The sequence below is a fragment of the Tachypleus tridentatus genome, chromosome 6 (assembly GCF_004210375.1).
Source record: "Tachypleus tridentatus isolate NWPU-2018 chromosome 6, ASM421037v1, whole genome shotgun sequence".
In the NCBI taxonomy this organism is placed as follows: Eukaryota; Metazoa; Arthropoda; class Merostomata; order Xiphosura; family Limulidae; genus Tachypleus; species Tachypleus tridentatus.
Genome location: NC_134830.1, coordinates 53,298,573 through 53,586,930, shown reverse-complemented (window position 1 = coordinate 53,586,930; position 288,358 = coordinate 53,298,573). Strand labels below are relative to the sequence as shown.

The 288,358-nt window shown below is 34.7% G+C and overlaps 4 protein-coding genes across 7 annotated transcripts; 3 read left to right on the top strand and 1 right to left on the bottom strand.

Moving 5' to 3' along the window:
• The first annotated feature begins 2,180 nt into the window (after nt 1-2,180).
• On the top strand, nt 2,181-14,669 carry LOC143252529 (uncharacterized). Its single transcript, XM_076504811.1, has 3 exons — nt 2,181-2,338; nt 10,114-10,241; nt 13,938-14,669. The coding sequence occupies exons 1-3, from the start codon at nt 2,335-2,337 to the stop codon at nt 14,055-14,057; spliced, it is 252 nt and encodes an 83-aa protein (XP_076360926.1). The 5' UTR covers nt 2,181-2,334; the 3' UTR covers nt 14,058-14,669.
• Nucleotides 14,670-18,239: 3,570 nt separating this feature from the next.
• LOC143251613 (reversion-inducing cysteine-rich protein with Kazal motifs-like) lies at nt 18,240-111,831 on the bottom strand. The gene is made up of 22 exons (XM_076502882.1): nt 111,682-111,831; nt 108,235-108,287; nt 88,334-88,417; nt 70,894-70,930; nt 64,570-64,652; nt 64,086-64,167; nt 58,927-59,121; nt 54,265-54,377; nt 52,037-52,189; nt 48,278-48,374; nt 46,257-46,530; nt 41,856-41,992; nt 35,302-35,439; nt 34,507-34,701; nt 33,564-33,680; nt 31,566-31,647; nt 30,665-30,754; nt 29,615-29,679; nt 29,089-29,216; nt 23,213-23,380; nt 19,849-20,143; nt 18,240-18,860 (listed from the first exon to the last, which is right to left on the bottom strand). The coding sequence occupies exons 1-22, from the start codon at nt 111,761-111,763 to the stop codon at nt 18,415-18,417; spliced, it is 3,114 nt and encodes a 1,037-aa protein (XP_076358997.1). The 5' UTR covers nt 111,764-111,831; the 3' UTR covers nt 18,240-18,414.
• Nucleotides 111,832-146,691: 34,860 nt separating this feature from the next.
• Nucleotides 146,692-175,936, top strand: LOC143252527 (uncharacterized). 2 transcript variants are annotated; one of them, XM_076504809.1, is made up of 11 exons: nt 146,692-146,761; nt 148,175-148,302; nt 148,804-148,940; nt 156,960-157,035; nt 159,108-159,149; nt 161,352-161,480; nt 162,649-162,734; nt 168,195-168,356; nt 170,631-170,727; nt 172,289-172,452; nt 173,057-175,936. In XM_076504809.1, exons 1-11 carry the CDS (start codon nt 146,707-146,709, stop codon nt 173,865-173,867), a joined length of 1,887 nt encoding a protein of 628 aa, XP_076360924.1. In that variant the 5' UTR covers nt 146,692-146,706; the 3' UTR covers nt 173,868-175,936. The 2 variants fall into 2 exon arrangements, with proteins under 2 accessions (XP_076360924.1, XP_076360925.1); XM_076504810.1 differs by having other exon boundaries at nt 146,718-147,449.
• A 12,085-nt stretch (nt 175,937-188,021) lies between these two features.
• LOC143252526 (formin-like protein) lies at nt 188,022-287,180 on the top strand. 3 transcript variants are annotated; one of them, XM_076504808.1, is made up of 27 exons: nt 188,022-188,419; nt 234,771-234,854; nt 235,788-235,874; nt 247,861-247,940; nt 252,058-252,141; nt 253,469-253,685; nt 255,005-255,081; nt 256,177-256,348; nt 257,309-257,569; nt 257,979-258,027; nt 259,947-259,999; nt 262,146-262,287; nt 262,520-262,681; nt 263,698-263,822; nt 264,097-264,195; nt 266,294-266,470; nt 267,242-267,319; nt 267,866-267,952; nt 269,211-269,279; nt 269,441-269,521; nt 269,983-270,112; nt 271,299-271,471; nt 276,031-276,132; nt 278,103-278,222; nt 278,874-278,979; nt 279,499-279,566; nt 287,133-287,180. In XM_076504808.1, exons 1-27 carry the CDS (start codon nt 188,285-188,287, stop codon nt 287,163-287,165), a joined length of 3,051 nt encoding a protein of 1,016 aa, XP_076360923.1. In that variant the 5' UTR covers nt 188,022-188,284; the 3' UTR covers nt 287,166-287,180. The 3 variants fall into 3 exon arrangements, with proteins under 3 accessions (XP_076360923.1, XP_076360921.1, XP_076360922.1); XM_076504806.1 differs by lacking the exon at nt 287,133-287,180 and adding an exon at nt 286,960-287,058; XM_076504807.1 differs by lacking the exon at nt 287,133-287,180 and adding an exon at nt 284,071-285,113.
• The last annotated feature ends 1,178 nt before the right edge of the window (nt 287,181-288,358 follow it).

Sequence of the window (288,358 nt, the reverse complement as noted above, 5' to 3'; positions counted from 1 at the left end):
AAAGGTGGCTGACCACAATAGCTACTTTATTGTCTAATTACCTTACAAAAGATAAGCTGTTACAAAAGGTGGCTGACCACAATAGCTACTTTGTTGTCTAATTATCTTACAAAGATAAGCTGTTACAAAGGGTGGCACCACAATAGCTACTTTATTGTCTAATTACCTTACAAAAGATAAGCTGTTACAAAGGTGGCTGACCACAATAGCTACTTTATTGTCTAATTACCTTACAAAGATAAGCTGTTACAAAGGTGGGCTGACCACAATAGCTACTTTGTTGTCTAATTATCTTACAAAAGATAAGCTGTTACAAAAGGTGGCTTGACCACAATAGCTACTTTATTGTCTAATTACCTTACAAAAGATAAGCTGTTACAAAAGGTGGCTGACCACAATAGCTACTTTATTGTCTAATTACCTTACAAAAGATAAGCTGTTACAAAAGGTGGCTGACCACAATAGCTACTTTATTGTCTAATTACCTTACAAAAGATAAGCTGTTACAAAAGGTGGCTGACCACAATAGCTACTTTGTTGTCTAATTATCTTACAAAAGATAAGCTGTTACAAAGATTGGCTGACCACAATAGCTACTTTATTGTCTAATTACCTTACAAAAGATAAGCTGTTACAAAGGTTGGCTGACCACAATAGCTACTTTATTGTCTAATTACCTTACAAAAGATAAGCTGTTACAAAAGGTGGCTGACCACAATAGCTACTTTGTTGTCTAATTATCTTACAAAGATAAGCTGTTACAAAGGTTGGCTGACCACAATAGCTACTTTATTGTCTAATTACCTTACAAAAGATAAGCTGTTACAAAAGGTGGCTGACCACAATAGCTACTTTGTTGTCTAATTATCTTACAAAAGATAAGCTGTTACAAAAGGTGGCTGACCACAATAACTACTTTATTGTCTAATTACCTTACAAAAGATAAGCTGTTACAAAAGGTGGCTGACCACAATAGCTACTTTGTTGTCTAATTATCTTACAAAAGACAAACCGTTACAATAGCTGTCTAAACACAACAGCTACTTTATTGTCTAATTACCTTACAAACGATAAGCTGTTACAAAAGTTGGTTAACCACTACAACTACTTTATTGTCTAATTACCTTTCGAACGATGAGCTGTTATAAAAATTACCTTAGAAAATGTTTCAAAAGAATTTTAACAAATCAGGAAATTTTGCATGGTATAAAAATCTATTTTTATTATTATTAGCATCTTAAGTATTCGAGAAATTACAAGTTTCTAAAATATCTTTATTTAAGGTATATATCAAAGACATAAATCATGATACATGTTCAAATACGAAATTTCTGAACACTTGAGAAACAGAGTTGACAATGTGTAACCCCTTCCTACTCTCGATAAATCAATACTATCTCATTGCAGTAACTCTAATATAAAACATTTTCGACTTCTGACGGGATGACAGATCTCTTAGTTATAAGCTTGAGCCACAACTTTCTCTATTGAAGAGAGACCCCCGTTTATGAAGCTACTTTTCCCGAATAGCGGGATTAACTGTAGTCTTTTAACTCCTCGATGTCGATCGTGGTCGAACTTTGGACCTTTAAATACACGTTTCAGCACTCTAAGCACTAAAGATGGAATTATGAATTGTAAGCCTACTGTAGCTCATTGTAATGCAATATAACTTCATCTACATCCATGTAGTCTTTTCGATCTGTTACGGTCTTTCAAAACGGTCTTAGAACAGCAGTCGCACAGCGTTGTTAGAATGTACAAAATCAACAACAATGAAGGCGTTAAAGATTGGAGCTGATGCTAGTTGGTAATTTAAGATTTAAAATTTTCTCAATCTGCAAAATGGTCTCAGTACTTTATTCGTGTATATATATATGTGTGTGTGTGTGTTGTATGTAAGAGAAATCCGAAATCTTGTGTTACCTGTATTCACTGCATTTGGAAGTGTTCTTGCGAAAATAAGTTGCAGTCTTTTCATTCTGTTTTCAACTAAAGTCTTTGCTAAGACTAAAATCAGTGCCCATATTTCACGCCCACGATCTGTCTATTCTGCTTGTGTTTTGTTCGTTTGTTTGTTGTCGTTTTTTTTTTTTTATAGATCAGTCCCGCTACCAACCGACCTCCTATAGTTGCAGTAAGAAACTGGCCTGTCAAAATTTGGGACCATATTGTGGAGGCGAGAATGGAGATGTTGCACGACGCGGATTGGATATCTTTTGAGTGACGTCATTACTGAAGATTCGTTTTAAGAAAGTATAAAAAAGATGGAGTGACTACAGTTTTATCTACTGGACAAAGTTTAGCATCGCTGGTAGCATCTACCGAGGCAAGATGGGTAAGTTCAACTTTTATATTACTATTGATACTAGCAAGAGTGGAATAACAGTAAAAACATCTTTGAAACATATGTATTTTTCTTCTGGTACAACTTCTATGAAGTATTTAAAGAATAAATACATTTGAAATGCATGATAATACAGAAATTTCTTTCTTCAATTATTAGATTTCATTAAAAAAGTGCCGTTGTTGCAATTAATTCAGTATAACGTTTTCAGTATCAACTGATTGTTTAGGAAACTCCTTTACTTATCAGTGTAGCCTTTCCACTGTTAACTGGTTGTTTAGAAAACTCCTTAAATTTTCAGTATAACTTTTACACTACCAATTTATGTTCTAAGGAACTCCTTTAGTTTTCAGTATAATGTTTCCACAATGAACTGATTGTTTAGGAAAACTCGTGTAATTAATAATAACCTGACGGTTTTGCTCACTAGAGGAAACTTAACTTCTAGATGTTCATTTTTTTTTGTACTCTGTCATTTTAATTCTTAAAACGTGTCCTTTTTTTAAATATATCGCTTTACGTGAAAGTATAACATTAATACCAACAAACAGCATAACTTTTTAAAGTACCAAAACATTATCTTTCCAATAAACTTTAAACTAGATGTTCCGGGCTACATCCCTGAAGAACCAAAGTAGAATCACGATATGATGCAAAATACACTTCACACTTACAGACTAAGGATGTTAAAGCATCAGTCAATCTCGTTAATCGGTTAATAGCGATCAGTTTTAAGTTATGGCTCAGCCTTAGAGGTCTGTAGTTTAGATTAAGATGTGGTTCGGGTTAAAACTACTAAAGTAAATCTAATGGCACTATTTGGTTTTGCTGTTTTTCGGAATTAGATCTTAGAAAACTAAAAGTAAAATTCTTAATTATCTACAAAGGTTTCGACACAAAAGGTCTGGTGTTTCATTGTAAAGTTAAAGTTTCTCTAATGCAGATTATTGAATATTAAAGAGCAACATTTGATTATAAGCTTGAAAGTTTTTTTTCTTTGAAGTTAAACACAAAGCTACACAATGAGCTAACTGTGCTCTATCCACCACTAGCGTTGTAAGTCCGAAGACATTCCGCTGTGCCACTTGGAGGCAATACTTTAAGACGCTTTAAACTGAGAGAAAGTATAAGAAAATGCTATTCAGACCAAAGGTTTGAGGTGAAATGGAAGCAGTTGACGACATCTCAAAATAGATTTTATGTGAACGTTATTTTCTGTTTTCACATATTGTATTCTATTTTTTGGGTAGACAATTTTGTTTCGGTTTATTAGTCCATTTTCAGTAAGGTATCTGTAGCTCTATTTTTGTAAGAGAGAACTATAAGAATTCATAAAGATCAAGTTCTACCATAAGTTTCTTGTTATTTGTATGTATGTTTTACTCCCTTATGTTTTTAGATTTGAGAGATATTTGAGCTAGGCGTGGCTCAGTGATTAGCGTGACGGGTGGTGAATTCTAGGGCAGACGTTTCGTGATCTGTTACCACAACATAGTTCTATTTTCCTTAGAGTCATGAACACGTTATGTGTAACTGTGTTAATTCCGTATGCTTGTCTCTAAATAAACACCACCACTGACCCAAACACTAAAATGAAGTGGCCAAACATGGTCTGGTGGTTAGTTCGCTAGACTCGTAACTTGTAGGAGTCTGCGGTTTCAAGTTCCTCCACTGAATAAGCTTGTCCTTCCAACAGTAGGGGGGTTATATCGTTTCGGACAAATCCAACTATTCGAATAGAGTGGTTCATGACCGGTGCTGTTGAACAGCTGTCTTCTCTGTTGCTTATCAGTTCAAAATTAGGAATGGCTAGCGCAGATAACTTTCATGTATGTTCACGTGAATATCCATAACGAACAAACAAATAAACAAATACAAAAAATGACTACAGTTTGCACGGGCGTTTTGTGAAAACTGGAGCACCAACAGAGGACACTTTTGAACTTATAACTTTTCTCAAAAATATAAAATAGTTTCTATAGTTCTCTAGATAAATTTGGTTTTGAAAAAATAGTGATATGGCTCCTTTTGTAAAAATAAAAATTAAATATAAATTGTCATTTTCAACTTTAACGGCAGCTTACGCACACATTGGATGAGGATTCAGAAGTGAGAGCAAAATTTTTAATGCACAAAATTAGTTGCCTTGAGCTGCTGACCATCAAGGAGGTAGCCAGCGGTACTCGGCACTAGAAGAGCTTGGTTTGTTTCGAAATTCGCGCAAAGTTACACGAGAGCTACCTCCCTAGCCGTCTCTAATTTAGCAGTGTAAGACTAGAGGGAAGGCAGCTAGTCATCACCACCCACCACTTACTCTTAGGCTACTCTTTTACCAACAAATAGTAGGATTGACCGTCACATTATAACACCCCCACGACTGAAAGGACAAGCATGTTTGGTGTGACGATGATTCGAACTCGCGACCTTCGGATTACGAGTCGAGTGCTTTAACCACTTGGTCCTGCCGCGCCAGTTAGAAGGGCTTTGTGTGACTCTTTGAACCTTATAGCCAAAAATTACTGTCACTTTTATAATGGCCTCACACCTGAAAGTATGTTGCTGAGTGGCATGATGTCTCGAACTCTGTACCTTAACACGTGAAGTCTAATACGTCACTATGCTCATTATTTTCGGCTTTTCTAAATATGGTGTATTCTTTTAGAAATTAAAAATTACGTAAAGTTTCTCAGGCACGAAAGTTTTATGAGTTGGATATTTTATAACACCCTTTAGTTACTAGCATTCTGACATAAACTATTAAAACTTTCTTATACTTAGTTTTGTATAATTAAAATAAAAATGAACATTAGCCGTTTTAATTTCATTTAACATAGGCAATAATATTTGTAAACGTTATTAAAGTTTATTCTTTGAGATTGTTACTGGTATCTTTTTTTTTTTTTTTGTTTTAGTGGGCTGAACATGGCCTAGAAATTAGTGTGCCCGAATTATGATTTTGAAAATTTAAGGTTCGCGACCCGCTGCCTCAAGTATCTCAAGAATTGCGCCAAAAGTTCACTATAAGAGTGACATTTAAATTCTAATATTTTATTAGACGAGAGTTTTCTAAACTTGAAGGAGGCCGCTATTGGCTATAATTAGGGACGTATATGATCATATAGTCTTTGTGCCACTTCACGTAAAGAAAATCGGTCATTGTCGAAACCCATGTATGTGAACCAGCTACTAAACTGGTGGAAGTGTAAACTTTGAGTTCCTATTGTTAAACACATTTCAGATTGTTACGTACATAAAGTAATTCAGGGCCTACATTCTTATAAAATGGACGATTTTCCGAACTAGACCGAAGTTTTACTGCTCATAGAATTTTGACATTTATTAAAAAAAACAACAAACAAACACAAGGTATATATCATGTATAGAAATGTTTCAGGAGCTTTGCCCAATCTGATAAGTGATCATTAGCGGACTCAATCAAAGAAACGACTACTTAGCGGACCCAATGGAAGATTTGTTTGTTTGTTTTTGAATTTCGCACAAAGCTACTCGAGGGCTATCTGTGCTAGCCGTCCCTAATTTTGCAGTGTAAGACTAGAGGGAAGGCAGCTAGTCATCACTACCCACCGCGAACTCTTGGGCTACTCTTTTACCAACGAATAGTGGGATTGACCGTCACATTATAACGCCTCCACGGCTGAAAGGGCGAGCATGTTTGGCGCGACGGGGATGCGAACCCGCGACCCTCGGATTACGAGTCGCTCGCCTTAACGCGCTTGGCCATGCCCGTCCCCCAATGGAAGGAGCAATCATCAGCGGACTCTGAGTAATCTATCCTCAGTGGACTTCACTTAGGGAACTTTCATAATAGGATTATGATATTATTATTTACTTTCATAACCTAGTTGTAAAAACTCTGCTTCAGAACATAATAACGTTTATTACGATATTTAGATCATAAAACGTACCACAATATATAAATGAAATCTACATCCCTCGGCTGTATAATTATTCGAACTAATCGTTTATTACTCCAGTTTCATTTACAGCAGTTAACTTCCTATTACGAGTTCTGAACAATAAAAGACACTTTAGGCTTAAATGTATGAAGTTGAAGCACCACTATTTAATTACACCTTAAAGTTTTTCCCAAGATGAGAGACACTTTGCTGTATTAACTGAAAAATACCCACCGTTATCTGGTTTTCTATTCGTAGATAAATGTCCTATCACGATAAACTTTACTGTCCTCCATTGTTCTATGGTTTATTATTATTATTAGCGTTTCTTATGTGTATGGGAGCGGCATGGCCAGGTGGTTAAGACACTCGACTCATAATCCGAGGGTTGCGGGTTCGAATCCTTCTCACACCAAACATGCTCGCCCTTTTAGCCGTGGGAATGTTAAAATGTGACGGTAACTTCCACTATTCGTTGTTAAAAGAGTAGTTCAAGAGATGGCGATGGACGGTGACGACTAGGTGCCTTCTCTCTAGTCTTACACTGCACAATTAGGGAAGGCTAGCGTATATAGCCCTCGTGTAGCTTTGTGCGAAATTCAAGAACAAACAAACCAATAAAAATTACTCTGGGCCGGCATGGCCAAGTGTTTAAGACATTCGACTCGTAATGTAAGGTCGCGGGTTTGAAGCCCCGTCACCCCAAACATGTTCGCCCTTTCAGTCGTGACAGCGTTATAATGTGACGGTCAATCCCACTATTCGTTGATAAAAGAGTAGCCCAAGAGTTGGCGGTGGGTAGTGATGACTAATTGCCTTCCCTTTAGTACTGCACTGCTAAATTATGGACGGGTAGCGCAGATAGTCCTCGAGTAGCTTTGTGCGAAATTCAAAAATAAACAAACAAAAAATCCTACGTATGCGGAACTCTCTCTTCTGACGTCATTACTGAACGGTCACTTTCAACCCCAGGCGAGCGGTTACCAAGAGTTTGTGTTTAATTAAGCACAAAGTTACACAATGGGTATCGAAACCCGTTTTTTAGCGTTGTAAGTCCACAGACATACCACTGTACCATTGGGGGAAGTGGAGGGTCGGTTACCGAGTGATAACTAATTATGAAATACTAGAAAAGTCCTGCTGCTGAAAAGACCCGGATATCTTTTAATCCGTTAATAAGTATATCAGTCGCTGCCGTTAGGTCTTTAGTATCACTGCGCACATTTTCGTAACTTGTTTTCACGAACAGTTAACACGATATTTACAAGTACTTTAAAATAAACTGGGAACAGAAGAGGGAATCACTCTCTCCTGCTGTGAGTCACGGCTCGTGATAGAGAGACTGAGACACGTGGCGCCAACGTCTGGGGCAAGAGACGCAGCTCTCTCTATGAGAATAAAAAACCGGAAGATGAGAACTCGTTGAATCAAAGTAAGATTTCACTAAAGACATGGTTTAGAATGCGAAACGCACAACGTTATATTAACAATTTAGCTCCGATTGGACACAGACATGTTGAGACACACTGGTGTCGGATCTGCGTCAGGAATGGAAATCTCTCTCATACATACATACATACATACATATATACGAAGTTTAATACTCATTCACTGAACTTTTTTTTGGTTAGCACGTGATATCAGCACACTGTCTATCATTCACGAAATAACTATATAACTTTAGAGGTTTATTCCTGGGTTCTGGCTTATGATACCTAAAACGGAGATTTAATTATCAACAGTCCGTCTTTCAAATTCTGTTTATTCTTTCTACTAGTTATTTAGTTTCGTGTGTTTTCTACGTTTAGTTTACTTGTTGACAGTCTATCCGACTATCTGTTGACGTTCTTTTTATGTGCTAGCCTGACAACGGTGATTTTACTTTATCTGTTTTTCTGACTATTTGTCTGTCTGTTAACTTCCTGCCTGTTTATCTGTCTATGTGCGTCTTTTTGTTTCTTGGACTTACAATCGTTAGATGTAATTTTTTCATCTCCCTTCTTTTGCTGGTCTGTCAATATGAATATTTTTCTGTTTATCTATCTATATCATTATATTTATCTATTTATACTTTTATAGCAGGTGGAACAGCTGGGTTATGCTTTCATAGTACGTGTAACAGCCGGGTTATAGTTTCATAGTACGTGTAACAGCTGGGTTATACTTTTATAGTACGTGTAACAATTGCATTATACTTTCATAGTACGCGACCTTTGATTGTTCTGATTGAGACATAGCTATTTTGTCCAATTTGAAAATCTGAGAGAAAACTAGTTCACCCGTCGATCAATCTACTTCTCCCCCTCCCCAGTTCCTTCAGCACCAAGTTATTATAGCTTTACCATTTCTTTGTAGTCTCGTCGTTACAACATGCTTATCTGCAAATACAAATCGAATTACTCTGACGCCAAGTTGGCGACAGGCGGTTGAAATTATTTTATACTCTCGTACACACACTCGTGTTCTTTGGACTGCGATGAATCTCCTAGTTGATCGATGATTCTTGAGAGATAAGTTCGCTAAAATTAAAATATAACACTTTGAAATTTAAACAGCAGAGGCTAAATTTTCTGTAAATAACTTTTACTTCATTAGGAGTGAGTAACTTCAAATTTATATGTATGTACATTATCTTTATTTTTTGTTTGTTATTTTAAAGTTAAGCACAAAGCAACACAATGGGCTATCTGTGCTTTGCTTACTACGGGTATCGAAACCTAGTTTCTGGTAGTATAAGTCCGCAGACATGCCGGTGTGCCACTGGGGACTATTGTTTTTATATCCGTTTAGTCACACTTAATAAAAATTAGAGTTCCTAATTAAGTGGATTAAAAAAATAAACAGTTGTTTTCCAGTTATCTCCCATGACGTATTCTGGAGTAATCCATATTTTTACTCGGAATATTTTGACGACAATAACTACTTCTTTATTCGATTTCTGAAAAGCATTTTGATGTATTTTAGAGTTGCAAACTTTCTTTTGTTAACCTTAAGGTGACCTAAGAAGGTCGAAACGTTTTTCTCTACTTTATTTTAATAAATGTTTTAATACACATACCAGCCGTTTTGAGATACATTTATAGCGTTGACCAGCTTTCTTCTCTCTGGTCTTACACTGTTAAATCAGGAACGGCTAGCGCAGGTAGCTCTCTTGTAGCTTTGCGCGAAGTTCAAAATACAAAAACAGTTTAGCTCTCTCTAAACAATTGGTTTTAGTATCTTCAAACTGAGCATGCGAAATGTGAACTAAGGTGCCAAGTCTGAGGTACTTACAGCTCAGTTCCAGCCAATCAGTACCAGGTACCGCTACAAGGACTTTCCTTGGTAGTCCTGAAACCGAATAATATTATCAACTTTCACTTTTATAAAGCGTCAGCCAACAACTACAAATGGAGAGCATGTCCGCCGGTTCAGTTACAAAGCGGCTCGAACCCTGGATTTTGGTCTATAATACAGAACATTAGCCTGATCCCTCTCCCTAACCTTATGAAACTTCGAGTTCAGGCTACTTATTCTGTGTGTGATACCTTCATTTCAAACTAATAAAAACTGTGATGTAATAATAAGAGAGGCAGCACGTGTAAAAGGCTTAGGGAAGCTTAACCTCACTAGATAAATCGTTTCTCACGAGACATTATTCACACCAACTCAAAAATATTGTACAGTACTTGTCTAGAGAGAGCCAGAGAAGATGTGTATTAATAACTAAGGAGATCGTATTTATTTGGGTGAACGAACTGATTCTCCCCAATTCTACAACCCCTACGCGTGACAGAATAACGCACCAAAACAAAAGATTCCCAAGCCACCAATTACAATTTTTATTCTAATAAAATATCATTTTTCCAGTTTCTCGTGGCTTTATACTGATGGCCTTTGTCATGACCTCAGCATGTTGTTGGTTGGTACAAGGACGTTACCTGCCAACGAGATCTGACGAAACACGAAAAGAACAAATTAAGGAGATTCTCCGAGCGGTGAGTTTTAATATGACCTATATTTTCTTTTCCGACCATTAAGAAAATTATGATACTTGTGTATATATAAAATTAAAACCTGTTTAATTTGTATTTCCCTTTTAGTAATATGAAAATGGTATGTGTATGTGTGTCTACAGATATATTATCTATTTTTCTCCCTGTCTATCTGTCATTTACAGGCTTACCTTTAGGTGCAAAGAGGTGAGTTTGAAAGTCATATATATGTTTTATCTCAGGTGCAACTTTTCGTTCAGAAAAACGAATTAGAAATAAAATATATAAAAAGTATAGATTTAATTTACCTTCAGCTGAAACGCCACTCAAAATATATTATAGCTGTGGTTTTACATGGCTTTTGATAAACATACTTAGCATGAGACAAAGAGACACACATTAATTAATTTTTAGTTGTTTTATGTACATTAAGCTATCTTCAACATATACGAATTACAATATATTTCAACAGCTGGTCGTGAAAGATTTCCACAAACTCTCATTAATTAATATATTTTGGCATTACAATTTTACCCACCAGAACAAACTTTTCTTAAATATATTTTAAAATCTCTAATTTCCAACTTAAAGATTATTTTAAGATCATATACAATGCAAGCTCCTTTGATACCATTGGCTCATAGGATTATTTATTTGTTTTTAAATTTCACGCACAGATTACGAGTCGCACGCCTTAACCACCTGGCCATGCCGGGCCCCACTAACTTAAATACAAGCAATAGTAATGACAGGTTCTTAACCTAGTTACAGTAAGATATTTCATTAACTTAAATACAACCAATAGTAGTGTCAGATCCCTTACATTATTAACCCAGTTACATCAAGATATTTTACTAACTGTTTGTTTTGTTTTTGAATTTCGCACAAAGTAACACGAGGACTATTTGCGCTAGCCATCTCTAATTTAGCAGTGTAAGACTAGAGGTAAGCTGGTTATCACCACCCACCGCCTACCTTTGGGCTACTCTTTTATCAGCGAATAGTGGGTTGACCGTCACATAAATGTCCCCACGGCTGAAAGGACGAGAATGTTTGGTGCGATGGGGATTCAAATTTACTAACTTAAATATAACCAATACTAGTGACAGGTTCCTCACGCCATTAACCTAATTATAACATTGTATGGAGCAGATTATAATATATTTCACCCAAAGTAGAATTTCGCACAAAGCTACACGAGGGCTATCTACACTAGCCGTCCTTAATTTAGCACTGTAGGACTAGAGGGAAAACAGCTAGTCATCACCACCACCACCAACTCTTGGGCTAATCTTTTACTAACACATAGTGGAATTGGCGTCACATTATAATGTCCTCACGGCTGAAAGGGCGAGCATGTTTGGTTTGACGGGGATTCGAACCCACGACCTTCAGCTTACGAGTCGAGCGCCTTAAGCATCTGGCTATGTCAGGCCTAGGGCTTATAGGAAACTAACCATTCTGACCTCCTTCGGTTAATCCAATCTAGGTTATTATGCGGGTGAAAGAAAGGTTAATTAAATACATGGATTTCAATAACTTGAACACAAACATATTTTTCTGTTTACTTTTATTAGTTTGTTTGTATATTTGTTTGTTTATTTTTGAATTTTGCACAAAGCTACTCGAGGGCTATCTGTGCTAGCCGTCCCTAATTTAGCATTGTAAGACTAGAGGGAAGGCAGCTAGTCATCACCACCTACCGCCAACTCTTGGGTTATTCTTTTACCAACGAATAGTGGGATTGACCGTCACATTATAACGCCCCCACGGCTGAAAGAGCAAGCATGTTTGGCGCGATGGGGATGCGAACCCGCGACTCTCAGAATACGAGTCGCACGCCTTAACACGCTTGGCCATTCCAGGCCACTTTTATTAGTAATAAGAGAATGACGAAATATAGTAGACAATAGTTAATGAAATATAAATATCCCTCTTTTTAACCCTAGCCTGGTGGTTAAAGCACTCGACTCGTTCGCCGAGGGTCGCAGGTTCGAATCCCGTCACCCCAAACATGCTCTCCCTTTCAGCCGTGGGGGCGTTATAATATGACGGTCAATCTCATTATTCGTTACTAAAATAAGTAGCCCAAGAGTTGGCGGTGGGTGGTGGTGATTAGCTGGTTTCTGTGTATTCTTACACTGCTAAATTCAGAAACAAACAAACAATTTTAACTCTAAGAGCTTTCTTCAACTTACTTTTTTTAACTTGTCTTCGTTTTGCCTACTTTAAATACTGTAGCAATTATAGCAAATGTTTATGAAAATATTATTCGGTAAGATTAAGGAGGGTGGGGTTAAGCAATGTTGATTCAAGGCGTTTTGGAAATGAGTGAATTATTTTTAGTGTGAGATAATTAACCCTTAAAGGGAGGCCATCATCAATTCATACTGCTACTTACAACATTCCCGCTGTTTAAGGGTTAATAACCCGTTTGTTCACTTGTTAAAGACATATACAATCGATTTTAATTTTCCCTCTTTCTCGTAGAAGAAGAAACATTTCTGGACTATGAGATGTTTACGTCCTTCATCTCTTTTATTTTTGTCTTATCGATCTTAGCAAGAAATATAGTTTGAAATACATATGTGTAATGGAAATTATCTCAGTAAAAGTTACAACTTAACTTACAGCCTTGTGATTTGGACGCTCGACTTACAAACTACACGGTCAAAACTCGTTGCCCAGCCATGGAGTTGTAAAAATGTGACAGTCTGTCACACTATTCGTTGTTAAAGAGTAGCTCAAGATTTGGCGGTGGATAGTCTGTCATTTCAGAACTAATAAAGGCTAGCGCAGGTCGCTTAAAGAGAAAATTCCACAAAACTATTACAATGTGTGTGAACCGTATTCAGAAATATACGTTTCGCCACTGTAATTAAAACACGAAACAAAGTCTCTAGTTTTAACATCCGCTATGATTGTTACAAACTGATATTCCGAAGATTGGCGCGGTCTATTAGCATTATGAACGACGACCTAATCCTAGAGATATCCTTAAGATATTTAGTAAGAATTATCACAATGTGAATGATACATTGATGTCGTGAATGTCACGTTATCATAGTAATCGAGAACATCTTTCGAAATAATCTGATTTTTTCCTGTCAGTTTGCTCCAAATGAAAAATCACCTTCGATTCTCACCAAGTTTGCTACACAAATGTGTCTCATGCTGTATAACCACTATAAAAAATAAAAAAAGATATAAGAAATAATAGCCAGTTATTTCTGGTTTTCTATAAATTCAATAACAGTTAGTAATAAACACTAGGTGGCGATACGATGCTCACTGTGTGACGAGAAGTTTCAAAAGAAATTGTTATTGTGATTTTTTATCGTATTTTAAATATCTGGTTAGTAGTGAACACTAGATGGTGTCACAATATATATTGTGTAGCGAAAAGTTTTGAAAAGACATGATTATTGTGGATTCTCATATCATTTTATTTTTTAATATGTGGCTACTTTGAGGTGATTGTTCTTCTCATATGGTTATAAACTGCAAATTTTCGATATTTTATAATAATAAAATACCAAATAAGTTTTACTTTATATATAAGGCACCACAATAAAGTAGCAATAAATAAAATATATACCTTTTCGTTATTTCCCTTGAGTTATACCTAACAACAGTTTAATTATTCTTTGAAAATGTTGTTAGAAAGAAGTGAACTGAGGAAAGTTTTTGGTCTTTCAGCTGTTAGAACTTAATCACGATGATGGACAGGAACCTGACTGGCAACAGTCCTGGTATAACTACAGGCTCCCTCTATTGACCTTAAAGCGTTCTATATCTGACAACTTCAGCCGGAAGTGATGTCGACACCTGTCAACGTCAGAAATTAAAATAAGAATGTATGCATCTTTATGATTATCTTCCATTTGCTCTTTCGTAGCTGTAGTTGACAACGTCGATCCAGTCTGTTATACTTGTATTATGGGCTAAAGAACTATAAGTTGCATAGTGATAGTTAAAAATTAAAGTAAATGATAAATACGGATCCAGGAAACCCAATTAATTTGTAACACAAAAAAACATTTTATTGACCGAAAAATTGGTGACTATAACCTTTAAAAGTGGATAACCATGAACTTTAATCACCCGTATAATACGTACAATTCCACATTTAAAACACTTTGATCATAATATCAGTGGCACTTTGGTCCTTTTTATAAATTTGGGCAGCAACGTTTAGGTTGTTGTTTTCTTTAAAACAGTAACAACGATGATCAAATTCATATTAAAAAATTATAACCAGTGAAAGAGAAATATACATAAAACCTAGTAAACCTTTAATCTCTATTATGTACTTGTGTAATAGATCCATAAACTCATGTAATTATTACTTGTAAAAAGACATAAAAAAGCCTGAAACGTTTTCGTGAATGTATATTCAGTTTTTGTGCGAATAAAGAATGTTTATGTGAACACTGACTGAGTAAGATGGCAAAACCAAAAAAAAAACTTTAAACGCCAGACATTACAGAAACGTGAATTATACCGTTTACTTGTATGGCTATTCCTATTTTAAAGGGACAGAACTTAATATCTTTCTTTTTTTTATTCCAACGAATTAGTTAACTTAAACCTTAAAAAAAAACTATCTTTGGTTTTAGATATATAAAAATACAGTTTTGCGGCTAAGCTCACAAGGCTAAATTAAAACCTTTCTATAATAAGTTTATATACAATTTCATAAAACTTTTCATTATAAAAACATTTTATAAAGTTCTAACATTCACGAATTTTTATTAATATTTAAAAACTACATCAAATTACGCTTTCAGGGATATGATAACCTTCTCACTGTCTTGGGCATACGTATATCCCCTATGTGACATTGATATAGTATCCTGGGCAATATGCTCGTATACAAGGCAGTTGTTATCCCCACCCTCCTGTACGGATCAGAAACAAGGGTCACACTATCGTCATCATCTGAACCAGTTGGAACGCTTCCACTCAAGGTGCCTGTGGAGTATCTTAAAGATCAAATGGGAGGAATACAGAACTAGTCCCAGCGTCCTCGAAGAAGTCAAAATCAGCAGCATTGAAGTCACCATCATCAAGAGCCGCCTTCAATGGACAGGCCACATGCTCCAAATGGATGATAGCCAACTCTCGAAGCAACTCCTGTACAGTCAACCGAAAATGGGAAACGAATGAGAGGAGGACAGAAGAAGCGGTTCAAGGATGGCCTGAAGACAACACTCAAAAGCTGTAACATTGATGTTAACAACTGATAAACTCTCGCTCACGACCAAACCACCTGGAGATCCCTTATCCATCAGGGAGCAGAATTATTTGAGTCATCAAGAAGACAATATTTTGAAGAAAAGCGAGAGAAGATAAAACAACGCCAGCTACTGCTCAAACCTCTCCTTCTCTCTGAACAGACCTGCCCAGCAAGGATTCGTTTCATTAGCCATCTCCGGACTCATGTATGAACTTGAAGAGCCATCATCCTCGACCTCGAGAGATCGTCACGACGACGATAGTATCCTGGGAGCAAATAGGTTCCCCTCTATGATACTTCTTCTCTGTCTTGGGCACATGTATACCTCCTATGTGACACTGATACAGTATCCTGGGCACATACATGCCCCCCCCCCTCTATGATACTGCTTCTCTCTCACGGACACATAATAATTCATTATCAGGGACACACATATCTTCAATGATATTGGCCTCTCTATGACAATGTTTCACTTTCATGGGCACTGCCACTACAGTTTGAAACTTTGTAGAATAAATTATGTTATTTTTCAATTTCCAAACGTATACCAGTTTCAGGTATAGGTAATGAAATACTAAAATATACTTCTCTTTCTACAATTTATCTAACATTAAACCAATCACTGGGAGAGTTGTTTACCTACAAGCGTAAAAATGAAACAGTTAAAGATACATTTACAACAGTTCTGATTTTCCATGAGATTTCGTCTTGACTACATGGCTACATGTTTCACTTTTGTTAAATATTTTCATTAATTAGTTTAAGCTTCATGAAGTTAAAAAAAAAGTACATTTTACAAAAGTCTAATCGTTTCTATAACCCAATTCCTGTAACATGTACTGTGAAAGTTTCGTACAATTATAAAATACACGTATTTCAATAAATGCGCTCTGCATAGCCAGGTGGGTTAAGGCGTTCGACTCGTAATCTGAGGGTCGTGGGTTCAAATCCCAGTCGCACCAAACATGCTCGCCCTTTCAGTCGTGGGGGCGTTATAATGTGACGCTCAATCCCACTATTCGTTGGTAAAATAGTAGCCCAAAAATTGGCGGTGGGTAGTGATGACTAGCTGCTTTCCCTCTAGTCTTACACTGCTAAATTAGGGACGGCTAGCACAGATAGCCCTCGTGTAGCTTTGCGCGAAATTCAAAACAAACAATCCGGGTTTTTTTAATCTTTTCTGTTCAAAAGTTTTTTGAGTCTTCAAATTCTAACACTAAAAATATAAGTTGGCCAACTGTTTGAATTTGTTTGTTGTGAAAACACGAAATTGTACAATAAACCACCTTTCCGGAGGTCGAACCCTGATTGTTTAGTGTTATAAGCCCTCTACCGCAGAATTATCGGATGGCACACATGAAATAAGTATTTTAAAATGTTCTCGGTGTCGCCCTTCAAAAAGCAGTTATAAGAGCAGGAAACAATATAGCTTTTATTTCTTTGTTTGTCGTTAAGCGCAAAGATATACAATGGATTATCTGTGCGGCAAACACAGTAAGTATCGAAACCCAGTTTTAAACGGTATGAGCTACTGGAGAAATAACTTTGTTGCTGTTTTTAAGTTAAACACAAAGTTAAACAATGAGCTATGCCTATCAGGAATATCGAAACCCAGATTCTAACATTATAAGTCCGCAGACATACCACTGTGCCACTAGGCGGAGTTGCAGATTAGTAACTGCTCTAGGGACTTGTCGTGAATAATTTGTTTGTAGTTAAGCACAAAGATACACAATGAGCTATCTGTGTACTGCATACCACAGCTATTGAAACCCGGATTGTAACGTTACAAGTCCGTAAACATAACGCTGTGCAATTAGGGGGCAGGCAACGTTTTTATTACTTCTGTCTTACGAATGTTTAAAAAGATAGTTCTTTCCATAATTATTGCTATGTCAAGCAATATGGTGATAACATGGTATTTAAAATCGATGAGCTATAAGCAAATTGAAAACTTTTACATACAAAAATCCCCACCAGATTCTCTAACCGATAACCGTAACATTACAAGATGTTTTGTTCATAGATTTGAAACAGAACATTTGAAAAGCGAGAACACTGAAGTTTGGTTTTGAATTTCGCGCGGAGCTTCACGAGGGCTATCTGTGCTAGCTTTTTGTTTGGAAATTTCGCACAAAGCTACTCGAGGGCTATCTGTGCTAGCCGTCTCTAATTTAGCAGTGTAAGACTAGAGGGAAGGCAACTAGTCATCACTACCTACCGCCAACTCTGGGGCTACTCTTTACCAACGAATAGTGGGATTGACCGTCACATTATACACCCCCACGGCTGGGAGGGCGAGCATGTTTAGCGCGACGGGGGCGCGAACCCGCGACCCTCGGATTACGAGTCGCACGCCTTACGCGCTAGGCCATGCCGGGCCGTCTGTGCTAGCCGTTCCTAATTTAGCAGTGTAAGACTAAGCGAGAAGGCAGCCAGTCATCACCATCCACCGCCAACTCCTGGGCTGTTCTTTTACCAACGAATAGTGGAATGTATCGGGACATTATAAAGCCCCCAAGATTAAAAAGACGAGAATATTTGGTGCGACGGGGATTCGAACCAGCGACCTTTAGATTACAAGTCTAGCGCCCTAACCACCTGGAAAATGTATGGATAGGAAAAGAAACACGAAACTATCTGTTTCTAGTGCAATCAGAGATAGGAAATCAATACACGAACGTTCACATCACATTTCATACAGTAAAAGTAATTGTAACACGACTAAAATCAATATCGTTCACATATTCCAACACATAACTGGTTATCTCACCACCTTTACATATAAATTATATATTATATATACAGATAGGTGTATAAAGGAAGGAAATAGTTTTCTTTTTTTTTCAAAGTTTTATTCTATACAAATGTTAACTGTTAGAGTTTTTTTTGGTTTTTTTCCGGGGTCAGAAAGTCACTCTTATCTCTGTCAGGTCACTATACACAAAGTAATAAATGTTGTAAAATTAGCCCACAGAAGAGAGTGGCTGCTGTAAGCTCAGGAACTTGAACGTGGCTGGATGTTAGAGAGCCGACTGTAGCTTCCTCTGGTAGAGGGCCCTCGAGAGAAGCAGCGAGAAACAGAGACAAAGATAAGTCCGTTAAAACAGCAGGGCTGCCCATTTCAACCAATGTCTTTACTTTTTCAGTTTCTTTTACGCAAGCTTCAACTTGTAAAGAAGTGGGAAACGTGGTGACGGGGGTTACTATGACAACCACTTCAGATTCTAAACTAAGAAAGGCAAAGAGGTCGCATTCAGTAACTTTCACGTAACTGCGCAGTCTCTCAGCAATAGCTTGGACAACAACTGGAGTAATTTCTTGCACCGCGCTTAAGATTGTGTCTGCTTGAGATCCGCTGAAAAGGAGAGTGATAACGCCACCTGAAGAAGAAATAATAAAATATTAGACATTGGACTACTATCACTAATCTGTTATTCACTTATTTATTTTTATCTGACAGCGCCAAAACAGAAACTTTATTTTTAAAATGTAGATCTATCGTTACACCATAGTCTCACAAAATTTAACACTTTAATGACGCTTAACGCAGTTACATTTTGTCAGATTTAACTGCCTTTGCCCTGCATTTTTAGCTCAAACAAAAATAATCGTTTTTACGTAACAGCAAAGACGCCGAATCTTTAAATTTCCGTGATATCAACCATGTTTTTTATCACAAGTGTAAAGCTTAAAGATCTCTAATGATACGCCTGCTGTCGGCTTTTATCAGCTGTATCTTTAAAAGGTTTATGTTAACAATGATGATGTAAAACTAATGTAATGAGATATTCCGAAATACAGCAATCAACACTCGCACGTTCCATTTCTATTGTAACCGGATCATTATCTTCAAACAATACATATTATGAAATATTTAATCTGATCACTTTGAGACTGGTTGTTTATTTAAGTTAAGCACAAAGCTACACAATAGGCTATCTGTGCTCTGCCCACTACGATTATCGAAACTCAGTTTCTAGCGGTCTAAGTCTGTATACATACAGCTGTGCCACTGGTAGGCTTAAAGACTGAGATGACAGAAACGTAATTCATGATACTCTTTGCCAATCTCTGTATGCTGGTTGTTAGGACACTTGACTCGCAATTTACGGGTCTCAATTTCGAATGCTGTCACTGAACATGCACACCCTTTCAGCCATATGGACACTATAATGTTACGGTCAGTCCCACTTTTTATTGGAAAAAGAGTAGCCAAAGAGATGGCGTGGGGTGGTGTTAATTAGGTCCCCTCCCTCTACTCTATCGCTTTTAGATTAAGGACGGCTAGTGCAGATAGCCCTCGAGTAGCCTAGCGCATTTTGCAACGACTATCCTGATAAAAACATTATGCATTAGACTAACTCTCACCACAGACAGGACAGCAGCCACCTGGCGGAACAACACCTGTGCAATGAGGTGATAATTTTGGACAATGAACACCACTACAACCAAAGTCTCTAATTTTGTTTCCTGCAACACAAAAAAAAAAATAATAGACGTAACTTATAGGATAAACTCTGAAAATTGTGTGATTACAAAAAGTTAATTTAGTCTTCAAAAATGTCTCTGTTTCTACTTTACTTCCAAAGCTCCTTATCAATTCTACGCCTGTTACTATGGTATGTACATTTCTGATCCTTACTATTCTACAATTACTGTAACACTAACAGAGACCAGAAAAACATTTGCGATCAAATTAATATCTTTATTACTTACACCACTTCTTTAAATGCAAGTTTTCTAGAATAATATGACAGAATTCTAACCACAGGGACCGAAATCTATTGGGTTCGCTTGTTTTAGGCCTAACGTTAGTTAAGCCTTTATGAAGTACAGCTCACATTAAATAAAGGGGAAACGCTGCAACTCAGTGATGTCGAGAAATCCACTTGTTGAGAAATTTATATGCAAAAAACGGCTCGTTTGGGTTGAGAAAATATTTTACCTAGAAGAGCGAACAACGTTTCGACCTTCTTCGGTCATCGTCAGGTTCACAAAGAAAGAGGTAACTGACCGGAAGCTGACCACATGTTTGAAAGGGGTTGTGTAACTGAGTGTCGGAATGTAGAGGGCGGTATTAGATATTTGAATATTATAATTTTATTTATTTTATTATATTAATATAGGTATAAAGGCGTTCCTTTATATTGGTTTATTTTGGGTTTAAGTTGTTGTATAAGTAAGGCTTCTTTAATTTTGCGTTTGTTTATGTTTGTTTCTTTATTTAGAATTTGAGTGTTTTCTATGGTTATGTTGTGTTTATTTGACTTGCAGTGTTCGAAAACGTGTGAAGGTGACTTTTTATGTTCTTTGAATCTGGTTTCCATTTTTCTACTTGTTTCTCCAATATAGAAGTCGTGGCAGTTATCACATTGTATTTTATAAATAATGTTGGTGTGGTGTTTGTCAGTGTAGTTTTCACATTGTATAGACCTCAGTTTTGTGCCTGGTTTTTGAATAAATTTGGTATTAACTGGAATGTCATATTTTGTTACTAGTTTTAGCCAAATGTTGGTTATTTGTTTGCTGATGTCAGGAATATATGGTATACAGCTGTATATGGTTTCGTGATTTTTTGATTCGTGAGATATATTAGTAAATATAATAACATAAATAAAATTATATATTCAAATATCTAATACCGCCCTCTACATTCCGACACTCAGTTACACAACCCCTTTCAAACATGTGGTCAGCTTCCGGTCAGTTACCTCTTTCTTTGTGAACCTGACGATGACCGAAGAAGGTCGAAACGTTGTTCGCTCTTCTATGTAAAATATTTTCTCAACCCAAACGAGCCGTTTTTGCATATAAACGCTGCAACTGTTAGAAGTTAACAATAAATCTAAAATAAAATTATTTCTAGTTGGTTCCTTAACCAATTGGTGAAGAAGTCCATTTTGAAAAGTTTCCAGAAACCTTTCCCTCTCATGGTTTGACTCTAGCATTCCCTACTCAATGTCTGAAATTAAAATCACCTATAATTATGGCTATAATAACAATTGAAATTATCTCACCATACAGTTTCTCACAAATTTAATCAGTTTCATCTGGTGGTCTGTAACAAATTTCTGCTAAGAGTTTTTCCCTTGTTATCCACTAAGAAAAACGGAAGTTGATTAAATCTCCTTGCTATTATCCTTAATGTAATATTCCCAACTTCAACAGGATATAACTCTCATTTTGCGTATAAAATAACTCCAGCCTCTTTCTTTACTACTTTGTCACTATTAAATAACCTATAACCATTTATTTAAAAGAAATATGTCATCAAAATCATCCACATTTAACCTTGTTTCAGCTATTTCCATTATATCAAAATTTTCTATTTCTACCAGTGCCCTAAACTCATCTATTTTATTCCTTATACTTCTAACATTACAACAGTAACAATTAAGCCTATTATTATTACTAATTTTACATTGATTTCCAATGCTAAACTCTCCTATACATCTCAAAAATAGTTTCATTTAGCTTATCTTTGTCCCCATCACTGTCTGGTCCTAGTTTAAAATTTCCCTTACAACTGAGTTAATAGCCCTGACAAACATCCAGACCTTTTTCTACTTAAATGTAAACTATCCATTCCAAAAAAAAAAACCCTCCTCCCACTGAACTGATCCTACAAATCCAACCAGCTAACCTGCTCTGCTGTTCCTTACATATTAATTTCAGCCTAACAGTTAACCCTAATGACCTACTCAAACTTTCATCTCTACAATTAATTCTTGGCATTGTTCCTGACACAATTAATTTATAGCCTTTGGCTTTAAATGCTTTAATCGATCCCTTGTAACTAATTAATTATCTCCTGTGACTTGCTCTTCCCTATAACTTTAGCTCCTACGTTTACAACGAAAACTACATTGTTGCTAGTTCTCTTCATTATACGTTTCTCTGTCAGTTATGTTTTCCGTGTCCCAGCGTAGCATAATCTAACTCTTTTTTTTCCTTATTTACCCCACAGTATCCCGTGTCAAGGAGTCACCTATAACTATAAACTTTTTAAATTTATAATCAATATTCTCTCTTCCTTTTGCTTTACCTCTTCCCCAAAGTTCCTCATCTACATAAGCCTGTGGCTGAAATCTGTTGATCAATACATTAAGGTCTTCACAATTAAGTTCACTACTGTTAACCCTAATACTGCCCTTTCTAACAATATTTAATACACTACTTTTTAGAAGTCTTTTTACCAGGTACACATGGATCATGCAATTATTTTGTAGTTTCAGTCACAATATAGTGACTCTGGCCATAAATTACACTGTTTATATGTAGTTTTATTGCACGTATTTAAACAAAAATTATATACACGAGGAAAGGATGAATTGAAACAAAGTTTCTTTTCTAAAAACGAAACACAGATTCTTAGGGGTTTAAGAATTTGTATGGCGTAGCCTAATAATTAGCATGCCCCGGCTGTTAATCTGAAGATTCATGGTTCCCATCCTAATGCCACAGAAACTCACTCCGCACTTTAGGATCGTGTTTGCAGTATACAAGTGACGGTGAAATCTCACATATTTGGTTTTAATAAAATCAGCCCAAGAGTTGGCAGAGGGTGTTCCTTACTAGCTGTCTAGTCTATCAATTCAAAAGTAGGGTGGCTGTGTGCAAATGCTTCTTACGTAGCTTGTGCAAAAATCTGGTACAAATGAATAATTAGGGTTAGCACACCATAGCTTTCCAGCAGGGCCAAATTTCGAACAAATAAATCAACCCGTGCCTACGAAATATAAAAACAACCAATGAATAGCAATAACTGACGCCTAAAAGTGCCCACAGTTACACAAGGTCCAGTGTAGTCCACCGTAGAGTGGTCAGCCCATGCTGCACATTCGCTTTGGTATGTTTCTCCACTGTGTCCACATACTAAACCCAGAAGAGTGCAACGTTCCTGTAAAGGAAACAAATATTCTTCCTAAGTATAACACATTGTATTCTGACAATTGGGGTAACTTATAATTTCTGTCAACATTTCTGTTGTATTTCTTTAACATTAATTAACTTTATAAATTTTGCAACAATAATATGGTTTCATTATTAAACAGTAAACAGCATGGAAGAATTTAAATCAGTTTTGATATAATATCTTAACTTCCCAAATAATAATAGTAACGTTTTTATTGTTTCCCGAACAATAAGGGTTCTTTTTAAAACATTTTCTGACTTCATTGCCAAGATGTCCCTTCAGCATGTACTACAAATTTTGAAAAAAATAACAAAACATCCCCAAAAACCTAATTTTACTGTTATTACAAGTCTTTTTGTCCTATTTATTAAAAAGTATTGTTTTATCTCTTCAATATTCTGTGTAAAGGATTGTGGTAATAATAAACAAAGACTGGTAGGTTTGGACTACAAAGCAACTATGCTATTGGACGAATGATAAGAATGTGTAAAGAAATTCAGTACGTTTGAATCACTTCACAATAACTTCATGCGTTTCTTTAAGTGATAACATAACAGACTGCCCAATGAAGGTTGTTTGGCTAAAACACGAACCACCCAAATATTTCTCTTTCACGGCGAAAATAACCGTTCCTTTGATTTTGTTTGTTGCATTTGTCACCAATCAAAAAAGGAAGAGAACATAGAATCAGCCTTGTATGGTCTGATTGATGGTTAAGGCACTGGACTCGTAATCTAAGGGTCGCGGGTTCGAATCCCCGTCACGCCAAACATGTTCGCCCTTTCAGCCGTGGGGGCGTTGTAATGTGACGGTCAATTCCACTATTCGTTGGTAAAGGAGTAGCCCAAGAGTTGGCGGTGGATGGTGATGACTAGCTGCCTTCCCACTAGTCTTATACTGCTAAATTAGGGACGGCTAGCGCAGATAGCCCTCGTGTAGCTTTGCGCGAAATTCAAAACAACCAAACAAACAAAACCATAAAATCCACACTTTAGTCAGAGTGAGATACAAGACAGGCGTGTTTTTCGTGATTTCTAAAACAAAAGACTGATAGTAGGCTCCCTCGACCATAAAGGAATAAAAGCTAAATTTTTCTAGCTGGGCGAACGACAAAACTTACAATAGTTACATCCAAAAGGAGGAAAAAAATCAAAATTCACCACAAAAAGAAAAAAACACTAAGTAGTAACATATTGCAAAAAACAAAGACTGTATAATACTCGGTGATAGCTGAAGGTATACCAGATCAGTACAATCAACCTCTACTTGGGATAGGTCAAACGCTGCAAACCGCAAGCTTCTATTGTTAGTATCAAGCGTTGGCCCAGAGGCGGTGTCCTTTTTCGAGAACAGCCCCCAGTAGCACAGTGGTATATCTGCGGACTTATACACTACAAACCGGGTTTCGATACCCGTGGTGGGCAGAGCACAGATAGGCCATTGTGTAGCTTTGTGCTTAATTCAAAAACAAACAAAAACAAAACAAACTTTTCGAGGACAAGAGGCTGCTGACCTAAATAGACTATTGAGGGAATAACCGGCAGACGCTTTTAAACCTGGTAAAATCAAAATTCACCTACCAGGCAGTAAGCTGCAGCCTAAATCCACAGTCGTAAGAGGGGTTCACCAAACTATAAGTCCTTGCACCATTACACAAGCACTGGACGAACAAAATATACCACACACAAATATACAACGAATAATTTCCCAAAAAACACAAGCACCTACAAATTTAATACGAATTGACATGAATAACAACTACAACACACAAAACCTCATAAATAATGGAATAATGCTTTGGTATCAAAGCTACCAAGTTAAACAATTAAAAACTCCGGTAATTGTAACCCAGTGCTACAATTATCTAAGATATGGGCACGTTTCTGCGCATGTCTAGCAACACCGAGGTGCTGCGGCTATGGCAGGGAACACCATATCTCTCAATGCAAAAAGGAACAAGAAACACCTAAATGCTGTAACTGTGGACAAACCCACAAAACAAATTACAAAGGATGTGACAAATACAAACAAATAAAACAACGTATATATCACATAAGAACAACAATGACAGAACAGGAACAACCTAACACAAGTACGCAACAGACACAACAACAGAAGTTAGCAAAACATCTAAAACAACGTATGCACAAATATTAAAAAGAAACAAAACAGCAAGAACAAAGTAATATTACACAAGAAAATAACATTTCAATACAAACACAAAAATTACAAGAAAACAATACTTCGCTCCAAGAAACAAACGCTAACACACCTGTCAAAACAAGCCTATTGACTACCATATTCAAAGATATAATCACAGAATTTATAACATAATACACAAAACCAAATAAAACAACCAACTATATTGATACGATAATCAACATCCTGAGAAAACACGTAATAACAACACTTACAGGACACCTACTGACAACACAAAGTTCACAGTGTGTATAACAACATCCAAGGTGCGATAGCTTCCAATGAAAATAAGATCGAAGACCTTAAACAAGAAACTAAACCCCACATTATAACAGTAAGCGAAGCTTCAATTTACAACAGCAATAGATTTAAGATATCAAATTACATAACAATAAGGAAAGACAGAATAAACAAAAACGATGAAAATAGAGGCGTAATGATGCTATATAAAATAGATATATCAGTCACAGAAATCAGTATGAGCAGTAATAACGAACATGTTACTGTGGATATTCTGTTAGTAAATACAACAAACGTGACAATAGCAGGAATATACTGTTCACCACATAAGTAACTAGACATAGCATCACTCAACAACATCTTTTCCCACAACCATAACCCTATAGTCATTGGAGATCTTAACAGTAAAGATGTTAACTTTGGATGCAACTACACAAACAATAACACTATGTAACACAAATTTTGCTCCTAACACCAGTGACATACTAGATTTGTGTCTTAGCACACACAATATGAGCTAGAAGCTAATAAAATTTCAGGTAGGAAATGATGTTGATAGCGACCATTTACTAATATATTGCGTCTTCGATCTCACCCCCCATAAAAATACAACCTACAGAAATGATAAACTCGATTAGAATAAAACAAATTTGCAACACTATAAAAAAGAATTAGACAATCAGTCACCTAATGACGTTATAGAAAAAGTAAAAAATCATACTGAACTGGACAACTACTGTCAAACAATAACGGAGTGCCTTCAAAAAGCAGCCAATAAAACAACACCATAAAACAACAAATAACACATGGAAACCCAATACCCAAATAATTACCCTAATCAAAAAACGAAGACAATTAAGAAGACAATTCATAATAACAAGAGACAGAAAAACAAAAACACAAATAAACAATATAAGAAATCACATCAGAGAACAAATAAAACTACAAAAACAAGATAAATGGGGCAATTTCTGCTCAACATTAAACGATAAAACGACGATTCAGCTGTAAAGAAATATCCTGCACTTGAACACAAATAAATACAAAGCCGAAACTTTCAAAGACCAACTACAGAATACATTTAAAACATACTGATTCAGATATGAATACTTATTTTTACAACAAAGTCACAAATTATATACTAAACAATAAAGAACAATTTGAACCAATTTTCCAACAAGTATATCTGAAACAAACACAAGACACATAACAAACTATGAAGACACGATCCTGACGTAAGAAATATTCATACATGAACTTCTTGAACCAATAAAAAACAAAACAACTCTCCGGATGAAGATGAGATACAAGTCATCCTCCTAAAATAAAAGGGCACTCTGAAATTGTTTGACCATCTAAAAGCACTTTTTAACTTATCACTATCCTCAGGATACATACCAGTTTTTTTGGAAGCTTGCTAATATATTAATGTTCCATAAGGAAGAAAAGCCAGCAGATAAACCTAATAGCTACTGACCAATCAGCCTGACCAGCTGTATAGGAAAAATTCTTGAAAGAATAATCAGTAACAGACTCTACACATTCTTGGAGATAAGATCAAAATCATCAGAAGAACAAAATGGATTCAGAAAATTTAGACAAACAACCGACCACTTAGTCGGACTAACTGAAGAGATAATAGTTTTAACAAAAAACAATGCACTGTCGCCTGCTTTCTTGACGTTGAGAAAGCATTTGATACTGTATGGCACGATAATCTAAGGTTCCGTATGAATGAAATGGAACTACCGCGTGGAATTATTCGCTGGTTATCTAACTTTTTTAGAAAACAGAAAAATGTAATCTCAGTATTTTACTCCAGAAGCTGGTGTCTCTCAGGGAGGGGTTGTTAGTCCTATACCCTTCATCATGTATGTAAACAATATGCCATTGAAGGATCCTAATCATGGAATCTCTTCACAGTTCGCTGATGATGTGGCAGTCTGAAAAAGTGCTGCAAAACCAACAATAGCAGCCACTAACATACAACCGCAACTAAACAGAACGAGTGAATACTGTCAAAAATACAGAACAAAAATAAGCACAGTAAAAACACAACTTGTCGTCTTTACAAAGCTGACAAAATACAAAAACTACATCCTGAAATATACATGAATGGAACACTACTTCAGACTGCCACATCGGCAAAATTTCCAGGTCTAACCTATGACTCAAAATTAACATCGATAAACCATGTAAACGAAATCAAAAGTCTGGCGAAGAACCAACTATGCTAAGAGTCTGGTAAGAACAGTAGAGCATCAATAGACAACATACTAAAAATTTACAAAACATATATTAGACCAGTAATTAACTATGCAGCTCCAGCTTGGATTACTGTAAGTGACAAAACAATTAAAACCAAACTACAAGCAATACAAAACACACTCCTCACAACATCATATAGAGTTCCCAGAGAAACATCATCTAAATTCATACACAAACATACCAACCATACCAGATGGGCTCCTACATAGTACAATAACGTATATTGATAAAAAATGGATGAAAAATGAATTATTATGCAAACTAGATATGTGCCTCATACATGATGAAGTTAGTCCTAAACACCTCTCCACGGTCAATATATATTTTAAACATAAAAATAAATAAATAAATTAATAACATATAAGGGAGGGGAAAAAAGGCCACCATCAGACTAGACTTCCTACTTATAGGGCAAAATAATATCTGTAAATGTATACCAGTACATGGACATTGCCCTGAAAAGGGTCGGAGAAACTCAGCTCACTCTGATTCTAAAGCAGTACTAACACCGACCAACACTGCATGACCATATAAGTAAAGGAAGGAGGAAGAGGTCAAAGAGCACTTGACCCTCCAAGGTACATATGATACCCAAATCTCCAGAGAAAGAGATAGAATCTAGTTGGCTCAAACAAGGTGAGGCCCGGCATGGCGAGGTGGTTAAGGCACTCGATTCGTAATTTAACATGTTCGCCTTTTCAGCCGTGGGGGCGTTGTAATGTTACGGTCAGTCCCACCATTCGTTGGTAAAAGAGTAGCCCAAGAGTTGGCGGTGGGAGATGACGACTAGCTGTCTTCCCTCTAGTCTCACGCTGCTAAATTAGGAACGGCTAGCGCAGATTGACCTCGTGTAGCTTTGCGCGAAATTCAAAATAAACAAACAAACAAACAAACAAAACCATAGAATCAAGTTGACTCCAAAAATGTGACATAAGCAACAGAACCGTTCACTTGAAAACAAGTAAAGCGAGTAAGAAAAAACTTACCAAGCACTTCCCGTGATAAGCTAGAATTTTCTTCTTTTTTAACAACCAACACAGGTTTAAATGTTCATTATTCTCACTATCACACACTGGAGAGATAGACAACCCACTGCAATCTGTACGAGATGAAACTGGGGAAAGAATACGTAAAAAACATGTTCAATTTGTTTTGTTTATTACGTACTTAGGAAATAAAAGTTGTATTTCTTATTTCAATAATTTTATCACTCCATTCATTATGTATTTCACTATCTCGAATAGCCTCGCAAAAGTTCGAACAGCTTTAACATGTAAGTTGAAATTTTTACGAAACTGATGAACGTGAAATAATTACTTTCACGATTGAAACTTTATTCTCGTGAACATTTTAATGTATGCGTAAATAATTCACTGGTCTTAATAATGGAATGTTTTGTTCTCTAAAATATCACTTATAAATTTTTCAGTGCATGAGAGAACTAACTACACGTTATAAAATTAATAGCCTACTAGACGTGAAGTCCATATATATTTAAACAGCATAGCTTACCACATTCGTACTGGCTACATTTCTGATGTCTGTAATTTAGACATACTCTTGGTTTACGAACACACCTGTTATAAAAACGTGTACATGAAATTCAAGATTAATTTTATATAAATAAAAATTACAAGAACGAAGAGGTAAAATATTTACAACTGTGGGTAAGATAACTATATACAAGTTCATGCTAGAACAAAACCACACTGGACTATCTGCTGTGTCCACTGTGGGGGGAATAGAGTCCCAAATTTTAGCATTGCAAGTTCGTAAACTGTATGTGAGTCTCCAAAGCAGAGAAAAGAATGATAAACGTAAGATTTAATGAACCCAAGATCCTTTCGAGGTGTTCATAAAAACACACCTGTGTTTGTATCCCTTTTTCCAAATTATTTATACACCAACTGTTTTGTTGTTGTTTTTTGGAGGGGAGGATCCATAAATTCGTTAGTTGTACGATCCTCAATAACATGCCAGGGACCGGCATGGCCAGGTGGTTAAAGCATTCGACTCGTAATCTGACGGTCGCGGGTTCGAATTTCCGTCACACCAAACATGCTCGCCCTTTCAGCCGAAGGGGTATTATAATGTCACGGTCAATCCCACTAGTCTTACACTGCTAAATTTGGGACGGCTAGCATAGATAGTCCTCGTGTAGCTTTGCGCGAAATTCAAAAACAAACGATAATAACATACCACTAATGTTGCAGTTAGTTCTACCAGTTATAGCCTCCCAGTGGCACAGCGGTATGTCTGAGCACTTACAATACAGGGTTTCGAAACTCGTGGTAGGCAGAGCACAGATATCTCTTTCTGTAGCTTTGTGCTTAACTACAAACAATCAAACAAACCCACCAATGTTACTTTAATTTTTGGGAGGGATCTACTGGCACGTAATATACGAGGATCATCTACTGTATGCCTCCAGAGGGCGTACTTATTATGTTTTAATAAATGTTGGAAATAAATATATAATTCCATAGACTTTTTCACGCACATTGCGACGTATTTACGCTAGATGAAAAACGAACTTGGTTGATTCGTAAAAATATATCCTACTTCTGATACTGAGGACAAGGATCAGGTTCACAAGGGTCAACGGAGGAGCAGGCCCCGAAATGAAACTGGTTATCTTGAAGACCACCGCATCTGTAACAGAAAAACATACAAAACTATCAAAGGCTCGCAAACCGTAAGCTGATATTAATATTCTAAGGACGTTATCAAAATAATAAACACTTCGATCTAAATTATGGCTATTAATATCTAGTGTGTCTGTTGTTCAGCTTTAAGCCACACAATGATTTGTTTGTATTATGCCCACCACAAGTATCGAAAGTATCGAAATCCTGTTTCTAGCATTATAAACCTTCAGACTTACCATTAAGCCACAGAACTACTCGAGTTGTTTTGCAAACTGTTAGATTAAAAACGTGGTTAGACCAAAAACTTGGTCAGCGGTAAATTTAGGAACTAAATTCAAAATAAATAAATAAGAACAATACTTATTCAAAAATTATCACAAAACATTCTGAAGGTCTCGAAATAAAGAATGGCAAAGATGTTCTGATACCAGTTTCAGAGGGAAAAATATTTCTATTGTGAGTGTTGGAAACAAAAACAAGTACCAGAATAAACAAATATAACTTTATTTATTGAGTGGATTATTTTTAAGGAGTAATACGGGTGTTTAGAAGAAATAACACTTCATTATAACAGTTCTACTGCACAGTCGCGACATAAATGTTTAGCACTAAAAGTATGTTTACAGCATTCGTATTTTAGTTCACACATTTTCACAGCCACAACAAAATACACTTCTACTAAATCATGTCGGAGGAGAAAATATTCATAAGTTTAAAGTGATAAATATAATAACGATTTTATTTATTGAATGTATTATCATAAATAAACATAATTACGTGTTACTATTTTACAGCGATACCTATAAAATAAATACCTGGCTGAGCATGCGCTAGGATACGTCTTGCCATTAATTCCACACACGGGGACGTAATGCCTAGGGCAGTTACAAGGTAGGCCTGAAAAACGTGTTTATATTCTAAACAATGAGCTAGAAATACGGTTACATTTGGAAATTAAATTAAAAATAATTATGAAACTTTCACTGTTTTGACAAGTATGATTATTGATATTTAAACTTTTCAATGCCCATTTAATAAACATTTTGTTTATTTGCTGTATCTATTATAAATATATTGGTACTTATCCGATGTTATAATGTAAAGGCTCCTATATTTGATCATGAAACTTATAATTAACATTGAACATAAGATACACTTGTACTCTGATAACAACCTCGATTAATGTTTTTTTTTTTAAGTTAAATTACGATATAAATGATAAGAAGAGAAACAAATAACAACATAATAATAAGTTATAAACAAGAAAACAGTTTAGAGGGTGAAGGTAAGCCTTGCACAAGTTAAATTCCTTTGGTGGGTCAGTGGTAAGTTAAGGTAATTACAATGATAAAATCCGGGATTTTATTTCTCGCGGTGGACAGGAAACACCTAGCCCCATTGTCTAGCTTTGCGTTCAAGCGACGAGAACAACCAAAAATGTTTCAAAAAACAGCACCAGCTTTGGAACGGGATATCTTGTCATTTGACATTACCTTCAACTTGTATTGTTGTTACATTGTTTGTTTTTTGTTAACGGGTTCTTTCAAATTATCTGGTGAAAATAATTCAGAATATAGTCAAAATAAATAATAACAAATTGGCTTATTTTTCCTTTCCAGTTTGTACACTCTTGAATACTGTGTTAATTTTAGGCCACATTTACAAATGATGCAAACTGCACTACATTAACTTAAAAACTCGACTTATTTGTATAATGTAACTCATTATGCGTTTTAGTTAACACAAATCCAAAAACCTAAACACACTGACTGATTTACTCTACCACCTAAAACCGAAATTTATATTATTCAAATTATACTGTCTAATATACTAAACATTTTGATGTCATATCCCATAGAACATCCTGATACATCATAAATATCATCATTTCGACCCGCAATCTTTTCTACCTACAAAGAAATTACTACAGTTGATAACAATGAGACAGGCCTAATTCCTCTAAAGTAGTCCTGGTGGTATATAACTCTTATCTCACAGTCGAGGAACCCACTTGAGTAAATATACAGCTGAAACGACAGATACAAATAATAAAAAAACTTTAATTTGAATCACGAAACAAGTAGTAAAGTTTCGATCTGCTAAGGTTATCATCAGGTTATTCTTATCCTTGACAATATAACGGTTATTGATAACGTGTCGTAGGTATAAAATTGTAGGGTGTGTTCCACATATTTATTTGTATTACTATTGTTGTTGTTTTGAAGTTAAGCACAAAGCTACACAGTGTGCAATCTGTGTACTGCCCACCATAGCTATCGAAACCCGGATTCTAGCGTTATAATTCCGCACACACGTCGCTGACTAAAAGAATTGTCTGTTTGATGGGTTTTTTCGAGCAAAGCTACACGTGATTATCAGCACAAGCCGTCCCTAACTTTGATGTGATTGATAAAATAAAAGGCAACAAGTCAACACCATGCCAACCCTTAGACTACCCTTGTAAGATCAAACAGTGGGATTTAACTGTTATTGTTAATAAGCCTCTGGGTTAATAATGGGATCTGAACCACTGAATCTCAGACCGACAGTTCAACACATTAACTACAGGGCCGCGTTCGGTTCCGTTATGGAAGCAATATGTTATCTGTTTTGGGTCTTTGAAGTATATCCTGAATATATTCAGTTTATTTTTCCCTTATGATGTAACTGAATTTTGTGAAGTTATACACTATTCCGGACAGTCCAACAGCACTTGTCATCTTGTACGTTATGTTCCAAGGGCAAGATTAAAATCATTTACGTAAAATAACAGAATTGTTTTAAAGGAAGGAAACATATTTTACTGAGCTTACCAGTAACAGAGGATTGTTCCAGCTGTGTATTATCAGGACAAGATCGCTGAGAACACACGGTCTCGCCAGAGAAACATATACACTTATTACAGCTGATGTAGAAGCGAGAACTGTGAGCTAGGATATGCACATAAAAAGTTTCAGATATAGTGAATAATTAACCGCATCACATAAATACATCATGTGACTATCAATTTCGCTATTGAAAGAAACATTTGTTGTTGTTTTTAACTCTTGAATCCTTGATATTTTATACCCCAAGTAGATTGTTTGTTTGTTTGTTTGTTTGTTTGTTTGTTTGGGAATTTCGCTACTCGAGGGCTATCTGTGCTAGCCGTCCCTAATTTAGCAGTGTAAGACTAGAGGGAAGGCTCATCACCACCCACCGCCAACTCTTGGGCTACTCTTTTACCAACGAATAGTGGGATTGACCGTCACATTATACACCCCCACGGTTGGGAGGGCGAGCATGTTTAGCGCGACGCGGGCGCGAACCCGCGACCCTCGGATTTCGAGTCGCACGCCTTACGCGCTAGGCCATGCCGGGCCACCCCAAGTAGAAACTCGTTTTCTTCACAGTCATTCCTTCAGTCGCCATCTAGTGATATATATTTTCCCTACTTTTACGAAGCAAAGGTTTTAAGCTACCAAAACCACTGTATCTCAAAACGGTTGGTATGGGTATTAAAACCTTTGAAACGTTGTTCTCTACTTTATTTTAATAAAAGTTTTAATACATATACCAATCGTTTTGAGATATATTTTTACTTCAATTGGATTTCTTGCCATCACGTATCAAAACCTCTTCCACACTGTTTCATATATTCTCGAGATAACCATTTATCGTATCTGTTCTAACAATATACGTTATATACATGCTGAAAGTCACATGTCAGCAGAAAACATATGATACTATATTTATGCACTGAGGGCAAAAACTTACGTATCTTCTTTTCTCTCAACCAGCAGTTTCTCTGAGTTACACATGGCAGACTGACGCATTCTTCTAGTTCGCCCGAGGATGAACATTTACAGATCTGTTGCTCTTTCAGGCAGTGATATTCATGTGACACTTCCGGAACTCGAACGTACGATCCTAAGGGAACGACGAGATGAGATATTTCTCCTAACTTGCATCCTAAAAACACAAAGTACGTGATCCATGAAGAAAAAAGGCTTGATTTCGTGCAGTGGACACATCAGATAGCTTATTGTGGCTTTACTTTCAACTAAACACGTATAAAAACGTTACTAACCTGTAAAGTTCCCACCACATCTTTATCCGTTGTAAATGGTCTATAAGAAGGTAACTTTTAGGTGTTCTCTGTGCTGAACCATACCCGAATGATACAAATCTACCGGTGGGACACGGGTAGTTTAACGTGTCCGTATTAGATCTGCTTTTATTTCTTATCAACCAACATACTGTGGTTGAAATATCTACATGTTTAGCCCTCTAGTGGCTCATCGATGAGTCTCAAGACTCACAACAGGTTTCGATACCCTTGCTTGACACAGCACAGATAGCCAACTGTGTAGCTTTGTGCTTATTAACAGCAAACTAAACTATGATTAGCTCGTTGTGTTACCTGAAGTAGTCAAGAAGTCTCATATTTGAAAGGAATTTATTTTGTATAAGAAATTAAAGATTATAACTGAAATTATCAAAAATATCAATTTGTTACTAATATTTTATAAAAAACAACATTACTAGTTTTAATTCAGTTGCGACACCTACCTGGCAGGCATTTGTAAGGAAAACATGGCCGACCGTGAGAACAGTCTCTGTTCACTACGCATACTTCATCGCTATTGCAAACTCCCGGTATACACGGATGTGTCACTTCTGCTGCTGCTCTGATATGGCCGCTTTCTTCTATAATGTTGAAAAGTTAGTGATTTTAGACAAATAACATTATACCACACAAAAGCCACTACATTTCTTTATTCTCGGAAAAAATAATCACATGTCCTGTCTAAGTTTCAAATTAAAGATTGTACTAAATTGCAGTAGATACAACCACCAAGATATCAAGATGCGACCAAAACAGGATCACCTTCTATAATATAATCGTTATTCAAAGCGTATTTCTCATGAATGTGCTTCAGTTTACCTATCATATAGTATATTATAAGCAACTTGCTGTGGACATGAAAATCAACAACACAAGCTAATGTGTCAAGACATCCAACACAAATCATTCCTCGGTTCAGATGAACTTTTAAACACGTGCAGCGAATTTTTACTATTAAAGATTTTGCTTAAGGCTGCAGGTCAATACAGCCAATGTTTGAGGAAACTCAATACTTCTGGACTCCAAACTCAGGTTGCAGCCCCAAAGTCACTCCTGTCAGCTGTCAACATAAGTCGTTGTACCTTGTAGATCGAATTTGGGGTGAAAATCAAAATCACATAGAGCAATAAATTTTATTTATAGTTCTTTCCTTCTGACAGACGTGTGTCAGTTTTACAAGATGAAGAATGTTGTGGTTTTCTTTTAGACAGACGTGTGTGGGTTTGTAAAGGTGTAGAAGGTTGTGATATTGTTTCAAACAGACGTGTCTGGGTTTGTCAGGGTGAAGAATGTTGTGATGTTGTTTCAAATAGACATATTGGGTTTCTAAGGGTGAAGAATGTTGTGATGTTGTTTCAGATAGACATGCTGGTTTCTAAGGGTGAAGAACGTTGTGATGCTGTTTTATACAGACGTGTGTTGGTTTGTCAAGGTGAAGAATGTTGTGATGTTGTTTCATACAGACGTGTGCTGGTTTGTCAAAGTGAATAATGCTGTGATGTTGTTTTAGACAGACGTGTGTTGGTTTGTCAAGGTGAAGAACGTTGTGATGTTGTTTCAAACAGACGTGTGTTGGTTTGTAAAGGTGAAGAATGTTGTGATGTTGTGTCAGATAGACATGTTGGGTTTCTAAGGGTGAAGAATGTTGTGATGTTGATTTAGACAGACGTGTGTTGGTTTGTAAAGGTGTAGAATGTTGTGATGTTGTTTCAAACAGACGTGTGTGGGTTTGTCAAGGTGAAGAATGTTGTTTCAGATAGACATGTTGGTGAAGAAGAATGTTGTGATGTTGTTTTAAACATACGTGTGTTGGTTTGTAAAGGTGTAGAATGTTGTGATGTTGTTTCAAACAGACGTGTGTGGGTCTGTCAAGGTGAAGAATGTTGTGATGTTGTTTCAGATAGACAAGTTGGTTTCTAAGGGTGAAGAACGTTGTGATGCTGTTTTATACAGACGTGTGTTGGTTTGTCAAGGTGAAGAACGTTGTGATGTTGTTTTAGACAGACGTGTGTTGGTTTGTAAAGGTGTAGAATGTTGTGATGTTGTTTCAAACAGACGTGTGTGGGTTTGTCAAGGTGAAGAATGTTGTGATGTTGTTTCAAACAGACGTGTGTTGGTTTGTCAAGGTGAAGAATGTTGTTTCAGATAGACATGTTGGGTTTCTGAGGGTGAAGAATGTTGTGATGTTGTTTTAAACATACGTGTGTTGGTTTGTAAAGGTGTAGAATGTTGTGATGTTGTTTCAAACAGACGTGTGTGGGTTTGTCAAGGTGAAGAATGTTGTGATGTTGTTTCAGATACACATGTTGGTTTTCTAAAGGTGAAGAACGTTGTGATGTTGTTTCAGATAGACATGTTGGATTTCTAAGGGTGAAGAACGTTGTGATGTTGTTTTAGACAGACGTGTGTTGGTTTGTCAAGGTGAAGAATGTTGTGATGTTGTTTCAGATAGACATGTTGGTTTCTAAGGGTGAAGAACGTTGTGATGCTGTTTTATACAGACGTGTGTTGGATTGTCAAGGTGAAGAATGTTGTGATGTTGTTTCAAACAGACGTGTGTTGGTTTGTCAAGGTGAAGAATGTTGTGATGTTGTTTCAGATAGACATGTTGGGTTTCTGAGGGTGAAGAATGTTGTGATGTTGTTTTAGAGAGACGTGTGTTGGTTTGCCAAGGTGAAGAATGTTGTGATGTTGTTTCAAACAGACGTGTCTGGGTTTGTCAAGGTGAAGAATGTTGTGATGTTGTTTCAAATAGACATGTTGGGTTTCTAAGGGTGAAGAACGTTGTGATGTTGATTTAGACAGACGTGTGTTGGTTTGTAAAGGTGTAGAATGTTGTGATGTTGTTTCAAACAGACGTGTGTGGGTTTGTCAAGGTGAAGAATGTTGTTTCAGATAGACATGTTGGGTTTCTGAGGGTGAAGAATGTTGTGATGTTGTTTTAAACATACGTGTGTTGGTTTGTAAAGGTGTAGAATGTTGTGATGTTGTTTCAAACAGACGTGTGTGGGTTTGTCAAGGTGAAGAATGTTGTGATGTTGTTTCAGATAGACATGTTGGGTTTCTAAGGGTGAAGAACGTTGTGATGTTGTTTTAAACAGACGTGTGTTGGTTTGTAAAGGTGTAGAATGTTGTGATGTTGTTTCAAACAGACGTGTGTGGGTTTGTCAAGGTGAAGAATGTTGTTTGTTTCATAGACATGTTGGGTTTCTGAGGGTGAAGAATGTTGTGATGTTGTTTTAAACATACGTGTGTGGGTTTGTCAAGGTGAAGAATGTTGTGATGTTGTTTCAGATAGACATGTTGGATTTCTAAGGGTGAAGAACGTTGTGATGTTGTTTTAGACAGACGTGTGTTGGTTTGTCAAGGTGAAGAATGTTGTGATGTTGTTTCAGATAGACATGTTGGTTTCTAAGGGTGAAGAACGTTGTGATGCTGTTTTATACAGACGTGTGATGGATTGTCAAGGTGAAGAATGTTGTGATGTTGCTTCAAACAGACGTGTGTTGGTTTGTCAAGGTGAAGAATGTTGTGATGTTGTTTCAGATAGACATGTTGGGTTTCTGAGGGTGAAGAATGTTGTGATGTTGTTTTAGACAGACGTGTGTTGGTTTGCCAAGGTGAAGAATGTTGTGATGTTGTTTCAAACAGACATGTGTGGGTTTGTCAAGGTGAAGAATGTTGTGATGTTGTTTCAAATAGACATGTTGGGTTTCTAAGGGTGAAGAACGTTGTGATGTTGATTTAGACAGACGTGTGTTGGTTTGTAAAGGTGTAGAATGTTGTGATGTTGTTTCAAACAGACGTGTGTGGGTTTGTCAAGGTGAAGAATGTTGTGATGTTGTTTCAGATAGACATGTTGGGTTTCTGAGGGTGAAGAATGTTGTGATGTTGTTTTAAACATACGTGTGTTGGTTTGTAAAGGTGTAGAATGTTGTGATGTTGTTTCAAACAGACGTGTGTGGGTTTGTCAAGGTGAAGAATGTTGTGATGTTGTTTCAGATAGACATGTTGGGTTTCTAAGGGTGAAGAACGTTGTGATGTTGTTTTAAACATACGTGTGTTGGTTTGTAAAGGTGTAGAATGTTGTGATGTTGTTTCAAACAGACGTGTGGGTTTGTCAAGGTGAAGAATTGTTTGTTTCAGATAGACATGTTGGGTTTCTGAGGGTGAAGAATGTTGTGATGTTGTTTTAAACATACGTGTGTTGGTTTGTAAAGGTGTAGAATGTTGTGATTTTGTTTCAAACAGACGTGTGTGGGTTTGTCAAGGTGAAGAATGTTGTGATGTTGTTTCAGATAGACATGTTGGGTTTCTAAGGGTGAAGAACGTTGTGATGTTGTTTTATACAGACATGTGTTTGTTTGTCAAGGTGAAGAATGTTGTGATGTTGTTTCAAACAGACGTGTGTTGGTTTGTCAAGGTGAAGAATGCTGTGATGTTCTTTCAGATAGACATGTTGGGTTTCTAAGGGTGAAGAACGTTGTGATGTTGTTTTAGACAGACGTGTGTTGGTTTGTCAAGGCGAAGAATGTTGTGATGTTGTTTCAAACAGACGTGTGTGGTTTGTCAAGGTGAAGAATGTTGTGATGTTGTTTCAGATAGACATGTTGGGTTTCTAAGGGTGAAGAACGTTGTGATGTTGTTTTAAACATACGTGTGTTGGTTTGTAAAGGTGTAGAATGTTGTGATGTTGTTTCAAACAGACGTGTGTGGGTTTGTCAAGGTGAAGAATGTTGTGATGTTGTTTCAGATAGACATGTTGGGTTTCTAAGGGTGAAGAACGTTGTGATGTTGTTTTAAACATACGTGTGTTGGTTTGTAAAGGTGTAGAATGTTGTGATGTTGTTTCAAACAGACGTGTGTGGGTTTGTCAAGGTGAAGAATGTTGTTTCAGATAGACATGTTGGGTTTCTGAGGGTGAAGAATGTTGTGATGTTGTTTTAAACATACGTGTGTTGGTTTGTAAAGGTGTAGAATGTTGTGATTTTGTTTCAAACAGACGTGTGTGGGTTTGTCAAGGTGAAGAATGTTGTGATGTTGTTTCAGATAGACATGTTGGGTTTCTAAGGGTGAAGAACGTTGTGATGTTGTTTTATACAGACATGTGTTTGTTTGTCAAGGTGAAGAATGTTGTGATGTTGTTTCATACAGACGTGTGTTGGTTTGTCAAGGTGAAGAATGCTGTGATGTTCTTTCAGATAGACATGTTGGGTTTCTAAGGGTGAAGAACGTTGTGATGTTGTTTTAGACAGACGTGTGTTGGTTTGTCAAGGCGAAGAATGTTGTGATGTTGTTTCACACAGACGTGTGTTGGTTTGTCAAGGTGAAGAATGTTGTGATGTTGTTTCAGATAGACATGTTGGGTTTCTAAGGGTGAAGAATGTTGTGATGTTGTTTTAAACATACGTGTGTTGGTTTGTAAAGGTGTAGAATGTTGTGATGTTGTTTCAAACAGACGTGTGTGGGTTTGTCAAGGTGAAGAATGTTGTGATGTTGTTTCAGATAGACATGTTGGGTTTCTAAGGGTGAAGAACGTTGTGATGTTGTTTTAAACATACGTGTGTTGGTTTGTAAAGGTGTAGAATGTTGTGATGTTGTTTCAAACAGACGTGTGTGGGTTTGTCAAGGTGAAGAATGTTGTTTGAGATAGACATGTTGGGTTTCTGAGGGTGAAGAATGTTGTGATGTTGTTTTAAACATACGTGTGTTGGTTTGTAAAGGTGTAGAATGTTGTGATTTTGTTTCAAACAGACGTGTGTGGGTTTGTCAAGGTGAAGAATGTTGTGATGTTGTTTCAGATAGACATGTTAGGTTTCTAAGGGTGAAGAACGTTGTGATGTTGTTTTATACAGACATGTGTTTGTTTGTCAAGGTGAAAAATGTTGTGATGTTGTTTCATACAGACGTGTGTTGGTTTGTCAAGGTGAAGAATGTTGTGATGTTGTTTCAGATAGACATGTTGGTTTCTAAGGGTGAAGAACGTTGTGATGCTGTTTTATACAGACGTGTGTTGGTTTGTCAAGGTGAACAATGTTGTGATGTTGTTTCAAACAGACGTGTGTTGGTTTGTCAAGGTGAAGAATGTTGTGATGTTGTGTCAGATTGACATGTTGGGTTTCTAAGGGTGTAGAATGTTGTGATGTTGTTTTAGACAGACGTGTGTTGGTTTGTAAAGGTGTAGAATGTTGTGATGTTGTTTCAGATAGACATGTTGGGTTTCTAAGGGTGAAGAACGTTGTGATGTTGTTTTAGACAGACGTGTGTTGGTTTGTAAAGGTGTAGAATGTTGTGATGTTGTTTCAAACAGACGTGTGTTGGTTTGTCAAGGTGAAGAATGTTGTGATGTTGTTTCAGATAGACATGTTGGGTTTCTAAAGGTGAAGAACGTTGTGATGTTGTTTCAGATAGACATGTTGGGTTTCTAAAGGTGAAGAACGTTGTGATGTTGTTTTAGACAGACGTGTGTTGGTTGATAAGAATGGTTGATACAGATAGCATCTATCCTATCTTAGACAGTTACACAAGCGAATATTTAATCTCTCTGAGACGTTTCGAAATGTTGAATGACAAACAGGAACGACAGACGCGGATATTTCATCACGTACGTACAGTGGCTTTATAGTATAATCAGAGCCAAGGCTGTGGTTAATATGAAAAGTGCACCCACTCACTACCTACTGGAATGAGGTCCTAACAAGAAAACACAACGCCCCCTATACAAGGTGTCTGTGTCGATACTTTGAGCCATAAAGTCTAAAAAAAATGCAGATGTAAGGCCTCGGAAGTAATAAAGATAAATATTTCACTGGTTTTAATTCGAACTTTTCCTCAAGGTTGACTAAATTATAAATGGTAGAAAATTAAGACAAATAATCCATTTTTATCTCTTTCAAAATAAACTATTAACGACACATAATATGATTATTCATGCTTCAAATATAACTATATTTATGACAAGGTAATAGAATGAAAATGTCAGATTTTCAAAACCTACCCAAATATGGTTTTAAGGATATACAAGGAGGCTCATCCCCTGGTGGCGAAAGAAGTTCACAGAGTGTTGTTGAGGTCTGGCCTGCTGGCACTCGACTGTAATCTACGCACTTATTCAATATATCAATACAGTCTCTTCTGAAAAATATATTATTTACTTTGTTCAGTATTAGAAGATTTTATGTGTCGCGACTGTATAAAACCAAAAATTTGCTGTTTTTATTTGTTTTGTGTTTTGAATTTTGCGCAAAGCTACACGAGGGCTACCAGCGCTAGCCGTCTCTAATTTTGCAATGTAAGGCTAGAGGGAAGGCAGCTAGTTATCACCACCCACCGCAAACTCTTGGGCTACTCTTTTTTACCAACGAATAGTGGGATGATTGATTGTTACATTATAACGCTCCCACGGCTGAAAGGGCGAGCATATTTGGTGCGACGTGGATTCGAACCCGCGACCCTTGGATTACGAGTCGAACGCCTCAACCTACCTGGCCATGCCGGGCCAGTTGTTGTGACCTAAGAATTACCAAAGGAGTCAAAATTGACCTTCACTGGATTTTCAAGACTTTTTTTAAAAAAATATTTATACAGCAATTTGTTTATGGATCTACGTCTTTAATGGTTACATTTTTTATAATAGCACAAAAATATCACAGAAGTGTGGCGATCTCTGGTAGGATATTGACGCAACGTTCATTTAGAAGGCTAAAGTGTTCAGCTTAGCTTAGTAGAGTCTTTCATTAAGTGTAGAGTTGGATCTCACACAGTTAATTAGGTAACATATTTGTTCAGAATTTCGCGCACAAGGGCTGTCTGCACTAAATTAGAATATCACTGCAAAATTATGAAATTAGACACTGGTAACCCTACACAACAGCGCTTCTCAACTGAGTGAATGGTTCACCCAAGGGTTAATTAATGAGATTAGTATCACGATGAATGAGTTGTAGTTTAACGTATGTTCAAGTGTTAATAAAGAATTATGCATCAGTTTTTTTTTCGAACTGGGGTGAGTGTAGTGAAAAGTTATCAAAGTAAATGATATTAGAAATGGTTGAGAAGCACTGATCTATACTATTAACTATAATAACGACAGATGTCTGATTTTCAAAACTTAACAGAAGGTACCAATATTAGTTATTTTAGCGCAGAGCTACAAAGTTGCTTATCTGTGCGCCATCTATGTTGTAACTTTATAAAGTTGTTACTGACTCATCGCTGGGAGGTGAAGCGCTAGAAACTGTGCTTCGATAGCCGTGGTGGGCAGAGCATAGATAGCCCATTACATAGCTCTGTGCTTAACTACAAAGAAACAAGCGCAGGGATGTAACTATTAATAAATAGTGCTCATTTTTAAGTTTTAATTGTTAAAATTAAGGAACTGAAAATAAAGAAAAGAATTGTTTATTTTACTATCAAAAATATCCACGATGGCGAAATGCAGTATTGACCAAAAAGCTTCACCGATACGAGCCATGAAGGTCTATATATTTTATATTACTTGTTTCCCTTTAGACGACAGCAAGAGGAAGAATACAGTGCCCTCTAGTAGTTACACTGCTAAATTAGGGGCGGCTAGCGCAGATAGCCCTCGTGCAGCTTTGCGTGAAATTGAAATTCAAAACAAACCAAACCTATACGACAGCAAAGCAAAGGAGGAAGAGGTCAAGTGCACCTGACCCTCCTGGGTATAACATATATACCCTAACAACGAGAGAGAAAGAGCAAAGTTGGTTTAGCTGACTACAATGTTAAAGTTGGATAGAAATATTTAATTACGGAACTAGAGTAAAAAAAATGTTTGCAGTAAAGTTTTGACAAAAGGGAAGTTAATTTTGAAGATGTATATGAACAAAATGTGCGACAAAATAAAGGTTACACAAACAGTATGTTACACAAACAGTATCAACTGTAACTAGTAAATAACGAGAAACAAACATTTTTTTTTTATGTTTAAGATATCAAAGAAGGAAGCACGAGCAAGTCCTACCTTGTATATATGACAAACATAAATTAGCGACCAACAAATTATTAATACAAATTTTTATCAGAAGTTTAAATTATAGCTCAGAAACTACTACTGAGCACCTAGACAATGTTCCACGTGAAATGAGTGTCTCGAGCTCGCTGCAAATGCGTTCTGTAGTTATGTAATGAAATAATGGTGAAAAAAAATGTCATAAAAACAAGAGTCCACTTTCACAATATTTTTATTTGTTCAAGGTATAGAGGGACTATGCACGATTTAATTTTTTTTTTTTTTCGTTTTCATCAGAATCAAATCGGGTTCAATACATTGTTTGAATTTCGCGTAAAACTACACGAGGGCTATCTGCGCTAGCCGTCCCTAATTTAGCAGTGTAAGACTAGAAGAAAGCAGCTACTCATCACCACCCACCGCCAACTCTTGGGCTACTCTTTTGCCAACGAATAGTGGGATTGATCGTAACATTATAACGCCTCCACGACTGAAAGGGCGAACATGTTTGATGCGACGGGGATTCGAACCCGCAATCTTCAGATTACGAGTCAAGCGCCCTAACCACCCGATCACGCCGTTCTCAGTTCAATACATTACAGAAGGACTTGGCAATACTTACTATAATTATAATGCACTGTGCATACAATCCATTCCTAATAATGTACACACCAGTGCATCTACTGTATAACTGCCCTAAGGGAACGTTCCCTTTCCCCGCGATTCGATCATTTGTCAGTTGTTGCTAAAACCACTGGGCTCTATTTAATATAAAGATTGCTCTAACATCATTGCGTACGTTAGCGGTTAAACCTTAAGGTCTTGTAGAATGCGTGATAGTCTCACAGGTGGATAAGATGTCTTATTAATCATTGGAATGTGTTGACCTCAGTAGTATATCTCACGCTATCATGACACCTGCAATGCTTCGAGCGTTGAGTACGGTTGCTTGCGCGGCATGGCCAAGCGTGTTAAGGCGTGCGACTCGTAATCTGAGGATCGTGGGTTCGCATCCCCGTCGCGCCAAACATGCCCTTTACGCCGTGGGGGCGTTATAATATGTCGGTCAATCCCACTATTCGTTGGTAAAAGAGTAGCCCAAAAGTTGGCGGTGGGTGGTGATGACTAGCTGCCTTCCCTCTAGTCTTAGACTGCTAAATTAGGGACGGCTAGCACAGATAGCCCTCGAGTAGCTTTGTGCGAAATTCAAAAACAAACAAAACAAGACTACGGTTGCCATACCCCAGTGTTTCTCAAACGCTCCCTAGTGTGTCGTGTATTGGTGGCTTGGGAGGAGGTCATTTGGCGGGAGAGTCTCAAAAATATGAGTTGCAGACGACAATAACTGAACAAGACTATCACTTTGCCCTCAAAGTTTTTGTGTTTTTTTTGCTCGCATTTATCATTCTTAACGTGAAGTTTCTCTTTTTTTTTGAATTATTAAAAACAGATAAAGAAAATATTGATTTTGCTGTTATCACTTGCGAAAATCATTTTAATGTGAAGGGGGAGGGCGCAAAGGAAATTTGCTGAGTTAGAGGGCCTCGCTATTTAAAGTTTGGAAAATACTGTGGTACATAACTTGAAAATTACTCCTGGTTACACTCCAGAGTCAGACGTAATTTATCTTTGAGAATCCAACTGCTTTACCAGCCTCGTATGTAACGACACCATTTTATTTCTTATTCAAGAACTCAGAAGAATATTTTCTGGATATTGTGAGCATGCGCATTTTCACAATTCATTTCGACGGATGTCAGAAAGAGGCAGAGATAAACATACTCAGTAAACATTTTGTGCAATACTACAGTTAAAACTTATGAACGTTTTCATAAAGGTCTAACGTTAGGTCTTGGAATAGCATTAGTTTATTTACTGATAGTATGAAGCACGGTAAAGTTTGGCCACAACTAAACTAAAGCGGAAAATGGACACAAATTGCATCGTTGATTTATTCTTTCATCGAATATAGGCTATACTTAAACATAGGCTTAACAAATGTTAGGCCTAAGGTTCGAACTTAAAGACTTGGGCTTCTGCGACTACAATTATTTTGTATTATTCTCAAAATAAGGTACTTACAGAACTGTTGCAATAAAAATGCTAATTTCACTGCAAATATTTTGCGGGTCTCTGTTAGTACCAGCTATATCAGAATTGTCTATTGTTAGAAGACACTTCCTTACTTATCCGGCACAAATGGTAATAGTAGTTTAAAATGTGGATTTATTCACAAAATCAAACAACGTATTTATTCGTGTTAACAACATTTGAAAATTCTTCTGATTGGATAGTTTACAATTTATCAATATAAACTAAGAATTTATTACTATTTTTTAATTAAAATGCAAAACTATAAATAATGTACGAATGAATTAACGTAGAAAATCTTTGAAAAACCTTCAAACAAAGAGAACAACCTACTTGCAAATCGTGTTAACGTGCGACCTCTGGTGACAAGGTTTAATTTGCAAAACACAAGCAATGGCTTTCCAAGTCTCAGGGTAGCAGGTCTTAATATCTAATATTGGTATATCCATTAAAGGTAAACGGATTACACCTTCACGCCACAATCCCACGTCACTGCGTGCGGCATGATCTGCTCCAATGGCGCAATTCCGAAACAGCTGCGTAGGCCGATAATTGAAGTTTGTGCAGTAATCAAGCCCTTCACATCCCAGCTCACACGGTTCTTCCGCTGTTCGAAAAAAATAGTCCTAAATCAAATCTTGTGTTTTAGGCTAAAACTAAACTATCTATACACTTACTTATCTATATCAGTCGGGAATTTAAATACGAACTTATCAGAAATGTTTATTTTTTCTGTTTTATTATACCAATACTGTCAAAACTTCGTTAAATTCCAAAGAATTAGGGTTCATTACCACAGCTTACTAATCTTACACTAAGTATATTTCTGTTAATAAATCTACAAACACACAACGCGAAAAATAAAAGTCTTCCTTTCCAGTGTGGCTTAATGGTCGTATTGTGCATTTAAACGTCCATGATTCACGTTCTGTGTCCCAGAAAAGTAGACAACACTTTGAGGTCGAGGATGTGTTATGAAAATTGTCGGTCGAATCCCACAACTCGATTAGTATAACCCAAAAGTTGGCGGTGGGTGCTATCTTTACTGTATTTTATCAGTTGGAGATCAGCAATAGCTAGATTACCTTTCAAAACAAATAAACAATTAGCAATAAGCCTTATTAAAAATAAGTTATATTCACATTACCATAATTCTACGTAATTATATAATATAGGCTTCATTCCGTTATATTCATCGTTACACATGTAATACTCACTAGTCATTACTGATGTAATAGTCAGTGGTCGTTACTGACGTAACAGTCAACACGACTGTGTGGTACCTCAGTATGAAGGATCTATGTCACAGCTGTTTATCGTGAATATAATATCTGAAGTAACGACTTGTCGTGATTTGTTTTGTTATAGAGTCAGTTCTATCAGAAGCAGGGTTTTCACCTTTACATGTTAAGGTCAACAACAGTAGTTATCTTTAAAAAACCTTAGGAAGTCAAGTGGTTAGTAAAAGATGCATATTGATTTTTCCACAAAACTACCCTAAGACTATGTGCACTAACCCTAAAGTTGAAGTGATAAATTAGAGGAAAGTCAGCTAGTCGTCAGCACCAAATCCTGGGCTACTCTAACCGAATATTCAGATTTGACCTTAACTCTTATACTACAGCCACTGCTTCTCTTATGGAACCATTTATTCACGGTCGTAAATAAAAATCCAATGTTTCTTTGATATATAAACTCATCTCAGATGATTTAGTTAATTAAATAAACAATGAATCAGTAACATTTGTAGGATCTTAGAACATTTGCACAAATAATTCATTAGGTGTTAACTATGCAGTAACAAAGGAAAATGAGTTTAATATCAGGGTCGTCTAATCATTTCTGACAATAACTCCATACAATAATTAAAATTTACTGTAATTATTGAACGTTCTTAGAAACCATAATGTAACATATATGCAATTTAACTTATATTTATATATTGTACTTATCAACAACAAAGCTATTTGTTACCGTCATAAATTTTCAACTATTGACTAGAGTGACGTCAGCAGGACCTTACTGACCACATTAAGGGATTGACTTTCTCTCTTATAATTCGCTTGTTTAAATTTAAGCAAAAGACTGCTCAATGGGATTCCTGGGTTTTGCCAACAACAGATATCGAAACCCGGTTTTTAGAGGTATAAATCCGCTGTGCCACAATGGGAGGGCACACTTATAACACATCCAGCTGCTTAAAGTGCACGGAGGAGATATTTTATGGTCAAAGAAATTTGAACCAGGATCGTCAGCTCCGAAATCCAGAGAAAGAGAGAGAAAAAATTGAGTAAAGATCAAACAATCTGTGTGAGTTTCATACATAAAACAATAAATTCAGTTTCAAGCTGTACCGTCAGCCAGACAATGCAGCAAGGTTGCCTCAGCTGGCTTATACTGGCATTGCTTGTGGAATTCTCTCCAAGTTGTCGTCCATTCGTTGGAAAATGTCTAAGGAAGAGAAAACAGTTTAAAATATTCTAGGTTAATATCGCAGTATTCCAAAGAATCTTAGTAAACATTGTAGGGTTAGAAATAAGCGCTGGGGAAGGGAGAGGTTGTAATTTCCCTATTGTAGTTTAGACAATTATTTGTATTATTGGCATGCTTACCTTTATTTTTATCGATTATTAAAACAGCTGTTGTAATTTGTTTATTTATTTGGTTTTATTTCAGGTGTGAAGCTGAATAATGCACTATTTACGTAGGTATTAAACCCCAAAGTTTAGCGTTACAAACCCTCCAGCCTACTACTATATTTTTGTAAAAAGAAAAACAGAGGTGCATAACACTTACTTTTACTGCTACACGTATTAACCTGTTACCTCATCTTTAGCTTTGTTTTAAGATCTCTAGAATAATTACTTTCCATGGAAAAACTAACCAATACTGCAGGGGAAGATAGGGTCAGACGCCCATCTTAACTTTGAATTCGGTTTTCACCAATCGAGATGAATGTCATGAAAAAATAAACTAAGGTTTTAAGGTAAATGTTTTTATAACTGACATTTCTAATTAAAACAAATACTGAGCACAGACTTTTTTGGATGGTGAAAAAATGCACTTGTCGCGATTAGGACCCGTTTTATCTACAAGGTAAGATAAAACGAATGTTTAATATTTGGTAAAATGATTCCATGTAACGTATAATAACTGTAATTTAAAATAAATTCAGCATTTAGAAAGTGGAATTTAGTTACTTATGATTTAAGTCCTTCCGTAGCCAAGTTGAGCATTAAACAAGACAATTCCGGAAAAGAAAGTGGGTACCAGTGTGGTGTACCAGTGTCTTACCCTAAACCTCTCATAAAAAAACTATTACATGTAAAACAAAAATAGTGAACTTGAATTACGTTACTGTTAGAGCTAGTTATAATTCGTCACAATTATTTGAAACCAACAAAGTGAGATTCCCTGAAATATGTAATTTATAACAAAAAATTAATATTGTTTACTCATCCAAAATCAACGTTGTCCAAAAACAAAATACTGATCTCAAGCTTTGACATGTATGCTAATGTGTTATGTACAACGTTACATGGACAATAGTTAACGTAAATAATTTTAGATGGCAGCACGTTAGAGCCATGCTAAATCAGGTCATTCCATAAGTAATGCCCGAAAATGTAATACAGAACGTGCATCATAATTTCTGCCTTTGTAGAAGGCTTTAATGACTAAAATATGTATTAGGACGTGTATAAAACGTTCAGAAAAATTAAAGAAACTAACCCAACTCCACTTTTTCAGATCATTAATCAAATAAACCCTTATGTAGATGGATGTGTCTGAGGAGCACATTAGGTATATAATGTTTTATGAGTTTAAAAAAGGCAATAGTGCAGCAGAAACTACATGAAACATTCAAGGTGTTTATAGCGCGGAGTATTTCAGTGAAAGAAAATGTCGTAGGTGGTTTCAGAAGTTTATATCAGCTGACTACATCTTAAGTGATGCGCCACGTTCAGGTCGTCCTGTAGAGTTTAATGATGACTTGATGCTGCCTGCACTTCATGAAGATTGTGCTGCAACAGTTGAAGAACTAGCATAGAAGCTTTATTCAACCCTTTCAACAGTTCACCGTTATCTGCAACAGCTTGGAAAGGTGTCAAAACTTAGAAAATGGGTCCCCCGTGATTTGACAGAAGCTAACCTTAGAGTAAAAGTGGACATTTGCACTTCTCTGCACTCTCGTGAACGTAACTCACCTTTTCTGGATAGGTGTGTGACTGGAGATCAAAAATGGATATTTTATACAAATGTTAAGCACCGCAGGCAATGACTTAGTGCAGGTAAACTGGCTAAAGCACAGCCCAAAATGAACCTCCACCCTAGGAAAGTCTTGTTAAGCGTTTGGTGTGATATTGTTGGTGTGATCCACTTTGAGTTGCTGCCATTCAATGTAATGATTACATCAGACTTCTATTGTCAACAGTTAGAACGCTTGAATGTTGCACTGAAAGAAAAGAGACCTACTTTGATCAATCGTAAAGGTGTTGTGTTACACCAGGATAATGCACGGTCCCATACAGCAAGAATCACATCTGCAAAGGTTGAAGAGCTAGTCTGTGAAAACTTTCCACATCCTCCTTATTCTCCAGACCTTGTCCCATCTGATTATCATCTATTCCGAAGTTTGCAGAACTATTTTAATGGAAAAGAGCTTGGAACACATGAAGATGTCAAAACTACCCTCTCTATGTTCTTTTCTTCCAAACCCGAATAATTTTATAGAAGTGGTATTCAAAAGCTTGTGAATCGTTGGCAGGAGGTAATTAATAATAATGAAATGTACATTATTGATTAAATAACATTAAAAGCGTCTGAAATCCTTTCTCCTTTTCTGAACCTAAAATCGAATATTACTTAAGGGATGACCTGATACAAAGGTGGCCGTTGTACCGAAGGGGACTGTCTTAACTTACTTTTACTGTAATATATTCAAAAGTGCTAAAATGGTGGACTATTTCTTCTGTTGCTGTTGTCAGTGAATTGCATAAATCAGCGAAAGTTAAAAAAGGCTACAAGTTAGTAATATTTTGATATATAAGTTTTGTCTTCATGGCCTTAAATAGCAAAGAATGGTATTGAATGAAGTAAAGCTAAACATAGAAATTGACTGTGTAACAGAAAAACACGTTTAATTTATTTTGTTTTGTTTTGGGGTGTATTTTTGGGGATTTCAAGTGCTGTATTTTGAAAATAAATTTACGATCTTTTATTTTAGTTCACGTGAAATAATAAAAAGACTACTAAAGTAATTCGAAAATATTGTATAAGAAACACGTCAAAGTTTCCTTTCTCAATATAATGAAATAAATCGGACAAAAATAAAATAACAGATTACACTATGTAATACAAAGTTTGTTCCTGGATAGTATGTGTTATTTCTTATTGCTTATATTGTAAAAGTACAGAAAATGGCCATTATTCCCTTTAAACTTTGCTTTTGTGACCTGGATAATTAAATTTAGAAATTAACTTATTTTCTATGTAAAAACGGGCAAATTTGTACATTTTTATTTGCATAAGGTCTGAATAAAACAGCATACGAATCAAGATTTATATGTATTTACACTAAAGTTATACAAAAATGTTTAGAAGTGAGTAGTTTTTCGAGATTTGCGACTGTAATGTAAGTCACTTTCATGTATCAGCCCCCAAATATAGTCTCCCACCGTGTTTTCGTTGTACGCTCCCAGGTCACAAAAGCAAAGTTTGAAGAGAAAAAATAGGCCTTTTCCATTTACTTTAGGCATAAGCAATTGGGAAATAACACTTTCTGTCAGGAACAAGAAAAAGTAAAAATTTTGTTATATAGTGTTACTGAAAGAATCATAAATAGTGTTAAATAATTCTACCGTATAAGTTGCACATCGTTTTACTGAAGTGATCTTCACAGTTTTGATTGTATCTCTTGTTTATTTTAATAGAGAAAACTTTAATAAATAACTACTTAATCTTGAAATAATTTGTTTTATTTTTGTCTGTTTAAACCCCATGACGACGCACACAGACGAAACTTCAGAGCCAAGTGTTAAATTCCAAACAAAACTATGAATATTCAGGTGCAATTCTGACGCTATCGGATGAGGTAAAACATAAATTCTTACCTTCAAACATAATCTTTGGCATACCAGAGTCACTGCACGATAACAGCAGAGTAGCTTGGCACTGTCCAGTCCATTGTGGTCCATTCTAGCGACAGTCCTTAGAGCAGGATTGGAAGAGTCTGCGTTTGCCAGAAAACATTGCCATAATACATCCTGGTATAGAGAATATACATATACAATAAATTAAATGTATCTGAATATAAGGTTTCTCAAAGCTTTTCTAGAATAAGCCCTGTTTATATTCTGTTACTCAGTACTTGTTTGTTTTTATCTAAACCACTTTGCCTTTAAGTAATTCTTCTCTCCACCTTAATTACATTTGTGAATTAATGTAGAGAACCACACTTATCAGAGATTCAAGTTACCATAACACAGGTTTCTATACTTTCTCCACCAAGTTTTGTATGAAATATTATATGAACACAGTATCAATCAATTACAGCTTGTTTGTGTGAAAAATATTCAGTGAATATTGACCCAGCTAACAAAATAAATAAAGAGACGTTCATGAATGACGTCCTAATAATTTAAATTTAAAAAACGAACATAGTAAGCTGTCATTCTTCAAGTCAAAGAATTGTCTTAACATTTTCTATCAGTAATAATATAAAAAGCAAACTTTTTTAACAGGGACTGTCTGCAGGTTTAGACGCTGTAACAGAAGAGAAACAAATATGATAGTGGAAGTCTAGGATATTGTAAGACAAAGGAACATGTACAAAATATGGCAGCTGGGAAAGTGTAGCAGTAGAAAAAACATATAATACAATGTTGCAACAGAAAAAATACCTAACAGTTGGAAAAGTGTAGCAGTAGAAAAAACACATAATAGCTAGAACAATCTAGTAACAGAAAAATACTTAACAGCTGGGAAAGTATAGTATAAAAAACACATAATAATGCAACAGAAAAAAATATCTAACAGCTGGGAAAGTGTAGCAGTAGAAAAAACACATAATAGCTGGGACAATGTTGCAACAGAAACAAATACCTAACAGCAGGAAAAGTGTAGCAGCAGAAAAAACACATAATAGCTGGGACAATGTTGCAACAGAAACAAATACCTAACAGCAGGAAAAGTGTAGCAGTAGAAAAAACACATAATAGCTGGGACAATGTTGCAACAGAAACAAATACCTAACAGCAGGGAAAGTGTAGCAGTAGAAAAAACACATAATAGCTGGGACAATGTTGCAACAGAAACAAATACCTAACAGCAGGGAAAGTGTAGCAGTAGAAAAACACATAATAGCTAGAACAATGTTGCAACAGAAAAAGTACATAATAGCTCTAATAGTGCATCAGTAAAAACATAGATAATAGCTAGGACAATGTAGCAACAGAAAAATATACATAACAGCAGGAAAAGTGTAACAATACAAAAAATACATATTAGCTAGGATAATGTAGCAAGAAAAAAATATATAACAACTGGGATAGTGTAGCAATAGAAAACATACATAATAGCTAGAACAGTGTAGTAACAGCTGGGAACAGTGTAGCAGTAGAAAAACATATAATAGTGAGGATAATGTAGCAACAGAAAAATATACATAAAAGATGGGACAGTGTGGCAGTAGAAACCATACATAATAGTTAGGACTGTATAGCAGTTGCAAAAAGCATGACAGGTAGGACAATGTAGTAACATAAAAACACATAACAGCTGTAATAGTGTAGCAGTATAAAAAACCATAATAGCTGGGACAATATAGCAACAGAAAAAAATACATAACAGTTAGGGTAGTGTAACAACAGAAAAATACATAACAGCTGTTATAGTGTAGCAGTAGAAAAAACACAACAGTTGGGACAATGTACCAACAGAAATTTTTTCTACATTTTCCTAACTGTTATGTGTTTTTCAATTGCTACAAATAAACATATGTTACAGTTGGAATAGTGTAGCATAACAAGAAAACTCCATTACAGGTTTATTTGGTTTCTGAATAGTAATTTAAAAAGGACTAAAAATTCCTTTGAAGGTTGAAATATTGTAACAACAGAGATGAATGTAGTATATGGAGGTTGAAATATTGTAACAACAGAAATATGGTTACCCAAATTGTAACTGTTTGTAAACAGCAGCATTTATCACATTATATGCATTTTTATGTTACAGGTATTTGCACCATATATTTTTTGTTAAATATAGTTTTCTTAAAGTCCTCTATACATTCAAATCACCAGATGTATTAAACTATGAATTCAAAGTGTAGGAGAATTACCTGAGGAAGAGGAGGACCACACCCCCCTTGTGTTAAACCATCGATTATCTCCTGGTCAGTGGTGTGGGTACGTAGTATGTGATGGCATACTGAACGACACTGCTGCTTGGGGACTTATCACAACACTGAAGATCTGCAGAAAACAAAAGTCCAAATTTGGTCTCTTTATGAACAAGATTAAAACATAATGTAACAGAAAATTACTGAAATACTTTTGTCATGAAAACAAGTTATTTTTACATCTTAGTTCTTTCTATCATTTTATTTGTGTATATATTTGTATTTCATAGAATATTATGTTACAATGTCATATAGTAAAATGTTATTTAACACAGTGTTGTACAGTAAAATGTTATGTTACACAGTGTTGTACAGTAAAATATTATGTTATACAGTGTTGTTCAGTAGACTATTATGTTACACAGTGTTGTACATTAAAATGCTATGTAACACAGTGTTGTTCAGTAGACTATTACACTACACAGAGTTGTTCTGTAAAATAGTGTTACACAGTGTTTTACAGTAAAATGCTATGTTATACAGTGCTGTAAATTAAAATGTTATGTTACAATGAGTCGTTCAGTAAAATGTTATGTTATGCAGTGCTGTTCAGTAAAATGTTATGTCACACAGTGTGGTACAGTAGAATATTATGTTACAGTGTTGTTCAGTAAAATGTTGTGTTACACAATGCTGTATGGTAGAATATTATGTTACATGGTGTTGTTCAGTAGAATATTGTGTTACACAATGTTGTATGGTAGAATATTATGTTACATGGTGTTGTTCAGTAGAATATTGTGTTACACAGTTTTGTTCAGCAAAATATTGTGTTACACTGTGTTCACTTTAACACTTTAACTTGGGTTTCAATATCCATGATGAACACAGCATAGATAATGAATTGTGTAGTTTTGTGTTTAATGTGATGCACACAAATAATACAATTGGTACCTTTGTAATGACTTGTTTCATGCTGGTATAGTAATATAAAGTCACCAGTAAACAGCAGCTCACTGGTTTACATGAACTCTTTTAATCTTTTAATATGTAGGGACTGGAATCATGGAAGATAATTGTAAAACAAAACCATATCAGGTTATCTTCTGTGTCCACTGCAGGAAATCGAATGCTGGGTTACAGTGTTGTTTGCCCATGAACTTACCACTGCCCCATTAACAGATAACTCAGGTAAGACATTCTTCACGTGGGCTGAGGGGACAAATTCTGTTCTGTCTGCAACAAGATTAAAAGACTGCATCAGTTGGTAGTGGCAGAAGACTGGAACTGGAAGGTAGAAGAGAGAGTGGACAGACGACCCCAGAATTACATATATAAGTGAAAGACTGGAACCAGAGAGTAGAAGAGAGAGTGACAAGATGATACCAGAATTACATATAAAAATGCCTAGTGTAACCACATAGCAAAATAGAAGATATTAAAGTGCATTGTTTTTTTCTATTACGTGTTAAGTGTAAGCATGGGCTTACTAATATCACTGCATTATACCAAACTAACCATTTAATACACAGATCAGAACTATAGGAAGCAAATTGAGGATAAAGATAGGTAGGAAAGGTTCACTTGAACGAGGGAACGTGTGCCACAGGAGCACCCATTATAACACAGATCCAAGACTCACTTTTAGGATTTTGAAACCTCTTGGGTTCTGAATATAAAATCTTTGCGTTCTTCTACTTTTTTGGGTAGAAGAGTAATATTCCTGATCTTGAAGCATTTTTAGTATTGAAACCCTTATTTCCTGTAGATAATACGTTTCACTATGTGAGTAGTTGAATTGTGCATGTTTCTTATAAGAAAGCCACACCGGGCTGCCTGCTGTGTCCACCAAAGGGAATCGAAGCTTTGACATTAGTGTTGTAAATCCATAGACTTACCGCCATCCCAACGGGCGACAGTATTGAACTAGAGTAGTAAAATAAATTCTAGCTAATCACGTATGATTTTTTAAATTCCTGTTTTAAGAGTGCCTCAAGACACCTATATTATATCTTATCGTTTATAGTAATATCCTAATTAAAAATGTTATTGTTATTAAATTAAAAGTACCTGTGTAGTGCTGGTACAATCACCTAGCACTTGTAACCAAGTTGAATATGTGGTTATAAATATTAAGTGTGATCACCTTACGGTCAAATGTAAATAATTTTACCCACAAGTATAAGTTCATAAATTCCTAGTAACTGTATCTAGTTTCAACCAAGTACCGCGTTCTACTGCAATAGACGCGTTTATTCATATTCAAAGAGAGCGCGAACGCGTCTATATACGTTAGGCGAACTAGCGGAGTGTTGTACAGTTAAGATCAACAGCTGTTGTTTTTAATTAAGCACAAAGCTACACAATGGGCTATCTGTGCTCTGCCCACCACGGGTATCGAAACCCGGATTTTCGCGTGTAAGTCCGCAGACATATCGCTGAGCCACTGGTGGGCAGATCAATAGCAGTACCAAAACACATAACAACTGTCCAGGCTTTTTTATTAGAAAAATATCTTTTAGTACACAAACAAGATTAATTAATTTGAATAATTCGGCGTCGTGCTTAATAATTCTTGTACACATATCACGAAACGTTCAGTGCTTGAAAGACATTTCTCTTATATTTAGATTTTTCAATTTCCTGCAAATTTTTAGTCACATACCACATGTTTGTACGTTATACGTGTGATTCCAGGCTCGTTTTGATTGTGAGGAAATGTAAGACACGTCATCCATTAGAAACAAACACCAGTGTTAGCTGCCGAAAGGTTATCAATTATTTACAGAATAGTTGCATTCGGGCTCAATTTATTACTGGTTTCATTATTGTGTTTACAATTAGACAGCGAAATAATTATATAAATTCTATGTGTTATTAATTTCATGAATATTTCTGCAGTTATCACACGAAAACTCTCTATTCATTTACTGATAAAATTATTTTTTTTACAGGTTTCATGTACCCCCCCCCCCTCAGTGGCTCAGCTCTGTGTCTAACAGGATACCAACAAACAATGTACAAAGTGTATTTATTACTACTGGGTTACCGGTTCTGAAACCTCTTCTTTATTGTATTCACTTTTATTCTTTTTTTTTTAATTAAAGGATGAAAGTTTGTGTTTGTTGCAGACAAACAAACAGGTTTACAGATTTATTTTGATAAAGATGATTCAGGAGTCTGCATTTGCTTGCTGGCAGAGGGAAAAAACAAATAAGTAAGGAAAACAAGTCCAGGTTTGAAACAATGCTATATTATGAATTTATAAATAATCGCCGAGTACCAAAATCCCTCCAAACAAGCATATACGTAGGTAGTTATGTCGTGTCGATGACATTTTAATAGTGTTTTGACGTATGTCACAATAAATATCTAGAAACGCTCGAAATGAATGTTGCTGTACATCTAATTTCAAGTTTAAACCATATCAGTCTCCTAGAAATAATTATAGTTCAAAATAATAAAATACATATATATCGAACACTGAAAACGATTGTTGTCATTGGAGTTTTGGTACCTATGTTATTTAAATTGTACCCTAGCTTACTTTGATGATAATCAAGGTTCGATAAGCGCGATGAGCAGGGCAGAGATAGCCCATTGTGTAACTTTGTGCTTAACTAGAACTAACTTTGCAAACCTGAAGGGCTGATATGTCCCTTCGGTTCTGGACTTCACATAAAGGCACTAACAAACAGTAGAGCGCAAATAGACCAGGCTCTTCATTCCAACCTTGCCCATACCTCTTCCTTCCCTTGTTTCACCAATTAGTCATAAACAAAAAGATCTAGCCGTTGTGTACCACCTCACGTCTCTCCTCCAAAAACAACAAAACAAAATCACCTGTCTCGTAGCAACTACAAAATTATATATGTCATTATCACACTAACAGTCACTTTAATTGCATTATTATTACAAAACAGCAAAATTTATATTAGCTCCACGGATAAACAGAAAATTAAATAAAGGATATTAAAAACGGATAACTTAAAATAAAACACGTGTTTGGAGCCCTACGGCTCAGCATGGGCAGATGACCAGGGTAGTCTCTGAGGGTCGCGGGTTCGAATCCCCGTATCGCCAAACATGATTGCTCTTTCAGCCGTGGAGATGTTATAATATAACGGCCAATCCCACTATTTGTTGGTGAAACAGTAATCCAAGAGTTGGCGGTGGAGGTGATGACTAGCTGTCTTTCTTTTAGTCTTGTACTGCTAAATTAGGGATGGCTAGTGCAGAGAGTCCTCGTGTATCTTTAAGCAAAATTTAAAACCATACAGAGCCCTGAATACCACAGGAAAATAGTTAAATAAACTGAAGGTTTTGTTATTGATTTCATGTGGGGCTGGGTGTAGCCCAGTAGTTAGTGTGTTGAGCTTCTGATTAGAGGCCCCAGAGGTACAATCGCGATATGCCGTTGAAAACGCACAGTAGTTTCAACTGTGGACACGTCATATAAGCGACAGTCAATACCTTTATTTGCTGTATACTTTTCGTTGTTTTTTCTCCGTCTAGTCAGTCTGAACCTCAGAGATCTTTGGTCTGGCCGTTTGTTTGGTCCACGTATTGCATAAAATGTTATTCAGATACAAACTGTTAAATATCGTTTTATGTGCATGTGTAATATTCAATGTCATAACACGAAGCAAATCTTATACTTACTACGAGTTGGGTTATTAGCAGGCGTGGTGTAAGTGTAATTACTAACACAATTTAACACTCGTGGGCTGTGGTGTGCACATCGGCGAAACACAGATTCTCTTACTTCCCTGCTAGGTGTCATGGTAGAGCGAAACACTTCCCAGCAGGCTTTGCGACATTCAGAGCTTCTCGACTGCTGGCAGCAAAATTCTCCAACTGAAAAATACAATACGACCTTTGTTAACTGATCATTTGGTAGAGATGTAGGAATTTTAGTAACAGTGAGAAATATTCGAGACGTTGATTCCTATGATGATTTATACTTTGCAGACAATAAAGCGTGACCAATGTGAAAAGGTAAGTTGTTCGTTTTCTTTCTTTCTTTTTTTAAGTCCCGAACCAACTAAATACCATTGGTAATTACCATAATGATTTTACTTGGTGGCATCCATCTTCTCTCCAAGCAACTATCCCTAATTTAGAAGTGAAACCCTAGGGTGGGAGCAGCGAGTTAAAACAATACACCACAACTCTTGGGCTACTTATAATATCGGTTCCATAATTGAAAGGGAAAAGAAATTCGGACATGCCACCCACAGATTACGAGTCAAATACCCTAATCTCCAGATCATTTTTACCTTTTAGAATGATTTAGAAATATATAGAATCTATTATGTTTTAACTGCAGTTAAAACAAACTAGAAATCAACAATCAACACACTTTTCCAGTTAATTTAGCTGCACTATACAACGGTTATGAAAACATTCAAATAAACTTAATATATAAACTAAATAGTACGATTCATGATTATTTAATCCAACTGCTAGTGATTCACATTATCACAAATCTTAACTTTTTCATTGAAATTAAAAGGGCTTCAATTTATATGCATACTAACCCTTATGAGTAAACATCGAACTAACTAGCACACTTTTAAATTCTTGTATCAACTGAAAACTTCTTAGATTGTTTGTTTGTTTACACTAGCTACACAAAGCTGTCCATAATGTTGAAGTGATAAACAGACAAGTCAGCAGTATCCAACATTAACTCTTGGTTAACCTTTATTTGATCGAATAGCGAGAGTTGACAATCACTCTTACAATACAACCAAAGAGTGGAAAGAGTTTTTTATTGGTTTTTTTTTACAACAGGATTCAAATCACGAACCCTCGGATTCACAATTCTTACATGTTAAACCTACTTCACCTTATGTAAGATAAACACTATAGAAATACAGTCTTATACTGTAGCTTCGACTAGCAACTTTCCCCAAGGGGCACAGCAAAAAATATGCGGACTTGTAACAATAAAAAAAAAAAAAAGAGTTCCAAAACACGCGGTGGACATAGAACAGATAGCCCATTGTGTAGTTTTTGTTCTTACAAGAGACAGACAAAACAATAATTAATCATCCTACTACAGAGATTCCACAATTTAATAACAAAGGTTTTACGAGTAATACTCGGTTATACGTTGTTCGAGAGCTTCCTGAATGTGGGGGCCCGTCAGGGACAGGCGATTAGGGCATTCAACTCACAATCTGAGGGTCGCGATTCGAATCCTCGTCTTGCCAAATATGCTTGTCGTCTTAGCCATGGAGGCGTTACATGTGACGATCAATCGTACTATTCGTTGATAAAACAGTAGTCCATAAGTTGGCAGTGGGTGATGATGACGAGCTGCCTTCCCTATAGTCTACACTACTAAATTAGAGACGGCTAGTGCAGATAGCCCTCGTGTAGCTTTGCGCGAAATTCAAAACAAACCAGACCAATAAGTTTGATGAGAAAATTGTTAACTCCAGTTTAGATTTAGACCGCGGCATTTTTTGACAGGTTTGGGCGTGATAACAAATAATTGGATCAAAACGAAGACCTAACATGAAACAAATTCAACTTTGTTAACCATTGGAAAAATCACTAAGACAGTGGTTCCCAAATTGTGTGCTGCGACACCACAGGGTGTTGTGGGATATTTCGAATTTTCGAGTGAAACACAGCGATGTCGACGTCAGTCGGACACCACGCGAAATATTAGCTCGAGATAGTTCACAGTTTTAACATTAGATTGCGCTACATTCCTTTCGATGACGTTCTCGAATGTTTGAGATATGTTTTTGTTTACTTGTACTTTCTCGAACTTTTTCGTTTCTTAAATTTTGTATACAAATACCTGTCGACTCTCCAGGTCCGTCAGTAATAGAAATAACTGTAATCAAGTGTCTGCGAGGTCTAACGAAGTTCAGTGAATTTTGTTGATTTTAGTTCTTGTGCATAAAAATGGAAAGATTTTTGAACATTAATAAAAAATGTGAGAGTAAAGAAAAGAATGGCAAACCACAGACCTGGCAAAGTTGTGAAGAAACGGAAATATGATGATAGTTATCCAGATTTTGGTTTTACTTCGGTAGATGTCAATCATGAAGAGTGTCCGCAGTGTATTATGTATAAAAGTTTTGGCTCCAGAGTACATGCTTCCAAATAAACTAAAATGCTACTTAGAGACCAATCATCCCAACATGACTAGTAAATCCCATGATTATTTTACCAAAAAGTTAAAAGAATTGAAAGAACAAAAAGGTACAGTTTTGGAACAAGCATCAATACCAAACAATGCTTTGCTAGCATCCTATAAGGTGACATATAGAGTCGCGAAATGTAAAAAGCCCCACACCATCACAGAAGAACTGATTTTATCGGCTGCAGTGGATATGGTGAACATTATGGTTGGTGAATCTGCAGGAAGACTCCTTTCAAAGGTGTCTTTATACAACAATACTATCATTCGTACAATCCAACATATGGCTGAAGATCTCAACTATCAGCTAAGTGAAAAAATGAAAGGGAATGAATTCAGGTTACAGCTAAATGAGGCGACGGATAGTAACAAGGATGCTCGGTTCGTGGATGCTAAAACCATTGCAGAAGACCCTCTCTTTTGTAAAAGTATCACTGCAGATAAAAAGTCTTAAAACTTGTTTGAGATCCTTGACACTTTTATGTGTGAAAACAACTTAGACTGGACTAAGTACGTTGGCATCTGTACCGATGGTAGTCGCTCTATGTCCGGCTGTTATGGAGGATTGCAGGCACTCATACGAAACAAAGCTATTGATACATTGTGTACCCACTGCATAATCCACAGGGAAGCTCTTGCGTCAAAGTACCTGAGTCCTCCACTGAACCTAGTCCTGGAAAGTGTGTTGAAAGTGGTGAACTTTATAAAAACTCAGCCACAGAAGGCGAGTTTTTTTTTAATACTGTGTGAGGATATGGGATATTGGTTTTGAGTACACATCTTTCCAGTGGGAACGTATTGTCCAGTGTGTTCGAATTACGACAGGAACTCTACTCTTATTTGGAAGAAGAAGAACACGAACGTGCTAAAAACTTCTTGGATTCTGATTTTTTGTCAAAATTAGCATACATGTGCGATCTCTTTAAAAAACTGAATGCGTTGAATCTCTCTCTGCAGGAAAGCAACACCCACATTCTGAAACTCGCAGAAAAGGTTTCATCCTTCAGAAAAAAGTTACTACTTGGAGAAGAAAAGTGAATGAAGATGGTGGCAAAGGCTGTTTCCTCCTGTTGCAGAAGTTTGTTACATTCAGTGAAACTGGTGTGACTCACGAACTAAAACTTGTTTTTGAGGAGCACCTAACACAGATCAGTAACTGGTTTGAAAATTACTTTCCAGAAGATATGCAGAAGATTGCATGGATCCAAGACCCATTCAAGGCTAAGGCACCATCTGAATTTACCTCTGCAGAAGAAGAAAATAAAAGATGAATATCCGCTGCTAAGTGCTAAAGCTCAGCGAATCATAATTCCATTTGTGACATCATATTTCTGGGAAGTTGGGTTTTCGGCGGTTGCTGTGATAAAAAATGAGTACAGGAATTGTGGTTATTTAAAAATGAAATAAAAATATTGTTTTTACTTTCAATTTACGTATATTATTATTTTTTCAGGCGGCTACTAAGTTGTTAAGACATAAATACTTATTAAGTATTAAGTTGTTTGGACCTAACTTCTTAATAAAACGAACTGTTAAGTTTTACTTTTTGTCTAGGGGCGCCGTGAAAAAACTGCTAAGACACTAAGGCACCGTGAACCGAGAAAGTTTGGGATACACTGCACTAAGGCCTCAGTCATGAACGTGTGTCTCTACTGAGGCAACACCAATCAGTGAAATCACGCTCTCGAAACGTTTCCTCGCGTGCTTTTAAACTTTCAAGAATTTATTTACGAGTTTCGCGCAAAGCTACTTGAACGGTATTTGCGCCCTTCATCCCTAACGTTGAAGTGATAGACTAGGGGAATACAACTAAGTTAGTCAACACCACCAACTTTCAACTCTTGGGCTATTCTTTATTAACTAATAGTGGGATTAACCCTCACGATATAACGTCACCACGGCTGAAAAGATAAGCATTTCGATAATGGGATTCTAACTTACAACCAACAGATTGTGAGTCTAGTGCCCTAACCACCAGCCCATGCCTAACTTTAATAAAGTCATTGACATGACTTAGGGTATATTGTCTTCCTAGTTTTTAAGACGATTTCTCAGGCCTAAGTTAATCTCGAAATGTTGAAAAATCGGTAACTTGTTTAATATAGCTGTTCTGCATCATTTCAAAATAACAGGTATAGGTAATTTGGCGGGAACCAATCAGAATCCATCATAGATTTTTTTTATTAGTCTCAGTATTTTATATATTTATACTTTAAAAGTTTGGTTATCATTAAGGGTATTTTTTTAAAACCCTTTCGTTTGGCCATGAAGTAAGTCGATATATCGAACTTTCAAAAACATTTGCGCTTTCAGCTGACATTTCATTTGTTCCATTTTAAAAACTGGTTTTGGGCACATTTCCTAAAGAACTGATAAAAATATGATTTACCAGTCACTACGTTATTACTGCTATACGATTCTTAGTTTTGAAACTAATAAAACTTTTCTTATAGTGGACCCTGAATATCGCCAAACTACCTCTACCTTGCTAATAATTTTGAGGCCGATTTTGTTAGGCCTAAGTTGGCCTGTTAATGTAGTGTTTAGTATTCTCGAGAAACAATATATATGAAAAACACTAATAATCTCAACTTACAGAAAGTCATAGTTCGATATAAAGGTTCCTGTGTTTAAAAATATTGGGAAGACTTGAACTTACTTTCTTGTCGCTCAACACAAAAATAAAACGAAATCTCGTCACTACGACGACACGTAAGAAACAACTCCGAAGTGGACTGCGCCTAGACAACACAAACAATTTTTTTAAAGTACATAGTAAATAGTTTTCTGTTTCACTCTATATTACTAAATCTATGTTTCTTAACATATTGCTTATCTCAGTCTTAAAATATTTCACCAATAAACTTCAAGTTGTCTATTCTAGTCTTAAAAAAATTATTAACATGTTTGTTTGTTTTTACTTCAATTAGAATAAATTTAATGGCTTTTGGAGTTAATTAAATATATTTCTTAAAAAAAAGACTTGCTGTGTTGATTCTACTTATAGTTACGTTTTTACAGATATAAGATTATATTACATTAGCAGACTTTTTTTTCAAACAGCAAATTTTCAATATAACGTAGCACTAATCCCTGGAAGCAACAACAACCCCTCAATGGCCACAAAAATTTGTTCGACGTACCTTCAGACAGGCTAACTGACAGCTCGCCGTTTGGGGGACACTGCAACAGGGACGACCAATCCAATCTGAACCACGATTTACTTCTACGATGAAAATCATAAGATTTAATATTTATCTGACAAAATTAATAAAATGATTGTTTGTTATCATTTTGCGAATGTCTTTGAATATTAACAATCAGTTGTGATTTTTAGCGTTTTTCTTTGATGAGCAAAAGTAAAAAGGAATAAGGACAGATTTGGTCGTTTGTAGTTAAGTGCAAGGTAACACAATGGGCTATCTGTGCTCTGCCCACCACGGGTATCGAAACTCGGTTTCTAGCGTTGTAAGTCCGCATACATACCACTGTTCCACTGGGAGACATTAATTAAACTACTGATAATAACTCCCGATCCTCGATATTTATCCAAAATATTCTTAATAGGCCCGGCACCAAACATGCTCGCCATGTGGGGGTGTTATAATGTTTCGGTCATTCCCACTATAAGTTAGAAAAGGAGTAGTTATGATGATGACTAGTTTTACACTGCTAAATTAGATTGTCCTCGTGTAGCATTGCACGAACTTCAAAACAACAATTCTTTTCAGTATAGTATTGATTTGGTTTGTTTGGAATTTCGCGCAAAGCTACATGAGGGCTGTCTGCGCTAGCTGTCCATAATTTAGCAATGTAAGACTAGTGGGAAGGGAGCTAGTCATCACCACCCACCGCCAACTCTTCGGCTACTCGTAATCTCAGGATTGCGGGGTTGAGCGCCAAAACCACATGGCCTCCTGTCCTCCTGTTTCATTGTGTCAAGTTGTGCTAATTTGATCATTTTTCGAAATTAGATGAGACCCCTCCCCTCCATAACCTTTCTCATGTTCTCTTATATCATTGTCACATTGTGTCTAATTCGGTGCTGTTTGTTTAGGAAAAGTGGAAACATATAAGGAACAGATACATACTATATTGACATATATTTATATAGATTATGCAATTTAACTGCAAAGTTTTATTACATGGCGTTTTCCAGCGTACAGTTATAATATATTTTGCTTTTATAACTAAAGCTTTACCCTACTAATTAAGAAATACTTTATAAAGAACTTAAGGCTTACCGAGCTATTACGTGAAATAAACTCCCTTTAGATCTAGTATATAGTAGTAAAGTTACGTCATTTGTACTAGCATTAAGCCTAAGCTTATGTTATTATTATTTCGTATTAGCATTTAGTAGCAGCAGTTTGTTCATTTTTTCAATTTTGCACAACGCTACTCATGAGTTATCTGCACCAGTTGTCCATAGTTTTTAAATTATAGACTAGGGAAGGAAGTTATTCAATATCATCCACCTCGAACACTTATGCTTTTCTTTATCAATAAATATTGGCATCGATTATCTTATATATATTGTGAAACTATGGTATCTCTCTGAGCGTTCGTCTGTCTCACGTTTACGGCAGCCGCTTTTTGCTCATTTGAAAAGCTGCGCACGTAGGCAAAGGTTGAAATTCATTTTTGAAACGACTTCAGAACAAACATGAATAATTCTGACGATAACTTTTATTTCGCAAGGAAAGTAAAGCCTGCACTAAATTATTAGGAATTAATTACACTATTACTAACATTTCAAAATTTGACGTAATTTAGAAAATGAAAATGTAGATTTACTGTATGACATTGTCGAGCGACTCTTAACATGACTGAATTCAACGATTACTTTTCACGGTAGGTGGTATAAAAGTTCAGAGTTTTGGCTCTGAATGAAACACAATTAACCATTTTGAAATCCATAATATATTTTAAATTCATAGGTTAACTTAAACTTTTTCCGTCACTGAAGACAGATACTTTTGCTTCTTATATCATAACGCCTCCACGGTTTAAAAAACGAGGATTCGAACCAACGATCCTAAGACTGAGACTATAGTGTTCTAACTACCAGGTCATGCCCCGTAACAGTAGTTTGGATATGTAGGTCACACAGCATTCCCACCAGTTCTCTTCTTCCATCTATATCTAGCTATAGATTCATGTTTAGATGTTAATATTTTATTATAACTGTTTTATGTTAGAAGTTATTAATAACGTTACGTTAACAATATCATATATTTAGGAATAACAATTTGCAATTTCTAACAATTTCTAAAAACACGTAGGTCCAAGAAGTATTGATAAAAATTAAATAGAAACCTTATAACCCGAGCGCTTTCGAAAGGTGGACCTTCCTTCTTCATGGGCAAACTGGGAGTCACAAGGGTTTACTGACGTAGGAAACTATTTACCTTTATATATGCATGCACTGAATTGCTTGTTTTTTGTTTTTGAATTTCGCACAAAGCTACTCGCGGACTATCTATGCTAGCCGTCCCTAATTTAGCAGTCTAAGACTAGAGGGAAGGCAGCTAGTCATCACCACCCACCGCCAACTCTTGGGCTACTCTTTTACCAATGAATAGTGGGATTGACCGTCACATTATAACGCCACCATGGCTGAAAGGGAGAGCATGTTTGGTGGGACGGGGATTCGAACCCGCGACCTTCAGATAACGAGTCGAACGCCTTAACCCACCTGGCCATGCCGGGCCATATCTGGATTGCACACATATCCGGTATGTACGCGTACGTACGTGACTTAAGAATGACTGTATAGTCTTGACAAATTACCACATGATCGTTCTATACTGTCATTATAGCAACTGGTTTTTGATAGTGCTGATTATGTTCAATCAACGTGACAAAGAGACTTATTTTGTAACTGAGACTTTAGAGCTTATTACAGAAATTAGTTTATAAAACACGTCACCAGCTAGAATATTACTCGTAACTTTTGATCAACTGGTCTATTTAGATATTCATTCAACCGTTACGCCTACAATATATTAACTTGATTAATTCAGCGCTCCTATCTTAGCGGTCGGAGATATGCAGGCATATAACGACTGAATTATTAGGGTTCCATCGTTTGCACAAAGTTTATACGAAACAAGACTAAACTTAGCATATTAAGGATATCAGGACTGTTTATAATAAATCTGAGGGTACAAACATAGTAAGATAGTTTTCCTTGCAGTAAACTAACTAGCCATAACAGTTTTAATAATACAATGATAATCGCGTAGTTAAATATCATAATAATAATGTTACATTTTGTTTGATACATATTAAGTATTTCACCAAAAACATAAACTGCAACTTATGTTTCATATGACCACAAACTCAACACACAGCAAGCGTTAAAAGCCTTAGAACGAAAATCACGACCAAAGCAAGCGATAATAATGTCATTGTGCATCACGTTTAGATACACGTAACACAAAAGAGTTAACTTTAAAAGCCTTAGAACGAAAATCACGGCCAAAGCAAGCGATATTAATGCCATCTGCACATTGACAGTATTATCGCTTGGTTTGGCCGTGAGTGTCGTTCTAAGGCTTTTTAACGATTTTGTGGTATAGCAGAAAAATCAAAACTTTTTATTGTTACATATGTTTTCAATGTGACGCTTGTGCCTGCTTCCGAGAGCAAATCAAATTGAGGCGAGGCTCTAACGTAGACAAACAAGCTCGCATTTCATCATCAACTGTAAGAAGCCCCTCTCTCTTTCTGGCTTTAATTTCAGTCAATGCTGAAAATCCAATTTCGCAAAACCACGAAGACGTAAATGAAAACAGAACTTCAACTGCTTTGGAACTGATTGCAGTATATGAATTTTTAATGAAGATCCAAAACTCGTTCAAGCTCTTTTCGGGAAACAATGACTGATAAAATTTGTCGTTTCGTAAATCAATGAGCTGTTCTTCCTCCTCAGTTGTAAGATTTGTTGTCTCGTTGATTACGAATGGATAGGTCACCCAGTTATATTCGTCGACAGCAAGTGACGGGAAGTAATGTTTTAGTGCGGACTGAAGGTCGCTTAATGTGTTCAAAATTTGAGGGACAATTTTCTTCTTTGACGGACATTCGTTAACAGAAGGAAAACAATCAAGGACTCCTTTCGAGATCTTATTCTTCTAGAGCATCACCTTTCCATCAAAGGCCTTCAGTTTGGACGTTGCAGTAATAATGTTTTCAGATGATCCTTGGAAACTTAAGTTCAAAGAATTTAATTTGTCAAACAAGTTGGAGAGAAATTGAACCTTCAGCCACCAGATCTCATCGTGAAAAGAAAATTCAAAACCTGTTCCTTAACCTTCAAGAAAGAAATTACTTCAGTTTTTGGTCGCCCCCCGCTAGTACAGCGGTATGTCTCCGGATTTACAACGCTAAATCAGGGGTTCGATTCCTCTCGGTGAGCTGAGCAGATAGCCCTTTGTGGCTTTGCTATAAAACACACATACTCAGTTTTTAGTTGGGCAAGACGCTTTAACACCTTTCCTTTCGAAAGCCATCGAACTTCAGTGTGATACAGTAGCTTTTTATAGTCTGAATCCATCGCATCACAGACAAGTGAGAAAAGTCGAGAATGAAGTGGCCGAGACTTAATGAAATTCACCGCTTGAATAACTTGACTCATAACAGGCTGCAAATCCTTCAGAAAAGAATTGGAGGCGAGCGTCTCTGTGAATCATGCAGTGAACAATCCTAATGTTTGGATTTTGTTGACGCACCAGAGTGACGAATCCCTTATTTTTTCCTTGCATTGTAGGAGAGCCATCGGTGCAAACGCTGACACAGTTATTCCAATGTAATTTGAAGAGCAAAATGTTTTCATTCACCAACTCGAAAATGTTTTGGCCTTTCGCTGTATTTTTTAAATCTTTGCAAAATAAGTATTCGTTTACGATTTTTCCATCTTTTATGAATCGAACAAAAGCCAGAACTTGAGCTTTTCTACTAACGTCAGTAGATTCATCAACTTGAAGAAACCATAGCAGAGATAATTCATCTTCAGGCGCTTCGAAATGTTCACAAAGTTGATCCTTCAAATCCGACGACAAGTCTACAATTCTGCGCAAAATTGTGTCATTGGACAGTGGAACTAGCTTAACCTTTTTGGAGGCATCCGTTCCAAGCATAGTTTCAACTATGATTGCTAACGCTGGCGCAATGACTGATTCGGCCTTCGTATGCGCTTTCTTGCATTTTGCCAACAATTGAGCAACCTTATACCTTGCAATCAATCCTTTTTCGGACAGCTTCATGTTGTTCACAAGCTTCCTTGATTGTTCATGTTGTTGAGCCGCAAGATTCTCGAAGTATTCTTTTGGTTTATCCTTCACAGCTGAATATTTTGTTTCCAAGTGTCTCTTCAGTTTGCTAGGAACAAGTCCCTCGTTCGATAAAGCTGCATTGCAGAGTAGGTAGAATGGTAACTGAGAATCTTCCGATTCCAAAGCGATAAAACCGTATTCGATGTATTCGTTTGTGTACTTTCGTTTGATTCCTTGCTTTTGATTCAACACATTCTCTCTTGCAGCACCAGACTTGCTTAAATATTTTTCCATGGATAAATGATAAAGCTAATTCATATACGATAAGCACGAAGTTCTGCAGTTGATATAAAATTCCTACCTACAGCGTAGTAGCTGTAGCTTACCGCAGAATGAGAACGTGTTCCAGAAAGCAGTTTTATTGTTTGATGCATCATTTATGACGTACGAAGCGCTTGTTGCGCCACAATTAAACTAACAGTCGAACCGTTGCAGTCGAGAATGAAATTTAAGTATGAACTTCTCAGTGCTCCAGTTGAATGAAAACCATCGAATGTTTTGGAAAGTTTCAGAGTGTCTCTATAGTAGCTTTTATTAACTGATGTGTTCGACTTGCTTGTAAAATCCCAAGAAAGTTGAATGTGTTTTAAAAACACCGCGGTACACTTGCCAATTTCTCGCGGCACACAGGTTGAGAATCACTGATTTAAATTATTGACATTCAAAAAACAACCCCTGCTAGGATAGCGGTAAGTCTTCGTATTTAAACTGCTAAATTCAGGGTTTCGATTCCATTCGACAGACACAGCAGAGACTTTGGTGTAAGAAAACACACACATTAAAAATTGGCCCCTTCTGGAATACAAACTTCTTTTGTTGAAGTAAAAACTTATAATTTTATCGATTAGACATATTAATGGATATTTATATCTTAGCTTTTAAATATTTTAGAAGTAACTGGTAATGGAAACTTGTGAGGATGATACGTTATTCTCGACAATTTAAATACGCATGTCTAAAATTACTGTAGTTACCGATAAAATACGGAATTAAAATACAATGAAGAAAAGAAAAAATACAGCAAATGCTAAATAAACAGTTAATCTTTCTACTAAATCTCCCACTTTTACGAACAGTGATTTTTATACAAATGTATATTCTTAAAGAAGAACTAGATGAAAAAATTACCTTCTAGAGTTACGTTCATGCATTTCCAAAAGTCCACCTAGAAATAAATAGACGGAAAAAAAATGAGTCTAAACATTCACAAAGAATTTAAAGACTATGTTATCACAATTTCAATAATTTTATATCATAAAATTGTATAATCTAATAAACACTAAAACTTCCCTTCAGTCAAGTTTCTGCCAAATATTTACTATTGTTACACAATAAAGTGTACGTGTTATGCGTTTTATCTCTTAAATTCCCCTTTCTGAATTAAAATAGTCTAGTAAAAAATCACTAAATATTTCATAATGCATCTTCCTCTCTCCTAAAGAAAATAAACAATTTGCATTTCATGTTTGGTAAACAAAAATTACGAAAATTAAAATGTTTTTCCTTCACAAAATATTGATTTAGTTTATTAGGACAACTCGAGACCACTATGTACACGACCCTCAGTGACACAGAACTGTGTCTGCGGACTCACACTACTAGAAACCAGATTTCGATATTCGTGGTGGACAAAGCACAGGTAACCAACTGTGTAATTTTGTGCTTAACTACAGACAAACAATGTGCATCTTTTAAGCAAAGCATTCACCCACGAACCTCATTTTTTACATGTATATTACATGGAAGTCATCCACGATTTTCATAATACTAGGTATATTTGGTGAAACAATCTATAAAAACTCTTAGGTATTCGTTCTGTGAAAAGGAAGCAAGGATATCAACGACAACTCTTTTAACTAGTGCTTCAATATTTTTTGCTCTTTTTATTCCATGTTCTTTCTTTCATGGACCTTTTCACTCACAATATAGTTTACGACATTTTCACCAACTCTGCACAGATTCCCGGGGCAAATCCCCATCAAAGTACACTCTTGGTCTCAGTGTCTTCTTACTCACAGCAAAGAGTCCAGCTGTTAGATACTTGTGGAGACGATGGAGTGGTGCAGAATGTATAAATAGTGGAAGTACCAACTGTAGTCGTTGTTGATGTTCACTGTTATCTTCTCATTTATTAAGATAACAACAACTCTTGTATGCTTAAACGAACCACAATCTGACCAGTATGTTTCCGGCTTCAGGATGTATGGAGTGACTGTTTATCATGAGGACTGTCGACCATTATTCTTTACGCACTAAATAATTGGTTATAAAATTGTATCTTTTGCTTAAGCATCTTTGTGTTGAGTGTTGGACTACATTAGCCCATCATCACATCTTGGACTATACTCTACTGTAGCTTAGTTTGGACATTTTTTAGTATCTTGCGCTTTCTTCTTCTCGAAGTATTTATATTTTTCATTAACACGTGGTCATTGGGATAAATTGTCAGCATTTCCACGATTCTGTCTAGACCGATGCACAACTTTAAATTTGTATTCCTTACATTTCTGGACTTCTGGATTGCGAAACTTCACCAACCATTTCAGTGTTAAGCGATATGTCGTTGGAATTATTTAGGGTTTGAACAACACTTAGTATCTCTTTCCTACTGATATAGAACCTTTTGTCTGCAGCATTCACTATAGTGACAGTTGTGTGTCTTTCTCCATGGTGTACTCAAGATAATACTGCTTCAACTGCAAAATTTACTGTCATCTGTATATAAAATGAGTAACTCTTCAAAAATTATGCATGCTGGTTAATTCTTTATTTAGTTTATTGAATACTTGTCACAGTAATCACTCCAATAAAACGTATTTTGGATTTTCGAGCAATTCATCTAAAGAACAAGCTATGTTAAGAACGATTTTAAAAATCGACAATAAAAAGGTAAAAAAATCATTTTACTTCAAGCAAATTCCTTGGTGTTGGCTAATTCTGGAAAAATTCAGTCTTGGATGTGCCTATAGATACTCCCTTTCTTCTGATTATGTGTACCAGGAAATTCAATTGTTGATGGAACAGTTCACGTTTCTTGATATTCCATTTATCCTCTTTCCTCAGCACACCCAAAATTGTCTTTGACAGAGCATAAACGTTATCAAAGGTATTATCATGTGAAATTACGCCATCCAAATATCAGGTCATCCCATGAATAATGTTCGAAAAGTTAATACAGGAAGTGCATCGTCATTTCTGTCTTTGTAGAAGGCTTTAATGACTAAAATATGTAGTAGGGTGTGTATAAAAGTGTTCAGACAAATAAAAGAAACTAACACAACTCCACTTTTTCAGATCATTGATCAAATAAACCCTTAAGAAGATGGATGTGTCTGAGGAGCACATTAAGCATATAATACTTTATGAGTTTTAAAAAAGGCAATATTGCAGCAGAAACTACACGAAACATTCAAGATATTTATCATGCAGAGTCTCTCAATGAAAGAAGATGTCGTAGGTGTTTCAGAAGTTTATATCAGCTGACTACATCTTAAGTGATGCGCCACGTTCAGGTCGTCCTGTAGAGTTTAATGATGACTTGCTGCTGGCTGCACTTGATGAAGATTGTGCTGTAACAGTTGAAGAACTAGCATAGAAGCTTAATTCAACACTTTCAACAGTTCGCCTTCATCTGCAACAGCTTGGAAAGGTGTCACTTGGAAAATGAAGCCAACCTTATAGTAAAAGTGGACATTTGCACTTCTCTGCACTCTCATGAACGTGACTCACCTTTTCTGGACAGATTTGTGACTGGAGATGAAAAATGGTATTTTATAAAAATGTTAAGCACCGCAGACAATTACTTAGTGCAGGTAAACTGGCTAAAGCACAGCCCAAAATGAACCTCCACCCTAGGAAAGTCTCATTAAGCGTTTGGTTGGATAGACCAAACAGTTAGACCGCTTGAATGTTGCACTGAAAGAAAAGAGACCTACTTTGATCAATCGTAAAGGTGTTGTGTTGCACCGGAATAATGCACGGTCCCATACAGCGAGAATCACATCTGCAAAGGTTGAAAAGCTAGACTGGGAAAACTTCCATATCCTCCTTATTCTCCAGACCTTGCCCCATCTGATTATCATCTATTCCAAAGTTTGCAGAACTGTCTTGATGGAAAAGAGCTTAAAACACATAAAGATGTCAAAACTACCATCTCTACATTCTTTTCTTCCAAACCCTTTTATAGAAGTGGTATTCAGAAGCTTGTGAATTGTTGGCAAGAAGTAGTTATTAATAATGGAACATATACTATTTATTAAATAACATTAAAAGTGTTTGGAATCCTTTCTTTTTTTCTGAACTTAAAATCGGACATTACTTAAGAGGTGACCTTATACTTAAGTACGAGGTATCAAGATATTTCAGATTTTAGCTGTTGAAATGTCGTAGGGTCATTTCATAATTCCACTGGTAATACAAAATATTATCACAATCTTTTCCTCTGGTAAAAGGCTGTCTTCTCTCTACTTACTTCATTAGCAAGTACTTGTCAACGTCCACTCTTAAGATACAGCGTTTGTAACCATTTTGATCCAGATTGAACATCCAAAGCAAGGTCAATCCTTATCCGTGCGTAGGAATACTTCAGTTTCGTTATTACAACCTTTCCTGCACTTTGTTGAATGTTCTGTTGCACTTCCTCAGTGTTTAGTTATAGCTTTAATGAATCTCAGTGGTATCTCTGTTCTTTTTCAAATAATCCTATGATACGTTCACATTAGCTTCATTTATTCTTCAATCAGATTTATATTTGTTATTATTCTTCTTTTAAATATTTTTCTTTTCATTGTGCTTTAAATTCTCGTTTCTTACCACTTGGTTGTTGTTTATTAATTTTCTCTTAACGATCTTTCTCGTTTCTTGATCTTTCCCTTTCTCTGTTTCTTTCCTCTTGTCGTTTATCCACAGTTTCATCATTTCTGACATATTTTCTATAATATTTCGCTACTTGACAGATTGTTATATGTTTTCATTTTTGAAATTCAAAGTTCTATCTTTACTTTCATCAAAATTATCCAATCCCACTTTTGACACCAATGTTGTAACATGGCAGTGTTTTTTCTCATTACTATCTGGTACAAAATAGTGCCGAATCCTGTTCATATAAGTAAAAAAAGTAGTTTATTTCTTTAATAAAGTGTATACAGCCTACGTTCACTTGGAGACAAGTTGTGGGCTTAAGTTCACAAATAACATTTGAATAGAAATTCCTCTATGATGTTAGTACACCTAACCTACAAATACACTTTATAATTTCAAAATAATCGATCGAGTCATCAAATATATACAAGATAGATGTCACTAATTACAGTGGTCTGAATCACCCATGAATACTTCAACAACTTGTTATTACTCATTTTCAGACCTGGCATGCCCAGGTGAGTTAAGGCGTTCGACTAGTAATCAGAGAGTTGCGGGTTCGATCCCCATCGCACCAAACATGCTCGCTTTTTCAACCGTAAAGGCGTTATAATGTTACAGTCAATCCCACTATTAGTTGGTAAAAGAGTAGCCCAAGAGTTGGCGGTGGGTAGTGATGACTAGCTGCCTTCCTTCTAGTCTTACAGTGCTAAATTAGGGACGGCTAGCGCAGATGGCCCTCATGAAACTTGCGCGAAATTAAAAAAAAAAAAAACAAAACTCATTTTTATTGCTCGTACTTATAAAGTACTTTGGGTTTTAGATATTTCACAAAGCATCTCAATCCTCAACATGCCCGAATATTTGTTATCGTGATTAGCATATCCCTCTGGGAGAAAACATCTAAGCCAGATCATTAAAAATACAGTTTACAATAATCCATAAATAATTATTTTTAAACATCTTGTTCAATTTAGTGAAGTTTCTTAAAAAGAAAAGAAAGAAACACAGTAACCGTATTGACAAATGTTTTCCTATGACATACATGTTCTGGAAAGTCATTAGTAGTGGAAAAGTTTCTTTCAATTCCAGTGAATGAAAGGCCATGTAACTTCGTGAAATGTTCTATAATACATTTATTTATGTGCAACGCCTCCTCCCCAATTCCCAGTGGCAAACTCTACCGACTCATAATTAAACTACGAACAACTGCATCCTTTTGAAAAACTGATTGAGTTATTGTTACGCACGAGATTTGTAAAAATATTTTAAAATTATTTTTAACATTTTCTTCTTTATTTCTTCTTGCGTTCTTTCAACCGACAATAACACTTTCCCATGTGAAAATAACACTAACCGGAAACGACGATCAATACCCGCTAGAGGGACAAGGTGAAGACAGGAAGTTGAATAATATTGTGTATACAAAGAGCAACAAAATCAATCTAATAAATTCGAAACTCATCTTAGTTTATTACACTGACGTGGTTGACCTGTAATAAATGCGAAACTCATCTTAGTTTATTACACTGACGTGGTTAACCTGTAATGAATACGAAAGTCATCTTAGTATATTACACTGACGTGGTTAACCTGTAATGAATACGAAAGTCATCTTAGTTTATTACACTGACGTGGTTAGCCTGCAATGAATACGAAAGTCATCTTAGTTTATTACACTGACGTGTTTAGCCTGATATTACACTGACGTGGTTAACCTGTAATGAATACTTCTTAGTTTATTACACTGACGTGGTTAGCCTGCAATGAATACGAAAGTCATCTTAGTTTATTACACTGACGTGTTTAGCCTGACTTATAAACTTCAACAGACATATGTGTATATAATTACATTATGAATGTGTAATACAATGCACTAAAATAAAAGTTTTAAAATGTGCAGTCGCTGATGGAACGGGGAGACGTCTATTAGGGTAACAGAAAAATCACGCTAAGTCAGGCCTGAAGAATTCGTAAAATGTTGGGAGGATAAGCATCCATTAAACTAGCACTCATTACACATTATTTATACTGTTACTGTTATATAAAAACAAACATATATATCTGTGCACGTCTCGAAGTAAGTTTTAACTGATATATCAGTACCAAGAAATAATTTGAGAGATGAAAAAGAAACAGCCTCAATATGGCATCAGAAGCAGCAGCGGTTGTTCGAAATAACGTCTTTGTACATTTAGGTATTCATTTGAAATAACGAAACAACTATGTGCACTTTGCTTTTCAACAATAACAATGATATAATCTCCACTTTACAGACGATTCTCTTCAACAATAAGAAGTGCACAATCTTCACTTTAAACACTTCAACAATACTAGAATTAAATACCGATACAAAATGTTTAAGAAAGTTTAACTGGAGCTTGTTTGTTTTTTAATTTCGCGCAAAGATACACGAGAACTATCTGCGTTAGCCGTCCCTAATTTAGCAGTGTAAGACTAGAAGGAAGACAACTAGTCATTACTACCTACCGCCAACTCTTGGGCTACTCATTTACCAACGAATAGAGGGATTGACCGTCACAATGTAACGCCCCTAAGGCTGAAAGGGCGAGGGTGTTTGGTGTGACGGGGATTCAAACCCGCGACCCTTAGGTTGCGAGTCGAGTGCCTTAACCACCTGGTCATGCCGAGCCTAAATGGAACTTGTACTCAGCTAAAAACAAAAATGCCAACGTAGCTAATTTATCAGGTCTAGCATGGCCTAACGCGTAAGGCGTGCGACTCGTAATCCGAGGGTCGCGGGTTCGTTATAATGTGACGTTCAATCCCACTATTCGTTGGTAAAAGAGTAGCCCAAGAGTTGGCGGTGGGTGGTGATGTCTAGCTGCCTTCCCTCTAGTCTTACACTGCTAAATTAGGGACGGCTAGCACAGATAGCCCTCGAGTAGCTTTGTGCGAAATTCCAAAAACCAAAAACAAACAAGCTTATTTATCACAAAGACATCTTACAACGTTTTCATATATTTTTAATAATTTTATTTTCTGCTTATTTATTTGCAACAATGGTTTATGTATTCTATACGTGAAACTTTATCCGTAAAATTAAAATTATTATTTTTTTAATAATTTAATATTAAATACGACTAAGTACTAGAAGGTATTATAAACACCATTTGTTGCTTAATATTTTTGTAGCGCGTGAACAATATTCAAATGTTTTTTTCATAGATGACGCCCGTGATACGCTAACTGAAAGTATCTGGCGTTAATATTTATTCATAAATAATTGTGCCGGAGTTTGACTAGGTGGTCATTAACTTTCACTCACAGAAACTAATAGCCTCTGTTTCTTGTATTAATTGTTTCATAACAGACATTACTTGTATTGTAATAACCTGCGATTGCACACAAATAATTTATTATTTAATTTTTTCACAGATGGCGCCCATGACACAATAAAATTTTCTGACGTTAACTTCTACATACAAATAATTGTATTGAATTTTGACTATGTGGTTATTAACTCTAAGGCACTGATACTTTTGTACTGCTTGTCTCATAATAGACATGACTTGTTTTGTGATAGTCTATGTTTGTATAAAAAGCACTTGTTATGTAGCTCATACAAAGCTATAGCTACAAAGAATGGGATATGCGCCGCCAGTCTGCTAGAAAATGTATTACATCTTTTTAGAATCTCTTATTGTATTTCTTAAAAAATATCATTTTTAACCAGGGTCATCATGCATGTTTACTTATACAAATTAAATTAGTTAGAATAATGTTGGCTAAAACGCCCTCTCGTGAAACTTTTCATTTTTGCATAAATTACCATAGCATGTTTTATTTACAGAAAATTTATTTTTCTAAAAATATGCCATTTTGTGGCACCCATAACAGATGTGCACCATATTACTGCAATCGTGTCCCCTAACGGCACAGTGGAATGTCTTCAGACTTGCAACGCTAGAAACCGGGTTTCGATACTCTTGGTGGGCAGAGCACAGATAGCCAGTCCATCATGTAGCTTTGTGTTTAATTACAAAGACAGATACTGCAGCTGTATAATGGACATTTCCAGATAAGAATAATTACTAGCAATTCAGAAATTTAGCAGTGGTAAAAGTATATTTAGTTATTCAACCATTTGTAACTTAATAAGCGTGTTGCTTATCCGTATTATAATAGTTTCCCGATATTACCAGTATTGCTAGAAATCAACTGTTATTTCGAAGTAGTTTAAAACACAGTTACGTTTATAAGGAGTTGACATTTGGTTTAAAGTTTTAGTCGAAACGTTTAATACGAAATGATAGACAGAAGAACAAACTGCCAAAAATAACAGTTCAAAACTGGCTTGAAAATATCGAAAATTAGTTTCTTTGTTATTCCCCTCCCATTGATGGTTCAGAGGTGATTCTAAGAACCAACGAGTGAAAGTAAAAGAAACTAGAGGGCGCTCAGTAAGGATCACACTTCTGCTACGTAGCATTGATCGTATTAATATTATTATTCATATAATGGCAATTTATCTATCAAAACTTAAGTCATTTATAGGGATAACAAACCTGTCTTTTTTACGACTTCATATATACCATTAAAAAATTAAAGATTTCCTCTCTTCAATAGTGCTTTTATTCTTTTCTAAAACTTTATTTCTAATATTTCAGACCCTTATAATTAAGGTTGGAGAAAGTTATGCATCAATCATTTATTATTTGTTTTATATGAATTCAACCTTGGTCATAATACTTCGCAAACATTTCGCAATATGAACCAAGCATGGAGCGAATGAACCACTTCCGAAAGTACAGTACAGCCTTGGCTCCAAAAATTTTGTAATGGAGATGTGAGTCTTGAAGGTAAGAAGTGCAGAGGACATCTTTCTTATGTTGAAAACGACCAACTGACAGCATTAGTAGAAAGAAACCCCCGTGAAACGGTTCAAGACATGACACAAGAACTTTGTATTGGCGTTTCCACAATTTCGAGATAACTGGAAAAGTGAATAAACTCGACAAGATGGTTCCATACAAACTCAGTGAAAATCAGAAAAAAATCGCCGTTTTGAACTGTTCTCTAAGTTGATTTTGTGCAACAGAAATGATCAATTTCTTGATTGAATTGTAACCCGCGACAAAAACTAGATCATTTACGATAACAGAAAGCGATCTGTACAATGGCTCAACCGTGACGAGACTCCTGAACACTTCCCAAAGTCAAAGTTGCACCAACAAAAGATATGGACACTCTATGGTGGTCTGTGGCCGGTATTATCCATTGCAGCTTGCTCAACCAGGACCAGGATATCACTGTGCAGGTTCACTGTCAAGAATTGGGAGAAATTCATATAAAGTTGCGTAAAAAAATGCCAACATTAGTCAATCGAAGAGGACCAATCTTACTTCGCGATAATAGTCGGCCGTACGTTGCTCAAATGACACTCCAAAAGCTCAACGAATTGGACCACGAAACATTGCCTCATCCTCCTTACCTCTCACCCACCGACTATGACTTTTTCAAATATTTGGACAGCTTTTCAACAAGAGAGCAGTAGCAGAGAATGGCTTTAAAGAATTTTTGAGTTCTAGGATTTCAGAGTTTTATCGTCATGGCATAAATAACCGTGTTTCCAGTTGGCAAAACTTGAAATTTTTCTCTACTCAAACCCGGCATGGTCAGGTGGTTAAAGCACTCGACTCGTAATCCGAGAGTCGCAGGTTCGAATCCTTGTCACATCAAACATGCTCGCCCTTTCAGCCGTGGGGCTTTATAATGTGCATAAAATCCCACTATTCGTTGATAAAAAAGTAGCCCGACAGTTGGCGGTGAGTGGTGATGATTTGCTGCCTTCTCTCTAGTTTTACATTGCTAAATTAGGGACGGCTAGCGCAGATAGTTCTCGTGTAGTTTTGCGCAAAATTCAAAACATTCAAACAATCCTCCCCTGATGACTCATCTGTAAATTTGAGGACTAAAAGTCATGTTTCAGTACCTGCAGAGGGCACAAAGCAAATAACTCTTTGCGTAGCTTCGCGCTTTATCACACACACAATGAAACTGTTTCTTGATATTTCGACGTAAAAAACAAACTATGCTTAAGTTTCGTCGTAGGTCTCGCTATCGAATAAAACTCGAACATGTATAATTTTTCTACTCTTCGAACTATCGTTTTAAGAGCTTAAGAATAACAAACGTACTGAGAATTTGAGAACTAAGCCTGAGCCTTCGCAACAGTTGTTTTAAGAAATAACTACATAGACGATACTAAATAAAGCGATATAAAGTATTTCTAATTAACTTGAGAAACCAACAGACAGGGATAGAAAAAAAAACACAGGAAAAAATAAAGGATAAATTTTGAGAAAGACGAATGCGTTCAGTCAAAGGTGAAAGCTCATCCGTCAGAAACGTTGAAATATGTGCGATCACGAGTGGCATTCGTTATAAGAGGTGGCTTGTTTCTTCCCAAGTCTTTCATTAAGAGAGAAGAAAAAAAAAAAGGAAAGGAGAAACATAAACCTAACCTTTCCCTTCGCCTCTTTCCAGGGTCGACGCCGATCGTATACTGTGATATTAGAGAAGGAAGCCTCTAATTCGAAACTCTACGAAAGCTGATTTACTTGGAAAAACAAGACCTTTGAATATTTATTTATTAAAGAAGGTGCTTGACCTAATCTACTAAAGGCGAAGAACCAGAGACCACTACATGAGCAACAGAAATTCTGTTTACGTTTCTTAACTATTTAATGACGTATTCTAGTCAAGAATTTACTATTCCATCTGGCTGGATGTTACAATAATAGTAAAAAACAGAAGCATTAGCATTGCAGTAAGGCCACTTTTATCAAAGAGCTACTGCATTTAGCTGCTTACATTTAAAGTTACACCTCGTCACTACAGGGGTGAAACAAAAGATAGTCCAAAACTAACTCTTTTCTTAAGATAACGGAGATTGGTAGCCCTCTAGAGGTTTTGTGCAATTCTGTTTTTAAGGTAACAGTGATTTTACGAATTTCTTATTACTGTGGCAAAGATTATTAACCCTCTAACGGTTTTCGCAAATTACTTCTTGAGATAATAAAAGTTATCATTCATTTAGCAGTTCTTTGCCTTTTTTTTTCTTAAAATGATAATAATTAGTAGCCCTCTAGCGGATATTTTACAAATATCTTAAAATGACAGGAACTAACAGCTTTCTGGGTCTGGCATGGCCAGGTAGGTTAAGGCGTTCGATTCGTAATCTGAGGGTCGCGGGTTCAAATCCTTGTCACACCATACATGCTCGCCCTTTCAGCCGTGGGTTTCTCACATCGAAAATATTTGACTTATTGTTGTAGGAACTATGAAAATTAAAGTAGGCATAGACACTGTTTTGTTTCCATGTCGTAGTTTTCTCTCCAGGGTTGAGCAAGTTTTCTGAAATTTTCGTTTCTTCCGCACTCTAGTTTTTTCGATTGTTCTATAGCTGCAAATATTTTAAGTCACGTCTAACAAGTGAAACGTTTGTAAGAAGGGAAATATCGTGGATAGTTTACAGAAAGAGATGATTGTCAGTGCGCTATAATTTCGTTGGTGTCAAAAGAAAGCGATTCTCTTCCACCTCTAGATACTTGTTGGTTCAGTAATTAGTGTCTACGTAATGTCGGTTCCTCCTATGAATCAACTGGATATAAAATAGTACAATGTTACCACAGGAACGAAACGTGTGTTTACGTGAATCAAAGATTTTGCTTTAGCAGAAATGAAATTAAACCTCCAGTTAAAACAGTACCAACGAGACATTTCTCGAAGCTTAGAAATACCATCAATGTCGATGTCTAACCTTTTTTTTCCTTTAATCTTTGTCGAAACTGCCTTTTACTACAAAAAAAAAAAACACAAAAAACGTGTATGTGTTTGTGTTTATTCTGAATTTAACTTAAACGCGTGCTTTCATGCTTTCAATACTGTTCTTCTGGAGAAACCTTCAGTATTGACTGACAAAACACATGTTGTCCCTACGTGATGGAACCTTAATGTCGCCTAACAAGAACTTGCTTGAAGAATCGAGATTGTGTTAAATAACCAAAAGATTTAATCCCCACAGTAAGTGACGTCACGTTCTCTACCCAGAAGTCTTATCACCTCTCGCCTTCTTCTACTCCATTGTTTATTTTTTTAAGGGAGGTTAGCTGATGCAACTGAAGGAGAGAAAATCACGAAATAGTGACAAAAAACAACAACACATAACACTGTCTCTCCGAATACAGATATGTTGTGAGGCAACTGTAGAAACGATTACCTTACAAATAGAGGAAGAACATGCAGGGAAAATGTATCCTGGTAACAGTGTATGTATGTGTTTTCTTCCCAAGTCTTTCATTAAGAGAGAAGAAAAAAGAAAAAGAAAGGGAGAAACATAAACCTTTCCTTTCCTTCGCCTCTTTCCAGGGTCGACGCCGATCGTATACTGTGATATTAGAGAAGGAAGCCTCTAATTCGAAACTCTACGAAAGCTGATTTACTTGGAAACAGTGTATGTATGTGTTTTCTTCCCAAGTCTTTCATTAAGTGAGAAGAAAAAAAAAGAAAGGGAGAAACATAAACATAACCTTTCCCTTCTCGAAGCTGAGCCTACCGAGGGAAATCGAACCATTGATTTTAGTGTTGTAACTCCGTAAACATACCGCTGTACTAGCGGGGGACGGTAACAGTGTACCTGTAGGGACAAAATGTAGGGAATATGTACTCTGGTAACAGTGTAATTGTAGGGACAATATTCTGGGAATATGTATCCTGGTAATAGTATAACTGTAGGGACAAAAGGTGGTAAATATGTATCCTGGTAACAGTGTAACTGTAGGGACAACATTCTGGGAATATGTACCCTGGTAACAGTGTAACTGTACGGACAAAATGCTGGGAATATGTACTCTGATAACTGTGGTTAGAGCGCATGGCTAATAATCTGAAGATTGCGAGTCCAAGTCACCGTCTCACCAAGCATGTTCACCCTTTCAGCAGTGGGGCATTATAATGTGACGGTCAATCCCAGTATTCAGTGGTAAAAGAGTAGTCCGTGAGTTGACGGTGGGTGGTGATGACTAGCTGATTTCCTTCTATCCTTTCACTGGCAAATTACGAATGGCTAGCGCAGTTAGCCCTCGTGTAGCTTTGCGAGAAATTCAAAAGCAAACAGGTAAATTCTCAGTGCTAAAATAGTCTAACTGATAAAAATTATGAAAACATCATTAAATATGCAAAACATACATTAGACCAGTAATAGACTATGCAACTCCTGCATGGATTAACGTAAGTGAAAAACAAATACAAACGAAACTCCAAACATTATAGAATACACTAATTACATAGGCATACACAGTACCTAAAACCACTTCATCAAAGTTCATGCACAAATACTCAAATACACAAACAATACCAGATAGACTTCTACATAGTACAATAAAATATTATGATAAAAATTGGCGAAAAAATGAGCTGTTATGCGAACTAGACAGATATTGCATACACGATGAAGAGAGACCTAAACACCTCTCCCCGTTAAATTTATACATTAGATCATTAAGATGAAATCATTTAAAATAATAATAATAATAAACTAAAAATAAAATAAAATATATATATAATAATAATAATTTAAAAAAACTAGTGCTAAAATAAAAAAGGCCACCTACGTTCTAGTCTTTTTTTTTTTTTAAACTCATCTTAGTTTATTACACTGACGTGGTTAACCTATAATGAATACGAAAGTCATCTTAGTTTATTACACTGACGTGGTTGACCTGTAATAAATACGAAACTCATCTTAGTTTATTACACTAACGTGGTTGGCCTGTAATAAATACGAAACTCATCTTAGTTTATTACACTGACGTGGTTGACCTGTAATGAATACGAAAGTCATCTTAGTATATTACACTGACGTGGTTAACCTGTAATGAATACGAAAGTCATCTTAGTTTATTACACTGACGTGGTTGACCTGTAATAAATACGAAAAAAGGTCACCTACGTTCTAGTCTTTTTTAAAAAAAATGAAAGAGCAATATACATGGACACTGCCCTGAAAAGGGCCTGAGTGAGAGTTATGCTTATCAATCTGGCCCACTATATTTACTTTAAATATATTAATAAGTCCACTCAAACAATGTAAAGGAAGGAGAAAGAGGTCTAGTGTATCTGACCCTCCTGGGTATACAAATTTATATACCCAAACACCTAGAGAGAGAGAGCTAAAATTATTCCCGATTCGAGCTGACGTACCTGTCTTACTAATAATCACTGGTTTTATTCTGTAAGAGTAATGTTTGGCCAAACATATTCTAACACTGTTCTTATTAAAATGAACTATTCTTTCGTCATGTTATTCAGAAGAGACGGTAGAAAGATTCGAAGAAAGTTATAAGCAATTATAATTATGAGGTAAACCATTTTAAGTTGTCCCTGACCTCTTCAACAATAGTAACGATGATCTAAATTTGATGATGTAATATTTGATGTTTGACTGCTGTTTGGACAACAGAGAAATTAATGTATGGTGAACCAACTTTTATAATTATCATAAAAACTACGTTAATAACTATAACAAATGGTATAAACTACATGTCTTCAAAGGCCTTAATTAAAATTTATCAACGTTTTTATGATTGGCTCGGTTAGGGGATAATGTATGGGTGATTATCTTACATAAACTACAGTTGATTAAACAATGATGTTTTCAAGCACGCTACATCAACTACTCAGTAAATTATCACAGCCCTCGTGGATCGTACACGTTTCGTTAAAATCAACGACAAACGAAACGTTTCTGAAAAATTAAGTACGAGTCTGAGAAACTGACCATTTAATTTTATGGATTTTTATTAAATTATCAAAATCCTAATTAATTTCCAAAAGTTGTTCATCTAATATTATTTAATATTTTCATTTATTGTTTCCACTTGTACACCGTGATAACTGCATTATCATTGCCATAATTAGCGGCAAGTGACATGTGGTAACTAAAATGATAGACTGGTCTTCATATATAGTTATTAGAATTTTAAACAGCTTCTGTGGCTAAATAATCCACAATAATAAATTATTAGAATACGTTTTGCATATTCTCTAGATTGCTATCTGGGCATAAGATTACTGTACGAGGAAAATAATTTTGACAACACCATATATTACAGAAGCTGTTCTTTCACAGGTAAAATTTGCAGTAATTCGACTGCCAAACAAGAACTGAAATATCTAAAGAATCTTTTTCGCAATTTTGTTAAGCTCTGTACAAGTTCAACGAACTTCTAGTGACGTCACAAAGAATTATATATTCTTTCGTGCAAACCGAACTGGATGTGTGTGTTTGATTTACTCTGTAGAATGCCTGGTTGTGAATTAGAAGGTCCGATGTCAGAGTCCCACAATATGTCACTGAATACGCTATGCAATGTCAGCTGTGATCGTGTTAACTAGGTGACACTGATTCTGTTATTCGGTTATGAGTGGGCATATAGATGGCGAGCACTTCTTAACGGTTGCTCTCTGGTTAGTGGTTGTAAATTAGTGACGGCTATGACTGAACCATGACTACTTAAGTCTTGCCTTGTACAGGGTGCCGTTCAAAGTGAAAACACCAAATATTATATTCAAACTGGAAGAATGAATTCATGGCTTTTAAATATAATCAGTATATTAGAAAACAAATGACAGATTAGTCGATACCGGAAACTTGTTCGAAGTTGAAACAGTGGAATGTGTAATCGTTTGGATATCAATAACAAGAAAAACGACAGCACGTATTTATATTATATAGATTTAAAATAGAAACATCATAATAGTATATGTGTTTTGTCAAAGATTGATAAAGAAACACCATAATAGTGCCTATTTTTGTCAAAGATTTAAAAAGATATACCATAATAGTCAGTGTTTCTTGTCAAGGTGGTTTAACAATCTGTGTCTAGTGCTAGCTTTTCAAAATTAAAAAAATATATATTTGTTGGCTTAACGGTAAACTTAGAGGGTTATAACCCTAACTTTAAGGGTTCGATTCCTTACGGAAGACAGCGCAGTTAGCTCATTGTGTAGCTTTGCGATTAACGACGAACCCTAAAAATAAATTACAAGTTGGTTTAAGTCCAGTGTTTTAACGAAAGTTAGCATTAATACTAGAGACTGGAAAGCCGGAAGCAGCCAAAATATGTATTAGCAAGTACTAATGAAGCAACAAACGGTAGAAGAAAAGGCCCACAGTCAAATTACAATAACAGTATTGTGAATATTAGTAATGACGTCGTGCATGACGAAAATGATGGTATGGGTTTTATCGATAACGATGTTTTGACCCTAAATGAAGAGGGTAATGATGACAAAGAAAGTTAATTCGTGATGAAATAGTGCAAATACGTATAACATACCAAAGGTAATTTCGTTTTCCTTGACGGGAAATTTACTAAGTTGAAAACCAGGTGAAAATTAATATGTTAATTATACTGATAAAGTAAACGGATAATTTCTTTCAGAATTTCAGTACTGAAGAAAATATGTTCTATTATATTACCCAGTGATGTAGAACAGTTATTGGGTAATATAGGAAAACAAATATCTAGTAACAAGTTAAAAATATATATAACTTAAGTATAACAAAAAGTTTCGCTGTATTCTATCCAGAGAGGGTTGTTATTAAGCTATTGAGTGCTTCACTTCAAATTGATATCGAAACACAATAGACCTGATGTTTTATCGTGATAAAGTGTCTTGTAACCATATTCTGCATAAGGCTGTTTACAATTACAGTGTCAGTTATTTAGGAATTCTAATACATAACTAATATTGGTTGATACATCAACTTTATGTCGCCATAGCTTCATATATACTAAATATATTGCTCTAAAAATGGTGTATGTGTTAAATCGCTATTATAAATACTTCATTTAGTATCAATTCCGTAATCGAATTCCAAGAACAATTTTTGGTGATTTTAACCCTAGTACAAAATGCTATACCATTTGCTCTTATAACAGATGTTAAGTTTAAACATTCCTCAAAGGATGGTTTTTTGTTTTGTTTTGTTTTTTATAGGTCAACTAAAGTGGTCTGATGATTTATAAGCAAAATTTAGTGACCACAGATAAAAGAAAAAATAAATTATGGTGAAGGATAAGTTTAATTTTACCTAGCTAGTCTCTCAAAAACAGATTTCAAAAAACTGTTTATTGTTTTATTTGCTTTGAATTTCTCGCAAAGCTGCTTGGGGATTATCTAGGCTAGCCATTCCTTATAATGACCACTCTATTATCAATGAATAATAGGACTAACCGTAACATTATAAAACCTTCAAGGTGGAAGAGGCAAGCATGTTTGAGGGCAAGATTCGAACCCACGATCTTCACACCAAGTTGTGCCAGACCAATTTGAAACCAAAACAATATTAATTGTTATCTGAGTTTTTAACCTTACTGTAGCTCGAATAATCACTTTCCAGATAAATAAATAGGATATCACTCGTGTTTTAATATTTGATTAATTCAAACAATCTCTTACAATATATACCACATCGGAGTAAAAGTGTTTGGCAATCTTATAATAACAGAAGTAATAAACCAATTTATGTCATATCTATATTGTAATATGCGCCTCCAAAGTTAGAGATGCGAAACTCTCTTTTTACAAAATAATACTAAGCAAAGGTTTGAGCGAAGATGAAAAGTTGATTACTGCTTAAATAGTATGTGTGAAAATACGAAAAAAATATTCTTACCAATAATTTTGAACAGAAATGGTTCAGACTAAGGAGATACTCTTGCCTTTTACCTTCGTCGACTGAAATGTCCACCAGCGACATCTGCAAACGAAAAACTCTTCTCAGTAAATAACGTTCAATTAATAAAGTGTCATAAAAATGTAAGGGCTTATTATAAATGGCCTGTGCTTTGGATCGAAGTGAAAATACAAGTACTATACTCCGAATGAAAGAAATAGCAAATATACATCCAAGTATTTAGGGACTTTCTTTTGTCATCATTACGAAACGTATAAGCAAACGACCCTGAAGGAGAAAAATTTGAGCTGTATTCAGAAGTGAATACAGCTTCTCTCTTGTGTTACACTGCTCAATTAGGGATGGCTAGCACAGATAGCCCTCGTGTAGGTTTGCGCGAAATTCAAAAACAAACCAACAACTCATGAAGTTTTGTCAACTACATTTGTTTAAACTTTTTCATTAGTAATGAATTAAATAATTTCAGCACATTGAAAAGTCAGCCATGTTTAGTGTTTCAGAATTTCCACACAAGACTAAATTGAGTCATCATTGTATAACCATCTACAATTTTGAAGTGTTTGGTTGTTTGTTGTTAAGCGCAAAGCTAGACGACGGGCTATCTGTGCTGTGCCCACCGTGAGTATCGAAACTCGGTTTTTAGCGTTATAAGCCTCCAAACGTGTTATTAAGTGAAGTAATTTTGAAGTGACAAACTATATACAGTTAATACAACTTTTATTCTTTTCTTATCTGACCGAATAAAGGCATTTGACTGTCACCCTTATGACACACAACCTCAATGTATGTGTTTGCGCTATGTATCACCAGTGTTCATATTTCAGACACGTAAACTATTTAGGCAGACCTGGTCTCAGTTATTTACAGTTCTCAATACAAGTAAGTAATTACTGTTCATATATCTGTGATTAAACCTTAAGATGAAACTGACCTTTCTGTAGCCCCCCAATGGCTTGGCGGTATGTCTGCGGACATACAACGCTAAAAACCGGGTTTCAGTACCCGTGGTGGGCAGAGCACAGATAGTCCATTGTGTAGCTTTGTGCTTAATTCAAAACAACAACACCACTAACAACAACCTTTCTGTAAGAGTGACTCGTATCTCTTACTCTCACAGAACACAGGGTAAATTATTACCATCAATTTATATATGTTGTAGAATAGGAAAGCGCCACATGGTAAATAGATAATAAACATCACTTCGCATGAGATGTACAGTAATAAAGCGAATATAATATTTAACTATACAGTATTTAACTATACAATATTTAACTATACAGTATTTAACTACACAATATTTAACTATAGAGTATTTAACTATACAATATTTAACTATAGAGTATTTAACTATACAATATTTAACTATACAGTATTTAACTATACAATATTTAACTATACAGTATTTAACTATACAACATATAACTATAAAATATTTAACTATACAGTATTTAACTGTACAATATTTAACTATACAGTATTTAACTATACAATATTTAACTATAGAGTATTTAACTATACAATATTTAACTATAGAGTATTTAACTATACAATATTTAACTATAGAGTATTTAACTATACAATATTTAACTATAGAGTATTTAACTATACAATATTTAACTATACAGTATTTAACTATACAATATTTAACTATACAGTATTTAACTATACAATATTTAACTGTACAGTATTTAACTATACAACATTTAACTATAAAATATTTAACTATATAGTATTTAACTGTACAATATTTAAGTATACAATATTTAACTATACAGTATTTAACTATACAATATTTAACGTAGAGAATTTTAATAAGGGAATTAAAAAGGTTTCACACGCGCTCGGTAGGGTCAGAAGGTTAAAGGTGAGGGGATCGAGTCCCCGTCACACCAAGCATACTCTCCTTTTCTCCTGTGAGAGTGTTATAATGTTACGGTCAAAGAGTAACCGAAGAGTTGGCGGTGGGTGGTGATGACTAACTGCCTTCTCTCTTGTGTTACACTGCTCAATTAGGGATGGCTAGCACAGATAGCCCTCGTGTAGGTTTGCGCGAAATTCAAAAACAAACCAAAAATCAAGCTCCTAATAAACACACACATATATATGTCAATTACATTATCATAAAACAAACAAATGAAGCAACTACGACAAGCGCGAAGAATGAATTAACAGTTAGAATAATGTGAAAAGTTGTTTTTTTATTATACCAAAAGCCTGAATGACGTAATGCACGTGGCAAGGTAGGTAGACAAGTTAAAATATTCTACTACAGGAACGTAACTCGATTAATATGTAAACCAATACGTCGATCGTAGTAAAACAAAATGCACAAAACGTGCCTAAGGACATGGTTGCAAACCTGGAATCGTTTGTTTTTTGTTGTTGCTTTTTTCTTCCTTTCCAAAGTTCCGGCTAAACAACTCAGCCAGAAAAAAAGTTTAAAACAAAGCCATCAAGAATGGTAAGCCATAACACATTAGTTTTTAAGCTCCTGAAGAAATATTGAACTAATCTACACGTCTGCTACTACCTCGTTTCTCTAGTCTCAGGATTTCGTCTATAGGCAGACATTTATTTTATGTTAAAAATTCTATTTCATTTTAAATAACAGAATTGCATCAAAGGTGGAAAGTCAGAGAAACCTGGTGAAAGAATTGAGCACTTCCATGTGTACGCGATTCTAAACTTTTCTCAGAGCCTCGCATGGCCTGGTGGCCAAGTCGCTCGACACGCATTCTGCGGATCGCTGGCTCGAACCAGTCACCGAACATGCTCACCCTTTAAGTTGTGGGCTTATTATAATGTGACGGTCAATCCCACTATTCGTTGGTAAAAGAGTAGTCCAACAGTTGGCGGTGGGTAGCGATGACTAGCTGCCTTCCATCTAGTCTTACACTGCTAAATTGGGGACGGCTAGCACAAATATCCTTTTTTGCGCATAAATAAAAAACAAACGAACAGTGTCTTTCAGTCCAACATTTAAGAAATTTAAATTATATTCATTAGACTTATTGTATTAGTTTTTGAGTGACCAATATCATTCAAATTACTTTAAGCTGAGAGAAAAAAAAAACACAGAAAAGTCAAGGTAATAAAGTGCTGGGTATTTAGTGTTTTCAACCTAAGTATGAACTTACTGATATTAGGGCTAAGCAACCAGGCCATACGCCCCAATATTCATAGCATGGCATGGTTACTCTCAACATAGAATAGCTAAAAGATAACCAGTCAACAGCGCCTGCAGCCTACAAAGATGTTCCTAACCGTACAGTGGAACTAACTGTTATGATAATCATGCCATCACGGCCGAAAGGGTTGAGAGTGCCCAGTGGCATATCATGGTTCAAAGCTTGGATCTTACGATGCGCAGCCAAGGATTATAACTGCTTGGCCTATTACTTACCAGTAAGTAATACAATGACTTACACATTTCAAAACAATACACAATAATCTAGGGTCAAATAGAAACAAGGTTTTGTTTCTATCAAGTATATTTAATGACGACAGGCTACATATACAGGATTGAAAAATAATTAGCGTGACAAAAATGATTTTAAAGCGTTTTATTTCAAATTGTGATTATCTAGTAATAGATTTATCGTTGTGGTAACATATTCATAACTATTTCAACAAAAACATATGCAAATTGATTTCACACTTAGTCTATTCACAGGGAAGCGCATACAGCGTCACCTTTTGTTTATTTTGTTTATATTCCACAGAGGAAGGCAGGATAAAAAGAATCCTAATGAGCATCTTAAGTATATCAAAGATTTTACTTTTTTTCTTTCAATTAAAAGCATGGTGTATTTCAAATAAGACGTTATATCATAATTACCTTTAATCCATTGTATTAATTCATTGCAATAAAACTATCAATCTAGTTTTACTTGGATGTGATAGAACACATTATTAACCAACTACGTAGTTGTTTGTTTTTTGTTTTTGAATTTCGCACAAAGCTACTCGAGGGCTATCTGCGCTAGCCGTCCCTAATGTAGTAGTGTAAGACTAGAGGGAAGGCAGCTAGTCATCACAACCCACCGCCAACTCTTGGGCTACTCTTTTACCAACGAATAGTGGGATTGACCATCACATTATAACACCCCCACGGCTGAAAGGGCGAGCATGTTTGGCGCGACGGGGATGCGAACCCGCGACCCTCAGATTGCGAGTCGCACGCCTTAACACGCTTGGCCACGCCTGGCACACACATTAGTAATTAGTTCGTTTTGTTTAACTGTTTTGCGTGTGCGCTTGACAGCCTGTATAATATACAACAACTAACTATTGTTGCAAGTACTAGTCAATAATGTCGTAAATCAGGGACGTGATAACAGATTTTGGAGCCATTCTGAAACACCTATAAGTATTCTGTGTCTTGCATGGCCAAATGGTTAGTGATCTCGACTCTAATTTGCAGGTCGCGGATTTGAATCTCGATCCCACCAAACAGCTATGGAGGTTTTGTATATGATGGCCAATTCCACTATTCGTTGTTAAAAGAGTAACCGGCCTAGCGCGTTAAGGCGTGCGCTTCGTAATCTGAGGGTCGCGGGTTCGCGCCCGAGTCGCGCCAAACATGCTCGCCCTCCCAGCCGTGGGGGCGTTATAATGTGACGGTCAATCCCACTTTTCGTTGGTAAAAGAGTATCCCAAGAGTTGGCGGTGGGTGGTGATGACTAGCTGCCTTCCCTCTAGTCTTACGCTGCTAAATTAGGGACGGCTAGCACAGATAGCCCTCGAGTAGCTTTGTGCGAAATTCCAAAACAAACAAACAAAAGAGTAACCAAAGAGTTGGCTGTGGATGTTGATGACTAGCTGTCTTCTCTCTAGCCTTTCATTGTTAAATTATGGATGAATAACACAGATAACCCGCGTCTAGTCTTGTACAATATTTAAAATCAAACCAAACACGCGTTCTGTTGTTGGAGAACTTTATAAATAAACACGCACGGGACAGGTGCGTGATTGAATGAAAAAAACAATAAAGACAATGAAAAAAAATTATCCCAGTGAATAAACCCAAGTCGAGAAATAACTTTTTGTGGAAAAATTAAACAATTATTAAATCAGTTAATAATTATTTATATTTATACTTATTTACAAAATGAGTGAAATATTAAAATAATAAAAGTCTTGTGCAATAAAAATGGAAAAGAGGAAAGAATGAAAAACGAGACGAAAACGGCGCACTTCAGTAGTAAATATTTATTTGAAGTAATCAGCAGAAGCAGTAATCTAGAACAGATTGAAAGAAAATGGAAACAAATACAGACAAACTATCAGCAAATGATTTCTGCTTGAACTCGACGAAATTTATCTTCTGTGGGGGGAAAAGTGAATCAAGGAAATTCATGTTTTTTAAGTGAAAATAGAGTCATAAACAAACGAGACTCCGTGTTTTTAGTTGTGAAAAAGAAAATCCAAAGAGTGTTACTTCCAATTAACACAACAGCATCGTTAACCATTAAAGCACAAACGTGACGTGTTATCACACAATGTCATTAATAATAAGTCTCACAGAGTTATAACACGAGCAAATATACTGCGAAGACGACGTTTCTACTCGTTGTTTTATTGGTCATTCGGTTTTTTGTTTTATTTATTTTTTTGTAAATAATGTTGAAAATTACCCATTTTAGACCAATCATAATTAATGAATAATAGCTGCATACCAAAACGTACACACGCTTTCTGATATTAATAAATGTTTATAACAAATTGAACAGGACGCAACCTGCTCTCTGATTTAAACCAGTTGTTCTAGGTTCCTGTGTAGTATACTTTCCTTAGTTTGTTTGTTTTGTTTTTGAATTTCGCGCAAAGCTACACGAGGGCTATCTGCGCTAGACGTCCTTAATTTAGCAGTGTAAAACGAGAGGGAAGGCAGTTAGTCATCACCACCCATTGCCAAGTCTTGGGCCACTCTTTTACCAACGAATAGTGGGATAGACCCATGGCTGAAAGGGCGAACATATTTGGTGTAACATGGATTGAAACTCGCGATTCTCGGATTACGAGTCGAGTTCCTTAACCACATCGCCAAGCCGGGCCTACTTTCCCTACATAATAATAACTTGATATATTCAAAACTGATAGATGCATAACCACAAGTCTACAATCAATGATATCTTCACTCATAAATAAAGGATTTCCATGACTACAAAATATTGTTCATTTCATTGTTGTTGTTGTTTTTTGCTAAGCGCAAAGCTACGCATAGAGATGTCTGTGATGTGCCTACTACGTGTATGAAACCTGTTTTTTAATGCATTAAGCCTACTGACTTAACATAGATGACAAAACGTTTAATGTGATATATCGCACGCACATTGCTTTGGGTCACGAGATGCCCCAATTAAACTGGTATCATCCCAATTGTTTTGCCCTATTATTATTTTTTGTTCCCACCAGAAACAGCAAAATTATTAAACTGTACAATTTCCCTGTCTGTTTAATATGTAGGGTTTGTCATCATAGATGGTACCTCTAAACATTATTTGGAGAATCACTTGATAAAAAAAGATCACACAGTACACAATTTAGTTCCATTCTGCTACATTTTCTAAGCCTAACATGTAAATGACCAGCCGCAGGAATTGAGATTTGAATATCTGCTCAACCATAATACAGAAAACAAAGAAGCAGTTTTTCAACGCAATATAATACATTTTGTATCATTTCGACTATATAAGTTTTAACACATTCAGTACCTAAGCTTTTGAAACGCAATACTACAAGTTTAAAATTATTTAGCAAATGGTAAAAACTGTGTTATTGTTATTCAAACTGTTTCAGTGTCAATCCGTGATAAAAACAAATCCCAGGTTTCATCTCAAAGATGTGGTAACCCTGACATTGTTTCTTTTAAACACGTCTGGCCTATATCAAGTTATTTTTCCTCTACCCAATAAAAAGTTATAACAATAAAACCGGGTTTCGACACAGCACAGATAGCCCATTGTGTAGCTTTGCGCTAAACAACCAACAGACAATTTATACAGGAATACTTCTCACGAGGGTTCGTTATGTCTGATCCATCCAATAATACAATTCACGAGGTGGGTACACGTTTCATTATGTTTCACTATCCAATAATAAACTTTGTAAGATTCACGTGTGAAATTAAATAATATGATTCTTTCTTATTGGCGTAAGTTGCGTAACATATTCCCCACATCCACTATCAAACTGTTCTCGCTGTTTACAACAATACCGACTCCCTGCTAGCATTTCTATTGAAAACAATATCGGTTTTCAATGCACCTGCGTGGCTAAATAATTTAATTTTCTTTACATTAAGGTCAATTTTCCGCAACACCACTATATGACGTTATAAACTTTGATGTGACACGTGTTTTCCACGTGTACTAAACGTCGTAATATTGAGAACAGTAACTTGCTTATATCTCCCACCCTTTTTTATTTTTGATATATACTTTACTAAACACGTTCTTCTGCCCGGTTTATAAAATGAGGAACTTTCAACGTGGATCGATAATCAAAGTATATTCCATTATATCGACAAGTTGGCACTGAGGAGTCCAGTCGCCTTCAGGAAGGGATATGTAACACCTACACACAGATGAAATACAGCTGAAACATAGATCAAATGAAGTAAAACATCACGTCCATAGTCATACAAAGTATGGCGCCAGACCAAGTGTCGCATGATTAGAAATAGAAAATACATCAAACAGTGAAGCATCAATACGAAATACGCACAGCACTAAAACCTTGCAAGATTAGAAATATTATTTGGTTGTTTGTTTTAGCGCATAGATGTTCAGTGGACTATTTGCTCTCTCTCTTTACCGTCGGTAATCGGACTCCGAGTTTTAACATAACTTATCGCGGTCGCACTGGAAGGCAACTACATGTACAAAATACACCTAACGATAAACTTCACGTGATTGCAAGGTTGAAGTTTGACTGTGTGGGTATTTGGGTATTGATGTTGTTAAATACCCAGGAGGGTCAGGTACATTTGACCTCTTCCTCCCTCCCGAACGATTATAGCGTCTGTCTTTAGGGTTTTTTTTTTGGTTTTTTTTTAAAGCTTTGGGCCAGAGTAAAAGTATAACATCATACTCAGGTCCATTTCAGGGCTCAGTCCATGCATGGACGAACAAGGAGTTTTTTTTTTTTTTTTCTCCATTTAATTTTTTTTTTTTTTTTTGTATTTTCATATATATATATATTTTTTTTGTATTTTTTTTCCTTTTTCTCGATTGAGAGAATGCTACTACTACTTGTAGTAACACAAACACACAGAAAAGAAAGTAATAATAATTATTATTATTCAATACTTGAATAATAATTCAAAAAAGAGAAGAAAATAAAAATAATAATAATGATTAAAAAAAGAAAATAATAATTATAAAAATAAAAAAGAAACAAGGACTAAGTGTCTAGTGCATTGTGGCCAGCTTGTGTTACATTTCTTAAATATATGTTAAAGGGGAGAGGTATTTAGTACCATTTACATCATGTACGTGATATCTGTCGAGATCACACATTAAGTCATTTTGTGCCAATTCTTATTGAAATATTTTAGAGAATTATGCAAGAGTCTTTCAGCTATTGTATCTATGTTTGCATACTTGTGCATGAATGTGGTTGAGGTGCTACGTGGTACTTTGTATGCTGAAGTTAGTACAGAATTTTGTATACGTTGAAGTTTCTGTACATGTGTGGGTGCTATGTTAATCCAGGCAGGTGATGCATATTCTATTGTTGGTCTAATGTACGTTTTGTAGATTTTAAGTATGTTGTCTGGTGATGTTCCTTGGATTTTACCTGAAAGACTTCTTGCATAGTTTGCTCTTTTCCAGATTCGTGTCAGTACATTTTAATATGTGGTAGCCACGTTAATTTTGAGTCATAGGTTAGACCTAGAAATTTAGCAGAAGTAGCAGTCAGTAAAAGTGATCCATTCATATAGAGTTTTGGTGGATCTTTTTTCAGCTTATTCAGTCTGCTGAATACTATGACTTGGGTTTTTGGAATATTAATTTTGATTCTGTATTTCTGGCAGTATTCTTCGATGTTATTTAGGACTGGTTGTAGGTTCGTTGCTGCTATTGACGGAGTGGGGCACTTTTCCAGACTGCTACATCGTCAGCGAACTGTGATGCATAACCTAAATTTAGGTCCGACAGAGGCATATTACTCACGTACATGATAAATAATATAGGGCTAACAACCCCTCCCTGCGGGACTCCTGCTTCGGGTGAAAAGGACCCTGAGTGGGCCCCATTTACATTTACTTTACACATTCTGTTATCCAGGAAGTTGGACAGCCAGCGAATAGTTTCCTGGGGTAATGCCATTTCAAGCAATCTATGTCTTAAGCCGTTATGCCACACTGTGTCAAATGCTTTCTCAATGTCGAGAAAGCAAGCTACAGTGCATTCTTTTTTTGAAGCTGTCGGTAATTGATTCTGTAAGTCGAATCAGGTGGTCTGTAGTTTGGCGGTTTTTCGAAATCCGTTTTGAATTTCTGGTAATTTTGAATTTTCTTCTAAGTAAACTGACAGACGATTACTAATTATCCTCTCTAATACTTTGCCAATACAACTGGTTAAGCTAATCGGGCGGTAGTTGTTTGGTTTATTCGCTGACTTTCCTTCTTTCTGGAACATTAATACTATTGCTTCCTTCCAAGAAACGGGGATATATCCAGCTGATAGTGAGAGATTAAATAGCGCTGTTAGGTGTTCATATAATCTCTGAGTGCCTTGTTTTAGGAGGATAGCTTGAATACCATCTTCTCCAGGAGCTTTGTTTTTTTGTGTTTTTAATAGCAGTTACTACTTCTGTAACAGTGATATGTTTTACCAGTTGATGAGTGCTCCAGTCTTTTGTTTTTTCTTGGTGTGTAATATTGTTGACTGGAAATTTAGGTGTAAAAATGCTTCTGTTTTGGTCAATAAAGTTTGTGACTGTATTATAAAAGTATCTGTTCATGTCTGGTTCATGATGTGTTTTGAACGTGTTTTCTAGGTGTTTTTTAAATATCTCGGCTTTTTCTGTGTTAGTGTATGCTGTTTCTCCATCCAGTTCCAGTGGTGGATATACTGTGTTTGTTGTTCCTGTGTTTGTAAATCTTTTCAAATGGCAAGGTTGAAATATTGTATGTTTGTTTGTTTTTGAATTTCGCGCAAAGCAACACGAGGACTATCTGAGTTAGCCGTCCCTAATTTAGCAGTGTAAGACTAGAGGGAAGGCAGCTAGTCATCACCAACCCCCCGCTAACTCTTTTCCCAACGAATAGTGGGATTGATCATAATATTATAATGCTCCCACGGCTGAAAGGGTGAGCATGTTTGGTGTCACGGAAAGTATGAAATATAACCACAAACTTCACGTGTCTAAACATACGAGATCCACTCAGCAATGAAACCTCAACTGACTAAAAATATGGTTTTCCAACTGTCCGCGTGTTTGAGCAGCAGTTCTCGCATTTTCAGATGCTGAAATTAAGGTTCGATACCCACAGTTGGTAGAGCACAAACAAAACACTATGTAGTTTTTGTTCTTAATAACTAACCAAGACTAAAATTCCAAATTGCATCTAAGAATAACAGTTCCTGTGATTATAAAAATAGAATACATTCAAAACTTTAATATTAGAGAAAAAAGGAAGTTTAAGCAACAACTATGAAGAGTAATTTGAATGAGGCACCGGCATGGCCTCGTGGTTAAGGAACTCAACTCGTAACCTAAGGGTCGCGGGTTTGAATCTCCGTCGCACCAAACATGCTCGCCCTTTTAGCCGTAGGGACGTTATAATGTGACGGTCAATCCCACTATTCGTTGGTAAAATAGTAGCCCAAGAGTTGGCGGTGAGTGGTGATGACTAGCTGTCTTCCCTCTAGCCTTACCTGCTAAATTAAGGACGGTTAGCGCAGATAGCCCTCGTGTATTTTTGCGCGAAATTCAAAACAAACCAAACCAAAAATTTGAACGATAAGATGGCCGTGAGTGACAAACAACGAACTTTGTATTAGACGACCTATCTTTTCATAAACGGCATGTTTCAAACAGCAGTGCGAACTAGTGTAAAATAAATAATCGCTACCATCAAAATGTAGTTTAGGATGTTCTTTCGCAAATCATGTATCGTGGGCGTAAGATAAGGAACAGTACGAGTAGGGAACTTGGGACTGTTTAAGCCATATGCACGCAAAACACCTCTTCACAAATAAGCTGTCACACGCGACAGTAGGTGTTCATCACGCCCATCCGCATGTCAAGGAGCAGAAAAGGAGGAAGAAATTTGTTTTCCCCCACTTAGAACTTCAGAACTTGAGTAATGACAGTGATGGAAGCTGGGGTTATAACAATGAAAAAGGACAGTTATAACGAGTTCATTTGACAAAATAATAACAACACTCTAAGAATGCTATTCCGGTCTTTTTGTTTAACTGGATACGTTAAGTGTGTTTGTCACGACGACTTTCTAAACTGAAAAAAAAATTAAAATTAGCTAATCGTGTTAGTCAAGTCTGTTCGTTAAACTTACTGTAACAAGGTGCGGTAACCAGTAGTGATGCCATTTCATGTCACCATGGTTACGGCTGGTAGGTTCACAGAAACCTCGGTGAACACAGCATGCTAATAATGCTGCTCTGACTAAGTCTTCGGCCTGGGATGCTTAGGTGGGTTAAGGCGTTCAACTCCTCATCTGAGGGTCACGGGTTCGAATACCGGTCGCACCAAACATGCTCGCCCTTTCAGCTGTGGCAGCACGGGCAGCCTTTTATGTACCTTTAGGCTTAACAACAAGCAACAGTTTGTACAGCCAAACGTAAGAGCATCAAGACCCCTGGATCCAATACGAAAAGTATAAATTTGTTTTTAAAATTCATACACTTATTTTTTAAGCTTTTTCATTCCCACCATCTTAGAAACCTTTGTAGCTTCCACTACAACTTATTATAAGAGTGTAATTTAGGGGTGCTATTGCACCCACAACCTCACTCACTCCCATGCGCACGATAGTTTCTATAATTAAATACTTATTACAAAAATTAGGTATCACGAACAACACTCGTGATTGCCTGTGTTAATGAGTGAATTTTTAAGACCAATATTCTAAAACAGGACAACAAAAACTGTACAAACTTTTGCATCGATCCGGCATGGCCAGATGGTTAGGGAGCTCCACTCGTAATCTAAGAATCGCCGTTCGAATTCCCATCACACTAAACAATGCTCGTCCTCTCAGCCGTGAGGACGTTATAATGTGACGGTCAATCCCATTATTCGTTGGAAGAAGAGCATCCCATGAGTTGACGGGGGTGGTAATGACTAGCTGCCTTCCTTCTAATTTTACACTGCTAAATTAGGGATGGCTATTGCAGATAGCCCTCGTGAAGGCTTGCATGAAATTCAAAAAGAAACAAAAAAAAGCTCCTAATAAACACACACATATATAAATACAGTGGTACCTCGGTTCTCGAACGATTCCCTTCTCGAACAATTCGGTTTTCGAACATATTGTTTGAGAAAAAAAAAATGTCTCCGTTGTCGAACGTAAACTCGGTTCCCGAACCAAGCTGTCGTGGCCCGAACTCCCGAAATAACCCGACTGATGACCCGAACGACCCTTCGACCATTTTCGGCCCACGCCAAGCTTACCCAAAACATTTTACCCACACCTGTCGCTCAGTCCGCACACCCGCTAAAATCTGCTTTGAACGTTCTCGTTTTTCTTTTTGTTGTTTTTCTAAATATTCTGATTAAATAAGACACCATAGGGTAAAAGAAGGATAATGAAAGCAGCAAACCATAGTTTTTCTAAATATTCTGATTAAATAAGCCACCATGGAGTAAATGAAGGATAATGAAAGCAGCAAAACAAAAAGAAAAGTTGTTAGAGCCATAATAGAGGTGAAAAAAGATCTCACAGCGAAGTATGAGAGTAGTGTTTTCGCGTGTCTGACCTTGGTACACAATTTGGTATTGCGAAGTCTACAGTCTGCACCATACTGAAAAATAAAGAGGTCAGCAAAGGAGCCGATGTTGCAAAAGGAGTGACAGTGCTTACGAAACAAAGATCACAAACAATGGAAGAGGTAGAAAAACTATTGTTGATTTGGGTAAACGAAAAACAGTTAGCTGGTGATAACATTTCTAAGACCATCATTTGTGAGAAAGCAAAGCAGTTGCATGCTGACCTCCTGAAAAACACCCCTGGAACGAGTGCTGATAAAAGTAATGCCTTTAAGGCTAATAGGGGGTGGTTTGAAAAATTTATGAAGAGAAGTGGCATACATAGTGTGGTGAGACATGGGGAGGGTGCCAGTTCTAACAAAGACGCTGCTGATAAATTTGTTAGGGAATTTAAGGACTATGTAGAAGCTGAGGGTTTTATTCCCCAACAAGTGTTCAACTGTGATGAGACAGACCTCTTTTGGAAGAAAATGCCAAAGAGGACCTATATCACCAAAGAGGAAAAGTCACTGTTAGGACACAAGCCAATGAAGGACAGGCTAACTCTATTGTTATGTAGTAATGCAAGTGGGGATTTAAAACTTAAATCTTTACTTGTGTACCATTCTGAGAACCAGGGTTTTTAAGAAAAATAATGTCATGAAAAGTAAACTAAATGTCATGTGGAGGGCTAATAGTAAAGCATGGATAACCAGGCATTTTGTTATGGAGTGGGTCCATGAAGTGTTTGCCCCAAGTGTAAAGAATTACCTCACAGAAAAACAGTTGCCACTCAAGGCCCTTCTTGTGATGGATGATGCAGCTGCTCATCCACCAGGCTTGGAGGACGGGTTGGTGGAGGAGTACAGTTTCATTACGGTGAAGCTTTTACCCCCTAACACGAATCCTCTCATTCAGCCCGTGGACCAGCAGGTCATATCGAAATTTAAGAAAGTCTACACCAAAGCACTGTTTCAAAGGTGCTTTGTAGTGACTTCTGACACAGAGTTAACTCTCAGAGAGTTATGGAAAAATCACTTTAATATCCTCCATTGCTTGAGGATCATAGACATAGCCTGGAGGTAAGTGTCTTTGAGGATCATGAACTCAGCCTAGAAGAAATTGTGGCCAGATTGAGTACCAGATAGAGACTTTGAAGGCTTTGAGGCTGAGCCTGTTGTGGAGGATATTGTCTCACTAGGCAAGTGTATGGGCTTGAATGTGAGTGGTGATGATGTGGAGGAGTTGGTGGAAGACCACAACACTGAGCTCACCACGGAAGAACTTCAAGACCTTCAGAAGGAGCAGCAACAGAAGGCAACTGAGGAAGTGTCTTCAGATGAGGAGGAGGGAAGGGAGAATGTTCCTAGTTCACTAATCAAGGAAATGTGTGGAAAATGAGGAAAGTTACAAAGTTTTGTAGAAAACTTTCACCCTGACAAAGCTGTAGCAAATCGCAGCATAAACCTTTTCAATAACAATGGCATGTCTTACTTCAGAAACATTTTAAAATTCAGGCAGAAGCAAACCTCATTAGAAAAGTTTTTAGTGAGAAATAGGTCCAGTGAGTCTCAAGCAGGTTGTAGCAGTGCAAAGAGATAGAAAAGAGAAAGAACCCCAGAAGGAGAGTTACCTGACGTTTTTTATAGAAGGTGACTCCCCTTCCAAACAATAATAACCCTCCTACTCTCCACGTTCCTCACCACCTTTCACTTACGCCATCAGGTCTCCTCAGCACAGGTAAAGTGCAGTTAAATTTTCATTTATTGTGTTTATAGTTTTTGTGGTTGACTTTATGCGTGTAAGTATTATTATACAGGTATAAATAAGCACAATTTTTATTAAAATGCTTCATAATGCGTAATTTTGGAGGTTTATAACGGATCAATTTAATTTACAATATTTCTTATGGGAAAAATTGATTCGGTTTTCGAACAGCTTTCTGGAACGGATTAAGTTCGAGAACATAGGTGCCACCGTATGTTATATCATTATAAAACAAGCAAATAAAGCAGCTATTATACGTACAAAAACCAACAAACAAACGACTTTTCCGTTAGTTTCCCACATAGAACAAAATCTGCTGCAGCCATTCCACGTAGACCGTGCCTTCCGTACTGGCGGGGAGCAGTGACGTCAGAAAAACGTGTTGAGATTGTTTTTTTACACCTTCGAAATACGTTTTGTATATGTACATATGGGTGGAATCTAGGAGTTGCAATCACACCCCATCAACCCTTATTCTCCATGGTAGTTTCAATAACGCATTGCCTGTTATTGCCTGTCAGTGTCTGCAGACTTACAACGCTAAACATCGGGTTTCGACACCAGTGATGGGCAGAGTAGAGATACCTATTGTGCAGGTTTGTGCTTAGCTAGAATCAACCAAACAATTTCGCTGTGGGTAAACGTATTGACTGAGTGTAGTTTATTACAAGTTACAGGTTTTATAGTAAGCATTTATCAGAACGAAAACGACTTTTCGATTATTGGTGCAAACACACTCAAACACATAGGTTTCAACAGTACGGTGGGCTGAGCAGATAGCCTTTGTGGCTTTGCTAAAAGAAAAACACACTCAAACACATAGGTTTCAACAGTAAAAAGAAATTTTGAAACGTGTGTACTCAGGAATGATTACACTTGTGACCGCAACGTTGTACCTGATTTAAAATTATCCTTTCTCCTGGAAAATATCTACTTTTAATAGAATATTACAGACCCTGCGTGCCGTGAAGACTGATTCTGTGGTTTGTCGAACATCTTTCATCGCTCATCATATATTTATTACTGCAGACAAATATCACTTTCCATAATGAGCAACAGGTGGCGAACGATCTAGTTGTTAACTTTGGTTTAAATAGAACCAATAAAAATATTTTTAATAATATATATTACAATACCGAACGTACTTAATAACTAACACGTGTGTTAGCGCTAAGTCCACGGATTACAACGTTAAAATAAGAGATTCGATTCCCCGCCGTGTACAAAGCGCGGATAATTCATTGTGCTAACTTTACGTTAAAAACAAACAAACAGTAACGTCACCAATAGAACATTAGATTTTAATAGCATCGAAACATTTGCTCATATTTAATTAAAATGTCTAAACCTGCAGCTAGTATTTTAGTACGGATACTCTAATGATAACAATACCAAAGTGTTAGAGGATAAACTATGTTGGTTTGTGTCAGCAAATAGGCAATCCGCGCTCTATCCACCATGGCGTATGGAATTTTATTACAGTAAGTCTCTAAACTAACCCGCGGTCCACTTGGAGACAAAACGTATTATTTATGCTGTGTCTTTCGGGTATATAGAATCTCAATTTTTAGTGTTACAAACCATTAGCCTTACCCGCTGAGTTACTGAAGATGTGTGTATGCATTTCCTTTTTGTTTTCTTATAGCAATGCCATATTATCTACTGTGTCCACGAAGGGGAATTGAGCCCCTGATTTTAGAATTGCAAATCCGTAGACTTACCGATGTCTCAGCGGGGGACTAGCGTGTTTGTTTGTTTGTTTGTTTTTGAATTTCGCGTAAAGCTACACGAGGGCTATCTGAGCTTGTTTTGTTTTTTGTTTGTTTTTGGAATTTCGCACAAAGCTACTCGAGGGCTATCTGTGCTAGCCGTCCCTAATTTAGCAATGTAAGACTAGAGGGAAGGCAGCTAGTCATCACCACCCACCGCCAACTCTTGGGCTACTCTTTTAACCAACGAAAAGTGGGATTGACCGTAACATTATAACGCCCCCACGGCTGGGAGGACGAGCATGTTTGGCGTGACTCGGGCGCGAAGCCGCGACCCTCAGATTACGAAGCGCACGCCTTAACGCGCTAGGCCATGCCAGGCCCGCTATCTGAGCTAGACGTCCCTAATTTTGCAGTTAAGACTAGAGGGAAGGCAGCTAGTCATCACTACCCACCGTCACCTCTTGGGCTACTCTTTCACTAACGAATAGGAGGACTGACCGTCACCTTATAACACCCCCACGGTTGAAAGTACGAGCATGTTTGGTGCGACGGTGATTCGAACCCGTGACTCGAGATTACGAGTCGAACGCCTTAACCTACCTGGCCACGCCGGGCCTCATGCGTGTGTGTGACGAAATACAATAGTAAAGAAAGAAGGCTATTAGCATGTTATTCGATTTATATTTCCTTAATATTTATTGAAAGAAACGACATTTTTGGTTTGAGACCTTCACCACAACGTAGAACTGTATGGATACTGGTTAAAGATATGATAACATTAGAACGAAAAAAAAAACATATCATATGAGTTACAATATGAATGTTTGTTTGAAAATAAGCACAAGGCTACACAATGAGCTATCTGTGTCCTACCTACTACGGGTACCGAAACCCGGTTTTTAGTGGTGTGAGTCCGCAGACATACCGCTGTGTCACTAGAAGGAAACAAAATGAAGAGTTGAGTATACATAAAACTAAAAGAACAAAATTACTAATAACATTAGCAGGCAAATAAAAAAAAGCTTAGTTACAATTTCGCACAAAGCTACACGAGGGCTATCCGAGCTAGCCGTCCCTAATTTAGCAATGTAAGACTAAAGGGAAGGCAGCTAGTCATCACTACCCACCGCTATCTCTTGGGCTACTCTTTTACCAACGAATAGTAGAACTAACCGTCACATTATAACACCCTCACAGCTGAAAGGACGAGCATGTTTGGTGTGACGGCGATTCGAACCTGCGACCCTCGGATTATGAGTCGAGGGTCTTAACCCACCTGACTGTGCCGAGTTTGAGTAGATAAGAGTTTCAAGTAAAAGGAAAAACAGACTGTGTAACTGTTGCACTACATACAAGTAGTTATTATTTTCTTAGCGCTATGGACATTAATCGAATATCGAAGTTTAATGTCGGCAGTCCAGAAACTTATCACTGACCCTTTGGAGAAAGCAAAACAAAATGGCAAAAAAAGTGTGTAGTTAGTGTAAAATTAAGATGAAAATAGTGCAAAAAAAATTACACGCGTATTAAAAAAAATAAATGAACAAATAATATTAATTGAAAAGGAATATCAGTAAACTGTATAACTGTAGTACAAGTTATGAGGAAAATGGTGCAAAAATACAGGCATAAGTATCATAGTACGGCCGTACCTATAGCAGGTACAGCGTTGAAACAAGATGGCGGTCATAAAAATCGTCCGTTTAAAACACTTTTAAAATATCCAAATATTAACAACAGCTATTTTACAGTAATGACTGAGCAGAACTAAAGCTTATTTACTTATAAAAATAGCTTAAATCGTTATATAAGTGTTTATGGAGTGAATCAAAAGTTTCACTATTTTTTAAGTAAGTAGTGACTTTTCTAGGCAGAAAATTCTTTCACAGAAACGTTTCACCTGAAGCCACAGAGATTCCTTTCTTGTACCGAGAAGGATACTAGTGTGTGTGTATATATATACACTTTGGACATATAATTAGATTTTAGGATCGCTAGGTAGAGATCGTGATGAGTAATAAAATCGAATCAAGTTAACGTGCACATCACGCGCCCCACGCATGGTGTTGTTGGAGCAAAATATAGGCAATAAAAAAAGAAGGAAACTAGAAAACGTATAGGAACAAACCAGTCAAACTTAAAAAGAAACTCATTTGTTGTAGTTTTGATTTTCTTGTTTCAATGTTTTTTTATAACATTAAAACTTTCTATATTACTATTGCTAAACTAGATTATATATTTTTTGATCCGTACTTGTTTCTATAAAACTTAAAATGTTTTGTAACATTCGTAATATAAAACTCAAAATGTTCAATAATGAATGTAAAAACAAAAACAAAAACTGACAATGTGCGGAAAGAAAACCCGAAACGAAACAGACATGATAAACCTGAAGTCACCGAAACTGTCAAAAACGTATTATTTTAGCGCTAAGCCTAAAAAAAAAATAAACATAAAGTAACACATTCATTTACAATCACGTTCGTTCTAATTATTTTCTAGTGGAAGTTGCTGAACTTCATATATCAATGTCTTTATTAATTACGACTTTATTATTTGGTACATTAAAATGACATCAATGACAATTACAGTATTATATAAATGCTATTCTTTATAAGCTTGCTAAATCTTTATGATTAATTTATGCTATGTCATCGTTTTCCAAATTAAATATTAACGAACTGTTTTTCTTTTTTTATAATTACAATTTTAGTCTATAGTAGTGATCGCATCACTTGTTATTATCAGCTCATTACGTCATTAGCTTGTCAACAGAACTGTTAGGTCACAACTAAGGGTATACGTGACATAAAACTTAGAAAGATGCTGTGTCTGTTTGAGTGACAGATGCCACACTATTTAAGCCTAATGTTCACTAGATGCTGACAGTTCATAAACAGATGTGCAGAACAGCTCGTGGTAATATTACTGTTATTGACTGGTATCAAAAATTTTGGGTCAACTATAGAAACACACTTAACGTACAGAGGTAGGATCACCAAGATGTTTATTTCTTACCTTTTTACGTAACCTTTTATACGAAACTAAGGCTTATGAAACACACTTAAGGCGAAAAGCTAGAATCACCAAGTTGTTTATTCCTGATCTTTTTACATGACTTTTTATACGAAACCAAGGCTTATGAAACACACTTAAGGCGAAAAGCTAGAATCGCCAAGTTGTTTATTTCTTACCTTTTTCCATGACATTTTATACAAAACTAAAACTTATGAAACACACTTAAGGCAAAAAGCTAAAATCGCCAAGTTATTTATTTCTTATCTTTTTACATGACTTTTTATACGAAACTAAGGCTTATGAAACACACTTAAGGCGAAAATCTAGAATCGCCAAGTTATTTATTTCTTATCTTTTTTACATGACTTTTTATACGAAACTAAGGCTTATGAAACACACTTAAGGCGAAAAGCTAGAATCGCCAAGTTGTTTATTTCTTACCTTTTTACATGACTTTTTGCACGAACCTGTGGCTTGATCACAACATACAGGAACTGAAGAAAACAATAGACAAAAGATATATTAAGAAATTTAAAAGTAATTACAATAAAGACAAATCAATAAGAATGATTTATGGTTATATATATATTGGTATTTCTGTTTTTAGTTATTCACACACCCAAACATAAACTGTAGTAAAGTAGATTACGATATTATATTTTAAAAAATGGAACATTTCAAATATTACAATATTATTTGTAACATACAGTGTTCATAACACTGTTCCTAAAAACACGACAAAATGAGGTAGTTTTTCAAACACATTTTAAGAGCAAGCATAAATAAAACTATAATATAACATAATATAATAAAACTACACTTACTGAACTGAATACTATCTACCATAATGATATAGGCATTGTTTACTGCACTGCACTGAATACTACGGTATTAAATATTTCCTTCATATAAGAAGTAATCACAAATGGAATTATTTTAATTAACACATTTGTGTTTGTTTCCTGCTTAAAATGTAAGGTAACTAATTCTTAACAAAAATCACCGTCTCTCCATAAAGTCTAGTGTTTCTATTAATAAGTATAATAAAATTGAGAAAGAAAGGTTAATAAATTTCACTATGCGGCACTCACTGTGTGCGTTTCTAATTAAACAAACTCTAAAGTTTATCATCTACGTATTAAGCTGAAATTAGGGATTTGATCCCTGTGGTACACATGACACAGATTCTTCTTCTTCTTCATGTGTCAAATCTGCAGCAGACATCGACGACCATGGCATGCCAGACACCTATGACACAGATAATTCATTGTGAAACGTTAAGTTTAACAACAAACAGATTTAGAATTACTAAGCAACTTAGTACTTCATACGTAACAAAACTTGTAAAAAAGCAACTGTCTTAAGATCCATTTGTTCGCCAGTGGCACAACGAGAAACTTGGTGGGCAGAGCATAGATAGACCTTTGTACAGTTTTTCAGTAACAAATAAATAAACCATTGTTCGGTAAGACTTCGAACTTGTTTACGGCAATATTCGAACGCGTTTACTTCTTGTTGAAATTTATAAAATGATCTGGTGATTACGGGGAGGTGGTGGAGATTATCATAAGCAAGTCTAGTTTGTTTTGTGTGTTTTATACAGATTATCATAAGCAAGTCTAGTTTATTTTGTGTGTTTTTATTAGTTTATTTATTTGCTCAATATTAAGATAGAGAAAATCAAGAAATTTTCTTTTTTGAACTATTTCAGCATTTTTTATCCTCTCAGGATTAATAAACGCGCGAATCTAATGAACCCTGGACAAAGAATAGACCATTGGTTTGTAAATAATTTATCAAGTCCTCATTTCTAACTGACAAATAAGAATAAAAATAACATATTATCATTCGATTCTCTATTGCAATGCTTCTCACCGATTTTCACAATCACTCTTCACTATAAGTTTTCGCAACAGTTCGCTCATCACAGTACTAAACGTACTAAATTACAATTTAAAGTTTTTAACTGTACATCAAACTAAAACTAAAATAAATAATAATAACTACTGACTTTTTCACTCTTGAATTTTTTGTATAATTGGTGATACCCTTTCATCATGATACTGATCTCATCAACTCCTGGGTGAATCATTCACTCAGTTCAGAAGCACTGTTTGTGTCTATTGTATAAACATTGTAAAAAAGGCTAAGCTGAGCCACAAGCTACGACCTACATAATCTGACTTATACTAAAGGTTTGACTTCATCTCACATCGAAAAATTGCAAATAAAATCTAAATACCCCAAATGTTCAATAAGTGCCTTTTACGTACAAGTATCGAAAAAATAAATTAATCATACGATTAATAGCTTTCTCTGGTTTAGAAAGTTGTTTAGAAAAGTGATGGCTTGGCATGGCCAGGTGGTTAAGATACTTCACTTGTAATCCTAGAGTCGCGGATTCGAATTCCCGTCACACCAAACATGCTCGCCCTTTTAGCCGTGGGAGCGTTATAATGTTACGGTCAATCCCACTATGTGTTAGTAAAAGATTAGCCCAAGAGTTGGTGGTAGGTGGTGATGACTAGCTGTTTTCCCTCTAGTCCTACAGTGCTAAATTAAGGACGGCTAGTGTAGATAGCCCTCGTGTAGCTTTGTGCGAAATTAAAAAAACCAAAAACAAATAGAAAAACAAGGAAGGTGTGCTTGTATTTCATCCGAGAGAAAAAATTAAACGCTAAATTAACCATTGTATACAAAACGATTCTACAGTAATTATATCATGATTGTATCTTCGCTACTAAAGGCTCAATGATTAATGAAAGAATTTGTATTTCGTATTTATAGAGTTTATTTAATGTTATATTCTATGTTCTTCTAAAAAGACTTTCCTACTTTGGGTGAAATATATTATAATCTGCTCCGTACAATGTTATAATTAGGTTAATGGCGTGAGGAACCTGTCACTAGTATTGGTTATATTTAAGTTAGTAAAATTTGAATCCCCATCGCACCAAACATTCTCGTCCTTTCAGCCGTGGGGACATTTATGTGACGGTCAACCCCACTATTCGCTGGTAAAAGAGTAGCCCAAAGGTAGGCGGTGGGTGGTGATAACCAGCTCCTTACCTCTAGTCTTACACTGCTAAATTAGAGATGGCTAGCGCAAATAGTCCTCGTGTTACTTTGTGCGAAATTCAAAAACAAAACAAACAGTTAGTAAAATATCTTGATGTAACTGGGTTAATAATGTAAGGGATCTGACACTACTATTGGTTGTATTTAAGTTAATGAAATATCTTACTGTAACTAGGTTAAGAACCTGTCATTACTATTGCTTGTATTTAAGTTAGTGGGGCCCGGCATGGCCAGGTGGTTAAGGCGTGCGACTCGTAATCTGAGGGTCGCGGGTTCGCATCCCCGTCGCGCCAAACATGCTCGCCCTTTCAGCCGTGGGGGCGTGATAACGTAACGGTCAATCCCACTATTTGTTGGTAAAAGAGTAGCCGAAGAGTTGGCGGTGGGTGGTGATGACTAGCTGCCTTCCCTCTAGTCTTACACTGCTAACTTAGGGACGACTAGCACAGATAACCCTCTTGTAGCTTTGTGCGAAATTCAAAAACAAACAAAACAAACAATTTAAGTTAGTGAAATATCTTGATGATATATAATCGTGCAACAATTATAAAAAAAATATCGATCAGTGTTACTTTATAAAATTAATGATGCTATGATAAATGACGCACAGCGTTAGCGATGAACCAAAAGTGTTATAATTAATGCAGGATTTCCAAATGCCAGATAAAATCTGTTTATTTTAATGGCTGGCACATAGAAGCAAAGCGCTCTAACGCGTCTGATATCCGGGTGTTTGGATCGCATGCAAAGATGCCTGGGACGTGTAATTAGACCTGGTTTTAAAAAGCCGTTCTGAATTGTGTCACTTACCTGTGGCTGTTACTCTCGCACTCAGGGCCGGCAGAAAAATCACACCGATCACCAACATCCATAAGTAACCCTCATTTGGCATGTCTCTGTGTCAAGAGGCTGGAATAACACTTGTCCATGCTCTTTACCATAGTCGTAAACGTTCATAGAATAAACCCTCCACGTGCCACTACAGAAACGAGGAGCACAGCAGCTGATTGGTTGACACCTTCAGGCGATCTTTCCGAGTCCCAACGCAACCAACTTCCCCACCCCACATTTATTTTTCTCCCTCATCTGTCAAACAAGTAAAATACGTTTGTCATCTCTAGGCCACACGCATGATTATTAAGTGACTTGCGAACGTGAGATAAGAAGGCTTAATCGTCACTAAGGGTTATACTTCAAAGTACGTGTTTATTTTTAATACAATTATGATAATTTCGGTAAACTATTAAGCCTCAGACTTCTTCAGATATACAATACAAAACTTAAGTTTGCGTTATTCAGTTATTTATAAAATTCAGTTGTTGAATTAGTTTCTAAGTTAGAAGAGGAAAAGCCACGCTAGGACTAAGAAGGATCACAAGTTAAATGATTTTTTTTTTAGAATTTCTTTTAATGTGTAAGCCATCACCAGAAACTTGTAAATATTTTTAAATATTTAGGCTTAATTAGAAAAAACAAAACAAAAACAAGATCGTCTTTGCAAAGGAGGTGTTATTGAAAAGAGTAATTCACATGAATTTAATTTTGACAGTTATTTGGAGGGGACATTTTATACACACATACACTTACTAAATACATATATATTTTGGTTTTTTTAATTTCGCGCAAAGCTACTCGAGGGCTACCTGGGTTAGCCGTCCCTAATTTAACAGTGTAAGACAAGAGGGAAAGCAGTTAGTCATCACTACTTACCGCCAACTCTTGGGCTACTCTTTACCAACGAATAGTGGGATTGATCACATTATAACGCCCCCACGGCTGAAAGGGCGAGCATGTTTGGTGCGACGGGGATTCGAATCCGCGACCTTCAGAATACGAGTCGAACTCCTTAACCCACCTGGCCATGCCGGGCCCGCATATATACATATATACAGTATATAACTGTATCAAAAGAAGCATATTCATTATATATATAGGAAAGATAACATTACATTCACCAAAGTGACCTAGTCCGCATGAACAGTGACTGAAGGGCTTGGACTATAAAGCCCATGTGGTGAAGCCCAAAAATATGCGCTCCATACTACTTTTTTTCCAGGATATATAAATTAAATACAGATGCACGTGAGTCGGAGAATACTAATGTAGTTGGTTTCAAGAGAAGCGATTATAGCTTCCTCACCCAGCGTTAACTTACAATGTAAATTTCTTTTCATTTTAGTTAATCTTAAAAATTCGAAAGATAGAGGAAACTGAGTTGTGATTAGAAAACAATCGTAGTTTTAAATATTTAGTTTTTCATTAACAATATGCCTCAGCGGTAGTCTGCGGATTTACAACGCTAAAATCAGCGGTTCGGTTTCCCTCGGTGGTCTCAGCAGATAGTTCGCTGTAGCTTTGCTCTAGGAAAACACATACAGTCGTTCTGGGATACTAATTACCATCAGAATCAGTCACGAAAAACAAAAACAAAAAAAAAAACATTATAAACCACTATTGATGAACGGCTTTGTAGGGTCGATATAGGTTTTAAATAGCTTGAAGTATGAACCGTTTCTGACCTTAGTTCAGAGATCCTGATTACGGAAGTTACAAACATGTACATCATTTGTTGTTTACGTGGTCATTAACAGTTTTCACTTATTAAGCGTGTTAATCTATCGATAATGAGGTTTATTATTTGTCATGGAACTACAGTGTGCAACTTGTTAATTTGTCAATAATTGAGTCTATTGTATGTTGTCGCATATGTTAATTGGTCAATAATCCATCTCAGTGTACTCTTTATTTCGGACAGCCACTGTGTAACGGCTGTTTTGAGCTCCAAATTTATTCCATACAGCGACTTTACAAATAAGAGATCCGGAAACTGTCTCTCAGTTAGCTTTTATTTTCTATAGAATGTAATTTCATAAAAAAATAAATCTGTCTATGCTTGTTTATTCTGTAAAAACTACTCCAGCGCTATCTGTGCTATCCGTCTCTAGTTTTGAACAGAGAGATTGACCGTCAAATTGTAACATCTCCACGGCTGAAAGGATACGGGATTTAAACCTGCAACCCTCAATTTACAAGTCGTTTGTAAAAGAGTAGACCAAGAGTTAGAAGTGGGTGAATTAGATGCCTTCCCTCTAGTCACTACTAAATTAGGGATGGCTAGCGCCTATAGCCCTCGTGTTGATTTGCGCGAAATTCAAAACCAAACAACAAAAAACAGCAAGTTCCTGATAAACACATACATAAATAAATATATTAATTATATAATTATAAAACAAACGAACAAATTAAGCCACTATCACATGTACAAAGAAGAAACTAACAATTAGAATAATATTAAAAGGATGGCTCTAAATTTCCTGGAACCTATAGGTGTATAGGATCAAATATTAACAGTGATCAACTGATGCTGATCTCCTAAAGTTCAGACATAGCCATTCGTGATTTCAAACTGCTTTCTACAGGGTGGGAAACTAGTCAGAAACAATCGTTGGCTATGCGGGATTGACCCTCATAATTACAGCGCCCCCAAAGCTGTAGCGTGTCTATTAGTGTATAGTACTTTAAACTTACAGTTACTCAGCCCAACCGTTCAGGCGTTTTTGTTAGAGTAAACGTTTACTAAAATGTATATACGAAATAATTGTCGAACTGTTGGGTATTAAACAATTAAGCCTAAAATTCATTCGGAAGTGGTCGTTATAATAAAGCACAGCACTATAACTAAAGTGAGATCAGAAACCATGCATTACGACGAAATTCAATAAAGAAAACTTGATGTCCCAAGTCTTATGATATCTTATGATATAAACGAATAAAGAACCTACCATACTTCACTGACCAACAAGAAAGATAAGTGATAGAAACACCTCGTCTTAACAGAATTTTTTTAGTAATGATTACTATCATAATGTAGGTTTCTATAATTCCTATCAGAAGATAAACAGATTTACATCCTTCAGTTGTTCACTCCAAGACTAAACTGGTATATTTGAAGAGCACTTTCTTTTTATTTCCTGCCACTGTTTGTGTATATATATATAACCTGTCACCGTTTGTGTGTGTGTGTATATAGATATCCTGTCATTGTTTGCGTGTGTGTGTATATAGATATCCTGTCATTGTTTGCGTGTATTTACATCCTGTCACCGTTTGTTTGTGTGTTCCTATATATTCTGTCACTGTTTGTGTGTGTATGTATATATATCCTGTCACTGTTTGTGTGTGTGTGCATATATAAACTGTCATAGTGTGTATATGTGTGTATATATATATAACTACCATAGTTTTATATGTATATAAACTGTCATAGTTGTATATATATATATATATATTTTAGTGAAATTAAATACTTACATTTAAATGAAGTTAAATAAGTTAACAAAACCATCAATTTTTAAAAGAATTTTGTAAGGCTATTATAAGTTAACTTGATAAAGCTTGAACAATACAATGGTGCGTACAACATAGTCAGTGACCATTCACATACTTTAAATAAATTTTAGTGAAATTAAACAAATACAAAAACGTAAGTGGCTTCTAAAAATTATGGTTATAATATATATATATAAATATAAATTACCATAGTTTGGTGGCTCAATTTATAAAGCTGAAATTCGACGTTTAAACCTTGCGGTTGGTAAATTCCAAATAACCTGTTGTGCAGCAAACAAGCGTGCGATAAAACAAATTAAAACTGATAATTCTATAACCTACATTAGCTCTCAGTTCATTTCTTCTCTCAGGAAGTTCAAAATGTTCCATTAGTTACAAGAGGACCCGGCATGGCCGGGTGGTTAAGACAGTCGACTCGTAATTCGAGGTTTGCGGGTTCGAATCCTTGTTACACCAAACGTGCTCCCTCATTCAGCCGTTGGGGACTTATAATGTGACGGCCAATCACATTATTAGTTGGTAAAAGAGTTGGCAGTAGGTGGTGACGACTAGCTGCCTTCCCTCTAGTCTTACACTGCTAAATTAGGGACGGCTAGCGCAGATAGCCCTCGTGTAGCTTTGCGCGAAATTCAAAACAAAACATTTACAGGTGTTCCTTCCTTTTTCGTAGAATTTTTCTATTATTCCTAACGGATGTTTTATTAACTGTAAATAATCTTTTATTAGTAAAATAACCTTTTATTTGCAAGACAGCGTTTAAGTTATAGCAGTCACACTGCTTTTAAGAGTATATGTTTGTTTGTAAAACTATCGTAAAGTTTTAACAATAATTAATTCTTTATTACAAACCACCTGGCCATGCCGGGCCCCATCACGTATTGCCTTAACAGACTTGAAAACCTAGGATGATGAAATAAATATTAGCGTTTAAGAGAAGTTTTGAATTTGTTAAAAAGACCAACAGCTGCCTTCCAACATAGATATCAAACGCTAGACTATATTAATTTGATTCTAAATAGCACCACATCTGACATAAATATATGAAGAGAATGTCCAGAACTTGTAGGCTAAATGTCAATCGACGTATGTTTTCTTTTTACTTATTAACATCCTGTGACGCTAATTTAATTTTGAATGTAAAGATATCATAGGCTTCTAACATGTATGACATTACTGGTGACAGATGATCTCATTTGTCTAGTTACAGGTCAATAACGTATGTGACCTTCAACCTTGTGCTTCCACAAGTACCTTGTTTCCCTGATTTGTAAAGAGAATGTTTGTATTATATGATTCCCTAGCCCTTATTCTTTCTTAATTCTACTTAAACAAAAAATGACAGACAAACACACAGATGTCACAAGTCAAATACCACATAAAATCAAAACGGTGTAAAATTCACTTTGAACTTCTCGTAAAGCTACTCGAAGAATATCTGAATTCGAGAACTGCGTAAAAGTGATCAAAGGTAAATTTAAATGGAGGCAAAGGATAAGCTAGGTTTGAAAATGTGTCGTTGTCATGAGTAGGTTTTTGTTTGTTTGTTTGTTTTTGAATTTCGCGCAAAGCTACATGAGGGCTAACTGTGCTAACCCTAATTTAGCAGTACAAGACTAGAAGAAAGGCAGCTAGTCATCACCCCCTTCGCCAACTCCTGGGCTACTCTTTTACCAACGAAGACATTTAGTTACAGACATATATTAAACACTAAGTTTGAGCTTAGCGTTATAGAATATACAAAATGTTACCATTGTTGTATAAATCGGTTGCATTATGTTCGTTATTTAATTAAAGGTAACACTGCGTTCCTTTGTAACATATAAAACTTTTTGTTTCTTTGTAGTTAAGCATAAAACTACACGATGGGCTATTGTGTTTTTTCCATTACGAGTATCGAAACCAGACATCTAGCGTTGTAAGTCCGCGAACATAGCGCTGTACCACTAGGAGGCTATAAATATTTACATTTATGTTTTTAACTAAATTAACACTACGTTTCTTCGAAAAATAAAACTTTAATTTAATTATCTAATTAGATACTACTACTTTCATTATGATGTAAAGTATTTTTCAAACTAGCGAAGCCCAGTTATAATTAACTATACTTGTCATAAGACATTGGTATTAGATTTATTATATCGCATTCTACATCTGGTCTATTAGGGATTTTCAAGACTTAAATTAGCATAATATAATAGTATTCATAACACAACACGTTCGCCATCTCCATTACGTTTCTTTGCAATAAAGGGAACAACACTCAACGAGAGATATATAAATATCAAGTTCTTTTTAAAAATAATATATGTAGTAAACCATTAAGTACAACGATTACTTTTAAGATGTAGGCAACAACTTTTTTCAATAGTAGAATAAAAAGTGTTATAAGCAGAAATAAGATAAAATTATAGTTGTCGTAAGATATTGCTGTTAGGTTACATATATACATTTTTAAATACTAAATCCTATACATAGTTCTGTAGGATTTAAGAATTAGAAAAGTGCGTAATAAAGGTGTTCCTCAGGTTACTTATACATATATACATTTTTAAATACTAAATCCTATACGTAGTTCCGTAGGATTTAAGACTTATAAAAGTGCGTAATAAAGGTGTTCCTCAGGTTACTTATACATATATACATTTTTAAATACTAAATCCTATACGTAGTTCCGTAGGATTTAAGACTTATAAAAGTGCGTAATAAAGGTGTTCCTCAGGTTACTTATACATATATACATTTTTAAATACTAAATCTTATACGTTGTTCCGTAGGATTTAAGAATTAGAAAAGTGCGTAATAAAGGTGTTCCAAACACACTATATTCGCGATACTAGAAATGAAGGTTTTGTTTGTTTCCGAATTTCGCGCAAAGCTACACAAGAACTATCTGCGCTAGCCATCTCTAATTTAGCAGTGTAAGACTAAAGGGAAGGCAGCTAGTCATCACCACCCACCGCCAATTCTTGAACTATTCTTTTACCAACGAATAGTGGGATTGACTCTCACTATATAACGCCCCCACGGCTAGGAGGGCGAGCATGTTTGGTGTGACGGGGATCCGAACACGCGACTCTCAGATTACGATTCAAGTGCCTTAACCACCTGGCCATGCTGTACCAGAAATGAAGAAGATAAATTAAAGTACGTGTGGGCAATGTTTATTTAACTAAGCCAAAGGAACAAAGGTGATGCCACAGGCGCACTAATTATGAATTTTGGGTTCTGGATTAAATTTTATGCATTCTTCTGATTTCCCTGAGAGTTATTTTCCTAATTCTATACATTTTTTAAAACTGAGACGACACGTAGCCATTGACTAATTTTTCGCAGAATTTAACAAAAAACAGTTTTGTTGTGAATTAAGTAAACATTACTTGAAACTTATCAGTTTCTGTCTAATTTTGTGCAAAGCAACTCGACGGTTATCTGCGCTGGTTGTCCCTATCTTAGCATTTATAGCCTAGAGAGAGAAGGTAGCTAGTAAACAACACCTACCGCCAATTTTTGGACTACCCTTTTACCAATGAAAAGTGGGGTTTACCCTCACATTATCATAACACCCCCCCAGACGGCTGAAATGGGGAAACATAGACATTGACAGGGCTCGAACCCGCGACCCGCAGCTTGTGAGTCGAGCGCCTAAATCACCAGTTAGTCAGAATGTTTGACGAAACTCTAAGATATCCGCTGAACTTGGCAGAGGTCACGTGCAAATGGTTTAAAACCCGAAAGAACTTGACCAACACGTGTTTCTAATTTGTTATTGCTTTAGTTTAAAATAATACCCTGAGCTAGTTTACTTCTTTGAAAGTAGTTACGACATTCTAATAGTTTACTTATTTTAGAATGTTTCCAATAGTCATTATCTTCTGTTTTACACAACACATGTTTCATTAGTGTTAATAAAAATTACGTCTGTTATTAATCAAAACTCGAAATTTAAAAGTAAAGTACCATTCTAAAAAGGCTTAGAACAAGCGACTGTTTGTGCTTCTTTCCTTGTAAAATAGTCCTATGAAACAAATTACATTTTCGTTACTCTTCAAACAGAAAATAGAATGATAAAAAAGAAAAAGTTAGAAACTAATTACATTTTCCTTGAATAGGATGAATAAAAATACAATGTTGTTAGCTTTCTTGTCAATTGTTAGAAAGTCCCGATCACAAACGTCAGGAACCTATCGCCACGAGTAACTTAGTGCTGTTACCCTCAACGCTGTGAAGAAGTCCACTTGATCTTTGACTCTGGTTACCTTTGACCTTCACTCTCTTCTTATGTCTTTGAGTTGTCAATCGAAACTTGACGGTACTTTGTTGCCGAGGGGACAAAAATGTCAGATAGAAGAGAGAAAACTTACGCCAATGTTTCGAATTTCTGAAAAGCTTCAGTTATTTGTGAAGCAATTTAGTCTTCAGATTGATTGTGACGCATGACAAGACACTCAGAACGTGGCTGTGTTATATGTGTGTATATTTAAGACTTGACATGGGCGTGAAGTAAAGAGAAAGAAATATTTGTTAACAGAACAAATCAAGTCCTAGAACCACGTTACTCTACACTGTGAATAAATACGAAGAAAATCACACAAGTTGATTCATGAAAACAGTTTTAAGAAGAAAATGTCACAGTCGTTAGACAAAGATTATCTGTATAGTTACAGTCAGAGACTTACTTTATTGTTCTATTGAACGACTAGAAAGAGATTCTGTATTATTCGACTAAAACAATTAAAATGTAAATATATTTTTCATTTTTGCCAATCGAGAAAGATTTGACATCAGACTATGAAAGTAATATATAATCAGAACATTGGGCAAATAGAAACTGAGTTATAACATAGTTATAGAAACAGACAATCATTAAAATATTGTGAAAGAAATAGAAAAGGTTGTAACAAATATACCAATTTACATTTATTTTGGTGCCTCTGTTTGTTTCAGTGTAGTTTTCTTTTCTTTTTTTTGGATGTGACGTAAACTGTTGACTATGTATCGTGTAAGTCTCGCCTGTTCTCGCAATTTGTAAAAATGTTCTTGAGCGTAATGTAAAAATCAACAATACTTGTTTACAAAAATGCGCGAGATCATTTTTGAAAATTCTAGAACTCGCGTGATTGGTGTATAAGAATCGACGAGCTGAGGGATATATACTCTTCAAAAAAAGAAACGCAAAAGGATATTTTGTTATTTTAAAGAGAAATATACGTAATAACGTTACAAGCTCAGAGTATGTGACGTTACACGTGTTAAAGCACTGATTGTCAGACCAAAATTACAATAAAAGTTGTGCACTTTGAAAACGAATGAAAACATCGGATTTTTCGCCAAAACGCATTCGTGTCCAATAAATTTGTTTGAGAGATCTGCATGTTCTGCAATTGCAACATGTGCAAAATCCCTATAAAAGTGACGGGTTCTCGGTTTCCATAGCTCAGTGTTAAGCCACCGACACGCAATACAGTTACGCCAAGACTGACTGAAGCACAACGCAACAACGCCATTGGTCGATTGGAAGCAGGCGAATCTCGATCAGATGTTGCCAGAGCACCATCACAAGACTATGGAATCGTCACCAACAACATGGATCAACTCGTGACCGTCCACGATCTGGCAGACCTCGTGTGATTACGCCCGCACAAGATCGCTACATCCGGTTACGTCACCTTCGGGATAGGACCACCACTGCTACGTCTACTGCTTCAACCATACCAGGGCTGCGTAGGATTTCCGATCATACCGTACGCAACCGTCGACGAGATTCTTAGGCCCCATGTGCAACCCATCATGGTGAACGTCAACGACGTTTTTCAACATGACAACGCCCGTCCTCACACAGCCCGACTCACCACTGTCTTCTTGAGATACCACAACATTAACGTTCTTCCTGGCCCTCCAGATCACCGGATTTAAACCCCGTCGAACATCTTTGGGACGAGTTGGACCGACGTCTGCGACGACGACAACCTCAACCGCAGACTCTAACTCAGCTTGCAGCAGCTTTGCAGGCTGAGTGGACAGCCATTCCACAGGATGTGAGTCGACATCTCATCGCTTCCATGGGCAGGAGATGCCAAGCAGTTATTGATGCTCACGGGGGGCATACTTGTTATTGACGTTGAGTGACGTTAAACTTCAACTAGTGAGCGTGGACTTCGCCTTTGCAGACTTTGGATGTTCAGCAGTGAATGTGCAAAGTTTCACACATGTCATACAAAATTACCCGGAATAAACTTGTTAACAATATGTCTCAAGTTTTGCCTTTTGCGTTTCTTTTTTTGAAGAGTATATTATTAGACAGCTACAGTCAGTGTGTTGTAGGCCTAGGAAGCTATAATTGTGATTAGCATCTATTAATCGGAAAAATACAGAATTGTTCCAAGAACGTTTGTAGGTATCGGACATTATAAACCGTTCAACTTTAGTGAATAGCTTTGGACGTTATAATTTCTACGAGAACATTAAATGTCTTGATCAATAAGAAGTGAACTTGTTAGCGGTGTTAGGCCAATCGATAAACAACATCTAGATAAGTTAAGCAAGGTGTGTGATCATATAAACTCAGAACTACACCCTTGTCCAAATTAATTGAAACAAGACGGAAAATTACGGTTTTTTCATTTTTTTTTGCGTTTTATTTCTGAAAATCTAAAAATTACTAACAAATTAATACATGATATAACCGCCTTTATTTCTCAGAAAAACATTAATCCGCTTTGGCATAGAGTCCACGAGTTAACTACAATTTTTACTAATTTTTGGATCGCGATACCACACCTCAATTATAGCCTCAATTAGCTTATCTTTCGTGGTGCAGTCTTTTCCCCGAAGTCTTTCTTTACAAATCGGCCAAAGATTTTCAACAGGATTTAAGTCCAGAGAGTTTCCAGTCCAGTCCAGCACCTTTATTCGCGTTGTAGTCATAAAATTATTCACAAGTTTCGATGTGTGGCACGGAGCTATATCTTGCTGAATAATACCAGATCCATCTGGAAATCTCTTTTCAATTCTGTAACGACTCTTCTCTGCAAAACTTTGATGTACTGTGGTCCTCGCATTATACCTTCTACGATATGTAAGCTTCCGACGCCACAGTAGCTGAAAAAGCCCCAAAACATCTTCTTCAAGGGATGTTTTACGAACTGACTGATGTGAGATTCTCGAAATTTCTCACCTGGAGATCTGCGAACATGCAGACTTCTTTGACTCTGTACGAAGAAATGAGTCTCGTCACTGAATAACACCTTCCTCCATTGTTCTTGCATCCAGTTCTTGTACTTCAGATCCCATTGATACCGTTTCTTCTTCATTGAGTTGGTAAGAACTTGTTTTTTGACTGGTCTCCTTGCCCTTCTAACGCAATTTCGAATGACGTAATATTCCTCAAATTTTCGTCATATGTCTCAAAAATAGATCGACCGTACTGCAAAACACAGCTAATGACGCCGTCTGTGTTAAAAAATGACAATTAAAGGAAATCAGTGGGTCCAGCGAGCCTACACCGGCCGCCATGCTAAAATATTGTGAAATGACCATTCGTTTCAATTAATTTGCACAAGGGTGTAATTCGTTCATCGTGTACCTGGATCGTCGATAAAATATTCAGTTCTAGACCGAGTATAAGACTCAGCATTGTTTGTAAGTTTGTAAACCATTGTAAATAAACCATCATTCGTAATAACTATTAGTAATAACCATTATTATAAATTGCATCATTTTTATGCTTGTATATTAAAATATATTTAAGTAAAACGAAAAGGAAACTATGTGTATCAAACTTGTTTGCAAATAGTTTAAAATTTAATATATATTAACATTTAATTAACTACTTCGTGGCCCAGTATGGCCAGGTGATTAAGGCACTTGATTCGTAATACGAGAATTGCGGGTTCGAATCTCCGTTGCATCAAACATGCTCGCCCTTTCAGCCGTAGGGTCGTTATGTGACGGTCAATCCCGCTATTCGTTGGTAAAAGAGTAGCCCAAGAGTTGGCTGTGGTGGTGATGACTAGCTGCCTTCCCTCTGGTCTTACACTGCTAAATTAGGGACGGCTAGCGCAGATAGCCCTCGGGTAGCTCAGCGCGAGATTCAAAACAAACCAAAACCAAACCAAGGAACACGAAGGCTATCTGCGTTAGCCGTCCCTAATTTAACAATGTAAGATTACAGGGAAGGCAGCTAATCATCACCACCCACTTTTGGGTTACTCTTTACCAACGAATAGTGGAACTGATCGAACATTATAACGCCCTCATGGCTGAAAGGGCGAGCATGTTTGGTGTGACAAAAATTCGAACCTGTGACCGTCAGATTACGAATCAAGCGTCTTGAAAGAAAGATAAAACTTAAAACAGGTGCAGTGTAAGGGCCACCCTCATTCAAGTAAAGTGGAATATGGTGGCGAGACATAACACACTGGAAATTACTCTTGAGTAGGATCAATGCCATTTCATTATAGTCATGGACGAAGAAGTGCACACTTCTTAGACATATTATAATAATGAAAGAAAAGTGAAGTTTGGAATTATCGGAATAATTACTATTGGAATAGATTATCATAGAAAGATCATATTAGTGCATACCGCAAAGGATAAAGTACAATACAAGAATAATGCTAGTAAATACCACAGACAATAAATAACAATGCAAGACTCACACCAGCGAATACTACAGATGATAAATTACAATACAAGAATCATGTTAGTGAATACTACACTGGTGGTCTGTCAGCTCTCTTTAAGTGGTCCATGGAATAGTCTCATACTTACGTAGAGGAAGTATTTACAGAACCTGATAAAATCCTGACACATGTAAACGTAAAAATTCGGGTGGATAAGCAAGAAGTATATAAACAAATTAACTGGAAAAGTCTTAAGCTCTGCGTTGCACGGGTTTTCATTTAAGAGTAGGAAAATGTATTATTTATATGGGAGTATTAATACATGGTAAATGTATGACCAGCCTACTGACGCCCCTTTGAGAAAAAAAGAAGAATGCTGTTTGTTGGAACTTCCTTGAGACGGAATATTGAGGTCAGAGTTAAAACGGAGTCCACTCTTAAGAGTTTTGGATTCAGAGAACTGGAGAGTGCCTAGAACTTGCAAACAGAACAGTTGTTTATTTTATGTCATTTGTCACTATTGTACTTAAACGAGAAGTGATTTTCACCACTAGAGCTCCTGAAGTCCAAGACAGAAGCAGGATGATGGCTGAACCTGACCACAGACTAAAGCTAGCAAGCGTTACATTTACGTAGTTCGTCAATAAATGTAGGAAGTATTTCTAGAAAAGCAAAAGGTAAAATGCGGCAGATGTTTAGTACACTTTAACATCAATGGCACTTCAAACCAAACACGATTTAAACAGTGTGTGTGTGTGTGGGGGGGGTCTTATAGCAAAGCCACAGTGAACTATCTGCTGTGTCCACCGTGGGGAATCGAGCCCCTTATTTTTAGAGTTGTATATCCGTAGACTTACTGCTGTCCCAGCAGTGGACAATTTAAATGGTCAGGCCAAAGAAAGATACAATCGTTCGTCCGTCATATGCTTGCCAGAAGAAGGGCAGCCGTCATCATCGCATGGCTATTCTTAATCAATTAGTGATATTGTCTATCAGTCTTATAACACGCTCACAGTTGAAAGTATGCACGTTCAACAGCAAATAGTAGCACTAACCTTGTACCTTCATATCCATAGTCCGACATTTTAGCGTCTAGATCACGTCCAATTCAAGAACAGAACAGAATTAAACTTTCTGTGTACAAAATGAAAGAGATATCACAATTTAAAACAATTAATATCTAAGAACTGCATCGTTAAATGTCGTGGGTAATCTTTGTTTGGATATGGACCATAATAATAATTGTAATCGACGAATCAAGATGATATTACTTAACAGACAAATCAAGAACTATACGACTACCATAACGATAGGTATCAGACTGAAGTTTCATCTTATTTATGCTGAAAGTCTTGCGAATCTAAGACTTTCAGAAATCAAAGCTTCATTTTCAATTCATAAGAAGGTAAGAGAAAATAAGAACTGTAATTTAACGTGGAAACAAATTAGATATTATACAAATATTATACAAATTTATATAAATATTGTTAGAAAATTAAGGCCTAACTGTTTATTGTTTTCTCTGAATCTTCTATCCATGGTACAGTCAGATGCCAATAATATGATTACAACTTAATCTCCTATCTGTGGTTCAGTCATGTGACAACGTGGTCTGTATTTCATCTCCGGTTTTTGTTTCAGTTATGCGCCAACATAGTTTTTATTTCATTTCTTGTCTTTGATTCGATTGGTGTGTATTTCGTATCCTCTTTTTGTTTCATTCATGTGACAACCTGGTCCTTATTTCATCTCTTATCTTTAATCCAGTTATGTGACAACCTGGTCCTTATTTCATCTCTTGTCTTTAATCCAGTTATGTGGCAACCTGGTCCTTATTTTATCTCTTGTCTTTAATCCAGTTATGTGGCAACCTGGTCCTTATTTCATCTCTTGTCTTTAATCCAGTTATGTGACAACCTGGTCCTTATTTCATCTCTTGTCTTTAATCCAGTTATGTGACAACCTGGTCCTTATTTCATCTCCTGTTTCTGTTTCAGTCACGTGGCATTGTAGTCTTTATTTTATCTCTTTTCTTTGATCCAGTTTGTCTGTATTTCGTTTCCTGTTTCTATTTCAGTCATGTGACAATATGATCTGTATTTTCTCTTTTGTTTTAGTCATGTGACAACGTGGTCTTTATTTCATTTCTTGTCTTTAATCCTGTTATATGACAACGTGGTCTGTATTTCGTCTCCTGTTTTTGTTTCAGTCATGTGACAACGTGGTCTGTATTTCATCTCCTGTTTTTGTTTCAGTCATGTGACAACGTGGTCTGTATTTCATCTCTTTCGTCAATATTCTGAAATTAAAATAAAGAAAACTTCACTGATCACATATATTTTGTCAGTTTGACTGAAGAACTGTTATAAGTGATATTTGTGGTACCACTAGAGTCATTTTTACGTCTGGAAAACGGTGTTGTAATTCCAAAGGAAAACAACAACAACAATAACAAAAAAATTCAACGTTTAATGTTGGACAATGTTTGGAAAGGGGAATCAAGTAGAGATATACAAGTTGCTGGCTTTTCCTTTCTTTTTCTACACACAGAAGACCCCCCGACGATGTTACGCTGGATTTCTCATCTTAACCAAAAAACATACTTAGTAATTTTAGAATGCAGAAAAGCACGTTTATTTATGCGTATAAACTGACCTTATTTCTAATAATATGCATGTTTAAAACATACAATACATAACGATCCAGTTAAACACTTGTATCTATAAAAATAAATGTATCCGAGACCATTTAACTTCCAAAGATATAAAGATAAATACTATACGGAAAGGCTTCTTTCAACTGGCAAAAATATTCTAACATGTTTATCTTCTAGCACTGTTCTTTTGGATTTACCAAAATGTACAAGTCCCGAGACTTTTCCTTTGAACTTACAGACACGGATTCAAACATACAAATTACGAGATTGCTTTCTTGTTGTTGTTCTGAAAAAAAAAAAAAAAAAGACAACCCCTCATAATAATTAAATCGAAATCCGATAAGCCTGCAGACCTGCTGCTGAGCTACTGGGGAAAGGGAACAAAATGTTAAGTAGGACAACAGTATTAGTTTTGTTTTATTTAGATGATTTTTAAAAGTATCATTACAACACTTGAAAATTTCTTTAAGAAACGTATTTAACTGGAACACACCATCAAGCTCTGACGTTAATAAGGTTAAAGCATTTATTTGCAAATCCTTGAAAGCGCCAGTGCCTAATGAATGAGGGAATTATTTAGCATCTGCCATATTTTTCTATCTCGAAACAACTACCTTGCTCAGCCAATACATATTCTAAGATCTATGAATCTATATATATCAAAACTGGTAACGCTGCTGTTTATACATGTATATATATATTGCTACATGCGGTCAAGATAACCTTGTAAATAATTACCAAGAAAAATAAATATATATATATATTCTACTTAGATTGATAAATGTCACTATATTGCAAAAGAAAAGAAGTCACTGTAAGTCACTCGATATTTTAGTCCTTGTAATACCTAACTAAAATTCGTAATTGTTGGCCTTCTGTAAATGATTAACGTGTGCTATAGCATTGGTGTTTTAGCTCTTTTAGTTTTCAACCTGACCTAATAACAGAATACTGTTATTAAAATGCATTTAAAAATAATTTGCATCATGAATTTTTAACCAAGTGCCCTCTAGCGGAAAGTAAGTAGCTGGTAAATTAAAAAACCAACAAGTAGAAGTAAAGTTCTCGTTGATAAATTGTCAAAACTTGAATATCGTTCTATATCAAGTCTTGTGGAAAAAATATCAACCGATTGTGCATAATTTGTAATTTATTATTGTCGTGGCATTGATAGCGTACATATTTCATTAGCACCAATATTGTAAATAATAAATGTTCTCTTTCCTGATTTTTGTTTGTGGGTAAAGCTACAAATTGGCTATTTTTACTTTGCCCCACGGGTATCGAATCCCGGTTTCTGGCGTTGCGCTATTTGAACGTATTCAGCCTCCATCAATGTCCACTTGCGATAGTGAGGTAGGCAGAAAATGATAATTTTTGACAAATATTTTGCAATCTAAAGAAACTATTAGTATTATAACTTTAAATATATCTATATAAATATAATAAATAGTACAATTTGTTTCATGTCCATTAACTACTTTGTAGGGTTAGGATGGATCTTCACAAAAATTAATGTGGAGGTTTAGTTGGTCCAAGAGGGGGAACATACATTTTTTTCAATTTCGCGTTTTAAATTTTTTATGGGCATTTTTGCATTTTAACCACTATTGCGCTCCCTGTTAATGAAGTATCACCATATTTCGGCAGGGAGGTTTAAAATAGCATAACGAATAACATGGGGCCTATTAGTCCATCTTGGTTGGCTGTTCCACACTCTAAACTAGATTAAATCCAGTCCTTATCATTTGTTAGGTCCGCATGGAGAAAGATACAAGTTTTCAGTTTAACATTTTGTGTTTTGTAGTTCTTATGACCGTTTCTGCTTTTCTTTTTACAATTACATATAAGTGAAGCAAGTTTTCATGTCCTACAATTGTGAGATTGATTAGATTTTTTATATTTCCTGGGGGAATAGATGAGACTTTGATTTTTAGAGTTTTATTTTTATAGGTTTGGAGAACTTGTCTTCGGTTTCGATAAGATAAATTAACAGGATTGGCGTGAAGGATTTATTTACCATTAGCCTTAAATTATTTACTTTTTCTTTGGGAATGTGTTCGTATTTTATTATTGTTTTCACACGTTTTAGAATGAGACAATTAAGAAGGTTTTGGTTTTGTTTACAGTGTTGTTGTTCGTTTTCTAAACAAAAGCTTATTATATAGCTAAATGGTCATACGATGTTATTTCAAAATTATAGCAGTATTGGATTAATGGTAAAAGAGGAGAAGTGAAAATTGTGATGATTTGACCAATAAATTCATAGGGTTATTCTGTTGTTCTACAAAGACATTAATAAGATCGCTATACGCGCTGCATATATTTAACTTTATTGTTTTCGTCTACTTATCTATTAAATAACGAAAGATGAAAATGGATCAGTTGCTAATATTACTGGGTTACAGTAAGGTGCAAAATAGATAAACGGTTTTTTCTAAACGTGTGATTTTCCATTTTCTCATGTTGATTGTGGTAAAGATATTTTTATTCATTTTCAGTATATATACACACACACACACACATATATAAACTATATCGACAGATATATGGGGATGTTACCGCGAGGCACGATTTTGCGAAAAGGGAAAGCGAACTGTCAACCGGATTCAGTCTTGTTTTGTTTGTTCGTTTTAGATCAAAACTACATTGTAACCACTGAAGAGAATCGAACCCAGGATTTTAGCGTTGTATGCACGTAGACGTTTTTGCTGTCCCACCGGATAACATGAAATAAGGGGAAAAATAAAAAAGTAGAAAACTGGAGAAAAGACTCAAAGATTAAGTTGTCCCAAGCGATTCTCCCATCTCCTGATATATATGTCAAATGTTACAGTATCGTAGCATCCGTTGTTATTCGAAAAGTTCCATATTGTTACAGAGGCCAAATTTGGTTAATAATCCGTGTTTCTGGTTGCTGCGTAGAAACTATAAATAACAGAACTATTGAGTTTGAATCCTTCAAGCTTTACTTCTCACTTAATCGATTTATTTCGAAAAAATTTGTAAACCGATCCGACGTTAGAAGTTCAATGATTTACATCACCTTTTGTTTGTTAAAGATCAAAATAGTTTTTTATCTGATCATTAACGAGATCGTTTATAAACTCTGCTCGCTAGGGGTCGTAAAGGGGGTGACTTCCTTTATCAAACATCATTCTGTAGAGTCACGGACTGAAGTCCTATTATTCACTCTAAACCCCCCCCCCCCACACACTTTTGATAGGTATGTCAGTCAGCGTCAAAATTATTTCGTCTGCGTAGAATAAATGATGGCTCCATCCTTACGCCAGGTACAATGGTCAAACAAGCATATGCTGTCAAGGACCGAATCTTGGATAATTTGGTCACGTGACTTTACTTTCCCTGACGAAACTTAACGAATTTCGACATTTATGCGATTTTTGTAGCCGTTTATCTCAAGATTTAGAACAGGTTATGACTTCAGCGATGCCTCTTGCAGACAACTATTGAAAAAAATTCTTTAAAAAAGAAAAGGTTAAAGACCTGTATAAAGTCATTGGTATTTAGCAACCAAAGAACAATTATAAAATGAATCAGTACTTCAGCCACAGTTTACAGCCCCCCCTTCCCAGTGAAACAGCGGTATGTCTGTGAACTCACGTGGTGGGAAAAGCACAGAAACCCCATTGTGTAACTTTGTGCCTAATTCCAAACAATGAATTTAACGACCAAAATATGATTATAAAATGCATTAATTAATACTTCAACCACATTTTAAATCCTTCCCCCAGTGGCACACCAGTATACCTGTAATGGACAGAGCAAAGATAAACTATCAAAGAAAAACACAAAATATTGTCACGAACAAATTTATTTCATATTTAAAATGTGGGTTTTAACGACTTCACTTCTTTTTTGTTAATTGTCATTATAAAAAAAAAATCGTTTACTTGTTTTATAGCAAAGCTGCAGTGAGTTATTTGCTGTTCCCACAGAGGGAAATAAAAACCCGGATTTTAGTGTTGTAAGTCCATAGAATTCCACTATCCTAGCTGGGGTGGACAAAGAAAGAAACCTGAATAACAGAGGCTAACACGTTGAGTCAAATGTAGTATTAATTCTTTCTTGAAAAGCCATCAAAATTCGAATAATATCTAATATTTCAGCTCATACTCTTCTTAAATTTAGCTCCCCAGTGGCACAGTGGAATGTCTGTGGACTTACACTGCTAGAAACCGGATTTCGATGCCCGTTTTGGACAGAGCACAGAGAGCTCATTGTGTAGCTTTGTGCTTTATTTCAAACAAACAAATATTTGGTTTTAATAAACAGTATATTTCGGAAGATAGTTATATATATATACCTTTAATCATGTTTAGGCCGCCTCCGAAATGTAGAATTTTAAACATTTATTTACTCATAAAAGCTAAATATTCAAGAAAAGAATACAAACATTATAAGGAAGGATAACGCGAATTTTACGCAGCGATTTGTTTTTTTGTTTGTTTGTGAATTTCGCGCAAAGCTACTCGAGGGCTATCTACGCTAGCCGTCCCTAATTTAGCAGTGTAAGACTAGAGGGAAGGCAGCTAGTCATCACCACCCACCGCCAACTCTTGGGCTACTCTTTTACCAACGAATAGGGGGATTGACAGTAACATTATAACGCCCCCACGACTGGGAGGGCGAGCATGTTTGGTGTGACGGTGATTCGAACCCGCGACCTTCGGATTACGAGTCGAATGCCTTAACACGCTTGGCCATGCCGGGCCCCTTTACACAGCGAACCCAAGCCTCAGATGAAATACGATTAGATATAAACGCATGGAAGAAAAGAATAAGAAAGACATCAAACACCGAGACACAAATCATAAGATGGGTCATCCTGTAATGTACCGTGGTTATTATCGGTGTTGGATGGTTTTATGGTGGCTGCAAGTTTCTTTTTTCACTTCTCTCCCATGAATTTATATGTAATTTCATTATAAATCATAACAAAAATTTTCTTCGACAAGAATCAGAAATATATATTTTTTTGGCTTTTGCCATTTAAAGAAAAATATATTTTGACATTTTTCAGGTTAGTTTAAATACCTTTTTATCTTCTCGATACCTGTAGCCTTGTATATGGCAGCTTCAATTATTCTATTTTTTTTTATTTTAATAAATATAATTTTTTGCTATAGATGGCGATAGTATAGTTGTTTAAATAAAATAAAGATAACGATATTAAAGTATTACTTTTTTTAGCAATACTTTACATGTTAAATACTAAGTTTAGATAAAACAAGGGGTTTCCTATTTTATCTCTCTTTACTTCCAAGTTTTTACAATAATTCATAGTTTTTGTGTAAACTACATTTTGTAACAATAAAATTGATTTTAAAGCTCGCTTTGTGACATAATAAACCCAAATAATTGTTTGGTTTTCGAATTTCGCACAAGACTACACGAATGGGCTATCTGCGCTAGCCGTCCCTAATTTAGCAAGTGTGTAAGACTCTTGGGCTATTTTTTTTTACCAACGAATAGTAGGATTGACCGTAACATTATAACGCCCCCACGGCTGAAAAGATGAGCATGTTTGATGTGAAAGGTATTTTAATCCGCCACTCTCAGATTACGAGTCGAGCACCTTAACCACGTGGTCAAGCCAGGCCAGGCCAGGCCAGGTCAACCCAAACAATCTTTGATAAGAAAAGAAAAACTAAAAATAATCATACGCGATGCCATTAACAACCCACGAGAGATTGGAATGTTAATTTCCTGGATTAAGACCCTACCATCAGGCTTACCGCGAACTTTAATGATGCATACCTTATTAATATGGCGGTAATTTAATAATAAAATATGATTGCTGTTTAACTAAGGGTATGTATTACGTTGTTGTTTGTTTATTTTTCTCAAATGTTGTAACAAACCCTTCGAAGCACATACGTGCCTTACGACTAGTTTCGGACATGCTTGCTTTTTTGACCCCTTCTGTAAAACTGAATCTGTGTTAATTACTCCTAGACTAGTTGTTGGAATCTCGTTTGACTTCGTAACGTAATAACATTTATCTTGCTTTTGATATAATCAGTCGGGTTAATTACTTTAGCGCTCTCTATTTAATTAACGCTTTTTACGATAGATGGTGCTGTTGACTAGATCTTTTGTTGGTGTTGTTTTTAGCGGTTTATACTCTTTTTCTATAGGTCCTATTCTACATCTCTAAACAGAATTATTTAGTAGTTTACATTTATGTAATTTATTTAGATAATTTATAGTTTGTATGCGAAGATTTTTTAAGTTACTTATTTATATGTTGTTGTTTCTTCGTAGTTAAGCACAATGGGCTACCTACGCTGTGCCCACTATGAGCAATGATACCAAGATATTAGAATTACACGCCTTAAGACTTGCTGCTGATTAGAATTTTATTTTTGGTTAGTTTTGGTATTGTATAGTTTATTTCATATTAGGTAACTCATAGTATATTTGTATGGTTGTTTTCGGTAATTTATAATTTATTGTCGTGGTTGTTCAAGATAATTAGTAATTTATTAGCGTGTTACTTTTTTAGTACGTTATAGGTTGTTTATTTGTAATTGTACACCTTTAAGCAAGCACATAAAGCAAGTCATTATATCCTAAGCTCAGACAGATTTCAATTGTTTGTCTGACACACGACAACATCATTGAAGAGTGGCACAGCCGTATGTTCACGAACTTATGTGCAACGCTAGTAGAAACTGAGTTTCGATACTGTTGGCAGGCACAGCACAGATAACCCATTGTGTAGTCTTGTGCTTAACTTCGTACAAACAAACAAGATAATATCTTTTCCAAAGCCGAACATATTTATGGAAATTTCAAGCAAATCTGATGTAGGAGTTGTTAACTTGGAACTTGGAAAAATGGATATCGTTCATTCGGGGTTGCCCTCAGTTGAACCAAGTTTTCTATATTTATCCAGCGTACGGTTATTTGATCGGTTAACGATTTGTGTCCCTGGGGATGCAAATATTGAAAATGTTGTTTACAAGGAAATTCTATAAACAGCTTTTCGAATATGAGTTCTTGAGTCCTTGGTTTTAGACTGCGGCTTGAAATATCACGCTCTACTAACAAGGTAATATTACTTAAGAAAACAGATGTCTGTCCGTCCATTGCGTATGCATATAAATATTATAAAGAAAACAAAGAAAAAAGCAAATACGCAAAAAACAAAACAATTATATATATATATTATATATAAAGCCCACTAATAGCGACTCTTATGCATTAATGTTAATATCTCTTTATGTGTGTTGTTCAAATTTAACGAAGAAGATTTCTTTCTGTTGTAAAACCTTTAAACCGCAATTTCCTGTAAAGCTATAACATCAAAATAACTTTTAAAAAGGCAATTTCAAAATAATGCTCATATCATTTTACACTAATAAAAACATTTCATTTTTTAAAGGAAATGTATATACAATAAGTACGTTTTAACAAGTTTTGTTTTGTTTTTTAATCTGAGTTTCAAATAGGTTTGGTGTGTAAATCTTCTAAAACTTTGTTTACCAACTTCGTATTCTCTCGAGTTCTGAAAATTCTGTTAACAACCGCATAAACACGAATGACTAACGTAAGCCTTCGAGGTTTCGATGAATAATCACAATATCATCACTAGTGGAAACAGTTTTTAGTTTTAAAAGAACTTTTAAAAAGAATGTATCTCATTATTCCATCTTGTGCGATCGGATGCGAAATGAGTGAAACAACTTTATACATCTCGATATGTCCTAATTAGTTAGTTACAAAGTGTTCTGATCTTCTGTATACTACATAATTATTAGTATTATTTATTGAAAACACCCGAGTGAACTGAACACAGATCTGGTATTTAAGTGAGAGGTTTGTTTTACGGAAAGTTTAACAAGATATGATATCACAGAATAGTTTAGTCTAGAAATAACTGGAATTAACATAGATACACAGGAATACATTCTTCATTAATACAAGGTGTATATTAATATTTACTTATGTCAGAGCGTCGCTTTCTAATCGACGTTCCCACCTTAAGACAATCTCGTTTAATGAATTTGTTTATTTGTAATTAATCATAAATCTACATAGTAGATATCTGTGCTCTGTCCACTACTGGTATCGAAACGCGGTTTCTACGGTTGTAGGTCTGCAGATATACCGCAATGCTGCTGGGAAGCGATTAAACGAGAGGTTTCTATAATGAAACCTCGCATTTACCTAATGAGGCTGCGTGACTGATTATTCTCATTTCACACTGGTGAGTCCGTGATCTCTCGATATCACCTACATGACCAGAGAAACAGTCTTATTATTAAACGAGGTCTGTTTAGCAATGTTCTCCTACTTGAAAAATGACACTGGATAAAAGAGATAACTCGAAACAATGTCAACATGTTTCTCGAACACGTGTTGTGTGAAACCTGTACATATCCAGAATGACGAAGGGACTTGAAATCAAATAGCACTAGGAAGAAGATACTTATGATATATTTCTATATCACACCTTTACATTGTACTTATGATAATATATATATATATCTACCAAACTACAATAATGTTTTATGCCTATATATATAAATATGCATGTGTGTTTAAATTAATTATGGTTATTGTGCAATGTTTGACAGTCAATTTCTAGAATATTTAAAGACAATATATATTATCAGTTTATGACACATATTCTTACATCATAAGCTTACTTATTCTCCTTAATAAGCCTTTTGATCCCCGTAATGAGTCCTCGATACCTGTGGTCCCCATAATGACAACGTAAGTAATGTATTTAATATTTAATTCTGCAATTCACTTAAGCAGAGAAGCAGAAGAATAACTAGATTTTCTTAGTCAAAAGGTTTGTAAATAACACCTCTTACGTTATTCCTAGTACTGACTGCCACTTTGATTACTCTATCATTTTGGTTTTCGAAAAACATAGATCATAATTTGATTTCTTTGAGACCTAAACCCTTACAATTATAAAAACTTGATCAGCTGATCCGTGAGAGAAGTTGCACTCTTTCGCCAGGTGTGGTTAATTTCCTCTAAAGGTTGGGAAACAGATTTTGACGAATATGTTACGTCATAAACTGTCACTTACGTACTGATGAACTAAAATAGTAAAAACACAAAAAAAATAAAACTTAGGGAAATGTCACGCAGGGTTAAGTGCAATAAAAACATGCTTATATAAAATAAAATAACTGCCTCGTCCATCTTCTGTCTGTATACTCAGATGTCATGTTAGTTATTAACGTCAGGGGTGGGACCTTAGCTTCAGTTGGCTGCTTGAATAAACACAGTCACTTCGTTTCGCTCCTGCTGTTAACATGGTTCCATTTCTAATATACATTTTTCAGTTCAGAACGGTTTGCAGTCGTGAAACTCACATAAGCCGGGATTCTGTTGATACACATGTACAGAGACAAATGAAACTGACAATTTTCATACCTTGTTCTCTTCTCATTCTTGTTAATTCATCCTTCTCTATAGGTCCTTCCATTGATTCAGTGGTAGGTCTATAGGCTTACGATATTATAAATCGGATTTCGATATCCGTGGTGGCCAGATAGTTCATTGTGTATCTTTGTGTTTAATAACAACGAATCCTTCTTATGCATCTACGTATATATTGCTATACGAGCGTCATTTTGTTTCGTGGTTTGTTTTTTCTCTATATCTTTTATTCCTGAATTTACAGTAATTTAAAACTGGCCACTTTTTTATTTTACGTTAATTTGATCTCTAGCGACGATTTCCACAAGTCATTTAAAAAAATGGCAGCCATATGTTTGTTTGTATGTAAAGACTTCCAGAATGTTTAGGATGAAGAAAGAGTCTAATTATCCCAAAAGTTTACATGGGATAAAAATGTTTAGTAGTTACAAGGTATTAAACCATGTTCAGATGTGTTTGTCGCTTTAAGGCATTAAGTGATGTTTAGATGTGTTTTGTGGCTATAAGGCATTAAAAAAATGTTTAGATGTTTTTTTCTGGTTTTGAGGCATTAAACAATGTTCAAATGTATTTTGTGGCTACAAATCCGAAGATTATATGAAAGTTTATTATATAGGTAATTATAAAAATGTTATCATACAAAAATAAATCATTCAGTTCATTTATGTATTGTTAGAATGTTGTTGTTTGTGTCACAGCATACTTAAAACATGTATAAGCTCAGTGTGCTACGCACGCTAAAACTGTGATCACGAGTGTTGTTTTGTCCGTTTCGGATACTTATGCAGAGCTACTCAAGAGCTATCTGCGCAAACCGTCAATAATTTAGAACTGGTAGTCAATAACAACCATCACCTATCCTTGGGATATTCTTATTTGACCGAATAGTGATATTTTTACTGTCACTCTTATGATGCACCCATAGCCAGTATGTTCAGAACACGATGGGTTTGTTTGCTTATTGTTGTTTTTTATGTAAGGGTGTACCGGGATGCGAACATTGGACTTGAATTTCCATAGACCTGTACAATATCCACTAGGATATATTTAACCGAATAAAGAGAGAAATTGACTATAAAGTTTCTATGTCATGTAAAATCATTGTTTCAACTTTTGTGTTTAACTTATTTGAATCATCTGTTCATCACCAATAACATGTTGGAATGTACAATAGTAAAATCTTAAGAGTATTTTCTAAAACAAGCACATGAATGTCTTTACCAGTAGTAAATAGACATTTGGTTAAACACGTATGTGGTAATCTAATCTGTTTTTAACTCGGTTCAATACCGAACGCTAACCATTTCGCAGCCAAGTGTTCTACGAACTGAACTAGTGAGATTAACCAACCATTAGTTTACAGTAGGGATCTTTAACAATTCTACCACACAAAATTAAATTGCATGCAGTGTTTTAATAGATTTAGTGCCAAATTTTTGAGACAGCGTAAATGCTGGTGTCACTATAGCAATACGAGTATACATTACTAAGAAGATGAAGACATTTAGAATATGAGGGAGGATAAATATCGGTGGAGGGGGAACTTCCATATAAAAATATTATTATTTTCTATCGTAGAATGATCAGAAATGTAATGAAGTAATTCAGGAAGTAATTTAAGGTGATCTTATTGAAAAAAAGAAAAGAATGTATATACATATGTACGATAATACGATATATTCCAGCTTACCCTATTAAAGGGCAATGTAACGTGGATGTTAATGCTTTGGACTCGTAGTCGAAAAGTTTAAGGCTTGCTTACGACGTATTATTGTGGAGCCTTTGTGTAAGATTAGAATCCCATTTGCGTAAGTTTATCCGGCTTTATAATAAGCGACAGTGTATAGCCAGGATTTTACCATTGATAAAACCGGCGTCCTATCCAAGGATAATAATGTGTTAATAATCTGACCTGTTCCTGACACAGAAAACAGAAGTTAATAAACAAGAATAAACAAGACTTGACGTCCGAAAATTATTTATTTATTTATTACTACTTTACTGTTCATTTTTACAAGTCGAAAATCAATATATTTTACACCTTATTTATTTATGTCTTAGTTCACAGATCTGAAAATCAAGCTATTTCATACTATCCTTATATCGTAGCCCACAGATCCGAAAACCAAGTAATTTTATGCCTTCTTTATATCGTAGCCCACAGATCCAGAAACCAAGTTATTTTATGCCTTCTTTTTTTTCGTAGCTCACAGATCCAAAAACCAAGCTACTTTATACCTTCCTTATATCGTAGCCTACAGATTACAACACATGATAAGCACGTGTCCTAAGAGTGTAGTTGATTTACAGGATCGATAGAACTCGTGAAATATTGCAGATCTGAAATAAATTATGCTTGTTCATCGTTAATGTTTGGCCATATGGTTAATGGCAAACGATTCTTAGAAGAAGACGAAGTGAAAATCCAGAAGACAAATTCAGAGAATCAGAACAGTTTGTTGTTCATTTTTGCTCGACACTTTCACACAAGTTTCACACCATAAAATTAAAGCGTCATTTGCTGCGTTAAAAAACCAACAAAAACTGTATCGCTCATTGATAGTACACTCATAATAAAATCTTTAAAGTGTATGGGTATTTAGTTACATATCTCGAATTGTTACCATAAACTTCAAGCAAAATGTTGCGGGAATATTTGTTATTTAATCAGCACGGTCATACGAACCCAAAAAAATCATTCTTTGTTTTTCAATATATTTCTGAAGATATATCAACCTTTCATTTTCCGAGGTGAAATAAATTCAGTAAAACATATAAGATTTAGTACATTATACTAAATCGACTTTGAAATCTCGCAGTGTTTATTTGTACTCTATCTCACGATCGTACATTTTGATACTAGTTTTGAAGAGTAGTTTCCAATGCAAAACAAAAAGCAAAAAACTGTCATTTCCAAAGCATACCATTGTTCCCTGAAAGCTTTCCACAATTCAATAAGTATACAAGGACGACGATTTCCGGGTGCCCATTTCAATAGCATAATCACACAGTTACATGGGAACTGGGTTCGATGACGTAACTTTTTTCAGTTGCATGAGGATTACAACGGTTGAACGGATATGTTAAGAAAGCAACGTACGTACGAGTGACTTAAGTCCCATTTTTAGGTGAAAATCCATCTTGGTTGTGTTGCATACTGTTGCCTAAGACACATAGACGCCTTTCACCACTGAACTTTGCGTTTGTCTATGCTTATTTGTTACAATACGCTACACTTTGCTTACCCCAGATGGGGTGCGACTTGTTGAGGGTCTCTTTATAATGACCCTGGTAAACCTAATTTGATCCATATTCATTTGTTTTCCAGTGTCATTAAGCACAATAATTATCGTTGTTGTGGAAATTCCAAATCCCCGATATGAACACACCTTTCGATAGGAGTGAATGGATCTTTTGTATCCCAAAAGCGATCACTTTTCAGTAGCGTTATACTAACTATGGAAAACAAAAACAATAACAACAACAACAGTATTGAAGTGTAGTTTTGATACAATCCGTTTAGCTGTGCTTCTGTTTGTCCTGTCAGTTGCTGAAAATCGTTGTAATATAATGTACTCAACCTTCCATGATTGACAACGTTGCGTCACAAGTTAGACCATAAAAACACTTCACTTTTCGTTCGTTCTTATCTTATGCGAGAAACGACGAAACTATAAACTATTTTTATATCACTACAGAAGGCTACACGTTTTCACACAAAATAACTATCTGTAGCTTGTCCTCCGATGGACTGGTTGTTTGTTTAAAGCAAAGCCATGTGAAAAGTCGGCAATCAGTTGACTGGCGAAACGTCTCATTTTCTGAAATATAACTTTCTAAATTGGAATTAGATTTGAAGATATATCTAATGACACAAATTACCAATACTGAGAATACCTGACCCAGTGTATAACCTGGTTGAAAACTTTTGAAACGTCATATAATTGAGATAACCAACTAGAAGTGACAACATCAGAGACAAAATGTAGTATTAGAGTCAGTGGTCAAGCAGTATCTCATTGAATTACGTATAGGAAATGGAATATCTTGGTATCCGTTTCAGGTTAATGAGTTGGTTTGTTTTGAATTTCGTCTGAAGCTACACGAGGGCTATCTGCGCTACCCGTTCCTAATTTAGCAGTGTAAGATTAGAGGAAAGGAAACTAGCCACTCATCACCACCCATCGCCAACTCTTGGGCTACTCTTTCACCAACAAATCGTGGGATTGACCGTGTCATTATAACGCACCCACGGTTGAAAGGGCGTGCGACAGGGATTCGAATCCGAACTCGGGACTCTCAGCTTACGAGTCGATAGCCCTCGTGTAGCTTTGCACGAAATTAAAAAACAAACAATCTTGTAGAAAAAGCATATCTCAGTGGCCAGGTATTTGATTTTATTTGGTTAGATAAGAATGGGATTGAATGAAATGCAACAAATCTCTGTCTCTCTTTCAAAATATGTTTTATGTCAAAGGGACGTACAATAACAAAATGGCGGATGTTTACATTTTTCTGCAAAGGATGTTCTTGTGCACTGAAGCGGTATTCCACAGGGAGATAAGACGATTATTAAAAAATGTCATATTTGATCTCTTAAACTACAAGCTAACTTCATTAATATTGTCATTTTACTGGCAGAACGTGGGGAAATTCGACAGTGAAAAAAAAAATATATATATATATCAGCTCATCAAAAATCGATAAATCTATGCTTTTGTTTGTTTGTTTTGGAATTTCGCACAAAGCTACTCGAGGGCTATCTGTGCTAGCCGTCCCTTATTTAGCAGTGTAAGACTAGAGGGAAAGCAGCTAGTCATCACTACCCACCGCCAATTCTGGGGCTACTCTTTACCAAAGAATAGTGGGATTGACCGTCACATTATAACGCCCCCATAGCTGAAATGGCAAGCATGTTTGGCGCGACCGGAATGCGAACCCGCGACCCTCAGATTACGAGTCGCACGCCTTAACACGCTTGGCCATGCCGGGCCTAAATCTATGCTAATCCATGTACGTAATCACGTGTAAACCAAGATCACAATTCAGCAAGGGTACAAATAGGCTAGAATTTCGTTTTCTGAAGATGTGTATTATATATATATTTTTTTCTCAATGTTTGTGTTTGGTTGTAATTAGGCATAAAGTTACACTATAGGCTATCTATACTGTACCCACCACGAAGATCACAACCCGATTGTTTAGCAGTACGAGCTCTCAGATTTACTATTGAGCCACTCAGAGACTACGTAATAAGACATAAGGAAGCTCTAGCGTTTTAAGCTGATAACGAGATAACGTACGGTATAAGATAAGGAAAGCCCGGCATGGCCAGGTGGTTAAGGCGTTCGACTCGTAATCTGAGTGTCGCGGGTTTGAATCCCGCTCGCACCAAACATGATCGTCCTTTCAACCGTGGGGATGTTATAATGTGACGGTCAGTCCCACTATTCGTTGGTAAAAGAGTAGCCCAAGAGTTGGCGGTGGGTGGTGATAACTAGCTACCTTCCCTCTTGTCTTACACTACTAAATTAGGGACGGCTAATTGTGCAGTTTTGGGCGAAATTAAAAAAAATAAAACAAGATAAGGCCGTGGCGCTAGATATTTTTTGTGGAAGCTTCCAACCGGATATTCATAACGGTCACGCACATTACTCTTGAAAAAATATATATATTAAAAGAAATTAGCTTCCGCGAACTGACATATATCATATATATAGAGATTATTTTTTCTCATGCACCGTCCTCGAGGAATTCAAGGAAAACAGAAAAACTACGAAATTAACATCACTTTCACCAACTCTCCGTCTACTAAACACGTACATATTTGCTTCGCATCAATACATATACATATATATTAAATTCGAAAATTAGACGTGTGCACAAAATCGACTATTTCTAATCAGTTTTGTCCAGCATAGCTAATAACATGACACTAGCCGTCCCTAATTTGGCAGTGATAGACTATAAAGAAGGCAGTTAGTCAACACTGCCCACTGTTGGGTTACTCTTTCTTTTTAACAAACGAACAGTGGGATTGACAGTAATATTATAACTTCACTACGTCTGAAAGGGCGAGGATGTTCAATGAGGGGGATTCGATCCATCGACCCGCAATAATAAGTTGAACGCACTAACTGCCAGATTATGCCAGGCCTAGAGCTCACCGGTAAGCCTGCAGGTTTATGACATCAACCCTTTGTGCAGCTTTGCGCTTTACGACCCAACATATAATTTTTGAGACATTTTCCTTCTTATCTACACGTGATATTAAGAACATTAATTTGTACTTTCACCATTATTTGTTTGGCATCACTCGAGTAATTAATTCACCGCGCTTTGTTTTCTTATTAGTAGAAGAACGAAGTAAACATTTGAAAATATATATGTATAGTTGCGGGAGTTCGAACCCCCGTCACGCCAAATATGCTTGTCCTTTCAGCCGTGGGAGCGTAAAAACGTGATAGTCAAGCCCACTATTCGTTGGTAAAAGAGTAGCCCAAAAGTTGGCGAAGGGTGGTGATGACTAGTTGCCTTCCCTCTAGTCTTAAACTGCTAAATTAGGGACGGGCTAGCCCAGATAGCTCTTGTGTAGCTTTAGACGAAATTTAAAAACAAACCCAACCAAAGCCACGATCTGAAAACAAGGACTATCGAATTCATATCGGAAGGTTGTTTACAGTGGTCTTTCGTAATCAATATTTGCACCCTTTGGAACATACAATTTTAACCTATCAAATGACCGTACCCAAGACAAAACTATGTAGAGCCGACTGTGAGAAAACTTTATCCTAGCTAAGTACAACCCCGAAGGAGAGACATCCCACGTTATATCATTGTAGGTAAATACGTTGATGTTATTATTAACTTTTAAAACGCATCACATGCTTAAAATGTTTTTTCTCATATCTGTGCAAACAGACCTCAGAACAAAAATAAATGAAAATAGCACAGATAATCCATTGATAAACCTAATTAAACAAAATGCAAAATATATATATAAGATTACGACAATGCAGTTAATAATCGAACCCTCAACACCGAGAATCAAATACAAGACAGACCGAGTTGTCAGCGGTTTGATTAAAGATATTACTGAAACAAATTCATCTTATAGCGTCTGTAGAAATGCTTTTACAGAGTTTTTCATCTAATTATTATGTGACAATATATAATCTGACACTGTTTTCACTAACTACAATTGAAAGTGTTCTTGTAATTAAATAATTTCCAAAATTTTCCATATTAAGAGACATTTATTTATTTATTTTGAATTTTGAGCAAAGCTATACGGGGGGTTATCTGCACTAGCCGTCCCTAATTTAGCAGTGTAAGATTAGAGGGAAATCAACTAGTTATCACCACCCACCGCCAACTCTTGGGCTACTCTTTTACCACCGAATAGCGGGATTGACCGTTACATTATAACGCACCAACGGCTTAAAGGGTGAGCATGTTTGGTTCGACGGGGATTCGTACCCGCGATCCTCAGATTAGGAGTCGAACGCCTTAACCCACCTGGTCATGCCGGACGTTTTAAGAAACATAGACCACTTAAAGAGAGAAACGACACAACGTAGATAACTTACAAACTAACACTTCGGTCAAGTGAGTAATATTAACCACGTTTTTTCAACGTTTTACAGTTAAAACATTTACAATTTTACGCTATTTTTATTTTTAGGCGTTTAAAAATAAAATAAAAGACTAGTAATTAACAATCATTGTACAACTGAAAACTATATACAAATGCAAAAAACACATGTATATGTCCAGACTTACTACGACATGAAAAGTTATTTTGTGAAATCAACAAGAGTGCAAAGAACAGTTGATATGTTTAGCTATAAGTGCCTCCTACTGGTACTGTTGGGTGTCAAGTTTTAGTAACTGCGTAAAATACGATATGTAAATTAACTTGTTCCACATGTTTGAGCAAGCGTGCAAAGAATGTATTGATATAGAAGTGGTGTTCACCATACCAAGTTTTGTTGTTCAAAACTCATCACCTACTGATAGATAATTAGGTATAAGAATAAACAAACGGATAGACAGATAGATTAGTAAAGATTGTTTTGTTTGTTTTTTGGAATTTCGCACAAAGCTACTCGAGGGCTATCTGTGCTAGCCGTCCCTAATTTAACAGTGTAAGACTAGAGGGAAGGTAGCTAATCATCACCACCCACCGCCAACTCTTAGACTACTCTTTACCAACGAATAGTGGGATTGACCGTAACTTTATCACGCCCCCACGGCTGAAAGGGCGAGCATGTTTGGCGCGAAGGGGTTGCGAACCCGCGACTCTCAGATTATGAGTCGCACGCCTTAACACGCTTGGCCATGACAGGCCCCGGCTTAGGCAGTGATATGCATTTCCTTAATTGTATATAATATTTTAGCGGAATGATATACTTGCTTGACTCAAGAGAAGTAAGACATTTGTGAATAAAGTTATTATACTGTTTATGCTATATTTATTAGAATAAGAACAAAAATAGAGATTCAAAATATACACAAGTACACAGAATCTTAATCAAATTTATTTGAAGATAGTGTTCAATTTCAACTGTTTCGTATTTTTTTAATGGGTTTTCTTATGCGGTTAAAAGAGAACGCCAAATCTAAGGACTTTTCATAAAGTTCGTTTTTCCCCTTCATTTTTGCATACAATTTGATAGCGTTAATATAACTTAACACTTGCAATGAAGTAGGAATTTCTATTTCCTCACTACCTTTTCTTGCATTTTGTTCATCTTCTGAATCTCTCACACTGTTACCATCTTGCGATTTTATTATAGATTTTAAATCAGTTTTATCAGTTTTTGTTAAAACATTCTTGTCAACGTTCACAAAACTTTTCGCGTTCACAGAATCATCTGCATCAGTCTTTTCAATCAGAGTTTGGATTTTACTAGAATCGTCATAACAAACAACTTCTCCACAATCTCTGCCATTGTCAAAAACAAATCCACAGTTTCGAAAGCACTTTAACACGCATTCATCTTTTACACATTTGACTGAATGACTTAAACATGCAATTGCATCTAATACGTCAATTTTGGGTAACAAGTTACATTATCCAGGAAAAGTAGAATATTCATATTTTCTCGTCCCATTCCTTTCTTTAGTTTGTTCAAAAACTCCTCGAATATAGCACTTGTCATCCACGTTTTATTATTCGCTTTCCATTCCACAGGAAGCTCATTCTTCCTTAAATTTTGAAACAGCGCGAATTTTCACTTTTACCTGTTACCCATGGTTTCTCTAATTTTTCACCAGCAAGTGCGACAAAAAGTGCCCCCCAGTGGCTCAGCGGTATGTCTGCGGACTTACAATGCTACAAATCGGGTTTCAATACCTGTGATGGACAGAGCACAGATAGCCCATTGAGTAGCTTTGTGCTTAATTCAAAATAACAAATAACAAATAGCGACAAAAAGTACAGTTAATCGTTCTTTCGAATAGCGACCTCCGGAAAAATGTCGGCAGAAAAAAAAAAAACCAGAATATATTTAACCAACACTTACTGTAACAAAATGTTCGAGAATTTATTAATGTTTAAAGAAACTGTTAATTAAATAAGAAATTAATATTTAATCAAAAACATTTTTCCCCCCTTACTCAAGTTCTAATCCTTCTTGTTGATAGATAAGGTAGATAAAAGACAGTTTTCCGTCTGCGTTACGCAGGTTTCACCGTATAGATGGTCTTTTGTAAGAGAAATATTAAGATAATGCTGCAAAATTTTGATATTTCTGGCTTGTACAAGTTTCAGCCCAATGCAGTTTCTGGCTTAGACAGGTTTTACTGTTTTTGGATTTCTGACCATCCTCCATTTGTCACGGAAATTGAGATATAAGCAAAGTAACCTAAGATTTGCTGAATATAAAATAAAAAAAAAATAAACATCAAGAATCCATTTGTTAACTTATATTATCTATTAACGTTCGTCAGCCTTTAAAGAGATAGCTTTTTCATTTTCAAGTTGAACTGAGTAAACAGTTTGAATATCTTGATGTCTCATAAAAGATATTAACAATTTATTTTCTATTTATTTGTTGAATTTTGTGCAAAACCAAACGAGAGATATCTGAACTAGTTATCCCTGATTTTAAAGTGATAGGCTAGAGTAAAGGCTTTTTTTTTTCGAACTTTGCGCAAAGCTACACAAAGGGTATCTGCGCTAGCTGTCCCTTATTTAGTAGTGTAAGACTAGAAGGAAGGCATCTAATACACCCACTGCTAACTCTTGGACGACTATTTTCCCAACGATTAATGGGATTGACCGTACATTATAATGACCCCACAGCTGAAAGGAGTAGCACGTTTGGTGTGACGGGGATTTGAGCCCACGATTCTGAGAGTAGGAGTTGTGTGCCTTAACTACCTGACGATGCCGGGCCAGAGTGAAGGCAACAAACAACATCACATACCGCTAATTCTTGAGCTGTTCTTGTTGACCGATAATAGGGTTTTATCGTTACTTATATATAGAGCACTCAGTTTATCAGTTCAAAATTATAGAAGGCTAGCGCAACTATCTCTTGTATAGCTGTGCGCGAATTTCCCACATAAACAAATAAACCTCTTAAAATCCTTTCATAATGCAGTTTTTACTGAATCTGATGGCAAACAATTCCATAGGCCGATTACGCTATTAGAAAAATTATACTGCTTTGTAATTTCGTCATCTATAAAGAGCTTAACTTCAGAGAAATATTTTTAATGCAAAAAATACCCACAACACATCAAAACATTAAAATTGAGATAAGGTAGATGACGCTGATATCAGCCGGGAAATTTGTACTGCTCTTGCGAGTAATTTTAAGTTGTAGGTTTTAAAATATTTTAAAGTATTTATAACTCTAAAATGAACTATTTAAAATGAAAACTAATTAACCTAGCTAATGCTATTTAATTTTATAATACTGTACAGTTAAAGTTATAAAGTTTTTCTAAAATTAAAAATGTAAACCTTGCGAGTTAAAATAGTTCTGTTGAATACGTACTATTAAAAAATATGCGAGTGTGATGCATGCCATTCCAAAAGTTTATAACTAACATAGAAGTTACTATGTATATAAAGGTATATACATAAAAATTAGAAGCTTAGATCTGAATATCCAAGTTCTTATTAGTTCCATTCTTCAACTTCATAAAGTTGTCTCTAATTAATCCAAATTCTAGTATTAATACAGCATAATGCTAATAGTATAGATCACAAATAATACTTTAAACAATCGATTATTGTAGTCATAACAACACTTCACATCAATTCTAACCTAAGAATTCGCTTATACTCTAGTTTCTAGAATGTAATATAATTTATTTTACATAAATAAAATTTTCTTTGGAGAGTATATTTCTGAGAAACTCAAATTTCTATAACTTCTTAATTAAATTTTTTTGGTTTTAAATTAAAACACCATGAAATTGTTGTGGCATTCACATTTTCATTCAGCCCTAAAATGACAGTACTAATCCATCTCTTCTGAAAAGTCTGAACTGTCTTTTGAAAAGTTAGTATGGTTTTTACTAAATAATTATGTACACTGTTTATTTTTATTTATCAAAAGTTTTTTTAATAAACTTAAAGAACAGTGAATATATATATATATATATATATTATGTATAAGTGTGTGTGTGTAAAGTTTGAATTTTTTAAGGTTAAAAATGTGTTGTGTTTTATACAGTTTTTCTTCAAACTCGTGTTATTAGGCCTGACATTGCCAGGTGGTTATGGTGCTAACTTGCAATCTGCATATCACATGTTTCAATCTCCATCCCACCAAACATGCTCAACCTTTCAGTCGTATGTTATAATGTTATGGTCAATACCACTGTTCCTTGGTAAAAGAGTAGCCCAAGAGTTGGTTGTGGGTGTTGATGACTAGCTGCCTTCCCTCCAATCTTACACTGCTAAATTAGGGACAGATAGTGCAAATAACCTTTGTGTAGCTTAGTGAGAAATTTGAAACAAACTAAACCCAACTAGTGTTATTTTTCACAAAATTACACTCGCACTTGAAAACTTAGATGAAGTCTTGCAACATAGTTTTTATACCTAAGATCAACACTTTATCTTAATATCTACTCTTGATTTATATTTATTATGTAAAGTCAGTATTGGTTGTGTATTTAAATATACTGTAAGTGAAATTAAGTTGTCACCTGTTTTGATATTGTTTTAGTTTTTACATTTTGTTAATAGTAGTTTTAAGCATATATTCTTATTTGAATATAGATATTTTTAAAAAAATGAAGACAGTCCACAAGAAATACTTACCATTGAAAGGAAAGATTATTTATTTTGATTTGAGATCTATGCAACAGAAAAAACAATTGAGTGAATTATTTCAACATCTAGGAGGGGTAAGTTAAATTTGTATTGTTTCAGAACATGTTTATATTTAGAAGACAGAAGAGATGTATGTGGCTTTAAGAAATTTTTGAGAAAATAATAAATTGCCACAGAAATAACTATAAATTTTGTCTCTTATTTAGTATGTTAATAGATAAAAGAAACTACCAAATCTTTACTGAATCCAATTTCTTGTTACTACTGTGATTGTAATAGTTTTAAATCTAGTAAAAAACTTTACACTAAGGGCTACTTTTAGTTCTGTGTTCCACACATGCAACTGTCAAATTTAATTGTATTCTGAGATAAAGTACCAGTAGTGTTTTATGAATCCATGTACTTTTTGTTTGTATGAAACTCTTAAAATGAAAATATTCTTGTTTCACAGCAGTGAAATGCATATCCATAACACAGTAAAAATGTTTAGAACTGTATCTACATTCATGTAGACATGTTTTAAAATAATCCAGAGATGAATGAAGCATGTAATGATCCAAGTTTTCATTATTTAGATAGAGGAAGAGTTCTTAATCAGAGAGATCAATTATGTGGTAACTGACAGAAAATGGAAAATTATAGACAACAGTAATCAAGGAGGCCAATCTCCACTGGCTTCAATATCAAGTCCATTTGGTACAGCTTCTGCTGGGTAAGTACCTTGTAATTATACATATTAATGTGTATTTCTTATGAAAAGCTGTATAATGAATGGTTAATGATTTCAAAGTTAACAAAAGTATTATTCCTGTTTACTACTTAAAATTTTCACCTTATACTAAATCATCAAAAAAGAAAGATTACAGAAAGTCCATGCATAACTGGTTGGTTTCACCCATATTTGCCAAAACTTTGAAATCAAGCTGTACACCCTTGTATACTTATCCAGCAAAGATTTAAAATAATTTAATGTAAATGCACATTCTAATCATCACGTAAACTATTCCATAAGCTTATAACTTTTTAACTGAAAATTAACTTTGTCAAAGAATGCATGTGAGCTTCTTAATTTTAAACTTGGATATTTATTTTAGTCATTCCAACTTTCTTTGGTTTATGTCATGAGGAAACTTGATAACCCTTAAGTAATTCACACATTTCCAAATTTGAACAAAACATTATATGAACATTTGTCCATTGACATTTTAGTGTTTTAACACTGTTACTGACTTTGAAGTAAACATAAATATCAGACACGTTTACATTTTGAGGCAGATGTTAGGTATATTTACATAGTATACTTTCTAAATTGCCTTGGCCTATGTGAACAGTAACTGAGTTCTTGGGTGTCAAACTGTCTCCTCACTTTGCAGAGACCTCAATCACACAACCTTCCTTTGTAATGAAAGAGCTGTTACATTGATTGGCATATTGATGGATGACATATTTATTGGTCATTTATTATTAGTACAGCCTTCACACCTATGCAGTTTACAATCAAACCAAACACAGCTTTAAGAGAATTTCAATCAGCTTGTTTTTTAAGGCAGTTGATAACTGATCATGAACCATTACTTGTTTTTCATGGTGTGATGTTTATGGAGGGTTGGGATTTTTCTGCAGTAGGTATCTGTGATTTGTTCAAAATAAAATTGAACAATAAAGAAAACAGCATACAATCCATTTGATTTTAAGTAATGTATTCAAAATAAGTCAAATATACATACATAAATTTTTTACTCTATAGGTTATCAGTTTTATTTAAAAATAAATAATTATCTTCTCAAACATCCACACTAGCTGATTCAATTACTTTAAAATCCAACTGATATGACAAATTATTTTTCTCTACTCTGTTTCTTACTGTACAATCTGTGATAAATTCACTTACATTAGTTTGTGGATTACCATAGTTGTATCTCAAACTGTAAGTTTGAGGCTAAAAACTACACGATGTGGAACAAGACTCACTGAAGGTAACAAGAAAAATATCGAAGATTTTAGTAACATGGAATCAACAATATTACCAAAGCCCAGTACAACATTCTAACTGTGCACAATGTACAACTAGTATGGAGTTGTGTAATGACATTTGTCACAACTAACTCTTTTAAAACACAGTCTTCAACATTCCATGTCTAGAAAACTGAATAGTCTTGTATGCCTAACATTGTTGCATCTTTGAATACAAATGGTAATGAGCAGCCAGCCTGATGGTAACATGGAAAGAAGTCTACTTGGATCTGTAATTGTTAAATAATAATCTCACACGGTGGTTTTATAGTAGCAAAATTGATAACTTTCACCAGTTTCAAAGTGAGTGTTCGACATGTCACGCGATGTAACAGACAACAATACTAGTATTTTCACTGCATCACAAAATTACATCAATAACCTACATGTATACATATTTAACAGCCACACAACTGCATCACTGATATTAAGGCAAAGTGTGATTGTTATATGTGCCATTTGTAGCATCCCTACCTTTCTCACTAATAACTGAATGTTCACCCTGAGCAGTTGAATTCAAAAGTCTTTCATCTCCATTATAAAATCCTGTGGAGATCCTTCTGTCATTCAAACATTGGAGGAGTATCTTAACGTAACCTGTTTTAAACCAGTTTGTTTCACTACCTCCATTTTTGCACATTTTCCTGCATGATTATATATTTCCCATAGCAATAGGGCAAAAATTGTGATAGTTGGAGTTGTTATAAAGTGCTTTACTAGGTGTGGTGAGTGAATTAGCAGCCCTTTATATGAGTTTTTAAGAGCACTTACTTTGCATATGAGAAGCCTCTATTTTTTTATTCCCCAGCAATCTTCCCTGCCAAAAATAACAAAATAAATATACTGAAGAGGAAAATAGAGATACATTTCTCAAAATAACACAGAAACAAAAAAAAATGACTTCAAACTAGAATTCAGTAGCATGACTAGTAAGTAGATAAATCCAATGGCAGCTCTTCAGCCAAATCATTCTCAACAGAAGATGTGGTAGAAGTTGACACCTGAGGTTCCAAAGCACATTTCTTCAGCAGGGAATGGTACCCACATCTGTCTTTGTGAGTGACCCAGTATCTGAATGCAGAGTTGAAGTTAAAATGATCTGAAGGTTTGGACTCTATGGATAAGTTCAGTAACATTTCTGTCTTGGCCACAGATAGACTGCTCCTGGCATCTGTTTTGATGCTGTTGTACCTGCTAATTCCTCGATCACAGTCAACAGATGTAACTGGAATTATTAATCCAATTGCTGCAAGCTGAGACAGATTTGGAAAAGTTTGACAGGTCTGGTGGATGTATTCCGTGTAGAAACTCTTCATGTTTCTGTTTTTGTGAACATCCTGTTCCATTATGTTCCTTAGTAGCAGCCATTCAGTCAGTGCCTCATCTTCATTGATGAAAGGAGAGAAGTGCTGAATGAATTTCTTCAGATCATCCTCATCAGATACTGCTCTGCTGTGACATGGGCTAAATATTAAAAAAATGACATGATGTTAGTGTCTGGGAATACTACTTGTAGTCTTGTGACCACCTCTTCAACAAATGACTCCTCAGCTCATTTGTGCTTTTCTTCTTGTTTATCAATATCTTTGATGTCATGGCATCTGTAAGAAGTGTAACCACTGGCATCAGGAGCTTGTGGGAATTCCTTCAGTGCAGTCTGTGTGTAAGGACCATGGATGTGCACCAGTGACTGAATTGACAGAATTGATCCATCAATAATTGCTTTAGCCTGATTACAAGATAAATCAGCTCTCTGTAGAGATCTTGACAAAAGTCCAAGAATGCCAACAGCATCAGCCAAAATATGTGTCATCATAACAAAGCTGTAACATGACATTTGTTGGACTGTAGCAAGGCTCGCCTGAGTACCACGCTCCATTGCTATGACCTGCAGGCAGCTTATCACAGATGCAATACAGTTGACTAGTGCTTGGATAGAATCATTAAAAAAGTGCCATCGTGTGAATAACACGTGCTTGATTTTGTTGCTTTTCTCTTCATGCAATGCTTTGCTCTCTTCCAGAACCTGACACAACTTGGGAGAATATTTCAGGCTTTTTGTAACTGGTTCAAAACTGAAATGTACTGCTGCCTTTTCAGCTGCAAACTGTAATCTGTGTGCCAAACAATGACTTGTTATTATCCAGGAGAATTCCTCCTTAAATTTTGTAGCAACACTTGTTTTTATTCCCACCATGACATTTGCACCATCAGTTGCAAGTCCAACCAAGTCAACATCAAACAATCCTCAATCTGCCATGACTGAGTGCATTGTGTTGTAGATAGTGTTGGTCAGCTCAAGCACAGCAAGGAATCGACTTGTAACCTCACCTAATGATGAAAGTTACCTGATATAAATTATCAGTATAGAGGTGTTTCCTGTATCAGTTGCTTCATCTGCTTCAAGAGCAAAATATGGGAAAGACAATGCCCAAAAGTCTGCCTGCATTTCATCCTGAACTACATGATTTAGTGCACTGTACATATCATCCAGAGACTGGCTGTGGGTGTATATGAAGCTCTCTATTCCATTTTGTAACTGAGTCTGTAGTTTCTTTAGAGAGGTCACTCCCTGTTAAAAAATATATAAGAACTTGTGTTTTGAAATAAGACCACCAATTAAAGTAATAAACAAAGATATTTGGAAGAGTTGGCTAGCAACTTAATTTTTGATAGATATTTTCAAAATGTTTCACTTTTAGAAAATTGGCAAATTGCCTTTTGTTTTAAGAAAATACTGTAGAAAACAGAAAGTATCTTATTAACACTAAAATGAAGAATATTCTTACACTGAATACTTGTAGTGAAAGGAGGGAATGAAACTTTACAGTTGGGATGGCTTCCTTTGCTTGTACAAGTAATGGGGCCATCTGTGCCTGAATGCCACCTTTACACCCCACATACACATTCACAGCAGCAATTGACATGTCCTTCCTCAAAACTTGTGATGCTACTGCACTGCAATGATTTTCTGACCATGCTGTTTCACCAAGTTGTCTTTTTTAGGCTTAGTAGCAGTTTTCCCAGTAGTAGCATAAATATTTGTCTTCTTGTCCCTGCATAATTTGCAATGAAATGTATTTTGTTGGAAAACATGTTCCTGCCAAGGAAACTGTGAAAACCAAGTTTCTTTAACAACTCTGTGAAAATCACTGGTATATATTTTTTTTCACACCGACAGTCTAATCACTGCTGCAAGCTTCAGTTTCTTCAGAGCTGTCTTTTCTTTTGGAAGTGGATTTCCCACCATCAGTTGATGTTGCTTCAACCTTCTTTTGAAAAAAACTTGATATATCTAACTGTTTATATGTCTTTTATCTGATCTAGGAGTTGTCATGATCTCAATTCAAACACATGTCAAATGAAACTTGGGATTTCCACTTTGATACAGACCATGTGTTGGTTTGACGAAAGTCAGGTTTTCTCTGATTACTGTTTGTGTACCACGGGCAGAATCAGACATGTAGCATAAGAAATGAAAATAAAAGAAATCATTAGTACAGCTGAGTAATAAGTTTCTTTTAAATTTAATTTGTTAGTTGTCATATCCCTGAAATCATAAAAATACATATATAAAGAAAATATATATTACAGTAAGGGGTAGTTTTTAAAGACGTTTCTTGTTTCTTCAACTCGCTGGGGGGCGCCTCTGGTCATTTGTCATCATTAATGGTGTGGATGGCGATAAAAACTACGAAAGCTGTTAAGACTGAAACTTGAGCAGAATAAATAAAGGAAGACCATCCAAGACCAAAAAATTATCTTTCGCCACTGTGGCGAAACCAACACTAGATTTTTTAGCCACAGGCCGTTTCTTTTCGCCAATGGCGATATGGCTAATGGCTAGCGGAAGCCTAGTAAAAAAGAAAGAAGAATCTAGGATATAGGTTCCATTGGGAATCTTACAATGTGATACAGAAACACTGCTGAAATGGTAAACAAATGATTTATTAGTAACCATTTTAACTGATGAAGGAATATTTCTGATGTGATCATCCTTTTGGATGGGGGGGGACAGATGGGTGTATTTTAGTTTAAAAAACAGAGAAGCAGTGGGAATTTTAATTCCACTTTCAAAATTTGCTGGCTACTGGCAGAATTTCAGCTGATTAAGAAATTATTGGTTTATTTATTTTGACTTTGTTGCTGGTAAAAGTTGGAATTTCCTGTCTTATTTCATTTGAAATGTTTTAATAAACTTAGTATTATGTAAAGGTTTGGCTGTACTGGAAAGTAATTAATATCTTATTACATAAACAGTGTGCTTTATTGGAGAGTAATTAATATCTTATTATGTAAACAGTTTGCTGTAGTGGAGAGTAATTAATTTCTTATTACATAAACAGTCTGCCGTACTAGAGAGTAATTAATATCTTATAATGTAAACAGTCTGCCGTAATAGAGAGTAATTAATATCTTATAATGTAAACAGTCTGCCGTAATAGAGTAATTAATATCTTATTATGTAAACAGCCTGCCATGCTAGAGAGTAATTAATATCTTATGCAAACAGTTTGCAGTACTGGGGAGTAGTAACCTTTCTTAATTTATTCATGATGATAAAATGCTGGCATCTGTTTTCATTCACATAATGTTAGAAGACCTGGTTATTATCAAGTTTTACCTACTGTTCACTGGCAGATGCTAACTTCAATCACAGTGCAAGATAGCAACCTTCACATTAGTGTATCTATTTGAATTCTTTAAGAACAGTATCGTAACCTCCTAAAATATGCAAGCGTTAAAAGCCTTTTCAATGAAATAAACCATTAATAATTATAACTGCAAGCTATTAAAATATTGGACATTCATAAAGTTATTATTATAATTAGTGTGGTTTTAAATATGTTGTAGTGTTATGCCTGTCCACTGAGAGATATTAGTGTAGCAATAAACTTAATTTTTACAGTTATCCATTGATAGATATCAGTTAGTGTAGAAATAAACTTAATTTTTACAGTTATCCATTGATAGATGTCAGTTAGTGTAGTAATAAACTTTAATTGTTACAGTTGTATTCTGATAAATATTAAATAGCATGATTTTAAATGTGTTCATTACAGCTGGCCATTGGTAATTGTTAAAGTAAATAGCATGGTTTTTAATGTATTTAATTATTACAGCTGGTCAATGGTAGATATTAACTGGCATGGCTTTAAATATGTTCAATTGCTGCAGCTGTCCGCTGGCAGGTTACGTGATTTATTTAGCTGTTAGTTATATTTTACAAAATAAATATTTAATTTTCTTTCAGATTTTTTAAACTGCTTATAATCCATTTTTGTATGCATTACTGGTTTTAGGCCCTAGGACAAACTAAGGACCTCAAACTTTGAACTTGAAAATAACACAAAACAGTTCACTTCCAATTAGTGATAAAAGTTATTTCATTAGTATGTGTATAAACTAATGAGCTCATATTCAGATTATTCAAAACACAATATAATGAAACAAATAACACTATGCAACTAAGATGTACATTAACTTAAAGCTTAAGAAGAGAGATAAAGCATGGACCGAACACCACAACCGTCAGACTGTCACAGAAGAAAAAACACTACAGATTAACCCTCCAGCTACAGACCTCTTATAGTTAAGGTGTAATCCTTTACAACCCATGTTTTGGTTTATATATTGCCTGTTTCTAAAGTAGTATATGGCTCAATTCTGATATATTTAGCAAATGGTTTGTCAACATGCTGGTTCCCATGGAAACTTCATTTTCTTCTTCTGGCATTCTTATTTACCAACGAAATGTCTTTAGTGTAGAATGAAAGAAAACTTCATCCCACTCTTTCACCTTTTTTGCAGTAAATAAAACCTTACAGTGAGGGATTTAACTTGCAAAAGACAAAGGAGTTGATGCAGTAGCCAGAGAAATATCACATGGAGTTGTACACTGTTCACTTGAAACTTCACTGGAGTGTAGTTAGCAAACAGTTTCCACATTATTGTAGTGTTTTATGACCATCCATTTTATTATGCATGGAGTTTGTGTAACAAAATTGAGTAAATTATTACCAAAGATGTTACATCGCTGAAGTGGTTGTCACAGAAGATTTTAATTGTCAGTTGAGGATTATGATTTTGAATACCATATTTGAAAGATATAAAAACCCTATAGCCCAATCACTTACAAAAGGTGGACCTTTCTTCTTCAAATGTTTGCCCTGAAGAAAAAAGGCCTACTTTTTCAAAGGATCTCAGGTTATAGAGTTTTTATTTCATTTCTATCAAGACTTCTTGAACCTATGTGTTTTTCTAACATCATGAATTTTTTAAAGGATATGTAGGGGTGTTTCGACAAAATGTTTTAACAGAAGCTGAAAGTAGAGACATCTCAAAGTAACAGATATCTAGTTTTCAATGAGAGCACAATACATTACATTCATTTATCTTGGCCTTAATGTAATTAACAGTTACAATATGTTTTTCTCTTACAAAATCTATTTTTTTTTATATTATTATCATTGGGACATTATCAAATTTCCTTTTGATTTTTGAACTCATGGTTGGGTTTAAAATATTTTCTGTTTTGTTGTTGTAGATTAAACTATTAATGGTCCACTTTAACTTATTTTGTGCTCACATCTTGCAAAAACAGTGCAGTTGCAATAGCAATAAACATAAAGTTAAACTGTTACTTTTTCTTATCTTAGTTTTATTTCACTTTTTGATAAATTGGTTCTAACATGCATAATTTGTTTTACTCTTATAGACTGCCTGGAAGTGTTTCATCTCCTCTAATGCCAGACTTTTCAGGACTACAGACCAAGGGGGCACAACAACTTTTAGTAAGTGTTTTAATAATTGCAGTATCTAACATAAAATAACTAGCAGTACTGGGTGGTAAAAATTAGTCATCCATTTCATTCACCTTACACTTAAAAATGAATGTCACTTAGGTTTTGGGAAGACAAATCTTATCCAAGCTTATACTTTTATAAATATTTCAATAAGAAGAAAAGCATACAGTTTGAAAAATTTTATAGAAGATTTAAATAAAAATAAAAAAGTCCAAGGAAATTGAGGAGTGATAACTGTTTCTACTTCTATCTTTTTTAATATTTATTAAATTTTGTATTAGCAATAAGTTATAGGATTGATTATCTTAATTACAATTAATGGCTTTTTTTTTCTTTGATTGGTCAGGGTCCATAGAGGCTATCATGTTCAGACTGTGAATCCAAAGATTTATGGTTTGTTTCAAACTGCACTCTGCACTTTTGGTCTTTGAGCACACTGTAAGAGTGACTGTCAAATTTCACTGTTTTTCAGATGATCACAGCCCAAGAGTTGGCAGTGACAAGCTGTTTTCTCTCTGTCAACCCCTCGCTAGTACAGTGCTAAGTCAGTTTACAATGCTAAAATCAGGGTTTGACTCTCTGGATTCAAATGCCTCGTCATCTATGCTAATGGAATTCAGTCCCTATCTACTATCTAGGTTGGAGAAATCAGAAGAGTTGGCAGTGACAAGCTGTTTTCTCTGTCAACCCCTCATAGTACAGTGCTCAGCAATGCTAAAATCAGGGTTCGATTCCCTCAGTGGGCTGCAGATAGCCAGATGTGGCTTTGGTATAGGAAAACACACACACTGTCAGTTCAAAATGGCCTGGATTTTCAGGCCAGCTAAACAGCTAATGGTGACAGTCAGATTCTGTGTTTTATAAACAACCAGGAGCATCATTATAAGAATAGTTTATAACCAAGATTAGCATGCTAACGTCACAAGGTCATGATGATCAAAAGTTGTTACAAATTTCATGATTCTATAATTATTCAGTGTTTAAAGATGCAAACATATAAAAATGAGTTTCATTAAATGACTTGGTTTTAAAGGAGCTGTGCTGTGTACAAGACTGGGTTTTAAACAGAGCTGTGTACAAGACTCCAGATTTAGAAAGAGCTATGTACAAAACTAAGTTTTAAAAGGAGCTGTGTACAAGACTAGGTTTAAAAAGAGCTATGCTGTGTACAAGACTGGGTTTTAAAAGCAGCTGTGCTGTGTACAAAACTAGGTTTTAAACAGAGCTGTGTACAAGACTAGGTTTAAAAGAGCTATGCAAAACTAAGTTTTAAAAGTACAAGACTGGGTTTTAAAAGCAGCTGTGCTGTGTACAAGACTGGGTTTTAAACAGAGCTGTGTACAAGACTCCAGATTTAAAAAGAGCTATGTACAAAACTAAGTTTTAAAAGGAGCTGTGTACAAGACTAGGTTTAAAAGAGCTGTGCTGTGTACAAGACTGGGTTTTAAAAGCAGCTGTGCTGTGTACAAGACTGGGTACAAGACTGGGTTTTAAAAGCAGCTGTGCTGTGTACAAAACTGAGTTTTCAGAGGAGCTGTGTACAAGACTAGGTTTAAAAGGAGCTACATGCAAGACTCCTTGTTTAAAAGGAGCTGAGTACAAAACTCCAAATTTAAAAGGAGCTACGTGCAAGACTCCTTGTTGAAAAGGAGTTGTGTACAAGACTCTGAAAAGGGTTCATGAAACTGACAATATTAGTAACAAGTGAATGAAGTAGAAAACCAAAACTTCCTGAAAGTGATGTTAAGTATCTCAAATGTGATTGTTATTTCAAGAAGAATTAAACACACGTTATTTCAGTGGATATAAAATGTCTTGAAAATCAGTGCTGAGAAGGGGTAAATCAAACCAAAAACAGAGGGTTCATATACAAGATATTAGTGCATTACACAACTTGATCACTTTTCTATGATAATGTGTTGTACTGTTAATAAACCTTCATCTGATTGCTTTTGCTATTTGTTTCAGTATTACTTCTGTGTTTCCACAACTGTTTCTGTTACTTTTTATATACTTCTCTTGTCTGTAATTTACATAAACAACTTCTTGTCTTATTACAGTATCGAGGGAAAGCCCTTGTTGATAGAGCCAACAAAACCATAGTAAGTCAACATTTGTAACACAATATCAGTATGTGATTTATACATTCAGTTCAGTGAAACTTAAAATGTTGTGTTAGTTTAGTTACATAATTGTACGATTTGCCAAAAAATTTGTTTAATGACTATGAATGACCAAATTTGGATTGCTAAATGATCATCTCTTCTAATCCCTCTCAATAACCACAAGTCAAGAATTGTTTCTTAAACAGTAATACCAATTTGTCATTATGGAAATCTTCTAATGTCAAATAAAAAGCTAGGATCCTGTATGGCATCTTGTACATCATTTAGGAATCCTAGATAAACTGTATTTCATATTTCCAATACTGATTCAGAGATTATATTCCATGGCTCATCCATCATGCAAGTTATTAGATCTACAATATTTTGTATCTTTTAGTGTGAATCAAACACTTTAAAGGTTTGTGTTATTTTATAGTTAGATATTGCATTACTATGGAGAACAGTGATTTCATAATTTAATTACAGCTAACAATTGTGATTTTCCCTTTATACTTTAAAATATTAACATAAAAATTTGAACAATGGTTTTATTAAACTGTTACATAATAATAAATAGTTATTATAAGAGACAGTGAAGCTATGTTTATGTAGAATTTGAAGAATAGGTACCATATCCCAAGATACAACAAACTACAAAACCTTACATTGCTGCATACCATATTCTCCAAAGATCAGTGAAAAAAAATAACCAATATTTGGAAAAAATGTATAACAAAACACAACATTCCAGTAAACATCAAATTTATTCAAAAACCAGGGACAAAACTAAAGTCCATACTATGTAAAAACTACACTGGCAAACACAACACCAACATTATTTATAAAATGCATTGCAGTAACTGCCACAGCTTCTGTATTGGAGAAATTAGCAGAAAAATGGAAACCAGATTCAAACAACACAAACACCTATACACATTTGGCAACACTTCAGATCAAATATATGCAACATAACCATAGAAAACACCTAGATACTAAGTAAGGAAACAAATATAAACAAATGCAAAATCAAAGAAGCCACAGTTATACAACAACTAAAACTAAAATTAAACCATGATGACAAGAAAACCCACTTGCAGAGAAAACTATATATTTAAAAACAGCTGGTATGGGTAGAGAAAGCACTAGTCGAGTTTGTTCCTCTACTAGTGCTTTCTCTACCCATACCAGCCGTTTTTAAATACAAAATTAAATCAATATAAAGGAACACCTTTATACCTATACTAATTAATAACCTAACATCTAACTGCAATGCCCCCTACAATTCCATACCAAATTACTCTCTTATCACTAGCATATATGTCTGGCAACAGTCACTTGCAAACTCTCTCTTTGTTAACCAGAAGATAACCTAAGAAGGTTGAAATGTTGTTCTCTGGTTTACTAGTAAAAGTGTTAATGCCCATACCAGCCATCCTGATACAGTTTTACTTCAACTGGGTTTTTCATCATCACAAATGACAAATTTTGCATCCACTTTCAATGAATCCCCATTTAAGTGCTTTTGTAGAATACTGGATTTCCTAAGGGGTTGTGTGAAAAGTTTTATCTATGTGTGCAAACCTTGTAGTCCAAACAATTTGTTTGGCACTATTCAGATGTCAAGGCAACCAGCAGTTTAGAAGGAGTTATGTAACAGACACACAGACACTGAATTTTATTACATAGATGCTGATGAGAGCGACATACTCCGTCCTGAGATACATTTCCAGATGGAGGTCCTTTTTGATTATGTTCTGTACTGTTGCTTACAGCACATGTTCAGCTTTTGTCACTAATTTTTATTTTCTGATGCCATTAAATAGAAGAGATAGCATTGATCTAATACATGTTTCTGTTTTGTGTGTATGAATATTTTACACTAGAAAGTGCTTTTACACACCCTTCTCAAAAGCAGTCAGTTTTTATGAGTATTACAGTACCTAGGGTGTGATATATGCCATTCCATCACAACTTTATATCACCTGTGGTTTTCATGTTATTTGCTGATTTGTCTCTTTTAAACTCATTTTGAAATAATTTGCTCAATTTTGTATAAGGGTGTCTGAATTTATTTGTTTTACATGCAAGTTCTTATATTTATGGTTTTGTAATTATGGAAGTGCAAGTTTGTGTGACAAGACTGACACCCTTTGGTAGATGTTCTTGATTTAGATAAAACTTTTTCTCTTTTTTTTAAAGAAAGGAACCACTGACATGTTGGAGTTTTGTAACCGGTGGGGAATTAAAGTTATCAACCTTGATAGTGTGTTAAAATGGTTGGATAAGCTGAAGAAAAAATCCCTGCTTAATGTACCTGATCAGCAAAAGGTATCTTAAGTTTATTTTACAGAGGTATTGAGTTTGCAAAATTTTTAAAAGCTGTTACCTTATCAAGAAGTAAAGCCTTAGGCAGAAACTGTGCAGAAAATCAAAGGTGTCTGGTTACCTAAAAAAAATAGATTTTGTGTAATTTCAATGTTCCTTAAAAGCTGTAAATATGATGTGTAAATTTCTTATCGACATGTATATTGTTTATCATTTTTACAGCAATTTATTTTCCAATGTTAGCTCCTTAATTGTTTCTTCTGGTTTTGTTGTATATATATTAAATAAGTATTAAGAAGTTCTTTGCATAATCTGTTGTAATCATAATCACCATCCTGAAGTTGCAACAGATATTGTCTATGTTAACAATATCAAATAATATCAACAACGGCAATCAAATGTATCAGGGATATCTCACCTGCCAGACAAAATCATGGAAAATCAGTTAAGGATATGGAGTTGAATGTTTATAGCCCCATCTCAACTCCTGCTGTCTTTCATTGTCTGCAGCCAGTTGTGGAAAAGCAGTTACCCTTGTTTGTTTGTTTGTTTTTGAATTTCGTGCAAAGCTACATGAGGGCTATCTGCACTAGCTATCCCTAATTTTGCAGTGTAAGACTAGAGGGAAGCCAACTGGTCATCACTACCCACTGCCAACTCTTTGGCTACTCTTGTACCAATGAATAGTGGGATTGACTGTCACATTATAATGCACTCACAACTGAAATGGCGAACATGTTTGGTGTGACAGGGATTCAAACCTGCGATCCTCTGATTATGAGTCAAACACCTTAACTCACTTAGCCATGCCACGCCACAGCTACCCTTAAAAGTTGTTCTAATTCTTAAAGAAGAAATGAAATGTAACCATCCTAATATATTTCACTATAAGTCATTCCCACCTATACCCTTAAAACTTCTAATAATTCACATATACTTTTAAGAGAAGGAATGAATACATCATTACCTGTGATACAGTTAATTCAATGAATTTAAAAAAAATGTTGTACATTTTGTTGGAGATAAAACTCATAGCAAATATAATTTCTTTTTATATATTATCTTTACATTTGTAATATATAAACACACATCAGATCAAAATTCATTATAAGACATTTCATTTTCTATTTGGGTTATGGATGTTTTAATAATACCTAATCCTGTCTTTTAGGAGAATGAAAAGAAAAAATACACTAAAACCAATATTGAACTTACCAGGTTGAAGAATATATTTATAAAAGTAGAAGATATCAAACAGTAAGTATGATCAACATTAAGTGATGTTTTTATAATAAATCATATTCTACAGAACAAGATGAAGAAAATCTTTAATGGTTAAATTGAAGTAATACATTTCTTAATATATATGTTATTAGTAATAATGATGTACACTTTATAGAAAGGTATTGTTTTTTGTTTTTAACTGATATTTTTATGTGACCATAGTTTTATGTTATTATCAGGAAAGTAAATAGTTTCCCTTGTTTTTCACCAAAATTCAGATGTTTAAGCCATTAATTGTTCATTGTAATGGTTTCCACTGTTGTTTGTCACTTCTAGGCCAGATTGATGATTAAGAGTCTATGATCCAATTTAAATGCTGGAGCATATAACATCTGTTCACTGTTCACCATACTGTTAGAGTTACATACTAAATAATGCAAGTAATATACATATAGCTAATACTTTGCTTCTTTAAAATATGAGGTATTTGATGGGTTGCTCAGTGTTTTTTTTTTAATTTGTGTAACTCATACTTTACCTAAGGGGTCCTTTCAATATTTGGCCTCTCGATGTGGATTCCTGTACATGGTGAGAGGACCTCCCAGGGAAGGTTCTGTTGTTTCAGTTTACCACCTCTGGGATTTAAACATCTGTCCACGTGTTTGCCATTTGTGGTGACCCATGAAGGGGAGGAGAGGGTCCTGATGATTGAGGGGTCCAATTGTAACACACCACTTTGGCCTTTAATTCTTACAGATGGGCAGCCTTGGGGAGGCCCCCCTAGGGTCAGTTGGTTGATTCACTTGGGCTAGGGTCAACCAAGTACCAATGTTGGATGTTCTGGACATTGTATCTGATGCTGGTGTTTGGGTAAAGTGCTCACTAAACCCTGGCCTTGCTGCAGTGTCCTCATTTGGCACTGTAGTGCATCCCCTCACATCCCCTCATAGGGCTCCATGGTGGGTGGGGTCAGTGAGTACTGAAATGTAGTTTCTTTGTTATGGATACCCCCTCTTTGTAACAAAATAAATAAAAATGAAAAAATTGAAAAATAACAGATCATTGGAAAACAACCATGCTTGGATGACTCTGTTGTACAGTCAATATTACAGCCAGATTCTGCACCTCAATTTCTGATTATCCATTCCTTATCTGAGAAATCCTTGGGGCAGATGTCTCCATTTTTCATTCAGAAGGGAATAGAGGGACTTGCTGGCTCCTCAAAGTCAGTAAAGAAGTTGCACTCTGGAGACATTTTGGTGGAAACATCTTCACCACAACACACCAAACTCCTCTTGAAATCAAAGGGCATTAGGGATATACCCATTGAGGTTATTCCCCATGTGACTTTGAATTCTTCCAGAAGAGTTATAGTTGAGAAGGATTTAAACAACATTCCCAAGTAGGAAATCCTTGCTGGTTTCTCCAGCCAAGACGTTACTGTGGTGTGCCAAATCTTCACTCGTAAAGACAGAATTATGAATCCTACCAACATTTACATCACCAAGTCCTCCTGCCACAGTCAAAGTAGGTTATCTGAACTGCAAGGTACGGCCTTACATTTCTAACTCTCTCAGATGTTTCCAGTGTCAGCATTTTGGTCACTCAAAAACATCATGTCATAGTTCTTTGATATGTGCTAGTTGTGGTGGTAAAGACCACAATGCTTATAAGAGCAACGTGCAACCACATTGTGTTAACTGTAGTGGTCCACACCCCTTTCTTACTCTATTTCTTGCCCTAAATAGGTAGAAGAGAAAGAAGTGCAATGCTTAAAGACAGTTCATAATATTTACTACCCAAAAGCCCAGAAATTATTGTCCCCAACTCCATCTCCGTCATATGCTGCTGCACTCCATTCCACTACTATAGTGGGAGTGCAGACAGATCTTTCCATGCTTCCAAAAGAGTTGTTTGCAAAACATCTTAAGAACCTTGTGCCCTCTATATTTAAAAAAATTGACACATCTATGTCTGCTTCCATCTCTATCCCTACCATTCCTTCCAGTCACTGCCCAGTTTCACTTCCTTCAGGTTCAAGTGTTTCCTTGGATTCATCCTCTTCTGTAGCCCTGAGAAGTAAACTGACCATTCGTTCACGCCCTCAGTCATTGGAATCTTTGTTGGCAGACAGAGACCTGCCTACTCGACCAGGATAGGATCCATGAAAATTGATAGATCTTCGTTCAATAAAGAAAAACATGGTTGCACACAGAAGCTCTCCCCACCACATTCTCTTTCACATAAATAACAATGGCCACTCTGATCCAGTGGAATTGTCAAGATTTTTGATCAGATATTGAAGACATTAAGGTTTTGATTGATTCTTATCATCCTGTGTGCCTCTCCTTACAGGAAACACTTCTGAAACCTGCTGATACAGTCACCCTTTGGCAGTTTTCCTTGTACAGAAATGACAGGTCATGTGATGGATGAGTGCATGGTGGGGTGGCATTGTTGGTTGATTAGCATGTATCCACCCTGTCTTTGTCACTTGATACATCCTTGGAGGTTGTAGTCATCCGTGTTTTCTTGGGTCGTACCATTACTATTTGTTCTCTCTACCTGTCTCCTGAAAAGATCTATAATCAGTCAAACCTTGATGCCCTCATTGAGCAGTTACCATCCCCTTTTTTATTAGTGGGGTATTTTAATGGACATAAACCCCTTTGGAGTGGTGCTAGTATTGATGAGAGGGGTCATGCTATACAACATATGCTCTTGGACACGACCTGTCCGTCTTCAGTACTGGTTCTTATACTTATTTTCATGCACCTAGTCAGTTTTTTACTGCTATAGATCTTTCTGTCTGTTCCCCTTCACCTTTCACTTACTTTTCTTGGAGAGTCGACAGTAATCCATGAGACAGTGATCATTTTCCTTTTATTTTAAGAAAGATTGGCCATTGTTGATGCCATTTGACCCTTGTATCGCAATGGAAGTTGGATGAGGCTAACTGGCCTTCTTTCACTGCTCTCTCAAAACTTGATCCTGCCATTGGTAGATGACTGTGTGTCAGTAGTAACTGACTGTATTGTCCAGGCAGCTGCTCAGTGCATTTTCAAAACCTCAACATATTTCCCACAGTATCATTGTCCTTGTTGGAATATTGTCTGCCATATAACAAGAAAAGCTAAAAAATGGGGTTGGAATACCTTTCGTAGGTGTCCTACATTTTTAAACTGCATTGCATTTCAGTAGGCCTGTGCACATGTTCAGCAGGTCAGACATCAAAGCCAGAAGGAATCTTGGATTAAAAATGCCTCTAGCATTTCTTCTACCACCAGTTCGAAAGTCATATGGGACAAAATTCGAAAGGTTAGTGGTCATTATACTTCTGCCCTCCTTTCAATCTTGTTCTCTGATGTCCAGGAAGTTGCTGATGCCTAGAGCATTGCCAATACTCTTGACAAAAGATTTTCTCATGCATCTAGTACTTCTGCCTCATCCCCCATCTTCTTAGCCATCAAAACATAGGCAAAACAACTGCCTTTTTCTCTTTGGGCTGATTGTCTCTATGACTATAATCGCCCCCTTGCACTGGTGGAACTTAAACTTGTTCTTCGTCAGTCAGACCTGATGATATTCATTACGAGATGGTACGCCATTGCTATCCTGCTTTTCTTGCTATTCTTCTGGTAGTTTTTAACCGTATCTGGCAGAAGAATGTTTTTCCTGATGCTTGGCACCATGATATTGTGTTCCCTTTTTCCTGAACCTGAGAAGGATCCCAACATTCCTTTAAACTACCATCCAATTGCTTTGACAAACTATCTCTGTAAGATTTTAGAGAGGATGGTTAATGCTCATCTTGTTTGGTTCCTAGAATCAAACAACCTCCTCTCACCCATTCAGTGTGGGTTCTGAAGACAGTGCTCTACCTACCATAGACCACCTGGTTCAACTTGAAACATCAATCAGAATCGCTTCACATTGGATCACATCCTGTTCTCACAGATATTCAAAACTGACTGACCCATTTCTCTTTAACATCTACTTCTGTCCAGTTTTTCTGGATATTGGGTTATGTTAGTATTCGCAGGAATGAGCTCGCCGACACTGCAGCTAAGTCTATCTGCTCTACCTGTCCCATACATGGACTATGGTCCAGTATTCAAGGCTGGCAGTTGAGTTGGAGTGAGAAACACAAAAACAAGCTTTTCCAAATAAAACCCTCTATTGGACTTTGGCCATCTTGCTTCCATAAAGATCTGAAAGAGAAAGTTGTTTTAACTAGACTACACATTGGTTTCTTAACTCATTGTTTCTTTTATCTGGGACTGATGCACCAGTGTGTTGTCTGTGTGACACTCAGGTCATAATAAGTCACATTTTACTGTTTTTCCATTGTTACGACTCTCAATGATGGCACCATTTTAGACTTGTTTTGCCCTAAAGTTTACCCATAACGTTGGATTGTGTCATCAGCAATGGTGACACTGTCCACCTTACAAATGTTTTTAGTTTTTTAAAGGCCATTAACCTTTTTAACATTATTTAAGTTTTTAATTCATAAATTAGACCTTTTTTAATGTCATTTCTTTTTGAAGTACAACTAGTTTGATATGAAATTAGAAAATGGCCATAACATCAAATAACTCAAAACAGGACTTGGAAAGGCCAACTTCAGGTGACTAATGCTGATGTTTGAACTTACCCGTTAGTCATCCTGGCGAGTTATGATAATTACAATTATACTACAGATAGTTCTTTAAAACTAGTATTAACTGTAATTTCTCTCATACTGCTGTAAACTAGATATAAAAATTGGGTTTCATGCTATTTAACTTTTTAATTAAAAAATTAAACTTTGTTTTACCTTGAATCCTTTTTACAAATTTTAATACATTTACTTTACTTTTAACTGGATGTTTGGTGCAGATAGCCTAGTTGCTTTGTGCCATAAAATGCCAAACCAACAAACTTTCAACACTCAAGGACCACATCCATGGGTCAGGTGTGCTAGTGTGACAGACTTTCTGTATGGTGTTAAAATATAGATGTGATCATTGTTCTGTACTACTCAAAGAACAAATTAATCTTTTAACCAGTGCATACTATAAATTCATGAGTAACGAAACTTTTTATATGTGTTTTCTAATTACCGGCAAAAGACAATAGAATAAAAACTGTGTACACAGAATTCTACTCACTTCAATTAAGATATAACAGTCTGTGAGAAAAAACTGACAGAAAAAGCAATAGACTTTGACTTAGATGACTGTTACATGTAAAGTGTAAAAACATCCATAGTTTTATCAAGCCAAGCATACACATACATGGTGTACCAGTTTTTGCATACAAGTAGTATTTGTGATATTTTCAGAAATATTTAACTTACATCACTTCAATTATTGTTCATAACAACATCAGCGAGGCTTATCAAGTATCTTTCTCTCACATGCTTTTTGTGAAAAATATTTTACTTTATTATGTAAAATGTGATTTTTATTGATTCATACTTTAATCTCTAAATATTGACAACCTACACAGCTATTACCGAACACTGTATAAGCTTCTTGGACAGTGGCCTGAAATGGATTTCACCACTTCAAAAGGATCTTGTCCATTCTCAACTTTAAAACCTAATATGTGTAAGGACCACGTGACTGGTGGTTTTGTAGCTGAAAAGAAAGACATTATAATGACAAGCAGGTATGTCTTTACACTAGATGAACATAATTATTAATCAAATTGGTCAAGGTTTTCACACCTATATGATGGTACGAGGTCTATCATAACTCATCAGTGCTCCAGCAATATTATCTGATACCTTCTACTTCTCAAAAAGGCCTACTGGAACTCATGAGTCAATATTTATCATTGCATTAATGTCAGGTTTGAAACATCTGTTGATCAACATTAAATTCTTATATTAACTTATTAACTGGTGACTGTATCTTATTCAGTCTGTTGCTCTGTAGAAAAAATAAATTATACACTTTTTTGTAACTTTACAACAGCAGGGAAGCAAAATTATACTCGATAACTGCTAGCAAGAACAGAAAATGGCCCAAACTCACCACTGACAGTAACTGAAAGTCTTTATTGGTTGGCTAGTTACTGTTCACTTCTACATCTTCCAATCTAATCACAATTGTATTGTCAACCTATCCACCATATATGTACTTTGAACTAATAATGATAGAAGCATTCACACCAATCCTTTATTGTGATGGTTGACTAGATGTGGACTTCTTAATTCCTTTACCATCACGAATATCAGGGGTCCTAGATGTGAATTATATTTTAGGGTTCCTTGATGTTTCAACAAACACTAGTACCACCATGATTAGTCTGAAAAATACCCTGACTCTTTCATAGTCTTTAGTTTTACTTTGATCCTTTATCAAGGAGTCATCTTGAAGCTGTGATGCAATGCAAATATTTAAAGCATGTCCATGGTTCCATCTCCTTCACAAACACACACACACACACACAAACTGTTCATTACCATCCAGAAACATGATAAAGAAGTGATTCTTTGAGACTGTCATAAAAACATTTGGGAACTCCATCAAATTTTGGCTTAAAAGTCTTGATTGGCATATCTGGCCTTCCAAGTTCTGATAACCTTTGAAAATTTCATACCTCCCTTAAAGTGGTCATGACTTATCTTGGACAACGAAGTCTTCTGGGTCAAAGTTGAGGAGTCTTTTGTTAAACGATCATAATCCTCCCCTAACCAAGTCTGGAACACCAACTCTGAAACCCTAACTGGCTGTAATCTAAATTTATTAAAGTGTTAAATTATGCAAACTTGTTCAGTGATAAACTTTTATCAGTAACATCACATTGGTAACAGTTCTAATAATCTCACTTTCTGCACAACCTTCAGTTAAACTTCACTGACCATTTGTATAAATGTAAATGGGTAAATACATACCCATGTTAAAATTAGATCTGCTTTGTTCATCTAAACAATTTAAACATAGCTAGCAGTGAAAAAGAGGAATGAATCACCTAGAGACACCAGAATTTCCAACTAGCTTAAGATATTAAATAGATTTTAGTAAACCTAAATGATTACCATATTAAGGTTAAAATAAACTTTTTAAGCCATGGAGAAAAGAGGGTTAATAGACATAAATTATTGATTTAGTAGTTGTGCATTGAAAAAACTTGCAATTGTGAGGATTAAACATAACCAACACTATGTATGCTTGTTGGAACTGTTAACAACAAAATAAAAACCTGCACATGTAAGTTGAAACTTTTCCTCACTATTTCATAAACTAAATTGCCAATAACTGAATAAATCAAACTGCTGCAATCTAAGTTATGATCTGATTGCATGCTGACCAACTATTGTTGTAACCTGAATATTCACACAGGAAGACTGAAGCACATATTAGCTCTTTCAAAAAGAACAACATGATTACTGATGGAACACTAAGGAAAGTAACTGAAGATACTTTTTTACCAGATCCAATTATAACAATATGAACTCACAACCTATAACTAGCAGCAGCAGTGTGGTCAGTGTCAGGACTAGTTGTTACTCCTTACTTTGACTAGGACTAAAAGCATTGAAAGTAGTAAATACAAGATTGTCACTGTCCAATTAGATGGAAAAGAAGATACTTTGAAAGCATAAGTGAAACTAAAAACTAATATCTTACTTCAAAGCATGTTTTATCATATCCATGTAGTAAAACTAGTTTCCTGTGGTTTAAAACTAACTGAGTTTGTTTAATTACCTTTACAGTGGGCTCTGATTTAAAAAAAACTAAAAGGGAAATAAACTATAAAAATGTATATCTTTAGAACCGTGTGGAACAGTTTCCATTTTAACATATTTCACTGCATCACTAGAAGTTTAATAATTTTATGTATTCCTTATACCTTATATAAGATTTAAAGAGTCAGTTAACACTTCAAGTATTTTTATTATATGTGAAACTTACTAAGGTATTGTTTAAATTATAGTAAGGTGAACCTGAAAACAACTAAGTGGAGAAACAGAGGGCCTTTTACCAACGGATACTGTGAGCTTTGTGGTTGTTGTTATGTTAACAAACAGAAGGTATGTACTCCCTGTTTCAAATTTTTATCTACAAGCTGAAGATATTGTAATAATCGAAATGTGTATAATAGTGTTTCAAGTTGTGTATTAGCTTGGCACATCCATGAGCTACAAACTGGCCATTTTATTAGGTTCCTTCCTAATCTAATATTGAGTTATCTAACTTGCAGAGCATAAGAACTACAAACTTCTGAAGGATGTCTCATTCAATTACAATTCTTTCATTAAATAGAAAAGTCATTAGATTATAGCAGAAAAATGGTTAAGTTCATTCAATATATGCTCTGTATTGGATTACAATCCAGTGATTTTGTTTACAGAAATGATATGTGAACTTTCCATCAATCTCATGAAAACAATTTCAGACAGTTGGAGTAAGTACAAAATATTCAGAAGTTTTGATATTTAGAAACTAGTTTCTCCAATATCAAGAATTCTCACAGTTTGTTCCATTTACTGTAGTTTTTGTTCTTTTAACTCCTACATATGATACTATATTATTTTATGACAATAGAGTTTATTGCATTACTATACTACTGTCTGGGAAGAGTCTTTGTCCATTGAGGTTAAAATGGAACATTTTGAATGGACTTAATTAACAACAAAGGTCATGTATACTTTGGAGCATATTCACCATTACATCACAATTGAAGAACCAAACTTCTGCTGTGAACTGTTTCACATTCATCTACATTAACATCAGCTGCTTAAAATGCTAGAAAAACACATTATTCATTATATTTTTGTCCTACTAACAGTGCAGAAGAAAATGAAGTGTGGCTTATGAAGGTGGATTATGCATTTCTGTTCATTCCTTGTTGACAGTCTGTAGTCTGAGTACCACTAGTTGCATGTGAAGTAACCAACTCCTGGCAAATGTTGTATGAAACAGACACGTGTTGTGCAGATAGCCCTCGTGTAGCTTTGTGCGAAATTCAAAACAAAACCACATGTGTTACTTGTTACAAATTTATTCAATCTTTTCTGTTGTACTGTTAGTTGGTGCACATATTCCTTTGTCAATGTTAATGGTCTCTGGCAACAGATGGATTTAAAAATGGTCATGAACAAAATGTTTCTTTAACAGTACCCCTGACACTGGGCATCTGCCATCATGTCCATTTTAAAGTCAAAGAGATTCTTGCTCATATTCTATATTTTAGACTAACAATGTTAGAAATATATCTATATTTTAAAAGCTTAAGCAATCACCTCACATATTGTGCAAATTTTGTGTGTTTTATATAAGCAAATAAATGTTGTGTTTAGTAATGTGTGGGTGAAGGATCCTAGTACAGGGACCATTCAGTATCTAAAAAAATACAATATTCAAATTTAGATTAAATAAAATAATTAACAGACAGTGCATATACAATGACAAAAGTTATACTGTTTAAATCATGTTTCATGTATCACATTTGTTAACATCAGTTGTAAACTTCTGCTCTTTGTAAAATCTACAGCTGAAAATATACATCAGAATTCATCACCATATCTCAAGAGAAAGAGTGTACTTTGAACATTACAAAGTTCTTAAACCAGAATTAAATATTATTTACAGCACCTCACTACCAGAAGTCACAGAGATATGTTACTTAACATGGAAAATGATCAGACGCTGAGACAGGCTCTTGCTGATTTACCATCAGTTGACCAGTTTCTGAATGAAGATTTGCACCTAGAACCATTAAATAACTCATCTGATGACTCTTGCTTTAACTCAAGGTACGAATTATCTCAATTTTGGCAAATTTTTTATTGTGACAACTTCAAACTTCCTTTAAGTAAATGTAAGAAATATCTTTATTACCAGCTTTAACTCTTCTTGTTAAACAAACAAAGCTATATCTTTAAAAAAAATTTTTGCATTTGCTTACCAGATTCGAGTCATAATCTGAACCTCTGTTTACGTTGTTAACAGATTCCACTTTTATCTAAACTTTTGTACACATTCTCTTAATTAATTCCAGCTTTCATCTAAACTTCTCTGCATATATAATCCTAATGGAGTTTAATTTGTATCTAAAAACCCTTCTCTAGCTTTATTGTAGCAAATTTCATTCTCCATAAACTTACATTCTACGTATGTAGCTTTACTGTACTAGATTCTAGTTTCTAAAAGGGTAATATTATTGACTGCAGTTTTTCTAATATAACTTCAAATATGTAAAAAAACACAACCATTGTTACATATTACTGACCTAACAGAATATTGCTAAGACATTTAAAATTAAACAATATTTACCCTCATTTTAATCACAGTAAACCTTGTCATTATTTACAAAGAGCTTCAATTTCTTTAACACTTGTAAATTGTTCTCCTTCCTAGCAATTTACACCTTGCAAGTCCTAAGCAGAAATATTCACAAACTGTTGCAGCTTCAATCAAACAGAATCAAGCATTCCAAAACACAAGTTTAACAGAAGTAAGTAGAAATAAAGCTATGAGAGAAATCTTGCAGAGCAAAAACTGGAAAAATTTACAAACAGGAAGTATTTTGTCTAAAACAAACATGCCCAGTTGCTTCCAAAGACAGTCGTTCTACAAATATAGTGATATCTCTGGTTCTTCTACAATCCAGACTCAGAAGAAACAGAAGCTATTGGGCAGAGGAGCTGAAAACTATGTGGAACATTCTCAAACTAGCAAACACACACATAGTAAAGGTAATGAAAACTTGATGGTAAAAGAAATGTTACATGATAGTAATGAAACGTCTGATCAGTGCAGAACTTGCTATCTTAAGAAATTATATGAAAGAGATTCTGCTAACCCCCTAAACCTCTCAAAAAATGTTGGAAACAGCTTATTAGTTAGTGGGAATTACCAGGTTAAGCCTTATGTAAGTGAATGGGACATTCCATTAGTTAGTGAAAGTTATCATGCTAAGCCTTATGTCTACGAATGGGATGTTACCATGGAGAAGTGTCCTCCTTGTACTTCATACACATACTTTCAACATTCTCATTACCAAGAGGATCAGCCATTAGATTTGACGACCTCAGGTCATGGTGATGTTATTCCTCTAGACTTATCAATTAGCAGTAAGAATGCAAGTGAAGTTTTTAGTTCATATGCAAGCAATATAAATCAAAAAGAATGTAGTAATGCAATTTCTGATGATGAACCTAAACAATAAATTGAGAAAGATTATTCAATTCACACTAAAATATAAATAGTACAATTATACAAAAGAAGAAAAATGGTTTCTTATCTAAAAATTAATTAATTAACAGCTCATATTCAATTAAATCAAATTATTTTATTTGCATTTGTTTTAAAAAACAAATCACAAAACCCTGATAAATTGAATAGTCTCGGTTTGTTGGAAGGTTGTCCGGTTTTGTAATCAATTAATTTTTATTTTCTAATTATTGTAATCAAAACTTATTGTTTACTATATTATATGAAGGCTTTTGAGTAGCTCATCAATGTTTAATCAGTCAACCCTGACAAAATCCTATTAGAAGAGAAGTTTGTGAAATCTTTCCATGGACATCAGCTCAGGAAGATCTCTCACATAAACAGAGGGATGACACTGATGAAAAACCTTAAAACTGGCTTAATTCAACATTATGTTTGGGAGTGAAGAGATGATTATTACTTGTCCCTAGATAAATTTTAACTCCCTCCTCCTAAAACTGGTTCACAAGATGAGAATATGAGAGGAGACAATAGCTTGATTAACATCTCATAAAACAAAGTTCTTGCAGTGAGAATAATCTGAATATTCAAGACTTATGAGTGTCCAGTTTAGTCACAACTTTTATTCTTGTTTTTTCTATCTTTCTTGTTGGATCAATTGAAAATGAACTCCAGTTGCATTAACATTTATTCATTTGTGTTTTGAATGGTTTTGCACTTTCCAAGTAAGTAGATCTAGATGTGAGAATACTCCAAGTTTCACTTTTCAAGTAAGTAAGTCTAGATGTGAGAGTACTAAGTTTCACACATTTGAAGTAAGTAGATCTAGATGTGAGAATACACAAAGTTTCATGCTTTCCAAGTAAGTAGATCTAAATGTGAGAATACACCAAATTTCACACTTGGCAAGTAAGTAGATCTAGATATGAGAATACACAAAGTTTCATGCTTTCCAAATAAGTAGATCTTGATGTGAGAATACACTTAATTTCACACTTTCCAAGTAAGTAGATCTTGATGTGAGAATACACTTAATTTCACACTTTCCAAGTAAGTAGATCTAGATATGAGAATACACCAAGTTTCATGCTTTTCAAGTAAGTAGATTTAAGTATGAGAATACACCAAGAGTCAATCTTTCCAAATAAGTGGATCTAGATGTGAGAACACAGTGGAACTCCTCTAAGTGGCCACCCCTTGAAAGCTGTCATTCAATCAGTCCCTTTTTTTGTTTACATAATCCCTAATTATGTACAGTAGAACCCCTCTAATCAGGCCAGTTTGTCTCAGTTCCAAAGGTGGCTGCTTTAGAGGGATTCCACTGTACATAAAGTTTCATTTTCCAAGTTAGTTGATCTAGATGTGAGAATATACCAAATTTCACCCTTTTCAAGTTAAGTTGGTCTGGATGCATCAAATTCAAATTAATTCAGTATTCACTAAAGTTCAACATTAGACTGGTTTCAGATAATACACATGAACACTGAAAACCCACAAAAATTAAACTTGGTTCCACTGTGCACTCATTAGTTTAGAAATTGCTGGTTAGACAGATCTAATTGGTGGAAATACATAAAGCATAACTACTATTCATCATGTTGTGTTTCACCTAATTTTAACAGGTTTTCTCCTGCCTTTAAATTGAAACAGTAATTCATAGTCAATAGTTATTTCTCAGAACTTAAGTTTCAGTGTGTGCAATTTTCATGTATAAAACTTTTAGATTTAGTGTAAAAAGTATTTTTCACATTATATATGAGAATATAAAAAGACCAGTTGAATCTGATGTTTATCAGTAATATGATTGGTTTTTTTCATTTTTAAATCCGAAGTAAATTAACAATAAATCTTATCAATTTACCACTAAATACGTGATGATACAGTAACACAATACGAGTATCATATTGTGAACCTGTCATACGATTGTATTGATGCATCGTCTGATACAATACGATTTATGTATCTATGAAATCTGGCATGCTTTCAGTAAACATTACAGGTTTTCTGTATGGAAAGAATCAAAATTTGTGCTAAAAATTTAATGATTCAATAAAAGATGAGTACTACATGTTGACTTCCTTTATCAAAAACATTACATGAAAAGTAACATAAATAGACAATATCAAAATAGGTATTAACATTTTTCTATTTTACTTCTCTTTCCAGCTGCTAATTTAGTTGATCACACTTGGCAATTTCAAAAATAACTGTAAAGTGTGAAGTACTTAAATAAGACAATATAGATAAAGTACAGACAAGACTGTCAAACTTTGTAACAAACTGTTCATAAAACTTCTGTATCTAGATACAAATCATATCATATTGACTACTATGATGGGGTATCTACTCTTATTTACTACATAAAATAAAGCTATAATACTGCCAAAATTATAAATTGGGAAAACAAAATTTGAGGGTATAACTTTTTTTTTCTTTCACAAAACTAATTATTCTAAAATGCACACTTTTAAACGTTTCTTTGGAAACTTTTTATTCTATTTTTAAGTTACAAGTAAGTAATAACACATTTTACATGGAACCTTTATTTACAGTTATAATTAAAATATCCTGCTCTGTAACTTTCAACTTTTATATTAGCACCAAAAATGCAAATTAATGATGAGTAGGTTAACATTTCATAAACTATTGTTATTTTTGTGTGTTATGGACTAGCTGCAATTTACCCATGATAGGGTTGAATCCTGAATTTTAGAATCATAAACCTTTAAGAATACTGCTGAACTACCAAAGGACTCATTTTGTAAACTGGTATCATCAATTACACTCGTTGTAGTGTTAAACATAAACTGTTGGTCAGTTTCTTCTGAACACCATAAATAAAAGTCACATAAGATTTCAGTATTAAAGTAAATTACTTAGCTATAACTATTTACTATGAGTTCATCATTCACTATATTAATACAAAGGTCAGTGGTCAATTATCGTGAATTTTGCCTTTTAGAACATAATCTTTCACATCCAAGTATGAAAATTGTTATCAGAAATGTAATTTTAAAATGAAATGCACTGTTATGATGACTACTTTATTTCATAATAATTTATATGCCCTGGATGCCTTATGTAGACAAGATTGTTACAATATTAGCATGCCATATCTGACCATAAGAGAATGGAGATTATGTATGGAACAAATGTAACCAAAGATAAGACAAGTACACTGTTGGTGGTCATATTTAACCACTAGAGAACACAGAACAAATGTGACCAAAGATAAGACAAGTATACTGTTGGTATTCATATCTAACAACTAGAGAACATGGAACAAATGTAACCAATGGTAAGACAAGTTACACTGATGGTGGTCATATCTAACGACTAGAGTACACAGATGAACAAATGTAACCAAAGATAAGACAAGTATACTGTTGGTGGTCATATTACATTATTCCTATTAAATACACTGTTGATATAAGGTTTGCAGCATCTTGAATGAAGTGGTAGAAAAATAAAACACTGGCCTTTATAGCTAACGTGACAAGAAGTGCCATGGTTGCCCAAGGTCGGATATGGTCAACAGTTTGTTTTTTATGACTTAATTTTGGAACATAAATTATGCAATTATCTATATCACATACAGAATCGTAGGCAGAATTATGAAAAGCATTAAATCTGTGTGTGTGTTTTCTTACAGCAAGCCACATCGGGCTATCTGCCGAGGGGAATTGATTCCCTGATTTGAGCATCATAAATCCATAGACTTACTGCTGTACCAGCAGGAGACGTGTTAAATCTAATTTATTTTTGAAACAATTTGTGGTTGAAGCTTTATTGTCTTCTTTTTCTAGCTCAGTATATGTTTACTTCTTCTATAACTTTATAATTTTTCTAACACACCATGTTGATTCCATTCCTCACTTTGAGACCACCATGAATATTGATCTTGTCTTTAATTTTTCACATTATCACAAACTGGGTGCAAGTTGTTCCATTTCAATGAAAATTGAGCAGCATAAAGGAGAAAAAAAATTTATCTGCAATGTCACATGAATAGAAAATTTAATGATTTAGTCTTAAAATTCTGCACAATCCTTAAGTGGGTCAGTCATAAGTTTACAAACACTAGAACTTGGAATTTAATTCCCTGCAGTGGAAAGACCACCAACAGCTGGGTGAAAGTTAACTGCCTATTGCTCCAAGACTGCAATCTATCCTACTGTGTCATGGGTGCATTACAGAAGTGACACTCAAATCTTGGTAGTGGACTAAGAATTGGCATGGTTGCTGTTGATCAGTTGCCTGTATTCTATCAACTCAAAATTAGGAATAGCTACTTATATTACCATTGTGTAAGTTTGTACAAATATCTGAAACAAACTGTTTACTCCATAGTAGCTCTGTAGAAAGCTTGATGGCTTGTAACACTAAAAATGTGGATTCAATCTCTTTAATGGGCTCTGTGCAGATGGCCCATGGTGCAGCTTTATATTTAAGAACATATAAGTTTAATCTCGTTGTAATATTACATTTTTATTTTTTTCCTAATTGCCTCATTGAAAATTTTTATTCTCTTTACTAGCTGTTGAAACACTTGATAAAATGCTAAGATATTAAAACAACAGACAAAGTATTAAACTGTTTAAGCCTCCCGACAAAATGCTGGGTAAATTAAATGCCTTATAAATTGCTAGACTGTTTAAAAACGCTTGACAAAATGAGCTAGATGGTTAAGTCAAGAGACTCCAAAGTCCAGTCATTCCTCAAATAGAACAACTACATGGGAATGGGGAGGGAGGGTCTACATCTGCAGAAAGTATCCAACCAGTAATTAAGAGGGGTTAGGAGAGTTTGCTGACGTAATGGAAGTTGTGATGGTCGAGCTGTCAGTTAATGACTGTGAATAATTATAAGCCAGTATTTTGATTAAGTAAAGAAATTCTTGAAACACACCAAGAACAAAAGCTTGACATAAATAGCATATTGCTTTTTTAGGAAATTTCACATTTATAACGAGTAATAATTACTACCTCATTCTAACCTGACCTGGACTCCCCCATTCAGAACACTTTTCAAACAGTCGGTGATAGTGGCATTTGTCATACACGGAAGTTTTTGTTGTTGTTTTTTTTATACTGAACGATGTGAATAAAAGATTATGTTGGAAAATCGACAACATCTAAGGTATACAAGTTTCATCATATTTTCTGGTGCACGGGGTCAGAATATTTACTTATTTTTAGTGCGCTATTGTTCAGTTCAAGCGTTGATAGAAATAACCTCGTTTTCTTAGAAGTAATTTAGTTTTGAATGTTTGCGTGACAAATATTTAAGAAATCAAAATCTGTGACAAATGTGGTTTTCAGTAGTAAGAGGTCAACAAAGATTGAGTTGTATATATCTAATAAATTACACTTGTGTGCGAAAAATGCAAGAGAACTGTTACAGTTGAGTTCCAAAAGCTAACTGTTCTAACCTATTGTATGACTGAAAAATTAGATAAACACTTCGTAGAAAGTTATTTGCCAAATTCAACGATGATGGTAAAGAGGTGAACGCACTCAAAATACACACTTTTTTTGTACTTTTTGAACTCTCTTCGTGGTAACAACTTTGCTAAATAACGTTTACATTAAGTATAACCGATAAACATGTAAGTAGTTTAATGACTTGTTAATGTTTCTACATTATCCTTTTATCGGAGTCTTCACGTCCTAGCCCTGACATGGCTAGGTGATTAAGGCACACGACTCGCAATCCTAGGGTCGCGGGTTCGAATTACCGTCACACCAATCATGTTCGCCCTTTCAGCCGTGGGAGCATTATAAAGTGACGGTCAATCCCACTATTCGTTGTTAAAAGGATAGCCCAAGAGTTGGCGATGGATGGTGATGACTAGCTGCCTTCCCTCTAGTCTTACATTGCTAAATTAGGGACAGTTAGCGCAGATAGTCCTCTTGTAGCTTTGCGCGAAATTAAAAAAAAAAATTCAAGTCCTTTGCGCCAAAAAATTAAATTATGATCGAAGAGTTTTGATATTATGCACAATAAAAATCTGATTATGCTGGGGAAAAATATACATTCGTTATAATATAAAATGGTTTAAAACATTAGCATTTATTAAAGGGTTGCTATTCCATCATGGACAACACCTAACACACGTTTGTTTAGGAAATGGCAACAAACATACTTAGATTTTGGACTATGATTATTTTGGCAGGCCAGTAATCAAGAATGTCTAACCAACAGAAACCACTTGCTGAAGAACAAGTAACCTTATGAATGTAGTAACAATGACATGGAGATGACGTTACTAAGTCTGGAAGTTCAAACTTTAATTATATAGTCACATGGAAATTAACCACAAAATACCACACTCATGGAATCTCGTTTCACTTTGGGACATCTAAAATGTATGAAGTTTAGGTTGGTGAGTGAGTTGGATAGAGTTAGTCAACCAGTGATAAATCTGGTAAAAATGATCCAGACGTGGCTTAAATCCACAAATTTTGTTTATACGATCAATATGTTTATATGATTAAATACGACTTCCCCTTAGTCGATATTAAGGTCCTGTTTCATTTGCAGAAGCTGAGAGTACCCATGTAAGCAAAAACTGTATAGAAGACAACATTAGATAATGTTCCACTTCCTTCTTTCTCTCGTTATTAAATCTTTAATAACCTGATTGTTTGCTGATTGTATTTGCAAACTATGCTTTGTGACAAGTAATAACTGACTAATTTATCTAGTTTAGTACTTGTGTCTTTAAATTCAGTGTCATAAATTGTGAATTATTTCAGGGTTTTTTTTATATTTCGGAAAGCTACACGAGGGATATCTGCGCTAATTATCCCTAATTTAGCGGTGCAAGACAGGGAAGGCAGCTAGTCATCAATACCTACCGCCAACAAATAGTGGGATTGACCTAACTTTATAACGCCCCCACGATTGAAAAGACGAGCATGTTTGATGTGATGGGGACCTGAACGCGTGGCCCCTAGATTATAAGTCAAGCGCCCTATCCACTGGCCATGCCGGCTCGTTTTTTTTTATCCCTCTTATGGGATTAAAATCCTAAATCAGAATACCTATGTACACGGTTGAACAGTTTCAGTTACCATACAAAAATTACGGTAATCGAATCAGCCTACTAAGGGCGATGAACGCTAAGACACATATGCAATGAATCGTCTTTATACTAAGGTTTGATGCTATCCTGATATAATTACACAATACTTTATAAAAACGTTACGAGTCATTTACATGTGACACATATAACTAAAACATAACTTAATATGTAATATGATTTTGACTTTCTCTTTTAAAGTAGAAAAAACGCCAATACAAAATTTATACTAACTAGAACATGCGCTAAGGAAATTTTTTGAAACATAGATGCAAGACCAGTGCATATACGACTTTTGAAAAATAATGCAGGTACTGTGTTTTGAGGTCGGAAAGAGAAAATGTATCTTGATGTTACAAATCATTGATAATCAAGCCTGATGCATTACATCTATTCAGTGTTTATATGTTGGTCCCTCTATGGTACAGCGGTAACCCTACGGATTTACAACGCTAAAATCAGGGGTTCGATTCCCCTATTTGAATTCAGCAGACAGCCTGATGTGGCTTTGCTATAAGATTGTTTGTTTGGTTTAGTTTTAATTTCGCGCAAAGCTACTCGAAGACTATCTGTGCTAGCCTTCCTAATTTAGCAGTGTAAGACTAGAGGGAAGGCAGCTAGTTATCATCACCCACCGTCCAACTCTTGGGCTGCCCTTTTACCAACGAATAGTGGGATTGACCGTAACATTATGACGCCCCACGGCTCAAAGGACGAGCATGTTTGGAGTTATGGGGATTCGAACCCGCGACTCTCAGATTACAAGTCGAGTGTCTTAACCACCTGCCCATGCCGGGCTTTGCTATAAGAAAAATGCACGCACACATCTACATGTTGCCCAAGTGCGGTATTTCTAGTAAGATGGTTTACCCGCAGAGTAGTTAGTTAATTTGCTAACTGAACATTCAAGTCACTACATAGTATATGTGTTTGTTTTGAATTAAGAACAAAGCTACACAATGGGCTATCTGTGCTCTACCCACCATGAGTATCGAAACCCAGTTTCTAGTTGCGTGAGTCCGCAGACATGTCGTTGTAGGGCGCTACTACAGAGTGTAACTGATTTTAGCAAGTAGTCGGGAAGGGAAAACTCTATGCCAATAGAGAAACGAGTATACACAAATAATAATAAAAACAAAACAAGAATAGGTGATCAGTTGTTCATGTTGAACTAATAATGATTAAAGAAAACTTTATTCAAAGCTTCTCAAGGGAGGTAATAAAAATTGTCTCGATAATTATACAAATATTAGTCTTTCATCAGTTGTGGTAAAGGACTTTGAATGTTTGTTAAAAGATGTTTTGCAAAGTCATTTATCAAAGTGCGGAATTTTATTGGATAGTCATCCTGAGGGAAAACCTATACTTACAATCTTTTGACATTGTTTTAAAAGGATGAAGGTAAGGGTGTAGATTTATTTGGCAAAATGCCACATAAAAATAATCATATCTTTAGGTTTAGGGGATAAGTTAGCTAATTGGATTGAGAAATAGTTGGATGGAAGAAAGAAAAGAGTTATTATAAATTGAGTTTACTCAAATTGGATTAATGTCATAAGTAGGGTACCTCAGGGCTCAGTCTTAGGACCTTAACTCTTTCTGATTTACATCAATGGCATAGATGAAAGAATGGTCAATAAGATGACATTAAAGTCTTGAGTGTTGCTAGCTGTGAAAAGGATGCTGCTGATTTACAAAAGGATTCAGACAATTAAATGAGTTAGGCAAATGGGTTTTAATTATAATAAATGAAAGATATTGCATGTGGGTCATCATAATTTGATTTACAAATATGATTTGGATGGGAATAACTCTAACAGTGTCATGAAAGAAAATAATATTGGTATAACAACTGATCATTCTCGTAAACCATCCAAGCAATGAGTTGTTGCTAGTGGTAAAGCAAATAGGATTTTCGGCTATATCAACAGAAATATTGAATACAAGTCTAAAGAGGTTATAATTTCTTTTTATTAGTCACTGGCTCGGTCACATTTGGAGTACTGTATTCAGTCTAGTCTCGGGCTCCCCTTAAGAAGAATAATGAATTACTGAAAAAAGTTAGAAGAGAGTTATTACAATGGTGTCTTGGATAGAGAGATTGTTATATGAGGAGAGATTAAGATCTTTCCAATTGTTTTTGTCTTGAAAAAAGAAGAACTAAAGTGAATCTATTTGAAGTGTTTAAGATCGTAAAGGGAATTTATAGTGTTGATGTATCATATTTTTTGTACTTGACGGCGAAAATAGTAGGTCAAGGGAACATAAATGTAAATTTTGGCAAAGTAGGAATCATATTCAGCTAAGACAGTTTTATTGTTTTCAAAAGGATGGTTGACCTCCGGAATGAGTCGCCATCGGATGTTGTCACGACAGTAACTTTAAGTGGGATTTAGAAAAACTTGATAATTATATGATTGAAAAAGGCTGGCTTTAGTATTTTTTATTTATTTTTCAATATATTTATTAGTTTTAGTTTAATTTAGAGAGTGGGACGACCAAGATGGACCAGTAGGTCTTTTGCTGTTTCTAAACATTACGTTTTGTTAAGATAGATTTCTATTTTTCGATATCACATACTTTCTTTCCTGCAAAAAAAAAAATGACTAATTGCCAATTAGTGAACCCGCATATTGCATGCTCTCCAAAACAAGAAGAGTTAAAGCGTTACTCGAGCTAATTTCTTAGTAGAAACTAAGAAACAATAAATTTGAAGGAAAAAAAAAAACATTTTAACTAAGGATGTAGAAAAAATATGCTTCTGTCCTATACCACATAACAAATCTTCTAAACTGGCCTACACAGTAACAGACAAGAATAAAGGCAATTTGCAAGTTAACACTGGCAACTCTTGGGATACTTTTGTCAAACTAAATAGTGGAATTTGATCATCACTCTTATAATATACCCACATCCTCAAAGTGCAGAGCGTGAATTTTTGGGAGGAAACTGGACGCAAACCTCAAATCTGTAGTCCGTGCTGCCTATCACTAGGTCGCGCTCGGCATTTTACGCTACAAAGGAGAGTATTGTTCTTTCAGTATGTCACACGGGTTCTTACTTGTTTGTAATTGTAACAATTTGCTTTTTGTTAAAAATAAAGCTACACAACGGTTTATCTATGCTTTGCCCAATGCAGGTATCGAAACCCTGTTTTTAGCTTTATAATTCTTCATACTTACTGCCGAGCCACCAGAAATATCTCACAACACAAAATTTAAAACAACCAAAATACTGAAAATGAACTCAGGGAATTATAAGCTTCTTGAAGAAACTTTGTATCTTACATATTATATATATATATGTTGATTTCACTTTACAAATTGTTAATAGGGTATAATTTTGTTGTCTTAGTCACTATAAGTTACTATGTAGATTGGGTGTGGCCTGGTAGTTAGTGTGACATTGTGGATCAAACGATCAGAGGTTCGAGACTTGTACTGCTTAACATACTCCATACATTAAGTTATAGCTAGTCCCTTTCTTCGGTTCAAAGAGTCGGACAAACTCTTGAAATGATGGGCCCTACTTTCTGGCGACCCTCCTTCTGTTAATTAGTTTAAAACTAGGAACAACTTTAGTTGAGTCGTAAGGGCGTCCGTCGTGTCCGCTTAGCCAAAGTGCTATAACATTCCAAAGCTGATTATACCTGATGGCTAACAAAGCTAAAAATGGCACAGTAGTATGTCTGCGGACTTATAATGATACAAACTGTGTTTCAATACCTGTAACGGACTCATCATATGGCCCGATGTGGCTCTGTTATAAGAAAAAACACACACACACCTGTTCTTAACTACAAGCAGTTGCAATTATTAGATTTCTTCAGAAATTATAAAATGAATAATTCGAACTAACTATAAATGACAGAAAGTCCTAAACGCCATTATATTTTCATGTACTTGTTTTTAATAGCTATTATTATGTAATAAAAAAGGTCACAGCTTACCATATACCCTTACGCTTCTATAAACTAAAAGGAAAGAAAAAGACTTTAGAACACAGTGGAAAAGTGTGTGAGAGAAGAGAAATAGATAATACAGTTTATATATAACATATAATTAATATTAGTTTAGTAACTATACAACAAGCAACTCAACCATTACGAACGATGCAACAAATTAACCATCTCCTTCCCTTTCATCAATGTTAACCAAACAGTTTTTAATAACCTGAAACTCAGTGAAAGTATGACAGTTTAGCCCTAATATTATCAGTTTGTTTATATACAAGTCACGACCGATGGCAAAATAAAAAAACGAATAACTCATTTTCTGTGAGAACTGGCAGCAAAGCGTAAAAAAAAAAAACTATTTTATTTTGTTTGTTTCTGAGACTGATATGTTATAACGAAACGTATAACCAATAAAATCCTGGAGCCAAAAGATATTTGGAGCATGAATTTGTTTGTTTTGAATTTCGAGCAAAGCTACACGGGGGATATCTGCTCTAGCCGTCCCTAATTTAGTAGTGTAAGACTAGAGGGAAGGCAGTTAGTCATCACCACCCACCGTCAACATTTGGGCTGCTCTTTTACCAACGAATAGTGGGATTGATCGTAACGTCATAATGCCTCCACGGCTGAAAGGGCGAACTTGTTTGGTGTGACGGAGATTCAAACCCACGATCTAAAGGTTGTTTGTTTGTTCAGATAATATGGCAAATCTACACAATAGATATCCTAACAAAGAATATCCTAATTTCAAATTGGTCGAATAAAAGAAAGCCAGCTACTCAACAACACTCGCACCCAACTCTTTGGCTTCTCCAATCGTGTAGTGGGATTTGAATGTCATTCTTATCACTCATTCAAGGCCCTACAGTGCAAAGCGCAATTTTACGGTAACGATAGAGAGCGAAAAATGAACTCATGGATGTACATTCAAGCATACGCTAACTACGAGCCTACACCCAGACCCTGCCTAAAGCGTGTACTTTTCATCGAACAGTGTAATTGATTGCCATTCTTTAATGCACTCACAGTTGAAAGCGCAAAACTTGTATATTTGTTCCACATTTCGAACCCGAGACCTTCGGAACCTGTAGTTTGATATACTATTAGAGCACGTTCAGGCCTAAATTTTTATTTACTAATGACTGGTGAAGAAGAAATAAACACGTATTATTTTAAGCTTCATCCTCAGGGTCCTAATGCATGAAAGAGTAAGTCTGTTTTGTACTTGTTGCTTTGATTTGTCTTAAGGTATCTGCGCCTACTAGTAGCTGCGTTATAAAATGTAGTGCCTAATTTTCTTTATTATTTGAGCTTTTCCTTGAGTTAACCTGAACCACTCAGGTCGTATCCCGTCAATTTTTAAAATGTATTGCTATGTAACACTGCACAACAAAGTTTTTGCTTCTTGTGAACTGTTGGGTGTTTCTTATATATTTTTGGCTGCTGATGACGAAAATCACATCCAGATTTGCCCATCACGTACCGTTTCACCGAAATCTTCAGTTTCATCAGGACATTGCTACAATAGAAAAAAGATATGAGGGCAACTGAAATCCGTCAATGTTTGCTGACTACTGTTGGACACTGCAACGTGATGCACCGGACATTGAATACAAATGAAAACCAGGAGCAAAACACTTTTACTTATGTTGAACTTAATAGCGTATTAGAAACATAAACGCAATTAAATACGTTATTGCCAGTAAACAGTTAACTGTCTATTTCTCAGAGTTCCTACGTGACGAAGCAAAACCAAAACTATATTTCTGCATACCCACCAGGTACCTGTCACAATCAGCAAAAACTTTTCAGGAAGCAAAATTTTTCAAAAAAAAATTGTTGTTCAGTGTAATCTTCACCCTATTCCGAAAATATCTCTCAACCTACTAGGCCTAAAAACCTAGTGCCGAAATTACTAGTCTAGAACAGTCTAGTGGAATGATATATGGTAATTACGGAGGCCCACCCTGCAAGCCTTTTCTACAATGGTTGCCATTTTACGTTGTAACATTACTCACAAAAGTGAGAAAAAAAAAGCATATAAATAAAAACTATTTGAGTTTGGCTACATGATGTCGAGAACTACGTGTTTCATTAATTATTTAAAAATTATTTTTTTAAAATAAGAAACATAATTTTGAACCACCCTGTATGTTATCATAATTGAATAGCATTACGTCACAAGTTACACATGTACGGTTATTACGATTTTTTTTTCTTTCATAATCACCTATATGGGTCATCTCTTCTTCTCATAAAATGTTATGCTTTTCTTATTAGAGTCCTCTGTTGGGACGATGGTAAGTCTATGGAATTACAAAGCTAAAATCAAGAGTTCGATTCCTATCGGTGGACACAGCAGATGGCCCGATTTACGAAACGAATACGTTCTTTGAGAACAAAACGTATAAAGAAAAAACGTAAATCGAAATTGCTTTTCCCATTATTTTAAAGGTAAAGATAAGTGATGCGTCTTGCTAGGCCCAATATTTTTGGCGACACTAATTTTTCATTATAGCGAAAGAAACAACTATTGTTAAAATTAACCCAATCAAAAACTTGAATTAAAAAAGACGTTTTCAATAATCAAATACAAAATGTAGAATACTATACTCGGAAAGACATAACTGTTGATTTGTTCTCGAGGTGAAGAGAAGCCATGAGCAAAAATCTTTTACAACCTTTACGTAAGTTTTCGTTATAGCGAAAAATGCGAAACGCAAATTGAAAAACATGACCATAAAAGTTAATTACGTTATATCGAAAAAGAAAACGTAAACCGAACGTCATAACTATAACAATCACGTGTTGATTATAAGTACTCAAATCTTCTTATATTGCAAACTTACAAGTGGTATTCTAAAATAAATACAAACGGATATGCGTTTTGTAATAAAAGTCATTTTGGTATCCTCAACGTGCATGAGGAACGAAAATTTGCTTTCCATTTGATATTTTAAAAAGTAAGAACTACGTCTAGTTTGCTGTTTTTCTGTTAGGCCGGTTATGATCTAATTGGACTACCTTTTGTTTGTGCTGCCATCTAGCGGCAGCATAATAAATGACGTCAGAAATGAACATTTCCTGCTCAAGTCTTATGTGGTCGAACCAATCTGAGATCTCCGTGAAAATGTCAGCGCCGACGCCGAAGTGTTTGTACGCTTTCCGAAGGAACCAAAGTTTCAAAGTTCGAATAAAATAACAATTTCGGTTTGAGCGACACCAGGTGAGGAAGTCGTGAACACAGCATGGAACGATAAACTGATTAACAGCAGAAACTTAGTGATTTTAAAGGACACGTGTCAGATGCAATTATGTTTATTAAACGTGCAATATAATGTTCTATTTTATTCACTACTTCTAAACTCTAACAATGGGAAATAGTGAAAGTTCGCAGACATCGCTTGATAACACGCCCTCGATGCGAAACAGACTTTCTGGTGTTGATAACTTCAAAATGCCCATGCCGGAACCGAACGAATTAGAAAGGCAGTTCACAATAGTTTTGGTAAGTTTAATTTCTCCGAGAAAATTCCGCATAATTCATTAAACACTTTATGTTTTTAGAACAATTTTTTTCACTTTTCAAAATATTCAAAAACTATCTTTTAAGGATTTTAAACATTGTTTACGGAAACTATTACAGCTATTTAAGTATGATATGCAATAACTATTTAGTATGAACAATATAAAAGTTGCCGTAAATAAATTTTGTTAGAAAAAAATAACAAAAAAACAGAGCAAATAAATGATCAAATTTTATGTAAAAATATGTCATTCAATGATTATGTTCGTTTTTACATAGGCTTAATTTTGTTTTGATTTTCTTAAATGAACAACTAAGTCTCGAATCCGGTAATAAATGGTCTTATTTAAAGAAATTATCTGATGAAACATCAGAAAATTGTTGCTCATTACAACGTAAGGCATCTAAAAAAAATGCTGATTTATAGTCATATAAATTTAGTAAATTTTAGTAAGATATGGGGTTATTGCAGTAGATGATAATTTACAGAAAACACATTCAAAACTCCTTTCTCGATTTAAAATAAATGAGAAATGCCTAATATCATAACCATTTGTTCATTCTTCCACGGTACCATGTTAATAGTTCTAGTGATTTACCATGTCAACATGTTAATAGTTCTAGTGTTTTACCATGGCAACATCTTATCAGTTCTTGTATTTTACCATGATAACACCTTGCTAGTTATAGTGTTACGATGGCAACACCCTGATAGTTAGTGTTACCATGGTAATATATTGTTAGTTGTAGTGTGTTACCACAGTAAGATCGTTATTAACGTTTCGGTGGACTCAGCAGATAGCCCAATGTGGCTTTGTTATAAGAAAACACACACACACACACACACTTAAATAGTTATTGGTTAAAATGTTTTGCCATAGTAATATTATTTGTTCCGAATCTAGGAACTGATACTAGGATAATTTTACAATTTGAGCTATTAAAGAAATAATACGTATTCAAACAACAAGTATGTCCGACCTCTGTTACGTCACAAAATTATTAGTAATAACACGTATTCAAACAACAAGTATGTCCGACCTCTGTTACGTCACAAAATATCGTTATTACTAATAATTTTGTAACCTACGTATTGGATGTTTATTCTGTACTTCCTTCTTCAGCATGTAACGAAACGTTTCGACCCACTCTATATTTCTCTACTATTGTAGTAGTATACTATAATATTTTATTACTTAGAAAACATAACGTTAAGGATTTTTCAGACTACAGCTGCAAACGTTCTACCTGAAAAACAAACATTAGAGCCACAATATGATACGAATTAAATCTTATGACACCATAATGTGCAGCTGTTACAGATTTGAAATATACATTTTCCCACTTACGCCACCTATTCAAGTTAAATTAGCAAAATATAAATTTAATTCCTTGTTTCTTTACTTCTCCGTTTTACTTTGTTTACATCTTGATCATGCATCGTGTCTTTGTTGGTTAGGGCCATTCGCGCAAAGCTAAACAAGGATTTCAGTGCTGAAAATCTCGGGTTTTGAATTGTCATACGTGAAGTAAGATATTTAGTCGAAAACGGCCACTGACATTGAATCGAATAGTGTAAATTAACTGTTATTTTAATAACGCACCAGTAGACCCCAAAAGCGAAGTCTGATATTGCGGTAATGGGACTTCAGCAATGTATTTACAGTTCAGCACTCTAACTAATAGGCTACGACCGGTCCCAGCTGTTGATAAAGATGATCGTGAAATATCTTCTTAAACTTACTAACTTTATTTCAGTTTAATATTCACTGCGCTGTATTGTTATTTTCACGTGCGTTATGATCTGATTTTGATAATTTATGGAAACTTCCTGGGAAAATCTGGAATTGCTGTGTTGCAGTCTATTTGTTTAGGTACATACTAACACCTCAAGTTTCTTACCCTCGATTAAAGCACCATTCTCTTGAGGTTTGTGAAGACAAACTTTAATAAGTTGTCGTAATGATCTTTTACGTAGAAATAAAACTCTGTTTCATTTCTAACGTTCCAATTAAAACCCAATTTTGAATTTAACGTCTTACTAACAACAGAGAATATCTCCGCAGACTGACTCAAAAAAACAACAACAAAAAAACAAGCCCGTAAGTTCTCTTTGGAGCACTTCATGAAAAGTAGAGAAAAACTGATGGTGATTTATTGCACGACCTCGAAATCTAGAACCTTTTATTGTATGGCTGGCTTCTGATAAGACATTTCAGGTATTTACGGCCATGTCTCTTACCACTGGGGTGTTTGTTAGTTGTGTCTGCTGTACCAGATAGTGTAACTAGGAGTTCTAGTTAAATAAGCCACCCCAACATTTTAAGTGTAGTTAGGTCTTTATCCGTTTCTAGTGAAACAGAAACTGACTTTAGGTCATTCCACTCTTGTAACAGTATTAATCACTATGATTCTCTTTGTAGGCTCCCCAGTGGCATGACTTCGGATTTAAAACGCTAGAAAACGAGTTTGGATACTCGCAATTGGTAGAACACAAACTGCCCACTGTGTAACTTTGGGCTTAACTATAAACAAACAAACTTAGTTAAACAAATTTTGAGAAAATCTAGTGTTTTTGTTTTGTTGTCTTTGCCCATAACTGCACAGTGGGCTAGCTTCTCTCTGATGGAGCCCCTGACAAATGTGTTACAAGTTTTTAAACTCTCAAACTTACCAGTACGTCAATACAAAATTACAACAAATGCTGTTACCGTGTATTTCAAGATCCTTGTTGATTTAAACATTTAGTGAAATCACAAAAAATATGTCAGAATTCGGTCGAAATTGTTGTTTCTCGTAGTTTGAAAATTCAAAAGTGCAGCGTTAGTGAGTTTAAAATACATTCAGATATAATATTGTCTCTCCTAAACCAACCGCAAAATAAGTACTATTCTGTTATCCAAAAGCCTATTTATTTTTAAAGGAAAGCAAAAATATAAATGATTCAGGAAATAATAAAAATACAATGTTCTGTCGTGTAATTTTGAACATTTCAATAACAACAATGATGAATGTATTCTTGGTCAATATTCACACATAATATGGGTCACATGTTTCGGGTCAGTGGAGTTTTTTTCACACAATTAAAAAAACATTTCAATAAAAAAACTTTCTTTTTACTTGGAAGGTACCGTGTATCGTGAATTAATAAACGTTCGCACGAGGCTCGTGCGGCACGTGTCTTTGTTGACGTGCCTGAGCAATTTCATGTAACAATGTGTTTCCGGTCATCATTTTCACACTTAACTTATTTCTTTATGTTTTTCCCGAGATTTTACCAAATATTCCTCGTTTTATATATATTTATTTCGCTTAATATTTAGAAACCAGCAATCTCTTTGATTTTTTATTTTTAAAAAAATCAAGATTTTATGTATGTATGTATGTATATATATGTTTGTTTGTTTTTTGTAGAGAATGGATTTTACTGCTTTTGAAAACTTGGTGTACACTTTCCTAAATAGGACATTTGATCGAGTGTGCCCCGAGACCTTCAATCTCGTAAATAGTAACATCTCGTCAACTGTCATTTCATATAAATTGGAATGGTAACTGAAATACAGAATTATTTAATATTGAAATAATATATTCTAGGTGGCTTTCTTGTTATAGTTTTTTTCTCTTTTTTTACGTACCTTAAAAACGCTTCCGGTGCCGATCGGTTCATCGTCATTCAGTGACAAAAATATGCCATTGTTTCACTGCTCTGAGCTCTACGAACATCTGATTTTATTTTTGCGCTAAGAATTTATTTTATGCGATTTAATTTATGTTTTACGATATATATATTTGTCTTTTTTTCGGAATTTTGTACTGTAATTGGAGAATGTTTCCTTATTTCTGGTTTTATTTCGTTATTATTCATCGCAAAGCTGCACAATGATCTATCTCTGTTCTGCCCACTACAGGTATCGAAAACCGAATTATAGCTTTGTAAGTTGGGGCGCGTACAAGTAAATTTGAGATTAAAAACCACGTGGTGGGTAGAGCACAGACAGTCCACATATACATATATTACTTTAGACAGTACGAATATGCTAGGGATTGTGGTCTTAACATTCGTAAATTTTCTTATTAAAAATTAAGACACGTTCTTATCCATGTAGTATTAGCGTTCTACGTTTATTCGATGGCACTGGTGAAAAGCCACATTGGGCAATTAGTTGTCTCGACCGTGAGGAATCGGACCTCGGATTTTAGCTTTGTTCTGTGCACGTGCTTAGAATTAGAAATCTTATTTCATTCGCTGAACGTTTTAGTAACTTTAACACACAAACTTCACAGATATCAAATTATATTTTAATTTTGTTTTCTAATCGAATGAGGGTCCTCACCTGATGTCATCAAGAGGTATTTGTAAGAAACCTGTTTTATAGATGTTAGGAAAATTAAGCAACATATTTGGACGAGATGGCTCCAAAACAAAACAAACAAAAACTGACAAGAAATAATTTTTCATTGAAAAATAATATTGGATATTACGTACTTTTTGTTGTCCATCGTTCCACTGCGTTGATCACGAGGTCATAACGTTACATCACTCATTCAGCCTACATCTGTTTAGGTCAATAAACTACTAAAGTGTGTTTTAACACATTTCTTCATTTTTTAGTGGAAATGTTTTCGCATTAAAACTTGCATTAGTTCTGTTATCTTTAAATTATGGTTGTTTGTTTTGTCACAGATGTTACAGATGTAATTAGTCTGTACTGTTCCATTTATATATACTTGTCCATTCCCCAGATATTACGTCAAATTACCTCCGGAGTAAACAAGATACTTCATCAGGTACTGACCAAAAATATTGAAGCTAAAAATGTCTCGTCCATGTTGTTTGTAAAAGTATGTTCGCCCCTCAGTGGCAAAACGGTATGTCTGCGGACTCGCCCAGCTCAAACCAGGTTTCGATACCCGTGGTGGGCACAGCACCGATAGCCCATTTTGTAGCTTTGTGCCTAATTCTAAAACAAACAAACAAACAAACAAGAGTGTGTTGTAACGCTGAGAGATCGTATTTAGAGATAGTTAAATGTTGCTCTTGTTTTCTCTAAAGTAATAAGAACATTAATAAAATGACGATAATTTACTTTCTCTGTCTTTGTTTTTAACCCGTAGAGTCTTTTCTTTGTATATCACATTAAGCTTTACATGCCTTTGTTAGTCCCACTGACAAAACATATAGCAACTCAAAACCTTAAAACACCATTAAGTGTTATCTTGTGGCATTCAATACGACTCTCCAGGATGTCATACTCGAATGTAAACGATATTTCCATGTTACTCTAACCCTTTGTTTGTTTTCTTTAGCAATACTTTTATTCTGGTCATTAGCGCGTTTTCGTCCATAAAGATTAAAAAACGTAAGTTAATTACAGTTTCGTTTCGAAGCACATGTCAGGGGCTGATTTCTTCGATTTGTAAATAAACGTAACAATACAAGTTTCAACTACAGTTTGTGAAACCTGTAGTACATAACCTCTACCAATCTCGATCTTAAATACCCTTGACGTAGTTGAAAACTCCACAAGTTTAGCATATGTTCTACTTAACTATTATAACAGTTTAACACGTATCACGTGCATTTAATACAAACATTATAAAACGGGACATGTTGTTGACAGACTAAAACAAACGGCATCTGTTGTTGTTTTAAATAAATGTTAACGCTTGGGGAAATCTCTCAGCATCAGTCACTAATTACACTGTACAAATAAACTTTCAACAATTAACAAAGATAGAACAATTTGCTGTGAACTATGAACTTAGAGGAGAAATTTACTTCAGCAAACGTGCACAGTTGCAGGGTTTAAACTGGAATTTTTAAAGAGGTGGAACTTCCTCTTATGATGAACTTTTGACATTTCAGTCAGAAAACCAAGAACACTGCATTTTAGCCCCTGCATATTTGGTTAAACAAATGACATACATAACTATAAGGCGAACTTTGTCACACGTAATAACCCATTCGTTGTTTTCCTCACATTAAAAAGCATTTTCTTGGTATGGACATCATATTCTTTTGACCATAATGTCTCTTAGTCCTATTATTCCATCAATCATTTGTCAGTTTTCACTGTATAACATTATGGGAGAACTGGTCATAGATATGTAGGTTAATACACTGAGGACCGCTTTAATTACCCATCATCACTGATAATCAGAGCTTCTGAGTATAGTTCTTATTAATTTGTTTTTAATATTTCGTTAGGTGCTGTTGTCACGTTCGCTATCGGTGGAAATGTTACTTTATTATCTCACTCGGCAAAGATGTCGAATCCTATGTTATTTTCACTGCATTCTGGGTACTGTGTTAGACCTAACCTTGTGTTACATATATTGTTGGGTACTGTGTCAGATGTTACTTTATATTTAATATCTCGCTAGATACAGGAACAGATGTTACTTTATGTTTCATGTCCAGCTGGGTACTCTGGGTAACTTTATATTTAACATACTGCCAGGTACTATGTCAGGTGTAACGTTATATTTAACATCTTGCTGGGTACTATGTCAGATATAACTTTATATTTCATATCTTGCTTGGTACTATGTCAGATATAACTTTATATTTCATATCTTGCTTGGTACTGTGTCAAATATAACTTTATATTTCATATCTTGCTTGGTGCTGTGTCAGATATAACTTTATATTTCATATCTCGCTTGGTGCTGTGTCAGATATAACTTTATATTTCATATCTCGCTTGGTACTGTGTCAGATATAACTTTATATTTCATATCTCGCTTGATACTGTGTCAGATATAACTTTATATTTCATATCTTGCTTGGTACTGTGCCAGATATAACTTTATATTTCATATCTTGCTTGGTACTGTGCCAGATATAACTTTATATTTCACATCTCGCTTGATACTGTGTCAGATATAACTTTATATTTCATATCTTGCTTGGTACTATGTCAGATATAACTTTATACTTAATATACTACCAGGTGCTGTGTCAAATGTTAATTTTTAGTTAATATTCCACCAGATATTACATTATGTTTAGTATCATGCAAAGTAAGTGCAAGTGTGAAATCTTAACTTCTGTATCAGTTGTGTATTGGATTAAGATGTTATTTTATTCTACTAGGTATTAATGTTAGATATTAGTTTATATTTCTTATCTCGTTGGGAACAAGTTAGCGTCATATCATACTTTGAGTTTATTATCCTGCTGGGTACTAGTTAGTGTCAGACCTTACTTTGAGTTTATTATCCTGATGGTTACTAGTTAGTACCAGATTTTACTTTGAGTTTATTATCCTGATAGGTACTAGTTACTATCAGATCTTACATTGAGTTTATTATCCTGATGGGTACGAGTTAGTATCGGATCTTACTTTGAGTTTGTTATTCTGCTGGGTACTAGTATCAGATCTTACTTTGAGTTTATTATCTTTCTGGATACTAGTTAGTATCAATCTTATTTGAGTTTAATATCCTGATGGGTACTAGTTAGTATCAGATCATTGAGTTTGTTATCCTGCTGGGTACTAGTTAGTATCAATATTACTTTGAGTTTGTTATCCTGACGTTATTAGATCTTACTTTGAGTTTATTATCCTGATGGGTACTAGTTAGTGTCAGACCTTACTTTGAGTTTATTATCCTGATGGTTACTAGTTAGTACCAGATCTTACTTTGAGTTTATTATCCTGGTGGGTACTAGTTAATGTCAGATCTTACATTGAGTTTATTATACTGATGGGTACTAGTTAGTATCAGATCTTACTCTGAGTTTATTATCCTGATGGGTACTAGTTAGTATCAGATCTTACTTTGAGTTTATTATCCTGATAGGTACTAGTTACTATCAGATCTTACATTGAGTTTATTATCCTGATGGGTACGAGTTAGTATCGGATCTTACTTTGAGTTTGTTATTCTGCTGGGTACTAGTATCAGATCTTACTTTGAGTTTATTATCTTTCTGGATACTAGTTAGTATCGAATCTTATTTTGAGTTTATTATCTTTCTGGATACTAGTTAGTATCAATCTTATTTGAGTTTAATATCCTGATGGGTACTAGTTAGTATCAGATCTTACATTTTTATTATTCTGATGGGTACTAGTTAGTACCCAGAGGTAATAAACTCAGTGTAAGATCTGATATTACTTTGAGTTTGTTATCCTGACGTTATTAGATCTTACTTTGAGTTTATTATCCTGATGGGTACTATTTAATATCAAATCTTACTTTGAGTTTATTATACTGATGGGTAGTTGTAACTATCAGATCTTACTTAAGTTTTTATTATCTTGATGGGTACTAGTTAGTATCAGATTTTATTTGAGTTTATTATCCTGGTGGGTACTAGTAACTATCAGATCTTACTTTACGTTTTCATTATCCTCTGGGTACGAGTTAGTATCAGATCTTACTTTGAGTTTATTATCCTGATGGGTACTAGTTAGTATCAGATCTTACTCTGAGTTTTTTATCCTGATGGGTACTAGTTAGTATCGGATCTTATTTTGAGTTTATTATCCTGATTGGTACGAGTTAGTATGAGATCTTACTTTGAGTTTATTATCCTGATGGGTACTAGTTAGTATCAGATCTTTGAGTTTATTTTCCTGGTGGGTACTAGTTAGTATTGGATCTTACATTGAGTTTATGATCCTGATGGGTACGAGTTAGTATCAGATCTTAGTTTGAGTTTATTATCCTGATGGGTACTAGTTAGTATCAGATCTTTGAGTTTATTTTCCTGGTGGGTACTAGTTAGTATTGGATCTTACATTGAGTTTATGATCCTGATGGGTACGAGTTAGTATCAGATCTTAGTTTGAGTTTATTATCCTGATGGGTGCTAGTTAATATGAGATCTTACTTTGAGTTTATTACCCTGATGGGTACTGGTTAGTATGAGGCCTTTATCTGTGGAGCTAACAAAATGTTGCAAATGAAAAACTGAATGCTCTGAGAAAAAAACACACTCAGATCTTCAGGTATTTTGTTCTGATATATCAGTGGCTGAGAAAACGTCATTGCATTTTAGAACCTATATTGTATATGAGGATCAGCAGCTAAAATATAAATATTTGGATTGAAAGCAGCTGATTTGTGGTTTTCTTCTCGAAGTGCATGTGTGCTTCCAGTTACAGATTACACACGCTCCTGTTAATTACAGAACAGTAGGCTACATGTATATAAACTTAGTAAAACGTTGTGACATAAAAGTTAAAGGAATAATACATCCTGCTCCTAGGAAGAAATGAAATATGAAATCTATCTCGTGCAAGAAAAACTTGCTTTATCGGGTGTTGTTTTTAGTAACCTAATATTGTGCTTCAAAACACGGTTTGATCTAATAAACTATTTAAATAATTTCTTCCTCAGTGATTCTAAATTAAAAATAAGCATAATCCCGAGTAAAGCTCAGCGAGGCACTGCATTACGACTTCTATGAGGTTAATAGTGCACACCAACTGAGAAGAAAGAAAAAATATATATATATAGTTGTTGGCAAGCACGGAGCAAGCTCCGTTAGGTTTCGTAATATTATACTATTCTTCAACACTCTTGTTCGGCCTAGATGAAGAACAAAAAAAAAAGTTACAGTTTTATACTTCCAGAGGCCAAGTGTGTCAGGTCACCATTGGGACTTTGGTTGCTCTAATCACGAGGAGACTCTGACACGAGGGAAAATGATACGTAAGAAAATTGACCACTTTTAGACTAATATCATCAATGTACCCTTTTTTTATCCCTTTTGATGTGGAAATCCACAACAGCTGGCACAGTGCCTGGCCAATGTCATTCCTGATGTAAATGTTTGACTGTATCATTGGATTTCACTTTATAAGTAACGATTTGAAGCCGTACATAGTAGCATGAATGTGAGCATTCATGGTAAGGAATTACTTTTCATGCGCGCGCGCGCACACACAATAAATAACGAAGGTTTGGTTTGTTTTGAATTTCGAGCCAAGCTACACGAGGAATATCTGCACTAGCCGTCCCTAATTTAGCTAAAGGGAAGGCAGCTAGTCAACACCACTCACCGCCAACTCTTGGGCTACTCTTTTACCAAATAGTGGGATTGACCGTCACATTATAACGCCCCCACGGCTGAAATGGCGAGCATGTTTGATGTGACAAGGATTCGAACCTGCAACCCTCAGGCTACGAGTCAATCGCCTTAAACACCTGATCATGCCGGGCCTCCTTTTCACCGGACGAACGGTTTGCATACTATGGCTTAAAATAATGGAAAGGAGCGGCCCACGCCCCCATTTAGTAACATTACGTTTTAAACTATACCTTTTCAGGGCATAGTTGTTAACTTATCAATAAAAAGGGATTAAGGGGAAAGATTAAGGAAAAACTTTACGTGACTACAATGACTGAGAAGTGCCTTCATTTAGTTGGATAACCCAGAGAGCGAACATGGGTTGATAAAAGTGTCTAGAAAGAAAATGGAAGCGTATACGTAAAACATGAAAACGAACACAAGTACAAGTATAGGTTTGTACATGTAAAGTGGGTTTAGAATAGCAGCAGGAAATACACAGTTCGCAGGGTTCATAATTAAGGGACTGTTGACTTCTTGTTACCGGCAGTCGATCATTCCCACTAGTATGGCGCGCCCCCTAAAACATTTGTTACAATTTTATTTGTACCTAAGTGAGTGTAGTTCGTGTGTTAGCTGAAATTTATTTATTAGATGATCATTGGGTGTTTTTCCTTTGCTTAATTTACACTCATCACGTGATTCCACGTTCACGTCGCGAGCAATACGAATAGAACTGCATCACTTTGTTCTGTGTATACTTATTGTATTGAGAATATTTAGTTTTTATAATATAGAAGAACAAACGAAATGATAGCAATTCTTGTATTTGTTTCATCTCCTATAACCCCCTTGTATTAACTGTGAAACTACTAATTACAGTCTATCACGTGTGCGCTTTAATATTGACAGTCAACCCCTCACCGGCTTAGCGGTAAATCTAAAGGCTTAGAACACTAAACATCGGTGGGCACAACACAGATAGCCCATTGCGTAGCTTTGCACTTAACAACAAACACACTATTCAGTCAAATAAAAGTAACCAAATAGTCGACGGTAGTTACTGTTGACCAGCTGTCTTACCTCTAGTGTATCAGTTCAAGATCAGAGGGATGGTCATGAGGAAATTTACCATTTGAAACTTAGACTAAAATACTGAACTAATTAATCATCGTTACTGAAATAGTAGCCATTTACACACTAAACGATGTTTTAATCATTAACACGGTGGGTTGCTTATGTTCTACGCATAGTGAGTATCGAAGTGTGATTTTTAGCGTTTTAAGCCAGCAAACTTCTCCATGAGAGCTACAAAGTGATAAGTCTGTAAGATTACAACGTGAAAGAGCTAGGTTTAGATACCCTTGGTGAGTACAACACAGATAGCCCATCGTGTAGTTTTGTGCTTAATAAGAAACAAACTTCTGGCTAAGCCACAGGAGATAATTAAACGATGATTATTGTGATATTTAGAAATAATCAAAACGGTGGTTATTATGATATTTAGGGACAGTGAAAAAGGTGTTTAATATGATATTTATGGACAGTGAAAAAGATGTTTATTACGATATTTAGGGACAGTGAGAAAGATGTTTATTATGATATTTAGGGACAGTGAAAAAGATGTTTATTATGATATTTATGGACAGTGAAAAAGGTGTTTAATATGATATTTAGGGACAGTGAAAAAGGTGTTTAATATGATATTTATGGACAGTGAAAAAGATGTTTATTATGATATTTATGGACAGTGAAAAAGATGTTTAATATGATATTTAGGGACAGTGAAAAAGATGTTTATTATGATATTTAGGGACAGTGAAAAAGGTGTTTAATATGATATTTATGGACAGTGAAAAAGATGTTTAATATGATATTTAGGGACAGTGAAAAAGATGTTTATTATGATATTTAGGGACAGTGAAAAAGGTGTTTAATATGATATTTAGGGACAATGAAAAAGGTGTTTAATATGATATTTATGGACAGTGAAAAAGATGTTTAATATGATATTTAGGGACAGTGAAAAAGATGTTTATTATGATATTTAGGGACAGTGAAAAAGGATGTTTAATATGATATTTATGGACAGTGAAAAAGATGTTTAATATGATATTTAGGGACAGTGAAAAAGATGTTTAATATGATATTTAGGGACAGTGAAAAAGATGTTTAATATGATATTTAGGGACAGTGAAAAAGGTGTTTAATATGATATTTATGGACAGTGAAAAAGATGTTTAATATGATATTTATGGACAGTGAAAAAGATGTTTATTATGATATTTATGGACAGTGAAAAAGATGTTTATTATGATATTTATGGACAGTGAAAAAGGTGTTTAATATGATATCTATGGACAGTGAAAAAGATGTTTATTATGATATTTATGGACAGTGAAAAAGATGTTTAATATGATATTTATGGACAGTGAAAAAGATGTTTATTATGATATTTATGGACAGTGAAAAAGATGTTTATTATGATATTTATGGACAGTGAAAAAGATGTTTATTATGATATTTATGGAAAGTGAAAAAGGTGTTTAATATGATATTTAGGGACAGTGAAAAAGGTGTTTAATATGATATTTATGGACAGTGAAAAAGATGTTTATTATGATATTTATGGACAGTGAAAAAGATGTTTAATATGATATTTAGGGACAGTGAAAAAGATGTTTAATATGATATTTAGGGACACTGAAAAAGATGTTTAATATGATATTTAGGGACAGTGAAAAAGGTGTTTAATATGATATTTAGGGACAGTGAAAAAGATGTTTATTATGATATTTATGGACAGTGAAAAAGATGTTTAATATGATATTTAGTGACAGTGAAAATGATGTTTAATATGATACTTAGGGACAGTGAAAAAGATGTTTAATATGATATTTAGGGACAGTGAAAAAGGTGTTTAATATGATATTTAGGGACAATGAAAAAGGTGTTTAATATGATATTTATGGACAGTGAAAAAGATGTTTAATATGATATTTATGGACAGTGAAAAAGATGTTTATTATGATATTTAGGGACAGTGAAAAAGGTGTTTAATATGATATTTATGGACAGTGAAAAAGATGTTTAATATGATATTTAGGGACAGTGAAAAAGATGTTTATTATGATATTTAGGGAAAGTGAAAATAATATTTAATATTTCGGGACAATCTAAACAATAATCTTGTATATGGGTGAAACTGACATACAGTCCATAATTTGTCTCAACTTTTGTTCCGGTAAAAATGTGTAATATAAGATATTTGTTCAAACATTTCATAAGCTTTTCCCAAACTTTGTACGTTGTGTCCATTTAACGTGTGTGCTTTTGATGTACCTCAAATGTTACTCATTATGTACCAATCTGTCTAAATACGCGGGACATCGTATTTTGTTCATTTGGTATTTTAGTCAGGTACATGCAGAGTTACATCATGCTAAAATCGATACAAAAAAAAACATGACCCCCAGTGGCACAGCTGCATATCTACGGACTTACAAAGTTAGAATCTGATTTTCGATACCCGTGATGGGTAGAGCACAGACAACCCATTGAGTAGCTTTGTGCTTAATTCCAAATAATCAATCAATCAAATTTGTTATTAGTTAGGAAAACTATAAACTTAACTGTAACCCCCCCCCAATCCTTAGAACCTGAGTCTTCGTATTGTGAGCTACGTCTAACTATGCATTTGAAAATTAGAGTTTTCAGTTTTATGCAAAAGGTTTTAGCCTACCGCAAGAATAAAGGAAAAATAATAATAATTCATTTTTACAGACAATAAATTCGTGACTCAAACCCGGATCAACTTGCCACGAAAGAATTCCGTCTTCTGTACAACTAGAGCTCGTGATTTATTGTTATTATCTGTTGTTTTCTGGGTATCTATATTCTTCTTGTAAATGGAAAAACTTTGCACTCTTTCACCAACTTAGATCGTGTTCATGTCATTAGCTTCACGGCACTGCTTTAGGTATGGTCAGTGTGTTGGGTTCATTTTCGGTCAAAATATGCAGTTAATTACCAGATCTCGAGACGTTTGTTGGTTGCACAGCAGAAAGCCATAAAATAGGCTGTCTATTGTCTGCCCAACATGGATATCAAAATCTGGTTTTGTTTTTCATGTTATAAGCTCACTGATTAACCGCTGAGCCAAAGGACGTGTGTATATGGGAGTAAGAATCTTAAGATAAACTTTCGGTTTGTTTGTTTTTTCAGATTGGCCTAAGTTACTAATGTTTAAAGTTTGACGTATAAGTAAGTCTAGTGCTAGTGGGTTTCGTTTCAGCTATCAATGATGTCGCAGAAATTTGAACTGCTGACCGAGAAACCACATCCGTGCACGGTTTCACCGACTGGTTCAGAATAGGGAATGTCATGAAAACGACCGGAAGTATAGACGCATTCCCTTCCCCACCATCTCACCTCCAGCTGGTGCACGAGCTCAGTCACACCAAACGACATTGAACGTCATATGTATTTATCATCGTTCATATTATTTGAAATTCGTTAATGCACTCAATACTCAAAATTAGTTAATAACACTTACACCTAGCCAGAATCTTTGTTCCCGCTTCAACTTTTTTTAATCATGTTTGTTTTCTTGTTTTTCTTTGTTTTGTTTTTACAAATAGAAAGATATCGTGTTCAAAACACAAATAACGAAGAAAAAATCTGCCATGCCCTGGTAGTTAGGGTGTTAGACTCGCAGCTGGATCATGGGTTACAATTCCATCACCACATACTTGTCCTTTCAACCGTGTGAGAGCTATGATGTGCAGGTAAATTTCCCTAGTTGTTGGTAAAAAGAGTTGAAAATAAGTAAGTAGCACTGCCGGCTGATTACCTGTCTTCCTCTTTCTAAGTAAGCACAAAGCTACACAATGAGCTATCTGTGTACCAGGGGTTTCAAAACATGCAGATATATTCAGGTTTTCTCCTGATTTTAGATTCTGTCAGTCAGAATGCTTTCTTATTTATTTGTTTCAAATATAGTGTTTTTAAGTGCAGAGCTATACAATGGGCTATTCTTGATGTGCCCGCTGTAAGGATAGAACTGTGAATCATAGCATTATATGTCCTCAGTTTTACTGTTGATCTGCAGACTAAGAAAATGTTAATAATGTATACATAAATAGTACATTACATGCTAGAACTATCAGAGTATACTGTAATTATTGTTTTTATATTCGGGTTTTACCTTTAGACCAATAAACACAACATTACGCTTACTTCAATTTGTTTTTTTCTTGGTGTTTTGCAGTGAATGTATAACGCATAGGGTAAAACATGAAGACGTACACAAACATAGAATAACACATAAGAGTACATGAAGACATGTACAAACACAGAATAACACATCGATTGAAACATGAAGACGTGCACAAACAGAACAACACATAGAGTGAAATAAAGAGACGTGCACAAACAGAATAACACATAGAGTGAAATAAAGAGACGTGCACAAACATACAATAACACATATAATAGCGATAAATAGGAACATAAACATAAAACCACAGATAGAGTGGAGCATAAAGACGGATATAAATATAACATCACGATTGTTTCCAGTACTACACACAGCACCTTCCCAATTTCAATCGATAATTTAGTGAATTATTTACATTTAGATTTCACGTTTTTCTGTTTCAATTTTCCCAAAAAACTCTACAGAGTAGAGCCTAATTTTGAACAAGCAGGTGTAAAACTCTTAAACAGTAGAGCCTAATTTTGAACAGGCAGGTGTAAAACTCTACACGGTCAACCTTAGTTTTGAATAAGCAGACGTAAAGATCCATACAGTTGACCCTAATTTTGAACAAGCAGGTGTAAAACTCTACAGAGTAGAGCCCAACTTTGAGCAGGCAAGTGTAAAACTCTTCACAGAATCTAAGTTTGAATAGGCAGACGTAAAGCTCTATAAAATCGATCTTAATTTTGAACAGGTAGATTAGAGCGTGGACCAACTGCATTCTTTTATGGAGCATTCACTGCCCCATAACACGGTAAGCATTTTTGTTACAAGAGGACGTGAACCGTAAACTTTTTCTAATCACAATGTCAAGCCCACCCTCCATCACGGTTTCAAAAAATCACGAATTATTATGTCAGCTAGAAAATACGGCAGTCGACCTTTTAATTCCTAACAAATTTATAGTGGAAAAAAAGTGACATGATTTAGTGCTCCAAAGTTTCGTTTATTAAAATCAACTTCTCATCAGTAGTGAATCTATTTACGAAGAAACTGATACTTTATCACGGTGGTCAGTAAAACGGGTTTTATCACCATCAGAAAAGTTGCTGTATAACGAAGAACGAGCAAACGTTATATTATATATATATATTTAGTTATATTTAGCATATACACAGAAAATGGAACATACTTTGTATTTCCCTGTCATCTACATTGTTCAACAAGTGTAACAGCACGTGGCAAGGCTGTTAACCAATTATAGGACAACCTCAACCTTTCAGGAGTTGACGGGTCCTGCTCTCATTAAAAGCATTCCTGTTCTCCCAGTTCGAAAGTTACGGATTCTAATATCTTCAGCAATATCTTGCACTTGAAAAACCAGTTTCTCTGTCCTATTTCAATATCCATGTTTTATTGCCAAGTCGGTTCATCAACACTGTTATTTCCTGGGGTGTATCTTCGTGTTTTCCTGTTCTATATATCATCATGATTTTCTGTTTATCAGCACTGTGAGTTTCCGGTATAATTCAACGTTTCCCACTGTGTATAAGCTTTGTTATTTTCTGATCCTGTTGAGCACAACCATTGTTATTTCCTGCTGTACATCAACATCATGATGTCATGTTGTATATCAGTATTGTTATTTTCTCCTGTGTATCAACACCATATCATGTTGTATATCAGTATTGTCAATTCCTGCTATGTATCAACGTCGTTATGTCACTATATGTATGTATATCAACTTTATTTCTCGTATGTCCTGCTGTATATCACCATTATGTCCTTATGTGTATTATCATTAATTATAATAACTGTTATTTCCTGCATAGATATCAACATTTTTATCTCCTGACACGTGTCACCATTATTATTACTTTTTCCTTTTATCAGCATTGTTGTTACCTCGTCATCAAGAATTATTGTTACCTGATGAGAATAAATACTGTTATTTTCTTGTATGTATTATTGATTTCTACTCCTGTGTTAACATGTACAATCATGTGTTGTATCGTACCATTGTTTGCATTTGAACATTACTTTGCTTCAATGTTCATCTGATTAAGGAACATAGTTGAGTTGGGTCTATGACTGTATTTCACGAAGTAATAATGTTAACCCGTTTTGTTTAGTTGGGGGTGGGAGAGTCATATTTTGGGTTGTGCCTCTGTTAATTTTGTGGGACGTACAAAGTTATTATGGATTATTTTGTATAATTTATTTTATAGCTTTATTTTTCAGATACTATGAAATAAGTATAAGTGAACCATGCTAAAATCTAATTGGTGGCTATTCCTGAATGGTAACCAATGATGGAATAGAAAAATGCTTTCCTAGAGTTAATTGTGTGCTTGGTCATATCATAACTATCTAGGCTGAGATGAAAAGTGGTTTGTTTTTCTTTAAATTGACCGTTTGAGCGTATTATCTGCAACATAAAACCAGTTGAAAAGTAAATCATGATGTTATGTTGAAGTTATTTCATTATGCTCGTGCTGACCTGTCATTATTTTTGCTACAAAAACCAGCCCAGCTCACTCGGTTATTCTTATTAAATCCATCGTATAACGCAACTAGCTAAACCTCGAAACCATTTAAATCTATACAGAATAATACAATAAATATTATGCAAGAATACATATTGGATGTTAAATCAACGTTGGAGATTGACACGTAGGGGATGCTCATATAAACGTTGATAAGGGACATATACGTGAAGTTAAAAATAATTTTTTTAAAGGGCTACATATGGGATGTTAAAATAAATGTTGCAAAAAATGCATACTGGATGTCAAAATAAACGTTACAGAATTCATAAAGATCATGGCAAGAAATTAGTATCGTTTGGCAGATAAGCCTAACTATAGCGATTAATACTAAATTAATGATATCGTTTGACAGATTAAGCCTAACTATAGCGATTAATACTGAATTAATGATATCGTTTGTCAGATTAAGCCTAACTTTAGCGAGTAATACAGAATTAAAGACAGAGAGAGAAAATAAAACGAGATATGTTAGATATATTCCTAAAATTTCATCACACAAATGAAGGATAACATTTCCGTTTTCTGTTACTAGCTGCGAGTATAATCTGTTTGTGTGCTTTTTTATGCTTCTATTGACAGTATCAATCAAAAGCATGGCATAGCATTTAAAACGGGGCGTCTTTTTATTTACAATTGTAATATCAACTGTCGAATATTTCGGAAATACAAAATTATCTTTGTGACAACGTACACGTCGAAACCCTGTAGTCTTACTTCAAGTATAAATGTTGCACTAGTATTCTCTATTAACGGTACCCTTACGATACAAGGGCTAAAACGACAAGTAAAAAATCCAAATACTAAGGTGTAAACGTTTCTAACCAAAGAAAAGGTAGTCAGCTAGCAAGAGCTTTGTCTAACTAAACCAAACAACGGAATCCACTGCCGCTTGTCTGAAACATCACGGCGCAAATCTGCAGGTTACGATAGTGCAGCTCTGTATAGTAACTCCTTGGCCACATCCAGTAAAGTGGAGTTTCAGGTCAAACAAGTAGCCCAACTTCTTGGAAAGCTTACACAGTAACTGGTCTATTAATCAAGGTCTTTATTATAAAAGAATTAAAATGGAAATAAGGACGGAGATAAGATGAGAAAACGTACCCTTGATAAATCAAACAATATTACATATTATGTGTTAAGTTATACCACAATGTTACTGAACTTTAGGTGTTAAGTGTAGTATTTTACTAAACATCTGTAACGTAGGGAGTTTTTGTGTTTCTTGCCAAAAGGAACGTGAATACTTTGAATCATCATTATTATTTCCTGGTTCCATACGTATGATATTCAAGATACCATTGTTATTGCCTAGTTCCACAGGTATGATATTCAAGATGTCATCTTCATTAATCATAGGAATAAGTCTGCAGAAAAAATAGTGTCTTAGATTCCAATTGCTTTCATGTAAATTCACAAAATGTATTATTCATATAAAAATATCTTGCTTCTAGTAGCTAACTAAAACATTGGCTTAGAATCAATATTTGTATTTCGAACAAAAAATACAGCTGCAATTTCAATAAGTATTCCTACCCTCCCTTGCAAATGTTTATCGTGTATTTTTCTCCTATAATAAAATGTACAAAAAAAACAAACAAATTTTAGTAAATGTAATACTGTTCTTTTATTTGTACTGAACACTTTAAATATTTATTTTCACTGTTTCTTACAAACAAAAATATAGATAACACGGCCAACAAGGTCCTGTTTCAAGCAACCGTCAAACAATGGAAGACTGTTAGCGCTGTTTTATTGTGACCTGTTTTCTCTCTCGGGTTGTCCATCTAAAGAGGAGGGCAGCGTTCATCTTTTATCACCACAAAAATACTGTGTTAATTGAAATACAGGTGAGAATAAGGCACCTAAGAAAACAACTGAAATACATGAAATACTGGAAAGATCCAGTTTTTACGTGTTAGTTGTATTGAATACCTCTTCCATTTAGTCCGTGGGCGAAAATAACTCGTTTTATATTCCAACAATGTACTTGGAATTTCACTATTAGCTGTCGGATGAGTGAGGCTGTGGCATTTAGCACAGATGAGTTGAAGGAAGTATACTCTGTCCTACTGGCACTATCAGTGTTATATTGTTTCTTTCCCCAAATTTTTATCTTTTTCTAATTCAGTGTCTATTAACTGGGTCTGGTGTTTATATAATAGTTCAGGAAAATAGGGCGCTCTATAAACAAAAACAGTGATGACTGCCTTTTCCACCTCGACTGAAAAGTTACCTTAGTGTATTCCATTTTGTAACAAATACAAGGCACGCATCCTGTGCTTTTAGGATCTTCTTTCACATGTTGTTGTGTGGTATTTGTTTGATTGTCTCGGATATTCATGCAATGCTACGAAAGAGCTATCTTCGAGAATCATCCCTAAATTTGAAACTACAGACTAGAGAAAAGGCAACTGGTTGTTCGTTTGTTTTTGAATTTCGCACAAAGCTACTCGAGGGCTATCTGTGCTAGCCGTCCCTAATTTAGCAGTGTAAGACTAGAGGGAAGGCAGCTAGTCATCACCACCCACCGCCAACTCTTGGACTACTCTTTTACCAACGAATAGTGGGATTGAGCGAAACTTTATAACGCCCCCACGGCTGAAAGGGCGAGCATGTTTGGCGCGACGCGGGCGCTAACCCGCGACCCTCAAATTACGAGTCGCACGCCTTAACACGCTTGGCCATGTCGGGCCCAGGCAGCTGGTGAACAGCACTAATTCTTGGTGTGTTCAAATCAAATAGTGGGCTTTGACTGTCACTCTTTTCACGCTAAACTAGTTCATTCCAGTTAGTATTGGCTAATAACATGGCGTGTACGTTGTATTTTCATTTCAGAATGTTTTGGATTTTTTTCTGATTCTGTAATGCAACGTGTTTAAGATGTGATTAAAAAGAAGTGATACTTTGTAAATATATTTAGGCCTATGAATACAAATTAAAGTTGTATTTTTATGGCAAACACGAAACTCTGAGAATTAAAAGGAATTAAACTAAGAAAGGAAATTAAACTAATCTTACTTCAGACATAGTTTGTCTTATAACTGTCTTTATTGTTTGTTTGCCGTTTGAGACAAAACTGCTTGTTTATTAGGTCTAGAAAGTTTGATGAATACCTCGTTAACAGTAGATTGTTTTTTTCACAGCCCTCTCGACTTGTACATCGCGGATTCAGAACAACAAACGGATGATGAGGTGTAGAAATAAGTTTTCACATCTTTTGTCTCCTCTAATACTTTATAATGCTTCGCCAACTTTCGACGTTTTAAGAGTGGCGTTTGTTCATTTGTTAGCACTCGGAAACGCAACTGAAAATGAGTAACAGTTTTCACGTAATTTATAACATGTTTGTTTTCTCTGAAAAATCACATATTACAACACACATAACTATCACACCACAATAATAACACTTTATATATTAATGGAATAATATATTGTACGGTGAACGAAACTGTCTGGTGGTTTGAGTGGTATTTGATTTATAAAGTACAAAGTCAAATAGTGAGAAACTATTTTCTGTTCCTGGAACAAAAGAACGAATAAACTCGTAGACAATATCTGAAAGATAGAAGTAACAGAACAGTTTGGAAAGCTTACAGAGTAACTGGTCTATCAATCAAGATCTTTATTATAAAAGAATGAAAATGGAAATAAGGACGGAGATGAGAAAAACGCACCCTTAAGAAATCAAACAATGTTAGTATATATTAGGTGTTAGGTTATACTACAATGTTATTATATATTAGGTGTTAAGTTATACTACAATGTTATAGTACTTTAGGTTAACATGTTACTAAACATCTGATATAGGGAATTTCTGTCTTTACCAACACTAACGTGAACTATCATTGTTATTACCCATTTCATTTGTTGTTTACTATACGTTCTACTAAAACTAGTTTTCTGAACTTATATCTGGGGCTGGGGACGTTTAACGTGAAAAACAATAATTTCGATCACATTTTAAACGTGTGGAATATAAACCTAAGCACCAGTGGAGAATGAAGTGCAACAGATATATATGTATCAAACTACTGAACTTTCTTTGCAAATATTAAAACTTAATTTAAAAAGTCATGAAACTATTGGCTATAATAAGAAAAACACGACTTGAGAAGTTTAAATTTAAGTTTTTTTTGACAGACTCTAAAAGAGTATTGTAATGACGGATTTAGGTCAAATTGTGCCTGGGATGGTAAAATAGTATTTCCCCTTTCCTTTGGTGCCATCAAATGTTCGGAGTGCCCTGCTGTAGCTACTTCTTTTACCTCACTCTTAATATGGTCCTTGATTAATGCATGATTATTGCAAGTGACACTTGTCAGATTTCGAGAAGTGAGAATTGAGTGCGCTGGTTAGAATAGTTCAGTTAAATCAATAGGACTTTGTTTTTCTGTGTTTTATTGTTGTTGTTACTTCTTTCTTTGTTTTTCTGTGTTTTATTGTTGTTGTTACTTGTTTCTTTGTTTTTCTGTTTTATTGTTGTTGTTATTTGTTTTTCTGTGTTTTATTGTTGTTGTTACTTCTTTCTTTGTTTTTCTGTGTTTTATTGTTGTTGTTACTTGTTTCTTTGTTTTTCTGTGTTTTATTGTTGTTGTTACTTGTTTCTTTGTTTTTCAGTTTTATTGTTGTTGTTACTTGTTTCTTTGTTTTTCTGTGTTTTATTGTTGTTGTTACTTGTTTCTTTGTTTTTCTGTTTTATTGTTGTTGTTACTTGTTTCTTTGTTTTCTGTTTTATTGTTGTTGTTATTTGTTTCTTTGTTTTTCTGTTTTATTGTTGTTGTTACTCGTTTCTTTGTTTTTCTGTGTTTTATTGTTGTTGTTACTTGTTTCTTTGTTTTTCTGTGTTTTATTGTTGTTGTTACTTGTTTCCTTGTTTTCAGTTTTATTGTTGTTGTTACTTGTTTCCTTGTTTTCTGTTTTATTGTTGTTGTTACTTGTTTCCTTGTTTTCTGTTTTATTGTTGTTGTTACTTGTTTCTTTGTTTTTCTGTGTTTTATTGTTGTTGTTACTTGTTTCTTTGTTTTTCTGTGTTTTATTGTTGTTGTTACTTGTTTCCTTGTTTTCAGTTTTATTGTTGTTGTTACTTGTTTCCTTGTTTTCTGTTTTATTGTTGTTGTTACTTGTTTCCTTGTTTTCTGTTTTATTGTTGTTGTTACTTGTTTCCTTGTTTTCTGTTTTATTGTTGTTGTTACTTGTTTCTTTGTTTTTCTGTGTTTTATTGTTGTTGTTACTTGTTTCTTTGTTTTCTGTTTTATTGTTGTTGTTACTTGTTTCTTTGTTTTTCTGTGTTTTATTGTTGTTGTTACTTGTTTCCTTGTTTTCTGTTTTATTGTTGTTGTTACTTGTTTCCTTGTTTTCTGTTTTATTGTTGTTGTTACTTGTTTCTTTGTTTTTCTGTGTTTTATTGTTGTTGTTACTTGTTTCTTTGTTTTCTGTGTTTTATTGTTGTTGTTACTTGTTTCCTTGTTTTCTGTTTTATTGTTGTTGTTACTTGTTTCCTTGTTTTCTGTTTTATTGTTGTTGTTACTTGTTTCTTTGTTTTTCTGTGTTTTATTGTTGTTGTTATTTGTTTCTTTGTTTTTCTGTGTTTTATTGTTGTTGTTACTTGTTTCCTTGTTTTCTGTTTTATTGTTGTTGTTACTTGTTTCTTTGTTTTTCTGTTTTATTGTTGTTGTTACTTGTTTCCTTGTTTTCTGTTTTATTGTTGTTGTTACTTGTTTCTTTGTTTTCTGTGTTTTATTGTTGTTGTTACTTGTTTCTTTGTTTTCTGTTTTATTGTTGTTGTTACTTGTTTCCTTGTTTTCTGTTTTATTGTTGTTGTTACTTGTTTCTTTGTTTTTCTGTGTTTTATTGTTGTTGTTACTTGTTTCTTTGTTTTTCTGTTTTATTGTTGTTGTTACTTGTTTCCTTGTTTTCTGTTTTATTGTTGTTGTTACTTGTTTCCTTGTTTTCTGTTTTATTGTTGTTGTTACTTGTTTCTTTGTTTTTCTGTTTTATTGTTGCTGTTACTTGTTTCCTTCTTTTCTGTTTTATTGTTGTTGTTACTTGTTTCTTTGTTTTTCTGTGTTTTATTGTTGCTGTTACTTGTTTCTTTGTTTGATTTACTGATACCGATGTTATTTTTTTATGTAATCGCTGAACGTCAGAAATTTTCATGACATTGTAAAAAACATAGTTCATGTGATAAACATTGTAATTTTTATTAAGCGGAAAGCTGCACGATGGGTCATCTAGGTTGTGGCCATTATGTGTATCGAAACCCAGTGTTTAGCTTTATAAGTCTTTAGACTTGCCAATGAGTCTCAATTTCTAAGTTTTTATTTCGAAATACGACGAATCTAATTACCAACGTATGAATTTAACTCTCAGAAACCTACAAGTTATATCCCCAAACGTCTTTAATTCTGATAAACTCGATTCTCTTCCACCTTTGGCTGCGGTGTCTTTTCAGTATCTGTGAAAGGTAAGTGGAAAGTTAAGTTGCCTTTCACAAGTATATTCAGTCAGTGGGTAGCACTGGGGCGTTTAACCACGACTTCCCGAGTCTCTAGATTATTACTCATTTTTCCACACCCAGTTGTGAAGTAAGTACTACCCTACCTTAGCGTCATAACTGTTGGTCATGAGGTACTGTAATACTATTAAAATAAAGAAGAGAAATAACTCGTCTAAAAATTGTTTCGTTGCTGTTGAGCGCAAAATTACGAAACAGACTATCTATGTTTTGCCAACACGTGCATAGCCATCACACTAAACTATCATTCGACTCACTCGAATCCCCGTTCCACCAAACGTGCTCGCCCTTTCAGGCGTGAAGCCGTTATAATGTCACGATCAATCCACTAATTGTTGATAAAGGAGTAACCCAACAGTTGGCAGTGAGTAGAGATGACTAGCTGCTTTCCTTCTAGCCTTACACTCCTGAATTAGGGACGGCTAGCACAGATAGCTCTCGTGTAGTTTTATGCGAAATTCAAAACAAATAAGCAAGCCAAAACCTAAAAATACTGACGTAAAAGTCGAAACTATCAAAAAGTTAATAAATGTGATATGATCGCCACTTCTCTACTTTAGAAAAAAAAAAAAAACATTTAAGAAGGACGTTGTAATGTTAAAATGTATCACCTTTACATTTCATAATCTTACTCCTGGCTACTTTTCATATCAGAAAGAATAAGGTGCAGATAGCCTAGTTGCTTTGCGCCATAAAACTCCAACCGACCAGAAAGAATAGAAGAAACATCTTGACCCAATAATTATCGACATTGACTTTTTAAATATATTTCCGAAACTTCCCCCCCTCCACACACACACAAGTGGCTCAGCGTTATATGTGCGGATTACAACACTAAACACCGAGTGTTTCTTCTTTCCTAATAACACACAGAAACACATGAACGTGAACAAAAATAACACGAATACTACACTCAATTCTACCAATTACCGTTTCGCCTCTAAGTAATATTTTTACCTAGAAAATGAGTTATTTCACCTAAATTCTTTGTTTCTTTACACTGGGTATGATTTATTTATTTTATAATACTTGCGTACAGTTACACAAATGGCTACGAACGTTTAAACTGATAGTAAACTACAAGGAAAGCAGTTGGTCAGCGGTATTCGCCATCAAAACAAACAACATTTGACCACCACCAATAGCGGAGCACATTTTTTACGGATGCGAGCCACAAATCGATTCACAGTCTATACACACACAGCTAGACCATGTCTGGCTTGAGTGTTGTAGCAGGAAAGAAAGAAGAAAAAAACAATAATTAGAATTACTTAGTATTAAACAGTACGTTGATTAAAGATAATTAAATTGTATACAAATAAGTCGAAACATGAACGTTAATACATGTTACTTTTAAAAACCTACATTTATTTACTAATCCACCGTATCCATAAATAACTAACCAAGAATGTTTCGATTCCACAGAAATTTTAAGTTTATTCACTTTCAATGTTTTCGTAAAATACTGTTATTTACAGAGTGACGTGGTTACCTTGAAATTTCTGTGGTTTTTGGTTTTAGTTTTAGGTCGTACACGGTATGCGATCGCGACGTCCTTCACGGGTTGCTGGTTTGATGATGGCGTTCTTTGTGTCTGAGACAAAGATTGTTTTGTCACGCTATGAATCAGGCTTCTGTAAAAATCGTTTGTTTTATAACCCATTAGTAAGTCTTAAATTTTACACTTCTCTAAAAGCTGGACCCCCCTCCAGATATGTAATATGACTACTGATAATAGTATTAATTACGACATTCAGTACATTATAGCTGTTGAAGAACCACATTCATGCTACATTCGAAGCTCATTGTCACATTACTTAGTAGTTCATTTGTTTGTTTGTTTGTTTTAATTTCGCGCAAAGCTACAGGAGGGCTATCTGCGGTAGTTGTCCCTAATTTAGCAGTGTAAGACTAGAGGGAAGGCAGCTAGTCATCACTACCTACCGCCAACTCTTGAATTACTCTTTTACCAACGAATAGTGGGATTCGTCGTAACATTATGACGTCCCCAAGGCTGAAAGGGCGAGCATGTTCGGTGTGAGGGAGATTTGAACCCGCGACCCTCTGATCACGAGTCGAGTGCCTTAACCACCTAGTGGTTTGTTGCACTGTACGGATATATTGAATTTTTATTATTTATAATTATACTTATTTCTTTGTCTAATCATCTACTTCTATATTTATTATTCTATAGAAGTATTACAGGCCGATCGCGGCTTAGTTGTTGATGTGTCGGTATGCTAATACAAAAGTCCAAGGTTCGTGTCTGCAATGTACTTCTAAATACGATTCAAACTTTTAGGTGTAAGTGCATTATAAAAATTATAGTCAAGCCAGCTAGCGAATTAAAAGTTGCCGTGTCGGCGGTAGGTGCTACTGACTGGTCGATCTTCGTCTCGAAAGAAGACGGCTATGCCTAATCTTTGAGGTCTTGATCTTGTTTTTTTCTCTGGTGATTAGTGTGCCTAATCGCATGGTTTGATGATCCACAGTTGCCGTAAAATTGTGTCCAAACATTTGATAGTGGGTGTTGTTGACCAAACGCCTTCCCTCTAGCCGATGTGTAGTTTTGCCCAAATAACCGGAACTGTTTAACCCATGTGCCGCATAAGGTCCATTCTGATTGAAATAATCAAATACTTGGTTTATACAACTCAAGGCCGCGATTTAACCCGTGGTAATCCTCTAGATTTCGGAGCAGCTTAGCAGAGTTCAAATCCGTGCCACCCCGCAAACTGTTCATCGCTTTTGTTAAGTTGCGGGTGCATTATAAAAGTGACAGTCAATCCCTTAGAATGTAGAATTGGTCGTAGGGTGTTTCTGACTAGTGTAGCCACCACCATCAAATTCAAAATTAGGGAGTGCAATAGAGAGTCTCTTTTTTACCTGAACATGAATTTTAACTTTAAACCATTAGACCTTGAACTGAAAAGAGCTCAAGGCCAAATGTAATAGGGGGCGTTTATAAAAATAAATTTCTCTCCCCCCTTTAGAGATTTTTATCTTTCAACTGGTCGTATTAACTTTCTCATAAATACAAATATCTTATAAATTTGCATCCGTGTTTTTTAAGTACACGGAATTCATTAAGAAACGGCAACAAATGAAAGTAGTGCGTGTCCATGACAACTTAACAGATAGCTATAAAGGTTTAGTTTATAACTTACAAGACCATGGGACTTCTTGACATGTGTTTTGGGATTGATGGCACTGTTGTTGCAAATGTGCATTCTGTGTTTAAGTTCCCATTACGCATTTCATAAAGAGGCCAATAAATGCTCGATATAAGGCAGAGGTAGAGATGATGGGTAGAATCATTGTCCATTACAAATGCATCTATTAGAAAGGGCCTCGACTCGCAATTTTATGGTCGCGGGTTCGAATCCCTCTCATTGCACCTATTCGTATTTTCAGTAGTGGGGTTGTTATAATGTAACATTTAATCCTCCTATTTATTGGTAAAAGAATAGCTCAAGAGTTGGCAGTGAGTGATGTTGGCTAGTTGACTTTCTTTAGTGTTTCACTACTAAATTAGGACTAGCTAGCGCAGATAGCCTTTGTATCGCTTTGCTCGAAATTCAAAATAAACCAATTTAAAGTATAACAGGAAGGTCATGAAATGGCCAGCCGACTTTGCCTATCGGATAACTCCTTAACAAATAATAAACGAGCTATTTGATATTTTCAAATGCAGTGCTCCCTGTACAAACACATTTACAAAAACGTATTACCACATTTCTTTAGTAATAAGCTAAACTTTTCTTTGATAATCCGATCTGAAGTTCGAGCATTTTTTCATTCAGTGCAGTTACATTTATAAGAGATTTACTATTATACATTTATTTCAATACCTATGTTTGTTTCAGTATAGTTTTTATACATGTGGCGTATATTGTTGGACACGCATTGACCAGCCTGTTCTCTGAATTCGTAGAAGATTCTCGAAAATAAAAACGAAAATGCCAGCGTGTTTTCAAACAATGTTGAAAGTTCGAGAATCTTACGAGATTGGCATATAAAATCGGCGCGCTAAGAGACATTTATTATTATTGGATAGCTATACAGGGTGGCCCATAAGTCCCTACCCATCCATATGTTATTATGTTATATTCAATTACGCATGTATTATAAATTTGTTTCTTTTTTCAGAGAAATATGGCCAATGTAAGCCCACTTACACTTGAAGAGCGCATTGTGACAATATTTTGTAATATTTTGCAGAGAGAATCAGGGACAGCACACAGATACACTGGATACATAAGATATGTGAATGGGTAGGGACTTACGGGCCACCCTGTAGTTAGTATACTATAAGCTTCAAAAGTTATAATTGTGATTATCGCTTATTAATAGGAAAACTACAAAATTTGACCAGGATCTTTTATAGATTTCGAACACTATAAACCATTTAACTTCAGTGAATTAACTTCGGACGTTAGTATTTCTACAAGGACATTAGATATGTTTGTCGGTGAAAACTTACGAGAGTCTCAAGCTTGCTCGCCGTCAAGAAAAGTGCACAAGTATATCAACAAAGAATTACTTTGCTCTCTGTGAACATTGATGAAAGATTTAGTTCCAGACCAGGTATAGGACAGTATTGTTTGTAGAACTCTTGTATATAAACCGTCATTTGTAATACATATTAGTAATAACCGTTATTATAAGTCGTATTGTTTTTGTGTATTAAAATATATTTATGTTGAAAAAGAAAATTGCGTCCATCAATCTTGTTGGCAAATATCATAAACTTGATACATGTTAATATTTAATTAATTTCTATTTGAAATTGTAATACGTCCAAGATAAATTATAATACGTATTACTTTATAATGTGAATCTGTAATTTTTTAATGTTTATCAATCTACGTATTCGTCACATTAAAAACAACAGAAGAAAGCATACACTCAGGAAGAAAACTGATCAAACTGCAATTTAGATAATACAATGGCAACTTCACACGTCAGATCACTAAGCACTTTTGTATTATTTTTCTTTGTTTGACTTTCACTTAAGTGCGTACGTTTCTTCGTGTCACGTACCTCAATAAAAATACACGGTTCGGATCTCTTGTTGATACTTTTTTTTTTTTTTTGCAAATCGTAGAAAATAGCTGAAACATCTCATATACAATTAATCCTAAAAGTAAGTAAAACAGATCCGTTGTTTGTCGCTACGTTACACCTTCTAACACGGGTGACTTTCATACTTGACTCGCCCTTACCTATGGTTTGCAACGGTGTCTTACAGTCTGTTGTTTATCCCTCCCCAATAAACGTACATATTGCTACCTGACCGATAGCTAAATCCAAGGTCTTCAGCTAAAAACATTGGTAATATTACTCAGAGAAACAAGGCTTACTGAATCTAACCATCTGGAAGAATTTCTTGGATGTTACTAGGACTTTTGTCGTTTTCAAGCCATTGGAAAGAGTTAGTAAATGCATTAACAACAGATAACCTTCGACGGGGAATCCTCACAAAAGTAGAAGACATTAAATGTGGAGGTCACAACTTGTCAAGTACTACAGTATATAAAGCATTAATAGTGGTTTTAAAGTATCAATACCTTATCCAGCATCATTAGTTGTGAAATAACACTTTATATGAAATATCAATACCTGCGAAGTGTTAATATCTGTGAAATATTACTTTCAACTTTAAACTGTGTAGCGCTGCTACTTTACGTGTAATGATACGTTATTAAGTGAGAAATATTAATAGAGGCTGTTTCGTTTGTTATGAAATATTCATGTTTCAAAACACTATAATTATCTGTACGAACTGTAACTATCACTAGATGTGAAATATCACTACCAGTATTATAAAGTACTACTGACCGTGAAGTATCACTATCTGTAAACTGTCAGTATTATAAAGTACCACTGACCGTGAAGTATCACTACCTGTAAACTGTTAATATTATAAAGTACCACTGACTGTGAAGTATCACTACCTGTAAACTGTCAATATTATAAAGTACCATTGACCGTGAAGTATCACTACCTGTAAACTGTCAATACTATAAAGTACTATTGACCGTGAAGTATCACTACCTGTAAACTGTCAATATTATAAAGTACCATTGACCGTGAAGTATCACTACCTGTAAACTGTCAATATTATAAAGTACCATTGACCGTGAAGTATCACTACCTGTAAACTGTCAATATTATAAAGTACCATTGACCGTGAAGTATCACTACCTGTAAACTGTCAATATTATAAAGTACCATTGACCGTGAAGTATCACTACCTGTAAACTGTCAATATTATAAAGTACCATTGACCGTGAAGTATCAGTAAGTGTAAAATATTATTATTAGAAATATAATCACTTTTTGTGAAGCATTCCTTTTTTAAATTAAAACCAGCTATGGCGTATTACTATTATGATATATCGTTAACTGTAAAGTCTATAGTTACGCATAAAGATGCACACTTCGTTATCTGTGCTCTACTAATTATGGGTATCGAAACCCGTTTTCTAGCGTTGTTAAGTCCGCAGACATACCACTTGGGGCAGCTGTAAAGCATCTCTGAAGTATCATTAATTTAATATATATTAGATGTATAGTACTACTTGCCTCGAAGTATCATTATTTTCATATATCGTTATCTGTAAAATATCACTATTCTAATATATCATTAGCTGTAAAGTATCACTTTCTGTGAAGCATGGTAAGATACTACGTGTAAGTTATTGTTAAACGCTACCATCTGTAAGGTAGTACCAGTACTTTTCCTGTAGTAACTAGCTTCATTGACTGTTACATATCTAACAACAGAAATATATAATAAATACGCAAATTTAGAGCAACTGTCGGTAGTATAAGGAGTTTTGATAGTATTCTAAATCTAGTAGTCCATCAGATTCAGTTTTGTTCGAATGTCGATTTGGGAGCATTAAACCCATAACAATATTCTAACATATAGAAACATCATTCTGTGAGTTTGCCTATATACGATGACCCAAGTGACACCCACTCCCATTAATTGTATTATAATAATACACATAAAATGAACAGGGAAATCCCCAGTTGACAGTGGAAGGTAATATTGATGGTTTGAGTTTCATCATATACTCTGTGTGTCTTAAACATCTCAGAACGCTGTATGATTCGTTAAATCCCGCCAGTGTTACAAGAAGGTAAACTTTAAAAGTGGCAACTGAAATATATAAGTACGAATTAATTTCAATAAATGTGAACGCGCTAAATGTACTCAATCTCTGAACAGACACGCGAGACTAGAAGAAGTCTTACAACTTTCTAAGTTTGGGAGTTCCTACGTATCCATCTAGACTCGTTTATTGGTAACCTGTACTGCGTGTTCGAGATTCATCCGTCTAATACAATATCGGTTGTTGTAAAAAAAAAAAAAAAAACAACTAATATTCATGGTGTCAGACACTGGGCGAACCCTAAACGTTTTATGGTTAATTCAAATAAGTAAACAGCTATGTATGAACAGGTTCATCGTTTCCTGGTCACACGATTCTGAGCTAGCTAACAGAAACTGGACCAACGGTTGTCATGTTAACATCGTGTTTTAATGCTTTATTTTGATTGGGGGTTATATCTGTCCATATTTACGTGGGCGTCCGAAGAACGTTTTCCATGTGGGGAGGGAGAAAATAGTGTGAAATTCTGAATGAATAAAGAAAGAATTATGTTCATCACTTTCCAGATGGGGACAAGTACCCCCTTATTCACCTCCCCCCCTTGCAGGCGCCCATATATATTTATAATATTAACAGCCATTTATAAACAGGACAATGAGAGCACTGTCACGTGGTTTTCTGTACTCTTTAGGTTGAACGTGACAGAACTTCCTCTTATTACATACTGCTGACGTAATAAGTACTAGATCAGACAACTCAACATATGTATGAGTGTCCGGAGAAAGTTCTAGAATGTCTTTATTTAACAATGGTGCTTTATTACATAATAAGAGTACAAATATATACATTTAGCGTCCACGTGCTAATCAGATCCTGAAGTCGCTCTTTTAACAGGCAACTGATAGGTGCAGTATTCCTACATGTTACACGGAAATATCAACTTAACGTCTGTTTTTGTGTAACACCGGTAAAAAGTGTATGGAGGGGATTAAACTAAAATATTTTCTCGATTGATGAAAGGAAAACTCAATACATTTAGTGGTACAGGATAGTTTAATAACGGTGGATAGGAAGCGATGTACAGGGTGTCAGAGTAGTCTGGAACCATAGGCACATCAACGTATTTTACCGAGTGTGTTCCACATGTTGTTCTTGTAACTCGTAACAAGTTGGAGAGATATTTATTTTTGAACTCTGTGGGCATTTTTGTGTCATCCACACTACCACTCTTCTTGAATTTAACCAGCAACTTTCGCTAACACCAACCTTCTCTACCACACAACAGGACTAATTCGATCTTCCCTTGTTTTAACAGCGTCACAATAAGTGACGTGTCTTAATTTAAGCAAACCTGACAACCACCTACGGTTTCAGACTTTTCGAACACCCTGTATATTATTCAGTTCAAGTTATGGTCAAGTTCTTTTAGCTAGAGTAACGTCTTTTATATAAGCTTCTTTAAAGTGTTTAGTTATCTTGAAACTTTGTACTCACAAACAGTTATTCCGAAAATTAAAAAAAATTAATTGAAGTCACGTGATGCTACGTCAGGGATGTGAGGTGAAGAGGTTTTGCGAACTTCTGAAGTGCAAGTTACCCAATCAGTTATTACTGCACGTTCATCGGTATTAATACCACTTGCAGTGGTAATTTTATAATAGTAATACACATCGAGCATATGGTATGTATACAATGTCGCTAGTAGCAAATGATTATTGACTTTTTCAATATACAATTATTCGTAACTTAAAATTTACTCATATCCATTTAAGCTCAGTGACGTAAATAATGTGTATACTGTTTTCAGATTCTGACAACTTAAAGCAAATATCGTAAAAAAAAACAAAAACAGAACGTACTTGAAACATTCTATCAAGCCTAGTCAAATTTTATATAATGATAAAGAACAATTATGTACACTGTGAATGTTTAGTTTTAAGTAAAAAGTTACACGACGGGCTCTTTGTGCTGTACCAACGATGGGTATTGAAACCCGATTTGTAGCTTCATAAGTTCAGAGACACACTACTGAGCCTTTGGCAACGTGATAGACAAACGGTAAATAAAAACATACCCTCTATGCCATCAACTATAGTAATAACATGTATGTGTGTATACAACTTCTAAATAATGTTTGGTTAAATTCTGGGCAAATGCTGCATAAATAATTTACTATAAACGTTCACCACCACTACCCCTCTCCTCTACTCTATTTGAACATCTGTTTATCGGTGATTTCTGTTTTAATTCTCCTATGTTTATCTGAATAGGATACCTAAGTTAGTAATAGGTGTTTATATACTAAACTACATGTAAATATCTACAAGTAGCAGATGTTTGTATAATAATCCACATGTAGAAACCTATAAGTAGTAGATGTTGTATAATTAACCACATGCACAAACCTACAAGTAGCAGATGCTTGTATATTAAACCACATGTAGAAACCTACAACTAGTAGATGTTCGTATAATAATTCACATGTACAAAAAACCTAGCAGACGTTTGTATAGTAATCCACATATACAAACCTACAAATAGCAAATGTTCGTATAATAATATACATGTAAAAACCTTCAAGTAGTAGATGTTTGTATATTTATCCAAATGTACAAACCTACAAGTGCATACAGAACAAACTCAACAATAGTGACGTGATATCACGTGTATGTGAGTCAGTTTATACTGTTATTATATGGTTAATTCCATACAAGATAAAATTAACAATAACAACTTTTCTTCGCCATTATGTGTGTGTGTATGTATCTACTTGTTCATTCTATCTGACATTGATTTAAATGTTACACACTGACTCTTCATGAGGATGTATTCATTTAGATTACACATTTCGTGTCATACTAGAATTGTTTGTTTGTTTTGAATTTCGCACAAAGCTACTCGAGGGATATCTGTGCTAGCCGTCCCTAATTTAGCAGTGTAAGACTAGAGGGAAGGCAGCTAGTCATCACCACCCACCGCCAATTCTTGGGCTACTCTTTTACCAACGAATAGTGGGATTGACCGAAACTTTATAACGCCCCCACGGCTGAAAGGGCGAGCATGTTTGGCGCGACGGGGATGCGAAACCGCAACCCTCAGATTACGAGTCGCACGCCTTACACACACTTGGCCATGCCGGGCTTTCATACTAAAAAGTAATATCACCGGTGACGTCTTTACGACGCTTTCAGTTAAAAGAAGAAAAATAAAAAGTTTTGTTAGCTAACGTACTTTAGAAATTATTTCTAATAGTGACTACGTTTACAGAAAATATAGTTGTGTTTGTCATATTAAGTAACTAGAACTAAAACACGAAAGTACAAAGCATGTACATATAGAAATACGGTTTCCTATTTACCATATATTACATGTATACAGGATAAATTTACGTACATCCTGATCAATTTCCTGCAGAAGTTCCATATTCCGCGCAACTTCCTTCCGTGGTACTTGTAATAAACCTTCTTCCCGTCACACTTACAAGACAGCTTCATCTTACTAAGTTTCATTGTTTACAGAGGCGTATGTGTACCATTTTAGCATCAGTCTTGGAATATAATCGGAAATTTCTACCTTATAGTAATTAACTATCTTCCACGAAGTATGCAAAACCAGTGCCTTACTTAGCGTCTTGAATTATATTAATAATTCTTTATTATCTTTAAGTAGATTTTGTGTGTATTTTGTTTCAGTTTTAGAATATCTGTCTGCGCATTCTAGTCCTTGATTTTAAGCTGATAAATCAGAGAGAAAACAGATGGAAAACAATACCCACTGTCAACCCTTAAACTACTCTTTTCGAAGAGATGAGTGGGTTTCACTGTCTCCTTTTATTGCGAAAAACAATCATCTAGTGAGAAGCGCACTTTCGCGGCAAAGGGCCACGAGTCGTAAAACCTCGGATTAAATAGTCCGAACATGCTAACCACGAAGTCAAGCCTGAACCGTTTCCAATTATTCTTAGTGTGTGTTTTTGATTCCAAAACTCGGTGTGTCGTGCTCACAACTTCTTATTTACTTGACATATTTTATTATATTTCGATATTTCTTTTCCTCATGAAAATGTTAATTTCGGTGAAGAAAATAATTTCATGTTTTGGTGAGAAAAATAAATTCATACATAAATATATAACCAGTTAGTCCTAATGAAATGTAAAAGTGTTTAACGTGTTATACAAACGCCTAAAGTATTTTCTGTTGTCAGTTGTAAGTAAATGACTACAAGTCATAACCAAACAAACTGCGTTTACTACACCACTGTATTAGGCCTATTATATTTATTCGCTTCGTTCTTACAAATAGCACTGTTGAGTTGCGAATTCTGTGAAACTAGTCTGCTGCAGAAGCAGTGGCGACCTCTACGTTAACTTTTATTCGCTGAAATTCTAGTTTTAATGAGAAAATAAAGAAACTCAGTTAATCCACTGAATAATACCTGATAACCAAGAGAGTATGCCATATGTTATTCAAAAACCTAAAGTATTTTAAGTTATTAGGTGTGAATAAAGGACTATATATTAAAACCAAACACATATATTAACTTTCTTTTTTTCAGTGTTATTGTGTGTAATACTACAAATGTTCACAATATCTTTTTCGTTGTCTGCCATTTTGCACATATTTTCTTCTCTTTGGATTGCTCTGGGGCATCGTGTGAGTTTGATTTTAAAACTGGGAGTGCAATGAAAACATTGTCTAGTGTCTTTCACATACTTTTTATCAGTTTAGGAGTTTGTGAGCGCACTACTTAAAACTGGAAGTGTGAAGTCTCCAATGTGTTATTTAGTGTTTACTGTATTTCCTGATCTTTTTTATCTGTTTAAATGTGGGTGTTTTGCATGTGTGCAACCCTAAAACTGGGAGTGCGATTTACACATTTTATTGTCTGTTATGTTTCTGAATTTTTTATTTATTTTTAAGTGACTGTGTGTGAGCAGTTTAAAAATAGTGAACGTGCGTTTAGAACATTTAAGTATATATATATTTTTAGAAGATAAAACAACAAAATAAAAATATGACTTTAGTTTTACAATTCCCTGAATGTATATTTATTAATAAATAAAATGTGAATGATTATGTATACCTTTATTCGCTTGTACTGCCCTATAATATCCTAGTTCTTAATTTACCAGGTATACAGGATCCAAATACTTCTTTAGTAAGTTTATCTTCTATTACTGATAAAAATTATTTTACATTACAAATATACCTTCTCACATCTCTAGCCAGCTGGTTAAGGCACTCGACTCGTAATTCGAGGGTCGCAGGTTTGAATCTCCGTCACACCAAAGATGCTCCCCCTTTCAACCGTGGAGACATTATAATGTTACGGTCAATCCCACTATTCGTTGGTAAAAGAGTAGCCCAAGAGTTGGCGGTAGGGGTTGATGACTAGCTGCCTTCCCTCTAGCCTTACGCTACTAAATTAGGGACGACTAGCGCAGATAGCCCTCGTGTAATTTTGGGCGATATTCGAAACAAACCAAACCCTCATCTCTTAAACTTAAGGTGGTTAGGACACTTGAATCCCGATTTCAAAACCCATATGATCAAAAATGCTTACCCTTTCAGCCGCAGGGCGTTATAATGGCACGACCAATCTCACTATTTCTTGGTAAAACAGTAGTCCAAATGTTGGCGGTGAATGGTGATGATCGATTGCCTTCCCTCTAGTCTGTCACAACTAAATTAGGGCCGACTACAGTAACTTTGCTCAAAACCCAAATATACAGTCTTAAACGCTTTATTCTTAAAATTAAATATAATTAAAATGTCTTATGAACATGTTTTTAATTAATATACATATGTAAGATTTATTCTTTTTAATAGTATGTCACGAAAACAATTTCGTATGTATATTATGTTATTCCCTGTATATGGTCCATGATTATAATATTAACTTATAAACATTTTTATGTTATGTTCACATCATCTCGATAAAACCTAAGACATAAATCTGTTTGAAAACACTGGTTCCCGAAAAAATATTTACACTTGGTTAAATGTGTGAACCTGCGATTTACTGATTGTAATAACAAAGGAAATGATGTTTATGGTGAAGGACAGACACATGAATAAACTTTTATTAAAATCCTTATGAAGTTTTCACTACATTAAAAAAAATATAGTTCCTGAGGTGAAAGATACCAATGATAATGTATTGCATCGCCATCTACTGCGTTAAGAAATACATACGCTGTTTTTGATACATATAATCACTGGTATTTATTAATTACATAATATGATATTATCCTTGATTAAATCTATAATCGTATTCGTATTTTGTCGAATATTAAGATATTTTGTTGTTAATATTATAATAAATATATCAAACATAAATGTAATAATAAAAACTTAGTATAAAATCTCGACTGGATTAAAAGTTGAACGCGCGACTTCAACATGGTAGTCAAGTGCCATAACCACTGTGATAAATTGTCTTTTTTGATCGAACGTTAACAAATAATTCATATTCCTAATGCAAATTATCATGTCATTGTTGTTTTCTTAATATTATAATAGCTTTCTAAATATAGGTAGTTAATAATTTGAAATATAAGGTACAAACAAAACAGCCCCACTCGACATTTCTGTTTGAGACAAGCAAAGCAACTTTAAACGTTACCAACAGAAAGACGGGCATTACGAATAGAGAGAGACTATGTAAAGGACTGCTACGCTGACATTCGCCGTTTAAAATCGTACCAGGAAAGACTTTGTAATACATATAAAATAGCAGTTTGAATTGCCTTCGGTTTGCCAATCATGACTGAGGAAATGTTCGTTGACGAACAACGAGTTAACGTAATTAAGTAATTGTGATCTCTTTGTATTTTTATCATTAACCTTTCAGATCATGTTATACAACACGTCATTTGATAGATGAAAACCTTGAATTTCTATTGGTTATAGGTAATATAAATTTAAACGTAAGAGTGATATATTAACGAATTATGAAAGAGAGGATGTAACAAGTAGGTGCGACAGAAAGGATCTGCTTTCTATTCGATAGCTCTGTAACCAAACAACTTGAAAATTATAATAAACATGGTTTATCTGAGCAATGGCGATGTTATAGAGTAATTTACGTTTAATTTCGTACTGTTTCAAGAGGTGATGGATAAAATAAAGATTATGACATGCTAAGAGTAGATGTGTCGCAACAGGGAAAATTCAAAATTTTTTTAAATACTGCCTTATAGAACTAAGAATTTAAAACTTATATACTATCAAAATATGGATTATTAGCTACGATTTTTATGCTATTCTAACTGGAATAACATAAAGTAGTTTAATTAAATATTGAATGTAAGACACTAAAACTTTGTGTCATGCAGAGTAAAAAATACCCGGATGGATAGGATTAATGACAAGTTTGTTGGTTCATTCCTTTACCAGCTTTCAGTGTTTTCACCCTAAGGAACTAAATAACAAATGTAGTATGAAAAATATAACAGGCATAATACGAATATTATATGGCCAATGTAATTAATTATAATTATGCTTTGCCATCTTAGAAAACGTGTTCTTCTGAATTGGTCAAGACAGATTCTAAGATTATCTTAATTCTTGAGTTTCTTTTACTTAGTCAATTTACACCATAGCAATAGTTATTAATGAAAACTGATGATATAAATAGGGTACAGACCAGTACTATGTCTGTAATATCCAAATGGGCCTTACAAGCCCTCGTCGGCACTGGATATGGCAGGCATAATGTAGATGACATGTAAAACATTCTTTTCTTATTCTAATTCATAAGTTCTTAGAATTTATAAGTTAGATTATATAAATGTAAAATAAATCACTCTATATACGTTTATGATAGTAAGAAAACATATAGGATATAAGAAAAATGATAAATCACCAACTGTTTCCGTCGTTTTGCTATTTCTTACTGCTTTGCGCTCTTCCCAAAACACCCATGTCATCAGTTTGTGATTTATCATTTTTCTTATATCCTATATGATTAGTTACAGTTATATATGTTAATGTCTGTGTGGTTACCTATTTATAATCATGTATTTCTCTCTGCTTGTGTATTTGTCTACTCATGTGTATCAGCATATGTTCGTTTTTCATATGTGTTTATCTATTTATATATGCTTTACTCATGTATCAATGTACACATTAATGTATATCTGTTACTTATTTGACTAAATTGTTCAGTATATAATTATATATTTTTGTACTTCAGTATGTATTACATATTACACATTTCATAACATAAATATTGGAAGGTTAGGCCTAAACTCGGTGGTTTCAAACTGGCACTGCTATAAGAGATCTAGGCCTATCACATGGGGTATTGACGCCTAATCTCTTATAGTACTTATAACAACGACTAGGGCAGAAGTTTATCAAACTCAGAAACTCACCATTTCACGAAATAGTAAATATAAATGTACCTCGTCATGTCCTTGTATTGACACGAATACACTTTCCTAAAATCATGAAATACAAATCGGTATCAGGACCTTTTAATGACACCAGTAATTATACAATAATCATGTTAAGTAAGTTGATTGGGTTCCTTCGCTGACGTATGGAAGTCTCTTGTTTACCCGTTTCTCGCAGGTGTCGTGTTACGAAATAAGCCTATGGTACTGTAGTCGAGTCGAACAACGTTTTTAAAATTCCACTTTTAATGACGAGCATAGAGGAAAACTATCCTTCAAACGATTGAAATTACTGAGTTACCATACAATATATATATAAATATATGCAATTTTTGCCGTCCCTTATTAAGAGTTACACATTTTTTTATCGAACTCTGTGTCTTTTTTTTTTCCTATTTAAAGTTCAATCTCTGAACATAGTTTATCTTTGTATTGTCATAAGTTAGATTTTTAAAAAGCAAATAGACATTACCAGAACATTAAAGTCTAGTGGTAGAAGTTAACACATAAACGTCGAAAGACGTCTTGCAACACTTTATGGGCCTGGCATGGCCAAACGCGTAAGGCGTGCGACTCGTAATCTGAGGGTCGTGGGTTCGCGCCCGCGTCGCGCTGAACATGCTCGCCCTCCCAGCCGTGGGGGTGTATAATGTGACGGTCAATCCCACTATTCGTTGGTAAAAGAGTAGCCCAAGAGTTGGCGGTGGGTGGTGATGACTAGCTGCCTTCCCTCTAGTCTTACACTGCTAAATTAGGGACGGCTAGCACAGATAGCCCTCGAGTAGCTTTGTGCGAAATTCCAAAACAAACACTTTATGACAGGAATAGCATAAGCACATTCATTCCAGTGTATCCAAAAGAAAAGTGAATAGAAGTCTGACCAAATAAGGTTATTTTGCAAGAAGGGATATCTTTAAACCGACATTAAATAGAATTAACCTCCGTCATAGTGATACTTGGGCAGGACAGCATGCCAACTTACAGTTAGGATACTGGTGACATGTCGTCTTCTAGATAAGTCCTGTTTCTGACATGTTATAACTAATTGTGAGATTTGTGTTCGTCGTGTGCAAGGAGAGTAGATGAGGTCATGCTGTCTTTCTCACAGAAAATACACAGGAGGTGGTGCAGTACATCTTTTGGCAGTTATTCATCATGATGGAAAAACTGAACTTAATAACCTCATGAGAAATGTCAATAGCACCTGCTATAAGTATCAAGTGAAGACGATGTTTCTGCTCTATGCTAGGGCAAGGTTTGGCAATAACGTTATTTTCCAGGATGACAGTGTTACTGCCCACAGTGCTCGTATTACAGGATTATTTTGCCTAAGAGGATATTACAAGATTTTCATGTCTCAATGTTGTAATCCCACTGAGAACTGTTGGGCAGAACTGAACCGGAAAATTTTTAACCACAAAGCTAAACCAGCTACTGCAGCTGAGTTACAGCATCATCTAGTGACAAACTGAGATGAAATCACGGTGAACTACATCGATAACCTCATTAATAACATGCCACGTCGTCTTTTTGAGGCTATTAGAACATGAGGATGACCAAGCAAGTACTGAAAGTTTAATACGAACTGATATAAAGTTACAGACGCTATTTATAATAACTTAATGTTATATTTTCTCATCATATACACTGCTGCCTAAATCTTAAGGCCAATGAACATATAGAAAAAATACGCATTTTGCATTGTTAGTCTCAACCACTTATTTCAGTAGAGTTTCGAAAAATGAAAATAAGAAAAGGGAAAAAAACCAAAAACTTTTAGCATTTAATAGGGAAAATGTAAACACTACGAAATTAGTGTAAATACTAGCTAGTCAAAAGTTTAAGACCATACTGAAACAAAGTGTTAATCGGTAAACACATAACGAAATTTAGTCATTTGTGTTCAAGCATTAGCGTTGTCAACATCTCCCATTGACATCTCCTGTGTTACATTGGGTAAAAACATGGCAAAGGCTGAAAAGTTAACAGAGTTTGGACGTAGCAGAATTGTCGAGTTGTAAAAGCAAGGTCTCTCTCAACGTGTCATCGCTGGTGAGATTGGGCAGAGTAAACCAGTTGTTGCAAATTTCTTAAAAGACCCTGAGGGATACGGAAGGAGAATTTCAAGTGATCGGCCCAATAAAATTTCGCCGGCATTGAGCAGGAGGATTCGACGGGTTGTCCGGCAAGACATCAGCCGATTGTCGAACCAGATTAAGGCCCTTTCGGAAGTAAATGTAGCTCAAGAATGATAAGACGGCATCTACGAGAGAAAGGCTTTAAAAACCGTATTCGTCTTCAAAGGCCACGCCTCCTTACACACCACGAAACAACTCGGTTAAACTTTGTTGAAAAGCACCAGACATGTGACGTAGAAAAGTGGACGAAGGTTTTCTTCTCTGATGAGAAAAAAATTAACCTGGATGGTCCAAATGGCTTCCAACGTTACTGGCACGATAAGGATATCCCACCGGAGACATTTTCTACACGACACAGTGGAGGAGGTTCCATCATGATCTGGGGTGCTTTCTCCTTCCATGGAACAATGGAGCTTCAGATTATACAGGGCCGTCAAACAGCAGCTGGCTACATTGGTATGTTGGAGAGAGCATCCAACGCCAGGTGGGTTAAGGCGTTCGACTCGTAATCTGAGCGTCGCGGGTTCGAATCCCTGTCGCACCAAATATGCTCGCACTTTCAGCTGTGGGGGCGTTATAATGTGACGGTCAATACCACTACTTGTTGGTAAAAAAGAGTAGCGCAAGAGTTGGCGGTGGGTGGTGATGACTAGCTGCCTTCCCGCTAGTCTTACACTGCTAAATTAGGGACGGTTAGTGCAGATAGCCCTCGTGTAGCTTTACGCGAAATTCAAAAACAAACAAACAAACTATAAAAAAAAATCTTAATATGGGCCGGTTGTTGGCTGTGCTTTTCGTCTCCGAAATGTGAAGCTAAGTAAGTGTTCGTGGCTTGCGTCCCATTATTATGGCAAAAACACATTCCGCACTTTGGAAACGAGCGTGCACCATAACAATTATCCATCCATACTCGATCAGACACGAGTTACCCCAAGAACTGGCGGAGGGTGATATTGACCAGCAGCCTTTTCTCTAGCGTATCAGGTGAAAATTAGGTGCAGCTATGAGTAGATAACGATTGTGTGGCTTTGTGCAAATTAAATTTAAAATAAGCAAATGATTTATTTATTTATTTATGATATGTTCTTCACATTCTGTTGTTATTCTCGTGCATCGTATATTTTCATTCCTTTTACTGTTTTCTTTGTCCCTTTCTCCAGATACGCTAGAAACCGGGTTTCGGTACCTGTGGTGGGCAGAGCACAGACAGCTCATTGTGTAGCTTTGTGCTTCAATACACAGGAACAAATTCAACAAAACTTCTATGTTTTGTGCGCGCGTTTTTCTTTTGTAATCCTGAACTCTATTGAACGACAAAATAGTCAATGTAACGTTTAAATAGAAACAAAAAATTTTGAAAATGAGGAAGTTGTATCTTGGACTTTGAGTCTTTGATGTAGAACGAAGTTTTCTTACATATCTAAAACAATTAACCTCGGTAAATATATATATAGTACATTATTATCACACCCTGTCATGAATTCGCGTGAATTGCAGCTCGTTCTTTTGTTCAATTGTTTTTAGTTTTGGTTGTATTCTCTTACTGGAATGAGCCTTATAAACATATTTAGGATTAATGTCTGATAAACTCACCAGCCTCAATTAGCCTCGTTGCCTTTTGCTGACTAAATGGTTGTAATTGTATTTGTATCGGTTACGAATGTTTTGTTTATATGATAGGCTTAGCTAGGGTTTCGTAATCCTTTAAGCAAATATATTTCGTAGCTCATTGGTCAGCGTGCTCGAGCTGTGAATACTCGGGTTCATGATCCACGTTTCGTTTCAACAAAATCTCGATCATCAGTTTTTGACCGTAATTATACTGTAAGGGCAACTATCAAATTACACTATTTGGTCAGAAGAGAGCAGGAACGGTTATTCATAGATAGTTGAGGTGGGACTTAATTATATGAAGGAAGTGTGATAGCTTGAGTTGTTGGAGGATTTCTTTTTAAGAGTTCCTTCTGAGTTAACTACTTGACTCAGACAGTAACATTCGCCTTATGTAGAAGAGGTTTAAGGTTCGATACCGACCCGAGGAAATAGAAACATTAAGCAATCAAACAAGCATTACACAGACAAATTTTAAGAATTGACTTTTATTGGTAGGGATATCCAAATACCAACTTTAATCTTGGTTTCTGGATATAGTGCCATCAACTGGGGGTAATTTAAATGTACATTAAATAATTAATCGGTTCGATCTTCAGTTTCTAGTGGTGTGTAATGTATCAGGCAGGGTGTTATTTTCACTTTCCATCTGAAATACTCTTTGCGAGTGTATTATTTGTTTGTTTGTTTTTAATTTCTCACAAAGCTACTCGAGGGCTATCTGTGCTAGCCGTCCCTAATTTAGCAGTGTAAGACTAGAAGGAAGGCAGCTAGTCATCACCACCCACCTCCAACTCTTGGGCTACTCTTTTACCAACGAATAGTGGGATTGACCGTCACTTATAACGCCCCCACGGCTGAAATGGCGAACATGTTTGGCGCGACAGGGATGCGACTTTGCTGGTGTAAATAGCCCTATCAAAAGTTCAAAAACCAATATTAAAACAGGCTTATTAACATGGAAATGAAACTCATTTGGAATCACCTTTAGGTTTATGAGATTACAATCAATCGTTAAATTAAACTTTGGATTTACGTGAAATATTAAATAAAACATTATAGTCGTGTACAGCATCATATCTAACGGAACTGCTGATTTAAAACTCTACGTATCTGACCTTTCATGTGAATCAAATCTAACCTACATAAAAGCCAGTATGTGTCATGCCCCACTTGATTTCTCGAACTAGGAGGAGTCACAAAAGTCAAAATGCATTTATCCAGATAGAATAGTGCGATTACTGTCTGCACATTATGGTGTTAGTGATGAGGGTGAAAGGTGGCTGTGAGAGGGAAAGGGTGCCGTGAAACGTTATAAGTGTATTGAGTGTTGGTATAATAAGCCTAAAATAAAGACGTAGTGTTGGATCACCCAGCCTAAAGTCAAATGCATAAAATTTATCATTAAAGTAAAAACTTCGATTCAATTTTAAACTTAAATTGTTTCTGAATTGAGTTATTTTATGTTATATCACCAATGTTTTTAATGGAAATATATTTTTAATCAACGAAAATTCTAAATTAAAAAATCAACAAATATTTTTTCCAGTTTTATTGTCATTCATCTTTTTACTTTCACTACACAGACTAACAACAATATCAGGTTATACTTCTGTTGCTGAGACACAAGACAGGAAAGACATTGTTGGAACATAGAGTTACCAAAATGCATTAGCTTTTCTGTATTTCAGAAACTGCTAATCTAACTTATTTTTTACAAATAATGATTCCATGAACATGTCACGAATTCCTTTCGTGGATGATCTTAATTTTGATTGGCTCATGAAGGAGAGTACCGACTGTCTAGACTGCTCTTTTCTGTCTAACACTGTTGGTTAAGTTTCATTTCCCAAAATTTATTTCAGTTAGCTATGAAATGTTAGATTATAATATGCTATGCGGTAGGTATGGTAGTACTTGCCCCGTTATTTTAGAGTTACTGACCAGAGGAAGGACGACCAGTAAATGGCACCCGCCACCTACACGATTACCCTGAATTTAATAGTGGATTGACTGTCACAATTATAAATCCCTATTGATGACAGTGTTCTGTAGTCTATCGCGGTTCGAATCTTGGACTTCACAATTCACAGTCTGGCATCTTCTACATTAGAAAACTCCAGATTCGCTGAAAGAAAACCTTGTAGAAATTAACAGAAAGAAAATAAAATAAAACCTGAAAATGTGAAATAATGTGTTTTAAATTAATTATTCATGATTTGGTTTTGTGATTCATTACAGCGCATAATAAAGATGAGAACTTCTTTGAGTGCAATGAAAATTAGTTTAAATAAAGCGATTTAATCAGTATAAAAGTTATTCTGTTTCGTAAGTGAACTGCAGTAGTACATGCACTTTTTGTGATGGTAAACCTAATATTACGAACTTGGCTTACATAAGGATTATAGAAAATGTTAAACTTACAGTTATTACTGATTACAATTATTTTATCGTCGTATTATAAAAATATTAAAAACTAAGAGATCCTGATATTCGCTCATTCTTGTTTTATTGATATCTAAAACAAGGTAAGTTATTTTTCCCTTTTGGTAGACATTTTTGATAAAAAAAATGACTGATAGAGAAAAAAACAAAAAACAATTAGTTTCGCCATAAACCAAGCATTTCACGTTTAAGACTTTTCTGTGTTTCTTTCCATGTTTGAACTGTGTGACTAAAATTGGCCTTGACCTCATCTCTGAATTCCTAAATCAACCAGATGTGGCAGGATACAAACAAATTGCACTAATTTCTCCGTTTCTTTTTGTCTGTAGGCGTCCATGGACCTTCCACCAGACAAGGCCAAACTCCTAAAACAATATGATGATGGAAAGAAATGGGATATGATCTGTGACCAAGTATGGTGTTTATCTGTCAAATACACTTGATAATTATGAAGTATAGGCCCTAAGAATTTATATGTTGAGAACTCGTATTCATGTAATATATATATCTGTGTGTGAAAACTTTGAATGCTTGTCAAGGTCTCTTGGTAATAGAATACATATATATATTTACATATGTGTTCTCAAAGTTCAGATAACCTGCCAAGATGGTACTAGAATACATATATTTATTCTAAGTTTAATTTAGAGAGTTATTGCTAAAGAACCATGAATCTGTAACAGATAACCAGATACTTTGAACCTCTTTCAGTCGCATTTAGTAAATATTAACAACTTGGGAAACGTAAACAAGTTAATGATTCTATATTGTGACTTGTTAATTAGTTAATGATTCATTCTTGGGACCAGTGAACTGCTTAATGGTTCGTAATTGGGACTAGTGAACTGTTTAATTATTAATTTTTGGGACTAGTAAACTGGTTAATGGTTCGTAATTGGGACTACTGAACTGTTTAATTATTAATTTTTGGGACAAGTGAACTGTTTAATTATTAATTTTTGGGACTAGTAAACTGGTTAATGGTTCACTACTGGGATTAGACTTTTTTAGTTCTCTTTATTTATGACTAGTATATTTAGAGACACTGTTATTAGCAATTATTTTACCACTGATCTATACATAAAACACTATATCTGCATAAACTTATAAATATAGTTTTTATTATGTAAAACATTGTTTTCATAGCGGTAGTCTTGCCAGTGATACATGACAAATAATAAAAAAACAATAATTACACGAACCTCAGGCGGGTACAGATATAAAGCTTTAGTATCGAAGTTAGATAACTGAATTTAAGGAACTAAAGAAACATTTTATTTTGTCAGCTCTCGTGAATAACCTTTCTTAATTAATTCTGTATTTTCTTTTTCTTTTCATCCTTGAAGGAGAAAGTTATGGCTAAGGAGTCTCCATCGTTCTATCTGATGAGGCTAAACACATATTTAGATCCTAAAGCTTCCAAAAGTTCACGAGTAAGTAGCGTTTTTTGTAGAAAACATAGAAGGTGAGGATGAACAGTGATATGTATTGACTGTATGATCGTTCTTTTCAATTTTAATTTTTTGATACGAACCATTAATTAATTAAACTGGTAAATCAAATCTGTCCTTTACGCATCGAAGCACGAACATTATCAATTTCAATCATATTACAAACGTTCACTCGTTGAATGTCTTAAAAGAAATATTTAATATACTCATTGAGATACGTGCACTGGGTCATTGCACTGGGGGTACAAGTGAACTTGGCCCAGCATGGTCAGGCGGTTAGGGAGCTCGCCTCGTGATCTGACGGTTGAGGGTTCGAATCCCCGTCGCACCCAACATGTTCGCCCTTTCACCCGTGGGGGCGTTGTAACGTAACGATCCATCCCACTATTCGTTGATAAAAGAGTAGCCCAAGAGTTGGAGGTGGGTGGTGATAACTAGCTGCCTTCCCTCTTGTCTTACACTGCTAAATTAGGGACAGCTAGCGCAAATAGCCTTCGTGTAGCTTTACGCGAAATTCAAAACAAACAAACAAACATCAGAGAATACTCACTCGTTATTAAATTATTTGGAATTTCATGTAGAGTTAGTGTCGTTTATATTCATAACAACTGGAACCATGGGTTATACCAATTCTTACAAATGGTAGCAATTCCAAATACAATAATTTATAAATATTCTAAAATATGTTGTTATATCATTAGTAACAGAAATATTTTCATTGGTGCAATTTTCAGGAAATATTTGATTGAATTGACGAAGAAAAAATGAAATGCTTTAAATACTGATTCACAAACTACATTACCGGACACAAGAAGAAAAATGTACGACTTTCTGTGTACCTTACGAACATAACCCTTGCTTATCACTGACATTTGGTAGAACCTTAAATATGTGTTTTTACAGGACACAAGGAAGCCAGCCTTGTTTGTTTGTTAGCTACACAAGGACAATCTGCGCTAGCCATTCCTAATTTAGCAGTGTAAGACTAGAGGGAAGGCAGCTAGTCACCACCACACACCGCCAACTCTTGGGCTACTATTTTACCAAAGAATAGCGGGATTGACTGTCACATTATAACGCCCTCACGAGTGAAATGGGGGGGAATATTTGTTGGGATGGGGATTCGAACCTGCGACCCTCAGATTACGAGTCGAACGTCTTAACCCACCTAGCCGTGCCGGGCCTGCCAGTCTTGTTAAAAGTTAAAAGATCTAGTGTGAAAGGAAAACTCATAAAATTAATTTTTTGTATTTTATTTCTTTATTCTGTCCAGTCGTTCATCAATATACGATCCTTATGGATTTCGTTTGAAACGCTCCCTTGTTTTGTTGGTTTTTTTCTAATGACCATAACCTCACACTGAAACTTACTCTCAGGAACAAGCCATCTTGTTTTGGCGAATCTAAAAGAGGAAATTAAAAACAGGTTTTTCTGGAGTGCCTCATAAGTTAACGTGAAGAAGCAAAGGTTTGTTTGTTTGTTTGTTTATGGATTTCGCGAAAAGTTACATGAAGGCTCTATGCGCTAACCGTCCATAATTTAGCAGTGTAAGAGTAGAGGAAAGGCAGCTAGTCACCACCACCCACCGCCAACTTTAGCTACTCTTTTGCCAATGAATAGTGGGGTTGAACGTCACATTATAAAGGGCGAGAATGTTTGGTGTGACGGGGATTCAAACTCGCCACTCTCGGATTTCGAGTCAAGTACCTTAACCACCTGACCATGCCGGGCCAAATATGTAGGCCCTTTCAGCCGTAGGGGTGATATAATTTTACGATCCATTCCACTATTCGTTGATAAAAGAGTAGCCCAAGAATTGGTGGTGGTTGGTGATGAGTAGCTGCCATACCTCTAGTCGTACACTGCTAAATTAGGGACGGCTAGCGCAGATACCCCTCACGTAGCTTTGCGCGAAATTAAAAAAACAAACAAACAAGTGAAACTTTTCCATCCGTCACACCTGTGGAGCGTATCAAAGTAGATAAGGAAATTGTCGTGGACTGGACGATAAACAGTCTACTGAATAAACACGTGCTTATTTGTAGCAGGGTGTGCTTACCCGTCAGTCCGCAGTAACAAAAGTAGTGTCACTATTGTTAATTTTTGTGGGTCATATATGTGCGCTCTCTCGTCCTTGCATTGCCAAATAGATATAATATAATACACTGAAAACGGTACTTTAGTAATCTCATGATCTACTCACCAGGTTATGAGGTAACACTTATTTTGAAGCATTAATAACGGACTATAGGTCATCCATTGATCAAACACTCATGACTTACCTAAAGAACTGAACATGTTACCGGTTTTCAGCTCCTGCTTTTAGTTTCTATTATGAAAGTAACCAAGCTTCTCCTCAGATGAAAAAAAAAAAAAGCCAAAGTCGCACTCATCGTCTTATTTTTCCTTTTGATATGACTGCTTTTGTAGTGTCGGCACAGATAGCCCCGGTGCTGTGCGCAATAAAACAAACAACTATAACAATAATTAGTGGTGCCAAATACGTGCATGATTTTTAGTATAGATACATTTACCCGCTACTCTAGTGACTGGACTTCATGGAACTCCGTATGTAATTTGGAATGTGTGACTGTTTGACAAATTAATGTTCTGGTATTGTGATGTTTTCACGCACTAAAATGTTGTTTGTTCATTGTTATTAAACACAAAGATACACCAGGGGATACCTGCGCTGTGTCCACAGCGGGAATCGAGCCCCTATTTTCTTACGAAGAAAGGTGTATTGCTACAGTACAAACTTGATAAACATGAATTTCTTTTCTTTTTTACATATACGTAATTCATTTTGTTTTCTATGTCATGTAATGAATGGGCATATCAGTTATGTAATATAAAACAATTTATCCTTATCACTGTTTAATTGATTTTTAGTTTTTCTCTGTTAAAATGTCTCCGTATTAGAACTGCTAACATAATTTGCCCAAACTGAAAGACCTAGTCTATTCTAGTCTAATTGTGACCAGTGGCAGAGTTATTATTATTATTATGCCTCTCGATTCCATGAAGGAACATAGGGCCGCAATCGCTTGCGGATTCATTAACAGGCTGGTTTTTTAAGTGAGTAGATTGTTAGCCTACCGCACAACCCCCAACCAGGAGGAGAAACCTGAGCCGTCCCTAATTTTGCAGTGTAAGACTAGAGGGAAGGCAGCTAGTCATCACCACCCACCGCCAACTCTTGGACTACTCTTTTACCAACGAATAGTGGGATTGACCGTCACATTATAACGCCCCCACGGCTGAAAGGGCGAGCATGTTTAGCGCGACTGGGTGCGAACCCGCGACCCTCGGATTACGAGTCGCACACCTAATGCGCTTGGCCATGCCGGGCCAGTGGCAGAGTAGTATGGCTATATAGTTACCACGATACCAGTGGTGGGCAGAGCACAGATAGCCCATTGTGTAGTTTTGTGCTTAATTGCGACAAGTTTATTTCATCCTACTTACGTTTTTTGCCTGGCTGATAAGCAAGATAATATACCTTAATATAGCTTAACTTCAGGTATATTATTTCATATTTTGCAGTTCTATGTTTCACAGATCTCATCGGTGGTTTTGTCGGAAACACACACTGGTAACCATCTAAATAAATTGCACATTTAGAAACTGTAATAAGGAAAAACGTACTGGACGGGTTACAGTATAATTTGTAATTGCTACGATGCTGTTTACTTTCCATGTCTTATCGATTTGATATTCCTTTCCGTGGAACAAACATAAAAATTCATGTAATTCAAACCAATACGTTTACATAGCTGTGACGTTTTGTAACAACATAGAGCCTATTGGTCTATCTTGGCTGTTCCATCCTCTAAACTAAATTAAAATAATTAAATAGAAATATATTAAAGACAGGTCTTATCATCCACATACTTATCAAGTTTTTTTCGAGTCAGGATAATATGAATTGAAAGTGAGTACATACGGTATTTCTTTAGCGAAAACTCGCAAAGGATAGCTATAAGCTTTCCAGTTCATTTAGTCTAAGAGAATTTGTGGGCCAGTAGGAAAAAATAGATGTCAGTGATAAGGGAGGAAAGTAGAATGTGGAAAGAGCTGTACAATGTGGTATGTTTCGCACAAATGGCACGTGGCATACTGACGTTTAACATACTATTCCCATCTGTAGACTACAAGAACAGCGTGAAAAATATTTATTGTCGTTCGAGGTACCCCTCACATCCGGTTACGGATAGACTTAGCCGATATTGTAACTATTTAATAACATCCTGTTGTGTTAGCGATCCACACGTCATTTCTTTTTGCATTTCATACGATGTACAAGCCTGCTACTTTACCAACCTTATCCTTATTGGTCGTGTACAACTTTGAAACAGGAATTCAAATACGTGGTTTTGTTGTCTTAGGCTGATTTTATATTTAATACCATTATAATACTTTCTCTGAAATCTTAATACCTTAAAATAATGACTGAATAATACTGTAGGTTTATTTGTTTCCTTGTAGCACTGGTTTCACCAATATATATATGTACACATTATTTTTATGGGGGGAGGGGAGACACGAATAACATACCCCTCCACACACACTCTGGCAACGAGGGAAAGCTTCGTCTTCGTCGTGTAACCGAATCTTTTATTTTTTCCTCAATAGTTCACTTCTTCAACAACCAGTTAATAAATTTGTCAGAACCTTTATCTGCTGAAAATGTAAGGCTAGCAACTGAGGCAGCTACCCGCTTACCATGGCTGGTGCACAATGTATTATGTGGGAATCTGACATAAAATACTTTTTTTTTTGATGGTGTACCCTCATGTATACTTCAGAGGGAGAAACTCTCTCTAACACACACACAAACACTTTTGAAACTATACTTACGTCACACTTAAAGCTAAGGTTATGTACTTTCTTTACAAATTAAAATTGTATTATTTGACGTGCACACAGATTTAAGTGTTAATTCTTATAAGTAATTCACAAGTAGGAATGATATGTTTCATAAGATTCGAGGTGTAGAGTAGACGAGAAGAGACGGTTAAGTGTAAAATACGCCAGGTTACAACTTTTACACTAGCGGATCCAGGATTTTCAGAAGGTGTAGGCCTAACCTAGGGTCAAGTGACGAATGATTACCGAAAGTGGTTTTACTTCCCCAGTTAGCTTCTTATTTTCTGGTGAGAGATGGGGGAGTGTCCAGCTAAACTGGACATGTTAGTGTTTGTGTCAGCTGATTCACTTTTTGTAATCTTAGTGTAACTATGATTCATTATTTGAACGGAGAATAACCTCTCCGTTTAAAAACGGAACAAACTGAGATTTTGGAATTAAGTCTATGATATACTTCACTCCATAGGGAAAGTAAAATTATACAGGGCGTTCGGAAAGTCACTGTGCACTTATATATTTATTAACAGACATGTTTCAATACAGAATATAGGAGGTAAATAAAAATGACAATTATAAACAATGTTGAAAGTGACCCCCGTTGACATCATTACAGGCTTGGATCATTCTTATTTTGTTTCTAAAAACCGCTATCAGTTGCTGGCTTGAAATAGACTGAATGAATGCTGTTATCGCTGCTTTCAAAACTGCACAGTGACTTTCCGAACACCCTGTATATATCTCAGGCTCATAAAGTCTCTGAGAAGCATTAATTAAAGACAGAAGCCACGTTTTAGTCCGCATTGAAATATATTTAGTGCAAACTTTCGGCTTTACTTTAGCTGTCATCTGATAAAACTGGGTATAAAATTTAGTTTAACTTGACAATGACAATGGTTACAGAATAGCTGCAGAAAGTTTTCTTATAATAAATTTCAACGTAGAGTAAAATCTGCCAATTGTTTATTTATTGAGCAGGAGTGATTGCACTGAACAGCAAGAACTATTGTAATACATCAATGACATTCACAAAATATCAAGAGTTTTGTTTGTTTGTTTGTTTTGAATTTCGCGCAAAGCTACACGAAGCCGTCCCTAATTTAATAGTGTAAGACTAGAGGTATGGCAGCTAGTCATCACCACCACCGCCAGCCCTTGGGCTACTTTTTTACCAACGAATAGTGGGATTCACCGTCAAATTATAACACCCTCACGGTTAAAAGGGCGAGCATGTTTGGTGTGACTGTGATTCAGTCAAGTCCAATTAATGATAACAAAAACGTTTTGTTACTACTTTACAACGCACGGGCTCTTCTAGTTAAGTTAGCAAGCCCAAATTTACTATTAATGTTTCAAAGAAATAATTCTAAACTAACAAGCAGTCAAGCACAAAAATGAAACAAAACTGATCTTCTTGCAAACATTATTGTAGGTACAGTTATGTCTGACTAAACACACTTCTTGAATCAACAGTGTGTTTACAACTGGCTAAACTTCCTGCTTTATACAGACTCAATAACTTTAAAGTAATGTACTATTCAAATAAACAACCTGTTTGGAAAGTGGACTTTCATATCATATGCGAATGACAAATAAAAAGAGAAAAAATGAACAGAGGAAAGTCCATTTTCTCATGCAAACTTTCCTATTTATATGGTATATCATGACTCACAAGCCAGCCAACCATCTAATACTCAAATTTATTTGTAGTTTCTATATTATTCAAAAGACTCGCCCAACTCTCAAGGAAATTCAAAACGTCACGCGATCATCACATCAAAAATAAAAATAAAAACTCTGACGAGCAATACAAACCAATAAGTTAAAACGTTAAAAAAATACGGCTTGAGTTGTGAGGTCCCTTGAACTATCCTATTACACACACACACAATACTGTTAAACTTCCATGTCATCAACTTCCAAGTCCAGTTGAGTAGAGTTGAGCACTTGGTAACAATCCCAGGAATCGCGTTGACCCCTCGTGTGGAGAAAGGATTGTTTGTTTGTTTTTGAATTTGGCGCAGAGCTACACAAAGGCTATCAGCGCTAGCCATCCCTAATTTATCAGTGTAAAACTAGAGATAAGGCAGCTAGTCATCACCACCCACCGCCAACTCTTGGGCTACTCTTTTACCAACGAATAGTGGGATTGACCGTAACATTATAACGCTCACGTGGCTGAAAGGGCGAGCATGTTTGGTGCGACGGAAATTCGAACTTACGATCTTCAGATTACGAGTCGAACGCATTAACCACCTGGCCATGCCGGGTCATTCAGAAAGGAATATCTCGCAGGAAGTTGTAAAAAAATAGAACTACTTTACTGATGCTACCAATGATGTTTGCTGTATACTATCCTATTGAGTCCAGTGAAATGAAATAATCATGAAATAACGTAATTGAAACAGAAAGTGAATTTTGAAATAATATGTTCGTAATCACATGTACATTATAATATAAAATATACGTGAAAAAACACACCGTTAAAAAAATATTTGTCAAACTTAAAGGACTTAGAAAAACCTAAAAGTTTTGGTTAGTTAAATAATTTAGAAACTAAGTGATTTTAACCAAATGTTCTTTGCTCATAATCCAGTTAGTTGTAAACAGCAGTTACTTCTTTTTGTTAATGTTTTAACTTGTTCTAACATAAAGGATAAAGTTTTCAATAAAACTTACATTTGTAACCAAGATGGCACTCACAGTGCATCAGGAATTACGTTTTTAAGATATCCTTGTCAAAAATATTCGATTCCATAACACTGGATGGCTAAATATGTTTTGGTTGTTTTTCCTTTCTTCATTATAGGGTTAAGTAAGCGTAACTTGTGCCTTTACGTATAATATATCTGACTGTATTTATTGTTTACCAGGAATGGTACAGATAGTGACTATTATCTCAAATAGTCTAGGCGCCTGGCGGTAGTCTGCATTAATAAAGTTACCCCATTTGTTTGACTTCATGTGTCCACTTCTTTCTTCTTTTCACTTCAAATTTTGGTTGATAATTTTAAAGAGTGCTTGTTGGGCTTGTTTGTTTGTTAACGTGAATATTGCTGCTTATAACTATGTAGTAATCTTGTTTGCTTCGATTGTCCTGACTATTGCATCACTTGAAATCAAGTTATTATCCGCCATTATTTTCGTTAAGTCGCTCATCATAACTCGCGAGTTAGCCACCAGGGCCGGGTCACAGTTCACTATTTTAGCTTATAGATTTATAAAGTAAACTAAAAAGAACTGTACCTATAACACGGCTACGGACCAAACTCACAACATAATTATGTAAAATTATCAGTAACTGTGAACTGTGAAGACAAAAAACTATTAGTTTAGGCTGTAATGGGTAAAATAATGTACTGTTTTTTTGTTTTGAATTTCGTGCAAAACTACACGAGGGTTATCTGCGCTAGCCGTCCCTAATTTAGCAGTCAAGACTAAAGAAAAGACAGTAAGTCCTCATCATCTATCACCAACACTTAGGCTACTCTTTTAACAACGAATGGTGGGACTGAACGTAAAATTATAGCGCCCTACGGCTGAAAGAGCGAGCATGTTTAGTGTGACGAGGATTCAAGCCCGCAACCACCAGATTATGAGTCAAGGATCCTAACCACCTGGCCACATCGGGCCTATAAAATATAATGTGCATAAATAACACTGCATAACTATTAAATTTATGGTGATCAGATTTACAAACCCAAAAACCGGAACAGCCAAATCTTTTCCTCTAGTTTTCAAAATTGCAAAATCCGTTACAAACTTGAAATAATTTTTGGTTTGAATTTCGCGTAAAGTTATTCGGAGGTTATCTGCGCTAACTGTCCCTAATTTAACAGTGTAGGACTAGAGAGAAGGCAGTTAGTCATCATTACCCACCACTAACTCTTGGGCTACTCTTTTACCTACAAACAGTGGGATTGATCGTAAAATTATAAGGCCTCTTGGCTGCAAGGGCGAGCATGTTTGATGTGACTGGAATACAAACCCGCGACCCTCGGATTACGAGTCGAGTACCTTAACCACCTGGCCATGCCAGACCTTGAAATAATATTCTTTAAATTTATTAAACTGTTTCACAGTATTTCTAACTATATTAACACCGGCATTGTTTCTGAAATAACCTTAGTTGTTTTTTGTGGAGCTAAAAATTTAAATTATATATACAAGAATTATTTAATCATTCATTTATTCAATTCTTGTTTTCCGATGACAAAGTTAAGTAAGTCTAATGACCTACAACGCTAAAAGGCCCGGCATGCCCAAGCGTGTTAAGGCGTTCGACTCGTATTCCGAGGGTCGCGGGTTCGAATCCCGGTCGCACCAAATATGTTTGCCCTCCCAGCCGTGGGGCGTCATAATGTCAATCTCCCTATTCATTGGTAAAAGAGTAGTCCAAGAGTTGGCGGTGGGTGACTAGCTGCCTTCCCTCTAGTCTTACACTGCTAAATTAGGGACGGCTAGCGCAGGTAACCCTCGAAGGTAACCTTGCGCGAAATTCAAAACAGAAAAACATACAACGCTAAAATCCTATGTTCTCTTTGCTACGGTGGATACATCACATAACTCACTGTAGCTTTGCTCTCAAAAACAAAATCCATTTTAAAACAGGCTACTTCACACCTGGATTTATTTTATCCATAACATTTTCAAGAATATTACTTTTAGGTTTAGCATTACTCTGAAGGTTTTAAAAACACGTCTTCGTAAAGAATGAATGGAAGGTAGAAGTTATCTTTGTTTTTATTATTCTTATTATTAAACAGTCATAAAAGTTGGTACATGCTTGTGTAATGTGCGTTTTGACTATGACCATTGCTTAAAATTTCCACATTCACACCTGTTTGTTTTGTTTTTTGTTTGTTTGTTTGTTTTTTGAATTTCGCGCAAAGGTACTCGAGGGCTATCTGCGCTAGCCGTACCTAATTTAGCAGTGTAAGACTAAAGGAAAGGCAACTAGTCATCACCACCCACTGCCAACTCTTGGGTTACTCTTTTACCAACGAATAGTGTGGTTGATCACAACATTATAACGCCCCCACGGTTGAAAGGGTGAGCATGTTTGGCGCGACGGGGATGCGAACCCGCGACCCTCGGATTACGAGTCGCACGCCTTAACTCACCTGGTCATGCCGGGCCACATTCACACCTGCGTAGACGACAGTTTCTCCCCAAGCACAGACTGAATTTTCGAGATAGTTTAGCTGCAGATGTTACAGTAATGATCAAGTAATGTATATCTATTACGTTCGTGATTCGATGTGACTGATAGTTTGATCACTTTATGTATAATAATATAGATATAATTTGTAAGTTTTTTACTAATTGTTTAGGAAATCCCCGTCAATGAACACATTACCATTGTCAATGATTTGACTTAATAGTTCTTGCTATCATCACTCCTGCTCAATAAATAAACAATTGGCAGGTTTTACTCTACATTGAAATTTATTATAAGAAAACTTTCGGCAGCTATTCTGTAGCCACTGTCAGGTTAAACTAAATTTTATACCCAGTTTTGTCAGATGACAGCTAAAGTAAAGCCGAAAGTTTACACTGAATATATTTCAACGTGGACTAAAACTTGCCCTCTGTCTATTTATTTAATGTTTCTCACTGACGTTATGACCCTGAAATATATGTAATCACTTTTTTTTCCGTCCCCCCAGTGGCTCAGCGGTATGTCTACGGACTTACAACGTTAAAAACCGAGTTTTGATACCCATGGTGAGCAGAGTACAGATAGCCCATTGTGTAGCTTTGTGCTTGATTCAAAACAACAACTTTTTTCCGAAAATCAAAAGATCAGTTGGTTTTTATCTATAATTATTTAATTTAAATTCAAATGAACTGATTTCTGTAAAATGCAATTGCAGAAATTAACATATAATCTGACTTATGGATTAATTATGTAATAGAAACCTAATCATTATAGAGCACTATAAACATTTTGAATATTATAAATTTTGGTGTGGGGAACTTCTATAAATATTTCGTTTCAACATAGTTGTTGTGTATACATTAATTAGTGTTCACTAATATTGTTTTTTTTTTTTACTTGATGTTATCGATTTCCATGAACTCTTATACTTTTATATAATTTTAAATTTATTGTATCACTACATTGCTGTAATTGTTTCCAAATTGAATGGCCTTTGCTTTATCAGGTTATTTGAGTTTTACTATTGAGTAAAATAAATCCTTGAGCTATTAGAATATTTCTACACAGTATTCTCTCAAGAGTGACAATAGGTTCTAGACGTTAAGTGCAGTAATTCACAGTTTTCATAGGACATAGCTCGGTGTGGCCAGGTGGTTAAGGCACTAGACTCGTAATCTGAGGGTCGTGGGTTCGAATCCCCGTCACACCAAACATGCTCGTCCTCTCAACCGTGGGGGCGTTATTTGTCACGGTCAATCCCACTATTCGTTGCTAAAAGAGTGGCCCAAGAGTTGGCGGTGAGTGGTGATGACTAGCTGCCTTCCCTCAAGTCTTACACTGCAAAATTAGGGGGAGCTCGCTCAGATAGCCCTCGTGTAGCTTTGCGCGAAGTTCAAAACAAACGAAATCAATCATAGGACATACAGTTTTACTGTAGAGTGCCACCTACAGAGTAATAGATGAAGGTTGAATGAAGTAAAAAAATTGGGAAAACTGGGTACTTTCTTTAGTTGTTCAACTAATTATCTTGTTGGGAACTGGAATTTCAAGAAGGAAATGTTGGTTTTAATCTAATACTTCATTTAGTAACATATGTAATTTTTAGCCATATTTTGAGGATGAATATTATTTGTTTTATTACATTTTCTTTATTTTGTATTTATTATTTAGAGTTGGGCACCAAATAACAGTTATTTCTTTAACTTATCTCTTTGAAAAGGAACCCTGGTGGAACAGCAATAAGTTTACAGGCTTAAATTGTACTTACTTATGTGCTTATGTTAAAAAATTGTATAATAATTACTATTTAAAAACTAAATACTCTTTAATAAACTGATATTTATCATAGAAATGAGTAGTTAATTACCCAATTATTTCTTAGTTACAAACACCTTTTATACTTGTTATTTCACTATTAAATTTGTTTTTGTTTTTTTACAGAAGAGAAAATTTCTTGGGGATTCCTCATCGACACAAGTTCTCCGAGATCTTGAAATTTCTTTAAGGACCAATTACATAGAGTAAGTAAAAACATAAACTGTATTAGATCTCTTCATATACTAGATGCATGCCATAGAGACATGAACACATTGCTGTAGGAGTATAGAGTAAGGTATCCATATGACACTAATTTTCTGGAGACAGGTGGGTTAAAGCATATGACTTGTAATCTGAGGGTCTCGTGTTCGAAGTCTGGTTGCACCAAACATTCTCGCCCTTTCAGCCGTTGGAGTGTTATAATGTGACAATCAATCCAACTATTTGTTAATAAAAGAGTAGCCCAAGAGTTGGCAGTGGGTGGTGATGACTAGCTGCCTTCCCTCTCATTTTACACTGTAAAATTAGGGATGGCTAGTGCAGATAGCCCTCGAGTAGCTTTGCGTGAAATTCAAACAAACAAACAGTATCTAAATTTACAGTAGAAAAACATCACCCAGGTATTCTAAATAAGGGAAACCTTTTTGTGTTAAAGACTCAAATATTTTGTATCACTAATCTCTGCAAGAATCATTTTGAACCTACAATCTGTGTTGCAAAAGGAAAGGACCTCACAGGAAGCAACAACAATATTTTAAAACTGTAAATTAAGTGTAATGCTGGTGGACACTTGAAGAAAAAAGCTGTCAATGCTCTTAATTCATTGACTGCTAAGGGAGATTTAGATAGGTTAACTAAATGGCCAGAAGCATATATATATATGAAGTTGAAATATTAGCTCAGGACCTGATTAAATAAATTTATTTGTAGATATAAGAAGCTATAACCTTGGAAACTGTTCTTGTCACAAAGGAATTATCAATCAACATTGTCAGTGAAAATGTTTAAATATTGGATCTAAAGGAAGAAATATAACAGAAATATTTGTTTTATAGGATGGTAGAATGATATAATTAAAGGATAATATTTGTAGTTAGATATAGTTATTGTTGAAAAACTTACTGTTAGACTCAAAACTATTTCAGGTACATTATGTTAAAAATCAGTCTTTCGTGTTTGGTCACAAACTGAATATATCATTGACCGACCCTGTTTTCACCAAACAAAATGATATAACTTCTGTAAACAGTATTATTGACTTTGGTCATGAATTTGGCTTTGAGAAATTCAAGTCAGCAACTGAAAATATGAAGAGACAGTGTCAGGTTTTCACTATGACATTGTATGGCTTTGTCATTCCATACACACACACACACACACACATACAAAAGAGGGACATAACTTGAAAATTGAGTCTATCATTGCAATGTATATAAACAACAATAAAGGTATCTAGTGATTTCATGTGTCATATGTTAAAGACCATACATGAAATGCTTAAAGATTTCAGTATATTACTGCATGGTGAAGATAGTTTTGGCATAGAAACATGAAACAAGAAAGAAGGAAGATATAACACTTTATTTGAACACTTGTACCCAACAGAGACAGATTTACCAAAAAAGAATAGTGTTTTTCAGCAGTGCCGCTTAGAGCTTTAATATAGGCCCTGTATAGGAAGACTGGTGTGTGGACTCCCCCTCCCAATATATTCCACCCTACATTCTTTGAATAAGCTCTGTTGTTGTTTCTTCATCTCCCCTGCCCTCTAGGTTGGCTTGTCCTTCAGTATGAAATAGACTTCCTAGATCTGGGAATTGGTAGATCTTTAGCTGTTACCATTAAACGCTACAGATGACTGCTTCGTTCTAATATTAGCAGGTGGGAAAGGAAGAGACCATCTAATCTAACTGAACTGGTTTTGTAACAAGTTAAGAAATTTATTAATTGTCATAACTGATTAAAGTTTATTAACATTTGAGAAGAAGGCAATGCTAGGCAGAAATATGTTTCATTCTTGTATTATAAAAAGTGTATTAGTTTTGCTTATTTCACTAGTAGGAGTGTATTCATAATGATGGTGTTTATCATAGTAAATTATTTAGAGGATAATGTAGATTTTATTTGGGAATATAAAACTTCTTTTGAGATTTTAGAGCTTTGATAATATGTTAGAATGTATAAGAAACTCACTGACTGTGTCCAGAGTATAAATTCAAAACAAGCCAGAATGGTCAACAAATTGGTCAAGTTTGCTGATGATATTAAAGTTTTTAACATCATTTGCTCTGAGGAGGTTGTTGCTCTATTACAAATGGACTTCAATCATTTAACAAACTGAGTAAATAAATGGGAAACAGAATTTAATGATGCCATATGGAAGGTAACCTTATGAGCTACCTTAATGCAAGTTCTAATCACCAACTTGATGAAAATTAGTCCAGTAGTGTTAGGAAAGAAAAAAAATCTAGTTATTTTTGCCTATCAGTCTTCTAAGCTTTCCAAGCAGTCTTTTGTTGTTGATGGGCAAGCAAATAGGATTTTGGGTTGTATCTACAGGAATATTTAGTATAAGTCAAAGGAGATAATTGTTTTTTTATACTATTCTCTGATTAGTCTTCATCTAGAGTATTGTGTTTGGTCTTTGCTTAAGCTCCTTGCTTTAAGATGAAAACTGAGCTACTGGAAAGGATTGAAAAGAGGACTACTAGGGTAATTTTTGAAATGGAGAGGCTGTTATATGAGGGCAGGTGAAAGTCAATAAATTAATTTTCTCTTTAGAAAGGAAAAGATAGAAGAGATGAGATTGAAGTATTCAAATTATAAATGGAATAGATAAGATGGATGCACCATCCTTTTTTTATATTTAATGGTAAAAATGGAATGACTACAGGGCATAACTTTAGCAGGGTAGAATTCTGCAGGTTAGCCAGTTATATTTTTTAAACAAATTAGTCAGTAATTGGACTAGGTTTCCTTCATACATGATAGACCTCCAAATGTTATGCCATCAAAACTTGACATTATAATAAGTATGCTGAATTAAAATTAAAAAACAGACTAAATTTAATATTTGGAGACATTTAAATTTTTACAGTTCGATTGTGTTTAGTGCTTCGGTCAAATATCTAACTGTTTAGATAATAAAGTGCATGTATGAACATTTGATTTGTTTCTTCTGTGTTCACTTCATATTTGTTACTGGATATCACTTGTTTAATATCATGTAGTATTGATTCACAATTCTGTTTTGGAACCTTCTAAAGAAATGAAATAAATTAGATGCAAATTTAGATTTCTGGTGATATGCTTTAAGCAATCAAACTGACTTGCTTTGTGTGTTTAAACCTCGACAGTTATTTCTTTTGGATTTTAGAACTGTTAATATCAGGACTCATCTATATTCAGGGATGTTTCTGTGTATATGTGGGGAGATTATGGGTGCAAACAATTCTCTATTTGGATCACAAATAAACCTTAATCCCATATTTGTTTACTTCAGGTTAGCAGCATAACCAGTATCCTTAGTATAACCATGAATGTCCAGTGATCCCATTTCTCAGTACAATATGAATGGTCAAGCACCAATAACATATCCTGCTCTATCTCAGGATAAAACATTCATATTTTCATTTATGCTAGGACAACCAAATTGACTTCATAAGATTGTAACTACTTGCACACCTACATATTTGTACTGTGCATATGTGTTTAAACTCAAGGATTAAAATAACTATTAAAATTCTATCATATATTATATAATAGCTGTAAAAAGGGATTTATGTAAGTATAACTGTAATATGCTCATAAACTTTGATAAAGTAAATAGTATCCAGTTTATTTTTTAAAAGTGCATGAATATTTATTTAAATATAACTTGATCATCACTGAGCTCTGTTCATAACAATCGCAAATTGAAATACATGTATATATGTACATTTACATATTTCTAAGGAAGATGCATTATGAATAAAATGAATCTCTTGTGACTACATGACACTAAAGATCTCTTAAAGTCCATAGTTTATTTTAAGCCATTTTGTTGAATGTTTAGAGATTGTTTTATAGCAAATGAGATGTTGAAGTTTTTAAAAAGTTGTAACTGAAAAACAGCAATGTTTAAATATTCAAGTTATTTAATCATTTTAATAATCTAGTTTAAAGTGCTTAGTGCTTTTGTAATCATTGGACTGGCCTTGTTTAAGATCATTGGCTAGATAATTTAAAACATTAATCATTGACATAAAAATGGGTTAGAATCCTTCTTTGTTCCTTCAGAATGTATCGTTTAATAATTCGTAAATTTCATCTTAATTTTAGGTGGGTTCGAGAATTCCTAAATGAAGAAAACAAAGGATTGGACATCCTTGTGGACTATTTAGCATTTAGACTCACAATTCTTAGGTAAGTTGAGCTAAATGATGTATTTTTTTTGGTTGGCTTGATAAAAACGATTGGGCAAACTTGTATTTAAGTTTCAAAGTTATCATGAACTTATATACCAGGAACAATAACAAATAAAAAAATATATCTTATATAATAGTGTTTTGAGTAATTATAATAATATTTGGCCGTCACATGTATCTGAACTATATTACTGTGTTTTGAAAAACATTGAATTATAGTTATGTGTCTCATAAATGTCCTGAGAGATATAACTATATCTTTTGTATTGTTTAATAAAATAATGCATAAACTGCATTTGTCAACATCATTCAGAGAAATTTTATGCAATCAATTTTGCATTTTACAATCAGATTTGATAAAGAGATAGAGATACATCACAGTAAATGAGGAGTCTGGTAGTCTTTTCAGTGAGTCAGTCAAGAGTTCAGTATAATAAAAGATCTAAGTGTGTATCTTAAAAACTGAGTGGTTAGGCTTGAGCCCAGTACTGTTTGGGAAAGTAAAATTATGATGGTTAATAAACTAGTTATTGAAATCAGTAAACAGACTGTTTGTTGGTGTTTTAATATTGATATTAAATTTCACCTTTTATAAAACATTAGCATTAGACTTATTTTACTTTTAAGCACTGTATTCTCTCTTCAGTCCCTTGAGCTTTTATTCAAGAAAGAGAACTGTATAATAATATTTCAATCACACAAAGTGGGTATAGACGTGACTCACATTACATCAAATGAGTTTAAGATACTGTTGCATTGTATTAAACATATAAGCACTATACAGATGTCTTATAATGAAATTAATTATACTTATTAATTGTTGTATAATATATTCCTTTTCATAGATTTTCCTCATACACCATACACTACTCTCACATGTTTAGTATGCATACTTATAGTTTTATAAAAAAATTAACCCTATCTTAAGATTATAAAACTTGGAAGAGTTAAACAATACTCAAGGAACACTAACATTAGTTGAAGAAAACATTTCCCTGAATCTACTGTTTTATCATTATCAACACCTCCATATTTTTGTACTTACTAATGATTCTAGCTTCTAAATAGATGTGTATGTAAGCAAATATAATTGTCAATATTTGTATCATTTCTGGTCACTTTTTATTAACAAGTAAGAACACATAACTATGAGTAAAAGTAATTATATTTTTTAATTAAAAAGTTAATGCACTATATTAATACAACAAATTATAATTTTATTGAATCTGGCCTACATCAGTTAAGCCTATTATCAATATGGGCTATGAAATAAATATTTAATCATAGCACGTCTCAGGTCCAGTTTTTTAAACTCTGATTTACAGGCATGAACAAACATTACAAGTACCCCCTGATTTTAACCATAATCATGAGAATAGAACTGTTTCTAATGGCTACCCTGCATTACATCGATCTGTTACTGAGGTTAATGCCCCAAAGATTAGGAAGGCATCCAGACATATAGCCAAACTGAACATGGGTGAAGCTAAAGATGACATTCATGTGTCCATCATGTGTCTTCGTGCTATCATGAACAACAAGGTAAAATTTACATATGAATGCTTATTGGACTTTATCAATGACAAGTTGATGTAAATATTAGTTGTGTTATGTAAATGCTTTCTAAGATCAGAAAATAATCATTATTGTTTTGACAATATAACAAGACATGACTGTGAATTACCTGCACTACTAAGGTTCTAGCATAACAATAATAAATGATACAGTTTCATGTACAGTAAAGGAATAATGAGGCGACATGAACAAATAAATGCAGATTTTCATGCTAATGTTGTATGATATCCTATGCTAATTAAATTAAAATATCTCAAAATATTTTAGATTCAAACTGTTCTAGATTAGCCTTATAAATATGTTATTGTAGTAAGTAGTTAACTTCATATTGTTTCCAAGATTTCATTTACAACTGTGCATCTTTCTGGAAAAGTGGTGAACCTCAAATGTACTTATATTTATACTTTCTTATATGTGGGGCAGTTATCTCAGGATATACCTAATCTTATTAAAATACTTTATGTAATTATTGAACTTAGAGCAATTTATTGTACTTAATTTAAAGAAGCATTCATGTAACTGGTAAAAATATAAAGTTACAGAAAATTCTATCAGGAAACACAGCTATAGTAATTCATTTGTACACACTGTTGGATTTTTCTTCTTGACAGTAAAGCTGACCAATGCATAAATCAGCAAGGTAATATTGCTTCATGACTGTTTTTTATTTAATGTTCTATATAAGAAAAGTGCAAGCGATAATAAAGACCTGCCTAACTGATATATTAAAGAAAAAAGTACAAGTACAGAAAAGAGGAAATGTTTAAGGTGTTATCAGTATTAATCTTGGGCAAGATAGATACGTTTTCAGTACTTATCATTGTTATAAAGAAACAGATGGTAGATAAATTTATTAATTTTATACAAAGTATTAATATTCCTATTTGATAGATTTGTATAATATGACATAATATGAGCCATATCTTAGTTACAGGTTCAGTGATTTAATTTTGAGACATTTTTCCTTTTTTATGCAAAATTTGTGATTTATGCTTTTTTAAGCAATAGAGAGAGCTATTATAAGCTGCTGTAATACAACTGAATGATTTTTCAAATGGCTCACAGTTATTTAAAAAAAAGAGTGCATTTATATTTATAAGTTCAACTTAAAATGGCTTATTTTAGGCTAATGTTAGCTAGAGATTGTGGATTCCAGGCAAGTTTAGTACATCAAATCTCTGCTTTAGTATAGCTTCAATGACTAGAATAACTTTGTAAATTATAAACTGTAACCTGTTAAACACAGAACCTGCTGACTATGTTATAACCCTGTTTAATGATTTCAGTATGGCTTCAATATGGTAATAGAACACACCGAGGCAATCAACTGCATTGCCCTAAGTTTGAATCATAAAAGTTTAAGGTAAGCATTATTTACATTTATATCTGTTATTTTATACGTTAAAAAGTTACCTGTTGTAAACAACTTGCTAATTAATAAATTTTGTGTTATACATGGAACTGGTATTATCTGATTTCTTTACATAAGAATATGAGATACGACTTACCCACAATGTTTGTCATAAGTTGTCATCAATTGTATTCATCATCTGCTGTTACAAAAAGCCTTTGAGTGATTAAACGAAATTTTAAAGATTGTACAGTATTTGGTAAATCCATCTATATATTATGAAAGCCAGGTTCCATTTTCCTGCATAGGCCAGGTAGGGATAAATAGTAGAGCATCAGACTTAAAATAAGGTTTGATATATTTTATTGTTTGGGAGCTGGATGTCAAAAGAAAGTTCTTGAAATTAGTAAAACAAAAGGAGTTCTATAAAGTGTTTCAAAAACAACTCATAATATTGACATTTAAATATGATACCTAAACTAGAGAAGACAAAACTGTTTTTAATAAAATGATACATTTCAATAAAAACTGCATGTTTCTTATGTGTGATAGTAACGGTTACAGTACTGACAGTAAGAGATCTACTGGAGACAGCATTTTAAAATCTTGTACAAAATTACAAAGTAGTCATGATAAAAATTTACAATAAAGATGAGTTTTAAAATCATATGAAGTTCTTTAATTTGTATCAATTTAATTTACTTCTTATATATTTTTCTTTATTAAACAAAAGTTTTTTGTAAAATTATAATTTTTATCTTTTAAATGAAGAGTACCCAGTGCACATGAACTAACTTGAGTAAAAATTAATAAACAATAATAATAACTTAGTCTTAGATTCATCAGTTGTTTTAAATGATAACCAAATTTGGTAATATAGTTATGTGTGTGCATGTATTTGTTTTTAGGAAAATGTTAGTTGAAGTACTTGCAAGTGTAAACATTACTAGCTACAGATTCAATAATTATTATAATTTCTTTTAAATAAATCACTCTAACAATTCCATGTTAGAATGCAACTTCTGATATTTGTTGTATTTTAGAGCAGAAAATAATTTTGAACAAGTTGTTAGCTAGTATATTGTGACTGTTCATATATTCACCTAGAACAAAAGCCTTGGTGTTAGAGCTTCTGGCTGCAATCTGCCTGGTGAAAGGAGGACATGAAATTATTCTGAATGCCTTTGATAAATTTAAGGAAGTGTGTTCAGAAAGGAAAAGATTTGAAACACTTATGGAATACTTCATGAACTATGAAGATTTTAACATTGATTTCATGGTGAGCTGCAATTTTGGGATCAGTTTGTTGATTGATAGAAATAAAAGTACATTTAAACATTAATATAATTTGGAAACATATATACTTATTAATTATAACTCATTTATTATCAGTTGCTTGCTTATTGTGAAGCAATACACAAAGATATCTGTGTCTTGCCCACCATGAATGTTGAAACGTGGTTTTTAGCAGTGTGAGCCAGCTGATATGATATTGAGCTAATGGAGGGCATTATAAGTTCTTAATGCATTATTTCATTACTCAATATAGGTATACATAAATCACAATCAGTACACTGTCACATTTTCAACATTTCATAAACTATAGAAATTTAGTCGGTACAAAATCATCATACCTAATTTAATCGCTTTACTGTGAAGTGTTGCACCTGACCATAACATATTAGGATAAGTATTCGGTTAATCATCTTTTGATTATCTTTTAATATTCGTAAATATAACAATTTTACCAGTGAGATATTTCTGTGAGAAACTATGCACAATGTTCTGCAAGACAAAATATGGCTTTTTGACTTTTAAGTATAAAAATTGTCCGTAAATTTCATGATTGTTTTAAAAATGACTAGTGAAATGTTCACATAAGAAAGACTTTAACAAAATACAGCACAGTTCTTATCTGTAATAACGTTATGTGTTATAAGCTTTTAGAGATAGGTATTAGGTCATTACATATGAGCTTTCTTCACCTTTAAATGTTTCATTGTACCAAGAGACTTAGTGGTTCTAGATGACACACATACAAATATTAGTAATAAGCTTGAATTTATTCACTGGGGAGAGGGATATAGTATTTTAATTGGTGAGTTGTCTTGCATGGCAGCCTTGTAGTTAGAGCATCAATTCCATTAGATCCTTCAATCTAATCCTGATTAGGGCATTTTCTTCCATGTCAGATTTTTACACCACTAGATAACAAAGAAGTAAAAATGTCTTTCTGCAGGTTGCCTGTATGCAGTTCATTAACATTGTGGTCCATTCTGTCGAAGACATGAACTTCAGAGTGCACTTACAGTACGAATTTACACAACTTGGATTGGATAATTACCTTGAGAAGATTCGGCAGTGTGAGAGTGAAGAGCTTCAAGTACAGATTTCTGCGTATCTCGACAACGTGTTTGATGTTTCTGCTCTCATGGAAGATTCAGAAACTAAAATTGCAGCATTGGAACAGGTTACTGAACTTGAAGAGCTGTTGTCAAGAGTAAGTGTTTTGGAAAAGTTTGTTTTAAAAAATAAAATGAATCTTATCACCAAAAGTAAGTTGTCAGAATTTAATTTTTGAGGATAAAAACAGCAAAATTGCTAGTGATATAATCTCTGGCAGTAAATGTATTAATTTTAATACTTATTTTGTTTCTTAATTTCTTGGCTTAGGTATGCACTTTCAGATTTTTGCTAAGATAAAAAATTGCTCACTCATACTTCTTCACAGTGTGTTCTTTTATAAATTAATGTAATATGTCTTTTGATTCAAAATTCTGATTCCTAGTCTTTGTAATAACATTCATAACATTTTTAAAGAGTTGGAATTTTGTAATGCTTCTTGAAAGCTACTGTGAAATAGATATGTAACTTTATAACTAGTTTAGTTGTTTTATTTATGTTTTTAGGCACACGAAGAATATTTAGAAATGGAGAATGAATTGAATGCAAGACTGGGTAAGCAAGTATAGGTTGTTTATAGGTTAATATTTTAAACAAAAAAAATATATATAGGGTTATTATAAGACTTATTTAGCCTCTTCTGATGTCAATAATTTCAAAAGTAATCAATAGAGAACTATGCTGTTTGGTAGAAGTACTAATGGGGAAGACTGTTTCAATACCAAAAATAATTATCACCAGAGGGTGCTCATTACAAAATTTTCCATCCAATATGTTAACCATATTCAATGTGACCACCAGTCATGTCAAGCATTGAGAGAATGTGATAAACAGCTGAATAACGTCGTCCTGTTTTCAACAGTCATACTTGATTTTGAGTTGTATATTTCAGGTTTGTGAAAGCAGCAGACACAGCACATTAAATCAAAGACTTGAGGTGATGAAGTACCAACAAGGGTGAGATATGAACACTGTACTGGCCATATGCATGAGAAATGTCTGCTGCTCTACTGATTACTAGATCCCTTGATTATACATGCAGTATGAGGTGGAGACCCATCTTGCAAAAACACTGTTTTCTTTACAACTCTTTTTTCTTTGAAGTATAGGAATAATAACATGTGCTAAGTTCCATCAAACACCAGTCTTCTATATTTAGATTTGATTATAAGTTTTATTGTAGTAAGGCTCTCTATGTTTCTTGCTTCCATGTTATCTTAGTGTTTGATCAACACTGCTATTATGGGTGTTGTAATGCTTTACAGAAACACTGTGAAGTATATGTACCTTAAGAAGTAATCTCTAATGGCAAGCTAAATTCTTTCACATTTGGTGCTGTTTTTTGTACAGTCATAGTGTATAATTAGTGGCTCCTGGTGAGAATTATTTTTGACAGTGAAATTACGTTTTTCATAATTTTATTGCTTTATCTACCAATGGTGGCATTTTATTTTATAATAGAAATGGTAGAAGAGGGCACTTAATATGAAAACACCACCCAGTCTTACAGCTAATCTCATTTCCTTGCTGAAACTAAAGTGAACTGAATACTGTAACCAAATGAAGTTGCTTTAGAACAGAACTTTTGAAACAAAAAAAAATGTACATGTTTATTTCACACTTTGCATACACACATTTTAATTTCATTTGTATAATGATTATATTAAAATTGCAACTGTGTTGCCACATTCAAAAGAGTTAACTGAAGAGTACCTGACATTGATGGAAGGTGGGAGAAAAAAAGAAAATCTTAAATAATTCTATCATAGTTATTACTAATAGTGCATGTGTTTACTAACTGAATAAATTGGGGGACACGTGTTCCTTCTGTTCTATGTATTAGACACGTATACATTTAACTACTTTTGTATCAAATTGGACTTTAAGGGTTACCACATATGAGTATGTAACAACTTAAAGTCAGATAATTTCTTGGTTTAATAACAGTGAGAAATAGATTTTATGGAAGAACTTGGAATATTTACCTGGTAAATTACTTGTTTACTTGTGAAATATTCTGTTTATATTCTTCTGAATTGTGCTGAATATAGTGAACCAAACACTGCACATCTTACACTTTTACTAATAGGTGTTGTAATGTGATGATCGTTCCCACTGTCAGTAAAATAGTAGCCCAAGTGTTTGCCACACAGTAGTGTTGACTAACTACCTTCCATCTTGTCTGTCACTTCAAAACTGAGAGCTACCACAAACATCCCTTTAGTAGCTTTCTGTGATAATTCAGCAAACACTATCATGAACATAAATAACATTTGTATACATTTTAAATTCTTGTATATTTTACTTTATGTTGATCTATAGGATATTTTTATTCTAACAAACAAAATAAGCAATACGAAAATTGTTGTAACTGTTGTGTTTTTTTCAGTAAAGTTTTGTGTTCAGCTTATAACAATATCATATTTCATTGCAGTGTTGCATTTTTAATAATTGAATTTATTTTATTCTTGCAGTAGAACTTGAAACACAATTAGAATATATTACCAAAGAGAAAAATGAACTGCAGGTAAAAATTTGATTTTTTACAGCATTGTAAATGGTTTGAGCTTTTTACATTGTTTGTAAGGATATGGGCTTTTACCCTTTTTATAAGAAACATTTTTCTTTCGAAAAATAGAATAAGTTACTTTAGTGCTCAACCCAAGTTTGTGGTTGTATAGACATTTGTCATCATGTTAATATTTTTAGTAATTATTTTATGACATATTACTTTTAACTGTTATAGTTAGTATTAAGGATCAAACTTGAATTTACCTTAAAGTTAATTGGGAACATTCCATTGGGCAAGTTTGACTTACAATTTATAGGTTGTTGTTTCAACTCTCCCACAAAACATGCTCGCCCCTTTTTTACCCATGGGAGCATTATAATGTGATGGTCTATCTTACTGTTATTTGGTAAAAGAGTAGCCTTAGAGTTGGTGGTAGATGGTGATAACTGGTTGCCTTCCCTCTAATGTTTGACTGTTAAATTAGGGACAGCTAGCACAGATTTTGTAGCTTTGCACAAACTTCCAACCAAACCAATCCATTGGGTTGGTCCTGAAATGGGCTTTAATTAAATGCTAATACTATTTATTCATCTAAAGTTGAAATTTTTCAAATTATTTAACAGTTATCATTAGAGTAGATCATAAACACTGTTTAATATCTTAGTATGATCAATGTTGACTTCATATGGGTGTGGACCAGTCACTAAGTGATTTTTAAGTGACCAAAGTGTTACTGCAGTTGATAATCTAGAATATAAACCAAGTTAAGTATGTATGCTTTGGAATTTGTGAAACATTTGAAATCAAATAAATAATAAAAAATGCAATATTTCATATTTACACAATATATTTGATATTGAAGCACTACTTATAGAGAAATTCGAGCAATTTAACTCAAGAACAGTATTTAAATCCTCTGAGAAATATCAAGTTAGCAGAAAATGATATGAGATGAATAATCCTTTGCTAAAACTGCTGACTTCTATTTAGATCCAGTTCACTAAGTAATGAAAGATACTGCTTCTGAATTATTTATTAATTTTAAGCTTGGTTTTCTCAGTTTTCATCCATTCCTATAAAGTCTTTGTTTTGAAGTGAATACCAGATGAATAATTATTTTTTTGACATCTTTTAAGATCTGAAAGTTTGAATTTTTTTAAATCAAAATATTTTATTTGAAATTACAAATCATTCAGCCAAGGTAAATGCACTTGTTAATTAAGATGGTTAAAATTATATTTAGACCAAAACATCAAAAATTAACAGCTATGTTTTTATCATGCAGATGCCCTATAAACTTTTATTGCTTATTAAATGATAATATATAAAGTGTAGGTATGTAAATGGTTTTTCATTGGTAAGGGATTAATTTGGGCTTAGAAATGACACAGACACTATTAAGATATGAAATTTGCTGAAATGTTGAGAAAACATAAGATATGTTGCATTATATGAACTCTAATTTAAAAAGTTATGTTCTTTGTTTGTTTGTTTTTTAATTTTGCGCAAAGCTACTCGAGGACTATCTGCGCTAGCTGCCCCTAATTTAGCAATGTAAGACTAGAGAGAAGGCAGCTAGTCATCACCACCCACTGCCAACTGTTGGGCTACTCTTTTACCAACGAATAGTGGGATTGACCATCACATTATAACGCCCCCATGGCTGAAAGGGCGAGCATGTTTGGTGTGACTGGAGCTCGAGCCCACGACCCTCGAATTACAAGTCAAATGCCTTAACACACTTGGCCATGCAGGGCCTGTTATGTTCCTTAAAGCATGTTACTGCAGAGTAGTAGAAACAAAAACATACTTGTAAGACTTAATCACTTTCAATTAAGATAAAAGTAATAATCAAAATAAAAGAATCTTAAAGCACATGGTATGAAATATCACTGAAAAATAACTAATTTTAACTCATTTGGAGCACACTGAGATGTGTTTTGTGTTATTTCCTGATAATTTTAGTGAATTTATCAGTCATCATCTAGTTATAGAATCATAATGTTTAGGATAGCAAGATATTTAATTAATGAAATCAATAAGCAAAGGTAAATATTTAATCAATCCTAAAATTATAGGAGTTTATAAGTTCAGATTCTTAAGGGTGAGTTCTGCTGATAATGAGAGTAGCAAATTGTAATAATCAAAGATTTATTTTCAGAAATTGCATCAGCAAGCAGATGAAGAGCTTAATACCTTGCGTCTAACAGTATTAGAAAAGGATAAAGTGTCTAGTCAACAGCAGAACATGTTGGAATCTAAAATAGAAGAACTTGGAATTCATCAGAAACCTTTACCCAGAGGTCGTATGTTTTCACTGTGCATTTTTTTAATGCTTCAGGATATTTTTAGAATTCAGTAGAGATGAGAATCAAAATATCTTTACACTTATATATTAATATATGAAACAATGGTAACAAAATGTTCATAATAATTCTTTATGAGTGCTAAGAAAATTGTATGTCATGGTCTATTCATAGCATTAGCCTCTTATTATTAGTATAATCTAACCTGTATGCATTAATTAATCACTAGAGTCTAGCATTTCTGGTTCAAGAAAGGAAAATATAACTGCTCCAATTCCACCACCTCCTCCTCCTCCGCCTCCACCTCTGGTTCCCCCACCCCCTCCTGGTAACAGAAGTCAATCATTTGCAATTCCACCACCACCAGGACAGATGAATTCTCCTGCTGATGGTAAGATAAAGTTTTGTTTTTGAATTTCAATATTCTAACACTTTGAACTATGATGAGACAGGAAGCATAACATGTGGCGTATTTCTTTTTTGTTTTAATGTAAAATGAAGCTAGATTTCAGTTAAAGAGTAGTGAGAAATCTTAATGAGTCCTATAAAAGCAGTTCACACATACTATTTTTTGAAATGTCTAATGACTATTATTAATACCCAAAATGTCAAAAATAATATTACGTTTTAATATAGCTTCGTACTGATTAGGTGCAGATCAAAATTCAGAATAATGTATTATTTGTTGCTTTTTATCAATTATTTGGTGAAGTATAGTATAGAAAAATTGTGTGTTTGTACTTAAAACTGGGAATGAAATATAATTAACTGAAAAAGTTATCATGGATGTTTTAGGAAATGTGTAAAAGATGCTAATCACTGGAAAAGAAAAAGAGGTAACACAGCATAAAATTTACATGCTTAAATGATTTTGAAAATTTTTATTAATAAAGGTTTTACTTAGGACTTTAGAAAATAATCGGGGATATATTAAAAACTGAAACTTTCTTTGTTTAAGAAGTTCTTCTTAGTACTCACAGTTCATTCATTCTTATTGTGAGGTTATTACTTCGATATTTTTCAAGTCTGATGCTAGTGACTAACCATAAATGAAACTTTATCAAAATGCACATCTCTTGTTCTGTTAATAATTTTAGGCTTTATAATACTAAAATTTATGGCTCAATCCCTACAATTAGCATAACATTGCGAATTTTAGCACGTAAAATAATCAAAAAGTAACTAATTATAAAAGCTTATTTCACTCCACTTTTGTTATTCATAAAGTTAATTAATAATTTATTATTTGAATTTTATGGGGTGAGAGGCAATTGCAATATGTTTAGGGAAATTTAAGGAAAGGGCCCACATTCGAGTTAAACAAGACAAATGAAGCTGTTAACAAAACTTTTTTCTTAATTATTAAAGTATCTAACACACCTGCATATTTTTTTTTCTCTATCATAGTCATGACAATCAAGAGAAAATACCAGCCAAAGTACAAACTACCTACCCTTAACTGGATAGCACTGAAGCCTAACCAAGTGAAAGGGACAATATTTACTGAGCTGGATGAAGACAAGTTGTACAAGGTGAGTCTTGTGGTTATAAGCAGATAAAAGTATTAGATAAAAATGAATACAGTTCACGTGACAAATCAAGTATTGTATAATTTGGAAATTGCTAATAGAGTAATGAAATCTACTCTGCACTAGCATTTTTTATAGATAACTAATAAACTTGAATGAACCTTGTGATAAGTATTTATCATTGTTTTACAAATAAGGGTTATTTCTATGGATGAGTAATAGGTATACATGTTTTCAAGAACCTAGACTGATGATACCTGTTTAATGTTTTGTACAGCTTATTGACTTCTCTGATTTTGAGGAACATTTCAAACTGGGTCAGCAGGGAGGCTTTTCTGATCGTACAGAGGACATAAACTGTAGTAAACGTTTCAAGGTAGGTTTAAGTATGGAAGGAAAGATCATTTCAGGAATTTAGTGATAAAAGGCAAACTGCAACATGAAACACTGGAGGAAAATTAACGTATTATTTAATATAGTATTAGTGAAATATCACATGAGAAGTTAGTGTGGTTGCATTTAAAGCCAGAAAGAACAGAGTTTATTTTATTTTTTATTCCTGATTGGCATGAGTAGAAGAGAAGGTGAGAGTTAACAAGAATATGGAAAATTTCAAAACAATTGTATTTTTCTTTTTATAACAATGTTTGTTTGTTGTTAAGGTCAATGCTACACAATAGATTATCTATACTGCACTTACCATAGGTGTCAAATACCAGTTTGTAACATTATAATTCTTCAGAGATATAATTGAGCCATTAAGGGGCATTATAACAGTATCAATAAAATGTTGAGTGAATTTTCAATTAACTGTTGTTTCACGTTATAACAATATCAGTAACAGCTTGGGAAAAATACATGAAAGTAGATGAGTTTTAGTACAGATGAGACTAAGGTTTTTTTTTACTTTTTTAGGGTAAAGAATCAATAGAGATTCAATGGAAAAAAGGAGTTTAAGTAAAATTTTAATACAGCTGATTTCCGAGTTGATAAAGTTTTAGTAAAGGCTTGGTAACTAAAGGATCTGAAATGAATTTTAAAACAGATGAAACAGAATGTCATAAGAAAAAAAAAGATATTAGCTATTAATTATCAAGCTAAGAACTGCTTAAGAACCAGGTTTAATCCAGATTACTGGATACGGTACTTTTTTGCTTTAACAAAGTATTTAATGCTCAATAGTAGAAACATCAAATTTTCTGTGGTACTAATGTACACAAGAACAAATTGAATGAAAACTTATATTCACAAGAATACAATAAGTCTTAAGTATGGTGTTTCAGTGATAAAATTTCACTGATGTGCTTCATCTTGGACTACAATTCATAAGTTCAAAGAGCTGAATAATGAAACAATTCATTGATTGATTGATTTATAAAAATAGTTTATTAACACCAAAAGGATCAATATTTAACTGCAATTAGCACATAAAACGTATAAATCAATTAATCAAAATAAATAATAAACAAAAAGATTGTTCAAAATGGGACATTGGTAAGTAATTGGTTGATTTCAAAATAGCTGAAACAAAACTTTACTGTTCTTTTGTGTTATAAGAAATGGTAGGAGTACACAAGAATAAGAAGACAAATAACATAATAGTTTTACTTCCTGGTTGTTCAAGTATTAGATGGTGATGAGAATAGAAGGAACTGGAGAAGAATTTTAAGACAGATGAAATTAATGTTTTACTTCAGGGTTATTATATTTATAAATATAGAAACAAAGTTTTAATTCCTTGATGCTGCAGTATTGATAAATTTTCAGCTGAAGGGGTGATACAGTGTCTTTTAGGGCTAAGAGAAAAGAGATTTCAATTTTTATTTAAAATATTGATAGAAGATAAAAATAAATTGAAAATAGCACAAGAATTTTAAGAAAACAACTGATATTTTTATTTTATGTTTTTTGTTTTCCTCACTTTCTTTGGCTCCCAACTAACTTAACAATAATTTCTTTAGTTTGCTTCTCCACTCACTTAGTTTGGTGCTGCATCAAAATTTCCTGTTATTATAATGTTACAGTTTTTAAGACCATGATCAAGATTGTCTGGCAAAACAGTTTAATAAATTGAAAATAGCACAAGAACTTTAAGAAAACAACCGATATTTTTGTTATGGTTTTTTGTTTTCCTCACTTTCTTTGGCTCCCAACTAACTTAACAATAATTTCTTTAGTTTGCTTCTCCACTCACTTAGTTTGGTTCTGCATCAAAATTTCCTGTTATTATAATGTTACAGTTTTTAAGACCATAATCAAGATTGTCTGGCAAAACAGTTGAATATATTTTACTTTTGTTATAGCTTTTCAACTATTTTTATATTTTCAAATTTCACCCATTTCACAATATTAGAATTATTTTTTGATTGGGTTTTTGAAATTACTAATGTAGAAACTTCTTGATTTTGTAATTGTTGTAGGTGCACTCGTTTATTTCTGTCCATTTTTATGTCTTATAAAAACTTTTTGTACAGGTTCCAGAAAAAATAAGCATGCTGGAACACAACCGCTTACGAAACGTGGCCATCTCTCACCGTAAGTTGGAGCTCTCATGTGAGGTAGTGGTTCGAGCAATCAATGCTCTAGACTTAAAGACATTAACTCAAGAGTATGTAGAAATACTGCTGCGAATGGTGCCAAATGAAAAAGAAGTAAGAATTTTCTTGTTTAATATTTGATACTTGTCTTAATTTATTAAAATTACAACACCTAAGATAAGTTACTGGTCGTGATTACATTAATTTTTATAACTTGGGCACAAAAAATGCTACAAATAACAAAAATATAAAGTGTGTGTTAGAGCTTGTATTCAATAAATGACATAATTTCAGTTAGTACTTGAAAATTTTCTGATAATTTTACCTTAATTAACTATAATTATCTTTATTCTATTAAACAGTTAATTTAATATTGCATTTTAATGTGCACAGTCTGAAACTCTTCAAAGTAAATTACTTGGTCACTCCCTAGTAAAAATAGTATGAATGGGCTAAAGGTATTTTTAATAACATTTTTTTGAAGAGTTTGAAAACTGTTTTTAACTGTGTTGTCACGTAAGTAGCTTAAATATTTCAGTTACAGTTCCTCAGTTTCATTTTTACACAAATAATTTAAAGTATTTCAAGGTAGTTCTAAACAGAAACTTGTAAGATTATTTTTGCTGTTATGTATTGTTCTTCTAAATATTTATAATTTATCAAAAATGAATCAAATGCATTGCAGATGGTTATGTCAAAACAGATATTTTGTTTTGCTATAGCTGGTATGAAATCATTTATTTGAATAAAGGTGCAGTACTTTGATAATTTTGGAGAAATATTATTATTCTCATAAAGTAAATAGACTTGCTTCTCAGTTTGCTTCCATTGTCAGGATATGCTGGCATCAGAACGAATGTTTGAATTTTAAACGTGTGTTTTCAGGTAAAAGCTTACAGAGAATATGAGAAACAGAAAAAGCCAGTGGATGACCTAACTGATGAAGACAAGTTTCTTTTGTCGGTAATTAAATTCACTTTTTCTAAAGTGTACAGTGATTAATATTTTTACACAGGTCTTTAATTATAAACCACATTTCTCTGTGGTGAGTCTAATGATTTAACTCACATTACTTTAACAACTTTTTAGATATTTGTCTTTTATGTAGTGGTGGAATATTTTTATATTGTTCTTTATTGATAAACCACATTTTCCTATGGGTGGGATCCAGTGGCTTCATTCACATCACATTAACAACTTTTAGATATTTGTCTTTTATGTGGTGGTGGAATATTTTTTATAGTTCTTTATTGATAAACCACAGTTTCCTATGGGGGGAATACAGTGGCTTCATTCACATCACATTAACAACTTTTTAAGTACTTGTTTTATGTGTGGTGGTGGAATATATTTTTATGTTCAGAAAGCTTTATAGTTATTTTTGTGTATATCAGTTTACATATTCACATAATTCCAGAATTGTAGATCTAGATTATTGTTAGAACATTAAATCTCTGCAAAAGCCTATGATCAAGTAAAAAACAGTGTATACTATGGTTATTTATGTAGCTAAGCAAAGTTGAAAGATTGTCCCAGAAACTTAACATCATGAGTTATATTGCAAGCTTTGATGAAAACATCCAGCTTATCATGCCGGTAAGTAAAAGATGTTTTGGGTAAACTACAATCTTGTAATACTTATTTTAAAATGCAATATTAAAGGAAAACACATGTTTTAGTTCATTATATATCAGAAACTATTGATTGCAGAAGAAACAATATTTCATCAAAGGTACAGTAAGAATCATGAGTTTTGTTCTTCAAAGTTAGGTAATGGAACATCTCCTTTCAAAATCATATTATATTACACTTCAACATCAGTATGAGATGGTCTCTTGAGTAAAATGCTCCTTTGTATGTGGAATTCTTCAAGAATCAGTGAAAAAACCATCTGTAGCAAATCGTAATGGAGTATTTTATTTTAAAGATTAAGAAATTGAAACTTGATATGCTGATAGAAAATGATAGATAGCATGTTGAACATGTTTGTAACAGTTTCTGAAACACACTGTACCCTGTTTTTTTTTTTTTAAATGTGATTTTTAGTACCTCTTGTATATAAAATTCACTTACATTAGAACAAGAACATTTTAAAATATACTTTTATTTGAGGACTTTTCTTTTTAATCAATCTATATTTATTGTTATTTATCTATTAATTATAAATGTTAAGTAACAACTTTTTCTCTTTTATGTAAAATCATTCTGTATAAGTGCAGTAAATCACAGAATTAGTAGTATATGTGACACTTTATAGTTAGTTTGTAAAACAATGTGAGTGGATAGAATTTGTGTGTGTGCTAAACATATTAAGAATGGTGTGTGTTTTGATAAATTTATCGTCACTGTTCAGAGAAAATGCATAATGTTGAAGTATTGAATCATGTTTCAAACTACGTAATATTAAGTATTTTAATTTTTAGCTTAATTCATAAACTAACGTAAAATGAATAGAAGAAGCTTCTAGCAAAATAAATATTTACTGATTTCACTTGCATTATGAGGCAAATGCTAGATCCAAAATGGCAAATTGAATGCCATAAGTCGTGAATTTACCTTCTTAGCTAAAAGGGAAACTTACTTTTTAATATCATATCAATTGAACTGATCAATATAAATATTTTTTCTAGTCCTCAGACTGAAATAATTCAGAATCCTATATATGTATAACAAAAATGACTTAAATGTTTCTTTTTTAGTCAAGTATAATGTCCACAAATATTGTCTTATTAGAACCTCCTGCCTTCCTTACTGCTTGTATTAAATATATTTCTTGTAAAAACAAAATGATTCAACCAGAAAGGTGATGATATACAAAAATAATTTATAATGTTTCTTCTCTTTGTCTTTCCAGCAAGTCCACTCCATCATTACAGCTTCAAGATCAATTAAAAATTCCAATAAAATAAGAAAATTGCTCGAGGTAAGGTTTTTTTAAACTCCAAATTTTAAAGACGTTTACTAAGATCAAATAGTAATCCAGTGAATTAATTTTTAATCGTGAATGTTTTTACATATGGTATTTTTTTCTTACACTACGCATACACACACACATATATATACATAAATACTTATTTGTTACAGATTATTTTAGCCTTTGGGAACTACATGAATGGAGAAAGGAGAGGACCGGCATATGGATTTAAACTTCAAAGTTTGGATTCAGTATGTTTTAGTTTCTGAAATATTTTAGTGTGAACAGTTATGTGCAACAAATTAAAATGATCAATCCAAGAATTATTTGCAAAAGAAAATATATTAGAATGATTAATTAGATGGTCTCAAGTATTGGTCAGTATATTGTTGCATTTTGAAAGTCTAAATATCAGAAATTCATAATATTTGTCAATTATAGTATAATTTGATTTACACTACCTTTATATCTGGTATAATTTGATTTACACTACCTTTATATCTGTTTATTGTTTGTATATATTGAAGTTGACTTTTTTTTTTAATTATACAAAAAATGTGTAGAATATGGTTTCACCAAATGTAAGTTAATGTTAAAGTAACACACTGAGCTCTTTGTATGCAACACAATGACTTGACTTATCTTGGCATCTACATCTTAATTTATTTAAACCACAAATATGTACTGGGTGTTAAGAAGTTTATATTTTCAGTTAGGAGATACAAGATCAGCAAATCGAAAGATCTCCCTGCTACATTACATAGTGGACATTGTCCAGTATCACTTTCCTGATGCTGCCAACTTAGAATCAGAATTACGATTTGTAGAGAAGGCTGCAGGAGGTGAATTTTCTTCATTTCATTCTTTTCATTGAATTTCATGACAGAAATTATTTATTTCTAGTTATTCTAGCAAACACAAATAATTTAAGTTGTGAGAAGATCAGTGTTGTAATATTACAATATACAGATTTACTATCAAAAGAATAGTAAAACAGGTATTTATTGAACTTTTAGTTGTGGTAGTAGAATAATTTCTCTATGCCTAAATTAAGTAAACACACTTAAAGTGGTGAATGAAACTATAACTGTCAGTTGTGAATCCTGGTTACCAGCTACATTCTAATCAAGTAGTAGAGTGAACAACTATTGTTGTTATATCGGATTATGGTACAAAATTCTCACAGCTTTGACTTCACCAAATAATCTTAAACATGTTTAGTTCGTAATGTACCTCTTCTTGCCCAATTTTATAGATATATTTCAGAGTTGATAGTGGGCTATGGCAAATAATGTAATGTCTATAACTAATAGTTTTGCCAGTTTAATAAACCATTAACTGGATCAACATATATGCAATATTTTCTCTGAATATTACAATGAAAAAGAGTTAGTAAGATAGAACACTTGACATATTTAAAAAGTAAAAGTAGACAGTCACTTAATAATTTACATTTGAGTGGAAAAGTTTTGTGCTCTTAATTTTTTTATTTATTTATTGGCCAAGAGGGAATTATAAAGTCAAGTCAATCCCTCTTTTCCTTTAGTGTCCCTTAGTCCTACTATTCTAGCTGTTAAATGTGAAAAAAAGACAATTTATCACTGTCAATTTCATTAACAATCTGAAACATCTCCATCAGAATCACTCTAATTCATCCTTTTTTGAGAGAAAATTTCATATGACGACCCTTCATCTTGAGCACTAACCATTCTAGTAACCCTTCTCTGAACCCTTTTCAACAATTTAATGCCCTTCCTAGGGTAAGGATCCCAATGTTGCTTTATATCTTCAATTGGGTCAGTTTCTCATCTTAATTATAAGGAGATTTATGGAGAACCATTTTAAAATGCAAATTAAACTATATTATTAATAAAAATTTGGACTAACTGTTGTTTTTTTAACTTGAGAAACATCTCTTCTGTATAAAAGAAACTAACAATGATCGTTCCTTGATTATATGGAGTTTTCTTTTAGATTTGTGAATGCATACAAGAAGTTTGTAATTTATAAATAATATGTGCTTTACAGCTTCTCTTGAGAACATTCTGACAGATGTTAATGAGTTAGAGAAAGGAATGGAGTTGTGTAAAAAAGAGCTGTCTCTTCGTGGTGATGCAAAGGATGCTTCCATTCTACGAGAATTCTTCACAAGTAATGAAGAAAAGTTAAAAAAATTAAAAGCCAACACCAAAACAGCACAAGTCAGTGTTATCTTTAATTATAGCTTATTGTTTCGTATTAATAACACTGGGGAACACTCATTTTGTTGCATTTAAAAAAAGACCTTTCTTTAGTGGATTTGAGTGTGTTGATTTCAAATCTGAAGTCGGTTTTTGTCTGCAAGCTACAGATTTTATGCAATTTGACATTTTTATTTATTTTTTAAGGCAGACCATTGCATTTTCCTTTGGTCCAGTCTCGAAGCATTTCCTCACAATTGTGGCACACAACATGAGGAGCCCATTGCTTGTCTTGATCACCAAGATGAACTTCAAAATATGCCTTGTAGACACGCTTGACGAACGAGGATATGTTACGTCTCTGACGATTGAGTGTGTAGCATCCACATATGTAGCAGAAGGCATCAGGCTTGTTTCTGCAATGATATCTATTTTTGGAAGCCATGTTTGACCTGAAACAAAAGAAGAATGATCAAAATATTAGAAGCTATCTATGTATATGGACGTGAAAATGCTTATACATGGTTTACGCAAGTTCACATTTGTACAATTTCATTAACCTCAAATTGCATACAAACTAGAGCTTGTAGAGAAAAACTAATTTCATATTTGAAATCAGCGCCTAAAACTCCTTCAGAATCAGTTAAAATATCCAATGCAACTCAAAGTTACTGAAAAAGTGTTCCCCAGTGTAATATCTCTTACAATGTATCACAGTAGAAAGATGTTACACTTACCAATAGTCACACACACATACATCACCTTCTACTTTTAGTAACTTTACACTAAACCCCTACTTACTATTAAACACACACATAAACCACTTTCTACTTTTAGTAACTTTACACTAAACCCCTACTTACCAATAGTCACACACACATACATCACCTTCTACTTTTAGCAACTTTACATAAAACCCCTACTTACCATTAGTCACACTCATTACATCCCTTCTACTTTTAGTAACTTTACACTAAACTCCTACTTACCATTAAACACACACACACATCACCTTCTACTTTTAGTAACTTTACACTAAACCCCTACTTACCAATAGTCACACACACATGTACATCACCTTCTACTTTTAGTAAATTTATACTAAACCCCTACTTACCAATAGTCACACACACATACATCACCTTCTACTTTTAGTAACTTTACACTAAACTCCTACTTACTATTAAACACACACATACATCACCTTCTACTTTTAGTAACTTTACACAAAACCCCTACTTACCATTAGTCACACTCATTACATCCCTTCTACTTTTAGTAACTTTACACAAAACTCCTACTTACCATTAGTCACACACACATGTACATCACCTTCTACTTTTAGTAAATTTACACTAAACCCCTACTTACCAATAGTCACACATATTACATCACCTTCTACTTTTAGTAACTCTACACTAAACCCCTACTTACCAATAGTCACACACATACATCACCTTCTACTTTTAGTAACTCTACACTAAACCTCTACTTACCAATAGTCACACACATACATCACCTTCTACTTTTAGTAACTCTACACTAAATCCCTACTTACTGTTTAGTCACACACATACATCACCTTCTACGTTTAGTAACTTTACACTAAACTCCTACTTACCATTAGTCACACTCATTACATCACCTTCTACTTTAGTAACTTTACACTAAACCCTACTTACTGTTTAGTCACACACATACATCACCTTCTACTTTAGTAACTTTACACTAAACTCCTACTTACCATTAGTCACACTCATTACATCACCTTCTACTTTAGTAACTTACACTAAACCCTACTTACTGTTTAGTCACACACATACATCACCTTCTACTTTAGTAACTTTACACTAAACTCCTACTTACCATTAGTCACACTCATTACATCACCTTCTACTTTTAGTAACTTTACACTAAACCCCTACTTACTGTTTAGTCACACACATACATCACCTTCTACGTTTAGTAACTTTACACTAAACCCCTACTTACCATTAGTCACACTCATTACATCCCTTCTACTTTTAGTAACTTTACACAAAACTCCTACTTACCATTAGTCACACACACATGTACATCACCTTCTACTTTTAGTAAATTTACACTAAACCCCTACTTACCAATAGTCACACATATTACATCACCTTCTACTTTTAGTAACTCTACACTAAACCCCTACTTACCAATAGTCACACACATACATCACCTTCTACTTTTAGTAACTCTACACTAAACCCCTACTTACCAATAGTCACACACATACATCACCTTCTACTTTTAGTAACTCTACACTAAACCCCTACTTACTGTTTAGTCACACACATACATCACCTTCTACTTTTAGTAACTTTACACTAAACTCCTACTTACCATTAGTCACACTCATTACATCACCTTCTACTTTTAGTAACTTTACACTAAACCCCTACTTACTGTTTAGTCACACACATACATCACCTTCTACGTTTAGTAACTTTACATTAAACCCCTACTTACTGTTTAGTCACACACATACATCACCTTCTACTTTTAGTAACTTTACACTAAACTCCTACTTACCATTAGTCACACTCATTACATCACCTTCTACTTTTAGTAACTTTACACTAAACCCCTACTTACTGTTTTGTCACACACATACATCACCTTCTATGTTTAGTAACTTTACGTTAAACACCTGCTTACTGTTAGTCACACACATACATCACCTTCTAGTTTTAGTAACTTTACACTAAACCCCTACTTACTGTTTAGTCACACACATACATCACCTTCTACGTTTAGTAACTTTACGTTAAACCCCTACTTACTGTTTAGTCACACACATACATCACCTTCTACTTTTAGTAACTCTACACTAAACCCCTACTTACTGTTTAGTCACACACATACATCACCTTCTACGTTTAGTAACTTTACGTTAAACCCCTACTTACTGTTTAGTCACACACATACATCACCTTCTACTTTTAGTAACTTTACACTAAACTCCTACTTACCATTAGTCACACTCATTACATCACCTTCTACTTTTAGTAACTTTACACTAAACTCCTACTTACCATTAGTCACACTCATTACATCACCTTCTACTTTTAGTAACTCTACACTAAACCCCTACTTACTGTTTAGTCACACACATACATCACCTTCTACGTTTAGTAACTTTACACTAAACCCCTACTTACCATTAGTTACACTCATTACATCACCTTCTACTTTTAGTAACTCTACACTAAACCCCTACTTACTGTTTAGTCACACACATACATCACCTTCTACGTTTAGTAACTTTACACTAAACCCCTACTTACCATCAGTCACACTCATTACATCACCTTCTACTTTTAGTAACTTTACACTAAACTCCTACTTACCATTAGTCACACTCATTACATCACCTCCTACTTTTAGTAACTCTACACTAAACCCCTACTTACTGTTTAGTCACACACATACATCACCTTCTACGTTTAGTAACTTTACACTAAACCCTGCTTACCATCAGTCACACTCATTACATCACCTTCTACTTTTAGTAACTTTACACTAAACTTCTACTTACCATTAGTCACACTCATTACATCACCTTCTACTTTTAGTAACTTTACACTAAACCCCTACTTACCATTAGTCACACTCATTACATCACCTTCTACTTTTAGTAACTCTACACTAAACCCCTACTTACCATCAGTCACACTCATTACATCACCTTCTACTTTTAGTAACTTTACACTAAACTTCTACTTACCATTAGTCACACACATACATCACCTTCTACGTTTAGTAACTTTACACTAAACCCCTACTTACCATTAGTCACACTCATTACATCACCTTCTACTTTTAGTAACTCTACACTAAACCCCTACTTACCATCAGTCACACTCATTACATCACCTTCTACTTTTAGTAACTTTACACTAAACTTCTACTTACCATTAGTCACACACATACATCACCTTCTACGTTTAGTAACTTTACACTAAACCCCTACTTACCAATAGTCACACACATACATCACCTTCTACTTTTAATAATTTTATGTTAAACTGCTACTTACCAGTAGCCATGTACATACACATTGCTTTTTAATTTTTTAATTTTACAATAATGCCTTTAAATGTAAGATTTTGAATCGTGTACTACAGTAAGCAAAGAAATCTGTTTAGAATACTTCATTTGCTTTCCTTTAACTGATACGAGGAAAGCTTCCTTCTGACAAATAAAGTCAGCTGTTGTTTTATGATAAAGCATATTTTGCAATTTAAAAAATGAAGGGGAATATATTTATAAAAGAAATAACTTTATTGTTTTTATTTCTTAAATCTGTCTTTTGTTTTTACTCATTGTGAGTAAATATTCCTTTGATTATGAATAAAACAGAAGAGCAAAACTTCCTGATAAGTAATTGTTCTTCACCAGGGGAAACATTTTTTATGTTACCTTCTTTCAATTTTGCACTGTAGTTGTTAACTCATTGGAAAGAAATAGAAAAGAGAAAAGCAGTAAATGAGAGAAGCTACTTTGTTCGATCTGTGAGGAATGACATGTAACACCATCTGTTGCTTTTACAGGAAGCCTACACTGACTGTGTAGAATACTTTGGTGAAAGTGCACGAACTATTGCTTCTAACACATTCTTTTCGATGTTTGTTCGGTTTTCAAAGGCCATCAAGGTGAGAGACATAATTACCATTAACTTTTTAGTTGCACTTACAGTAAAGTATGCACTTTTATGGGTTTTTTTTGTATTTCAAGAAAGAAAATGTTGTACTTGAAAAATAAACTTTACTTAATATCCATTTTTATAAAAAAAATCTGACTTAAACATATTCAGAAATAAACCTTTAATAAGTTTACTACTCTATATAATTTTACTGCAAAAATGTTGTGAATCATATGTAATAAATTATGTGACATTAATTGTTTGAATTTTTATAATCATATTAAAATACGTTTGTATCATAATGTGGATTTTTAATTAAACATGAAAATTAAAGTTTGGAATCTTCCTATGTACGTGTTATTTTAGTACATTTGGTTGATAGTGTTAAGCCAACATTGTTAAACATATTTATTATTTTGGTTTAATATACAACATTTAATGAAACTGATGTGTTCCCAAACAGGCAGACAAATGGCAATAATGATTTTTTTGGAATAAAATATATTTTGAATATTGTTAAAGAAAGCAAAAAATAGGTATTTATGATATAGATCAATGGTTTTCAAACGTGAGTAATTTGAGGACCCTTTTCAATTTAAAATTTTTTGCCAGTATTTTTGTTTTGAAAGAAAAAAAAAACTTCTTTATTCATGAAAAGCCATATTACAAAAATGAAATGTTTTAATTCATGCAAACAAAATTTTGCAAAAAGTTGATTTTATTCCATAAATCATATTTTTTTTAGGTATGTTTATGAAATTTCAGACATGACTCAGACTCTAGTTTGGGATATGTTGGTATAGATAAAAGTTTGTTTGTTTATGTTAAGCACAAAACCACACAATGGGTTATCTGTGCTTTTTCCAATGAAGGTATCAAAATCCAAATTTTAATATTATGAACTCTTAAGACTTATTGCTCAGCCAATGAGGGATATAGATAAGGGTTTTAAAATATTAAGTTGGTGAATAAGCTTGTGGTTCATGGAAAAAGCAGAATACAAGAAAATAGCAGAAATACTTGTTTAGATCTCAAAGACAGGTTTTTTTTTTGTTCATGTCAATTTCATTCAAACTTGCAAACACTGCTTTCTGATGAAACTTAAACATTTTCAAATGAGAGACTTATATTTATCTTCTACGACCATATTTTGTCTGCTACAAGTTCCTGGCTAGTAAACAGGCAGAATTTCATAATAATCAAAAATATATTAAAAAAACATTGTTTTATACAGTATTAACAAATTACTGTTAAGTCTAGTATTGTTAATGTTCCAATATATATTAATCAGGTTTTTAGAGATAAAGATAATTTTTTAAACGTTCTAATGAATATTTATTTCCTTTCAGGGTAAAAAAAATCATCTTGGTAATAAGTATGTCTAATTAAGTATGTATATATATCTTCTTACTAAAAATATTAAAATGCATTCTGTGATAGATTATTTAAGAAGAATATTCATGATGAGTACACTGAAATGGGCAACAACTGTCTGTTGTAAAAAAAAACACAAATATAGAGGACAAAGTTTAAAAGGTCTTCCATCTCTTGTCTTCAGTTTAGTGTGAGTAAGTTGTCATATCTCCTTTATAGTATCCATAGCCCACCAGGATACTATAAAAGTCTTGTAACAGCTTACACCAGCTGACCTGAAGATGAAAGATGGAAGACTTTCAAAATTCCCTTCTCCACAAATGTGCCTGTCAACAACAGACAGTTACTGCCCATTCCAGTGTACTCACTAGAATGTTTTGTTTCATCAGTTGGGTACCCTAGACATTAATGATATTTATGGCCATAAACCCAATAATAAAATAGGTGACACCAATGATAGTCTCAATTCCTTGTAGATGCTGTGTTAAGGTAATATCAGTTTTTTATGCATTCACATTTAAGCTCAGAGCAAGATTTCACACTTTATTATTCTTATTTTTAAAACAGTGTACAAGCAAATGTACCAACAACTTATCTCTGTTTCAGCAAGCTGAACAGGAAAACGAACAACGGAAGAAACAAGAACAGACTGCAAAAGAGGCAGTAAAACATCCACCACCAAATGTAAAAAAGAAAAACTCACTGAACGCTAGAAAAAACACACAGGTAAAATCCAAGAAGAATAAAATGCACATTGTAATGAGCTCAATGAAGAGTTAACATCTTAAGACTTGAAGCCTTATAACTTAGCACACTGATGTAAACCAAAAATCTTGGATTTAGGTTTCAGTTAGGGTATTTGCTTTTCAGTTATTACAGTTGGTTAAAAGTGTTGACTCGAATATAAACAAGCACACACAAAAGAAAACATTCTGAGATTTTAAATGCAAATGTAAAATATAATGCTCATTTGGTTTCTAATGATACACACACTCACCATGACTTTTGTACAGTTTAGAAATTTTCTCTTCAGAATTTCTATAACGTTCTTTCTCAAATTACGTACTTTGAGAAAAAAACCTTAGTCTAACAAAAAAAATATGACTATTTATCAAATCTGAAGTAGCACAAAGTTAGAGAAAAATCAAGATGTTTGTGTTGTATAATTCATATCACAAGACATTTTAAAACCAGTAATAGGAATATGCATAACAAAAAGTTTGACATACTTCTGCATAATATAACTAATATTTTGTTTTATCTTCTCATAAAGATGTTTTATTTTCTGCATGTTAGTTTTATTCTGTAAATCAAGTAATTCATCATTATTTTTAATCACTGAACAAAGTAATTTTCCTGTTTTCTTATTTTCTCTAGGACGCTATGATTAATGAACTGAAAAATAAGGCACTCCAAGTCAAGGAAAAAAGACTTTTAAAACAAGATGAAGTTTATAATGGAGCCCTTGAAGACATACTTTTAGGTAAGTATGCTACCAGCTGTACTACTAACTATGTGAGATCATCTTTAACTTTTAAAATGATATCTTTAAATCACAATGTAACAGCTGAAAATTTGTTTGATCTGTTTTACATGATATTTCACTGAATGACTGAGAACTTGGAAAAGCTTCTTAAGTTTAAAACATTTAACTTTTACACAAAATACTTTTAACATGAAAGAAGATTTGAAGGAATTTAAATTTTTTGAAGATATTTCACAATACTTAATTGCTGTGATTCAGCAGGAGATTACTGCAGTGTTCAAAATAACTTTTTAATGTAGAAGTAACTCAGTTTATCCATTACATGTAAGATTATGAGTTTTTAAAGCCTGCACATCATGTTATATTCAGTTTGTAAAAATAAAATACTTTAAGTGTAGCTTGGAAAAAAAATCTGAAGTTGAAAAGCTGAGTGAAAACTAAATTATTTAGAAGATTAAGACTATGAAATGGTTATTTTTGTTTAATACTGAAATTGAGTATTTTCTTCTGACATAGGACTAAAAAATGAGCCTTATCGTCGAGCTGATGCAGTAAGAAGAAGTCAAAGAAGACAGCAAGAAGACGTAAGATTATCTCGAACTATAGATGATCTAGAGTTCTAGTAATTGGTTTTATAGGAATCTAAGTTTCATGTTTGCCTCCAAATAAACAATGTACACCAGCAGTGTAAAAAATGTAAAAAATTAGTAGGACACCTAGCATTTTCAGCATTCATCATTTAAAATCAGTGTGAGTTATTTGTTTCAGAAATACACATATTCATTCCATGTATGTTAAGAAGGAAACTGAGAATTAAAAGTAATACATGGATCTGATAGTGCCTTTGAGTTGTGCATGAAATTGCACTTCTTGTCACTATGGATTTTAAAATTTAATTTGGTAAAGAAACATTACTTTGATAGGAGTTGGTCATTTGAAGTTACTTCTTTTTATGAAATATAAAAATATTTGTTAAAATAAAAACTCGTAAGATATTTTTGTTTGCATATTGATTCTTAAAATTGATCAGAACTGTAGACCAGTTGTTCATATTATTTGTTTGATAGAGCATAAGCAAATCTGTTCTTATTTCAGTGTGTTTTAAACAGGGATATTTTTATCTTTAGTGCAAAGTTTGTATAATACTTCAATTGACATTGAATCAATCATTAGACAATACTTAAGATTTTTATGGAAACTCAAGGTATAATATTAATTATAAAATAAAAGTTATTTTATTTCATGCAGGAAAAGAGAGGGGATATAAGATTTCCTCATTGATGTTTATATAAGCACATTTCTTCTAGCAGAGCTCTTGATGGCAAAATATACTCAAGAATGAAATTATTAAGAAAAACAGTTTTAACCTCATATGTATTAATCAGTTTTTTTCCTTCCCTTTAGATTTTCATTGTGTTTTACTTAGCTATCATATACTACTATAAACAGTATTTAGGAAATGCATTAATATCAGTGGTGTGGTGGAACCAGAATGGACCAGAACTTTCCTGTACTTATTTCTGGTGTGATTAAAATAAGTACACATATTTATAAAATGAACTGTAAATATAGTATTAAAGCTGAATCTTTAAAATTGTGTACTTGAAAATAATCAAAAATTTGTTTAAATAATGACTTAAAAATATTTACAAATAATAACATTTATTTATTTATATGCTGTCCCTTCCACTAAACTAAACTAAAAATATATGTATATTTAAAATTTAAAAACTCTCAAAACCAGCCCTTTTTATTTGTATATTTATCAAACTATCCCTTAAATTTACTGCTTACATCACTTCAAAAGGCCAGTTACCCTAAAATAAAACTGGCTTTGTTGAAGATGACTCATACTTTGCTAAAATTTATATTTGTGCTCCTTAATTCTACTGTCCTCACCATTATGTATAAAACAAATGATGCATCAACACTATCAATTCCCATAATCTTAAGAATGATCCCTTCTGACTCATCGTTTTAAAAAAAAAAGCAATTTTAAGGATCTTAATCTTTCCTCACATGATAACCTCTCCATCCCAGGCACCTTCCTCTCAACTCTTTCCACAAAATTCAAATCCCTTCCTAAGGTAAGGAGCCCAAAACTGAATGCAGTTTTCCAAATGTGGCCTAATCAATGACCTATACAATGAAACTATAACCTCTTTAGACTTGTATTCAATACTTCTATAGATACAATCTAAAATCCTATTTGTCTTACCACTAACAACAGAATACTGCTTTAATGTCTTAAGAGACTGTTCAACCATTACACCAAAATTCCTTTCTTTCATGACACTGTTAAAGTTATTCCCATCCAAGTTATATTTATAATTCAAATGATCATAACCCACATGCATTATTTTGTATTTATCGTAATTAAAACCCATCTGCCATTTGTTTGCCCAACTCATTAAATGATCTTAACCCTTTTGTAAATCATTTTAAACCCCTTTAAGTAATTTATTGACTATTCCTTCATCAATAACATTAATATAAATCAAAAAGAGCAAAATTTTGTAGGCAGACCTCCATTAATTGTGTCTGACTGAACTTCATTTGTAACAACCCTCTTCTTTCTTCCATTCAACTACTTTTCTGTCCAGATAGCTAGGTTATTCCCAACACCTGTAGTAATATGTTTTTTTTTTTTTTTTTATGTACCACTTTGTCAAATGCTTTCTGAAAATCTAGGTACACCAAATCTACACCCTCATCTGCATAAGCAGTAATCTTTTCAAAGAATGTAAAAAGATTTATAAGTCTAGATTTTCCCTTAGAGAATCCACATTCACTATCCAATAAAATTCTGAACTTTGTTAAAAGACTTTACAAGGCATCTTTTATCAGGCTTTCCAAAACATTTCCCACAACTTGCATGGGTCTATAATTACTGGGATATTTTTAATCTCCTCATGAAATGACAAGTGACATTACCTAACTTCCAATCTTCTGACACCTGTCTACTATTCAAGGACTAACAAAAAAAAAGTGGTAAGTGGCTCACACATCCAATCCTTACCTTTCTTGAAAAACCTTAGAGAATTATTATCCAGCCCAGAATACTTATAATTCTTTAAACTTCCCAATTTTTTGTTAACAGATGTTGGATTACTATAATCATATTGGTTCAATCTTCATTAGTAAAAACTGAAGTAAAAACCATCAGATAATACTTCCTTTATTATTCCTCAAGAGTCCTACCCCAGTCTAACATTTTGTTTACCATTAATGTAATTAAAGAAATCTTACTGTTGATTTTTAAATTTTCAAACAACTTTTTCTCATATATCCTTTTTGATGCTATAATTTTCTGTTTCACCAACCTTTCTGATCTTCTGTAATCTTCCAAATCTCATGTCAAACCAGTTAATTGAAATTTCCTAAATTTATGATGCTTTTCTTTAACTTTATTTCTTGTATTCTTTGTGAGGCAACCTGGTTTTTTCTTGCAGCCACGTTTATTCTGTCTGTAAAGAATGATCATTTTTAATATTAAAAATATTATTTTGAGAAAATTCCCACATTTGTTCAGTGATAATTCTTGTTGCATTCCTTCAAAATTTGTTTTTTCAAAACTCATATTCAAAATATCATTTTTTATTTCCATCTGCAGCTTAACATTGAACCTAATAGAGCAATAATTACTTGCACCCACACATTCTGCAACTTCCACCCTATCAGCTATTTCTACATTACAAATTAACAGTAAATCTAAAATAGCATTTTCCTAGTTGGTTCCTTGACCAACTGGTGAAGAAAACTAAATGTGAACAGTTTCCAAAAACCTTTTTCACATGTGGTTTGGCTCTAGTATTCACCATTTTATGTTTTTTATGATGATTTGAAGATGCTTTATATGGTAACAAGTTGAGCTATATAAGTTGAACTCATAAATAATTGGTAATAACAAAGCATTTTAATGCCTTACTTACAAGTAGATGTGTATATATATTTAAAGAGCTGTAACTTGATTTGGAATTAGCTGGTGATCCAGCATAAACAATTTTACCACTAATTAATGTCAGTTTGTAATATTGAGAGTTTATATCATTAAGTTTCTCTTGGTATAGTAATGTGTTGTGAATATTATTGTTGGTTTGGATGTAACCAAACCCACCATCTGATGTGACTTAATGGTACAAAGGTTTTGGTTATTGGTGTTACAGTCCTTACTCCAAATAAAGGATAGAAAAAAGCTCAAACCGTGTGTGTGTGTGTGTGAAGATTTCTCATTGGAATGATTATTTAATACTGCTTTCAATTTTTTTTTTCTAGTTTCAAATATCAAAGCTCTCTCACATTGAATGTATTAACATTATTTTCAAACGAAACATAAAATTTACCTTTGTTTTAATCTTTCAGTAATGTGATAAATTGTGTTTTTATCCCATTTCATATGATACAGCATGATGTATGAGTGTTTAGGCACTTCTTGTAAAGTCTTCTTTATTATGAATACTTTACAGAACATAAGTTTAAAACCCTCTTAGATCTATATGGAAAGAAAGTGTGTCATGAATGCTTTAAGAAAAATTCATAAAATATTTTGAATTACAGATTATTTCTGTCTTCTGAAGTAGGCGTTACTAGTAGGAAAGGTTTTTTGAAATATTTTAATGTAATACAGTTGAAAAAGAATTTTTTCTTATATATATAAGGGTTGATATAAAAATTATGTACACCTTTTGCACCAAACTTGATTATAATGCAGTGACGGTAATGACTATAATTTGCTATTTAGTCAAAGTTGTTTGACTGTTTGTAGTTTTTGTGCATTTTCTGTTTCATAAGTTAATTTTTCCTGTTTAATGGAGTAGATGTGAAAGGTAAATTATGGAAACCATAATCTTTAGGTCATGAATATGTTATTTCAAAACATTTAAAGGCTCATGCAGTATTCTTGATAATGTCAGTTTAAAATATGATAAAATAGGAAATCGTCCATCTAAAAAAAACACCACATAAATACATTTTGTAATGAATACTTACTAATATTACAATAATTAGGCATGGCATGGCAATAAGTGCTATGGACTTAGAGTTGATGAGTTTTGAGGCTTACCAGCATTTTATTTTATCTTTTTTGAGGGGCAAAAGACTACTCCAGTTGCTTCAGTCCACTCCACCATTAAAAATGGTTACCAACTGATGAACAGTGATTAGACTGATTAAGTGGCATGTCTTGTAAAAGAATGTGACTATTAGCATCCAGCTCTTATGTGCCATCTAGACTTGGGACAAGTTTTAAACCTTTTAACCATATTTATATCTTGAGTAATAAATTCCAAGATATATAAAAAGTATAATTTCAACATCTGCAGTTTTCCAAAATTTTAAACGTTTATAGCATGTGTTTTTATATATTTGCCCTAAAAATTCAAACATTTTTTTACACTGTTGATTTTTAGTCAGTTGAGTTTAATATTCTGAAAAATATGACATTATTTCAGTATTTCACTAAATTTTTGTAATTTTAAACAATTGTGTCAAGAAACATAATTATTTTTAACAAAAGTGTTTAAAGTTTATGGTGTTACATGGTTCTACTTTACATATCTTTAGCTTCAAATTTCATCATGATATTTATAAAGGAAACAACAGCTTTTTTACACTAAAGTTGTTTTAAAGTAATATGTTTATGTGTATTTCTCTTTGTTTTTTCTATTTGTCAGGTTTAACTGGCAATAACAGGTCTTTAAATTGGAAAGCACTTTTGGTCCATGTGTATATGTATATATAAAAAAATTTTTTTTGAAGCTCTGACTTTAATGCAGGACCTTCTTAAACTAAACTTGTGATATCTCTTCTAAATACAGTTGACAATGTTTCTCTTTTACAAATCTGACATGATTAATAACTTACTGTTGTATTGTTGCCCAAATGTATTAACAAAATAAATTTGGAATTAAGTTGACCCAAAGTCAATAAAATGAAATTTATTCCATGTCTTCATTAACATTATTGAATCGATAAATATAACTATGTTGAAAACCAAAGTTATGCGTACAGTGAGTTGTCCCTATTTTTTATAATACAGTCGCTTGTTATTTTTCTATAAACTGTATAGAACAAATAAAAAGGTCATCTGTAAACTTTTTGTTCATTTAAAAATAAACTATGTATATACGAATATGTATGGGGAAATTATTCATAGTTTGTTTGTTTTGGAATTTCGCACAAAGCTACTCGAGGGCTATCTGTGCTAGCCGTCCCTAATTTAGCAGTGTAAGACTAGAGGGAAGGCAGCAAGTCATCACCACCCACCGCCAACTCTTGGGCTACTCTTTTACCAACGAATAGTGGGATTGACCGTAACATTATACGCCCCCACGTCTGGGAGGGCGAGCATGTTTAGTGCGACGCGGACGCGAACCCGCGACCCTCGGATTACGAGTCGCACGCCTTACGCGCTTGGCCATGCCAGGCCTCTTATTCATAGTTAAATTCGTATTCATTTTAGGTCATAGTTCTTGTAATTCAATTTATTAAAAGGTAATAAAATGTTGCATATAAATTAGATATATTTGAAGTAAAATACATTAAACAATTTAGTACATAATATGGTATTTTTGTGAAAAAAATAATTTCTGCACAAGTACTATATTGATTAGTTAATAACAGCAAGAGTCAACCAAAAACAATCTCGGAATAATTTTTAAACTTTCCTAGCTTTCTACTGAATCATAAAATAAAGTCTGAATAAAATAAACACTATCTTTATTAGCTTTCTGACTGAGTATACATATACTTGAAAATAAAGTCTGCATAAAATAAACACTATCTTTACTTAGCATTAGTGAAACATTATAACGCCCCACGGCTGCAGTAGCGCGACTAACCCGCGACCCTATACTTGCGCGCAACGAATGCCGGGCCAATATTTGAACGAATAAAAATTATTACTTTTACTTGATCAAGATTAGTTCCATGGCCATCTCTTTCAAAATAGGTCACTGTAGAGCTAAACACATTGATCTTTAAATGGGACTGAACTTGGAAACAAAGATTCAGTCTTACAGTTAAACTTAATTTCTTTTTCGAGTTGATGGCATTACTTTGTAACTTGTATTCTTTCACAGCATTTATGAACTGTAACATACAGACATCATTTCTTCAGACATCAAAGGACATTGCATTAATTGACGTTTGTTTTGTTTTATCCCAACATATCATAATATCCCCTCAGGCAGAGTAGATATTTTCTGCTATAGAAAACAAAGCAACAAGTTTTATGGCCAAGTGATTGTGCTAAATTTGCATGGAAACAAGAAGAATAGAAATCATATAATGTTAACATATTTTTGTAATATGTTCTTCTTTTTGGCAGTTTATTTTTAAATTATTTGGTAAAAATAATGTGAATTACGAGCCATGGCATAATTACAACTTAATTTATTTTTTCAATGATATTTGCTACAGGATGTATTCACTTCATGCAAGTTGCAGGCTGAGTTCACAAACACACTTTCAAACATAGACGTATAAAACAATAACGATGTCTAAACATAAACTTCCTTGATTGATAACAAGTGCTGACTAACCCACTGATTAGCTTAAAGAAGCACTAACTTTTAGTAAATAACTTTACTCAATCAATCTTCTCTCAATCAACAACTATTCACTCATTCACACATTGAATACTTCACTAACTAATAACTCCTAGTTATAACTAATGTATGTACCAATGGCTAGATCTTAGTTGAAGTTACTAGATTCTTATTGTCATCAAAGATGTTCTAGTCGTTTCCATGACTACTTATATAAATTTATTTCACCTTAATTTCTTGTGCCTTGTAGCAAACATTTAAATTAAAACAATGAAAATATAATTAACAATGCTGCCATTTCCTGGATTATGAAATCACTTGAACAACTCTAATACAGAAATAAATCCTTACATCTAAATGCCCACTTGCCAAGATAGAATAATTTCTTATCACCATTTGCTGTCCTTTCACTTGAGAATTTCTTCCTCAGAAGATGGATCAAGTGAATTCACTTATTGATACACTGGAAGTGACCTCAACAGGAACCATGGATTCCTCAGCAAGTTAAAAAATTCTTTTTGGAAGTTACCAGGTAAGCCTCTGGATTTCATTGCTTGTTGTTCTGGATTCCATAAATGATGCATATCATTTGATTCTTTTCAGTATAACATTTGGTGCTTCCCACCACCTGTTTAACATTGGAATTAGTCTTTTCCTGTGGTAGAGACTGTACAGCCGTATCATGTCATCTTGATGAAATGCTGATTTATCACCATTAACATCATAGCGACTTTTTATTACAATCTAATTCAAGATTTTCCTGAGTAAAGTCATGTGTAATTGAAGAGTATTTATTAGTCCTTCCACATATTCTGTGTAAGACTGAATGAAAGCTCAGAAGTGCCTTAACCACCTGGCCATGCCGGGCCACACATTAGTCTATAATTTTTTATCATTGTTAAAAGTAATTTTCCACCTGTCCTTATCAAATTTGGTTTACTATTACAATTCAAAAATAAGACTTTGCATCAATAAACTCGTGAATTTGTGCTGTTTTCCTTAAATAAAAAAAAAACTTTTCTCATTTTGAGCAGATGACGTAATTTTAGCTAAATTTTGTCCCGTAAGTAAGTTTAACCATTTTCTGTTTTCCAGTGTATGTTTGGCTCTTTGTTATTCTTATGATTTTGTGGGACTCAAGGACTCATTTTTATACACACTCTCCTAGGTTTGTTAACCAGGATCCGAATATCGCGTCATTTAGTCGGCTTTGACTAGCTAGGAAGTCTATGGGCTGATTAAAATAGCAAATATAAATATATAATGAACAAGTAATGGTCAATTATAATTTTAAACATAGACGTTTCCTGAAAATATATTTGTATTTTGGTCTTCATTACTTCTGTCTCCTAAATTCCAATGGATCCCTGGGATATTTATAAGTATTATGAGAAAATCTTATGACGTCTAAAATGAGAAAGAGGTTTATGGAGCATGTTAATGGTGGTATACATCCAAATGAAGTTTGATAAATACTAACATCCCAATGGAGAAATGCTTACCTTTTGGTTAGTGTTAAAATAATTATTTGAAGGAACATTATATTTGTGTGTTTATCTGAATTAATATAAGGTATGTACATGTATTCCAAGAGTGATGTAATAAAAAATTGTATTGATTCGTTTTGTTTAATGTTATTCATATATACATATTTAGATGTTTGCAACTGTGTCCTTTTATAAACATCCTTACCTGCAATTGATAAAATTAATTAACTTACATATAAATGTTCTTTGAGTGGATCAATTAAACTTGATGAACACCAGTTAGACATTTTGCAAATTTTGGACCATGATTAATAGCTGTTGGTTTTCACAGTTTGAGTTGTA

Excerpts from the sequence above, each read along its gene's own strand:
- LOC143252529 (XM_076504811.1), top strand. Across the intron at positions 10,242-13,937 it reads TTAAGGAGATTCTCCGAGCG|CTGTTAGAACTTAATCACGA; the intron begins GTGAGTTTTAAT and ends TTGGTCTTTCAG.
- LOC143251613 (XM_076502882.1), bottom strand. The coding sequence starts at position 111,763 with ATGCCAAATGAGGGTTACTTATGGATGTTGGTGATCGGTGTGATTTTT. Across the intron at positions 64,653-70,893 it reads CATGAACGTAACTCTAGAAG|AAGTAAATCGTGGTTCAGAT; the intron begins GTAATTTTTTCA and ends TTTTCATCGTAG. Across the intron at positions 23,381-29,088 it reads CTTATCACGGGAAGTGCTTG|GAACGTTGCACTCTTCTGGG; the intron begins GTAAGTTTTTTC and ends TTTCCTTTACAG.
- LOC143252527 (XM_076504809.1), top strand. The coding sequence starts at position 146,707 with ATGACGCTGATATCAGCCGGGAAATTTGTACTGCTCTTGCGAGTAATT. Across the intron at positions 148,941-156,959 it reads TTTGGTACAGCTTCTGCTGG|ACTGCCTGGAAGTGTTTCAT; the intron begins GTAAGTACCTTG and ends TTACTCTTATAG. Across the intron at positions 157,036-159,107 it reads AGGGGGCACAACAACTTTTA|TATCGAGGGAAAGCCCTTGT; the intron begins GTAAGTGTTTTA and ends GTCTTATTACAG.
- LOC143252526 (XM_076504806.1), top strand. The coding sequence starts at position 188,285 with ATGGGAAATAGTGAAAGTTCGCAGACATCGCTTGATAACACGCCCTCG. Across the intron at positions 257,570-257,978 it reads TTGAAGAGCTGTTGTCAAGA|GCACACGAAGAATATTTAGA; the intron begins GTAAGTGTTTTG and ends TTATGTTTTTAG. Across the intron at positions 279,567-286,959 it reads AAAGAAGACAGCAAGAAGAC|AAGATGGATCAAGTGAATTC; the intron begins GTAAGATTATCT and ends TTTCTTCCTCAG.